At 37.5% G+C, this 288358-nt stretch overlaps 3 protein-coding genes, 1 long non-coding RNA gene, 1 other non-coding gene and 2 pseudogenes across 7 annotated transcripts; 4 read left to right on the plus strand and 3 right to left on the minus strand.

The window, feature by feature from the left end:
• The first annotated feature begins 518 nt into the window (after positions 1 to 518).
• Positions 519 to 68273, plus strand: G2E3 (G2/M-phase specific E3 ubiquitin protein ligase). Of its 2 annotated transcripts, XM_043921439.1 has the most exons (16): positions 519 to 643; positions 24364 to 24404; positions 29066 to 29163; positions 31985 to 32086; positions 34838 to 34962; positions 35893 to 36058; positions 40104 to 40172; positions 40401 to 40507; positions 41178 to 41294; positions 44936 to 45060; positions 45386 to 45515; positions 46617 to 46924; positions 48740 to 48921; positions 54875 to 55047; positions 62634 to 62824; positions 63682 to 68273. In XM_043921439.1, the coding sequence occupies exons 1-16, from the start codon at positions 573 to 575 to the stop codon at positions 63930 to 63932; spliced, it is 2256 nt and encodes a 751-aa protein (XP_043777374.1). In that variant the 5' UTR covers positions 519 to 572; the 3' UTR covers positions 63933 to 68273. The 2 variants fall into 2 exon arrangements, with proteins under 2 accessions (XP_043777374.1, XP_043777375.1); XM_043921440.1 differs by lacking the exon at positions 40104 to 40172.
• Positions 19255 to 19358, minus strand: LOC122707067. The gene has a single exon (XR_006344598.1). It is a non-coding gene; the product is annotated as a U6 spliceosomal RNA (small nuclear RNA).
• A 2646-nt stretch (positions 68274 to 70919) lies between the features above and the next one.
• On the plus strand, positions 70920 to 183771 carry SCFD1 (sec1 family domain containing 1). 2 transcript variants are annotated; one of them, XM_043921441.1, is made up of 25 exons: positions 70920 to 71034; positions 79147 to 79217; positions 80828 to 80916; positions 83953 to 84043; positions 88512 to 88634; positions 90089 to 90176; positions 94872 to 94961; positions 98637 to 98692; positions 99624 to 99709; positions 102301 to 102400; positions 117664 to 117803; positions 119558 to 119648; positions 120245 to 120318; positions 121083 to 121164; positions 138856 to 138952; positions 143357 to 143427; positions 146296 to 146375; positions 152555 to 152617; positions 154460 to 154535; positions 168756 to 168809; positions 171795 to 171847; positions 174108 to 174141; positions 174617 to 174682; positions 179468 to 179536; positions 183394 to 183771. In XM_043921441.1, the coding sequence occupies exons 1-25, from the start codon at positions 70974 to 70976 to the stop codon at positions 183415 to 183417; spliced, it is 1929 nt and encodes a 642-aa protein (XP_043777376.1). In that variant the 5' UTR covers positions 70920 to 70973; the 3' UTR covers positions 183418 to 183771. The 2 variants fall into 2 exon arrangements, with proteins under 2 accessions (XP_043777376.1, XP_043777377.1); XM_043921442.1 differs by lacking the exon at positions 70920 to 71034 and adding an exon at positions 71236 to 71259.
• On the plus strand, positions 146382 to 152547 carry LOC122706304 (annotated as a pseudogene).
• LOC122706310 lies at positions 176321 to 229992 on the minus strand. The gene is made up of 4 exons (XR_006344368.1): positions 229958 to 229992; positions 184025 to 184209; positions 178924 to 178974; positions 176321 to 176458 (listed from the first exon to the last, which is right to left on the minus strand). It is a non-coding gene; the product is annotated as an uncharacterized LOC122706310 (long non-coding RNA).
• Positions 221397 to 223728, plus strand: LOC122706307 (vacuolar protein sorting-associated protein 4B-like). Its single transcript, XM_043921446.1, has one exon. The coding sequence runs from the start codon at positions 221586 to 221588 to the stop codon at positions 222918 to 222920; it is 1335 nt and encodes a 444-aa protein (XP_043777381.1). The 5' UTR covers positions 221397 to 221585; the 3' UTR covers positions 222921 to 223728.
• Positions 229993 to 263451: 33459 nt separating the features above from the next.
• On the minus strand, positions 263452 to 287668 carry LOC122706417 (annotated as a pseudogene).
• Between the last annotated feature and the right edge of the window lie 690 nt (positions 287669 to 288358).

The raw sequence follows: 288358 nt of genomic DNA on the forward strand, positions 1-288358 counted from the left end.
AAACAACGGGGCTCACTCGGTTAGTTCTTTCCTTCAAAGGAAAGATGAAAATAGGCAGATTAACCGGTGGCTCAGACGATAGAATCTGCCTACAATGCGAGAGACCCAGGTTCAATCCCTGGGTCGGGAAGATACCCTGGAGACGGAAACGGCAACCCACTCCAGTATTCTTGCCTGGAGAATCCCGTGGATGGAAGAGCCAGTCCACGGGGTCGCAAAGAGTCGGACACGACTGAGTCACTTCACTTCCTTGGAAGTGAAGAAAATTCAGAACGTCTCAATCCATTTCAGAAACGAGAGAACACTCACTAGCCACCGGGCAGAAATACCAACCCCGCTCCCTCACTTCTCTTCAGACCTAAGCAGGAAGATGCAAAAGAAACTGAAGCGAAGAGAAAAGAGCAGGAAAGCCAACGCGAGGTGTTAGAACAGGGACCCGCCTCGTCCTTCCGCGACTTCCGCGTCACCGCGGGCCCCGCCCTTCACGGGGCGGGGCTGAGCCTTCCTTCCGGGTTGCGGGCGGAAGTGGGAGAATTTGAATTGTGCGGGCCGTTTGCTGTAGCAGCTCGCGGATGGCCTGTGGCGCAGCGCGGGAAGGGAAAAGTGACACGGCCTCTCTGGAACTTCTGCCCAGCGCGCCTTGGTGAGTGGACGTGGAACAGCAAGAAATGGAATATTCCAGGGAGAGAAGCAGGACCGTCGGATGGGTCAGGGGTCTGGAGACCGGACAGTACAGCGGGGGCCTCAAAGAGCTTTTGGGGTGTCCTGTGGTGGGGCCGCATGTGAGGACTTTGGGAAGTTGGCGCAGGGGGAGCCTCTCCCGGGTCAGCGCTCCAAACAGATGGCTCACACACCGCAGCTCTAGAGTATTGGGGATTCGGAGGCCCGACCGCCCCCGAAACTGTTTAAACTGTCGACTTTCTGGTAATTGCAGTTCAGTATTTCCGCCAAGTAGGTTCGAATACTGAAGCTTCAGCAGTAGTTATTGCTAAAGTATTACCATACGCAAAAGAATCTTCCTTTATTAAAGGTGGAAGGTTGGGAGCAGGTTTAGAATGAAGAAATGTTCTACGTGGCTCCGAGTTCCTTCTAAAAGGAGTAGTCTTTCTTACAGTGGACCGCAGGGAATTGGCAGTCTTTGAAATACCTGGTGGGGATTTAAATTGAAATCTGAGTATCCTTTGTATTCAAAACCTGGATATTTTCCTTTCATGGTTGACATTTTTCGTGCACCGCAAAAATCCGAGACTCTTGCTTATTTAAATTGGCTATATAGTAACAGTGGTGAGTCACAAGGGTGTTAGTTTGCTAACAATAGGGATAAGGTTTAGTTCCACAGACCTGCCTTTTTATCCCCGTCATTCATTGGCCGATTAGGTTGTTGTGGAGTCATTTCGAAAGTACTAAATTTTCTGACATCAGGTTTTGTTTTGGGTTTTTGTTTTACTTATTTTTAATGACCGACTACCTCAAAAATCAAATTCTATCTAACCTGCCAACAAAGTCACGCCTTCTGGAATAGTTTAAATGTGTACCCTACGTGCAAACTATAAGTAAGCATTTAAATGTGTAGAAATTTTATATCTTGGCTTGTTGAAAACTGTCAGACTAATTTTGTGTTGCTTTATAGGATCAGATATTTTATGCTGCTTCTGAGATTTAAACATCAGGGTATCATACCATATAAATGTATGTTTCTTTTAAAAAGTAGGACTTAATAATATTCAGAATAAATTTCCCTTTGTCCAGTGCTGGCTACTCCTACTCTCCCGTCCCTGCTAATGAACTTTTGTTTCATTATTAGCCAGGAAAAATAAATGTAAATATTCAGTAGTTATGGTCATTAAAATTTAAACATTTTATGTAGGACTGCAGCAAGACATTAGCTATACTTTGTTAAGGTTTGCTTAATTTCAGATCTTATGATTCTACTTATTATAAGCTACCAGCAAATGGTAATTTCCCCTGTAGAATTCATCTCTACATTTTCTGTTCCTTTTCGTTACCTGGACTCTCTTCTTTGTTTTTTTGCTGTATCTACCTGAATCAGTGAATTTCAATTTTTATTGTGTACACATTACCTTGAAGGATTTGTTAAGTGCTGATTCCTGTATTTCAAATCTCAGAGATTATAATCCCATAAATCTGGAGGATAGTGTTGTGTAAATTTAATTTGAAGGTTAGAAGTTTTGATGAATATTTTAAAAACACTGACTTGGTCTCTCTTAGAGAAGCATTGTAATATGTTGGTTAAGATCATGAAAGTGGAGCCAGATTGCTTGCATTTGATTTCTGTTCTTGTGACTTGGTAGCTGTCTGACCCTAAGGCAGTTAGTTCCTTAACCTTTCAGTGCTTAAATTCCCTCAATTATAGTGGAGATAATAGCAATATCTATCTGGTATGACTATTGTGAGAATCAAATGAATTAGTACACATTAAAATCTTAGAATAGTGTGTGGTACATAGTGAATGATACATGTATCTCCTATGATATTGAGTTACTCTAAGCATTATATGTACATTATGTCGTTAATCTTCAAAATAGCATTGTAATATTTACTATTATTTTCAGATAAGAAAACTGAGCCTACAAGGGTTTTAGCAATTTGTTCTCACACAGCTAGTAAAATGTTCAAACTAGGACAAAAAGTAGATTTTGTTAGAAATTTTATACTTCTTACTGATTGATTTATTGTAATGCTTCCTGCCTCTGTCTGCAATCTCTCCTTCCAAATGTTGCTCTTTAAAAAATTTCTGATGACTTCCCATCATCCACCATATATATTTCAAATTTCTTAGCTTTTTTTTCTCCCCAGAAACCTCAATCTGGTTCCAACCTCTTTTTAAGAATTATCCTCATAATTTTCTGCCATTCTTTTCCATCCTGTGATATTCTGTGATATTACCACAATACTCCAGATCTCTTCTATCATATTTGTGCAGTTAGTCATTGACCTTTTTTATTTCTCCTTAAAATTTGACCCAGTAGGTTTCAGGTACCTTCCTAGACTTACCCAGTGAAGTGCTTCTTCCTCAGTGCAGTTTGTGTGTGTGCTAGTGTGCTCAATTGTGTCTGACTCTTTGCAATCCCATGGATTGCAAAGAAAATCTCTCCTTGGGATTTTCCAGGCAAGAATATTGGAGTAGGTTACCATTTCTTACTCTGGGCATCTTCCCAACCCAGGGATCAAACTCAGTACTCTTGCATCTCCTGCACTGGCAGGCAGAGTCTTTATCAGTGAGCCACCTGGGAAGCCCTCGGTGCATGGTTTAGTTGTAAACAAAATAGTTCTTGTCCTCTTTTGTCTTTTTATCTGCAGTTCTAGGTTCAGAACAATATCTTTATAGTCTGAAACTGTGTATGTTCAGGGAGTGCTGCTTATTTAAAAAATTTTAACACATTATATCTTATTAAGCTGAAAAAGTTAAAAATTGAAAGATGACAGAATATAATTCTGTGTAGCTGTGGTAGAGATTTTAGTGATATCATATACTTTGTAAATTACACAACTATGGAAAAATAAGGATTGAAGTTGTAGAGTCAGAAGACATTTTATGTGGGAAAAAAATTAAGATTTTTAAAAATTTCTTTAAGAGCAGTATTTGCTAATACTCACAGAACTCTGAGTGCGTTATATATAGCTCTTTTAACCTTTATAGCCATTTTATTATTATCCCTATATTAAGGTGAAAAAAACTGAGGCAAAAGATTTAGTAACTTTAAAAAAAAAGGTTGGTTTTTTTTTTTGCATTTAATTTCCTTCCTGCAGGATTTTTTTTATTATAAGATATATTTTAAGTGTAATTTAAAAATTAACTTTATAACAGAGAATTAGCCTCATTTGTACAGAAATGATCATTTCTACATTAATTCAGTTCTAAATTAAGAGGATATTGGGAAATTAAAAACAAAAGTTTGCCTTTCCTTTTCGGTTTAAACAGGTAAGATTGTTACCTGACTTCATTGCCCACAGCCTTTTCTTTAGAAACCTGTCAGTGTTATAGGCACATCATTCTGATGACCAGAGAGTAAAGGTTTGGACTTAGGAGGATATTATCCTAATATACTCTCATCCCACATACCTTCTCCAGCCAAAGTAGTTATTTGAATCAGAGCTGAATGTCTGATGCAGCTAGACCATTCACATCATTTCTTGAATTTTGGAATTGGGATATCCAGAGACTGTTGAGAACCAAGGTGGAAAGGTTGTTACATTCTGAGATGACAATGAAATGATGAAGAAACATGAACAATGGACACAGAGAGCCAGTATATAGAGAAGGAGGGAAGGAAAATCTATTCCCAGAGGCCTAGCTGTGAAGTAAGTCAATATAAACTTATAACTTAATTGCTTTTCCTTTTTAAAGACTATATTTTTGTAAGAGCAATTTTGTTGTTTATTTGCTAAATCACATCTGACTCTTTTGCAACCCCATGGACTGTAGCCTGCCAGGTTCCCCTGTCCATGTGATTTCCCAGGCAAGAATATTAGAGTCTCTTCCTCCTGCAGGGGATCTTCCTGACCCAAGGATCAAACCCGTGTCTCTTGCATTGGCAGGCGGATTCTTTACCACTCAACCACCTAGGAAAGCCAAAGGGCAGTTTTAGTTCACAGCAAAATTGAGGGGAAAATGATAGAGATTTCCCATGTACCCCCTTCCCCACACATGCATTGTCTCTCCCATGATAAACATTCCCCTTTAGAGTGGTGCATTTGTTATAATTGATGAGCTTACATTGACACAAGATAAAGTCTGTAGTTCACTCCATGTGATGATGTGTTTGTATACAAAGGGAAACTTCAACTACCTTAAAAAATAATGCCAGTGTCCCAGAAATACAGAACAGACTTTTGAACTCTGTGGGAGAATGTGAGGGTGGGATGTTTCAAAAGAACAGCATGTATACTATCTATGGTGAAACAGATCACCAGCCCAGGTGGGATGCATGAGACAAGTGCTCGGGCCTGGTGCACTGGGAAGACCCAGAGGAGTCGGGTGAAGAGGGAGGTGGGAGGGGGGATCGGGATGGGGAATAAGTGTAAATCAATGGCTGATTCATATCAATGTATGACAAAACCCACTGAAATGTTGTGAAGTAATTAGCCTCCAACTAATAAAAAAATTAAAAAAAAAAAAAAATAATGCCAGTGTCCATGTAATTGGTGTTTTGTTTGTCAAGTGAAAGTGAAAGTCACTCAGTTGTGTCTGTGCGACCCTATGGACTATATAGTCCATGGGATTCTCTAGCCAGAATACTGGAGTGGGTAGCCTTTCCCTTCTCCAGGGGATCTTCCCAGCCCAGGGATCGAACCCATGTCTCCCACATTGCAGGCGGATTCTTTACCAGCTGAGCCACAAAAGAATATTAAAATTACTGAGGGAAGCACTGATGGATTTTTCTCTTAGAATGTAAGCTTAATGTAGAGGGTTAACTTAAACCCAAACTAAATACTAAGTCTTGCCTGGGTTTTGTATTTTTTATGCCTCGCCTTTTCTATCGTGCTTCCAGTAGCCTAATATCAAACATTCTTACAAATTTTTTTGCTCTCAGATTTTCTAATTTATCTGTTTTGCTGGAATGCTGCTGTTGAAATTTCTCTTACAAATGAATGGTCTTCGTATTAGTAGTAGGCTTTGTAGTTTTGAAATATTTGGGGCTTATTCACTGTGGAATTGGTTTAAAACTGGTGTAGAGTTTTTCATTGAAGAATATCTCACGGTCATTTTTTTGATCCATTTTTCCTATAACTTCCTTTGCAATGATTCTAAAGTAAAATACTTTTATTCATTTAGTAAATATTTATTGATCATCATGCTGGGCATGGTCAGATGTTTTTGTTTTTCAAGTCTGTCCCATAATCTTAGTCATAAGGATACTTAAGGATTATATAGTGCTTTACAGGTTATATAGCTTAACAGTTTCTTGGGATCTTATGACCCTGCAAGGTATTAAGATTCCCATAAAGAAATTGAGTCCTACTCTAAATCAGACATAATTCCACAGTTCTCACTAGGGCAAGAACCCAGTTAAGAATTTCTTTCCTTCCATGGTGGCTCAGTGATAAATAACCCACCTGCCAGTGCAGAAGGTATGGACCCCATCCCTGGGTTGGGAACTTAGTGACTACACAACACCCACAACTTGATGTTATACATTCTGTGCCTGCTTACTCAATCATATCTAGCTCTTTACAACCCCATGGACTGTAGCCCGCCAGGCTCCTCTGTCCATAGAATTTTTCAGGCAAGAATACTGGAGTGGGCTGCCATTTCCTACTCTGGGGATCTTCCCAACCTGTGGATCGAACCCATGTCTCTTATGTCTCCTACATTGGCAGTTGGATTCTTTATCAACTATTCTACCTTTGTTGTTGGTGTTCAGTTGCTAAGTCATGGCCGACTCTTTAGACCCCGTGGACTGCAGCACTCCAGGCTTCCCTGTCCTTCATTATCTCCCAGCTTTGCTCACATTCATGTCCATTGAGTTGGTAATCCTATCTAATCATCTCAACCTCTGCCGCCTCCTTCTCCTCTTGCCTTCAGTTTTTCCCAGCATCAGGGTCTTTTCCAGTGAGTCAGCTCTTTGCATCAAGTGGGCAAAGTATTAGAGCTTCAGTTTTAGCATCAGTCCTTCCAATGAGTATTCAGGGTTGATTTCCTTTAGGATTGACTGGTTTGATCTCCTTGCAGTCCAAGGGACTATCAAGAGTCTTCTCCAGGACCACAGTTCAAAAGCATCAGTTCTTCAGCACTCAGTCTTCTTTATGGTCCAACTCTCAGGTCTATACGTGACTACTGAAAATGCCATAGCTTTGATTCTGTGGGCCTTCGTCGTCAAAGTGATGTCTTTGCTTTTTAATACACCGTCTAGGTTTGTCATAGCTTTCCTTCCAAGGATCCAAGGGTCTTTTAATTTCATGACTTGCAGTCACCATCTGCAGTTTTTGGAGCCCAAGAAAAGAAAATCTGACACTGCTCCCACTTTTTCCCTTTGCGTTTGCAATGAAGTGATGGGACTGAATGTCATGTTCTTAGTTTTTGAATGTTGACTTTTAAGCCACCTTTTTACTTTCCTTTTTCACCTTCATCAAGAGGCTCTTTAGTTCCTCTTCACTTTCTCCCATTAGAGTGGTATCATCTGCGTATTTGAGGTTGTTGATATTTCTCCCAGCAATTATCATTGAGTAATATTCCGTTGTCTAGGTGTACCATAGTTTATCTGTTCATGTACTGAAGGACATCTTAGCTGCTTCCAAGCTGTAAATATCTCTGTGAAAGTTTTGTTGTGGACATAAATTTTTATCTCTTTTGGGTAAATACCAAGATGCATGACTGCATAACGGAGGTAAATCCTGCTTGGCTGTGGCATATCATTCTTTTTATACATTGTTTGATTTTATTTACTTATATTTTATTGTGGCATCTATATTCATGACGTGTTTTTTTTTTCTCTTTGTGATGTCATTGTCTTTTTTTTTTTTTTTGGTATTAGGTAAATGCTGGCCTAATGGAGTAAATTGGAAGTAGTCCCTCTCCTTCTGTCTTCTAAAGATACTGTAGAGAATTGGTATAATTTCTCCTTAAATGTTTGATAGAATTTTACAGTGAACCTGTCTGGGCCTGGTGTTTTCTGTTTTGAAAGGTTACTAATTATTGTTTCAGTTTCTTTAATACAGTTATATTCAGACTGTTTATTTTTTATTGTGTTTCAGCAAAAGTTGTGTTTCTCAAAGAAATGGTCTGTTTTATGGGGCTTCTCTGATAGCTCAGTTGGTGAAGAAATTGCCTGCAATGCAGGAGACCCCTGTTCGACTCCTGGGTTGGGATGATCCTCTGGAGAAGGGATAGGCTACCCACTTCAGTATTCTTGGGCTTCCCTTGTGGCTTAACTGGTAAAGAATCCACATGCAGTGCAGGAGACCTGGGTTCAATCCCTGGGTTGGGAAGATCTCCTGGAGAAGGGAAAGACTACCCACTCCGGTATTCTGGCCTAGAGAATTCCGTGGAGTCCATGTGGTCACAAAAAGTCAGACACAACTGAGCAACTTTCACTTTCATCCAAATTATCAAATTTATAGCCATAGAGTTGTTCATGTGTGTGTTAGTCGTTCAGTTGTGTCCGACTCTTTGTGACCCCATGGACTGTAGTCTGCCAGGCTCCTCTGTCCATGGAATTCTCCAGGCAAGAATACTGGACTATTGGAGTGGGTTGCCATTCCCTTTTTCAGGGAATCTTCTCGACCCAGGGTTCGAATATGCATCTCCTGCATTGGCAGGTGGGTTCTTTATCACTAGCGCCAGCTGGGAAGCCCAGAGTTGTTCGTGAAGTGAAGTGAAATCGCTCCGTCGTGTCCAACTCTGCGACCCCGTGGACTGTAGCCTACCAGGCTCCTCCGTCCATGGGATTCTCCAGACAAGAATACTGGAGTGGGTGCCATTTCCTTCTCCAGGGGATCTTCCCGACTCAGGGATCGAACCCAGGTCTCCCGCATTGCAGGCAAACGCTTTAACCTCTGAACCACCAGGGAAGCCTGTTCATAGTAATGCTATGTATATATATATATTTGTTTGTTTGGTTGGTTGTTTTTTCAATGCCATATGGTTCCTGGCCAGGGATCAAACCCATGCTCCCTGCAGTGGAAGAGCGGATTCTTAACCACAGAACTTCAGGGAAATCCCTACATCCATTTGCTTTTAATCTATGTTTAAAGTAGGTATCTTGAGATAACATACTTAGGTCTTATTTTTTGATCTACTGTGACAAATCTGTCTTCTAGTTGGTGCATTTAGACCATTGGCATACAAAATGATTATTAATATGGATGAATTAATATCTACCATATTTGTTACTGTTTTCTATTTGTTTCCCTTATTCTTTCCTATATTTAGCTCCACTCTTTTTTTTTTTAATTTTTTTTTAATTGAGCATATGAAAGTTTTCATTTTATTTTTACTTATTCTGGAAACTTCTTTTCTTTATGTAGATATGAATTTCTGACCTATATCGTTTTCCTTCTCTCTCAAGAGCTTCTCATAACACACCTTGAAAGGCAGGTCTACTGGCAACATATTCCATCAATTTTTGATTAAGAAAATCTTTATTTCTCTTTAATTTCTAAAGATAATTTCACAGGATACAGAATTCTAGGCTTCCCCCCCCCCTCCCTGCCCCCCAACACTTGAAATATTTCTCCTTTAAATATTACTCCTCTCTCTTTTTACTTGCATAGTTTCTGAGGAGAAATTGGATGTAATTCCTACTCTTGTTTATCTATTAGGTAAGATTATTTTCCCCTGTGACTTTTTTCAGGATTTTTATTCTTTATCTTTAATTTTCTATGGTTTGAAATAATATGTGTAGGTGTAGTTTTTGGCAGTTATCCTGCTTGGTTTTCTGGAACTTCCTGGATCTGTTGTCTGGTGTCTGACATTACTTTGTTATTGTTTCAAATGTTACTGCTGTTACTTTCTCTCTTCTTCTGGTAGTCCAAGAATGTTTTGTTATGCTTTCTGTGGTTATCTCACAGTCCTTGGATATTCTCTTTTTATTTTTGTTTTGTTTCATCTCGGTTTTTGTCCTCTTTGCTTTTTAGTTTTCAAAGTTTCTGTTCAGATATTTTTAAGCTTTTAGAGGTCTTTCCTCAGCCTTGTCCCGTCTGCAGTAAGTCCCCTATGTATAAAGTTTCAAGTTGTGAATTTTCGAAGATTGGAATGTGTGTTTGCATGTCCAGTCACATATTATGTGTGTGGCATATGTTGTCACATGTGTGCATCCTCTACAAACGGTTGTGCTTTTGTGTAGTTTTTGTTGTTGTTCAGTTGCTAGGTCGTATCCAACTCTTTTCGACTCCATGGACTGCAGGCTCCTCTGTCCTTCACCATCTCCCAGAGTTTGCTCCGATTCATGTCCATTGAGTCAGTGATGCTATTTAACCACTCATCCTCTGCCACTGTCTTCTCCTTTTACCTTCAGTCTTTCCCAGCATCAAGGTCTTTTCCAGTGAGTCGGCTCTTCCCATCAAGTAGGTGGCCAGAGTATTGGAGCTTCAGCTTCAGCATTAGTACTTCCAATGAAAATTCAGGACTGATCTCTTTAAGATTGACTGATTTGATCTCCTCACAGTCCAAGGGAGTCTCAAGCATCTTCTCCTGCACCACAATTGTAAAGCATCAATTATTCAGCACTCAGCCTTCTTTATGGTCTAGCTCTCACATCCGTACATGACTACTGGAAAAACCATAGCTTTGACTATACAACCTTTGTTGAAAAAGGTATACTATTTTACTGTACAGTAATGTACTCAACGTTCAGAAAACTGAGATCATGGCATCTGGTCCCATCACTTCATGGCAGTAGATGGGGAAACTGTGGAAACAGTGACAGACTTTATTTTTTGGGGCTCCAAAATCACTGCAGATGGTGACTGTAGCCATGAAATTAAAAGATGCTTGCTCCTTGGAAGAAAAGTTATGACCAGCCTAGCTGTTGCTGCTAAGTCGCTTCAGTCATGTCTGACTCTGTGCAACCCCATGGACTGCAGCCTACCAGGGTCCCCCGTCCCTGGGATTCTCCAGGCAAGAACACTGGAGTGGGTTGCCATTTCCTTCTCCAATGCATGAAAGTGAAAAGTGAAAGTGAAGTTGCTCAGTCGTGTCCAACTCTTCACGACCCCACGGACTGCAGCCTACCAGGCTCCTCCGTCCCTGGGATTCTCCAGGCAAGAGTACTGGAGTGGGTTGCCATTGCCTTCTCCAGTGACCAGCCTAGACGGCATATTTAAAAAGCAGAGACATTACTTTGCTGACAGAGATCCATTTAGTCAAAGCTATGGTTTTTCCAGTAGTCATGTATAGATGTGAGAGTTGGATTATAAAGAAAGCTGAGTGCCAAAGAACTGATGCTTTTGAACTGTGGTGTTGGAGAAGTCTCTTGAGAGTCCCTTGGACTGCCAGGAGATCCAACCAGTCCATCCTAAAGGAAATCAGTCCTGAATGTTCATTAGAAGGACTGATGCTGCTGCTGAAACTCTAATACTTTGGCTACCTGATGCGAAGAACTGACTCATTAGAAAAGACCCTGATGCTAGGAAAGATTGAAGGCAGGAGGAGAAGGGGACGACAGAGAATGAGATGGTTGGATGGCCTCGCTGACTGGATGACCATGAGTTTGAGTAAACTCTGGGAGTTGGTGATGGACAGGGAGGCCTGGCATGCTGCAGTCCATGGGGTTGCAAAGACTCTTACATGACTGAGCGACTGAACTGAACGTATAGAATACAGTATGTTTATTTCAAGCCCAGGATGTCTGGAGTGTTAAAGCAGTAGAGATGTAGCTGGTACTGCTAAGTACTGCTAAGCTGGTACTATAGCACAAAGCAATAATGATGGAAACAAAAGTGAAAATAATTGAAAGAGTGGAGCAGGGTGAAAAGATGGCAATTATTGTGCATTCTTATAACATGAATCATTTAACCAGGCATGATTCTAAAGAACAAAAACAGGATTATGGAACATGTGAAGTCTGCTATGCCTATGTTGTTGACAATAATATCGAAGAAGCATGGAAAAGTGATGGAGAAACTTATCAGTGTGTGGCTGCAGGATCAGTGTCAGTGTCGAGTCCCTCTCAGCTTAATGTTGATTCAGCAGGAAACTCAATGCCTTTATGAAGACTTGAGGAAGAAACTGAGTGAAGAGTCAAATGGCATCTTTTAATGCCATCTTGGCTGGATTCATCAGTTCAAGGCTAGAGCTGCCTTCACAGAGTAAAAGTAAGAGGCGAGGTGGTGAGTGCAGATACAGTAGTTGCCCATTAATTTCCTGAAATACTTTAAGAAATTATTGATGAAGGTGCATGTTGACTTGAGTAGGTATCTTGTGGATGAGACAGGACTGTACTGGAAGAAGATGCCAAACTGAAGTTACATCAGTAAGGAAGAAAAGTGATGCCAGGCTTTAATAAAGCAGCAAAAAAATAGGCTAACTCTGTTGTTTGATGTCAGTGCTTCTGACGATATGAAGCTGAAAATTCTCTTAGTTTATCATTCAGAGAACTTAAGAGCCCTTAAAAACATAGCCAAGTGCTTTCTTCCTGTTATGTGGAGTAGAAACCCCAAAGCCTGGGTTACACAGGCCATTTTCCAGGACTGACTTTTCCACCACTTAATCCTGGAGATCGAGAAATACTGCTTGGAGAAGGACATATCCCATTCAACATTCTTTTGCTGCTCAACAGTGCTCCAGGCCACCCCTCATTCATGATTGACTTCATCCTACCGTCAAAGGAGTGCATCTGCCACCAAATATTTTGTCACTCATCCAGCCTGTGGACCAGGGAGTTACAGCAACTTTCAAGAAGTATTTACATCACACTTCTTGTCAGGCAGTAAAGGCAGGTGATGAGTCTGGAACAGCCTTGTGACAGTTTTGAAAAGACTGTAACATCTACAAGGCTGTAAAAAACATTGACTTTGCTTGGCATGAAATTACAGTTGTCACCATGAATGGGGTTTGGAGGAACCTTTGCCTGTAGTTTGTTCATGATTTTCATGGATTTGAGAAGGTGAATAAGGAGTCCAAAGAAGTCTTCTGCAGCATATTGACCCTTAGTGAGATGTTAGAGCTAAATCTGTAAGGGGATGATTTCACTGAACTCCAGCTTACTAATGAAGGCATAATGAAATAGAGGCTGAGAGAAAGGACTGAGAGAGACAAGAGGAAGAAGTAACTGAAGAATTCATAACACAGGAAATGGCAAGAGAGTTTTCTTGATTTGAGGAAGCACTGTTAGTTTTTGAGGCACAGACCCCAAATGTAGAACAGTACATGAAGGTTGTAGCAGCCATTCAGAATGCAGCCCAGTGCTACCATGTCATCTATGATGAGAAAAGAAGAGCTACTACCTAGACATCACTGAGTAATTTTTTCAAGAGGGTAGATAGAATTGAATCCAGCAAGGAACCAGAACCTGTGCCATCAATGTCAGGCATGAGTGAAATTGCAGCTTGCCCTCCGTCTCCTAGTGCTGGTGATCCTTCAACTCTACCATCTCCCTCCTCCTCTTTTTCCTCTAGCCAGTAACTCTTCTTGCCTGTTCACTCGATGCCATCTCCTGTATGCCAGTTGTACTGTATTGTACTTTTCAAGGTACTATACTGTAAGAATAAAAATGTTTATGTTTCATGTCTGTTTCTTTCTTATGTGTTGTGTGAAAAATATTTTAAACCTTCTGCAGTACAGTACTATATTACTGCTTGTGTTAGTTGGTTACCTGGGCTAACTTTATTGGATTTAGGAACACACTCTCAGAATGGAACTTGTTCATATGTGGGGGACTTATTGAACTAGTTATTCTACCACTTTCTTCATTTCCATTAGTGTTTTTGATCTCTAGCATTTCTTTCTGGTTCTTTCTTAGGATTTCTATTTCTCTGTTTACATTGCCTGTCTGATCTTATATATTGCCTACTGTATCCACTAGAGCCCTTAGCATTTCAATCACAGTTATTTCAAATTCTTTGTTCTGATAGGAATGGATAAAGATGATGTGGTACATATGTATACTAGAATATTACCCAGTCATTAAAAAGAATGAAATAATGCCATTTGCAGCAACATGGATGGACCTAGAGATTGTCATACTGAGTGAAGTAAGTCAGAGAAGGAGAAATAATATATGACATCGTGTATATTGGAATCTAAAAAGAAATGATAAAAATGACCTTACAAAACAGAAGGAGACTCATAGACTAGAGAACTAACTTTTGGTTCTGGGTGGGGGCGGGGGCTGGGGCAGGAGGAGGGTGGGCATTTGGAAGGGATAGTTGGGAAGTTTGGGATGGACATTACACACTGCTATATTTAAAATGGATAATCAATAAGGACTTACTGTGTAACACATGGAACTCGGCTCAATGTTATGTGGCAGCCCTAATGGGAGGGGAGTTTGGGGGAGAATGGATATGTGTATACGTATGGCTCAGTCCCTTTGCTGTTCACCTAAAACTATCACAACATTGTTAATTGGCTATACCCCAATACAAAATAAAGTTTTTAAAAATCTTGTTTTGATAAATCTATCAACATGCCTCCCTTGTCTGGTTCTGATGTTTGCTCTGCCTTTTCAAACTGTGCATTTTGCTCTTTGATATCTCTTGTAATTTTTTTCTTGATAGCCAGATACGAGGTACTGAATAAAAGGAATTGGTGTAAATAAGCCAATAGTAACGAGGTGGTAAGATGTAGAAGGGAAGTGTTTTCCAGTTCTGTGATTAAGTCTCATTCTTTTTGTGAGGCTATGCCTCTGGACTGTGAAGTTTACAATATCTCAGTTTTCTTCTCCCCTTCTCCATGGTACAGGATGGCTAGAGTATGGTGGAGTTTGGTATTAATATTTTTCTTTTCCTGGGTTATTTAGGCTCTGATAATACACTAGCAGATTAGGCTCTGGTTAATTAGTTTCTCCTGAGGGAAGGCCTTATTAAGAACAGAGTGCTTTGCTGTATTTAAAAATGGGCTTCTCTGGTGGCTCAGCATTAAAAGAATCCTCCTGCATTGCAAGTGCCACAGGAGACGTGGGTCCGATCCCGGGTCAGGAAGATCTTCTGGAGTAGGGCATGACAACCCACTCCAGTATTCTTGCGTGGAGAATCCCATGGACAGCGGAACCTGGTGGGCCACAGTCCATAGGGTTGCAAAGAGTTGGACACAACTGAAACAACTTAGCATGCACTAATTTCCCCTGAGGGCAGTCCTTATTAAAAAGAACAGAGTGCTTTGATGTATTTAAAAATGGTAGCTTACCCTCCCCTTGCCAAAACCATAAGGGAATTTTTCTCTGATATTTACTGTGGACTTCTGCTTGGCTTCCTGGTGATAATGGTGAGGGGCCCTGTGATTGTATGCCCCTGGAGTTTTTAACTCTCAAAATTGTCCACACTGAGCCTCCAGCAATTAGTCAGTCAGTTATAGTTTAGGTTTTCCTGCCCGAATACTGGATCCCACAGCAGTTTCAGCTGGTAACTCTTTGCTCAGGTAAGCTGTGATTCCCTGCATGTACCTCTTTACAGTCTCAGAGGGCAGTGGTTTGCTGTTACCTCTCTTACAGATCCAAGAAATATTGATTTGTCTTTTCAGCTCTTGTTAGGATGGAGAAGTGACTTAAAAGCATCTTATGTAGTGCTTTTCCTTTAATTTAAATATCTTTGTTTTTTTTTTAATGGTGGTTAACTTTTAAACATCCATCTGATAATATAATTGTATAGAATAAAATTCACCCATTTTAAGAGTATAGTTCAGTGCGTTTTAGTACATGTATTTCATTATATTAATATCCCAAAATTTGTTTTATCACTTGTCTGTTGATGGAGATTTAGGTTGTTTGTAGTTTTTGGCTATTACAGATAAAGCAGCTGTGAACATTTGTGTACAGTGAACATATGCCTTCATTTCTCTTGGTTGCCTATCTGCCTATTATATGGTAGGTGTCCATTTAACTTTTTTTTATCAAAGTGAAATTCACATTCATAAAAATAACCGCTTTTGTGGATTAAAGATCTAAGTGTAAGACCAGAAACTATAAAACTCCTAGAGAAAAACATAGGCAAAACACTCTCTGACATAAATCACAGCAGGATCCTCTATGACCCACCCCCAGAGTAATTGAAAAGCAAAAATGAACAGTGGGACCTAGTTAAAAGCTTTTGCACAACGAAGGAAACTCTAAGCAAGGTGAAAAGACGGCCTTCAGAATGGAGAAAATAATAGCAAATGAAGCAGCTGACAAAGAATTAGTCTCAAAAACATACAAGCAGCTCATACAGCTCAATTTCAGAAAAATAAACAACTCAATCAAAAAATGGTCCAAAGAACTAAACAGATATTTCTCCAAAGAAGACATACAGATGGCTAACAAACACATGAAAAGATGCTCAACATCACTCATTATCAGAGAAATGCAAGTCAAAACCACAGAGAGGTACCATCTCACCCCAGTCAGAATGGCTGCTATCAAAAAAGCAATAAATGCTGGAGAGGGTGTGGAGAAAAGGGAACCCTCTTACACTGTTGGTGGGAATGCAAACTAGTACAGCCACTATGGAGAACAGTGTGGAGATTCCTTAAAAAACTAGAAATAGAACTGCCATATGACCCAGCAATCCCACTGCTGGGCATACACACCAGGGGAACTAGAATTGAAAGAGACATGTGCACCCCAATGTTCATCACAGCACTGTTTACAATAGCTAGGATATGGAAGCAACCTAGATGTCCACAGGCAGATGAATGGATAAGAAAGCTATGGTACATATACACAATGGAATATTACTCAGCCATTAAAAAGAATGCATTTGAATCAGTTCTAATGAGGTGGATGAAACTGGAGCCTATTATACAGAGTTGAAGTAAGTCAGAGAAAAACACCAATACAGTATATTAATGCATATATATGGAATTTAGAAAGATGGTAACGATGACCCTATATGCGAGACAGCAAAAGAGACACAGATGTAAAGAACAGACTTTTGGACTCTGTGGAAGAAGGCGAGGGTGGGATAATTTGAGAGAATAGCATTGAAACATATATATTACCATATGTGAAACAGATTGCCAGCCCAGGTTCGATGGATGAGGCAAGGTGCTCCAGGCTGGTGCACTGGGATGACCCTGAGGGATGGGATGGGAAGGGAGGTGGGAGGGGGATTCAGGATGGGGAACACATGTACACCCATGGCTGATTCATGTGAATGTATGGCAAAAACCACTACAATATTGTAAAGTAATTAGCCTCCAATTAAAATAAATAAATTAATTTTTTAAAAAGAGTAACCATTTTGAAGTGTATAGCTCAGTGCCGTGTATTCACACATTCACAGTGTTGTGCAACCATTACCTCTATCTAGTTCTAAAACCTTTTCATCACTCCGAAAGGAAAATTCACACCATTAGACAGTCACTTCACATTTCCTATTTTGCCATCCCTGGAAACCCCAAATCTGCTCTCTGTCTCTGTAGATTTACCTATTCTAGATACTTCATATAAGTGGGATTATACAGTCAATCCTAAAGGAAATCAACCCTGAATATTCATTGGAAGGACTTATGCTGAAGCTGAAGCTCCATCCAATACATCGGCCACTTGATGCAAAGAGCCAACTCGTTGGAAAAGACTCTGATGCTGGGAAAGATTGAAGGCAGCAGAATGAGATGGTTGGGTGGCATCATCGACTCCATGAATATGAATTTGAGCAAACTCTGGGAGATAGTGAAGGACAGGGAAGCCTAGCATGCTGCGGTCCATGGAGTCACAGAATTGGATGCTACTTAATGACCGGACAACAACAGTACAGTATATGACTTTTCATTTCTAGCTTCTTAGTATATTTTTAGGGTTGATGTATGTTGTCACATAAGCCAGTACTGTATTTTCTAAAATAGCTGAATCAAACTCTATTGTATGGATATACCACATTTTGTGTATCTGTTCACTGATTGACAGACAGATGAGTTGTTTCTGTTTTTTAGCTATTGTCTGTATTGCTGTTATGAACATTTTTGAGAAAGTTTTTGTTTGAATGTGCATGCCAAGTCACTTCAGTCATGTCCAACTCTGAGACCTCACAGACTGTAGCCTGCCAGGCTTCTCAGTCCATGGAATTTTCCAGGCAAGGGTACTGGAGTGGGTAGCCATTCCTTTCTCCAGGGGATCCTCCTGACCCAGGGATTGAACCTACATCTTCTGTAGCTTCTGTGTTTCAGGCGGATTCTTTATTGCTGAGCCACCAGGAAGCCCTCTTGTTTGAATATCTGTTTTCAAACCTTTTCAGTAAGTACAGGCTTACCCAGCCATCTGGAAGCAGAGCATTCATATGACATCTTTTGTAGGCTGAAATGGGATATAATAAAGAACTAATTATCTTTCTTTTTTTGTAAAGATGAAGATCCTTTTTGGATTTCTTTTTGGTTAGCAAAAACACGTATAATGTGGGTCTTTTGTAAAAGTAAAGTGGCATAAAGGGAACTGTCCAAAACTGTACGTAGTGTGATTGTTGGGTAATGTGACAATTCTGTGATGTGTTGAGCAACTGCTGAAGTATTGGTCCACAGTAGCTGTACCATTTTACATTCTCATTAGCAGTGTATGAGGGTTGCAATTTTCTCCTTATCCTTGCCTTTGCTTGTTTTCCTTTTATTTTTAAATTATGGTAACCTTAGCACAGATCTCACATGTGGTATCTCATTATGGTTTTCATTTGCATATCCTTAAGGAATACGATGTTGAGCATTTCTTCATGTGCTTGTTGCCCATTTATTTTCTTGGAAGAAATGTCTGTTCAGATCCTTTCTGTTTTTCAGTTGGTTTTTTTGTTGTTGTTGAGTTGTAAGAGTTTCTTGTATATTCTGGATACTAGATCCTTTTCAAGTCTGTTAGTCAGTTCAGTTGTTCAGTCGTGTCCGACTCTTTGTGACCCCATGAACTGTAGCATGCTAGACTTCCCTGTCCATCACCAACTCCCGGAGCTTGCTCAAATTCATGTCCATCGAGTCAGTGATGGCATCCAACCATCTTATCCTCTTTCATCCCCTTCTCCTCCCGCCTTCAGTCTTTCCCAGCATCAGGGTCTTATCAAGTAGTGATTTTCAGATATCTTCTCTTTTTCACTGTCTTGATTATGTAATCCAGTCTACTCTTTCTGCTTCTAGTGATTTTGGTGTCATACATAAGAAACCATTGCCAAATCCAAGGTCATCGTTTTTTTTCTGAGATTTTTATAGTTTTGGCTCTTACATGCTAAATCTTCAAACCATTTTGAGTTAATTTTTGTGTGTAGTGTGAGATAGAGGTCCACCTTCATTCTTTTGCCTATGGCCACCCAACTGGCCCAACACCATTTTTTTTTTTTTTTTCATTTATTTTTATTAGTTGGAGGCTAATTACTTTACAGTATTGTAGTGGTTTTTGTCATACATTGACATGAATCAGCCATGGATTTACATGTATTCCCCATCCCTATCCCCCCTCCCACCTCCCTCTCTACCCGATTCCTCTGGGTCTTCCCAGTGCACCAGGCCCGAGCACTTGTCTCATGCATCCAGCCTGGGCTAGCGATCTGTTTCATCCTAGATAATATACATGTTTCGATGCTGTTCTCTAGAAACATCCCACCCTCGCCTTCTCCCACAGAGTCCAAAATTCTGTTCTGTACATCTGTGTCTCTTTTTCTGTTTTGCATATAGGGTTATCGTTACCAAAAAATATGGAACACTTCACGAATTTGCGTGTCATCCTTGCACAGGGGCAATGCTAATCTCTGTATCGTTCCAATTTTAGTATATGTGCTGCCGAATCAAGCACCCAACACCATTTGTTGAAGAGACTGTTCTTTCGCCACTGAATGGTTTTGACATTTTTGTTGAAAATTAACTGATCATAGATATATGGATTTATTTTTTGCCTCTTAACTTCTTCTCTATGTCTTTCCTATGCCAGTCTCACCATTTTTTTTATTACGATTGTGTTGTAGCAAGTTTTCAAATTGGGAGGTATGATTCTTTCAACTTTTTACATTGCTTTAATTATTCAGGCCTTCATAATTTCTTACAGATTTTAGGATCAGATTTTCCACTTCTACAGAAATGATCATTGGACGTTTATACGGATTGCATTGAATATAGATTGCTTTGGGGAGAATGGCCATCTTAAAAATATTAAGTCTTCCAACCATGAACAGAGTTCTTTCCATTTATTTGGGTTATTTCATTTCTTTTTGCAGTGTTTAGTGGCTTTCAGTATATAAATCTTGTACCTCTTTGTTACATTTATTAAATAGTTCAGTCCTTTTGATGGTATTATAAATGTCTTTGGCCACCTGATGTGAAGAACTGACTCCTTGGAAAAGACTGTGATGCTGGAAAAGATTGAAGGCAGGAGGAGAAGGGGATGACAGAGGATGAGATGGTTGGATGGCATCACCAACTGAATGGACGTGAACTTGAGCAGGCTCCTAGAGTTGGTGATGGACAAGGAAGCCTGGCGTGCTGCGGTCCATGGATTCGCAAAGAGTTGGACATGACTGAGTGAAGGAATTGAACTGAGCATCCTTTCATGTAAAAAATTCTCAACTTAATAGGTATAGAAGGGGGAAATACCTCAAAATTTTAAAGGTCATAGATGACAGGCCCACAGTTCTCATTTTACTCAATGGTAAAAGGTTGAAAACTTTTCCTGTAGGATCAGAAACAGGACAGGGGTGCCCACTCTCTCCACTCCTATTCAGCAGAGTACTAGAAGTCCTAGCCAGAGCAATCAGTCAAGAAGTAGAAATGAAAGCATCTATGTCAGAAAAGAGGAAGTAAATATGTGTTTGCAAATAACGGGATCTTATTTATTGAAAATCCTAAGATTTCCACAAAAAAGCTGTTAATACAGCCTCTCAGAGTGAGTGGGAGTCTGGCTCACTTTATTATATTTGTGATCTATTGCTGTGTAACAGATCACTGCAAAACTTGGTGCCTTATAAGAACAGACATTTATTATCTGTCAGTTTCTGTGGGTCAGAAATTTGGGAACAGCTTAGCTGTGTGATTCTGGCTTTGGGTCTTCCATGAAGTTGTTCTTAGGCTGGCAACCACACTGCAGTCTTATAAAGGCCTGAATGGTTCTGGATGATTTATTTCTAAAATGGTTCACATATATAACTGTGGGTAAATGCCTCCGTTCTTTGCCAAGTGGAGCTCTCCTAGGAGCGTCTTGAGTCTTTAGGATATGGCAGTAAGCTTCCTCTAGTACAAGTGATCCATGATAGAGAGGAGGAAGTCATAATGCCTTTTATGACCTAGTTACGCTTTGTCATTTCTGCCAGACTTTTTGGTGGAAGTTACTAAGCACAGCCACAGTCAAGGAAAAAGAAATTAGGCTCCAACTTTTGAAGGGAGGAGATTCAAACTGAGTGTCAGTGACTGACCAAGTGGAGGTAAGCAATACAGGAGACTCAGAATATGTCTAGATAGTGGCCTTCTGGAGTTCTTCATTAAATTGTTAATGATTTCTCAGGGAAGGGGGGAATATTTTGATAGTATTTCTAAGACCAAGACTTGGGCTGTTACTGAGATATATACGTATATATGTATATACTGAGATATATACGTATATATGTATATATGTCGCCTACCAGGCTCCTCAGTCCATGGAATTTTCCAGGCAAGAGTACTGGAGTGGTTTGCCATTCCCTTCTCCAGGGGATCTTCTGACCCAGAGATTGAACCCAGGTCTCTGGCATTGCAGGCAGACACTTTACCATCTGAGCCGCCAGGGGAGCCCTGGAAGGGCTTAAAATTCATGTACTGGAAAGAAAATGATAAAACCCAGTTAAAAATATGTGAGGTTTTTTTTTTTTTTTGAAGTTTTGTTTTAGAGACTCTTGACTGAAGTAAAGCATCATTGGCTTGCTGTGGATTAGGAAGAAAGCTGATGTGAACCAGTCAAAAATATGAGTTTTGTAGTACCTTTGGAACATTATCCTGTTTGGGAGTAACTTTTAATTTTTACATAATCTTAAGCTTAGAAAGGATTTCCCACATGTTTCAGATGGTAAAGAATCCACCTGCAGTGTGGGAGACCTGGGTTTGATCCCTGGGTCAGGAAGTTTCCCTGGAGAAAGGAATGGAAACCAACTCCAGTATTCTTGCCTGGAGAATTACATGGACACAGGAGCCTGGTGGGCTATAGTCTATGAGGTCACAAAGAGTCAGACACGACTGAGTAACTAACACAAGTACAAGTAAGCTTAGAAAATAACTGTAAGAATAGTGAAAGGAACTCCTATATACCCTTTAAACAGATTCCCCAGTTTATGTTTGTGACATTTGCCTTTCACCTGTTCTAGCCCAGCTGGCCTAAAACCACCAGGGATAAACCTGTAGTGTGATTGAGTTAGGTTTGTTGACAATGCAATGAGAGAGATCACAGACCAGGGGAACCATCAGGCTTTGCCCCAAAGAGTAAAATAGATTTCTTACAGGATTTTGTAGAAGGGTGGCACTGAAGTGAAATTTAAATGAAGTAGTGTTTTGATAGGGTCAAAGCAAAGCCAAGGTTATGTGTAAAAAGAATCAACATTAGGTCTGAGCTGTGAAGTGGGCTTAAGGTGGTGTTTCCTTGAAAATTACAGAATTAAGAGCTTTTTGAACATTTCTTCTCCTAAAGTTGCTTTCTTAGATCATCCTAGGAAGAGTAGGATATTTCAGAAAGTTTACTTAAGTTCCTTCCCATCATCTTCCCAGTTGAGAGACTAGCACTGTTGTGATATTTTTTCCCTGATAAGTTACTTATTTAAAAAAAAACGTAAAGAACTTCATGTAAATGGAATAATGTAGATAATAGTAGTGTGCAGTTTCTTTGACACAGTATATTTGTAGATTTATCTGTTTTATTGCTTCCTGCAGCACTTGTTACCTTTTCATTGCTAAGTAGTAGTGCATCTTATTAATAGACTGCAATTTGCATATCAGTTTTCTTGTTGATGGACTTGTAGGCTTCCAGTTTGGGAATATCGTGAAGACAGCTGCTATGAGCATTTTTATATAAGTTTTTAGTCTATATGTTTTTTTATTTCTCTTGGATGTATACCTGGCTGTGAAATTCCTAGATCAAAGGCTAGGTGCTTGTGTATATATGTTTAACTTTTAAGAAACTACTAGAACTTTTCAAAATGATTATTCCGTTTTGCATTCCCATCAACAATTTATGAGAATTCCCCAGTTGCTTCATATCCTTTCCAGTGTTTGATGTTATGGTCTTTTTATTTTTTAATCTTAGACATTGTTACAGGTATAAAGTAGTCTTCATAGTGGTTTTAGTTTTTATCATCCTAATTAACAATGATGTTGAGCATTTTTTACATGTTTATTGGCCATTTGTGTATCTTGCTTCATGAAGTGTCTATTCATGTTTTTTGCCCATTTCTTAATTGTTTGCTTTGTATTGTTTTAGGAGTTCTTTATGTATTCTGTGTACAAGTCTTTGTTTGACACACTTTTGCAAATATTTTCTTCCAGTATGTGGCATGCAGAATTTACCTTCTTAATGATATCTTTTGATGGGTAGAATCTTTTAAGTTTGATGAAGTTCTTTTAAAACTTTAATAGTTTCAGCTTTCACAGTAAGATCTATGATCCACTTGAAACTAATTTTTATTTATGGTGTAAAGTGTGAATCTCAAGTTTCCCTTTTTTCCATGCAGAGATCCATTTTTTCCAGCATCATTTGTTGATAAAAGACTTCTTTTTATTGTTACCTTTGTTAAAAATCAAATGACTGGAAAAGTCTGAATTTGTTTCTGGGTTCTTTATTTTTATTCCATTGGTCTGTGTGGAATACTGTGTATTAATACACTTTGAAAAGCATATATAGAGTACTTATTAGATTGTTGCACACAGGAAAAACCTTTCTTGTTCATGTTTTGATAGCACTGGAGATCTTTCTAAGGATTATCATTTTGCAGCCAGTGATATTTGGAGGCTTTTCAGCATGAAGTACTATATATTCCTGTATTACTTTTTTTTTTTTTGGTATGTGAGATTGATACTCCTATTCTTTTCTATTTGTAAAGATGCGAAAACACTTGTTTAGGTCAGAGTTTTGAGGCTTGTGATTAAGAATCTTTAGGTACCTTTCTTTAAGTCTTATAGTTGTCTGAACATATATTATAAAAATCTAGACAGAACTTCATTGCATTGTTGAACCTAGAGAGATGGCCAGGTCCTTATAGTTTGAAGGGAAAGAGGAGGACAAGACATAGCCACGTGGACCTCAATCATTCTGAATTATCAATCCAATGAACTTAAGTAAGCAGTAGTTGCAATTTATCTGCAGAGGGGAAGGGTAAGAAATTATAAGCTGAAGAGATTGAATCTCAAATATAAATCTGTTGTTGGAATACTGACTAAATATTGTTTATAAGTTAAAATTTTTATGTTTATTTTAGGTGAGGTGCTGAAATCATGTGTTTATGGAATTTTCTGTAGTAGGTTTGTGAAACCGCTAGAAATTTGATAGTCTTAAGTCTCTTTGCTCCTGGTATGTCCTGAGTTGGGTCTCCTTTTCAGTAAATACCAGTAGTCATCCTAATTTTTTTGATAACTAAAAAACATTCCCTCCCATTTCAACACTGTCCCCAGAATTTACCACCTTTGTTGAAAATTACTGGTCTTAGATGTGGAAAGGTGAGGAAATAAAGTACTGGAGTGAGAAGTGATCATGCAGCTTGTTTGTTATCATACATTGACTAAATCTGAATAAAATGGGTAATTTGAGAATTTTAAAATTAAGATGTCTGATTGTATATTCTTATTTTTCCTAGTAAAATGAATGAAAATAAACCTGGAGGCTCACAGAATTCTAGTAAGTAATCATATTTAAAATATTTTCAAGTTTAATTTAAAATATTACGATACATCATTCTTGCTTTTTTTAAAATTACAATTAATCTTTTAGACCTCTACTCAAACACTAGGAATGAATTTCCTGATCCATGGTTAGGTCGTGTTTCTTTATACTGAAGTATAATGTTTCATGTATTAATTTCAACAAAAATCTGCTAGAAAAGGATAATATGCCAAATTTTATTTGTATATTCTATATTTATCAAATGTGGTTTGTATTTGAATAAAACAGTATTATTTATTTAATAAATATGATTTTTTTTTACCTTTTTGTGTGATTTTTCTTCTTACAAAAGATAAAATGCAAATGAGAACAGTTAATGTATAGAAGTTTAACATGAAAAGGAAAAGCTTGCCTGTTAGTGCTCACAACCATTTCCTCAAACAGATGTAGACTTTAATTTTTAGTTGTTTTCTTTATTTATTAGTTATAAATAGTATATTGATTTGCTACTATGGAAGATGAAATTTTTAAATTGTTACTTTATACTCAGTTGCCACTACTTCTCTGTGATCTACCCTTTTTAAAATTTATTGTTTGATTGCCTCTAAAAGTGTTACACTTAAAACTGTATCTTGACTCTCACTTATAGAGTATCTATTAACTGCCTATCATGTTGGATAGGGAAATTTCTGCCCTTCAACCTCCCTCTATTTTGCTTTCCTGCTTTTACCTATAGACTTCTGTCAGTTATGCTAATAGTTCTGAAACTTAGTAGTTCATGGACTACCTCCTTATATTTGTCAAATGTAAATATCGCCTATTACTGTTAATTGGTTAGTATTTTTCTTAAGTTTGTCTCAGCTCTTTACTTGAATGAATGTTCGTTTTATTACTGTTACATGACCAGTATCGTTTGCTGAAGGGTTATGTAAAAAGTGTAGAATCATTTGTAGAAGGTGGTATTAATAGATGTAATAAAGTTGGAACAATTTTACAGAATTTTAAATGTTAAAATTAATATGCAAAAAAAAACCAAAAAAAAAATTAATATGCAAAGGACACATAAAAACAAAAGTTACCTACTTACAAAAATGCATGCCTGAAACCTGGTCTGTTATGTGTCCAGGGCCTTGGTACCAGGCAAAGGGAGGAGGGAAACAGGTGGAAGCACAAGCCCATAGCGTGCAGCAGATGCAGCTCCACCCAGCGTTCACTTTGAGGACTCTTCTGTAGTCTCAGCTAATTCCTTGTATGCCTCCTGAGGCTAATTCCTTGTATTCCTCTTCCTCTTGATAGCTGCATACATACTTGTAGTTGAAAGTATAGGTTCTGGGGATGAAGAAGTTAAGGTGGGAGTTGCTGGTGTAAGATGTCCAGTAATCAAACGACAGTTTGCTGGAATTATTGTGGTCAGTTACTCTGTGTTAGGGAGGAAGAGGTGCTGAAATTTTGAGGGAAGGGGCTTCCAGTTACTGCTTAGTAAGCTGGAGTGAGGGAGAGCAAATACAGGATGGATGTTTCACTGTATTAAGTATTGGTTTCTTTCCAGTCCTGGAATCTATTTTGTGAGTGACCTGTTGACAGATACAGTACATTTTCAATATGTAACATCCATTCTTGATTACATGCATTAAACAAGATAAATAAGATTAGCTGCTGTAATAATAGGTAAGCCCTGAGGTTTTAATGGTTTAGCATAGTAAACATTTATTACGTGGTCATGTTACACTCCAATGTAGATTGGTTAGGGGAGATTGAACAGATAGGGGCTTTATGCTCCATACAGTCATTTAGAGTTCACGTTCATTCCATCTTGTATTGATTCACTGCCTTGAGATACTCAGTCTTTTCAGCTAGTGATTTTTTTCCTTGTTTTGTTAGTATGGTATTAGAAATTTGATGTACAAGTAAATATCATAAGATAGAAAGGATTGATAATTAGTAACACTCAGTTCTACCTTTGTGCCATATCTTTTTAATTATATTGCTATATATTATCTCATTTAATGCTCATTAAGGCATAGTTTGAGGTAAGTGCTATTGTTGTCCTTATTTTTTTATAAGATGAGGAACCAGAACCATAAAGTGTTTATGTGACCTCTTCAAGGTTACACATCAAGAGTATAGAACTAGGTCTTAACTCAAATCTCCCTGACTCTGCAATTTGCCTTTAAGGTTTTATTACTGTTATTGTGATAAAATACATAAAACATAGAATTCATCGTTTTAACTATTTTGAAGTGTGGCACTTCATACATTCAGAGTTGTGCAGCTGTTACACTGTCTAGTTCCAAAGCATTATCATCCCTCCAGAAGGAAACTATCCACTAGGCAGTTACTTCTCATTTCTTCTGTCCTCAGCTCGTGGAGACACCCAACCTGCTTTTTGTCTGTCTCTATGGATTTACCTGTTTTGGATAATGTAATCTATTATATAAATGGAATCATGTAATATGTGACCTTTTGTGCTTGCATTCTTTGACTTACCATAGTGTTTCTAGACTCATCTGTGTTATAGCATATATCAGTATTTCATTCCTTTTTGTAGCTGAAAGATACTCCGTTACATGGTCATTGTATATTTTGTTAACCTATTCATCCATCTGTTTGTTGGATGAATGGAAATTTGATTTGTTTTCCCTTTTTGGCTATTGTGAAGAGTGCTGCTATGAAGATTAATGTACAAATATTTGTTTGAACATCTGTTTTTAATTCTTTGGTATTATATATAACCTATAGTGGAATTGTTATATAGTAACTGTGTTTAACTTTTTGAGGAACTACTCACTATTTTCCAAAGTGATTGTACTATTATTACATTTCACCTAGCAGTATATGAGGGTTGTGATTTCACTATCTCCTTGGCAGCATTTGTTATTTGAGATTTTTTGTTTTAGCCATATCTTCTTTGGAGAAATGTTTATTCAGATGCTTTGTCCCATTTTAAGATTGAGTTGTGTTTTTCTTGTTGGGTTGTAAAGCTTACCACATTCTGGACACTAGACTCTTAAAAGGTATATGATTTCCAAATGTATTTAACCATTCTGTAGATTGACTTTTCACTTTGTTTATAGTTTTCTTTGATGCACAAAAGTTTTAAACTTTGATGAAGTCCAGTTTATCTTTTTTTTGTTGTTTCTTTTATTGCTTTTGTTTTTGGTGTCCTGTGGTGTCTGAAAAACTATTGCCAAACCAAGGTTTTGAAGATTTTTTTCCCCCCTGTGTTTTCTTCTAAGTGTTTTATAGTTTTGACTCTTATGTTTAAGTCTTTGATCTATTTTGAGTAGTTTATGGAGAAGGATTCAGTTTTATTATCTTGCATGTGACTTTCAGTTGTCCCAGCCCCTTTTGTTAAAGAGACTATTTTCCCCCATTGAATGATCTTGGAATCCTTGTTCAAAATTTAATTGACCACTGATGCCTGAGATAATTTTTCTGGACTCTTTTCCATTGATCTGTATGTTTATCCTTATGTCAGTACCACACTCTTGATTTCTGTAGTTTCATTATAAGTTTTGAGTCTTCTCTTTTTTTCTGGCTAAATGTTTGCCAGTTTTGTTGACCTTTTCAAAGAACCAACTTGGCATTTATTCTGTCTATTCTGTATGTCATTTATTTCTGTTCTTATCTCTATTATTGCCTTTCTTATGCTAGTTTTGGGTTTAGTATGTTCTTTTTCTAGTTCTTTATTGCTAAAATAAAGTTACTGATTTGGGATCATTCCTTTTTCATATAGGCTTGCTCTATGAGTCTACAAGCCTAAAGATCAGCCAGAGGTGAAAGCTTAAAGTTCCTAGGGTCATTTCTGAGCATGCCTCCAGCCCTGGGCATGTGATGTCCTTCTAGATGCCCTGGTATATATGGGAGCTTCTCAGAGCCCTTATCTCCCCATGTGTCTTCCTTTACTAGACTCTTCTTTCCTAGCCTTTTTGGTCTTTGCCTACTTGCCCTGTTATCCTTTGCTTCAAGCTGCTGCCTCTAGTATATTTGTCTTAAATGCTTTTGACAGTCAGACTCCAGCCCTGAGAAAGTTCTTACACAGATGAAAGAAGGACAGGCATCTGAGCCCATTCCCTGGGGAGCCACCATACATGTCAGAACACACACAATCACATTTCTCTAACAAGGTCCATACTACCTCCTCTTAGACAGTCCATACCAGGAATATGGCCTAAGGAACAATGCATATTGACCCTGGGCTTAAGGCCATTGCGCAGTTGGAGAGTGAGGGATAGTAGGCAGGTAAGTTAAAATGCCACAAATCTGTCATCAAATTTTGGCAGTTTGTTTCTTTATTAAGCATTTTTCTCATTATTTCAAGTTTTTAAATCAGATTTCAGAGTTTCTGAAAAGTTGATACTGATGGGTTTGGCAGCATTATCATTGCTTTAGTGGAGAGATGAAGTTTTAGAGTTTACTAAGTGGTTGTTTTCAATGAGTTGCCAATTTAACAACACACTGGGATTTGTTGTTAAAAGAGTAATTTAAAAATGTAAAGTCACATTGTTTTAGAAATAGGTATTGAAAGTCTTAATTTACTGAAAACAATATAATGTAATTTGTTCTCAAAAAGAACTGAACACATCGTTGAGAGAAACACCAATTCCATAGGGGGTTTTTTTTTTTTTTGGTTTTTGTTTAAATTTTTTTATATCTATTACTTTTTTCACTCTTAGCTTGTGTTTTCTGTCGAAAAAATGATGACTGTCCTATTAAATATGGAGAAAAGAAAACTAATGAGAAATGGAATCTTACTGTACATTACTATTGTTTGGTGAGTATAATTTTTAATTAAATACTAAAAATTTGGTATTCTTCTAAAGAAGAAAATTTGATCCTGATGGCTGGTTTCTGAGAAATGGATAAGTCATTTAACTTCCCTGGATCTCTTTTTTGCTATGTAAAAATAAGATTTTTCATTTATCAAATTCTAAGATTCTGAAATTACTTGATGCATAGAAATACTTGTCATCATTACCTGCTTATTTTTGTCTAACCCTTTGGGGCCTCAGTGTAAAAAGTAGAAAATGGTTAGGTGTGTAAGGGAGTTGTTCATTTTGCAACTTTGTTGTTTTCATTGTTGCTAGTGATAATTCTCAGAAAGGACCTGTTTGAAGGCTCAGGAAGTAAAATAAAAGTATTTTCTTTGACAGAGAACCTGAAAAGAGAAATTCTGACTACAGGTAATAAATATTTGTGGAAAAGGATATAGGTTAATTTATGGATCACTCAGTTGCAAGAAAAAATGATGGCATATTGAGAATTGTCTCTCATTCGTTCCCCATTCCCTCTACCAACTTCTCATCTCATTGAATCTGCTTTAATATATTAGTGGTACCGTCCCTGCCTTAGCATGATGCCAAGGTTACATGAGTATATACAGTAGTCCTTGGCACTTGTAATAGATATATATTGCTGCTTAACTAATTATCCAGCTTATAAGTGAAATTGAGCAGCTTATAAGTGAGTCAGTTACACATATGTACATGTGTCCCCTCTTCTTTCGATTCTCTTCCCGTGTAGGGCGCAGAGCATTGAGTAGCTCCCCGTGCCAGACAGCGGGTCCCTGTAGTTGCCTGTTTTTAACGTCACAGTGTGCATGTCAGTCTCAGCCTCCTGTTCTCCCCACCCCCTCACCCTTCCCCTGTGGTGCCCGTAAGTTTCTTATCCACATCTGTGACTCTCTTTCTGTTCTTAAGTGGTTTATGGGGCACACAAATCTGGTATTGACTGAGGTGGGTGGTTCTGGCTCAGGGTCTCTTCTGCATGAGGCTGCAGTTGGTGTGTCAGCATGGTTTGGTCATCTGCAAGCTTGGTAGGCTGGAGTATCCACCTCCAGTGGCTCACTTATGTGGCTTTTGGCCTCAGTTCCTCTTGCCTCTTGGCAGGAGGCCTCAGTTCCTTACTTCCTGGGCACCACTGTAGGGCTGCCCACAGCATGACAGCTGGCTTCTCCCAGAGCAAGTAATAGAAGAGAGGGATAGATGTACACCAAGATGGAGCTATATGACCTAGTTTTTATAGTTGTATAAGAGGTGAGTCATAATTCTAGCTCACACTTAAGGGGAAGGAAATTAGTTCCCACCACTTTTAAGGGAGGAGTATCAACAAATTTAGGGGCATATTTTTATTCTTAGAACAGCATCCATGTTAAAACTTAGATGCTTCCTTGAGTAATAATCTAACATAAATTCTTGGTGTTTTTCTAAGGTTTGTAGACTGGTCTAGGAACCTAATTACTTTGTACCAAGACTTAGGGGAACATGAAGTTGACATTCCAAATTATCTGTCTTAGAGTCATATAGGGCTTAGAGTCTCATAGGGCTTCCCAAGTGGCTTAGTGGTAAAGAATCTGCCTGCCAATGCAGGAGATGTGGATTCAATCCCTGGGTCAGGAAGATCCCCTGGAGAAGGAAATGGCAACCCACTCCAGTACTCTTGCCTGGGAAATCCCATGGACAAAGGAGCCTGGTAGGCTACAGTCCATGGTGTCACAAAAGAGTCAGACAGGACTTAGTGAATAAACAACAACACAGAGTCTTATAGTTCGTATCACAAAAGAAAACCTTTTTATATTTCTAAAGAGTTCATTTTACTTTTTATGTAATAGAATTAGGAGAGCTATTTTTTTATTAGTCAGTGGGTTGGTTTTTTTGGGTTTTGTTTTTTTTTTTTTCTCATAATTCTTAAGTAATCTATGGCCCTTTTGGGATTTTTTTTAAGATACACTGATTAAAACCTCTAATCACAAGTCTGAAGTTTTATTGAGTTATTTAATATATTTAACTTGGTCATATCAAAATTTCCCTTATGTTCTTCCTTATTAATGAGTGTAGTAATCCCAAAACATGCTGACCCTAGCTCAACACTTACAAGACTGGCATTTCATTGTGAACAGTATAGTAATATTATAAATGGTAATGGAATATTAGAGCTGAGAGACTTGGAAACAACCTAGTCTGTTGTTTTTATTTTTGTGTTTAATATTAGAAACACTGAATTACTTGCCTAGGGCTCTGGAAAGTTGGGCACAGATCCTGGTTTGCAAGCCAGTACTTAGTCACAGTCTCATGCTTTTTCCTTAATTCATGTACCCTTAATATATTTAAACTGAAGTTAAAACCTATTTTTAAAAATTTATTTTCATTAACTGTAATTCAATAGATTCTCTATAATTACATCTTTTATGATTTAGAATCCAGCTGGATTTATAGAGTTAATCTGAAATATTACTGATAATTATCTCCATAGTATTTATTACTATTACATACACATCTTTCAGTATTTGACACTTTTTCCCACCTAAAACTTGAACATATGTGTTTATTGTTTGTCTTCCTTCCCTTTCCCTGTTATTTTCTGTGATACTTTTTAGAAAGCAGTTTGTTTATATAACCTGTTGATATATAGTATCTTTGAAATCAAAGAATATGAGTAGCCTCTTACTTTGACTATGAAAAATAACTATTATAGGTAAGAGATACTTGAAATTTGAATTGTTTTATATCCATTTTTATTGGACTATTATAGATATATATTTTTTATTCCAAACAAGTTTCTTAGAGTTTATTTTCTAATTGAGAATATATTCATAGTTGATGTCAAGTGGAATTTGGCAGAGGGGTAAAGAAGAAGAAGGAGTTTATGGTTTTCTAATAGAAGATATCAGGAAAGAAGTGACTAGGGCTTCTAAACTGGTAAGTAAATTACTTTACTCATTGCACCATAAATATTGTCAGTATTAAGGAAGTCTTTTCCATCACTTTGTCTACTAGAAATTGATAAGACATTGATTTTATGTTCTTATTTTTGTCAAACACAGTAAAGTTTAGAGCATTTTGTATTTTTGCAAATGAAAGAGCTAAACCAACCTTGGATAACATGTGTGGCAATACTGATTTCACTTCTTGTCTTCTTCCAACCTACCCATCATTTCATCCACTCTTACCATCAGAATTATGATCTTACTTCCACTCAACTGTTCTTCAGACCTTCTATCCTGAGGCAATCCAATTATTTACTTTTCATTCTTATACCTCAGTTGCTGGGTTGGATTAATAGCTTGAGATGGCCATTACACAGCTATACAGACCAGTAATTTATAGTCTCCTCATGTCTTGTGGCTCTTCTGTGATACAGTTTGTTTATGTTCAGTGCCTTCTCCTGTCCTCCAAGATAAGTATTCTGAACTTTAACTCTTTATTCATTCAGTTACAGTCTGTGAATCTTCTGTGTGATGGCTGTTATTATGTGAGGGAATGGACTGTAGGTCTCCATGTGTTCTGAGTAGAAATAATGAGAGTTAGAGAATGAGAAGATTGGAAGTACAGGGGTTTCTGTTCAGAGAATGTGGTACTGGAATTGATGACTTCCATGGTGGAGCAGTTTTGGCAGATGAGAGGGTCTCTTCATTACACTGAAGTGGAGATGAAGTGCATTGACACATTTTAATTGAGGAAGTAAAAAAAAAAAAAAGAAAGATTGTTCTATCAATGCAGAAGTCATTTAGAATGATAGCAAGAATTAAAATAAGGAGGAGGGTGCCAAAGTCTGGAGGAAGTTAGGTGACATTAGGTTCAAGGATCAGATCTTTTTAAGTCTGAAGGTAGAGTAATGGCCTACAGTCTGCAGCACAGAACTTAAAAAATGTTCTGTTTATCCTTCTCCCTACCTCTATCTATATTTCATGTCTACTCCTTGCCAAGTCTGGAAATTAAGGAGGATGAAAATACGCAGCTTCATAAAAGAAGTTCTATAAGGGAAACATTCAGAGAATTTTATTTTGGTTGAGACAAAGATATGAAAGTGGTTATTTTTAAGGATATTCAAGATTCGGGTGTGTGTGTGTTAGTTGCTCAGTCGTGTCCAACTCTTTGCAATCCCATGGACTGTAGCCCACAGGCTCCTCTGTCCATGGAATTCTCCAGGCAAGAATACTGAGGTGGGTTGCCATTTCCTTCTCCAGGGGATCTTCCCGACCCAGGGATCGAACCCAGGTCTCCTGTATTGCAGGCAGATACTTTACCATCTGAGCGACTAGGAAGCCCAAGATACAGGGGAGGTAATGATAAAGTAGAGGTTCTAAGGCACAAGGGAAAAACCTTGGAGAAAAGGGTAACAGTGGCATTTACCTATGGGCCTTGTGAGAGTATCAAAATTTTTCAATCTTCTGGTGATAGTGAACTTGTCATGAAAGATGGCCTCTACAGGTACTGTTTGGAAATCCTTTCTTAAGACATCATATCCTCTCTGAGTATATTGTGAACCTGTGAGAATTTCTTGATCCTGAAGGTGTCTCCATTTACGACCTTAAAATAGAATTCCATATGTCAGTTTACAGGGAGAGACTCAGGTTAGCAAGGTATCCTCCTACAACCTGGCAGTGCTTGACAGGTGGACAGTATAATCCCTTCATTAGTGGCCAGTATCATCTCAGAGGTTCCAAGGTATATGAACTACTCTTTTGTATTTAGTAAGGATTGATTCATCTAATTATTTTTCTGTTTATATACTGTAGTGATATTTAAGTTAGAGGCAGTGGTATTCATTTCCTAGGGCTGCTATAAAGATTACTCCAAACTGGGTCACTTAAAACAGAAATGTATTCTCTCAGAATTTTGGAGACTGGAAGTTCCAAGTCAAGCTGTCCAAGATTGACTTCTGGAAGCTCTGAGGGAGAATCTGCTCATGCTTCTCTTCTAATGGCTGCTGGCAGCCTTTGGCATTCCTTGCTTTGTGGCAGCGTACCTCAGTCTCTGCCTCCATCTTCATGTGGCCTTCCCCTGTGTGCCTTAAATCTCTCTCTCTTTTTACTTATAAGAACTTATAGGGACCACCTTAAATCCAGGATGAACTCATCTTGAAATCTTTAACATATCTACAAAGACCATGTTTCCAAGTAAGGTCACATTCAGAGGTACCAGGAATTAGGCCTTGAACATAACTTTTGGGGAACCACTACTTAACCTACTTACTATGGGTATCTTAACACTTTTTCATTTGCTTAAGATAGAGTGATCCTCACCAGTTTTTTACAAATTGTTTTTTAGAATTGTTTTGCTGTTGTCCTATATATAATAAATATTTCCTAACTGTATTTTCTGTAGAAATTTGAATGAGACTTTCATGTATAATCTTTATGTTTACAAACCCTTCAGTTTAAAATATTTTAGCAGGTAGGAAGGAAAAGAAGCTTCGCTGTCTCACCCACATTAGATTAAAGATGTTTCCTTTATCAGAAATTGTGATACGAATGACTCTTTAGATTGGATTGTTTCTGAGTAAAACAATTTTTTTCGGGAAATCTCTTTAACATACTATAATCACAGCTATTATATGATGAAAGTAATTATCAGACTCTCCACAAAGAATATTCATTTATACCTTGGTCTTACCTATAGTACTCAAATTTTCTACGTTATAATCCCTATTTTTATATTTTCTTCTAGAAGTGCTCTGTTTGCAAGAAAACGGGTGCTTCAATTGGATGTGTTGCACCCCGATGTAAACGGAGTTATCATTTCCCCTGTGGACTTCAGAGAGAATGTATTTTCCAGTTCACTGGCAATTTTGCGTGAGTTAATTAACTGTCAAATATGAAAGATGTAAAGGAAAAGTGGAAAATGGATATGGATCTCCCTAATTATATCATTCCTTTGTAAAATTTCTTTTCAAAGTTGCACTGAGGTTATATGGGTACTTTAGAGAATTACAATATCTTGTAATGGCCTTAATGATTAATATTCACCTCTAGCTTTCAGCCCTAGACTATAATATGGAAGTGTTAATTTATTCACATTCAGTAGAAATTTCCGTCTTATATATATAATCCTAGATTTTATGTTACTTTTTAGGTTTAACTTTGACAGGGCTATCTGTATTCTTACTGAGTAAATTGAAGACATGTAAATTTGATGTAGTCCAGAAAAATAACTATTATGCCCTGGGATGCCCCTAAAAATACTCGTTTCTTGAGTTCAGCTCTAAACATCAAGATTTTATGAATTTTGGTGTTTGTTATCATGAGTGATTTATTTCTTTTAGTCTTTGTGCTCTTGACCTATTTAATGGTTTGTTATGTATGAAAACTACAGTGTAGAAAATGCAAATGGAAATAAATTTAGTGGGTTAAGAATAATTATTGTTTGCACTTTAGTTATTATAATAATATTTTAAAGTATAAGTTCCTTCCTTTGATTTTGTGCAGGTTTGAGTACAAATGTTGTGTATACTGTTACTAACAATATTTCATAATTCTCAGCATAGTATTAGTTACTGAGATTCTGTGAGGTGAATCTCAGCACCAAAAGGTTCACATTTGGAAAATGTAGCTCTCCTTGCTTATAGATGATAAGACTGATTTACAGTGGCATTTCCCCAGCCTGTTGTAAGTTAATTGTGAAAGAGACAAATGAATTTTCTCTTTTAAATATGAATTGTAATGCTAGCTTAGTTGTGCTTTATAATTTATTAGATGTTATTTTTAATTAATTTACATTTTTAGGTCATTTTGTTGGAAACATCGACCTGTTCAAATAATTACATCTAATAATTGTAGAGACTCCTTACTGTGCACCATTTGCTTGGAATTTATAGAGCCTATTCCAACTTACAGCGTGTTACGAAGTCCTTGTTGTAAGAATGCTTGGTTTCATAGAGACTGTTTGCAGGTAAGATAGTTTGTAAACATTTTCTGATATAAAGTATGTTGCTTGTTGATTTGAATTAGACATGTGTTTTAGCTCTTATTACTTGTAAATTTTTAAAATAGCTTTATTGAATAAAATTTTACATGTAAAATTACTCTGTTGAGGTATACAGTTAATGTTTTGGTAAATACTTTAGATACTACCTTTTAATGTATTTTTACACTTAAAAAAATTTGTTTTTACCCAAGGATTTTGTTTGTATATCACAAAGAATAATGCACAGTCTTTAATTCCCAAGTTTATTTATATGCTTAAAGTTAGAAAAACCAAGATACGTGAAATAATAAGTTGTAAGCTAGGATAATTTAATGTTAAGAGGTCTGTTTTTTTTAGTTTAGTAAACATTTTATCATGCGCTTCTGAGGTGGCACAGTGGTAAAGAATCTGCCTGCCAGTGCAGGAGACATAAGAGAGACAAGTTTGATCCCTGGGTTGGGAAGATCCCCTGGAGAAAGAAATGGCAATCCGCTCCAGTATTCTTGCCTGGAAAATTCCGTGTAGAGAGGTATCTGGCAGGCTACAGTCCATGGTGTCACAAAGAGTCAGATACAACTGAGTGCACGCATGGACACACACACAGAAACACTTTATCATAGCATTTGAAATTAAACTGATTACAGTCCAATGAATTGAAATATATTATAGTTATTTGAGAGCCACCTTGTATGTCAAACCTGATGACAGGTTTTCAGGTAAATTGAATATCATAAAACAATATTAAATAATCTGCAGTTTCTTCAATTCAGAAGATAGTTTAAAATTTTAAAAAGATCCCAATTATTTATAACATCAAATATGTAATATACGTGTGTGAAAGTGTCAATTGATAGGCAGTTATTGTTGATAATGCCAATTATCAAAGGATTCACTTAAATTTATACTGTTTTTAAAGTTTAGCTTTTATTATTATTTAGTAAAATGAAATGTTAGTATTGATTACAAATTATCTACAAAAGTTTGTTTTTTTTTTAAGTTAGGAGATGTTGTAAATCCTCTTATATTTCAACAAAATCTTAATAGTACTACAGTAGTCCAAGTAGTAAAGCTTGATTACTTTGTTTGTTTGTTTTATGAGCCTTCAACTCTTCTTTTTAGTATTATTCAGTTAAAAGTGGCAGGATGGAGCCTGTTTTGTTGGGTAAATAGTAGAGATTCTATTAATTCTCATGAAATAGTGTTTGTAAAAGGATCCAGAGAGTGCAATTCTAAACATCATGAAGTACTATCTTTATCTGTTGAAGAAGAAGTTCATATTATGTGAGAATCTCTAAAAAGTTATTATCTTAATTAAGGTGTTATATTTGAATGAATTGAATGTAATTGCTGCCAAATGTATCATCTTGTTAACTTTGTATAGTAGTGTGTTATTTTTCAGGACAAATAAGATTTGCCTCATTTTGTGTTAATAATGAAAGAGAGGTTCTCCAATTTGATCTAGTATCCCTAGGACTTTTTGTGAACTCTGAAAGTACTAAGTTTCTAATTCTGTCATTAAAAACTAGAAATAGTACTACTAACAAAAATGTAGGTCTACTTTACGCAGGTGTAATATAATGTCATGGCCATGTGGACACCTGTCTGTGATGTAAATATTAACAATTACTTATTACATGGTTAGAGCATACAAGGACAGAACTTGTTCTTGAATCATGTTTCTTGAAGGAGCTTCAGTGGCTTTTCCACTCTGGTACAAGTCTTAACTGAAATAGTAAATGGAGTCTACCCAGTTTAGGTAGCTATAATCATACCTAAAGAAAAAGTTTTTTTAATCTCTGAACTCCATTAATACAAAGAGTTGAAGGAGGAACAAACCTATGCAGTAGGATGAGAATTATATGTGGTTAAGCAAATTTTAAGCAAATACGAGACACTTTACCTGCCTCCTGCGAAACCTGTACGCAGGTCAAGAAGCAACAGTTAAAACTGGGCATAGAACAGTGGACTGGTTCAAAATTGGCAGAGGAGTAAATGAAGGCTGTATATTGTCACCCTGCTTCTTTAACATTTATGCAGAATATATCATCCAAAATGCTGGGCTGGATGAAGCACAAGCTGGAATCAAGATTGCTGGCAGAAATATCAACAATCTCAGATATGCATATGACACCACCTTTAGGGCAGAAAGCGAAGAGGGAATTAGCCTCTTGATAAAGGTGAAAGAGGAGAGTGAAAAGGCTGGCTTAAAACTTGTCATTCCGAAAACTAAGATCATGGATCTAATCTAATCACTTCATGGCAAGTAGATGGGGAAACAATGGAAACAGAGATAGATTTTATTTTCTTGAGCTCCAAAATCACTGCAGATGGTGACTGCAGCCATGGAATTAGAAGATACTTGCTCCTTGGATGAAAAACCTTGACAAACTTAGACAGCATATTAAAAAGCAGAGCGACATTACTTTGCCTACAAAGGTCCATATTGTCAAAGCTATGGTTTTTCCAGTAGTCGTGTGTATATGAGAGCTGGACAATAAAAAAGGCTGAGCGCCAAACTGTGGTGCTGGAGAAGACTCTTGTAAGTGCCTTGTACTGCCAGGAGATTAAGCCAGTCAATCCTAAAGGAAATCAACCCTGAATATTCATTGGAAGGACTGATGCTGAAGCTGAAACTCCAATACTTTGGCCACCTACCTGGTGCAAGGAGCCAGCTTATTGGAAAAGACCTTTATGCTGGGAAAAACTGAAGGCAGGAGGAGAAGGGGACAACAGAGGATGAGATGGTTGGATGGCATCACTGACTCCATGGACATGAGTGAGAGCAAACTCCAAGAGATGGTAAAGGACAGGAAAGCCTGGTGTGCTGCAGTTCATGGAGTTGCAAAGAGTCAGGCACGACTGAGTGAACAGCAAAAGCAAATTTTATTTGTGACTTCTACAAATGCTGTATATATTAGGATTTTGTGAGGAGAGACTATAGATTAGTATCAAAGGAATTGATATAGATTTTCCATTCTGTATATGGAAAGAATTGTCACTATTCTTGTTCAGTTTGGATTTCTCCATCATTGCTGTGGTCTTGTTGGTATCCTTCATGTCTGCTGTTTTTCTTTCTGTTTCCACTGCTCAAAGATCCTTTAGGTTCAGCAGAGATTTCATTAATAACTTGCTATTTTCCTCTCACATGGTGTGTGTGTGCTACATTGTAGTTGTTTGAACCTGGATTCTTCTTTGTTCACTTCTTTCTTTACCATCCACAAATCATTCCCCAAGTCTTTCAGGTCTGCTTAATATTTTTTGTGTATCCTTTTTTGCTACCTTGAATCTTAAGCCCTTTGTGATTTCACTTCAGACAGTTTTTCTTTTCCTGGAGCCTGTTAGCTCCTACATGCCTTATTCCCTGTCAGTTCTTCACGCTACTGACTTTGACTTATCTTTGTGTTTTTATTACTTAGTTCAGTATGGTCAGCATGTAATCTTTAAGGATATTGTAAGTTCCCCAATCACATGTACTCTTTTTGCCCCTGAGAGTTAATATGTGCTATTCCCTTTCCTTGTGTCATCTTTTATCCTATTTTCATGGAACATCTCTATTTTTTACAAACTTAACTTTGACCTTACCATTCCTGTGACATTTTTGCCAAGCTCTTAAATAAACTTCAGTACTTCTTCTTTCTCTTACTGTATGTACTTTTCTAAAAGTAGTTTTATACTGTATGCCTACTCACAAGAATTCCTTGGAACAGAATCTAAGTCATTTTATGTTTGTTTCTGGTACAGGCATAGTGTTTGGCACCTATATTGTGGGGATTAAATATTTATTAAATAAATGTGTGCTTCTAGTTTTTAAATTGAGAATTGGCTACTCTTTCTCTTGAATATCTTCTGCCTGCTGCTTCTGTATTTGTATTTGTTGAGGCAGTAAGAATGGGTTTTATGCTTCTTCCTTCTTGAGAAGAAAACTAACAGGTTGAGTTAAAAACAGAACCAAGGATGCTTTATATGTATCATTTATTTAAACATCCTTCCTAGATTAAGTAACCAAAGATTTTTACTGTTTTATTCACAGAGAGTGATGGACAACACAATTTTTGGGAACAGGAATGACATTAGATACAAAAGGTTGAGAAACACATGGGTGAGAGATGTAAAGAACAGTCAATTCATTGGCTTAATATTGTTTTCCCACTGGGAGAAATATCTCCAAATTTTAGCAGTGGGATAACTTAGTTTAACAAAGTTTATGAACCACTAACATAAATAAAATTTCATAATATATTGTTAAAAGTAGCACATGTTCTGTTAGCTATATAATTCCTAACCTGATAATCTTAATTAACCATGTATTTTCTGTTTTCCACTGTAGGTGCAAGCGATAAATGCAGGAGTGTTTTTCTTTAGGTGCACTATATGCAATAATAGTGATATATTTCAGAAAGAAATGTTGAGAATGGGAATTCATATTCCTGAAAAGTGAGTTACATTTAGCCTTTTGATGAAAACATATTTTAAATGAGGAATTTAATGAAAATGGAAATAGTCATTTATATTGATTAATTACTCATAGATAAGCAGCCATTTCAAAAAGGGAAATGTAAAGCCTGCCCCACCACCACTTCCTTCTCCTCTTCAGATTGCCAGTTCTTGGGACCAGGCACTGTGACTTAACTGTCTCATTAGTTGTTAATAGTCTCTTAATAATTGTACACCTCACTTGTGTACCATATTCATGGAATTATACACAAGTATAATAGGCTTTGGACTAGTATGTATTAATTATATGAGAATCAAGATGTGGTTTAAATTTAAAGTGTATGAGAAGAATTTTCTTAATATTTAAAGGTGAGAAATCCAGAAATAGTGGTACTAAACTTGAAATTTTAAAAATTGGAAGTGAAATATTAAGAGAAATACAAGTTTCAGAAAATTTCTACTTAATTTTTCATTTAACATTTGAAATTCATTGAGAGTAATGAACTGTAGGATAAGATAACATTAATGGATTTATATTTTGAATTGAATGATCCTAAAAAAGAACAAATTTTATCCTTGTTCCTAAGTTTGTAACGAGTTTATTTTTAGATTGATATCCTTTTATGTAACATTTAAGGCCAAAGTCCATTTTACATTGCTTCGTTTACAGAGATGCATCTTGGGAATTAGAGGAAAATGCTTACCAAGAGCTTCTGCAGCACTATGAGCATTGTGATGTCCGAAGATGTCGTTGCAAAGAAGGGCGAGACTATAATGTGCCTGATAGGTAAATGGGAAAGTTCACATGTACTTAGTGTCCATTTTTAAACCTTCAACTTGAGAAAGTAGGTTTCCTAGTTAGTGAAGTATTTTGCTCTTAGGGTGTTTGAAGTTTTAATCTGAGATGAGGTATGTTTATTAAATATTTATTTGCATATGTTTACAGAGAAATTACTGCAGCTGGCATAATTGTAACTTTTGTGGTATGTTTTCATGAGGCTCTGTTTTCTAGAGCTTTACTGTGGTAGCCACTAGCCACAGTTGACAAGTGAGCCCTTGAAATGTGGCTGTTCCAAATTGAGAGGTGTTGTAAGTGTAAAATACACACTGAACATTTAACATGTATCTTAGTTTGCTAGGACTGCCATAAAAAAATACCACAAACTGGGTGACTTAAACAACAGAAATTTGTCTTCTCACAATCCTGGAGGCTCCAAGTCCAAGGTACAGGTATTGGCAGGTTTGATTTCTTTTGAAGCCTCTGTCCTTGGCTTGCACGTGGCTTCCTTCTAGTTGTTGTCCCCACCCCGTGCCTTAATCTTTTCTTCTTATTAGGACACCAGTCATTGGATTTGAACCCCACCCATATGACCTCATTTTATCTCTTTAAAAAAAAAAAATTTGTTTTGGTTGTGCCAGGTTTTAGCTGTGTAATCTTCTGTATTTAGTTGTGGCATGCGAACTCTTAGTTGTAGCATGTGGTATTCAGTTCCCTGACCAGGGCCAACCAGGGCCCCTTGCAGTGGGAGTGCAGCAGAGTCTTAGCCACTGGAGCAGAAGGGAAGTCTCCATAATTTTCTATTTCAAGGTCCTATCTCCAAATACAGTCACGTCATGAAGTATTGGGTGTTAGGTCTTCAACATATGAATTCTGGGAGTGATGCAATTCTGCTTTTTTAAGGGAAAAAAAAAAGACCTTAAAATATCTTGTCAATAATTTTTTAAATTGACTACATCAGACAAAAGGTTATATTTCAGAAATATTCAAATCAATTCACTTGTTTCTTTTACCTTTTAAAATCTGATGACTAGGAAAGTTTAAATTATATATATGATTTACATTATATTTCTGTTGGATGACACTGCTCTAGAAGTTGAGAAACTAGATTAATCTGTCAGTATTTGTTTTAGATCACTGTAAAAAAATAAGGCTTGGTATTTGAAATTTATTGATTATTCTTTTGTAGTATCAGTGTACATTGGCTGTAATCTTGATAATCATTTTGTGCCTTCTGTGTACATACTGTGTTGTTGTTGTTTAGTAACTAAGTCATGTACGACCTTTGTCACCCCATGGACTGTAGCCCACCAGGCTCCTCTGTCTGGGATTTCCCAGCCAAGAATATTGGAGTGGGTTGCCATTTCCTTCTCCAAGGGATCATCCTGACCGAGGGATCAAACCCATGTCTCTTGCATTGGCAGGTGGATTCTTTACCTCTGAGCCACCAGGGAAACCCACACACTGTGTATAGAGTATTGGAAATCAAGAGTATTTTTATTTTTTATGATACAGGGTAAAAAGTAATAATTTTGTTGAAATTTATATAGGAAATTTTGATAAACTTTAATATGACAAACTGAAACTCAAGGTGCAGAGCAGAATAACAGGAGCCTTATTTCTTATGGAAAGTGATTTTGCTAGGTGATTTTACTACTTACTTTGCTAAAGGCTTAGCAGCTTTGGAAGGTTTCGCCTAAGAAGCTACTACTGATTTCCTGTTCTAGGCTCGATTTTCCCTTCATTGTGCTTGTTACAATACAGTTGATGTTATTTAAATCTGTCTTTGCCACTAGACTAAAGATTCATTAAGGGTTGAGATCTCATTGAAGATGTTGAGTAATGTGTATTGTTGCCTAAGTTACTTGATCTGGTGACCCTGATTATTCATTTGTAAGCACTAATAATGCCCCGCTCAAGAGTTGTGCTGAGGCAGAGATGAGACTGTATGTAAATGTGCTTTGTAGACAGTAACATGCTTTAGAGTTCTAAGAAGCAATATGTTCATTAATATTGACATTTTCTAAATCCATTGTAGGTTATTTTGTTTATAATTAAATTTATTTATTTTTCTTGTATACCATTCGTCACCTAATCCTTTGCTACCAAAGTCAGTTTTCTTTCTGGTAGCTACTTTGCTTTTTCTCCTAGGACACAGATTCTTGGTATCTGAATGCTTCCTTTACAGTCTCACTTCCTGTCATTCTAGTGATCGGAAGGTAATTTTGCTGAAAGGCAGCATGGTATAGTGGTTAGGAGCATGGTCTGAAGTCAGGTAAACTGGATTGGAAGCCTCACTCTGAGACTAGCAGTGTCAGTTTGTTTGGGCATGTGATTTACACCTCTGCTTTGGTTTCTTCTTCTTTAAAAGGTGGTGACTTTTTTCCAACCTTCTAAAATTGTGAGGATTAAACTTTACATGTAAAGGGTGAGAACTGGGCCAGGTGTGTAAGCATTTATGTCAGCTGTCATCTTTCTTTCTCTTCATCCTCTATTGGTAGGATTACCTGGGGAAGAAGGGAGACACAGATGACACAACCCTATACAGCCATTTCCACAGAGGAGATTTGCCCACACCTAGCAGAGGGAAAGTTCTGCAGCTACCTCTCTGATCACCCACGTGTCCACACATTCAGGGAGTACATCTGTCCCCATATAGACAGATGTACTCATAACCAAACAGAGAGGAGTCTGCACGGCATAACCCACAGCCATACAGAAAGTGTATGCAGACTGGCACACGTCACAGTGCAGTGGGGAAAACGCTGGGAGTGGGGGCGGGCAGGGAACAAATGAGAGAACATGAATGCAGGTCAGGTACTCAGTCTGGATCCTAGTGAGCTGCACAGTATCTGAGGTATCTGAGCAAGCTTATTACAGGAAATAATTCCTTAGTTTGAATAGGAAAGATAGTATTTTAGGTAAGACAATGTATTTACTGAATGCTTCTTCCTTATCAGACACATTGACATAGCAGTCTCCCTGTGAGCATAATCATTTCCAAGTATAAAAGAAAATTTTTTTTCCTTCTCAATCATTTTCTTTCCAGTGTTTATATTCTTGGGTGTATGTGCATGTTCACATTGTTATTTAGCTTGCATATTTTTAGATAGAGAATATTGGACTTCCTTGGTGGTCCAGTAGTTAAGAATCCACTTTGCAATGCAGGGGACACTGGTTCTATCCCTGGTCCAGGAAGATCCCACATGCCTTAGGGACAACTAAGCCTGTGTGCCACAATTACTAAGCCCATGTGTAGCAACTACTGAAGCCCGTGAGCCCTAGAGCCCATGCTCTGCAACAAGAGAAGCCACCTCAATGATTAGCCCACGCACCACAACTGAAGAGTAGCCCCCGCTCTCCACAACTAGAGAAAACCTGTGCACAGCAGTGATAAATAAAGAACCAGTAATAAAGAAATAAAAATAAATATTTTTAAAAAGAGACTATTCAAAGAGGGAGATTACAAATGTAATAAATGAAATAGGAAAAAAAGCACTAGGAAAAAGTAATACAGTATCAAATCAGATAATTTTCCTTTCTTTGGTTGTGTGTGTGAGATGGACAGTGAGGCATGTGGTGGTGCTGATGGTTGAAATTAAACTAAGTTAATACTGAGTGTAAATACCTGCTTCTCTTTATGTCCTCAGCAAATGGGAAATAAAGCGCTGTCAGTGTTGTGGTTCTAGCGGAACACATTTAGCCTGTTCCTCACTACAGTCATGGGAACAAAATTGGGAATGTTTGGAATGTAGAAGTATTCTCTACAGTGCAGGTAATATTTTGTAATTCTGAACAAAGATGTTTTCATTTAAATGAATATTAAAAAATTTCCACCTGAATTTCTGTTATGTTGCGTGCATGTGTACTGTGTCGCTTCAGTCGCGTCCAGCTCTGTGCAACCCTATGGACTGCAGCCTGCCAGGCTCCTCTGTCCATGGGATTCGCCAGGCCAAGAATACTGGAGTGGGTTGCCGTGCCCTCCTCCAGGGATCGAACCTGCGTCTCTTACGTCTACCTGCATTAGCAGGTGGGTTCTTTACCACTCGTACCACCTAGGAAGCCGTCTATTATGCTAACATTGGGTTTTAAATCTGTAGGCGAATTCCAGAAAGCCAAAAAACATGCATTACCCAACACTAATGTGGGAATAAATGATTGTTTGTTGGAGGAGTCTTCACCTAAATTATCCAGACAGTCACCTGGAGACCAGCGTAAAGATCTGCTGAGGTATGTATTTTGAATTAGAAAAAAAATATAAAACTTTATTTTGAGAAAATTTTAACAGGGTTTGGCTCTATATACATTTAGAGTATTAGCTGATCTTACTGTAGTTTGAAAGAGTGCTTTTCAAACTATAGTCCCCAACTTGATGTAGAAAGATGATCCATGGGCATTGCCTCTAACAGGATTATTTTGAGTTCATAATTCCAATTACAGATGGAGAAACTGAGGCAGGGAACAATTGAGTTAGTCCATATAATTGTCTGCAAGTCTTGTTAAGACTGATTGCTTGGCCTCATGCTCAGAGGTTCCAATTCTGTTTATCTGCTGTGGGACCCAAGAATTTGCGTTTCTAACAAGTTTCCAGATGCTGTACTTGTCTGGGACCACACTTTGAGAATTAATAGTATAGACTAAAAGTACTATTTAGAGGGTTTACGAATGCTAATTAAAATATGTAATCTCTTAAAATTATAGGTCTGTTATGTAGTAAGCAGAGATTACTGTGCTCTACTTTTAAAGGAGCTAGTGAACATGAAATAAGGTGCAGTTAAGCAAATATGGCCAGGGAAGTAAGAGTTTAAACTCTTGGCTCTTCTACCTGAATCTGCTGAATTGATCAAATTTGGGATAGTCATCTGTCACCATTCTTATAAATGATTTATAACATTAGAAGCTTTTAATTTGGTAGAAGATTGGGTAGAGGGAATCAAGAATTTAGAACTAAGCTTATTGGGTTTTGGTTCCCATGGCAACCATTGCCTGCTTTTGGGTGGGAGTTGGGGAGTTTGAAAAGACCCTGATGCTGGGAAAGATTGAGGGCAGGAGGAGAAGGGAACAACAGAGGATGAGATGGTTGGATGGCATCACCAACTCAATGGACATGGGTTTGAGTGGACTCTGGGAGTTGGTGATGGACAGGGAGGCCTGGCGTGCTGTGGTTCATGGGGTCGCAAAGAGTCGGACACGACTGAGGGACTGAACTGAACTTGGGAAGAACTTCCTTTTAATCTTTTCTCTTATTATTTTTTTACTGGCTGTATAATTGCTCTGTCATGTAAAGTACTTTAGAGTACTTACCTCTGTATCTAAATTCATGTTTTATAGGCAAGGCAGCAAATTTAGAAGAGATATCTCAACTCTAATTATAGAGTTAGGATTCCAAGTTAAGAAAAAGCCTAAAAAAGTATTTATCAACAAAGCCAATATCTGGAATAGTGCCTTAGATGGATTCAGAAATCAAAACTTTAATCCTTCATATACAATTGAAATAGTGTATGTTAATGAAAATGATCATTTTGGAAGAGAGCAGCCTGGATCAAAGCAAGAATTCCTAAGTCTCTTAATGCAGCAACTTGAGAACTCACCATTGTTTGAAGGGTCCTTGTCAAAGAACTTGTCTTTAAATTCTCAAGGTAATTATTTACTTTATTATTGTATATACTGAATATGGCATGTGTTAAGAACGATAGCAGGTTAGAATTGATATTCAGTACCTGTAGTCAAAATGTATAATCACTTTGTTAATAAAATAGTGATAAATCACAGAGAAGGGGAGAAGTGATACTTCTAAAATTAATTTTTATAGTGAACATTTTTTATTTAAGAATATCCTATAGCAATATCCTCCAGTGATTCCATAATGAAGTAATTTCTTAAAAATGTACTTTATATTAATTTAAATTCATTTGAATATAATGGCCAAATGCAATGAATAATTTTTTGAGCTCTTTTTGTTTATATATTTGAAATTTGAAATTCGCATGTTTCTTCACAACTAGAATTTGTATAACATAATTTTGGGGTCAATGTATAACAGATTTTTAACATACTTTTGCTTTCAAGAATTTTTTTTTTCCAGAATTATTTATATGATACTTTTCTATCTTTACTTCTTTTTTTTTTCCTATCTTTACTTCTGACGGAGAAATAATGTAATTAAAACAGGCATCGTGAAACACTGGTTAATCCTAGCATTCTTTTTTTTAGGAACTTTTATAACCACTTTTGCTGTAATAGGAATTGGAGAGACAGCGAGAAGACATTTCATTCAGTTGACTTCCTTCTATATTTTCTTAAGAATTTCCTCACCATTACCTGAAATAATTGAGAAACTACCAAGGATCATTAGTAGTATGAACAGTACACATAGTTTAATTCTACACTCCCTTTATTTTTAAAAAAAAAAAGGGGGTTCAAGTAATCAGTGTGTTAACTCAAGGCAGTTTTGTTACAGTGGAGAGAGTACGTGGAATTGAAGTCACAAAATCTGAATTTAGTTTGTATACATCTACTTCAGTAGCTTCATATTCTTGGATTAATTGCTTAGCCTCTCTGTGTCTCAGTTGCTTCATCTGTAATATGTGACTACTAATATGTAGTATATAAGATTATTGTTAAGGGAATTTTATTACCATTTCAGCTATTGTTGATGTTACTTATTAATAAATTACTTTGAACACTTTTTAGAAAAAAATAAAGGAAAATTTACATATGTTTTTGACTTATCAAAGTAGCTAAACTATTTTAAATGAGACATTAAAAAAATGTTGAGAGCTATGATGATACCTTATAATTAAGGTAGCATATACTGTTGAGAGTAAATTTGTACTGTTTTGTATATCAGCAGCCTTAAAATTGTTCATATCCTTTGGACCACTAATATCATATGTAGGAATCTATCCTAATAATCAGAGATATATAAATAAGAATGTGTAACACATGTTGACTATAACATTGTGTCTCATGTAGTTGAAAAGGTCCTCAAGTGGGGTAACAAGTAATAAGTACATGGTTTACATTGTAGCACATCAGCAAATCATTTTAATGCATTTGTTAACTATAGATTTGAATAATTTCAAATAATATTTTAAAAATTTGCAATAAAGTGGAAAAAAACAGAAGTCAAATTATTTATGTATATATTTATATATACATGAGACATAAATATACCACAGTGTGTACACTGGTTATTACAGAGTGGTAGGTTATAGGTGATTTTATAAAAAGATTTTCTGTATTTACATCTTTTTCTACAACAGAGTGTTACTTTGTATTCAGAAAAAAAATATAGTATACATTATTATAGTGTCTGAATTAGGTTATTTTATGTCTGTCTAAAGCTTGGATTTTTAAATTTCTGATTTATTAATGTATTTATTACATATATATGATGGTTATCATATGTTAATAAAAGAAGTGTATTTGATATCTTTTATCTGTATTTACAGCTCTGAAAGAGAACCTTTACTATGAAGCTGGCAAAATGGTTGCCATTTCTTTGGTTCATGGTGGTCCTTCACCTGGTTTCTTTTCTCAGACCTTATTTAACTGCCTTGCTTATGGACCAGAAAATACCCAACCAATTTTAGATGACGTTTCAGACTTTGATGTGGCACAGATTATGATCAGGGTAAGAAATGTACCTGTTTGTTCAGATGTAGACTGTGTTTTAGTTATGTGTTAGTTGCTCCATCATGTCTGACTCTTTGTGACCCATGGACTGCAGATCTTTAGGCTCCTCTGTCCATGGAACTCTCCAGGCAAGAAAATACTGGAGTGAATAGCCGTTCCCTTCTCTATGTGATCTTCCTGACCCAGGGATTGAACCCAGGTCTCCTGCATTGTAGGCAGATTCTTTACTGTCTGAGCCACCAGGGAAGCCCATGTTCTAGATACATTTGAATATAAATGATGGATCTGCAGTAGAATAATAAATATTCTTTGTGGAGTAGTTAAGGGGTGTAGGTATTTTAGTTAAGGGGTGTAGGTATTTTTGTTTACCAGCAAAGTTAACAATCACTTAACAGATAGATGTAAAGAACAAAAAGCTAGAGGTCAAAGTGCCGTGCTTAATGTTGATAAGACCGGTTGGATAATGTGCCTTAGATCTGTGGTCAGAATGGCCTGTTAACACTTCTCATAACTAAATGGATTTATCTGCTCTGCCAGAGATGACATAAGGCAGCTTCCTTATTGCATGGTAAAGGTCAGCTGAAAGTGCTCCTTCCTTTAGGCAGGTGGATCTGAAGAGAGGATGGTTACCAGCAGAAAATTTATCTTTTCCTTCTACAGCAGGGAGTTATGAGTGATAGGTGGAGTGAAAGACCAGGCTGACTTTCTTCTCTGGGAAAATAGTTGGGGAGACTCTATTTTTCCTTCCTAAAAAGTGTTGCCATTTATTAAGCCCTGTGCTACTCGTGTTATCTGTACAAACTCAGTTTACTCACCGTAATACCCTGTGAGATAAGTATCATTGCCCGTGTGTTATTGGTTTAGAAACTGAGACAATGAAATCCTTTCAACTTTTCCTCCCTTAACCTGTCCCCTACTAAAATAGGCAGGGATCTAAATCTCCACATGCAAAGGCCTTTCTTTCCTAATTCCTTATCTCCTCTGATTTCTGTAGTCACCACTGTATTTGAATTCCTTTCTGCTGTTTTCTTTAATATTCTGTTCCCTGGTACTTTTAACTACTGTTGTCTTTTTAAATACTTCTCCCTACCCCTGAAACTTAGGTAATTTTAGGTAGTGTTATCTTAACAGTCCTCCTTCTATATAATGAGAAGAAAGCATCTTCTCATTCATAACCTTTCTGATGATTTCCAGACCTGTGTTTTTGAGCCCCCAGATTTTTATATCCAGATAAGATCTGGGTCTTCCTACCAAATTGAGCCCAACGTGTTTAAGACAGAAATTTTTCCCAAAATCTGGGCTTTTTGCCTGATTCTCATGTTCTTTTCAAGAGATTTTTTATTTCCAAGTTATTCTGGAGACAGGGTTGTTATCACTCTTCCATACTCTGTTCATCAGTTTGTGTCAAGTCATCTGTCTCTTAAGATTGGCCTTTCCTTCTTATTTCTAATATGCTTAGTGTATGAAACTTGTATCTGTGTTTAAACAGTTAAGATATTATTCTAATCTTACTCAGGATGATTCTTTTACAAGTACAGGTTTAACCACATTGCTTTCTTCCTCAAGAATCCTAATGGATTCTCATTGCCTACTGAATGGAGTTTAAACTCTTCATTAGGGCCCTTAAGACTTCTAGTTCTCCTCGTGGCTTTATTTAATCTGGTTCTTTGCCAGTGTTTCTTCATTGATTTCAGTCAACAAATGCTGTGTATCCCATACTTGTTTTAACACTGAGGATAAAGTAGTGAACCAAACAAAACTCCTGCCTTCTTAGAATTTACCCATGAGAAGAAAGACAGATAATCAAATATGTAATGTACTGTCATGCAGTAAAATGTATCATAACATAGAACAGAATAAGAAGGATATCTCTTCCAAGATAATGCTTGGGGTATAATAAGTTAAGATTAGGCTAGGCTTTTGTAACAAAGAGACCCAAAAGACAAAAATTCAAAAAAAGGCATATATTTAATTTTTTTCTAAAATCTAGATTTTCTGTGGGGGTTGGTAAGTTATAGCTGTAGGCCAAGTGTTGCCTGCTGCCTTTTTTAAGTTTCATAGGCACACACCCACACCCATTTATTATGTGTCTGTGACTGATTTTACACTACAGTGGTGGGGTTGAATAGTTTGGGACAGGCACCATGTGGCCCACAAAGCATAAAGTGCTCTCTGGCCTGTACAGAAATGGCTCCTGTTTTAAAGGTACAATTGTAATACACCAGGTCACCCAGAGAATTGAATTCCTTCCTCTCATTGTATTGGGCACAGTGAAGGACAGAAATGGAATAGACCTAACAAAACATAAAAGAGATGACAAGAGTACACAGAAGAACTATACAAAAAAGATCTTAATGACCCAGATAACCATGATGGTGTGGTCACTCACCTAGAGCCAGACATCCTGGAGTGCAAAGTCAAGTGGACCTTAGGAAGGATCACTATGAATAAAGCTAGTGGAGGTGATGGAATTCCACTTGAGCTATTTCAAATTCTAAAAGATGATGCTGCGAAAGTGCTGCATTCTATATGCCAGCAAATATGGAAAACTCAACAGTGGCCACAGGACTGGGAAAGGTCAGTTTTCATTACAATCCCAGAGAAAGGCAATGACAAAGAATGTTCAAACTCTGAACAGTTGCACTCATTTCACATGCTAGCAAAGGAATGCTCAAAATTCTCAAGCTAGGCTTCAACAGTTCATGAACCAAGAACTTCCAGATGTTCAAGCTGGATTTAGAAAAGGCAGAGGAATGAGAGATCCAATTGCCAATATCTGTTGGATCATCGTAAAAGTAAGAGAATTCCATAAAAATATCTATTTCTAATTCATTGACTACACTAAAGCTTTTAACTATTTGGAGCATAACAAACTGGAAAATTCTTAAAGCAATGGGAATACCAGACCACCTTACTTGCCTCCTGAGATATCTGTATGCAGGTCAAGAAGCAACAGTTAGCACCAGACATGGAACAACAGACTGGTTCCAAATTGGGAAAGGAGTATGTCAAGGCTGTATATTGTCACCCTGCTTATATAACTTATGTGCAGAGTACATCATGCGAAATGCTGGGCTGGATGATGCACAAGCTGGAATCAAGATTGCCAGGGGAAATATCAATAACCTCAGATATGCAGATGACACCACCCTTGTGGCAGAAAGTGAAGAAGAACTAAAGAGCCACTTAAAGGTGAAAGAGGAGAGGGAAAAAGCTGGCTTAAAACTCAGCATTGAAAAGACAAAACTCATGGCATCCTGTCCCATCATTTCATGGCAAATAGATGGGGAAACAGTGGATACAGTGACAGACTTTATTTTTCTGGGGCTCCAAAATCACTGGAGATGGTGATTGCAGCCATGAAATCAAAAGATGTTTGCTCCTTGGATAAAAAGCTATGACCAACCTAGACAGCATATTAAAAAGCAGGGACATTACTTTGCCAACAAAGTCCATCTAGTCAAAGCCGTGGATTTTCCAATAGTCATGTACAGATGTGAGAATTGCACCATAAAGAAGGCTGAGTGCTGAAGAATTGTTGCTTTTGAACTGTGGTGTTGGAGAAGACTCTTTAAGAGTCCCTTGGACTACACCAAGATCAAACCAGTCAATCCTAAAGGGAATCAACCCTGAATATTCATTGGAAGGACTGATGCTGAAGCTCCAGTACTTTGACCACCTGATGCAAAGAGCTGACTCATTAGAAAAGACCTCGATGCTGGGAAAGAATGAAGGCAGGAGGAGGAGGGGACGACAGAGGATGACATGGCTGGATGGCATCACCAACCCAATAGACATGATTTGACCAAGCTTCAGGAGATGGTGAAGGACAGGGAAGTCTGGCGTGCTGCAGTCCATGGAGTCACAAAGAGTCCGACATGACTTAGCGCCTGAACAACTCTCATTGTATAATCATTTAGGATATTGTCTTCATAGCTGAAATATGCTCTTAAGGGAGAAAGTGAAAGAGTTCAGGGAAATGTAACACATTTTCACTCATGTTCTGTTGGACAGCTCTTAGTCACATAAGGCCACATGTAGCTGTAAGGAAAGTTTTGCCATATGCCCAGCTAAAACTCAGGGTAGTGGGTTGGGAGGATGAGATAACACATAGCCAACTACTAGAGTGTGAAATGCACATGACACCACCCTTATGGCAGAAAGTGAAGAAGAACTAAAGAGCCTTTTGATGGAAGTGAAAGAAGAGAGTGAAAAAGTTGGCTTAAAGCTCAACATTCAGAAAACGAAGATCATGGCATCCAGTCCCATCACTTCATGGCAAATAGATGGGGAAACAGTGGCTGACTTTATTTTTCTGGGCTCCAAAATCACTGCAGATGGTAATTGCAGCCATGAAATTAAAAGACGCTTGCTCCCTGGAAGGACAGTTATGACCAACCTAGACAGCATATTAAGAAGCAGAGACATTACTTTGCCAACAAAGGTCCGTCTAGTCAAGGCTATGGTTTTTCCAGTGGTCATGTATGAATGTGAGAGTTGGACTATAAAGAAAGCTGAACGCCAAAGATTTGATGCTTTTGAACTGTGGTGTTGGGGAAGACTCCTGAGAGTCCCTTGGACAGCAAGGAGATCCAGCCAGTCCACCCTAAAGGATGGGTGTTCATTGGAGGGACTGATGTTGAAGCTGAAACTCCAATACTTTGGCCACCTGATGTGGAGAACTGACTCATTTGAAAAGACCCTGATGCTGAAAAAGATTGAGGGCAGGAGGAGAAGGGGACAACAGAGGATGAGATGGTTGGATGGCATCACCGACACAATGGATATGGGTTTGGGTAGACTCTGGGAGTTGATGATGGACAGGGAGGCCGGGTGTGCTGTGGTTCATGGGGTCACAAAGAGTCAGACACGACAGCGACTGAACTGAACTGAGAGTGTGAAAGTGAAAGTTGCTCAGTCAAGTCTGACTCTTTGGGATGCTATGGACTTTACTACAGTCTATGGAATTCTCCAGGCCAGAATACTGGAATGGGTAGCCTTTCTCTTCTCCAGGGGATCTTCCCAACCCAGGGATCAAGCCCAGGTCTTCCGCATTGCAGGAGGATTCTTCACCAGCTGAGCCACAAGGGAAGCCCATTAGAGCATGAAGATAGTTTGAAAAGGGTAGTCGGGAAAAGCTTCTGAGATCACAGTAGAGATCTGAAATAAATGACAGAATACCTGGGAGAAGAGTTTTTTGGGAAAAAGAAATGCTAAGGAGATTTTCCATTCAAATGGGATTGACTGCCTTCTATATCTTTCTTTCTCCCTCTGTAACTTTGGTCAAGAGCAAACTATATGAAAGTGCCTGTCTCATAAATGGTCAAGTATTTCTTTGTTTATACTGTTGCCACAAATACTCTTTTGAGTCTGTTCATTTGTATTCAAATGAAATATTTGAAATATATAAAAGTATATTCAAACTATACTTTCTCATTCATGAAATCTCTGCAGATCATCTTTTTTGCCTCTCTAGTCTATGTAACTGTTCTATGTCAATTACTACCTTTTATGTAAATAACTTCCTATATTAAAGTGGAATTTCGACCAGGGAACTCAAACTGGGGCTCTGTAATAACCTAGAGGGGTGGGAATGGGCCGGAGGTGGGATGAAGATTCAAGAGGGAGGGGACATATATACACCCATGGTTAATTCATGTTCATGCATGACAGAAATCAAACCAATACTATAAACCAGTCATCAATCAATTAAAAATAAATATATATTTTTTAATGTGAAATTATAGATTAGCTTTTTTGAGGCAGATATATACAGTATTAAAGTGGATTATCAGACATTTATTCAAGAAAAATAATTATTGGTGTACTTTCACTTCGCTCAGGTGTACTCAAGTATGAAGTGTGAGTATGAAGTAATGTGAAATATGAAATATGTAAATTTCTTTCACAAGTAAAAGAGTACACTGGGTGTATTTTATTCTTCATTACAGGTAAATACTGCAGCAACCGTGGCTGACTTAAACTCTATAGTAAATGACTATTATAAGTACCTAGAGCTTATTGGATGTCTAAGACTTATAACATCAATAAGTGATAAATATATGTTGGCAAAAGACATCCTTGTTTATCATGTAATTAAAAGAGTCCAAGCACCTTTTGAGAGGTAAGTTGTTCATGTGCGAACGATTCCCTCAAATTATATGTTTAAAGTGGTTAATTGTCGTATAGTGTGAGATTTATTTGATAAAATTTAAGTGCTATTTTTAAATAATGCTTTAAAACTAACCTCTTAAGGATGAATACTGCTCTTACCATTCTGTGCAGAATTGCTTTAGTGTATCCTGCTTAGGTAGGATAAGTAATTATATCTCAATTATAATTTTTCTAAATCAAAATTATTTTATGTCCTCACACTCTGTTATTTAATAGTGGGAAATCTAAAATATATATGAACGTAGACAGAGTGGTACACCATGTAATCACCATTCAAATCTAATAGTTATCAACCAACCTGTGGCCAGTCTCATTTATCTAACCTTCCTTTGTTATTGATTCTGGTTTTGTTTTCAAGGAGTTTTTTAAATTTCAGTATCATTAACCTGTATATTTAATGTTTTAAGAATTGTTGCTGTTCTTAGCAAATTTCAGATGTCTCATCTTTAGCCAGTATAAACCTAGTTGTGTTGTCCTGTTGAGGTCTTTTGATGTTGACCTTTAACGGTCTTCCTGCTATGTGGGAAGTTTAAGTTTCACTGAAACAAGGTGTTTCAGGCTCCTTATGTACATCTGGCCTAACGATCTTTGTTCCTTTGAATGGGAAATGGTATTTCAAATTCACAGTCTGAATGCTTAGGGATGCTTATTTTTGTCAGGTTGGTCATTGTTTCTAGGCCTTTTCAGTGGGCTGAAAGAAGAAATATAAGGGTTTTTTGTTTTTATTTTGATTTTTTAATATAAAATACATCATGAGTTTTTACTAATACTTCAGATTCACCACTGCAAGATTTTTAACTTTTTCTTTGTCCGTGTTGATAATCTTAGTTCTCAAAGACACTGGTGAATTAGAGTATGAAATAATAGTCGTCACAGAATAATAATAGCGACATCATCATTAGAAACATATATTACTGAAATCAGGTTAGGATTGTTTTTCATTTTGGTCTAAGACTTTGAATTCAAATTACTGTGTTTAAAGTCATTTGACATATTTATTCTCTTTGTTGTTATACTTCTAACTGTGTGCATTTTCATTTTATTTTTTCTTTTTACTGATTTTTATTAAAATTTTATTTTAAAATTATGTAAAGTCAAATCTGTAATGAAAGTATATTGAAAGATCTCAGCTCTTATACAAAATATATTCAGATAAGTTTAACTTTCATCCTAATCACATCTATCTCCCATCCTCATATGAAGTAATTATCTTGGTGGCTTTTATTGTTTAGGCTTCCATTATTGTTTTTTAATGATAGCAGATAAATATATGAATATGTGTATGTATCCTCATTTCTTTCATTAAGTAAATAGTAACATACCATCCACCGTTTCTCCTGTTCATTTTTTACTTGACCATTTATAGTCCTCATACTTTTTTTAGAGCCCTTTAGAACATCAGCACTCTTCCAAATTCAACTATGACATAAGCTTAAACAATTACACAGGATATTTTTTCTAATATATTTTTAATACTGTAATTCAAAATAATACTGTTACATGACTGTTACATAACTCTTTAAAATGCATCCAGGTGTCTTCTGACTATGGCTCTTACATCTCAAAATTTTCTTAGTTAGAAATACTATTCATAATTATAATTAATACAATAATCCAAATATACATTTTGATAGTTATTTTAAAACTATTTGAAAGATATCTCTTAATGACATAGAAGTACAAAGTATTCTTTTACTAACAAGTAGTTCATGTACCTACTGATGGACTTTTTTCCTCATTGCTAAATCAGAATTCATAGCTGTTTGTTTGTTTGAGTCTTTTGTTTATTTTTATAGGGATGAGTAGATGTCAGGAAGAGCTTTACTATCTATATAAGTGGTGTTTAAATTAAAACCTAATTTATAAATAGGAATTTGGCAGATCTAGATAAAAGAGGGCAAAAGAAAAAACTGAACACTGATCCTTTTTATGTAAAAGATAAATCATATTGCAAAAGAAAATATTTTAAATATATCCGAACTCATAAGAAAAGTGTCGTGTAGATGTCAGAAATAACAAGGAAATAAAAAACTATAGTACCCTAGATGTCATAAGAAATCAGAACCCTCAGTTTGCCCCAAGCTTGGGTTTGGCATCCTGGATGGACCCCAATCTGATGCAGAGACATTAACAAAGTAGTTGGTCTTAAGATTCATAGTACTTACAGAGTGCCAGACAAAAGCAAATACATAATAATGCCTAATGGAATTGCTAAAGTCATATCGCTAAAGAGTAAGAATTGCCAATAAAAGACAAAACACATAACCATTCAAAACAAGTATTGGAAATAGCATATCAAGGATTTAAATAACAGGACAAACTGAATGAGATCAAAAAAAGTGTTTTTACAGTTATCTAAAAGAAAAACAGACCCAAAACATTAAATGTGAAATGAATCAGATAGTGTTTCTAAGTTGAAAAATGATCATAGACATCTAGTTCTAGATAATGTGAAATAGACACTCTTCTGTTCTTTCTCATAAGTACATTTAAAAGATTAAGGGCAGGAGGAGAAGGGGGTGACAGAGGATGAGATGTTTGGTTAGCATCACTGACTCAGTGGACATTAGTTTAATCAAACTCGGGGAGATAGTGAAGGACAGGGAAGCCCGGCGTGCTGCAATCCATAGTGTTTCTAAGAATCGGATATGATTTAGTGACTGAAAAACAACAGTTAAAAACCCTGAACTCTATTTATAAAACAAACTTAAAGAAGATTATTGAAAGGTACAGAGATGAAAGCAAACCAGCTAAGGATCTCTGCAAGGATACAGCAGAGAGAAGGAATCTATAGACACTTTTATCTGAAGGAAAATTAGAAGTATTTGTCACCAACAATCTACCTTAAGAGAATATCTATGGGAATTTTTTTTTAACAGAAAATTATTAAAGATTAGATCTTGGAACATCAGAAAGGAAGAAAGAATAATGAAAAGAATGAAAGCATGGTTTCTTCTCTTATGTTTGCTAAATTATGTTTGATGGTTGAGGTAAAAATTATAACATTTTCTAATGTGGTTCACAATGTATATAAAATAAATATTTAGGAATTTATAAACAGCAAAAAGCAAAGGGACATGAAGGGAAGTAATGTTTCTTTACTTACTGGCATCAGTAAATTATTACATTAAAAAAAATCTATAAAAATTGATACAGTCAAAATGCTATAGATAAAAATGGAGTGCAAAAAAATATTCAAGTAACCCACAAGGAAAAGGAAACAAAACAAAAATGATCGTACAAGTGAAAAGTTGCTGACTGTTAAATATTAGGCCATTTAAGACAAAACTGGTCTGGAATTAAAAATAGGATTTTCTCATTAAGGATAGAAGAGAATTGAAACATGGAGGCAGGGCAATATTATAGAAAATGCTGCTTAAGAAGTTCCACAGTTCACAGGGCTTAATATGCTGAAGTGCAGTGTACTTTGTGATGAAACTGAGCAAAAGGTGGCAAAGTTTTCTGAGCAAAAAGACATTATAAAAAGGAGTGTCAATTATACTGGAAACCTTTTTTTCAGTGAAATCAACACTGAAAACAGATAACCCAAGATAATAACTTTACAGAGCTAGTTACATTATTATTCAAGAGAAAGAAGGAAATAAAGACATTTGGAGACATGTTTCTTTCTTTCCTAAAGAGATTAATAAAATACATACTTAAGGAAGAAAGAAATTGAACCCAGAAAGAAAAAGTAAGATATAAACAACAGCAGGAAGCCAAAAGAAAAAAAAAGAAAAAACTTGAGTAAAGACAAGCATTAGCCATTAAAAAGGAAAAAAAAACAACAAAAACTAAATTTTGGTAAGAAATGGTTAAAATGAAATATTAGTAAAAAGTTGATCTGTAAGAAGAGAAGACTTATTGTATTGTTTTAAGGAACTTTATTCTTGAGGTAGTAGTGGAGAAGCATTAATTGCCTTTAGATTGTTAAACCAACTATGTATCTTTAAAGGGAAGATTCTAAAATAATAGGAAGAGTATGTGACTTCCAGACCAGTTTGATGGGGGTGGGGGTAGCAATAAAACATATTTAATCATAGAAGTGAGCAGAAAAAGAGGGATAAAAATAAGCAAGGGAAAACAATGTTCAAAGAAATCATAAGATAGAAGAATAATCTAAATATATAGGAGATTATAATACATGCAAATAAGTTAGACTCTTGTATTAAAAGACAGGATCCTAAATTGCATTCTAAATAGATGGCTTCAAAGCAAAAGAAAGAAAAATTCTAATTATTTTTTCATAAAGCCTTGTCCTTAAATGACCCTAATAGTGTTAAAAAGAACAAATTCTCTTGAATTCAGCAGTCTTGAGTCTATTTGTACCTAGCAACATAGCCTCAAAATTAACTAACAATTCTGAGGAGGGTTTATAAAAGGAAGCAAGGCAGGTCGAGTATCAAAAAATGAATGTTGCTTTAGTGCATTCCACTAATAGATTAAAGTAGAAAAAACAATCATCATATAATTATAGATGCAAAAAAAGCAGTTGATACATTTGTACATAATTTAAAACTGACAATTTGAAGTATCCTTATACAGATTATCTGGTAAACATTCAGTGAACATTATCCGTAATAGTGTGACAGGCATTCCTCTTAAGGCCATGACGAGCCCGAGATATGTATAATTACCTCCTTCATTTCTACAGTATGCTGGAAGACCTAGTAGAGCTACAAAGTGAAAGTGAAGTCGCTTAGTCGTGTCTGACTCTTGGCGACCCCGTGGACTGTAGCCTACCAGGCTCCTCCGTCCATGGGATTCTCCAGGCAAGAATACTGGAGTGGGTTGCCATTTCCTTCTCCAGGGGATCTTCTCGACCTCCAACTAAAATCTTAGAACTTCTATAAAGAGGGTAGCAAGGTTACTGTATACAAGAGGTAAAGGATTCTAAGAGGGAGATGTGCAGGTGACAAGGAATGGTAAAAAAAGAAATTGGTTGATATTAGAGTAAATATTAACTGTACAAAAAGTTAATGTTCATTTGGGGATTTATGATACCAGGTGAAATAAAATGTTTAAGTAACAGAGAGAGCCACTGGAGTTGCAAATTCCAGGGTCTTTGTGTTGTTCAGCAAGCAGGTAAATACTTGATTTGCTTTTGATTTCAAATATGCCAATTAAAAATTTGAGGTAACCACTTAAAAAGTAAGAACTAGTATAATTTTCTAAATAGAAGCTAGACTGGAATTAAAAAATGACCGCAAAAATTTGCAGGACACAATAAAAAAGACTTTTGAAATTCAGTACAGTTTCCCAAATGTGCTAGAACTAGTTTCCTAATGTAGTAATCACTATAATTATATAACAATTAGGAAAAAATTACTCTCAAGCAAATTTCTGAAAAATAAACATTGTGGTGCCATTTATGGAAAGTTTAAAACAAAGCAATGCTAGTTATTTTTTAGGGATACATATATATTGAAACTAAAATGAAATTTAGGCTATAGTAAAAATTCAGAATGGTTAAATAGCAGTTTCAAGTAGTTTTCTTTGTAGAAGGAGATAAGGGAAGGTTGTGAATGGACAGATGTAGTTGAGTGAATAGAGTATTTTTCTTAATAATCTGAGCAAACAAACACAAAATGTCAATATCTTTTAAATTCAAGTGACGGTTCATGGTTTTCTGTTATTTCCTGGCTTTTGTATAAGCTTCAATTATTTAATTTTAATTAAAAGTAAAATTTTAAATGTTGGGCTGAAATTTGCTTCAAAGGTTAAGTGTAAGGTTAAAGTTAAAAGCAAGAACGACAGGCAAGGATCGTATTGTGGAGAACTTTAAAAAGTCATGTTAAGGAGTTTTGACTTTATCGACATTGTGTATATTATTAGTTTCCTGTGGCTATTGTAAAAAATTATCACAAACTGATGGCTTTAAACAACAGAAATTTATTCTCCCATAGTTTTGGAGGCTCGAAGTCCTAGTCCTCATATTGACACAGGGCTTCACTCTTTCTGGGAATTTTGGAAGAGAATTCAGTCTGCTTCTTTTAACTTCTGGTGGTTTGTGGTTGCATAGCTCTAAGCTCTGAATCTGTGTTACATGGCCTTTTCCTCTGTGTTTGACAATTATCATGGGACTTAGAATAAGCCCAGATAATCTAGGTAAAATGATCTCAGGATCCTTAACATAAGATCACATTCACAGGTTCTGGGGAGTAGGATGTGGATATCTTTTTTGGTGTTCACATGGAAAATCAACTTAGAGACTTAAACACTTGGTAGAAACAGTTCCTCTGCAGGTGGTTTGCAGTAAGGTGGAACTCATGTATGGAGAAATGAACAGACAAAAAGCATTTCACGAAAGGACATTCACAGAACTTGATAGTTAGGAGTGGAATAAGGAAGAGTTAAGAATGACTTTCAGATTTATCTATACTAATAGTAATGGAGGCATTAATTGTCATTTATGGTTCTGATTTTGGTAGTTGGGTATTTAGCTTTCTTTTGGACTTAATAAGTTTGGGTACTTGGAATATATGGTACCCAGCAGTCTGTTGGATATATATTCTGCCCTGGAAATAATTGATTTTATAGTAATGCACATAAACCAGCTTAAACAAAATAATTGGGATATGGTAAGAGGAAAGAGAAATTTACCTTGTTACAGAACCACGAGGAACAAACAGTAACATTTAAGGGAAAGCAAAGATAGAAGAAGCTTTGTAAGAGACTCAGAAGGTCTGCCCAGAGAAATAAGGGGAAACCAGGAGACTGTTGCCATACATCATTCATGAACTTAGGGCAGTTACTCTGAGATGTAGAAAGGAGTGGAGGGAAAGTGAATATGAAATTAAGACGGGGAGGCAGTAAAAGTAGATGAGTCTTTCACATAGGTCGTCTCAATGGAAAATAGGATTAATTTTTTTTCCTTCATTCAAAAATGGGAAAGATAAGCACTTGAGAAAGAGCTGTGCTGTTGAGGAAGAGCTTATAGAATGGAAGATGAATCCGTGTAGCAGGGTACCTGAGGAGGTGGCTAGGGAAATCAGAGACACAGTAAAGGTTTCGTCAGTCTGATAGGCAAAAATGATATCTTCATTCTTTGCTTATTAGAATGTACATTTTAAAAAATTCATTTGTTACTTGTATTTTCTTAATAATGCATTTATATTTTGTGTATTTGGATTGTTCTTCTAGAAAACTGATTTGTATTTTTAGTACATCTAGAGAAATTAGTGTTTTATCATGTGTATTAAAAATATTTTGTTTGTTTTCTCTTTGTTAATTTCTTTTTAGCAATACATAAGTTGAATTTTTGTGTGGCTAAAATTTAGTTTCTTTGCAATCTTTCATTTTTAACTAGCTTTGAAGTATAAAATTTTAGATGTCTTTTTTCTCAATGGAAAATTATTAGCTCAATTTTAAACCTGTTCTATAAATACTGTCGGCATGTAATATATTCATTTTATATTAATGCATTGGCTTGTTATTGATTTGAAATTATCATGAGTAATCATAAATGAGCTAGAAATATGTGTTCCAAACATATATGTGTATGAATGTTGGTTCATTATTTTTCTTCTCTTTAAGTTTTAAACAGGGTCTGAAAACTCTTGGTGTTTTGGAGAAGATTCAGACTTATCCAGAAGCATTTTTTCACATCTTCTGTCATAAACCTGAGAATCTTTCTGCAAAAATACTTAGTGATCTTTTTACAGTACGCACATTGTCTGATGTACAGACTTTGGGGTTTTGGAATAGTTACTTACAGGCTCTTGAGGGTATGTAGATGTTTTATTTTCATTTAACTTAAAAATTTTGTTTTGGGATATTTATTTTGAGTTTTGCTTTTTATAGTAAGCTTTCATCTGATAACTGCAATACTTATTTACGAAACTTGTTTAAAACCAAGTTCTATGACAGTTGAAAATGATAAGGAAAGATTATAAAGTTTATCTTTCACTTGTTTCTGTCTCAATAATTTGAGATGAGAGTCATTCTTCTTAGAAAACTAAATATATGGGTGATTGCCACAGCATAGGAGAGTCATCTGCTTCAAAGCTAGTCATCTACTTCATCTTTTTAAATTTTTAGGTCAAATTGAATTATTCCAAAAATGAATTGGTCAGAATATGGTAATAATATTTATCGGTGAACATTAGCAGTGTAAATTCATTCTGTTTAATATGGTGTAAAAAAAGCTTAACTTTTAGTTGAAAATTTTTTAGCTAGCTTATTGGGATGTTTTATACCATCTAATTTTTCCTCTTTGCCTTTTTGAAATAGTTTATCAAATAACAATGATCTAGAAGTGGTTTAAAATTGTTTGTATATATCCCCCAAAGATTGCATTTTAAAACCTACTGAACCTCTTGGACTGTATAATTTTATTTTAAGGAAGTCAACCAAATGATTTTATGAGTCCTACTTTGTTTGAGATTCAAATAAACATGTATTTAATATACCATTTTCCTATCACTATACTTGACTTTAGTACTTTAGTTTGCCTCTTATGCATCTACTGTAATGTGGGAGTCTCTGCCTTTCAACATGTCTAGTTGGGGAAGAGTCTATGATGATAGCAATATATAACATGGATTTATTTATATATTCTTTTTCTCTCTGGTATTCTTTTCAGATGGTAAATCTACAGTAACAATGGAAGACATTCTTATTTTTGCTACCGGTTGCAAGTCCATTCCACCTGCTGGATTTAAACCTACTCCATCAATTGAGTGCCTTCATATGGATTTTCCTGTAGGAAACAAGTGTAATAACTGTTTAGCTCTTCCTATCACCAGTACATATAAAGAATTTCAAGAAAGTATGGACATTGCCATAAAAAACACTCTAAGATTAGAAAAAGAAGAAAATCCTCACTTCATTTGACATTACCTGTTTTGAACAAAGGGATGCTTCTTTAAAAGCTGCTGTAGATACGTTTTGTTTCAGAAATCTTTCCATCATCACTTTTGAGCAAACTTGGACCAATAAAATTTATAATATGAACATAAAGGATTGTTTTGGCCACCTAAGCTAAAAAGGATTTTTTGTTAAGGTGTACCAGTGAAAGTTAATATTTTTATATTTTCTTAATACACATGCTTTGTAAACCTCAATATAAATACTTGTAGAATGGCTATACAGACTTTCTTCAAGTATAGTACATACTGTATATAAGCAGAAAACTTGTGCTCACTTTATGTAAATTAGGATTAGGTATAGGATGCCACAATTATTTTTCTGGTTTAATTATGCAATTTTCAAGTTATTACTTATTTTAAAGCATTAAGTAGGAAAGCTAAATGAGTGATTTTTTTTTTTTTTTATAAATCAAAGGCATATATTTTGGAGTACGTGTTATATGTATCCTCTTCTAGGATGGCACTAAATTAGTTGTTAAATGATTTTAGATCATTGGGTTATATTAAAATAGATCCACACTGCTGTTAGATTATGCCTTAAGAGATGTATTATATAAGAAAGCAGAATTGCACAAATACTCAAGATTATCTATGGATATTCCATAGTCTTAAAACACTTCTGAGGTGAGTTAAAATATAGTTGAAAAATCTCTTAAGTGTCTTCTCTAAAGCCTTGGCTTTAATCATAAGATTTTTTTGTTTGTTTGTATCCCATGTGTGGTATTAAACCACAGTGTATATGATCCACAGTTTAAGTTATCTGAATAGAATGATCTCTGTGGATTGCCTTTTGGTAGGTTTGGCTATTTAACAGTTATTTATTATCAGTATGGTTGTTTGATGGGTAAGCTGGCACCATTACATTATACAGTTATTTTCTTTACTTCTGAAAGATACCTGTCTATATAAACAGTGTAGAAGTAGGGAAGAAAGAACTACAAAGAATGAAAAACCCACACTAATCTCACCATGCAGAATTAACTGTCCCTGCATATCCTTTTATTAATATAAACTCTTATATTTCCTGTCTTTTTTTAACTTTATTCTTATAAAAGTCAAAGAATACCTAGAAATAAAAAGAGATTATGTAGTAACAATTTGAAGATACATAATCTGACAGTTTTATCACCATATCTGTACTCTTACAAAAGAAGAAATTGGAAAAATCTAATGTCCCTAATGTTTTATCTAATATAAATGGGTTTTTCACCAAAATAAATCATATGAGAGAAAAATTGCTTGTTTTTAAGCACATTTTTTTCTAGCTATGCAAAGCAGGTATCAGCCATCATATTCTCATCCTCTCTGAGAAACATCTGTAAATTACTGATATTTTTAAAGACAAATGACAGGATTAGTAGTGTGATACTGGTAATATAAAACATGTCCTAGTATAATTTGTTTTGTTACATTTACTAAAAGTGAAACTTTAACTTGAAGGTTTTAAAACATTAAACAATGCATTTTTTTGTCTTGTGTTGAATTCTGTTAAATTATCAAAAATAATTAAAGGATCAGTTAACCAAAAAGAAGTTTAAACTCACCATACAGGTTTTATTCCAAGTGTGTTGATAAACTGGACATTTTATTTGTTAACCTACCTAGTTTTATAAAATTTTAAAAGCTGTTAAAATCAATACAAACCAGAAAACCTAATTCAAGCTGTTTTCTGGTTATTTGTAGTTTGAATTCATTTAATAACAGTCATAATTAAAGCTGTTAAATGCTCACATGCTTTTGAGGTGGGGGCTGCTGATAGGGGGCAGTGTGCTTGTGTTGGCTACGATTAAAAGCAGTATTTCAGTTCCTCTTATGTGTAGACAGGGCCTTAGGGATAAGGTGTTTAAATAATAATTTGGGATATTCATGTTTTAAAGGGAGGTATAAATATTCATATTGGAAAATATTTTCTGGTTTTAAGGATATTCAGTACGGATTTAGGTTAATGTTTGAAGCTATGTCAGAGAAACCTGTAGGTTATTTATTTTCTGCAGTGTAATGTGTCACGTGGTTGCTATTGTTTTTTTTCCTATTGTTACAGCCAATACAGAGTTTTTACTGACTTTGATTTTTTAAAGGAATTATGTTATAAACCTTTATAAATGTGAATATGTATTTCATAAGTATTTCAATTGTCTAAATGCCATGTATTTTCAAGCTTGTTCTCTGTTACTCTCAATATCAAGAAAAACCATAAATTTGCCTCTTACCTATCTGCTGTTAACGGTCTTAGTTTAGTTTTCTATTCATTTTTTTTTAAACAATTTAAAAATTTTTGGTGTGGGAACTTCATCTGAAGGCATTTTATACAGTTCTCTACTATTCTTATACATAGTCATTTTACTATTATTTTAGTATTTAGGGTAAAGATGCCTTAAAATATTTCAATCAGAATTTAGTTCCTAACTTTCTTTATACTTTGTAATATTTAATTTCCATATTATAGAGTAGACATTATTTGTTTGGGTCAAGTAAAAAGCTTTCATTTGATTACTAACCTGAGAATTCACTTTGGTTTCTGCATCATTTCAGGCTTCTTATAATTTTTTTCTCGTAATTATATAGAAGCTGTTGAAACTTTTTTACTCAGTACTGAATGCACAGTAAAGGAGAGTGTCATAGGTAAGTTTTTTTTAAGATAAGCCTTTTAAAACTGCAAAAGGTAAAGTGACTTGGGCTTTTACTCAGTCATTATAGAAAATTATTAGAGCAAGATCCTATTTATAAATTTGTCATATATATAGTGATTATCACATGCCTTGTTGTCACTTTTACAATAAGCCATTAAACTAGGTTTTATGCTCTCAGTGATCCAGTGTAAAGCATAAAAACGTATTGATGGATTTCTTGAATATGTATTACTCGCAGCTTAGGAAAATTTGAATTGCTTTGAAGAGATCCCATTTTCAAGTTCTCATGTTGACTTTTATCTTCAAATTGCCAAACATATTCCAGTATCTACTATATGCCAGGTATTATATTATATGATAGTTTATGTCAGCCTAATTTCCCTTTTTTTAAAGGCTTCAGAGACAACCAAAAACATGACACATATAGTGAAGTTTTGTAAATAAATATGTTTATGCTACTAAATGTGAAGCTCTTATATAAACTAAATTAAGTAACTTGTTAGGATTTAACAAGGTTAAGATCCTGACAGTACTGGGTAAATAACAAGATCCTTTCCTCTCCACATTTGGTAGATCTGGCTAGCAGTTGTTGGCTAACATTTAGGAACCTCTCTTGAATGAGCTGTTCTGAGGTATTCTGTGTTAAAATGATCTATCCCCTAACGTAAATAATAGTTTGCAGAATAAACATATTATTTACATTAAAAAATCTGGATAGGTAGAGTCACTTAAAAGACTAAAAAATATTAGGTTAATTAACACTCTAACAGCCCATAAGTTTAATCCTTTTATTCCAGTAACAGAATACCTTACTCAGTCTTAGCCTAATACGAAGTATTTGTTTATTGCCACTCTTCTTCTGTGGGAATTTTTTTTTTTTGGTGGACTTTTTTTTTTTTTTTTTTTAAGTGTTTATTGACTGTGTTACAAAAGTGCTTCTGTTTTATGTTTTGATTTTTTGGCCATGAGGCATGTGGGATCTTAGCTCCCCCACCAGGGATGGAGCCCTGTATTGGAAGGTGAAGTCTTAACCACTGGACAGGTTCTGGGACATACTTTTCTATACATGTTCCACACTCTGTGCACTCCTTGGTTTTGTGTTAGTTAGTTAATCGTGTCCAGCTCTTTGCAAACCCAGGGACTGTAGCCCACCAAGCTCCTCTGTCCATGGGGTTTCCCAGGCAAGAATACTGAAGTTGGTTGCCATTTGCTTCTCGGTGGATCTTCCTGACCTAGGGTCGAACCTGAGTCTCTTACATCTCCTGCATTGGCAGGCAGATTCTTTACCATTAGTGCCACCTGGCCACCATGGGGACTTGCTCCTTCACTAAGGCATGAAATCCTTCCATTCACTGTAACCCCTTGTGCTGAAAACATGTGTCCCAAGGTGTCTCGGGACTATCTCCTTGGTTAGGACAGTTTTTATAATTTCAAATATATATACTGTACATAAATGTTAAACAGGTCTGAGTGTTTTATATCAATATGACTCATATTTTGGGAGGTATATGCTGGAGCTGAAGTGGTTAGATGATAGATTTGCACTGAAAGTAGAGGTGCCCAAATTTGGGCTCTCATATTGAAGGTGGGAAAGCCTGTTTATTTTATATTCCATGAAGACAAAAAATTAAGTAGAACTTTCCCATAGGGCAGTAACTGTCGTTTCTGTTTAATTACAACATACCTACTTCATTTGTATGTATGTTGTACATACATACATGTACAACAATATATTAGTTAATTTCTTGGTAAAAACCATAATGCAATTCTTAAACAATGTAGGTTCATAATCTTTTACCAGTCTCTCTCACAGCCTGGTACACTTTTTTTTTTTAATTGGAGGATAATTACTGTACCATGTTGTGATGGTTTTTACCATACATTGACATGAATCAGCCATGGGTGTACATGTGTCCCCCCATCCTGAATCCCCCTCCTACCTCCTGACCCACCCTATCCCTCTGGGTAGTCCCAGAGCACCAACTTTGAGTGCCCTGCTTCATGCATTGAACTTGCACTGGTCATCTGTTTTACATATGATAATATACCTGTTTCAATGCTATTCTCTCAAATCATCCCACCCTTGCCTTCTCCCACAGAGTCCAAAAGTATCTGTGTCTCTTTTGCTGTCTTGCATGTAGGGTCATCATTATCATCTTTCTAAATTCCATATATATGTGTTAATATACATTATTGGTGTTTCTTTTTCTGACTTCACTCTATATAATAGACTGCAGTTTCATCCACCTCATTAGAACTGACTCACAGGTATGTTACTTTTTATAGCTAAGTAGTATTCTATTGTGTATATATACTACAACTTCCTTATCCATTCATCTGCCAATGGACATCTAGGTTGCTTCCATGTCCTAGCTATTGTGAACAGTGCTGCAGTGAACATTGGGGTACACGTGTCTCTTTCAATTCTGGTTTCCTCCGTGTGTATGCCCAGTTAGTGGGATTGCTGGGTCGGATGGCAGTTCTATTTCCAGTTTTTTAAGGAATCTCCACACTATACTCCATAGTGGCTTGTCATATATAACAAGGTAACTACAGTGGATAACTGAATTGTCTAATTGGAATTTGCTAAAAGAGTAGAACTGAAAAGGTTTCATCCAAAAAATAAAAATATATGAGGTGATAGATGTGGTAATTAACTAGATGAAAGGAATTCTTTCACAATGTATACATATTTATATTAGATCATCTCAATGTACATTTCAATTACCTTGCCAATTCTGTCCTTAATTAAGCTGAAAAAAAATGCAAGGAAAAAGAATGTAAGGTTTGATTCTAGGGCATTCCCTAATGGCATTAAGAATGAGATCACTTGAGTTTAATAAAAATTGTTGTGAAATAGGATGGTTTTTTGTTTTTAAAAATGCTCTTTATGTAATTGTTGGGGTAGCTTAATTTCTCAAATTCAGAAAGTTTTCAAACCAGTTTTTGAGGCAAAGGGTCTGTAATTTCATATCAGAATTTGACAGCTTCAGAATAAACATTCAATAAGTAATGCAATATCAAAAGTGAACACTTACTTACCGTATGAGAAATGAGTTGTGTCCATTTTTAACATCCAATTAAAAAATATGGATTGTTAGAAATCAATATTGGATGTATTTTGTCATCACATGGTTTTAAGTGTACATCAAGACACCTGCATTATCCACTAACGCCCCCCCCCACCCCCACGACCACACCGAAGAACTTCTTTGTCATTTTGCATTTACAAAAAGGAGGAAAATACAAATTTCCAGTTTGCACCTTCCTGACTCCTGTGTCTATGATGGCAGAACAACCCAACTCAGCTAGACTACTTTGCCTAACATGAGATTAAGAAATCTGCCTGATTAGAGCAATGCTTCAAAGCCACCTGTCTTCCCCCCCCCCCCCCCCAAAAAAAAAAAAACAGTACACCTCTCCAGCTGCACTGGGTAAAGGTAAGGCTGCTGCTGCTGCTAAGTCGCTTCAGTCGTGTCCGACTCTGCGATCCCACAGACGGCAGCCCACCAGGCTCCCCCGTCCCTGGGATTCTCCAGGCAAGAACACCGGAGCGGGTTGCCACTTCCTTCGCCAATGCATGAAAGTGAAAAGAATGAAGTCGCTCAGTCGTGTCCGACTCTTAGCGACCCCATGGACTGCAGCCTACAAGGCTCCTCCATCCATGGGATTTGCCAGGCTAGAGTACTGGAAAGGTAAGGCAGCTAGCATTTAAGTGCCAGTTTTGTTCCATGAACTTCGTTTACTTAAGTCCTGTGATTCTTAAGCCCCTAGATTATTACCTCAAGAGATCTGAAGGGGCTTCCCCGATGGCTCAATTGTAAAGAAACCGCATGTAAAGCCGCAGATTCGGAGTCACGGGTTAGATCCTGGGTGGGGAAGATCCCCAGCAGGAAGAAATGGCAATTCAGTACAGTAATCTTACCCGGAGAATCCCATGAACAGAGGAACCTGGCGGACGCAAAAGAGTCGGACACGACTGAGCCAAACAACATATCTGTAGATGACCAAACAACAGTCCTGCATTTAATTAGGTTTTTAGCACTACAACACGCTCCTGCTGTATCAGCGCAATTTAAAGTAGCTACCCTTTAAGAAGTTGGGGCTTGATAGGTTAAAAATCCCTCCTGTCCCGCCGCTGTAAGGTAAACAGTATCAGGTATTCAGGTGTCATTCTCTTATTGGGTCTCCAAATTCAGTGGAGAGAGCTGAGGGCATAGGGCGGGCCGGGCCGGGCCGGGCCCGGGGTAGTGGGGGGCGGTCACCTTGGAGGAGGCGGGGCCGGCCCTTTGGGGTCCCTCCCATCTGGTCTTTGCTTCCGGGGCGGTCGTGCCGGCCACGTCATCGTCAGGCTAGGCTCGCCAGCCAGGCAGTGGATGGTGGGAGCCAAGATGGCGGCCGCCGCAGCAGCAGCCAGTATCCGAGAGAGACAAACAGGTACCAACTTACTCCTTTCTCTGCGGTTTTGTGCTTGCCATGAGGACATCTTCCTCAGTTTATCGCCCTCACTCGGTCGCGTTGCGTGCAGCTCGAAAACGGACCTCAGAGTTTAATCCAGTTCTCAGCATCGAAAGCCCCTCCCCTTTTGAGTTTTTAGGGAAGAGATTCCATTAGCTTGAGAAGTCGGCCCTCTGATGTGGTACTGGAGAAGGGGCTTTAGAGGTGAGCGGGTTGCTACGGTCCTGCTCTTGTGTCTTTCCTACTGGGTCTCAGAAAGCCGTGGCGACAAGATCTGGCCCCTGGCATTTCCCGCCCTCTGTTGCCATCTATGAGGTCTTCGCGTTTGTTTCTGTGCGTGGTTCGGTTCTCTCTCATTTTAATGTTGAGAGTTTCATCTTTCCGTCCTACCACTACAGTTACAAAATTTAAATATTCTTTTCAGAGCAGATTCCAGTGTGCCATTTCTCTCCTGTGAACTAATCTGAAGAGAGATGCCTAGATAATGATTTCCACCCTTAGCATGCTGGGATGGGATGTAAGAATGGCAAAACCAATGAATATCTTTCCTATTACTTGGTAGACCAGTGTTTTTAAACAATGCGTTATTAGTTTCATGTTTAGTAGAACATGCTTCTATACTTTCCATTTACACCGTGAAAGTATGAGTAAAAAAAAACATACTGCTTCTGCACTTTTTTCCCACCTTAGATAATGTTAGTTTTGTCATATTTTTTGAAACTTTGTTGACAACTTGGTTTACACCTGTTAGATAAAACTAATAGTTTATACCTGTTCGCTAATTGTCTTGATAGTTGTCAAACCATTAATTCTGAGGAGCTAACAGAAATAAGCCATCAAGAATTTTCAAGTTGAAAGTTGTGTCTCTTGTAGTTAAGTTCTTCTGCATATAAATCTGAGTAGGAATATAAATGGTTACAATTAATATGGCCTACAGAAAGGATTTTGGCTATACTTGATTCCTTCCTTTGAAATTCAAAGAAACAATTAGTAATAGATTTCTATCTGCTACTGACACATTGCATAATGAGTTCTTATATTCCTGTTCACCTTCATTTTTTCCCCCACATTACCAGGAGTGATCATGTCACATACTTGCTCAAAATCCTCTTGCAGCCTGGGGCTTCCCAGGTGGCTCAGAGGTGTAGAATCCACATGCCCAGTTCAGTCCCTGGGTGGGCTAGATCCCCTGCAGAAGGAAATAGCAACCCACTCCAGTATTCTTGCCTGGGAAACCCCATGGACAGAGGAGCCTGGTGGGCTACAGTCCATGGGGTCGAAAGAGTCAGACATGACTTGGTGATTAAACAGCAGCAACAGCTCTAGCAGCTTCTCATTTCAGTCATGGTAAAAGCCACAGGTGGTCTGCAAAGCCCGATATGATCTGCTTTCTGCTCAGTTTTCTGACTCACTTGCTACTCTCTCCTTGAACACACCAGAAGCACTTAAGAGCCTTTCCTTTTTCTGAAATACTACCTTCAGAGAGATCTACATGGCTCACTTCCTCACCTTTGGGATTTTCCTCAGATTGTTGCTTCTCAGGAGGCCTCTCCTGAGTAACCTACACCACAACCATCTCTTCTACCTGTCGTCTCTGTTTTTCTCCATAGCATTTATCGTAATCCCACATACCACATGTTTTACTTGCTATCTTTCGCCCCCCAACTAGAATGAAAGCTGCTTAATGAGAAGTAATTTTGACTGAATGTTTTGTTTAGTGCCAATAGCTGGAGCAATGTCTGGCAGATGGTATAAACACTCACTAAACATTTGTTGAGTGAATAGTAAGTGTAGTTGAATGTATAGTGAATGAAGAATGCATTCCAGGTAAGGATGAAACTGTATTAGTGAAGTCTAGGACTGCAGATAATATGTTTGGTCTTTTCAGTTAAAAGCAATGAATTTAAGCCTTTAGAGAATTACTCTAGTGAAAGTAAAATTGTTATTGTTTAGTTGCTAAGGTGTGTCTGACTCTTCTGTGACACCCCCACGTACTGTAGCCCACCAGGCTCCTCTGTCCATGGGATTTCCCAGTCAAGAATACTGGATTGGGTTGCCATTTCCTCCTCCAGGGAATCTTCCCAACTCAGGGATCAAACCCACATTTCCTGCATTGGCAGGCAGATTCTTTGCCACCAGGGAAGCCCAAAATACATCCTTATATATTCTTGAGCATAGACCATTTACTTTATTAACAACTCCATGGTGTCAGAATCCCTGTTAACAAGTTAGCCAAGGCTTACAATTGGGGAAATTCACCAAGATGGAGGTGAGAAGTCAAATGTGGGAATATCTGCTGACATGGGCTGCTTTCTATTAGTGAAGGCCTTCTGGAGAATACCATGCACCTGAAACTCATATGTAACCCAGGCTGTGAATCTTCCTAGTGGTCCTCTGTTAAGAAAGTGAAATATTATAACACCTGTGACCTTCTGCAATAGGTCCAAATTATTGGCAGTGTGTGTTATTGTCTGCATATTAGGTACAAGCATTTTACCAAAAAACCATCTCTATATCTCTGTACATATAAATATATTTATCACTGAAGTGCAATCTCCTCTGTTATTTTACCTGCCTCCAGAAATAAGCATTTAGAAGTTTTTCTAGTGAGTGAAGATGGTGTAAATTGATACCCAGGTGATTTGAGTATTATAAACTCCTCTGGTAGGTGTTTAGGTTGTAGATTATTCTGTATTAATAAAACCTGATTCAAATGCTTTTTAAAAATCAACCAGGTAGATTTTAGGGTTCCCAGTCATTTAATAAGCTACCCTCCCTTGAATATTGGCAATCTCAGTTTCATCTGAAAGTATTGTTGTTGTTGTTCAGTTGCTAAGTCATATCCCACTCTTTGCAACCCCATGGACGGCAGCACACCAGACTTCCCTGGCCTTCACTATTCCCTGGAGTTTGCTCAAGCTCATGTCCATTGAGTCGGTGGTGCTGTCCAACCACCTCAGTCTTTCCCAGCATCAGGGTCTTTTCCAGTGAGTCGGTTCTTCACCTCAGGTGGCCAAAGTATTGGAGCTTCAGCTTCAGCATCAGTCCTTCCAGTGAATATTCAGGGTGGATTTCCTTCAGGATGAACTGGTTTCATTTCCTTGCTGTCCAAGGGACTCTGAAGTCTTCTCCAGGACCACAATTTGAAAACATCAGTTATTCATCACTCAGCCTTCTTCATGGTACAGCTCTCATATCTGTACATGACTAGTGGAAAAACCGTAGCTTTGACTAGATGAATCTTTGTCAGCAAAGGGATATCTCTGCTTTTTAATACACTATCTAGATTTGTCATATCTTTCCTTCCAAGGAGCAAGCGTCTTTGAATTTCATGGCTGCAGTCACCATCCTTAATGATTTTGGAGCCCAAAAAAAGAAAATCTGTCACTGCTTCCACATTTTCCCCTTCTATTTGCCATGAAGTGATGGGACTGGATACCATGATCTTAGTTTTTTGAATGTTGAGTTTTAAGCCAGCTTTTCTACTCTCTTCCGTCACCATCATCAAGAGGCTCTTTAGTTCCTCTTCGCTTTCTACCATTAGTGTGGTGTCATCTGCTTATCTGAGGTTATTGATATTTCCCCTGGCAACCTTGATTCCAGCTTGAGCTTCATCTAGCCCAACATCTCACGTGATGCACTCTGCATATAAGTTAAATAAGCAGGGTGACAATATAGAGCCCTGACGTAGTCCCTTCCCAGTTGGAACCAGTCCCTTTTTAGCTGTTGCTTTTTGACCTGCGTACAGGTTTCTCAGGACACAGGTAAGGTGGTCTGGCCTTCCCATCTCTTTAAGAATTTTCTACAGTTTGTTGTGATCCACACAGTCAAAGGCTTTAGTATAGTCCATGAAGCAGAAGTAAATGTTTTTCTGGAATTCTCCTGCTTTTTCTGTGATCCAGTGGATGTTGGCAATTTGATCTCTCGTTCCTCTGCCTTTTCTAAATCCAGCTTGTACATCTGGAAGTTCTCAGTTCACATGCTGTTGAAACCTAGCTTGAAGGATTTTGAGCATGACCTTGCTAGCGTGTGAAATGAGTGCAGTTGTGCAGTAGTTTGAACATTCTTTGACATTGGCCTTCTTTGGGATTAGAACAAAAACTGACCTTTTCCAGTCCTGTGGCCACTGCTGAGTTTTCCAAATTTGCTGACACTTTGCAGCACTTTGATATCATCTTTTAGGATTTGAAATAGCTCAGTTGGAATTCCATCACCTCCTCTAGCTTTGTTCATAGTAATGCTTCCTAAGGCCCACTTGACTTCACATTTCAGGATGTCTGGCTCTCAGTGAGTGACCACACCATCGTGGCTGTCTGGGTCATGAAGATCTTTTTTGTATAGTTCTTCTGTGTGTTCTTGCCATCTCTTCTGCTTCTTTAGGCCCTTAAAGTTTCTGTCCTTTATTGTGCCCATCTTTACATGAAATGTTCCCTGATATCTTCAGTTTTCTTGAAGAGATCTTAAGATTTTCCCATTTTGTTGTTTTCCTCTGCTTCTTTGCACCATTCATTTAAGAAGGCCTTGTTCAGTTCAGTCACTCAGTTGTGTCTGACTCTTTGCGACCCCATGAATCGCAGCATGCCAGGCCTCCCTGTCTATCACAGACTCCCGGAGTTTACTCAAACACATGTCCATCGAGTTGGTGATGCCATCCAGCCATCTCATCCTCTGTCATCCCCTTCTCCTCCTGCCCCCAATCCCTCCCAGCATCAGGGTCTTTTCCAATGAGTCAGCTCTTCCCATGAGGTGGCCAAAGTATTGGAGTTTCAGCTTCAGCTCAGTCCTTCCAATGAACACCCAGGACTGATCTCCTTTAGGATGGACTGGTTGGATCTCCTTGTAGTCCAAGGAACTCTCAAGAGTCTTCTCCAACACCACAGTTCAAAAACATCAATTCTTCGGTGCTCAGCTTTCTTCACAGCCCAACTGTCACATCCATACATGACCACTGGAAAAACCGTAGCCTTGACTAGATGGACCTTTGTTGGCAAAGTAATAGATGAAGTACAAGCTGGAATCAAGATTGCTGGGAGAAATATCAATAACCTCAGATATGCAGATGACACCACCCTTATGGCAGAAAATGAAGAGGAACTAAAAAGCCTCTTGATGAAAGTGAAAGAGGAGAGTGAAAAAATTGGCTTAAAGCTCAGCATTCAGAAAACTAAGATCATGGGATCTGTCCCATCACTTCATGGGAAATAGATGGGGAAACAGTAGAAACAGTGTCAGACTTTATTTTCTTTGGCTCCAAAATCACTGCAGATGGTGACTGCAGCCATGAAATTAAAAGATGCTTACTCCTTGGAAGGAAAATTATGACCAACCTAGATAGCATATTAAAAAGCAGAGACATTACTTTGCCAACAAGGCGGCCTTGTTACCTCCTTACTATTCTCTGGAATTCTGCATTCAGCTGAGTGCATCTTTTTCTTTCTCCCCTGCCTTTTGTTTCTCTTCTTTCTAAACTATTTCTAAGGCCTCCACAGACAACCACTTTGGCTTCTTCCATTTCACTTCCTTGGGGATGGTTTTGGTCATTGTTTCCTGTACAGTGTTACAAACTTTATTTCATAGTTCTTCAGGCACTCTATCTGATCAGATCCTTTAGATCTATTTGTCATCTCACTCTGTAATCATAAGGGATTTGATTTAGATCATAGCTGAATGGCCTACTGGTATTCCTTACTTTCTTCAGTTTAAGCCTGAATTTTGCATTAGGCTGCTCATAATCTGAGCTACAGACAGCTCCAGGTCTTGTTTTTGCTTACAGTATAGAGCTTCTCCTCTTTGGCTGCAAAGAATATAATTCAGTCTGAGTTTGGCATTGACATCTCGTGATGTCCGTATGTAGAGGCGTCTCTTGGGTTGTTGGAAGAGAGTGTTTTCTGTGACCTGTTCTCTTGACAAAACTTTTTGCCTTTGTCCTGCTTCATTTTGTACTCCAAGGCCAAACTTGCCTGTTATTCCAGATATCTCTTGACTTCCTACTTTTGCATTCCAATCCCTGTGATGAAAAGGGCATCTCTTTTTGATGTTATTTTTAGAAAATCTTGTAGGTCTTCATAGAATCATTCTACTTCAGCTTCTTTGACCTTAGTGGTTAGAGCATAAACTTGGATTACTGTGATGTTGAATGGTTTGCCTTGGAAACGAACTGAGATCACTCTTGTCGTTTTTTAGATTGCACCCAAGTACTGCAATTCGAACTCTTTCATTGAGGGCTACTTAATGTCTTCTTAGGGATTCATGGCTACAGTAGTAAATAAAATGGTCATCTGAATTAAATTTGCCCATTCCCATCCATTTTAGTTCACTGATTCCTAAGATGTCAGAGTTTATTGTTGTCATCTCCTGCTTGACCACATCCAATTTACCTTGATTCATGTACCTAATATTCCAGATCCTATGCAATATTGTTCTTTACAGCATCAGACTTTACTTTCACCACCAGACACATCCACCGCTGAGTGTCATTTCTGCTTTGGCCCAGCCTCTTCACTCTTTTGGAGCTATTTCTCAGCTCTTCCCCAGTAGCATATTGGACACCTACCAACCTTGGGGACTCATCTTCTGGCATCTTTTTGCCTTTTCATACTGTTCATGGGGTTTTCACGGCAAGAATACTGGAGTGGTTTGCCATTCTCTCCTCTGGTGGACCATAATTTGGCAGAACTCTCCACATTAACTCGTCTCTCTTGGGTAGCCATGCATGGCATGGCTCATAGCTTCATTGAATTATGCAAGCCCCTTCGCCACAACAAGGCTGTGATCCATGAAGGGGACATAAAAGTATAGCAAGATTTTAGTTTTTCTTAGAAAACATTTCTGCTGCTGCTGCTAAGTCACATCAATCGTGTCCGACTCTGTGCAACCCCATAGATGGCAGCCCAACAGGCTCCTCTGTCCCTGGGATTCTCCAGGCAAGAATACTGGAGTGGGTTTCCATTTCTTTCTCTAGTGCATGAAAGTGCAAAATGAAAGTGAAATTGCTCAGTGGTGTCCAACTCTTCGTGACCCCATGGACTGTAGCCTACCAGGCTCCTCTGTCCATGGGATTTTCCAGGCAAGAGTACTGAGTCTGCTATCAATCATGAACAGAAGAGCGATAAAAAACACAAAATGCTATAACCTGAAGAGCGTAACTTCTGTGATTATAGAATTGTATATTTTTTAATCAGGGTTTATCAGTTACCTACCACATCAATAGGAAAGTCTCACTAGTGGATCTGACAGGATAAATTTGCCATAGAATGCACTCCAGGACAGCTTAAAAATAGAACTACTGTATGAAGGTTTTGAACCAACAATATAGATGATTTTTATTTCTATCAATACTGATCTTTTTAAAAGTAATGTATATATGTATTTTTGACTGTGATGGGCCCTCATTGCTGCATGGACTTTTCTCTAGTTGCAGAGATTAAGGGTTGCTCTTCATTGCAGTGTGTGGGCTTCTCATTGTGGTGGTTTTTCTTGTTACAGAGCACAGACTCCTAGGATGCACGAGCTTTAATACTTGGAGTACATGAACTCAATAGTAAGCAGTTCCCGAGGTCTCAAAGCACAGGCCCAGTAGTTACAATGCATGAGCTTAGTTGCTCCGTGGTATATGGCATCTTCCTGGACCAAGGTTTGGACCCATGTCTCCTGCATTGGCAGGCAGATTCTTTACTGCTGAGCTACTAGGGAAGCCCATCAATACTGATCTTAATCTATTTGTTTAGCCACACAATAAACAGACAACAGCACCAGTTTATCTATTGAGGCCACTGCAAGTTCATGATTGACAGGATTTTTTTTTTTGCATCTACATAAAATATAGCGTGGTATCATCAGGAGACATGGAAAAGGCTTCTTCCTGAACATTTTTCACGTTTTCATGTGGAAACAGATACTTACCGCATGTTAGAAAATCTTCTAGACACCTGCCTTTTAGCTGTTGATGAAACTGTCTTACAAAGTCATTTGATTAATCAGTTTTTCCAGAGTGATTTGTGCATTTTGTTTTGAGGTAATAAGTAATAAATGTGGGAGGAAAGTGAAATCACAGACATTGGTAATATTTAATAAAACTGTTTTCATTTCCAGTGGCTTTGAAGCGTATGTTGAATTTTAATGTGCCTCATGTTAAAAATAGCACTGGAGAACCAGTATGGAAGGTAAGAGACTTTTATTTTAATGGAGATTCTTTCTCTCAGCCCTTATTGGTGGTGATGGAGGGGATTTCTTGTTAATACAAACAGTAACACATTTTAGTTGTAATGCATGAATATTTTGCTTTTATTTAACATGGCTTCTTAATGTGAATCTTTTTTTTTTAATTGAAGCATAGTTGATTTGCAATATTGTGTTAATCTCAGGGGTACAGGAAAGTGATTCTGTTATATACAGAGATTTCTTTCAAATTATTTTCCATTATAGGTTATTACAAGATATTGAATGTAGTTCCCTGTGTTATATGGTAAATGCTTGTTGTGTATCTGTTTTATGTATATATATCTGTTAATTCCCTCTTTTTCTTCAAAGAGATTATAATGCAGTTGATTTGGTTTAAAATTTATTAGATTATAGCCACTTTATACATCTCTCTTTCTACGAATTAAAAGCAAATCAACTTGGTTACAGTTTGGAGTGTTTTGAAAACTTATGAGTCCCCGTAAGTCCTTTGGGTTAACACTAATAAAGGTGATTAAAATCATCTATATTGAATTTACAGTTTAAGCTTTAGCAGGTTCCCTCATTTTCCTCTTCCTTCCTGTTTATTTGCAGTCATCTTCCTATTTCCCTTTGCAATACTTATTATTTCTAGTGCCTATATTGAGCATATGAATTAAATAACTTGAAAATTTATGGGGTTCAGATTTGTGTCAAAATTCTTTCCCTACCCATCACTTCTGTTATCACAAGATTAATAATATGGTGTATTGAGGTGTAAAGAAGAATTTGAATTCTGCAACATCCAACCTTTTGTAACTAGAGCAGGAAGATTTTTATAAATAGTCTTTGAATTAGCTAAGCATTAGTTTTGAGAGTAACTACTTTTTGAAGGTGAGAGTCGCTTAGTTGTGTCCGACTCTTTGTGACCCCATGGACAATACAGTCCATGGAATTCTCCAGACCAGGATACTGGAATGGATAGCCTTTCTCTTCTCCAGGGGATCTTCCCAACCCAGGGATCGAACCCAGGTCTCCCGCATTGCATGCAGATTCTTTACCAGCTGAGCCACAAGGGAAGACTGATTTTTACTTCTCTCTTTTTAGAAAGGATATATGTGAACTGGATAGGGGAGTGTATCTGAGTTTACTGTATGTTCAAAGTCCTTTATTATAGCTTAAGATATAATAAGCTATATCTTATATAGTCTCTAGTATGTTATAGTTTCCAGTATGTTTTTTAACCTAGAAAAAAGTATTTTATAAGAAGAATTTACATAATAATTTTTACCTTAACCAGAGTAATAGCACTTCTAAAAAGTGAATTACTAGGTAAGTGGACATTGGTAAATAATTGTGAAAAATATTAAATTGAGGTAAGTATAACAATTCAGTATATTAAAATAAAATGTACTCAGACTTCCCTGGCAGTCCAGTGGTTAAGACTATGTGCTCCCACTGCAGTGGTCTCAGATTCAATCCCTGGTTGGGGAACTGACAGCCCAGTGTGGCAAAAGTAAAATGTACTTCAACAGTATCTTAATATTGGGTTCTCTATTGACTGTTCATTGATAATTATGTTTTAAAAACACGTGACTCTCTTGTTTTTAACTAGGTGCTCATTTATGACAGATTTGGCCAAGATATCATCTCCCCTTTGCTATCTGTGAAGGAGCTGAGAGACATGGGAATAACTCTGCATCTGTGAGTGTTAACATATTTCTAGAAATGGCATTTGTTTTCAGATACATTGTTAAAAAATATTAGCCACCCAGAAATCAAATTCCTAGGGGTGTTTATTAAGAAAATAATGTTAGGTTATAGTACTTGTATATAGAAAACAACATTCTTTCCTCTTCTCTTAAACCTTTTATTTCCAAAGGAAAAAATAATCCTCAGTCTGAGAATTTAAATTTTCTCTTTTGTGTCTTTTCCTACAGATTGGTTTGCTCTCTTATGTAAAGGAAAGGAACTGGTTGTCTGAAGGTCTCTTTCAGCTTTGAAATTTTTTTATTCCTTTAATTGATATACTCTTTTTATAAGGACATTTCAATAATTGTGATTATTAATAGTAGGAGGAATATCAGCCTTGCTTGATGCTTGTATTTTCTCTCTCTAAATGGATCCCGTATTTATGTCATATATAGGACTTATTTTTAATGTTTGTGATTGTAGTTATACCTGTTCCTACTCTTGATCTGTGTTGTCACATTATTTTAGGTAGAAAGAAATAGAAAACATATTTTTAATTTCAAAGAATCACCCCCAATTCCTAATTGGATTTACTTTCCTCCCTTTTAAAGATGAGCAGTGATTCAGTTGTAAATATTTTATGATGTCTGATGACAGGTAGAGCTTTCTGTTTATTATTCTTTGTAGTTACACTAATACTTAGGCTTACTATGTTATTTGGCTGTCAAAGTGGTCATATATGAAAGTAAAATAAGTACAGTTATCAAGTAAAACTATAGTTCAGTGAGGGATTAAAAAAAACCACTTTTTTAAAAGAGGAATATCTAAATTGGTATATCTTTAATATGAAAAATTTAAGTAACTAGGAAATAATGACAGTCAATCTCCAAAGGGACTTTTTATGTTGTCTTCTTAACCACTGAATTTATTTGATTATATTCCTTATGATATGACTGGTAAAGCAAATAAATTGCGTTACTTTGCATACTTAACCTAATGGAACATTTAGAGAGGACTATATTCTTGAATAACTATTAATACTTTTATGTACTGAAGGAGTCCAGTTTTTTGGCATTCTAACCTATTTGCATTTTGTTTTTTTAGGACATTATCAGTTTTCATTCTGTGATATTCTAATATGTTGAATTATAACATGCTCTTATTGGGAATGTGATTTAGATTTCCAATGAGTAACATATCAGAATCTGGTTAAATTCTTAAATTCTTCAGTTTTATATTAAATATTTGTTGTAAATTAATAAACTATTACATTGATTCTAAAAAATATTTTTTAATATTTATGAAATTAGAGTCTATCTTATTAATGCCATGACATAGTTTAATGAAGTCTATCTTATTAATGCCATGACATAGTTTAATGGGCACAATTTTTCTGTCTGTTTAAATAATACATTTTAAAATTGATAGCACCTTAGGTTTGATGAAATATAATATTTGACAGATTTTTCCTTTCATTTTTATGTCAGACTTAAAATACACATCTATTGTTGGTGGATTGTAATGCTCATAACCTGAACTGAAGTTAAGCTTTATGCCATCCTTGAAAATGATGGTGTGTTTTGAGCATTGGTTATTTTTGCTGCCTTATTGTTTAAGGCAGCAAATGAATTTTTATTTTATTTTATTTTACAAATGAAAAGACTAAAGTTTGTAGAGTTTGAGTGATTGTCCCATAATTGTATAGGTAATTAATTGCTGAGTTGTGAACAGATTGCTTGACCACTTATGCTGGGCTGTTTGTCTACTGAACCATAGTGGCTCAGAAACAGTGACTAAGAAAAGCGAAGCCTCAATACTCTTAAAGAGTAACAAGAAATTCTGCCAGTTGAGAGTTGTGTGTTCTTGCTGCATACATGTTGCTATTGACATGAGAACATGAAAAGATTATTAATATATAGCTACTCTGGTAAATTGCTGTGCACCCTGTGTCTGACTGTTCTTCCTTTTTTTTGCTGGAGAATATTTCATCAGTTACTGTAAATAATCTGCAAGTTGGTTTAAGCTGATTTGTAGAAAATAGTAATTACAGGTTTCCAGATCATGAAAAGGTGGTTGTAGCCTTTTAGATAGTTAGACAGTCAGTGTAAGGCGACAGCAACCAATGGCTGCCAGCACATTATAATCCTTTTGATGTTAGCAGCAGCCAGACATACGGAAGGAAGTTACTGGAGGTGGACTTACTGGCAGCATGGGCCTCTTTGACTCTCTTCTTCATAGAAGGATGACTGAAATACTTGTATATATAAAAGGATATATGTAGAAGATTGTATATGGGATATTGCTTACAGAAGGATGACTGGAATATTGTAGAAATAGAATATTTCTCTTTTTTCCTGATATAAACATGGTAAAATCTTACAGTGGTAAAGACATTTTGTCATTCATTTGCTGTTGGGATATTTGAATGATTATACTCCCTGAATTGTAAAAGAAAAAGCTATCAGGTTGTACAGTCTATGAGATGCTTAGCTGATCTCTTACGCATTCTCATGAAGCAATAAATAGAATGGTATATGTTGTCTTAAAGATTTAAGGAAGCATTCATATACCTTTCATTTAAAATATATATTTGATTTTATTTATAGCTAAATGTTTCATCGCTTCTAAAGATTCTAAAGATGGTTCCAGCTTTCTGTTTTCTCTCTCTTAGAGAATAGCAGTTTCTTCCCACTTACCTCTTCCCACCATATTTCTAAGAAAAATGGAAATAAAAATGATTTTGAATGTTCATTAGTTCTCATTCAGAGAGAATATTGGTAGAAGAAACTCTGACCGTAAGAGGCATTAGAAGTAAAGTGATTGGAGTAGAAGAAATTAAAACTGAGATTAGGATCTTACTAATAAATAATATTAACATTGATACAAGAAGAAAGCTGGGTTAAATGATTAATTGCAGTAAGAGCTTTTAGAGTACGGGTCACTGTGCTTGAACTGGTAAACTTCTAGTTTGAGAAGTACTGTTTTTAACTATCTTTTTAGAAAAGTGATTAAGAAAAAAGTAAATTTTATATTCTTTACATCTCATAGGCTTTTGCACTCTGATCGAGATCCTATTCCAGATGTTCCCGCAGTGTACTTTGTAATGCCAACTGAAGAAAATATTGACAGAATGTGTCAGGTAACATGAGTTCTTATTTTCTCGATTCTTGAAGGTGGAAACTTTTTTTTTTTTTTTAATTTTTAAGATGTCCATTGTGAAAAATCAGAAATTTCCTTACCTAATTTCCCACTTTGATTTTTGAGACTATCTTTGAATGTTCTGTAGACTGAAAGATTTAAAACTTTTTGACTGATCAAGCATTATATTTATTGAGAAAAACTCTTGCCTTAAGAAGCAGAATACCTAACTCTATTAGCTTTAATATAAGAATAGAAATATAATTCTGAGAATAGGAGGTCCATGTTGGTACAGCAGCTCTGTGAGACAAAGATTCAGGCCTCTGGTATCTTTTTGACCTATTGTCTTTAGTTTGTCATTTTCCATTGTCTTGGTTGTTGCTTCACATATACAAGGTGGTGGCTGCAATTTTAGATATCACGTCTATGTGATATAGGCAAGAAGACGGGAGAAATGGACTATGATAGCCCTGACTATTGATTTTGATCAAGAAAACTGAGCTTTCCCAGAAACTCCCAGAAGACTTTGGCTTATGTCTCATTGCATAGAATTAACATCAGGGGAGGTCACAAAAGTTAAGCTTTAGATGAGTGTTTTGCCACCCCAAATAAAATCTGTTTTCTTTTAGCAAGGAAGAAGGGGAAATAGATACTGGATAGGTACCTAATAGTGTCTGCAATAAGTCACAAGCTCTTTACTTGTTGACTGTTGAATCAAATTTCTGTTTGTTTGTGAAGATCACATATTTTGTGTCATATATAGCTAATAATGCCCAGCTTTCTTTTACCCTGCATAAATCCCAGTTATGCCAATTTTTGAAGAAGTACAGTTTATCAATCCTTTCCTCTTTCCTTGTTTTAAAACAGCTTTATTGAAATACAATTCACATACCATACAATTAACCCTGTTTGTTTGTTTTTTAAAAACCAGCAAGACAGATTTTATTTGAGCGTCTGGCATTAGTGCAGAACTGAGCTCAACTCCAAATACAGCAGAGACAATCAGGGGTTGATAGCCGATGGGCAGAGTGAGGGGCTCTATGGATGGGACATTACTAAGAGGAATAATCTGTTATTGAACATTTTCATCACCTTATCTATTACATCCCCGACCCCTGAACCCCCAACCCTAAGGTACTGTTTGTTTCTGTGCATTTGTCCATTCTGCATATTATGAATAGAATCATGTACATTATTTGTTGTATCTCACTTCCTCTTAGTGTAATGTTTTCAAGATTCATCCATACTGTAGTTGTATCAGTACTTTTTTCCTTTTTATTGCTGAATAATACTCAGTTGTTTGGATATACCAGATTTTAACCATTTATCATCTGGGTTGCTTCCACCTTGTGGCTGTTATAAGTAATGCTTCTGTAAACATTTGTGTACAAGTTTCTGTGTAGACATATGTTTTTATTTCTCCTGTGTCCATGAACACCTAGGAATGAAACTGCTGCATCAAGTGATAACACCACAGTTAACCTTTTGAGGAATTGCCAGACTGTTTTCCAAAGTGGTTGCATCACTTTTTATTCCATCCAGCAGTGTTTGAGGGTTCCAGTTTCTCCAGACCCTTGCCAGCAATTTTTATTATTTGACATTTGATTGTAGCCATTCTAGTGAGTGCAAAATGGCATCTCACTGTGGTTTTGATTTGTATTTCCCTGATGATTTATATTAAACATCTTTACATGTGGTTTATTGGCAGTTTTTATCTTTAGAATAATGTCTATTCATGGTCCTTATTCAGTTTTTAATTTTTTTTTAAATTATTGAGTTGTTAAAGTACTTTATATATTTTGAATCATAGACCTTTATCAAGTATATCATTTGCAGATATTTTCTCCCATCCTGTGGGTTTTCCTTTCACTTTCTTAGTATCCTGTGGAGCATAAAAAAGTTTTACTTTGGCTTTAAACTTAATTTTAAGTTTATTTGTTCTTTAGTTGTTTGTCCTATGGTGTCATATTTAAGAAACAATTGCCAAGTCTCTGTTTTCTTTGAAGATTTTTATTGTTTTGACTCTTGTATTTAAGTCTTTGATACTTCTTGAGTTAGTTTTTATATATATATACTGTAAGATAGTTGTCCAACTTCATTCTTTTCCCTGTAACTACCCAGTTCTCCCAGCTTCATTATTCTTCCCCCAGTCAACAGTCTTGGCAGCTTTGTCAGAAATTAATTAACAATAAATTGATTTATTTCTGGGCTCTTGGTTCTTTTTCATTGATCTCTGTGTCTGTCCTTATGCCAGTACCACACTACCTTTAATTAGTCTTACTTTGTAGGAAGTTTTGAAATTGGGAAGTTGAGTCTTCCAACTTTGTACTTTGTTTTCAAGATTGTTTTGGCTTTTCTGGGTCCTTTGAATTTTCATGGTAATTTTAGGATTAGCTTGTCAATTTCTATAAAGAAACCAGCCTGGATTCTGATAGGGATCTCGGTGACTCTGTAGATCATTTGGAGAGTATTGCCATCTTAACAGTATTAAATGTTCTGATCCATGAGCATGGGGTATCTTTCCATTTGCTTAGATCTTTTAATAATGCTTAGTAGTGTGCAGAATGTAAGTGGTCACTTCTTTCGCTAAATTTATTCCTTTGTATTTTTTAATACTATTGTGAATGGAATTTCGTTGGCTGTGTCGGGGCTTAGTTGAGGCATGCAAGATCTTCGTTGCATCACAGGGGTTTTTTGTTGCGGTGCACAGACTCTCTAGTTGTGGCATGTGGGCCTCAGAGAACTCAGGCTTCAGTAATTGTGGCACTCAGGCTTAGTTGCTCTGCAGCATGTGGGATCTTAGTTCCCCGACCAGGAATCAAACCCACATCCCCTGCATTGCAAGGTGGATACTTAACCACTGGACCACCAGGAAGTCCTGGAATTGTTTTCTTAATTTCATTTTTAGGATTGCTCATTGCAAGTGTGTATATGCCCAGTTGACTTTTATGTATAGATCTTGTATGCTGCTTTGTTATTCAACTTCATTTGAAATGTCTCCATCATTTCTTTACTTTCTGACGTAATAAAATATACCAGTCTCATTTTATACTTCTCTGTCCCAGCCCAAGAATGAACCATCTGTTGGTTGCTTTTTGTGGAAAATGGTATTTAGAAATTGGTGTTTGCGTGGAGAAGGAAATGGCAACCCACTCCAGTATTCTTGCCTGAAAAAGTCCATGGACAGAGGAGCCTGGCAGGCTGCAGTCCATGGGGTTACATGACTGAGCATACATGCATGAGGGTGGAGGGAGATGGGTTGGTAGCAATAAACTGATAAAACTTAAAAAAAAAAAAAAAAAGAAATTGGTGTTTGAGCATTGGGTACTCATTGCTGCTAGGATGTCACAGTTCTTAGGCCCTCTCAATGGAAAGAGCTAAGAAGTATATGTGTATCAATATTTAATGCTTTATATATTCCTACTTTTCTCTCTAGATAGATAGACGGACAGACAACCTTCATAATTCGGTTCAGAAGTACAGGATTCATTCTAGCTTTTCCTTTCTCCCGTTAGAAATTGATCATTTCTTTCTCTGACAGTAAGAAACATGGCTCCCAATATCCTCAATATAATTACTTAACTTATCCATTCTGTCAATTCTCAGTTTTAAACCAATCTCCCAGTCTTCGTTGAAATGCTGCTCTGCTCAGCTGCCTCCCACACGCAGGCACCAGACTCTTAGCTTTTCATATTTCAACATTTTCAAAAATCTTATGTATCTCAAAATTGATGGTGTGTTTTAGAAGTTTATTGGCAGCATTAATTCTTCCTTAGTGCTGTGAAAAACAGTGGTGCCTGTTAAAATTGATAGTATATTAGATTTGAAACCATATACTTATTTAAATATGAGTTTAAGAAGATAAGTAAATTTGATTTCAGAATTGACATAACTATAAATGATGCTATTTTTGGATGATAACGAAGGAATACTTCTAGAATTGGTCATTAGAATGATAACATTTCTGTGTACAATCATGGCATGACTAGAACAGTAGAAGGTAGTGTCTACCACATATAATAAGCACTTAAACTATGTAAGAAGGCAGGAATACTGTAGTAGGTAGCCATTCCTTTTTCCAAGGAATATTCCCAACCCAGGGGTCAAACCTGGGTCTCTTGCATTACAGGCAGATTCTTTACCATCTGAGCTGCCAGGCAAACCATTTAAGAAGAACACAGGTATACTGTGTGCAAGCAGTTTTGTGCACTATTTTAATGAATAGGATTTTATTGATAATATAGCTTTAATTATTAAAATATGTTTCAGTTATACCTGGTAACCAAGTAACCAACACCTCTTTATAAATTTGTTCTCCTGGGATAATTTTTTCTATCCTTTGTATAACCTGTCTTTTGAATATGTATATTATCCCCAGAAACCTTGCTCTTATTGCATCTAAAAGATTTTTAATTTGTCGTCATCCTTTATACTATCCTGTAAGAATGAAGTATTCATTGTATTCATAGGATCTTCGAAATCAACTCTATGAATCATATTATTTAAATTTTATTTCTGCTATTTCAAGAAGTAAACTGGAAGATATTGCAAATGCAGCATTAGCGGCTAGTGCAGTAACACAAGTAGCCAAGGTAAGAGATTTTGGTTGGCTGCCATTTTGTTAGTGTAAACTTAAGTAATAATCTGAAACCTTTAGATCAGCATAGATGTCTCATTACAAAAGACCAGAACAACCTAAGAAATAGACTCAAAATACTTCTAGAAAGAGGTTTTGATAATGTAAATTATCTTCAACTTGAACTAGGCAAAATAAACCAAACTAAAGGAACTTATTAATTGACTAATTTGAAAGACAAAAATAAAAAGCTGAATCATTTTTTGTTTTAGGCTGGGATTTGTATAATCTTTTTAGCTCAGCTTAGAAATAGTTTGACAGTTGTGTGGTCCTAAATTATACTCAGACTGTTTTGACACTGTTGTATCTGTAATCACTGTGCTGTTGTTGTTGTTTAGTCACTGAGTTGTGTCTAACTCTTTACAATGCCATGGACTGTTGTCCACGAGGCTCGTCCGTCTGTGGGATTTCCCAGGCAAGAATACTGGAGTGGGTTGCCATTTCCTTCTCCAGGAGATCTTCCCGACCCAGGGAGTGAACCTGTCCTGCCTTGGCAGGCAGATTCTTTACCACTGAGCCACGCTAGTCACCATACTATCTTCACATATTTTTTTAGTTAGGAGAGAGTATCCAAGGAGGCTGAATTGCATGTTATAAGAAAGAAAGAATTCACAACAGGCCAACAGTTCTATATCATAGTGATTTTTTGTCATGTTCAGCTCAATTATAAATAAATCTATAAAATATATTCTTGGTTGTACCCCTGGTTTTGTTTGTTTGTTTGTTTTCCAGCCCTGTTTTGCCCTTTTCTTTCTTGAATTTGGACAAACCATAGCTGAAAATTCTGCAAACTGATGTAGGGCAAATAAAAGACTAAAGAACCATGCTTTTAATTCCCATTCTTTAACAGATTTTTCATTCTTAGATAGTCCACTACTAGTTCTTGAGGCTTATGTCTTATTATTCTTTCTCTTCCAAAATATATCGTTAGCTTTACATGAAATAATAGGTACATTCTTTTATTTAACTATATTTAACATATCTCAAATAATTTTCTTAGTTTTTCTCCTGATTTTCATTTCTGTAAATACAGATCACAATGTAAAACCAGTTACTATAACTTTCTTAGGAAAGTGTGATTACAATGAATATAAAAGTTAAAATTGTTTTTCTTCAAAATTGACATCCATTCCTATCCCCACCACAATTAAAAAAAAAATTTTGTATATTAAATTCTACTTTCTGAAAATGCTACTGTCCTTGAAAATTTATTGCCTAGTCTTGTTTTCTTAATTGTTTTTTAATGTTAATTTCTCATTTTTGCCCAGTTAGGCAATCTGCAAATGGCATAATTTTTAGTTATTGAATATAATTATAATTTTTTAAATTTTACCATTGGTAGATTAAATCAAACTAAATGTGTATTCAATATTATAAAATTGATTTGAAAACCTTTTCTTTTGTTTCTAGGTTTTTGATCAGTATCTCAATTTTATTACTTTGGAAGATGACATGTTTGTATTATGTAATCAAAATAAGGAACTTGTTTCATATCGTGGTATGTAAAAATAAGAATATTGTAATTCATTGTTAACAAAATGAACAGTGTACTGTAAAAGAAAAAAACTGAACATGTTTAGTGCACTCCAAAACCAGCTTTGTTTATAGCACATAAAGAAAACAAGTTTCAGACCGAATTCTGCCACATATAAACAACATTTACTAAATCTGTTTAGTGAAGCTCAGTGAAATGCAAACTATCTGACATTTTAGGTACCCCACAGCAACTTGCATGAATACTTCACTCATGGCAAGTAAGATAGTATTTTAGTAGTAGGATTCAGTTAATCTTTTAGTACTTTGATCTTTGAAAAAGTTTACTTTGCTTCTCTGTGCAATGGTTTCCAAGTCTGTAAAACAGGAATAATAATAATACTATCTACCTCAGAGTTTTTGTGGGAGTTAAATGCTTTCTTGTATGTTAAATGCCTGGAAAAGTTGCTGACATTATTGTAACTGCTCAGCAAAGGTTGATTATGTTGTCAAGGTCAGACAACAGCAGAGAGTCAGCAGCTACTAAAGTCCTATTATGGAATGATGTGTAAGTACCATTTTCAAATAGAGATTGTTGTGCTATGCTGTGCATAGTTGCTCAGTCATGTCTGACTCTTTGCGACCCCATGGACTGCAGCCTGCCAGGCTCCTCTATCCATGGAGATTCTCTAGGCAAGAATTCTGGAGTGGGTTGCCATGCCTTCCTCCAGGGGATCTTCTCCACCCAGGGATCGAACCCAGGTCTCACCCGCATTACAGGCAAATTCTTTACCATCTGAGCCAACAGGGAAGCCCTGTTCATGCAGTAGTAGGATTGAGTACTGGTATTTGATCAAATGCTATCTAATCCCCTCTGAAGTTTGTATTCCAGATTTTGATAAACTGACCATCTCTTAAATGTAGATGAAAATTAACAAGTGCACACACACACACAAAACATCCACACCACGTTTTATTGTGTGTTGATTTTTTTTTCTTTGTGAAAACACTCTGAGATCTACCCTCTTAACATTTTTTTAAGTATACAATACAGTATTGTTGACTTTGGTACAGTGTTGTATGGCAACTCTCTAGAACTTATTCATCTTGCTTTGTGCCCATTGATTAGTTGTGTCAGACATTTTAAGGAAAATTACAGCGTATAGAGGATGTGATTAGCCAATTCATTGAAATAATTAATTTGGTACCTTAGGATTGAGATGTTTGGGCATGACTAGAGTTTAAGTGGTTCTAACATAGGGAGTATGTCCGTCCCATGGTGGTATTTGGAAATGTGTAAGGACAGTTTTGATTGTCACAATTAATACTAGCATTTAGCAAGCGGGGACTTGCGATGCTAGATGTTCTGCAGTATGTCAGCCATACTCACACAGAAAATTGTTCTGCTCAAAATGCCGCTTATATCCTATCGTAAAACATGGAACCAGGTGGTAAACTCCCAAGAGAAGAGAACATGAATCTTTTGGTTTTACCTCACTCCATAGCATACCTTCTTGTTGAAATTAGGCAGCATCTTGAAATGGGTGTACATATTTGCTGAATTGTGCATATAAGAGATTTTTGGCAGTACTGTAGTTACTTACAGAAGTCTGTTTATGTTTTACTGACCTTTAACTTAATTAACTACTAAAGTTGCTAAGTTTAAAACTAGTTTCCCTTCAACCTTTAAGCTAAAATTGTAAATATTGTTACACTGTTTACAAATATGGCTATGTGAAAACAAGCACCTTTTCTTAATTCTTTGATCAACTGGCTCAGATTGAACTGACTAAATTCTAGTCTGATTTAACAGACTTAGTCAACAAACTTAGTTTGTCAAATTCCCTTAAACATTTTAACTTGGATTTATAAATTCAGCATTTTAATTTTTAAATATTTTTAATCAATGTATAGTCAATTTACAATATTATATGTCACAGATGTATAATATAGTGCCTCACAATTTTAAAGGTTATATTCCATTTATAGTTGTTATAAAATATTGGCTATATTCCCTGTGTTGTGTAGTATATCCTCGTAGCTTATTTTATCTTGACTTATAATAGTTGTACCTCTTAATCCCTAACCCTGTGTTGCCCCCCTTCCCTCTCCCCGCTGGTAACCACTTGTTTGCTATCTATAGCTGTGAGTCTGCTGCTTTTTTGTTATATAACTAGTTTGTTGTGTTTTTTAGATTTCACATGCGAGTGATGTCATACAGTATTTGTCTTTTTGTCTGACTTATTTCATTTAGCATAGTACCCTCCAGGTCCATCTGTGTTGCTGCAAACAACAAAATTTCATGATTTTTTATGGATAAGTAGTTTTAAGTTCTTCAGATACCAGACCAGGCAACTTTATAAATCTTAACAAACAAAATCTGCCCAAATATTTAAATAATTATTAAAAATAGTTAAATTTATAGTAAGTCTAAAGTCATTAAACATTCTTGCTTATAAATGTTTTCTTACATCTCTCAAAAAATCACATCTGAAAGTATTACTGAATTTAAAGTATAAATGTATTAGTTTTAAAGTATAATCACATGGATAATTGTTCAGATTCTCAGTAGTATAATTATAATATTAGTGATAGATTGTTCTGTACACTCTTTACAATATAAGCTCATTTACTCAAAATAACTTAATGAAGTTGTATATTAATATTATTTCTATTTTCTAGATGAAAAAAACTGAGGCATAGATATGAAGAAGCTTAATAAGGAAATGGCAAAACCAGGTTACTACACCCAGGCAGTCACTCAGAGTTAGTGCTCTTAATCATTATGTAGTTATGTGCCCAATTCTCTCAAACATTACAGGTGCTTTAAGTAGTAATTTTAAACAGGTTGTTCCTAACGTAAATCAAGTATATTGATACCATGGATTGAGTCTGTATCACCTGTTTATTGTGGATTAGGAATTTATTCTACAAAGGATGCAGAGTTACCACCTCAGTTAGGCTTAGGCTAATGTCTCAGACAAAGCAAGTAGCTGTTGACAGTGGGTTGAACTTATTGCTGGGCAGTGTTTTGACTGTTGAGGCCAGTTGTTTCAGAGGTGTGGGACTAGGGTATAAGACCTGGAGGCTGGAGGCTTCCTACCAAGTTTTACCTGAACCAGTGATTAATTTTAAGAGTTCAGTAAAAATAAGGGATAAAATGCTGATCACTTTTTTCTCCTTTCCCTATGTTGTTTTAGCCATTAACAGACCAGGTGTCAGAAATAGAAACTGTTGTGGACACTATAGTTGCCAGCCTCTTTTGCTTTTTTGTTTACACTGGGTTGGTGTGCCTTGAATTTATATAATTCATATTATGCCATTTCTGTCATCTGATTTGAATGGATGGCAGGCTGCAATACTCAATAGCAGCATGTTTCCTCATCTGGATTATAGTTAAAGTCTTTTTTTATTTTTATGTTCTCTGCATGTACCATACTTTCTTTGAATGCTTTGATATGTCCAATTGGATTATGATTTCCTCTCATGCTGATCACAGGTCATGCTAAATTTTATGTTTGTTTTCACATTCAGGTTGCTGGGAACATAAAAATAGTATATAAATAATATTTTAGTCCAGTCAGTCATTTGACGAATAGTTACTGAGCATCTACTTGTCAGACATTGGGCCTGCAAACTCAGAGAGTGGGGAAGATATATGAGGCAAGGTCTTTGACTGTCAAGGAAAGTCTTCACAGTGAAGTTTCATAAAATGCAGCCACAGCAAACTATTTTTCAGATGTGGAAACCATGATGTAGTAAAGTAGCCAGAACAGCAAAGTCTCTGGTTGTCTACCTAGTGAGTAGGCTTGCCATCTCTTTCTTTATTCTTCCCTCCTGACTAGGGACCGTATTCTATCCTTTTAAAAACATTTGAAATGTTGGCTCTTAAAGTTCCAAGACAGAAATGGGACAAAAAAGAAAAAGTGTATAGTCCCAGGAATCCTGAGGTGTTTGTCAAAACTGCAGATTCCCTAGGATTATCCCAAATCTATTGAATTGAATCCCTGAAGGTAAGGGCTTAAGAATCTTTAGTAACTTTCAAAGAAACTTCTTTCTCTTCTTTCATATTCTTAGAGTGATTCTTACACTCGCGAGAGTTTGAGAACCACTTAAGTACAGTAGTATATCAGAAAAGAAATTCATACAATTTGTTACAAGACAAAGAAAATATACGTGATGTTGATCGTGCCATAATTGATTTGCATTGGCCTTTTCTAGCTGTATTAGATAATAAAATCTGTAGTTTTTTTGAGGTCATCTAACATTTGTGAATAAAATTAAGGAATACAATATTTATTTTCCTGCTTGCTGTGGCAAAAATTTTGTGTAATATATGTGGTAGGTTTTTCTTTTTTCTTATTAGTACTCTAATACAGTACTCTTCGAATACTAATAAGATACTTATTAGGAGTAGGTATTAGTATTGGATACTATTAGACACTAATAAGACATTTATTAGATACTTATTAGATACTATTATATACTAATAAGAAAAAAATACGATACTACTTACTACTACTACTGATATTGAGGGGTTTTTTTTTTAGGTATTATAATTTTTAGTGGATAGTTGTTCACTTAAAAAAGGTTTTACTTGTTTGAAGATTGCAAAGATTGTAAAACTGCCTGCTGATATGTGCTTAGTAATAATATTAAGATTTTAGTAAAAATAAGGGATAAATTCCAACTTTTTTCTCCTTTACCTGTGTCGTTTTAGCCATTAACAGACCAGATATCACAGACACGGAAATGGAAACTGTTATGGACACTATTGTTGACAGCCTCTTTTGTTTTTTTGTTACACTGGGTAAGTTTTCAAATCTGTATTTCTTCAAAGTAAGTAAATTATTTAACAACTCATTTTAACCTGTTTAACTGTAATGTGATCCCTTATTATCTATCTGGATCTGTATAGACCCTCTCCAGAGTTGGGATAAAACATACATTCTGTACTTTGTAAAACCACAGTTCTTTTAATAATTTGATGTCAATCAAATTATTAAAAGAATTTAGCAGATCTCCTGAGTTGTTGCCTTAAGACATCTTTGTAATTGTGACTTTCTGATATATTGTTTGGTTTGCTGGTGGCTTCACCCGTGTGCCTGTTAGTTTTCTTTTAATATATCATTTTGAAAAGTTTCAGATACTCTTCTGATTAGAGAGATACATGCCTTTTAACTATTAAAGCAAATTCCCAAGGCTCCAGAAAATGCTGAATTTATATAACCTACTAATCCGATGTATTCTCCACTTTAAACATTTCTTTGGAATATCTAAAGTTACTTTTAGCTACACTGTGTTTGATATCTACTGTGTGACTTTATTCTTCACTAATAATGGATCTGAATATTGCTTATATGTAAAATCTAGAAAAATGGTACAGATTAACTTATTTGCAAAGCAGAAATAGAGTCACAGATGTAGAGAATAAGCTTATGGTTACCAAGATGGGGGGAAGGGGGTAAATTGGGAGATTGGGATTGACATGTGTATACATACACACACATACACACACACACACTATGTATAAAATACATAACTAATGAGAATCTACTGTATAGCACAGTGAACTCTACTTACTGACCCGTGGTGACCTCAGTGGGAAGGAAATCTAAAAGACTAACGTGTGTGCATATATCTGATTCACTTTGCTGTACGGCAGAAACTAGCACAATATTGTAAAGCAACTGTACTCCAACAGAAAGAAAAAAAAAACAGAATGGATCTTTTTAGAAACCTTCTAATTGCAATTTTAATTTTAATTTTGCAGACACTGAAAACCTTTTAGTTAAAATGATCCTCACACTAGGTTAATTTCTCTCCATTTCAGAAATGAGAAAATGGAGAGATAGATGCATAGTTTAGAATACAGACAAAAGTTTGACAAGAATTTGCATACAGATATTGGGGCTCCTCCTCTCTGTGATTTTTCCCTTTAATTTCCAGCCCTGAACTCCAGGCTTTGGTTCCCCAGCTCAGTGAGTTTTCTGTTTTCTGCTTGAGCTCTTTCTCCTATGTGCCGTGTAAACTGAAAAGTACCCTCAGGAGGAAAGCTAGTTAAGAGTCTCTCTTGGTTTTCAAGCATTTCTCTTTAAAGAGTTTTACCCTCCTCCACTTTGTACTTGCTTTTGATTGTTCTCAGTACCTTCAAATGGGATTGTTGTTGGGTTTTGTTTTTTAAAGAACACACATGCATACCACTTTTAGTCATTAAACAGACATAGTTAATCTTTCTGTTTTTGCTTTCACACATATTCTCCAGAATTTCACTGATTGCTAGAGTTACTGTGGACATTAAGGTTATTTTCAGTTGATGATAACTGTATTTTCAAAGTGAAGGTAGATTGAAATAGAAGTATGCAGGTCACTGAAGTGTTAGAGCCACATTTATAATGTGGAGTATTAGAAAGTGATCTTTCTCAAAGGAAAAATTGAAACTACTGCCAACCTGACATCAGTCAGTTCAGTTCAGTCCCCCAGTTGTGTCCGACTTTTGGCGACCCCATGAATCGCAGCACACCAGGCCTCCCTGTCCATCACCAACTCCCGGAGTTTACTCAAACCCTTGTCCATTAAGTCGGTGATGCCATCCGACCATCTCATCCTCTGTCATCCCCTTCTCCTCCTGCCTCCAATCCCTCCCAGCATCAGGGTCTTTTCCAGTGAATCAACTCTCGCATGAGGTGGCCAACGTATTGCAGTTTCAGCTTCAGTATCAGTCCTTCCAATGAACACCCAGGACTGATCTCCTTTAGGATGGACTGGTTGGATCTCCTTGCAGTCCAAGGGACTCTCAAGAGTCTTCTCCAACACCACAGTTCAAAAGCATCAATTCTTTGGCACTCAGCTTTCTTCACAGTCCAACTCTCACATCCATACATGACCACTGGGAAAACCATAGCCTTGACCAGACGGACCTTTGTTGGCAAAGTAATGTCTCTGCTTTTTAATATGCTGTCTAGGTGGGTCATAACTTTCCTTCCAAGGAGTAAGTGTCTTTTAATTTCATGGCTGCAATCACCATCTGCAGTGATTTTGGAGCCCCCCAAAATAAAATCTGACACTATTTCCACTGTTTCCCTATCTATTTGCCATGAAGTGATGGGACCAGATGCCATGATCTTAGTTTTCTGAATGTTGAACTTTAAACCAACTTTTTCACTCTCCTCTCTCACTTTCATCAAGAGGCTTTTCAGTTCCTCTTCACTTTGTGCCATAACGGTGGTGTCATCTGCATGTCTGAGGTTATTGATATTTCTCCCGGCAATCTTGATTCCAGCTTGTGCTTCTTCCAGCCCAGCATTTCTAATGATGTACTCTGCATATAAGTTAAATAAGTAGGGTGACAATATACAGCTTTGACATACTCCTGTTCCTGTTTGGAACCAGTCTGTTGTTCCATGTACAGTTCTAACTGTTGCTTCCTGACCTGCATATAGGTTTCTCAAGAGGCAGGTCAGGTGGTCTGGTATTCCCATCTCTTTCAGAATTTTCCAGTTTATTGTGATCCACACAGTCCTGACATAGAAGATAACAATAATAAATTAAGTGAAAAAAAGTCAATTTAAGGAAAGACAGTATATAAAATATCCTATATACATGCCACACACACACTTATTTAAAAAATATGTAGTATATAGCCTGAAAGCATTCCTATCTAATTCTTAATGGAGATTATTTTGGAATGCTGGAATCAAGTGGATTAACTTTATACATTTCTAATATTTGAGTTTTCTTAGGGCAGACATAAAAATAGCTTGCCATCAAAAGAAAGCAAAGTTTTAAAAAATGTACTAATACCTCATGTTTTTACTTTCACAATTGGCTGAGCATTCTTTGTATAGAATGTAAAATGCAAAAAATTTCAGCATATAAATATTATAGTGTTCTTAGTTTGCTTTATGAGATTTTGCAGTTTGATTTTTTTTCTCATTTTAGGATTTCAGCCTTCAGTAAAATTTGGAATAATAGAAATTAAGAAGTCTAAAATGAGTAGGTTTGATAATAATTGAGGCCAACTTTTAGGAGCATTTTATTAATACATTATGTAAAGAGTGTGTTTTCTACTGTCTTTTAATTAGTATTTTTTTAAAAAGACTAATTTGTAATACAAAAAAATAACAATAGCAAACTGTTAAATTAGATGAACTCTTTTCAGTCAAGTATTAAAGTGAACCCAGTGGCTAGAGAGTATACTTTTTTGAAACTGCCTATAGGATATCAAAGTGCTGATTTAGTTAGTCCACTGAAAAGATAGGGTCACACTGATTGGCTCCTACAATATAAAGGTCATCTTTTTCTGACTCCCTGATGTTGTCTTCATTATGGGAAAGTCCATTTCCTCTCAAAATTATAAATCCTTACATGTTTGTAGCCTGAGATTTTACACATCTTTTATATATATTATTCTTTGATGCCGATGTATTTTATAAGTATTTTAATTAAGAGCTGAAATCATTGCTAACATCTGTTATTAAAATAGGTGCTGTCCCTATAATCAGATGTTCAAGGGGAACAGCAGCAGAAATGGTAGCAGTGGTGAGTTCATGCAAATACCCACTGGGGATAAAGATTACTGTGTCAGTTGTTTTCCTTATGTTCCTCAAGTGTTTCTGTTAATACTAAGTATGTATACTAGTTATGGGTTCTGTATTAAGTGCCAAAGACAATTTTTTTTTTTTTTTTAACATTGGGATTCCACCAAAAACAGAAAGTAATCATTGTGATCTTATGATGGAGTAAAATTATTTACTCCAATGTGAATGTGCTCCTCCAGCCCTGTTTCTTTTTTACTGAAATATGTATTTCTCATTTAGCTTTGTCTCTCTAAGTAGTATTTTATACTTATTTGGTTGCCCTAATCATGTAATATATACTTAATGTCATTTAACAAACATTTGTTAGCAATTATAATCATTTTTTAAATGATGAAGTATGGTTTGTTTTCTCTTAATACGTTGATTCAGTGTAAAATGAGCATTCAAAAATTGCTTTAAGGATTAAAAAATGGTTAGAGACATTGTAGAGGTACTGAAAAGAAGGTAAATGGTTATGGAAAGATGGAAGAAGATACACAAACATTTTTGGGTTTTATTAGTCCAGATGAATCGTTGGCAACTAGAGAGCTGGTTTCTTTCGCATGTTCCATTTCTATTCTGGAGCCTCTTGTAGCCACACTGTAGACAGCTTCCTTAATACAGCAGAGGGTGAGTCGTTATCTAAAGTAAAAACCGTCAACCAAAAGTGATTTTTAGTGAAATCTGGTCTGAGTCACAGTAGAAATAGCATTGGTCTTTTCAAGTCCAAGTTAGGATGATATTGCATAATAAAGAAGCTAAAATGTTAGAATTACTGTTTTATAAAAGAATTCTAAATTTCTTAGTTTAAAATTAAGAGTACATTGTGTACTACCCTATATAAAGTTCTCTGAACTTTTCTTTAAGAGTTAATGTAAAATTTCATTTTTCAGAAACTGGATAAGAAACTTCGGGAAAATCTGAGAGATGCAAGAAACAGTCTTTTTACAGGTGACACACTTGGAGCTGGCCAATTCAGGTATTATGTTAGTTACTATACTCTTGAAAATGAGGGTGTTTTGGTTGTTTTCCTTGTCTGATAGAATATCCTTATACTGGAAAGTCAAGATCAGGGTTTTGACTCAAATTGTTCTTAAAAATACAAATGTAATATTTTATTTAATTAACCTTCCTTTGTTGGAATTTTCTGTTTTGCATTTTTATCATCTTTTATAGGATAAATTTTTCTGTTTAACAGTACCTGTGCCTGGTAGATGTTCAGTAAACATTTACTGAATGAATGAATATATATTTCCCAGTAAGTTAATATTACACTGTGTGTAGAAACATAAAAATCAACCACAATGTAAATATATAATATTAAAGATAAAAGTTTTGCTTTGTTTAAAAAAATACATATTTTTCTGTTTATACAGCTCTGACTGAAGCCACTTTCTTTTAATTATCATTTAGTCTTTTAGTAATGAAAAAAAGTAAATGAAAAACTTGTAATGCCTATGTCAGTTTCTACCTGTCTACTAACTGGTTTCCATTTTTACATTAAAATATCAGCAAAGTATTTTTGTCTTTGTTACCATGTCTAGCATAAGTAGATAATACCAAAGTTATTGATGGCTCTATTATTATTGAATAGAAATACTCTTTTAAAAACTACCCATTATAGTGCATGTAACTTTTGATTATTAAAAATAATGGACAATATTGGGGTGAAGAAATAAACCCATGCCATTGGCTAGAAATTATTTCAAGGGAAATATAGTATTTTGGAAAATTGTTACCCCTCATCTTAGGTGAATTAATAAATAAAGCCTGTGAAAATAAGTTGATACTCAAGAGTATAACTACCTTCCAGGAATTACCATTTTATGGTAATCTTGCATAGACTTCAAGTCAATTTGATGGCTCCTGCAGTCTTGTATACTATTCCTATAATTTGGAGTTAACACTAACATTGTGTTTCAATTGTTTGTTCAGCTATTTCGTTAAACTGTTCTTCAGTTTCACTGCTCTTTCTAAATATTCTTCTAAATATTTTTTATTAAGTAGAGCAGAGATATCAAATTCTCATCTAATTTTTTTTTCAACAGAAGCAACCACTGTATCATACCTTACTGAACAGTTCCTTTTTTATTGTGCTCTGGTATAGGCCTTAGAAACTAATATAAAGGCACTGTTTTATTTAGATAAGTTTTTTTTTAGTGTATTCACAAAATCATAATATAATTGTCTTATTTTTACTTTGTTATATGCATTTCTAAATTATTTGAATTAGGGGTCAGTAGCCTTGTTGGGGAGAAGGCCATGGCAACCCACTCCAGTTTTCTGCCTGGAGAATCCCATGGACAGATGAACCTGGCGGGGTATAGTCCATGGGGTCGAAAAAGTCGAACATGACTGAAGCGACTTAGCAGGCAGGCAGGCGGGCAGCCTTGTTGGATTATTGTTAAATGTATTTAAATACAGTTGTAGCTAATGATTCTTAGCAAGAATTTGGTAATGTCTAGAGACATATCGGTTGTCACAACTGGGTAGATGCTACTGGAATCCAGGGGTGCATTGTGGGACGCTGCTATACATTTGACACCACAGAGGACAGCTCCTCATAATAAGGAATTATTCAGCCCCAGAAGTCAATAGTGCCGAGTTAAGAAACCCTGCCACAGGCTGTGTTCCCTGCCCTCCACCTAGCTGTGGAATAATAAACGATGGTAGGTGGTGGTAAGGGCGCTACTCCTACTTTTTTATAAGCAAGTCTTATAATTAGTGCAGTTGGGAATTCATTGTCTTATACCCAGTAGGGTGTAATGAGTTACTGAAGTGGTCAGAGGTCTCTTGCAGGGGAAAATATATATGGTAAATATAGTCAGGCAGCTATGCTTATTGAAAATTGATGTGTACTCTAGATACAGTAGTGTCTCTAAAGCAAAAACTCTGTGACTTTTGGAGACACATGATAACCAGATGACTTTGTGCCTCAATTTGCTTTAATTGTAGTTTATTTTGCATCTAGATGATAATGATAGAGTTAAACAATATTTGAAGTGTATGGTAAGTGAATAATTATATAATTAGTTACTGTTGTTGCATGATGTTTAGTGTCACGTAGTGGGATAGGGTTTTTGTGAGGCTCTTCTCTTGCGTCTGCTTTTTTGAATTTGTGTTTACAGGAAAAAAAATGGAATTTGTAATTTATGAAACTGTTGAACATTTGTATAAATTTGTAAGATCCTACTGTCTGCAATTGTTTTTCCTGAAGTTGACAAAGGATTTTCATTTTTTTCCTCCAAAAATGTAAAACATAAATCTGAGTAGAAGCAATTTATTCTTACTTTGATAACTATAAAAATTATTCTATGGAAGTATTTGTATAGATTTTTATCCTTTAAGAAGGTTGACTAAGACATAACCTATATCATACACAGGCTCTAGGATAGTCCAAAGCACTACTTGATTGTACTTGAAAACTTTTTAGAGAGAAAAGTTTTATGGAATATCAATATTAACATACTTATTGTTTATATCAAAATGACAATATTGACAATATACTGAAAGTATTAGAAGTATACATTGGTATCAATAGTTACATAAATTTTTTTAATATATTTACAGCTTCCAAAGGCCCTTATTAGTCCTTATTGACAGAAACATAGATTTGGCAACTCCTTTACACCATACTTGGACATATCAAGCGTTGGTGCATGATGTACTGGTAAGAGACTAAATACACCACTTCTGCTAACACGTAGTAACATTCGGTGGTCTCCTTAACTTAAAATTAACATCACGATTACAGAGACACAGATGAGCCAAGGATGGAGCCAAGAAATAGAAACAAAAAAAGGAATGGAATTTGGAATCACTGGATGTAGAGGCTGGAGAATAGTGAAACCTTGAGGTTTAAAGTTCCAAATTTATAGTCTTTATATTACAAAGATAAGTCAGTGGTATTGTTGAAATGATGGGGGAAGAAAGAATGGAGGAAAATGAGTGGCTGGACTTTTTTACAATTTTTAATAATGAGTAAGTAAATAAATTTGTTCTCCATAGGGAGAAAAGCTGTTTTGTTTTGTTGTTTTTTTCTTTTTCCCTGGGAATCTGTTAAGCCTCATTTTATGATAAAAATGAATAGTATTTTTATATTACATTGTATGTTTTCTGAAATAATTCCACATAGGTAATTTCATGCTTGAAACTAAAAACTAAAATCTGTATTTATATATGCATATATTTATCTACTAAATATTATAAACAGCATGTGATATACACAGATAAGTAAAAACAGCCCTAGTCTCAAAGGCAATGTAAAGAAACGATGTACACAAGTAATTTCTGTATAACACACTATATAAAAGGGCCAGAATAGTCCCCGTTTGTAAGATAGAAAAATTGAGACACAGAAGCTAAAGAATTTGAACCCAAAGTATTGACTCTGCCAAGATTAGCACCCTGTAATTTACTAAATCCTAGCCCAGGTTTCTAGGTAGTATGGTATTAGATAGCGTCATTATCGCAAAGATTGCCTGAAAGGTCATGTAGAAAGGAAATGGAAGATGATGGTTTTGGTTTAATGGTTTATTTCTTTAAAACACAGACTCTAGCTGTGAGAGATGTTAAGATTACGGGTGGAAATCGGCAGTTCTGTGCACTTCCCTGTCCTAGAGTCCTTTGCCATCCTGGACTCTAGGATAAGTGTTAATGATCGTGGTCAGCTCTGATTCAGTGGAGAGAATGGGAAGAATCGAAGGGATGCTGAGTTCAACTCTGAGTAGCAGAACATGAAAACTAATTCTCATGACTCAGAGGCTGAAGAACTACTATTGCAGTACCTACTCTTTGACAGAACATTCTAGGCCCTTGTTTTAGCAGTAAAGCAAGTGAAAATATTCCTTTCTTCTTGTAGCATTCTTTCTTGTAGGAGAGACAAGCAATAAGTAAACAAAATACGTAATATTTTATAAGGTGAAAAGTAATCTGCAGAAAAGTAAAGTAGGTAATGGTGAACAGGTTTGCAGTTTTAAAATAGGGAAGACCTCGCTGAAAAAGAGACATTTGAGGGACAACCTAAAGGAGAGAAGGTACTAAATTTATGTCACTGTATGGGATAGTTAGTTACTCGCATTCTGGACAGAAGGATGCCTGATATCTTCAGAACATGGCAAGGCAGCCAGAGTGGCCAGAGCAAGTGAGTCAGGGGAAAGGAGCAGGAGATGAAGTAAAATGGAACATAGGGTGCAGTGTAGCATAAAGGCCACTGTAAGGATATTGATTTTTTTTTTTTTAATATCGTCTTTCTTGCTTCACTGGGTCTTTGTTGCTGCATGTGAGCTTTCTCCAGTTGTGGCGATTGGGGAGCCAGCTGTGCGCAGGCTTCTCATTGTGGTGGCTTCTCCTGTTGCAGAGCATGAGCTCTCGGGCACGCGCGCTTCAGTTGTTGCAGCACATGGACTCAGTAATTCTGGCACACGGGGCCTAGTTCCCTGTGGCATGTGGGATCTTCCTTGACAACCTATGTCCCCTACATTGGTAGGTGGATTCTTAAGCACTGGAACACCAGGGAAGTCCAGGATATTGATTTGAGGGAAGTGGAGAGCCACGTGCAGTTTTGAGTAAAGGAGTGACATCTGATACAAATTTTGAGAGTATCAGCCTAGCTATTGTTTTCCATACAGTGTAGTGGGAAGACCAGAAGAGACTTTTTGGCCAAGCTAATATATTGAAAGACTCCTTGGGGCCATAGAAAGGGTCAAGAAGATCAGTTTAGAGTTTCAGTTATCTTAAGAGATGGTAGATAATATAAGACATCAAAACAAACAATCTGGAGAGGTTGCAGATCTCTCCCTTTGAATGGAAAATGGATTAATAAATAGTATGCATGTCTACCAAAAAAAAAGAGAGAGATGGTAGAGGTATACAGCAGGATGGAAGTGGTTCAGTTCAGTTGCTCTGTGACCCCATGGACTGCAGCACACCAGGCCTCCCTGTCCATCGCCAACTCCCAGAGTTTACTCAAACTCATGTCCATTGAGTCGGTGATGCCATCCAACCATTTTATCCTCTGTCATCCCCTTCTCTTTCCACCTTCAATCTTTCCCAGCATCAGGGTCTTTTCAGATGAGTCATTTCTTCACATCTGGTGGCCAAAGTATTGGAGTTTCAACTTCAGCATCAGTCCTTCCAATGAATATTCAGGATTCATTTCCTTTAGGATGGACTGGTTGGATCTCGTTGCAGTCCAGGAGACTCTCCAAGAGTCTTCTCCAACACGACAGTTTAAAAGCATCAATTCTTCGGTGCTCAGCTTTCTTTATAGTCCAACTCTCACATCCATTCATGACTCCTGGAAAAACCATAGCCTTGACTAGACAGACCTTTGTTGGCAAAGTAATGTCTCTGCTTTTTAACATGCTCTCTAGGTTGGTCATAACTTTTATTCCAAGGGGCAAACATCTTTTAATTTCATGGTTGCAATCACCATCTGCAGTGATTTTGGAGCCCCCAAGAATAAAGTGTGTCACAGTCTCCACTCTTTCCCCATCTATTTACCATGAAGTGATGGGACCAGATGCCATGATCTTAGTCTTCTGAATGTTGAGTTTCAAGCTAACTTTTTCACTCTCCTCTTTCACTTTCAGCAAGAGGCTCTTTAGTTCTTCTTAACTTTCTGCCATAAAAGGGTGGTGTCATCTGCATATCTGAAGTTATTGGTATTTCTCCCAGCGATCTTGATTCCAGTTTGTGCTTCATCCAGCCCAGCGTTTCTCATGACGTACTCTGCATAGAAGTCAAATAAGCAGGGTGACAATATACAGCCTTGATGTACTCCTTTCCATATTTGGAACCAGTCTGTTGTTCCATGTCCAGTTCTAACTATTGCTTCCTGACCTGCATATAGATTTCTCAGGAGGCAGGTCAGGTGGTCTGGTATTCCTATCTCTTGAAGAATTATCCACAGTTTGTTGTGGCCCACACAGTCAAAAACTTTGGCATAGTCAGTAAAGCAGAAGTAGATATTTTTCTGGAACTCTTGCTTTCTCGATGATCCGACAGATGTTAGCAATTTGACCTATGGTTCCTCTGCCTTTTCTAAATCCAGCTTGAACATCTGGAAGTTCACAGTTCATGTACTTGTTGAAGCCTGGCTTGGAGAATTTTCAACATTTACTTTGCTAGCGTGTGAGATGAGTGCAATTGTGCAGTAGTTTGAGCATTCTTTGGCATTGCCTTTCTTTGGGATTGGAATGAAAACCGACCTTTTCCAGTCCTGTGGCCACTGCTGAGTTATCCAAATTTGCTGGCGTATTGAGTGAAGCACTTTCACAGCATCATCTTTTAGGATTTGAAATAGCTCAACTGGAATTCCATCATCTCCACTAGCTTTGTTTGTAGTGATGCTTTCTAAGGCGCACTTGGCTTCGCATTTCAGGATGTCTGGCTTTAGGTTGGTGATAACACCATCATGGTTATCTGGGTCCTGAAGATCTTTTTTGTATAGTTCTTTGTGTATTGTTGCCACCTCTTAATAGCTTCTGTTTCTGTTAGGTCCCTACCATTTCTGTCCTTTATTGTGCCCATCTTTGCATGAAATGTTCCCTTGGTATCTCTAATTTTCTTGAAGAGATCTCTGGACTTTCCCATTCTATTGTTTTCCCCTGTTTCTTTGCCTTGATCACTATGAAATGTAGAGTAATCGAATTGACTGATGAATTGTATGTGAGATGTAAGAGAGAAGACCCAAAGATGATGCCAAAGTTTCAGTCATTGTGAATGAACACTATTGAGATGGGAAAGATGTGGAGAAGCAGTTTTCGGGGGAAGATCAGAGGTTGAGTTTTGGACATATTAAATGTGAGATGCTTATTAAAATACTGAAGTATAGCTAATATCATTAGGTAGTTAGGTAGTTGATATTACCTATACTTTAGTATAGGAGTCTGAAGTTAAGGAGAAACGTCTAGAGAAATAAATTTAGAAGTAGTTCATATATAAGTGGCATTTAAAACCAGGAGGTAAGATGGCATCACCATGGGAATGAATATAGATAGAAGAGAGAAGAGGTCTAAGAACTGATCTCTGAGGCTTTTCAACATCTAGAGATGGGAGTGGTGAAGAGGATTTTAATGGTTTTATTTATTTATGCATTTTGGCTGTGCTAGGTCTTCCTTGCTGCATGGGCTTTTCTCTAGTTTTGACAAGTAGGGCTGCTCTCTAGTTGTGGTGCATGGGCCTCTTGTTACTGGGCATGGGCTCTGAGGCAGGCGGGCATCAGGAGTTGGAGCTCAAGGGCTCAGTAGTTGCTGTTCTTACCTCTGGGACAGAGGCTTAACAGTTGTGCACCGGTTTAGTTGCTCCATGGCATGTGGGATCTTCCCAGACCAGAGACTGAACTTGTTTCCTGCATTAGCAGGAGTATTCTTTACCAATGAGTCATCAGGAAAGGCCCTCAGAAAGATTTTTAAATGAGAGGAAGTACAGCACGTTTATGTATTCCCCATGATGAATGACAGAAAAGTTGATTGTAGAGATAAGAGTGTCCTATAGGTCTGAAGGAGGCATTAGTGACCAGAATGACTACAGACCAGGATTTCCTAGCATTGACATTTATTGACATTTGGGGCCTGATAATTCCTTGTTGTAGGGGGCTTTCGTATGCTTTGTAGGTTATTTAGCAGCATCCTTAACCTCCACCCTCTGGATACCAATAGCAGCCCTTAGTTCTGACAACCATTGTCACATATACCCAGGGGCCAAAGAAGGGCAGAATTGTCTCTTAAGAACTACTGTTATAGGCTGATGATGGGGGCTTCAGAGCTGGAGTTGTTTTAGGGAAGAGGACAAGTGAAGAGTCTGGGAGTGACAAGGAAGATACCCAGCCTGATCCTGAGTCCAGTAGTATGAGATGTGTGACAAGTAAAAAAGAAGGTGATTGCTCTCTGAGAAGGCTACAGGAGATTGCCAGTTGTAGTTCAACTAAAGCAAGAAAGTACAATGGAGGTTGAGAATATATGTTCAGAACAGGAGATTTTGCTGATGACTGAGTACAAGTTCTAGAGGGTAGACAGAGTGGTTTCAGGAATCCAGTAAGAATGAGACATGGGATCTGAAAGGGGATAATATAAAGACCCAAATGGATTGATGGACTTGATGAGGTAGTTTTGATGGTGTCAAATTAGCTTTAATTGTTGGGACCCTGACTGTTGGGTGGGAGCAAGGCTCTTAAAGCATATAGTTCAGAGGTCACATATTTACTGCTGCCACTGGTACATGGAGGCTGTATAGAGCATCAAGAGACTGGGATCCATTCTAATACCTGAACTTGAAGCATTCCTGAAGGAGTTGAAAGTATGTGCTGCTCTGAGTGAAGAAGATAAAATGTGTGTACAGGGTAATTGCAATATAAAGGAATAAGCTGAGTCCCCACTGTCAGTAGAGAACTTGAGAAACACAAGTTAACAGCACACATTCTCCCAAATACTGGTTTTGAGATGTTTTTTTGCTGTTCTAGAGTGAAATGCAAATAATAAGGAATATGAAATGAGTTTTCCTGACTGATCTTTATACTAGGTTTTTTTTTTAATGCTTTACATTTTATTACCCTTCTAATCCTTATGAGATAGAATATACTGTTAATAATTTTTATTTTCTACTCTTTGAGGTTAAAATATACTTTAAAAATACAAGATGGTAGAAGTATATGATAGGGACTTGGGGGCTTTGTTCTGATCATCACAGAATAAAAAGTTGGAAACCGTGTATTTCCAAGGAATTCAATTCAACAAATACTAAGTGCCTCCTCTGTACCAGACACTGTGCTGGTCACTGGGATATAAGGAAAACCAAGCAGGCATGATCCCTGCCTAAGTAGAGGTTAGAATAGATGGGTTCTAAATAACCTCCATGCAGCCCAGTCCAATAGAATGGATTCCTGCAGACATTTGGGTTATTGGTATTTTTATTCTGTGTTATAAATAATAGAGAAGTGCACATCTCTAGTTAACTTTCTTTCTGAGTCTAGGTTCTCAGATTCCATATTACCCTTTAAGGCATCTTTTCTCAATGACATTATTAGAATATTTAGGTCTTATGAAAATACTCTTTAAAAATTTGTTTATAATAACCTACACAACTTACATTGACTTAATCCTGTTCGTTAATTTTAATACAGTTTGTAGATGTGGAAAAACTACAACTAAGACAGCACAGTCAATTGTAACCAAGGCTTTTTGTTGTTGTTGTTGTTGTTGATGATTGTTAAAAACCACAGCTTATGAAGTTTCCTCCAAGCTTTTAAACTCCTTATTAGTTATACCCTCTACATCCACAAGATGGAGTAAGAGTTCTAGATGAGACTTTCAAGTTTACCTTGAAATTGGAACTTGCTTTTTATATTAAGTATTTTTGCCTGAAAATCCAGAACATTGGTAATATTTATGTATTGGACCCTGGAAACTGCTGAGAAAATTCACACATCTTCTCTGTATGTCACAGGATAATTGTCTTTTAATATGGGAAAGACACTCTTCTGATGAAAAACTTGGCAGCATGCCTTTCCTTTATCAGGATATAAGGAGCAAAATTAGTAATTAGAAAGTCATGATTCCTTTTTATTATGTCTTGGTTGCAGTGGCTATGGTTTTGATTGTTGAACTGCAATGAGTAGTTTTAGGCAAATGTAATGGACATTATTTCATCACAGTGTCTTGTCCTTTAGTTGGTCTTTGTTTTTTTTTTTCAAATTTTGGGTGCCTTTTTTTGTACCTTTGGCCCTCCACTACTGACTCATTATTGAAAATATTAGATCAGAATTTATACTAATATACATAAGGACTTTAATAAAGTTTATTTTGTTCGTACCACTCAAGAAAAGGAAGTCATTTCCAAGTTAATATATAATGAAAGGGTATTAGAAAAACATTTTAGAATCACTCATTTTCTTTTTTTTAATATAAATTTATTTATTTTAATTGGAGGTTAATTACTTTACAGTATTTTAGTGGTTTTGCCATACATTGACATGAATCCACCACGGGTGTACATGTCCTGAACCCCCCTCCCAACTCCCTCCCCATCCCATCTCTCTGAGTCATCCCAGTGCACCAGCCCTGAGCACCCTGTCTCATGCATCAAACCTGGACTGGTGATTCGTTTCACATATGATAATTTACATGTTTCAATGCCATTCTCGCAAATCATCCCACCCTCGCCTTCTCCCAGAGTCCAAAGACTGTTCTGTACATCTGTGTCTCTCTTGCTGTCTCACATACAGGGTCATCGTTACCATCTTTCTAAATTCCATATATATGCGTTAGTATACTGTATTGTTGTTTTTCTTTCTGGCTTACTTCACTCTGTATAATAGGCTCCAGTTTCATTCACCTCATTAGAACTGATTCAAATGTATTCTTTTTAATGGCTGAGTAATATTCCATTGTGTATATGTACCACAGCTTTCTTATCCATTTGTCTGCTGATGGGCATCTAGGTTGCTTCCATGTCCTGGCTATTATAAACAGTGCTGCGATGAACATTGGGGTACACGTGTCTCTTTCAATTCTTGTTTCCTCAGTGTGTATGCCCAGCAGAGGTATTGCTGGGTCATATGGCAGTTCTGTTTCCAGTTTTTTAAGGAATCTCCACACTGTTCTCCATAGTGGCTGTACTAGTTTGCATTCCCACCAACAGTGTAAGAGGGTTCCCTTTTCTCCACACCCTCTCCAGCATTTATTGCTTGTAGACTTTTGGATAGCAACCATTCTGACCAGTGTGAGATGGTACCTCATTGTGGTTTTGATTTGCATTTCTCTGATAATGAGTGATGTTGAGCATCTTTTCATGTGTTTGTTAGCCATCTGTATGTATTCTTTGTAGAAATGTCTGTTTAGTTCTTTGGCCCATTTTTTGATTGGGTCTTTTATTTTTCTGGAATTGAGCTGCAGGAATTGCTTGTATATTTTTGTTGCTTCATTTGCTGTTATTTTCTCCCATTGTGAAGGCTGTCTTTTCACCTTGCTTATAGTTTTGTTTATTGTGCAAAAGCTTTTAAGTTTAATTAGGTCCCATTTGTTTATTTTTGCTTTTATTTCCAATACTCTGGAAGGTGGGTCATAGAGAATCCTGATGTGATTTATGTCGGAGAGTGTTTTGCCTATGTTTTCCTCTAGGAGTTTATAGTTTCTGGTCTTATGTTTAGATCTTTAATCCACTTTGAGTTTATTTTTGTGTATGGTATTAGAAAAGTGTTCTAGTTTAATTCTTTTACAAGTGGTTGACCAGTTTTCCCAGAACCACTTGTCAAAGAGATTGTCTGTTCTCCATTATATATTCTTGCCTCCTTTGCCAAAGATAAGGTGTCCATAGGTGCATGGATTTATCTCTGGGCTTTCTGTTTTGTTCCATTGATCTCTATTTCCGTCTTTGTGCCAGTACCATACTGTCTTGATGACTGTGGCTTTGTAGTATAGTCTGAAGTCAGGCAGGTTGATTCCTCCAGTTCCATTCTTCTTTTTCAAGATTGCTTTGGCTAGTCAAGGTTTTTTGTATTTCCATAGAGATTGTGAAATTATTTGTTCTAGTTCTGTGAAAAATACCATTGGTAGCTTGATAGGGATTGCATTGAATCTATAGATTGCTTTGGGTAGTATACTCATTCTCACTATATTGATTCTTCTAATCTATGAACATGGTATATTTCTCCATCTATTTGTGTCCTCTTTGATTTCTTTAAGCGTGACCTTGTGGCGCAATGGTAGCGCGCCTGACTCCTGATTTCTTTCACCAGTGTTTATAGTTTTCTGTATATAGGTCTTTTGTTTCTTTAGGTAGATATATTCCTAAGTTTTTTTTTTTTTTCATTGCAATGGTGAATGGAATTGTTTCCTTAATTTCTCTTTCTGTTTTCTCATTGTTAGTGTATAGGAATGCAAGGGATTTCTGTGTGTTAATTTTATATCCTGCAACTTTACTATATTCATTGATTAGCTCTAGTAATTTTCTGGTGGAGTCTTCAGGGTTTTCTATGTAGAGAATCATGTCATCTGCAAACAGTGAGAGTTTTACTTCTTTTCCAATCTGGATTCCTTTTATTTCTTTTTCTGCTCTGATTGCTGTGGCCAACACTTCCAAAACTATGTTGAATAGTAGTCGTGAGAGTGGGCACCCTTGTCTTGTTCCTGACTTTAGAGGAAATGCTTTCAAGTTTTCACCATTGAGGGTGATGCTTGCTGTGGGTTTGTCATATATAGCTTTTATTATGTTGAGGTATGTTCCTTCTATTCCTGCTTTCTGGAGGGTTTTTATCATAAATCGATGTTGAATTTTTGTCAAAGGCTTTCTCTACATCTGTTGAGATAATCATATGGTTTTTATCTTTCAATTTGTTAATGTGGTGTATTACATTGATTGATTTGCAGATACTGAAGAATCCTTGCATCCCTGCGATAAAGCCCACTTGGTCATGATGTATGATCTTTTTAGTATGTTGTTGGATTCTGTTTGCTAGAATTTTGTTAAGGATTTTTGCATCTATGTTCACCAGTGATATTGGCGTTTAGTTTTCTTTTTTTGTGGCATCTTTGTCTGGTTTTGGTATTTGGGTGATGGTGTCCTCATAGAATGAGTTTGGAAGTTTACCTTCCTCTGCAATTTTCTGGAAGAGTTTGAGTAGGATAGGTGTTAGCTCTTCTCTGAATTTTTGGTAGAATTCAGCTGTGAAGCCGTCTGGTCCTGGGCTTTTGTTTGTTGGAAGATTTCTGATTACAGTTTCAATTTCCGTGCTTGTGATGGGTTTTTTAAGATTTTCTATTTCTTCCTGGTTCAGTTTTGGAAAGTTGTACTTTTCTAAGAATTTGTCCATTTCTTCCAAGTTGTCCATTTTATTGGCATATAGTTGCTGATAGTAGTCTCTTATGATCCTTTGTATTTCTGTGTTGTCTGTTGTGATCTCTCCATTTTCATTTCTAATTTTGTTGATTTGATTCTTCTCCCTTTGTGTCTTGATGAGTCTGGCTAATGATTTGTCAGTTTTATTTATCTTCTCAAAGAAACAGCTTTCGGCGTTTTTGATTTTTGCTGTGGTCTCTTTTGTTTCATTTGCATTTATTTCTGCCCTAATTTTTAAGATTTCTTTCCTTTTACTAACCCTGGGGTTCTTCATTTCTTCTTTTTCTAGTTGCTTTAGGTGTAGAGTTAGGTTATTTGACTTTTTTCTTGTTTCTTGAGGTAAGCCTGTATTGCTATGAACCTTCCCCTTAGCACCGCTTTTATAGTGTCCCATAGATTTTGGGTTGTTGTGTTTTCATTTTCATTCGTTTCTTTGCATGTTTTGATTTCTTTTTTTTATTTCTTCTGTGATTTGTTGGTTATTCAGCAGCGTGTTGTTCAGCCTCCATATGTTGGAATTTTTAATAGTTTTTCTCCTGTAATTGACATCTAATCTTAGTGCATTGTGGTCAGAAAAGATGCTTGGAATGATTTCAGTTTTTTTGAATTTACCAAGGCTAGATTTTTAGCCCAGGATGTGATCTATCCTGGAGAAGGTTCCATGTGCACTTGAGAAAAAGGTGAAATTCATTGTTTTGGGGTGAAATGTCCTATAGATATCAGTTAGGTCTAACTGGTCTATTGTATCATTTAAAGTTTGTGTTTCCGTGTTAATTTTCTGTTTAATTGATCTATCCATAGGTGTGAATGGGATATTAAAGTCTCCCACTATTATTGTGTTATTGTTAATTTCCCCTTTCATACTTGTTAGCATTGGTCTTACATATTGTGGTGCTCCTATGTTGGGTGCGTATATATTTATAATTATTAATATCTTCTTGGGTTGATCCTTTGATCATTATGTAGTGTCCCTTCTTTGTCTCTTTTCACAGCCTTTGTTTTAAAGTCTATTTTATCTGATACGCGTATTGCTACTCCTGCTTTCTTTTGGTCTCTATTTGTGTGGAATATCTTTTTCCAGCCCTTCACTTTCAGTCTGTATGTGTCCCTTGTTTCAAGGTGGGTCTCTTGTAGACACCACATATAGGGGTCTTGTTTTTATATCCATTCAGCCAGTTATTGTCTTTTGGTTGGGGCATTCAACCCATTTACATTTAAAGTAATTATTGATAAGTATGATCCTGTTGCCGTTTACTTTGTTGTTTTGTGTTTGAGTATATACAACCTTTCTGCATTTCCTGTCTAGAGAAGATCCTTTAACATTTGTTGGAGAGCTGGTTTGGTGGTGCTGAATTCTCTCAACTTTTGCTTGTTTGTAAAGCTTTTGATTTCTCCTTCATATTTGAATGAGATCCTTGCTGGGTACAGTAATCTGGGCTGTGGGTTTTTCTCTTTCATCACTTTAAGTATGTCCTGCCATTCCTTTCTGGCCTGAAGAGTTTCTATTGAAAGATCAGCTGTTATCCTTATGGGAATCCCCATGTGTATTATTTGTTGTTTCTCCCTTGCTGCTTTTAATATTTGTTCTTTGTATTTGATCTTTGTTAATTTGATTAATATGTGTCTTGGGGTGTTTTGCCTTGGGTTTATTCTGTTTGGGACTCTCTGGGTTTCTTGGACTTGGGTGACAATTTCCTTCCCCATTTTAGGGAAGTTTTCAACTATTATCTCCTCAAGTATTTTCTCATGGCCTTTCTTTTTGTCTTCTTCTTTTGGGACTCCTATGATTCGAATGTTGGGGCGTTTCACATTGTCCCAGAGGTCTCTGAGGTTGTCCTCATTTCTTTTAATTCTTTTTTCTTTTTTCCTCTCTGCTTCATTTATTTCTACCATTCTATCTTCTACCTCACTTATCCTATCTCCTGCCTCTGTTATTCTACTGTTGGTTCCCTTCAGAGTGTTTTTGATCTCATTTATTGCATTATTCATTATATATTGACTCTTTTTTATTTCTTCTAGGTCCTTGTTAAACATTTCTTGCATCTTCTCAATCCTTGTCTCCAGGCTATTTATCTGTAACTTCAGTTTGTTTTCAAGGTTTTGGATCATTTTCACTCTCATTGTTCGGAATCCTTTATCAGGTAGATTCCCTATCTCTTCCTCTTTGTTTTGGTTGGTGGGATTCTATCCTGTTCCTTTACCTGCTGGGTGTTTCTTTGCCTTTTCATCTTGTTTAGATTGCTGTGTTTGGAGTGGCCTTTCCGTATTCTGGCAGTTTGTGGTTCCTCTTTATTGTGGAGGTTCCTCGCTGTGGGTGGGGTTGGACAGGTTACTTGCCAAGGCCTCCTGGTTAGGGAAGCTTGTATCGGTGTTCTGGTGGCTGAAGCTGGATTTCTTCTCTCTGGAGTGCAATGAAGTGTCCAGTAGTGAGTTTTGAGATATCAGTGGGTTTGGTGTGACTTCGGGCAGCCTGTATATTGTTGCTCAGGGCTATGTTCCTGTGTTGCTGGAGAATTTGCGTGGTATGTCTTGCTCTGGAACTTGTTGGCCCTTGGGTGGTGCTTGGTTTCAGTGTAGGTGTGGAGGCGTTTGATGAGCTCCTATTGATTAATGTTGCCTGGAGTCAGGAGTTCTCTGGTGTTCACAGGTTTTGGACTTAAGCCTCTGGTTTTCAGTCTTATTCTTACAGTAGCCTCAAGACTTCATCTTCTTTCAAAGACAGTGGGCTGCCTTTCTGAGTGTCTGATGTCCTCTGCCAGCATTTGGAAGTTGTTTTGTGGAATTTGCTCAGCGTTCAAATGTTCTTTCAAAGAATTTGTGGGGGAGAAAGTGGTCTCCCCGTCCTATTCCTCTGCCATCTTAGGACCGCCCCCCCACTCATTTTCTTAAGCTTCATGACATTTCTGCATTTGTCTGATTGTAACTTTGTGGGGTAAAATTTGACTGTATTTCTCTTTTCTCCAGTATTTCCTACAAACTGATATATCTAGAGACTTAATTCCTTGCCAAATAAAAGTTACTTTTACTTTGTTTGGCTTTTTTTCTCATGTGGATATAATTCTCAGCTCTGCATAAATAGGTGTTACATATATTACCCAAATGTAATTTTTTAATATTGGCTCTGTCTATTTCTCTTGGACTGCTTTAGCTTGTGAAAGAAATAGAAGACCACTGAATACTTATCTGTGTTTTTAGCACTTCCCAGTGGAATTTCCTTCTTGTTTTTTTTTCTCCCAATAAGTTTTATTTCTGTCTGCTGATTTGGCATACCATTGTCCAGTCTTCTAAGTCAGGAAAATATGAATATCAGTAGAAATAGATTAGACTCTGCCATGGTAAAACTAATTTTGTTGTCTTTTATTTGTGTATAAATGTTCAGCTTCTTTAACATGATTGAGTACAGCACAGAATATTCTGATTTCCCAGTTTTCAAGGCTAAAATTACTTTTCCTTATTTGCCTGGCTATTATTGCAAACAGTGGGAATGTTCTGCTACTATTATTTCTCAAAACTCTTTTAACTTCTTTTATTCTTTTAGCATTTTGTGTTTTAAGTATTCCATCAATACTTAGGTGTAATAATATGATGTCCTATTTTTAGACCACTGATTTTGCTAATAGATTACTTTGATTTTGAATGAGCTGTGTCATCCCCATGGAAATAGTACTTCACTGGAAATTCTAGTTCATAAAGCTTAGTCTTCAGAAATGTTTCTCTTCTTCATTATCTTTGTTTTGTTACATAACTTTTAAAAACAATGGTTCTTCTCAGATGTAGCTGTTAACATCTATTTATTGTGTTTCTTCCTATATGGATGATTTGTTGTGCAAAGGTGAGGTTAATATATGGACTGAGAAAAGGAATTAAATAGGGTTATATTGTGTTATGTTTATCCTATGATAATTTAAGGAGACTGTAGGAAAGGCATAATACTAACAAGTTGAAATAATATACTCTTCTTTGTCAATAGGCTTATTACTTACTCTACTAGCAGTTAGATGTCTACATATTTCGAACTCTGGCTTTTTATGTAATGGGGAATATGGCTAGGAAGTAAGCTACTGTAACGAATTTATTCATGAAAGTTATAAGGTGTGGTTTAAGGATATAAACACAGTATTAGTGACCTTTTTCTATCAAGAGGAAATTAAATTATATTGACTACATTTAATTTGCTAAGACCTAGAAGCTTAATCATTAAGCACTTATATCTTAGAGTTAAGATGATTTTATCACAGTCATGGTAGTTAATTTCTCCATATGAATTCTTTTGCTTATCATTCATTTACTCACTTATTGATGTCCGTGTTTTCTCTAGTTCACTCTTCCTCAGAGTAGAGTTGAACCATAAAACATTGCTGTTACATGAAGGACCTAAAAAGATAAATTCATTAATTTTGTATGTTTGTTTTTTGAGAAGGGAGGAAAAAATCAAACCTCAAATAGGTAAAATTATGTCTACACAGAAAAGCTTAGCAACCATTAGTCTGACTGGCTCTTAGAATTTATATAAAAAGGAATGCTATTGTTTTTGGAACTTCTGTTGTAATTTTTTTTTAATGCAGTTCATCAAGGAACAGATCAGGCTATTAATATCCTGTAAGAGTTTAAAAATTACATTTAAGATTATGTTTGTTGTTGGAAACATTTTAGCATCAAGAGATCAGGTCAAATAAATAGAGTCAAATATTCAACTACTATGTAGACATGATAAAAATAAGATAGATGTACATATTCAGAGAAGAGCTCTAAATACATTATTAATTGAGAAAAGTGAGATACTAAATATGTATAATGTAATCTCATTCTTTACAACTTAAGTGATATTTGTTTACTGACATATGCAAAAATATTTTACTAGTAGGATACACAAGAACCTTAACACGGTTTTATGTATTTTTTGAATTGTAATCATATGCATCTACTGCTTAATTAAAATATGTAAACTATTAAAGGTACCTTTATGTAATAAAACGTTGAAAGAAGGTCTTTTGAAATAGTAGATAAGGCAGCAATAATCTGTGTTATTTTTCTTGTTGTAGGAAATGTTCTTAAACTTAGAAAACTGTTACTTAAAACAGGATTACTCTTTCCTAGGATTTCCACTTGAACAGAGTTAACTTGGAAGAGTCTTTGGGAACGGAGAATTCTCCAGCTGGTGCTAGACCAAAGAGAAAAAACAAGAAGTCTTATGATTTAACTCCTGTTGATAAATTTTGGCAGAAACATAAAGGAAGGTAAATAAGAAAAACATTGATAAGTGAAAGATTCAACCCCTAAACAAATGCAAAAATGTCACCTGACTTAATTTGATTTTAAAAAAAAATCAAAACCAGTCATAGTGGTTCATGTACACAATGAATAAGAACTGTAAATTAAATAGTCTAAGGAGCTGTGTCATTATTGCTTACTTTCCTAGTTCTTATGTTGCTTTTGTTGTTTTGTTGGGACCACTTCCCTTTAAAATAAGTCCATTCCATATGATTTTGTAGATTTTATACGTAGTCTTTCTAAATTTCATTTCTGTCCCCATTGACCCTCTGTAGCACTATTTCTGCCTTTTATTAAGATTGGTTTCAGCGATAGGGAAACATCAAGGTGTGATTTACCCTTTTTGTTCCTTGCATGCCTTCGGACAAACCCAATTTTAGCTATCTGTGGAGAAAATACTTAAGCCTGAAAACCAGTTTTATTCAAAGTACATTAGGAATAACAGGTGAAAAATTTGTAGCAATTTGCCATTTGATCCCATGTGTAGCCCGCCAGGTTCCTCTGTCCATGGGATTCTCCAGGCAAGAAGATTGGAGTGAGTAGCCATTCCCTTCTCCAGAGGATCTTCCCAACCCAGGGGTCGAACCCAGGTCTCCTGCATTGCAGTCAGATTCTTTACTGTCTTGAGCTACAGGGAAGTGACTTAACTCCTTTGGCATACAGTAATCTCTCAGTAAATGCAGGCAGCGATCATTGTCTGTCAGCTCTGAGACCCAAAGGTACTAGAAATTTTAAGGATCAGCCAGAACATTTTACCTGCTCACTGCTATCTTTTGCCAACAGACTCGTCTGGACCTCAGTTAGGGCCTGCATTTGTATGTAAAACTGGACTGTGTTCCTCACAATCGTTTCAGATTTTGTCATTTCTTTGCTGATCATTAATGAAGTGTTATCAAGTATCAGAGTGGAGGAATGGGGAAAAGTTTTTGTTTTATTGCTTGATGAGAAGTGACCATTTCTTCCTTAAAAGAGAGAAAGCTTCTGGCCTCCCCTCAGGCTGTAGATGAAAAATACTTATGTTAGGAACTATTTCATGGTCAACACCTACTCATCTAGATACGTTCAGGATTAACACTGCATGACAGTTTCTGCCTGAGTTGGTCAATGATTGCAGATGAGTTGTATCTGAAGTCTATGGAAATTGCTTCTAAACTATACATACTGAGGAGATATCAGGGATTGGACCAACAAAACTGGCCTACATTCTGTTTTTACCAGTGATGTTCTATGTATCAAATTTACAGATTTGAAAGGTTTTTTTCACAGTTAGCTGCATGTAATATTTTTTGCTACATCTTTGTAGTTACATGGACCCTTTGGCACCGTGTTATGGGTCATAATATTTAGTTGGTCTTTGATGTGCCATGCTTCTCTTCCTTTGTTTTTCAGTCACTTAAAGATCTTTTTATTTTTTTTAATAGCTAAAGGTTGAAGAAAAATCGATACAGTCAGTGAAAAGAATAGAAATACAATTTAAATTTGTTTACATATAGAAGTATTATGATATACATTTTAAAGTAGTATTTAGAATGTAAATAGATATCACAAGAAAATGTAGTTTGATTTATCCTAATGTTTTCTGCCTATGTTGTATATAAAATATATGCAAATATAAATAGGTACGTTTAAAACAATCCTCATTGTATATGTTTCAAGATTCACACAAAAGTCAATCTTTTAATCTTATACTCATAATTCCTCTTCTGCCAAACTGTTTTAGTCCATTCCCAGAAGTTGCAGAATCAGTTCAGCAAGAACTAGAGTCTTACAGAGCACAGGAAGATGAGGTTAAACGACTTAAAAGCATTATGGTAAGATTCTGTTTGCTTTCTTGGAAATATAAGGGAAGCAGGAGGACATCTAGAAGGAAAAAGAGGTTAACTTTTTTCCCTTATAAAAATTCAAGACCTTTCATTGCTTTAACGACAAAAAAAGATTGTTACATAAAATATTTTTAAAAAAAAAAGAAATCTTAAGTTCTGAGGAGTAGAGGGAACATTTAAAAAATTTAAAAATTTATGATTTGAAAAAATATATGTGAGTTTATTTTAGACATGTATGTTCCAGTGCTGCTCATTTTACTATACTTTGATCTCACTTCAAATTTCGTCTCTGTTTATTACTATGTGTAGTGACCTGTGGCAGGTCTCTGGAGCTATTTCTTTATCTGAAAATGCCAGATGCTTCCTTTTTAGTCATCCAACCATTCATTAGATTGGTGGTGACTAGAACTTTTCTATAACTGTCAAAAATGCAGATGCTTGCTCCTTAAGAGGGGAAGAATTTTTATTCTGGGTGATCTAAATCTTACTACTGTTTATCAGTGATTCTAGGAATATATTGATGAAAATCAGTGCTTTGGCTTGGGATTTCTGAGTAGTTACTGGGACCTCTTTTTCTTTCCCAGGGACTAGAAGGCGAAGATGAAGGAGCCATAAGTATGCTTTCTGACAATACTGCTAAGCTAACATCAGCTGTTAGGTGAGTAAGCCGTATATCCTCTTTGAAGTCTTTCTGTTGATATGATTTATATTGGAAGTTAAAAAATCGATAAGTATTTTTCATGATAGGGAATAGTAATAGCATATACCTCTAAGTCCAAAGAACTGAATTGTGTTTTTACTGTATTCAAGCTGACTAGAGTTCCCTCCTTTATTTTTTTAATTGAAGGATTGCTGCTTTACAGAATTTTCTTGTTTTCTGCCAGTTACCAACATGAATCCTTTATATAGCAGATCATTTGTTTCTTTTACTAGTTAGAATTGTGTAATGGGAGTCATTTTGTCACTGAGATAGCATTGATGATAAGGTAAGGTGAGTTATTGTTAATTTTATTGTTGCTGCTATTACTATGTTAGCTAAAGTTTAAGCAGTATCTTTTGGAATCTTTAAATACCATCAAGGAGAGAGAATTTCATGTTTTAGAAATATAGGTAAAATTTTCCCATTTCTGATTTTATTCTAAACCTCCAAGTTTTGGAATTAGAAAGTGAAATGATAGAATGATGATATTTGGGAGGCAGATTATTTTAAAATAAGAAGCATTTCAACTGTATTAAAGTGTAAATACTGTATATGTTCAAGCCTAGAGATTAAGTTCAGTTGATAGTTTAACATGTAATTTTGGCCCTGTTTTACTCTTCCAAATTTCCTCAGAGGAAACACCCAGGTTTGAGTTTTATTAAAATTTATGTCATTTCCTTAGAAAATTTAACGGTTAATTTTCAATTTTTTGATACTTGTAGCTCTTTGCCAGAACTCCTTGAAAAAAAAAGACTTATTGATCTCCATACAAATGTTGCCACCGCTGTTTTAGAACATATAAAGGTAAATTTAGCTTCTCCCTCCTTACAATATAACTACTAATTTGTAGGGTTTAGACTTTTAAGATTCTTATTCACTGTCTCATTGAGCCCTAACTGTAAGGTTGAATTATAATTATTGAAGGCAGCATTATTACCTTCATTTTTGCACATGAGGAAACCAATCGAGGAAGGTTAGTGATTTGCCCAAGGTCACACATTCAGTAAAGAGAACTTAGCACCTGTGATATTTTTATTATGTTTCACTGCCTTAGTAATGCCTCTACATGTGCTACTTTGTTAATAATAGATTTGTATCTAAACATCAGTAATTCAGGTTTAGACACCCCTTTACTATAGTACTGTCTGAAATATGTTGATAACATCACATAATGAAATGCAACTTTGTTCCAAACAGTTTAAGATTAGTCTGTTAGCCTTATAGCTTCTTACTGTCTCCCACTATACTGTGATTTTGAAACAAATGTATTGGATAATCCTGTATGTTGTCTATCATAATTATTTTTTCTTGTTACTTTACTCATAACTCCATATCATTTTGATTTAATCCATTCATCAGTATTCTACTGTCATTTATTCTCTGGACATGGAACTGAATTCCATTGACAGATTGGTGATATACCAGAATATAGTTACTGCTGACCCCTGCATTCCATTTGAGATGATACATTTGAAAAAGCAGTGTAAAACTGAATATACTTGCTGTCTGTCAAACATTTTGATAACAACTTATATTTATGGAGAAGGGGATTAAACATTTTTTAATGATTTTAAAAGTCTTAGAGCACTAGAAAGGAGCTAATATAGATAGATTTCATCATTGTACATCATAGAATTTAAACCTGCATAATTTCTGTTAAGCTGACACCTGATTTTTTTCTTTGTTCCACTTCTTGATTTTGATCTTGCTATTTTCATGTACCTACAGAAATAGAAATGTAATTGTGCAGTCTAGATGATATCTGATAGCTTCCATATGTTGCAGCTCTGTAAAGTGGAAAAAGGCTGCTCATTTTTTTACCTGAGGTCATTGTCTCCAGTGAAGATAATATATATAACTCTTGGAATGTAACAGAGAAGCTATATTCAGTGATATCCTTCACTCAGAAAAGACAGGCTTTGCTTACAAAGCTAATATAAAAAGTTAAACAAAAATATGTTGTATTAAAACAAAATATAAGTTCTAGTTTACATCAGCTAAACTGTAATTTTGTAGTCAAGATATTCTGATCTATTAAACCAATGCTCTTTGAGTACATGCTGTTTGTTTATGACAGTTGTTAATAGTCTGTGTGTTACTCTGAGATTTAAACTGTTCTGTGGACTTTTTTTGACTTTAGTTTTTTCAGGGTTTTTGGTTTTTCTTTGGAGGGGGCGGTTCTCACAGCTATAAAATCACAAAAGTGCTAAACTCAGCTCCTACTTCCAAACTGAATTGTGTAACCTAAAGTATTTAAAAACATATTATCATGCCAATGGAAAGTGCACATTTTCATCTTATTCATAAAACTTTACAAACACTATCCTGCCACAAATTTATATGAATATACTCTAGATCAAAGACTAGAGTTTATGGTTTAAGAAAATTCTGGATAAAGTAATTTACTCAATTGTGTTTATTAAATGGCTCTGTGGGTATTGTGCTGGGCCCTAGAGATTACATGGTAAACAAGGTGGACAAGTTCGTTCTTTTGGATCTAATCTTATATTGACAAAAAGCAAAGTAAGCAGTTAGAAAGCATGGCATTTAGGTGGTGTGAAAACACCAAAATAGGGTGATGTGAGGTGATAGACAGTGGCTCAGAGGGTTGTTCTAGAGGAAGTGAAATTGCCTTTGATGAGATGATGATTGAGTCGAGACCTGAATCACACAAAGGAGCCAGTTAGTGAAAATCTCAGGGCCACCCATTTCAGGCAGAGGGAATAAGTGCTGCATGGCCTTAAGGCAAGACAAATTTACTATTTGAGAGCACCTAGAAGATGACTAATGTACTCATAGTGAGGAGGGAAAGAGTTGATATAATACTATTGGATCAAGAGAAATAGGGATTTAAGTATGATGGAAGTCACTGGAGGTTAATGCCATGATTTGATTTATGTTTCAACTAGAGAATGGTCTGAGGAGTGTTGAGGAATGGATGAGTTCTGGAAGATGGCTATTATACCTAAGTGGAGAATGGTATATTTTAAGGAAAAATTTACCTATGAAATTCTTTATGATGCTTATTTATAATTTTATATGAGCTGTGAATCAGTTTGTCCTAATGGATGCCATCTGTCTGATAAATTTTATTATGTCACCATGCCTGACCCAAAATTTCCTCTTTCAGACCTGGTTGCTTGGCTCTGTATAAAAGAACTTGTTTCTTCCTGGATTGCTAATAAGCAGAGCATCTTATACTAAGAAACTAGTTTGTCATTCAGGGTGTTAAGTAGTTATATATAAAAGCTACATAGTTTGAAATAATTTTTGTGCTATAACTCAAGGAAGACACCATTTTCCTAATAGGATCTGATATAAAGAAACCATAAAGGACATTATATAAGGTCATTTACTCGCAGAGGGAAAATTTCATGTATGAGACACCATGTTCCTCGTTGGATCATTCTAGGAAACCCAATTAATACCAGAAGTTTTTTTGTTTTTTAAATCACAGATACAGGAGTGTATTTATTTTAAATATTTGCATATAAATTATAATTGCACTTATTAAGCCACATACTCTGAGTTATCATGATATTAGAAATTCTGTTAGTATAGAAAAATTGCAGTGTTTTTGAGAAGAGTCCTGTTTTAATTAGAACATCTCTTTATTCTATGTCAAAGCTAGCAGGTAAATGGTGTTGCTTCCAATTATTCTCATTACTCATAGTTATAAAATTTTTTCTTATAGCTTTTTATAATTATTAAATTTCCAACTTTAAAATACTTCAAAATGATACGTTTATTTGTGCCATTTTGATGTTACACCATCTGCCTCTGGCTATATAATGTTAATAATAATTTTAAAAGTATTTTTCTCCAATATCTCTTACTCTTTACTAGAATTTGTTGACCATCTGGGCTTCACTTCTTTGTAAACATTCATTCACCTAAGCAGTAAATATTTATTTATTATTATTATTGTTATTGTTAGCAAGAATATTATGACTCTTCATGCAGAGATCTCAGAGCACATCTCTTGGTATTTGTCTTTATTGCAGTTTTGCGTATTTCTTATTTGGGGATGTTTAGTTTATAGCTGCTGCTTATATTTCTTTAGAGCATTTTCTGAAGCAGAATACTAGAAGAAATTAATCTCTTTAGAAGTCCTGGCAGTTATCCAGCAGTTGATGTTTGGCAGCACAGCAGTTTGTGACAACTTTGACAAATATTGTCATGTAAATTTATCGCTATTCTAAAGATTTTAGTGGCTTGAGTAGTCAGGTTTGGTTTAATAGGTTAAGAGTAAATTGTGGATTGTAAAGGAAGTTTCCCTGTGGCAGACAGATTCTCTAGCTGTGGCATGGGAGCCTAGTTGCTCCAAGGCGTGTGGGGTCTTTGTTCCCCATCAGCGATCTAACCTGTATCCTCTGCATTGCAGGGTAGATTCCTGACCACTGGATCACCAGAGAAGTCCCAGCAGTTTTTTCATTTCTAATACAAATAAGATTTTACCCCCACTTGTTGGTTGTTAGGGAATGGATTCTGAGATTACTTAAATTTGTAGACAGATTTCAGTATATTTTAATGATTACTGTCTCAGCTGCATAGCCACCCATAATTAATTATTTTCTAGCATCAGAAACCTAAGAAAAGGAAAAGTCACCTACATGTAAGTCAGCGTAGAAAAGAGAAATGGCATGCATGCTCTTTCTCCTAGTGCTCCCACCTGAGAGGAAGAGCTCTCACATCTGAATGCGCCTTACCGAGGTAGCCGGCCAAGAATAAGCCGTTAATAAGCTCTTGTGGATTATTGGTGCTGAATCTTCATTTCTGTTTTGCTGCTTCTTGTGGAGAAAGTTAAGAGGTACTGAGTTAGGTCTAAAGACATCCTCTGATCAAGCAAGCATGTACTGACTTAGCTCTATACACACTGAGCAAGACTTAGCTCTTGCTAGCAATGCTAATTTTTAACTAGAGCACCCCCTTCAGGGGACTTATTCTTCTTTGGTCCAACTTCTTTATCTTTCTTAGGGGAAAATAAACTTTCAAAATAAAGTAGAAACTGAACTGATCAGCTGATCAGCACATCAAATTAACCAATGCTCTATGTTCCTCGGAAACAGCGGTTGCTGACCACATTATTACCACGCTAACATGTGACATCTAGTGTTTTTTTGCAAGTTGAATTTTTGGTTTGTATTTTATTCGAGTCTATTTATGTCAATGGTATAAGTAGGAAAAGAGGTTTTCTCTAAAACTAAGTTACCTACCTTAGACTCAGTGAAGGTGGTGATTTAATTACTACTTAGTTTAGTAGTGGTGGCAGGGGGCAGACAACTGTAAAACATTGAAAAATCTTGAAAGTACTAGAATTGCTTTATGTTGTAATTGTAAACGTTTATAAATTTTTGTATCTCACTTCATATGGCAACCCATCCCGTGGACGGAGGAGCCTGTTGGGCTATAGCCCATGGGGTCACAAAGAGTCAGACACGACTGACTAACTTCACTTCCACTTCCACTTCTTCAAAGAAACTTAAAGTTATAGCTGATCACTTATACATGAGCATTATGCAGGAAAGAAAAAAATTTCAGTCCATGAACCTTAGTACTCAAGGGAAGGGTCTTGGGTCTACATCAAAACTGACAGACAATTATATGTTTAGATCTTAAGTTAAATTGTAGTGTTTAAACATGTATATACAGCCAGGTCCTGTTTTATTTTTTCTTTTGGCTATGCTGGGTCTTCATTGATGCTTGCAGACTTTCTCTAGTTGTGGCATGCAGGGGGGGTACTTTCTAGTGGAGGTGTGTGGGTTTCTCATTGTGGTGGATTCCTTTGTTGCAGAGCACGGACTCTAGGGCGCACAGGCTTCGGTAATTGTAGCACAAGAGCTCAGTCATTGCAGCTCACGGGTTGACCCATGGGATGTGGAATATTCCTGGATCATGGATTGGACCCATGTCCTCTGCATTGGCAGGCAGATTCTTAAGCACTGGACTACCAGGGAGATCCCCCCCTTTTTTTTTCTTTGCATTAACTGACTTTGATTAACTGATCACTGCTCTCCTGATCACAGTAGGGAAGAAATTGTACTGTCCTGTAAATCAGAACATTTCTCTGTCTGGATTTTGACTAATCTGTTTTAAATGATCTTTTATCCAGTACACTACTGAGTGAATGTTCATATGACCTTGCTGTCTTTTCTTCAAGGCAGAAGAAAATATATCTTATAGCAGGAAGTCCCCAATGGACAGACTGTCACTGTCTTCTACCTCTTTTCATCCCAAATAAGATTAGTCATTATCAGAACTTAAAGAAGTTTTCTTTACTCCAAGTATGACCAAAGACAGCTCTTGAATGTGTGAAATATCTTTCAGTTTCTCACACTGAGTTTCTGGAGACTTCTTTCACATCTTCAAAAAACGAAGTGTGGAATTACCTTTCTCTTGCTCTTTGCTCACTTTACCACCATCAGGTTTGTCATTAGCAAGACTCAGTAGAGTCATAAAGGTTAAATTCAAAGAATTAAAGACTTCTCACAACTCAATAGAGAAAATGCACAACCCAGTTGTTAAAAGGGCAAAAAATTTGCACAAAGATTTGACTGAAAAAGATATCTGAGTGATGAATAAGTTCAAATCATTAGAAAAATAACAAACTAAAACAACAGTGAGATACCTCTGCATTTCTATCAAAATGTCTAAAATTTAAAATATTGATCATGTCAGCCTTTGGCAAGTATGCAGAAGAACTAGAACTCTCATATTTTGCTGGTTGAAACGTAAAATGGTACACCCACTTTGGAAAACAGTATCTCAGTTTCTTAAAATGTGAAACACAAATCCATCATGTGCTCCAGCCATTCTGCTCCTAAGTGTTTACTCAAGATAAATGAAAGCAAATATATTCAAAATACATGAATATTCATAGCAGCTCTTTGTCATAGCCCCAAACTGGAGATCAGTCAAATGTCTATCAACAGGCTAACTGAGTAAACAAAGTCCAGTATATCTATACAGTGGGCTGCTATTCAACAATTAAAAAGGAGGTACTATTAAATCATACAACAGTATGTAGTGGGTGAATCTCAGAGTAATTACACTGAGTGAAAGAAGCTACATTAAAAAAAGAGCGCATGATCTATAGTTGTGTTTACATAAAATTCAGAAAAATGCAGGCTAATCTACAGTCACAGAAGGTAGGACATGAAGAATGGTGTTGGAGAGCCAAAGGAGAGTGTTTACAGTGAGAGGATTTCCTTAACTGATGTGAATGATATGTTCACTATCTGGATTGTGTATACGGCTTCATGGGTAAATATTTATGTTAAAACTTACCAAATTCTGTGTTTTATATGTTATTTTACTTTGATAAAAGTGAAGAATTCAATGCTTAGCGTTCACCTACTTCAGATCGTCTACAAACAAGAAAACAGATTTTTATTAAGTCATTGAGAAAACCAAAGACTAATTTTGGTAATGTGAATTTTTGGCTTTACAGCTTAAATGACATAGAATAGCAAGAAACAGAGGATATGCTACATAGTTTATGAGTGGGTAAACCCAGGATTTTTTTTTTTCTGTCTCTTCACTTTTAAGAATATGCTGTAGGTTAAACACAGAGTAGCAGCAGACTTGTGAAGAACAGTCTCAGATGTTTAAAATAAAAGGAGAGGACAGATGCATTCTGTAACTTTTTAAATAGATATCTCACATTTTATTTATTTATACCTTGACTTGTTCTACAGAATTTAAGGTCACTTAGAATGACAGCACGTAGAATAACAGAATAGAGAATAATTCATAAACACCAGGGTTATACAAATCAGACTAGAAAGTAGAAAATCAAACATTGCCCTTATAACTCCTCCGTCCTGTGGCCCCCATTTTCCAGAGTCCTTCACAAACCTCCTGTGGAACTTAGGACTAGAAGGAACCCTGAGACAGAGTTTTTAGCAGATTCCACAAGATAGGTTTCTTCTTTGGTCAAATAAAGTTAGAATTAAAATGTGCTGTATCTTCCTCTTGGAGATTCATAATGCAGTGTAGTATATGCATTTTAAAAACATTTTAAAAAAACTTAAAACTGTTGACTTTGGAATACTTTTAGGGGTTATTTCTTAACAACCAACTATAAGAACTAGCACTCTACAGAACATATTTTGTGAAATATTCTTCATTTAATCAGTGAAGGAAATAAGATATACCTCTTACCTCCAAAAAAGATAAACTATTCCCTAGTTAATGGCAGAGCTGGAACTCATACCTGAAACTCTTTGTATTTTGTCTTGTAATTTTTTTTTGCTCTGCCATTTATCATTGTTACTCTGTTTCAGTCCAGCTCAGTTTATCAAGTAAAGGCAAGAATACCTCATTTAAAGAAATGACTTAAAGAATTTTGCATTCTTTTACTTAACTCCTGATAGTGCTATTTTGGCTTTCTTTCGTCTGTACTTACTGATCACCTATGATGTACAGTTCTGTAGATGGTTCTTATTTTAAACCAGTGAAAACATTGACATCTTGATTGTTATGTGAGTACTAGAGTACTTGATAAATAACATATATTTTAAGATACTATGTAAATGATCTTGTTTTTACTATAGTGCCTTATAGAGTGCTTTATTACTTCACAAATATTTTAATTTCAAATGTAGCATCCTCAGATCATGATCTTTGACTGAAAAAAACTTGTGATGTGAGTTTTTTTTCCTTTTAAAGAGAACAAACTTTTTTGTGTACTTATATATCAGGTAATTTAACGTAATAGATGTATTCCCTCATTCTTCAGAGGAAAATGAATCTCAGAGATACTGAAGACTTGAAACCAACTGCCAGAGCCTGAAATTGAACTTTGACTTTTAACTTTTAAACCCCGTACCCTGTCGCTGTACTGTAGTTCCTTAAAACATAGCCATCAGAAATGTAATGAGAATGGTTTTGCTCTTTCATAATCCTTTTGGAGTAATCTTAGGTTCAGAAGTAATTTAAACAGATGAACAAGAAGTAGAAGTAAGGAACCCCAGTTGTCTTACTAAAGTATTTGACCATTCAAATGTGTGTTTATTCATTTAAAAAATCCTCAGTGGGCCTAACATTTTATGTCCATGAATGCTTAAATAGGAAATGAAAATTTAGTAGTCAACTTTTAAATTGTTTCATAAAACAAGTATACTTTTTTAAATAATGGATTTTTATTAAGTCAATTATGTTGAAATACCAATGAATATCTCAAGAAAAATTGACTATAGCAGCCAACATGAATACTTACAAATATATATGATTATATATTCTGTGTATTCATTATTAATATGACTATACTCCTAAAGCTAACATTTGAGCACATACAGAATCATATCTATATTGTTTTCCTTTCATTTGAATTATTTTATATAATATCTATGAAGAAGTAAAAGTGAAAGTTGTTTTTATTCAAAGCTACACATATTTTCCCAAGATATTGCACATACTTTATTAAATGTGGCCCTCTCTTTTGTTTTCCATTAGATACATGTCTTCTTTTGGTTTTAGTTTTTGTTTTAATTAATAGGCTTTATTTTTTTAGAGCAGTACTATGTTTGCAGAAAAATGAGTGAAAAGTAGAGTGTTTCTATATACCCTCGTACCCACCCATCCCTACTTTCCCCTGTTATTAATATCTTGCATTAATATGGTATATTTGTTACAATTAATAACCCAATATTAATACAATACTAACTAAAGTCTGTAGTTTACATTAAGCTTCCCTCTTTTGTGTTGTACATTCTATGGTTTTTGACAAATGTCAAAATGATGCAATGATGACATGCATCCATCATTAAGATACCATACTAAATTATTTCAGCTGCTCTAAAATCCTGTGTGCCTCTGTATATCCTTCCCTCCCTCCCCACACATCCCTGACAATCACTGATCTTTTTGTTGTCTCCACAGTATTGTTTTCACAGTTGGAATCACTGTAGTACGTAGCTTTTTCAGAGTGGTTTCTTTTACTTTTGTTGCTCAGTCATATGGACTCTTGTGACCCCATGGACTGCAGCCTGCCAGGCTTCCCTGTCCTTCACCATCTCCCGGAGCTTGCTCAAACTCATGCCCATCCAGTTGGTGATGCCATCCAACCATCTCATCCTGTTGCATCCCATTCTCCTCCTGCCTTCAATATTTCCCAGCATCAGGGTCTTTTCCAGTGAGTCAGCTCTTTGCATCAGGTGGCCAAAATATTGGAGCTTCAGCATCCATCCTTCTAATGAATATTCAGGGTTGATTTCCTTTAGGGTTGACTGGTTTGACCTCCTTGCTCTCCAAGGGACTCTCAAGAGTCTTCCCCAATACCACAGTTCAAAAGCATCAATTCTTCAGCGTTCAACCTCCTTTATGATCCAACTCTCACATCCATACATGACTATTCGAAAAACCATAGCTTTGACTAGATGGACCTCTGTCGAAAAAGTAATCTCTCTGCTTTTTAATATGCTGTCTAGGTTCATCATCACTTTTCTTCCAAGGAGCAAGCATCTTTTAATTTCATGACTGCAGTCACCATCTGCAGTGATTTTGGAGCCCCCAAAAATAAAGTCTCTCACTATTTCCATTGTTTCCCCATCTATTTGCCATGAAATGATGGGACCATATGCCATCTCAGTCTTTTGAATGTTGTCTTTTAAGCCAGCTTTTTCATTCTCCTCTTTCACCTTCATCAAGAGGCTGTTTAGTTCCTCTTTGTTTTCTGCTGTAACGGTGGTGTTATCTGCATATCTGAGGTTATTGATATTTCTCCTGGCAATCTTGATTCCAGCTTGTGCTTCCTCCAGCCCAGCATTTCTCATGAGGTACTCTGCATATAAGTTAAATAAGCAGGGTGACAATATACAGCCTTGACATACTTCTTTCCCTTTTGGAACCAGTGTGTTGTTCCGTGTCCAGTTCTAACTCTTGCTTCCTGACCTGCATACAGGTTTCTCAATGGGCAGATCAGGTGGTCTGGTAGTCCCATCTCTTGAAGAATTTTCCACAGTTTGCTGTGATTCACACAGTCAAAGGCTTTGGCATAGTCAGTAAAGCAGAAGTAGATATTTTTCTGGAACTCTCTTGTTTTTTTGATGATCCCATGGATTTAATCTCTGATTCCTCTGCCTTTTCTAAATCCAGCTTGAACATCTGGAGTTCACGGTTCACATACTGTTGAAGCCTGGCTTGGAGAATTTTGAGCGTTATTTTACTAGCGTGTGAGATGAGTGCAATTGTGCAGTAGTTTGAGCATTCTTTGGCATTGGAATGAAAATTGACCTTTTCCAGTCCTGTGGCCACTGCTGAATTTTCCAAATTTGCTGGCATATTGAGTTCAGCACTTTAACAGCATCATCTTTTAGGATTTGAAATAGCTCAGCTGGAATTCTATTGTCTCCACTAACTTTGTTCATAGTGATGCTTCCTGAGGCCCACTTGACTTCACAGTCCACAAGATGTCTGGCTCTAGGTGAGTGATCTAGAGTAATCTTTTACTTAGTTAAATGCATTTAAGACCCTTCCATGTCTTTTCATGGCATAATAGCTCATTTCTTTTTATTGTTAACTAATAGTCCATTGTCTGAATGTACCATAGTTTGTTTGTTCATTCAATTATTGCAGTGCATTTTGGTTGTTCTCAACTTCTGGTATTTATGAATAAAGCTGCTATAAACATCCATGGGGTTGACATAAATTTTCAGCTTCTTTCAGTAAATCTATAAGAACATGATTGCTGGATCACATGGCAAGAGTTTTTTTTAGAATTGTAAAAAGAAAAACTGCCAAACTCTCATACAGGATGACTTTACCATTTTGCATTCCCATCAGCAGTGAATGAGAGTTCCTGTTGCTTCATATCTTCACCAACGTCTGGTGTTGCCAGTGTTGGGTTTTAGCCCTTCTGATAGGTGTGCAGAGTGTCTTATTTTAATTTTCATTTTTCCAGTATGATCTGATGTGGAGCATGTTTTCATATGCTTACTTGTCATCTGTGTATCTTTCATGAAATGTCAGGTCTTTGGCCCATTTTTAATCATGTTTTGTTTTTTATTGTTGAATTTTAAGAGTTCTTTGTATTTTCAGAGGGAAAAATCCTTTAATATAGTTGTCTTTTGCAATTATCTTAACACTTCTCTGGCTTGTCCTCTCATTCTCTACTAATTAGTAGTATCTTTCACAGAACAGAGACCTCTAATTTTAATCAAGTCCAGCTTTTTAATTATTTCTTTCATGGATCATGCCTTTGGTGTTGTATATAAAAAATCATCTCTCTACACAGGTCATCTAAAATTTCTCCTGGTACCTTTTAGGAGTTTTAGTTTTGCATTTTACATTTAGGTCTGTGATCCATTTGAGTTAACGTTTGTAAAAGGTGTAGGGTGTGCGTCTCTTTTTTTTTTTTCCTTTTGCATGTGCATGTCCAGTTGTTCCTTCACCATTTGTTGAAAAGACTGTCCTTTCTCCATTGAATTGAACTCTTCTGTCAAAGGTTAGCCAACTATATTTGCTTTTTTTTTTTTTTCCCCACAAACACCCCACTGTTTTAATCACTGAAGCTTTTAAGTTAAGTATTAAAATTCAGGTATTGTCAGTCCTCCATCTTTTTTTGTCTCCTTCAATACTGTGTTGGCTATTCTGGGTATTTCATGTCTCCATATAATCCTTAAAATGAGTTTGTCAATATCCACAAAATAACTTGCTGGAATTTTGATTGGAATTATGTTGAATCTATAGATTAAGTAGAAAGAACAGACATCTTGACAATAATGAGTCTACCTATTCATAAATAAGAAATGTCACTTCATTTATTTTTTGGAGTACTAATGAAAATGTCATTGTGCTTTCATTTCAGTTTCAATTGTTCATTGTTAGTATATTGGAAAGCAGTCAACTTTTATATATTAACCTTGTAGTCTGCAACCTTGCTGTAATCACTTCTTAGTTCCCAGGAGATATTTTTTGTGTTTCCTGGAGATTTTCTACATAGACAATTGTGTCATCTGCAAACAAAGATAATTCTATTCTTTCTTCACAATCTGTAGACTTTTTATTTCCTTTTCTTTTTTTAGTTTATTGCATCAGCTAGCACTTCTAGTACAGTGTTGAATAAGAGTGTGAGCGGGAACATCTTTACCATGTTCCTGATCTTAGCAAGAGAGCATCTAGTTTATTCTCATTCTCTTTTCTGGGAGCGATTGTAGAGAATTGGAATGATTTCTTCTTTAATGTTTGGTAAACTTCACTAGTGAACTCACCTAGACCTAATTCTTTCTATTTTAGGAGGCTATTATTGATCAGTTTCTTTAATAATATAGGCCAGTTCACTCCATAAAGTGAGTTTTGATAGATTGTCTTTCAAGGAATTGCTTCATTTCATCTAGGTTATCAAGTTTATGAGCACAGATTTGTTTTAAGTATTTTTTTATTGTAGAATAAAAGTAGACTTTATACTTTAGGGACATATATAGACCACAGACTACTATAATATAGTATAGAGATGCTTTTAACCCAGGGGAACAATTATCTAAATATAGTTCTGGATGATGCTAGAAACTACACATTTAAAGAAGAAAGAAAGGACAAGAAAAGGCTACTAGAGTATGAAGAATCTTCAGTTAAGATCAGGTCGTATCTTAGAAGTATAGTTCTAAGTTCATTTTAGCTTAAGGATATACTTGCCTGTAGACATTAAAGTGTCCTACCAACCCTATTTAATTCATAATACGAAATATTTCTTACATGTTGTAGCAAAGAAGGGTTTATCATCTCTTCTCCCTCCTGTAAGAAATTCAAGGAGAAAAATATTGGGATTCTTAATAGTGAAAGGAAGGGTAACTAATCTCATCTTGTATTTCACTGCTGACTCTAGAATTGGGGCTTGGAGACAGGGGAAGGCCAAGAAATACCACTCTAATTTTGTCGTCATCCAGTCATAGACTGAGGGGAGACTTGTGAATTGTAGCTAGCAGTGAATAGGTGCTGCCTGTAACTAGAATAAACAGAGGAATGGCTAAAAAAAAAGGAAATTAAAAAACCTAATTACGGGAAAGAAAAAGGAATTCCTTCTGTGTCCTGTGTGGGTCATCAGTAGATCTTCCTGGGTTATGGGTTCTCAAAAGATATACTACTTATGCACCTCAAATGACTGAAGAATTTTTAGAAATGCCCTTTCTTTTGTTCTTTTTAAACTCAGCAGGCTATTGGCTGTTGCCAGTTGAAAAATACCATACACATACACATACTCTATATGTTCTTTTAGATTAACAAAATGATAAACCCAATTACAGGTAAATAACAATTCAGTACATTTAGTTGGCTAATATATATAAAATACATATATATATGGTTAATTTGATACAAATGTTGACACAGTGTACTGAAAAATGAAAAAATATCCTCCTGATTGTAGAAGAACTTTAGAGTTTTTTATTATTTTTTTTAAATCACATTCTTCCCTTAGTTCTTCTAAAGGGATTTTTAGGAAATTCATGACTCTCGGAGTTTATATCAGTAGATATAATTTGTTTTCTACACATAGTCCTTTGTTGTTCTATAATATTCTCTTCTTGTTCATTTGTTCTTGATATTTATTGAAGCTGCCAAAAATAGTTTTGTAATCTTGACCTTGTTATTTTGCTTTATATTTTTAATTTGTCTTATTTTCCATGTAACTCTCATTATCCAATTTGTGTTCTCTGAATCCATATTGTACAGGAAATATCAATCTTTGAGACAGAAGTTGTTTCTCTTAGTATTTTCCCTTTTTTAAGAAATTTAGAAGGGACCTATAGATTATTATATCTCTGGACAAATTCACCACATATATGTAAATTATGTGTATTACCAAAAAAACAAATAGATACTAATTGACAAATATACTTTCTTTCACAAAGCGTATACAAAGGAAGCAATAAATTGTTCTTGAGGAAAATGTAATTTTCCCTACTGTTTATCTGTGGTGTATATGGAATCTGGCCTGGATTTGAATCTCAGCTCTTTACTACTTCTACTCTGGTAACCTTGAATAAATTTATGTTTCCTTGTGTCTGTTTCTTCATCTTTAAAATGGGACTAATAATTCCTTGTTCATAGTGTTGTCTGGAGAGTTAAATGAGATAATCTGATTTTGTAGCTTTTAAACACTGTTCTCTGGTACCCTAGACGCAATAGAGACATTTAATTGGTCACTTGTATCTATTTTATGTTTAGGGTTCTGCAGAAGATTTGGTTTGAGAAAGAGGGTCCTGAGGTTCTCTGTTTAAAAACATTTGAAAGCCATAGCTGTAAGTAAAGTGCCTTGCACATACTAGGTATTGAACAGATACTAGTTCTCTTATGCAGGTTAGAAAATCTTTACTTCATTCCTTTCCCTCCCGCATGAGGCTCCTTCCCAGTCAGTATATTGAAATGCCATATGGTTTTTATTTAACTCCTTTATGGAAATATAGTTCACATACCATACAATTCACCTTTTTAAAGCATACAATATAGTGGTTTTTACTATATTCACATAGTTACACAACCATAATCACAAGGCAATTTTAGAACATTATCACCTTCAAAAGAATGTCTAACCATTAGCCGTCAGATTAACTTTTTTAAAATTCTGCTTCCATTGTTCATTAGAAGTTAAAATGTGGATAAGTTAATGCGTCAGGAAGAGCAAAATGAGCCTAAGTGAGCCATGTTTCTTCATTTATGTAGGTACACACATTAGATTCCATTATGGCATTTAGCATACTTAATTTTATCTATTAAATCACTAAAGCTTGATTCTCTGCATTTTTCACTTCTGGAAGTTCATTTATCTACTTTCATAACTTTTAAAGATGATTACTTGATCTGTACATGTCTTGCTCTTAGCTTAGAAATTTGACATACATTTTGCTACGAGACAGGTGCTTTGTTAGACTCCTAGGGTTAAACAATTAATTAGAAACACTCTAGGAAGTTTATAGTTCTAGAAAGGTATGTAAACCAAAGAGAGTAATGTGGTGTAATCATTGCTATTATGGAGAAGTGAAGAAGGAGATGGGGAAGGAGCAGGAAAGGGAAGAAACAGAGGTTGAAAGTTATAGAGAAGCTGCAAAGATGCTAGATCTTGAAAAATAGTAGAATTCACTGGGCAGATGATGGAGGAGAAATGCATTCTAAAAAAGCTAAGAGAATAATTCAAACCCAAGCCTTGAGGATTAAAAGCATTCACTACTTTTAATGGAAAGTCAATGAGTTAATTGATGTGGCTAGAGGGAACTGAACCTGGTGAATAGTAGTAAAACAGAAAAGTTGGCTGGAGCAGATTGTGAGGCCCTGACAGACTAACACCTTATTTTATCTCCTTCCCCCTTCCATTCTTGGCTTTATTCTACAGATAATTAGGCTTTCCCGGTCTAATATTTATGTTAACATAGGGCTTCCCTGGTGGTCTAGATTGGTAGATAATCCGCCTGCAATGCAGGAGACCTTGGTTCGATCCCTGTGTTGGGAAGATCCCCTGGAGGAGGGCATGGCAACTCACTCCAGTATTTTTGCCTGGAGAATGCCCATGGACAGAGGAGCCTGGCGGACTGCAGTCCATGAGGTCACAAAGAGTTGGACACGACTGAATGACTAAACACACACAGTTCCTAATACCGTCATTTTATTTGCCAGGAATTATCTTTGACTTTTTTCACTATTTTCCTTCCTGTGTAATTCTCATGTTAATTATTAAGTATACATCTCTTTGTTTCCATTCCCACAGTCACCAACATGGTCACTTTCCTAGGATCTCCTTTCTGTTTCTTTTGTTCGTTTTTGATACTGCATTTTTCCATTCCTAGTACTTTAGCATGTATCTATTTTGTTTATTCAAAGTAGCTTTATACAGTAATTAAAATAGTTCCTATATCAGGGAATCTAAAAAAATGTGGAGAGCCATTTGTAAAAAACAAACAAAAACTCTATTACAAAGTTTATTAACTCTTATCTCAACTTCACTCAAGGAAATTCTGCGTGTACTGGTGTAGAATATATTGCTGAGTGAAAACAAGGGAAGCAGAGTATAGTATATTACCTTTTGTGTCAGAAAGCAGAGGGATATTAGGATATAGATAACTATTTGCTTGTATTTGCATAGAGAAGCTCAAAAGCTATTGGAGAAATAAATAGCCAAAGAAGCAGGTGGAAATAGGGTAGAAAAGGGCAGGAGTGAGGACAGGTCTCAGTATATTTACCTTTTCATGTTTTGATTTTCAAGCCATGTATTGCATCTGTTTAAAGCTCTGGCCTTGTATGCCACTGCGGAGGACTGGGATTGAGGGGTTGATCACCTGTTGCCTCATGTGTGAAATCACTGCTGAATCTGCCATTCAGATCTATCCACTCTGATCATGCCTTGATATGATCCCTTTAACCAGGGCTTTCCTGGTGGCTCAGACAGTAAAGAATCTGCCTGTAGTCGAGAGACCTGGTTTCGATCCCTGGAGAAGGGGATGGCTACCCACTCTGGTATTCTTGCCTGCAGAATCCCATGGACAGAGGAGCCTAGAGAGCTATAGTCCATGGGGTCGCAAAGAGTTGGACACGACTGAGCAACTAACGCACACACACACACGGACAGAGGAGCCTGGTCAGACACAACTGAGCTACTAACACGCACACACAGGCATACTCACACACAGACATGATTCCTTTAAGTGAAATGAACTCTGTCTGTCCATGTCCCCAAATCACTTTCAGAACAACTCAAAATTCGTCACTTCCTTCTCTACAATTGGTTAATATTTATTTCATCCTATCATCTTAATTTAATGTTTATTTATATTCTGTATTTATATTTTGATTCTTTATTGATATCTCTGTGTTCTCATTTATTTCATGAATGATTTCTACTTTCCTTAGATTGGTAACACCTTCAGTAGTAAAGCATGTTCTTGTCTCTCTCGTCTTATCTGAAGCATAATCTAATAGATACTTCATGATTTTTATTTACCTTGGATTATCCTAACATGTTAATTTCATTTGGATAATTTTAGTCAACATATTTTAAATTAGAAAAGCTGCTGTACAGGAAAGCAAAGTTTGACTATTTTGCATTATCTAAAGTTCAAAGTATTTAGTGGGAAAATGAATGAGGAACAGTTAAAGCCATTGAAAATAATTAGGATAAACTTCTGTCTAGTTAGGATAAAAGTATGTGAATTTACTCACTAAAAAAGTAAACATAACTTGATCACTTGACATTAATTTGCATGAAATAGTGTTATTTGTATGGTAGTTACTTATTAATACAATAACTGAGATTTGTGTGATTTTTGTCTTTGTTAACATATGACATGCAGAGTTATTCTAAATTTATAAGTCAAATATAAATGAAATAGTCAATCTTGTTTTTTACACTAAGTTTATGGTTAAAAGTAAAATAAAGTAAAAGTAAATTCTACTAGAAAATTAACATTTGTTTTTTAATTTGATCATAGAAAATAGACACTAGTAAGCAGAGAGGTTTTTAGTATGTTTTTATTAGTGTTCTCTAATCTGATACTTATTTTGAAACAGGCAAGAAAACTGGATGTATATTTTGAATATGAAGAAAAAATAATGAGCAAAACGACTCTGGATAAATCTCTTCTAGATATAATATCAGACCCTGATGGTATGTATCATAAATTTGAGGTTAATGTAAGTTTTTCGTCTGACAAATCCAACATTTCAATTTGAGTAAAATTTGAATAGAATTACTGTTTTTCTCACAATCTTTGCTATTAATGAGATAATTAAATGATCTATTACCTGTTGAGAAGTTTGTAGCATAGCAGTTCCTAAATTAGAAAAATTATTTGCATTTTATTTTATTGAACTTTGCTTTGAAGATATGTTTTATTAATGTATTAGTATATAAGCACTTTTTATATTCATTTGTTTAAAGTGATGCATTTGAAGCTCAATTTCTGCTGGCTTCAGCAAGATTTGAAGGTAAAACATTCAAACCAAGCATGACACATTCTGCTTTGGTTTAACCCTGTAGAGCTCCCTAAAAAGATGTATCAGTATCTAAAACTGAATTCTGTTCTAAATACTTTGGCAGTTCACTTCTAAAGAAACTCTGTAGACAGTCCCTTTATATTTATCTAAATATATGTTTGTTAGATTTTCTTTAAATAAGATATAACTATTTGTACTTGGATAATATAATCTAATCATTGTGTTCAACTACAATGATCATAAAGTCTGCACAGAGTTTTAGCTTCTAAAATTCTCTAAACTTTAGAGACTTGTTGATAATTTCAGAAGTTTTCAATTCAGATCTCAGCTGTTTTCAAAAATGAACAAAAATCATATAAGCTATTAACTTCTATTTTACATACAAGTTCTTCAGCTGATAATGGTTTTTGAGTTATTATTTTGGTTATGACTTTTAGATTTTATATCAAGTTGGAAGGTAATAAACAATTTTTTTGAAATGTTTGTAATTAAAGGGTTCTATTCATAAAAATTTCTGAGAATCCCTAGTATTGCTCACACTTATAAAAAGATAGATTTGTGGGGAGAACATAACATTTTGAAGGTATGTGTACTTTACAGTGAAAAAATATGTAACGTATATCTAAGTCCATCACTTCAGAGCTATTTCTTGTTATTTACAATCAGTTTTGAGTAAAGTTTAAGCAAAAAATATGCTGATTAAAAAATAATCAGAACCTTTTTCATTTCCCTTGCTTTCTCAAACCAATTCATTTTTAAAGACATTAAGTAGAGCAGAGCAAGGTAGACATTCATGCACAGTGGCAGTCTGGTATCACTTTTGTTCTTTTAGTCACTAAGTCATGTCCAAGTCTTGTGACCCCATGGACTGTAGCCCTCCAGGTTCCTCTGTCCTTTTAAGATTTCCTAGGCAAGGATATTAGAGTGGGTTGTTCTTTCCTTCTTCAAGTACCACTTTAGTCCAGAACAAGATGTCAGAACCCAAGCAGAATGAGAAGGCATCACAGATCAGGTAGAGGGAGGGTTGATAATCTAACTTGAGGTATCACAGTCCCACGTGAGGTGAGCAGGGTGTCCATATGTGGGAGCAGTTTAGTCCTGGAGTATGAGGGCCCTATCAGGTTAAGGAGGGTGACCCTGCAAAGGACAAACCAGGCATTGGCTCAGAGGGGGTGAGAAGTATAGCCAGGCATATGTGTGTGTCCATTGTAGGGAATCAGAACCAGAGTGGAGTGAGATGACATCTCTGCAGGCAAGCAGACAGTAGCAGAGTTAGGATATGTGTTACATACAGGGGACTGGTTAAATAAGTAAATATATCAGATAATATAATGGGAGCGAGGTTTCCCATTGTCAGAGATGAAAGTTACAAATATTAAAAGGAAGAAAACTAGAATGAAACCTGTAATATTGGAATTGGAGGTGCCGATGTGGACTTGGTATTTTCATTAAATACTTGTCAAATAGAGAAGTAATTATAGATTTTATGTGTGTGTGTGTATTCAAATATATGCATTCCCTAGTTCTGCCACTTGAGCAGAATGAGGAGCAACAATTCTCCAGTAGTAAAACTTTTAGCTTCTATATTCCCCTTTCCACAAGGACTCATTGGCGAAATAAATGGTTGATTCTAGGGAGAGGAAGTACAAAGTAAGCCTGAAACATTGTGTTGTATCAGAAAGCAAGGAAAGTACTCAAAACATGATGAAATGTGCCAAAAAGAACCCAAAAGTCAGCTTGAAGAGGCCCCCCATGGCCAGATCATGACAGTACCAAAATAAATAGTGATGATAACAGATTATAACATACTGAATGAAATAAGAAGCCATGAGTCCATACAGATATAATTAATGAATAAACAGAAATTTTCCAGATTATTTACACAGTTTGAAAGTACCTCCCTACAAAATACTTATTACTTACAGAGGAAGAAAAATAACCTGACAGGGGAGAAGCCTGATAGGTGCCTTATTAGGTAAACACATTGAACATCAGCAGTAATGAGGCATCCTGAAATAGTGTACCACCAAAAGATTCATTACAACAAATACAGTATCACTTTTGTTGTATTCCTGTCAAAGATGTACAGCCTGACTCTAATCATGAGGAAATTCAGTCAAAAATTAATTGTGGAGTATTCTACTAAAAGGAAGGAAAATAATAGCCTATAATCCTTATCAAGGCCATGAAGTCAAGAAAGACTTGAGGAACTGTTTCATACAGAAGACAACTGTATGTAAGAGATGACAGCTCTTTGCAGTAACACGTGATTCTTTTTCCCATAAAGGATATTATAGAGACAGTAGTCGAAACTTGGAGTGACATCCAAGGATTAGGTGGTAATAGCGGACCAACACTAATTTTCTGATTTTGATATATTATTATATTCTGTTATTTTGAAGTTACTATATTGGAGAATGTCCTTAACATTTGGGAATGGTGGGAAAGCAGTTCAACACCTTACTCTCAAATTTTCCAGGGAAGAAAAAGCTCTCTGAATTATACTTACAACTTTTCTCTGAAGTATCAGATTATTCAATGAGGAAACCCTGCCTTTGAAATAGCAGTTGCAGTAGAAACTTGGATGTGACAGGAGGATCCAGCCTTTAGCTGCAAGCTCCAGACTGGAGTACTCACAGTTGTAAAGGATACATTTTTCCAATTTCCATTTAGTTCCTCTGTGACTAATGTCATTATAAGCGTTGCATGCCCTCCAATTCTTAGCATCCTATGACTTAAAAACTTTAGCAGAGGCTTTTAGGACATTGACCCTATTGGAATTATAAAATACGTTTCTCCTTGTTGAAGAGTGGGAACTGTTCCTTCGCTAAGCAGAATAAGCACCCACTCTTAGAAAAGGCCATGCTGTATGCTGAGGATATTAAAAGCAACAGCAGGGACCCACAGGTCCCTAAAACTCTGAGGGAAGGAAACCTTTCTCTCATATCTTAGGATCCCTTACCCCAAGAGCCTACAGCAAGCCACAGTCATCTTTCTTTCTTTATCTTCTAACTGCTTTGTCATAGTTGCAGGAAGTGGAGCAGGGTAACTAAAGCCAACGCTTTCTGGCTGGAGCACCAAAAAGGGAAGGCCAAGGAAACTGGAAAGTACCGGGGAGGTTACAGAAGGAAGGAAGGAGCTCAGGAAAGCAACCCTATAAAGTTGTTAATGAATTCCTGGGCTTACCTCTGAGTTGTTCATGCCTAAATCTGATCCTACACAGCAGTTCCAAGGACTGAGAGGTGAGGGACAAGATGACCTCCAAATTCCTATACTGGCTGCTGGACAGTGGGACAGAGCCAAATAGCACTGCAGACGTTTTGAAAATAGAGTCCATGATAGAACCACAACTCACAGAGGCTGGTAGGAACTTTGACCTGAACCCAGACAGGCGAATTACCTGTTAAAACAAAAATACCAGCTTTCTCCTAGGATTTAAACAAGACCCTGCATCTTGTAACCTACCTCAGAATGTTTAAAATACAGTATCTATTTGTAAACATAAGAACTTAGGAGAGCCTGTCTTTCATCTTTATTACCAAGTCTCTGTCTTATTTAGGGAGTAAGGATAATTTGAAGATAAAAAAAATCAATGGGTCATCAGTCATTATGTTTTGAAAAAATTATTCTTGTTTTTATTCTATAGTGAAGTATAACAATTCTGAGTTCTTACATGTTGGGATACACTTTGAAGTGTATCCAAGTTGTCCTTATATAAGTATTGTTTAGCGCCCCCCATTTTCATTTCAAAAGGGTACTGTTTTAGAATTACATGATTATCCTACCTATACCATTTTTTTCTTTTTGAGTTTATATCTGAAAAATTAATCTTCAACATTATAGACAGTTTGGAAGCTGGACTGCAGATGATAATCCTGTAATCCTATACTATTTCATCTTTTTCCATATCTGTATTTTACATGGTTGTAATTTAGTGCCTATAACATTAAATCATTTGAATCAAGAAGCTTATTTTGTCACAGTTATGTATGCCTTGAGTTTATAGTGTTGACCATAATACATAACAGCTGGAATTGTGAAAGTCTTTTTTTCCTTATCTGTTTCCACTTTGTAGCAGGAACTCCAGAAGATAAAATGAGGCTGTTTCTTATCTATTACATAAGTGCACAGCAAGCACCTTCTGAGGTATGTCCTCTGTGTTCAGTTACTGGGAGGAAAGGGGGATACTCACTTGTTTCAGAAATAGAAGTAAAAACGGCCAAAAGATCATTTCATTCCTTCCTTTAAAGGAAAACAGCTAGTTCTATTTACTGCTGAATTTTATAGCAGTATTTGTCACCAAGGGAATGATTTACTCATGAAATATCTCACCACTTTTAAGTTGTTTGAACATGAACAGAATTCAGGTGACTAAAATTCTTATTTCTGGAAATAACTATTCTAGTAAGTTCCAAAAGTTATATAAATACTGTAATTTCATAAGATTAAACTTCAGATTCACATGTCATATGATTTGTATAAAAATAGCATTGAAATTTTGTACTTAAGTTAAAAAAAAAAAAGGCTACTTTTATATTAGAATAAATTTCTAAGAATGATTGGAACATAATCAGTTTTCCTTTCTAGATGTTTTTTTTTTCCCTCAGTGGAAGAGTAGATTGTGGGATATTTTGTTGTTTTCTTTTTCTTTAATGAGGCATCAACTGCTTTTGAGGGAAAAAAAATTTTTAAGTGTGCCCAGGTAACTGACTTACTCTGAAGGAAAGCAGTGATTTTTGGTATTGTTGCTGCATTGGAGACCTGTTAACTGTTTCTAATATTAACTTGTATAACTTTACTAGATGAGCAACTAGCATAAGAACCTTGGGAAAGACACCTGGAATGATACAGCTGTTGTAAACTGCTTTCCTTTGCTGATAGCAATTATTTTTCTGATGTCTGGTAGATTGTGAGGCTTCTTTTTGTTTGACATGTTAAAACAGAAAAGTAAACCAGTATTTGCTTTAGGTCAGTTCTGCTTTATCCTAGGAATATGTCTCTTGACTTTTAATTTAGTTAGAAAGTTCAGTAGTTCCCCCCTTATCCAAGGGAGATATAATCCAAGACCCCCATTGGATGCCTGAAACCATGAATAGTACCCAATGCCCCTCACTACCATATATGCTGTTTTTTCCTCTACATAACATACTGATGATAAAAGTTTAATTTATAAATTAGACAGATTAACAAAAATGGCTAATAAAATAGAATAATTATAACAATATACCATAATAAAAAGTTATGTGAATGTGGACTCTCAAAGTACAGTTATTATACTCATCCTTCTTATGTTGATGATGTCAGCTGATAAAAATGTCTGTGTGATGAGATGAAATGAGGTGAATGATGTAGGCATTGAGATGTATTATTAGACTACTATGACCTGACGTGAAGGAGAATCATCTGCTTCAGGTGACCCTGTATCATCACACTATGACGATGTTGATGGTTAGATGTCAGGAGCAGCTGATGTCACTGGTTGGGGCAGGACTGAGCAGGACAGCATAAGATATCATCATGCTTTCCATACGAGGCACAATTTAAGGCTCATGAATTGTTTGTTTCTGGGAATTTCCATTCAGTATTTTCAGGCCTTAGTTGACCACAGGAGCTGGAACCTGGAAGGCAAAACTGCTGATGAGGGGTGACTACAGTGTAGGTTTCATTGTAGAAAGATCTCTGTCATTAATGGGGGTGTACCTATAGCTTAAGGGATTCTAATAGCCTATTTATAATATTTTCTTAGGAATATATGAAAGTGAAAATTGCTCAGTTGTGTCCAGCTCTTTGAGACCCTATGGCCTATATAGTCAATGGAATTCTCCAGGCCAGAATACAGGAGTAGGTAGCCATTCCCTTCTCCAGAATATCTTCCCAACCCAGGGATTGAACCCAGGTCTCCCACATTGCAGGCGGATTCTTTACCAGCTGAGCCACAGGGAAGCCCAAGAATACTGGAGTGGGTAGCCTATCCCTTCTCCAGCAGATCTTCCTGACCCAGGAATCAGACCAGGGTCTCCTGCATTTCAGGCAGATTCTTTACCAACTGAGCTATCAGGGAAGCCCAGGAATATATGATTTTATTTATTTTTGTTAAGAATTATGTCTTTTTATAAGTAATCATTATGAGGCTTGAGGCAAATTTTGACTATTGATGTCAGATTGAAAGTGTTGGTTGCTCACTTGTGTCTGACTCTGCAACCTCATGGACTGTAACCCACCAGGCTCCTCTGTCCATGGAATTCTCCAGGCAGGAATACTGGAGCGGGTAGCCATTCCCATCTCCAGGGACTCTTCCCAACCCAGGGATCAAACCCGGGTCTCCTGCATTGCTTGCAGATTCTTGACCATCTGAGCCACCAGGAAAGCTCACTCTCAGATTAATAGCTCCCAGAATATGAAGTAGTGAGCATCTCTGATTGATGGTGAGCTTAAAAGTTTCTTTTTCTTAGAAAATTTTTATAATGGAGTTGCTCTGAAAGCTCCCATGACATAAATTCAACTGCACTTTACTCATTAGGAAATAAAAGACTAAGAAAGAGAACTATTTAACTATTTAAAAAGTGTAGATCACCTGCTGTTCAGTTAATAACTTTGAACATTTACAGTGAATATGAGATGAGACCACCTGATTCTGCAGTGATTCCCCTTAAGTCAGCATCACTCCTTTCATGTTTCCAGTTTTGAAATATTCTTGATCAATCCAGATCTTTCATTTAATGCTTATTCCAAGGACAATCTATGTCGACAGTGGAAGAAAAACTGACTCTGTTGGGCTTGCTGAGGGATGACAAAACACCATACTGTTTAGGTGATTTGGGAGCCTGTCAAAGGTAATTTTCATTGTATGTGATTTTTGTCTTGGTTACTCATTTGGGTGCTCCCTTAAGGTACCACTTCACTTACTTAGGTGCTCATGCCATTAGTCTAACTTTTTGATTAATTAGATGACAACAAACAAAATGATCTCTTTCATGAAATGAAGTAAAGATTTTTGTCATATTCTTATTTCAGGCTGATTTGGAGCAGTACAAAAAAGCTTTAACTGACGCAGGATGCAACCTTAATCCCTTACAATATATCAAACAGTGGAAGTAAGTTTTGTTTTATTCTTAAGTTCCTATCATTTAAGAAAGTACAGTGGAAGTCAAGTTCAAAAAAAACTGGAAATGTCACCAAGAAAATTTAACAGTGCCTTAGTATTTTTTGTTGTTGTTCAATGGCATAAATATTTCTTTATCTCCCCCACTCTTTCCACAACTTTATATAAAGTAGTGCTGCCTTTCTTTCCTAGACATTTTTGTTTTCCTATATTTTTTTCACTTGTGTGAGATGGAAAAGTCAAAGACTGAAATGTTTTGGGTCAAATGTCTCTAAAACATTTTAAACATATTTTAATTTCACTAGTAATCAGAAATGCAGATTAATATAATGCTAAGATTTAGAAAATGTGCCAAGGATCCAGGAAAATTGATGCATTTATACTCCACTATTAGAAATATAAGTTGTCAAAATTTTGCTCACTGGTATAAAAAATATTTTTAAAAGGAATAGCTTTGACCTAGCTTTCTCCTAAGAATTAATCCCAAAGAAGAAACTGGAGTTATAAAATCTTAGAAGCAGTTATAATAATCAAATTTTGAAAATCAACCTGATTATCAAGGAATAGGGTTAAAATTATATCATTTCTACAAGGAAATGAGTCATTATAAATCATGTTGTGGGTTGATTCAGCAGAGGGGGGTGAAGAGGGGTGCTCGGAAGCGGCCCTTGGCTCCCTCCCCTGGAGGCACAGAGGGCTGGGGCCTTGGTGAATGGCTTTCTTGCTGGCCACTTGTGGAATGATTAGACCCACTCCTGGAGGGTCTGGGAGAGGGTCTGGCTCCCATCCCTGAGTTCCCAGGGACCCTGCTGCTTGCCCAGGCCTTGGGCATGAGTGTGATTCTCTCCCTGCCTCCATCCTGTCACCCCCTGGGGGTTTCGATTTAGGATTTGTTCCTAGTGCCCAAGACTTTAATAAGAAACTTAAAGAGGCTGATGCTTACCTACAGATCTTGATAGAACAGTTGAAGCTTTTTGATGACAAACTTCAAAACTGCTTCAAACTTCAAAGATGGTGAACAGAGAAAGAAAATTGAAACCCTCAAAGAGACAACAAATAACGTGACAGAATCAATTAAACACTGCATTGTGTTGCTGCAGATTGCTAAAGACCAGTATATTGCAGAGAATCATGCAGATAGAATTATAAGCACTATTAATCCTGTGGATGCAATAGTCCCTTGGAACCTCTGATCAACACAGTGCCTTCCCAGACTGTCTTACTCCAGAACCAACTCAGAGGTTCTGTAAGTCAGAGCAGCATCCCTCTTCTCTCCCAGTTGGATCTGTATTAGCAACCTTGGGGCGTTATCAGACTCCAACACCAAATAGTATATAGGCAGTGGCCACTAACCACCTAGTAGCAGTCTGACTTATCCAAGCCATGTCAGCCTGTCTCAAAACAAAGTCCCAGAGTTCTCTTACTCTAGCAATGAAGATGAATTCTGTGATACAGATGAATTCCATCAGAGTGGCTCATCCCCAAAACACTTAATAGATTCCTCTGGATCTGCCTCAGTCTTCACACACAGCTGCTCGGGAGATAGTCTAAAGTGCCCAGATATCATAGAATCTCCCATGTCCAATGGAACAAGTGATGCTGACCTTTTTGATTCACATGATGATAGAGATGGCGAAGGGGAGGCAGGGTCAGTGGAAGAGCACAAGAGCGTTATCATGCATCTGTTGTCACAGGTTAGATTTGGAATGGATCTTACAAAGGTTGTTCTTCCAACATTTATTCTTGAAAAAAGATCTCTTTTAGAAATGTATGCATACTTTTTTACATATCCGGACCTGTTTGTGAGTATTAGTGACCAGAAGGATGCCAAAGACTGAATGGTTCAGGTTGTGAAATGGTATCTCTCAACCTTCCATGCAGGAAGGAAAGGATCAGTTACCAAAAAGCCATACAACCCCATTTTGGGTGAAATCTTTCAGTGTCAGTGCACATTACCAAATGATACCAAAGAGAATGCAGAGCTAGTTTCAGAAGGACCAGTTCCCTGGGTTTCCAAGAATGTGTAACATTTGTGGCTGAGCAGGTTTCTCATCATCCACCCATTTCAGCCTTTTATGCTGAGTGTTTTATGAAGAAGATACAATTCCGTGCTCATATCTGGACCAAACCAAAATTCCTCGGGACGTCAATCGGGGTGCACAACATAGGGCAGGGCTGTGTCTCATGTCTAGAGCATGATGAACATTACATTCTCACATTCCCCAATGGTTACGGCAGGTCTGTCCTCACAGTGCTCTGGGTGGAACTAGGCGGAGAAAGCAATATTAATTGTTCCAAAACTGGCTATAGTGCAAATATCATCTTCCACACTAAACCTTTCTGTGGGGCCAAGAAGCACAGAATTACCCCCGAGATTTTTTCTCCAAATGACAAGAAGTCTTTCTGCTCAATTGAAGGGGAATGGAATGGTGTAATGTATGCAAAATACTCAACAGGGGGAAATATAGTTTTTATAGATACCAAGAAGTTGCCTATAATGAAGAAAGTGACGAAGCTGGAAGATCAGAATGAATACGAATCCCGCTGCCTTTGGAAAGATGTCACTTTCAACTTAAATCAGAGACATTGAAGCAGCGGTGAAGCCAGGTATAGACTTGAAGAAAGACAAAGAGCAGAAGCCCAAGAAAGGAAGGAAAAGGAAATTCAATGGGAGACAAGGTTGTTTCATGAAGATGGAGAATGGTGGGTTTATGATGAATTAGGTTGGGAAACACAAGTTTGCTCCTGGTTCCAGGGCAGGAAGCATAATTAAGCAGCATTCTTCCTTTGGGAGAACCTATTCATTCCCTTCTTATTGCAGTGGTTCCTATCTCAGAGATAGTGGACTTTCTGATGCAGATGAACAATTAAAGCAAGCAAAGCTTCTCTTTTTCCTGTCTGACAGTTATAGTGTTGATTTTGGTCTTGAGAAAAACTTCAGGTTTTGAAAACAAGATGTCTGCTCTTCTTCCAAATCCCATGGTGTAAATCCCAGTCTTAAATTCTGCATTCTAGTACTGCTGTTGAGATGTACAACATTTGTTTCCTAGTTCATATTTCCTAGTTCATATAATCTTGGGTTCTGTATACACATACATCTAATATAGCTAGTGCCATATTTTTCATAAATACTCCATTTACTGTAAATATCAGTTCCTCTGAGTTGTTTTAGAAAATTTAGCACAATGTATTAAAATCACATGTTAGGAAATTTCATGGTCTCACCTAAAATAAATTTTATTTTGGAATTGAACTATTATTGTATCTAACTCTGCCACAGTTTAATTATACTCAATGCTTTTAAGGCTTCATAAAGTAATTTTCCAACAACCACAAAAAAATCATGTTGTGGAAGACTAGTTCAGTGACCATCAGGAAATGGCCATGTATGTTATGAAGTGAAAATATAGTTTACTATTCAGTGATTTGTTTGATAAATAACTTCCTTTGTCTCAGTGACTAGGGACTCTTCTAAACATTAAGAATATAATAGTGAACATGCTAGGGAAGGCCTTGGCTTTCATTGAATTTACATTTGTGTTGAACAGTATGTCAGCAAATAAGCAAATGAATGAGCGGAGTTGTGTTAAACCATATTCACCATATTAAGTGATATAAAGAAAATAAAACTAAGTGATAAGATCTTAATTTGTTGGGGGTAATAGCAAAAATTTGTTGAGATCAGGGAAAGCCTCTGGGTAGGCAGCCCTTGAGCCAAACTTGGATGACACATTTTATGGTGTAATCCTCTCAAACCTTTCCATTTATCTGCATGCATGTGCGTGTGTGTGTGTGTGTGTGTGTGTGTGTGTTATAGATATACACATATATACCTATAAAGCATAACTAAAATGACATTCACTTAAATGCTAATAGTGGGTAAATCCAAGTAGTAGAATTTTTTTTTTACCTTTTGAGTTCTTTATTTTTCAAATTTTCTTCAGTAATACCTTTAAATTATTTCTTAAAATAATTATTTTTTTGAGTAGGGGATTGAATATGCTTTTTGACCTCAACTGTATAAAAAAATATGCATAGTATGAGACGCATACCAAATTGTTAACAGCAGATATGTCTGAGTTGTGAGTTTACGAGTGCTTTTTATTATCTATACTTTTATTTTTTTCAAGTTTTGCTTTTATTTCATTGTGTTCTTATAAGAAAAAAAGTAGACAACAAACCTCAGTTTAACAGAAGGAACTGGAAACCATCTTTTCCGATTTTTATAACATATACACTTAACACATTTGGCTGTGTCATATGTGTCATTGTGTTTTACATTATGACTTATGTGGAACTCCCTAATCAAACATTTGATGTTAAAAGAATGAAGACAATCTTGGGCATCATTTTACATGGTTATAAAATACACAATTTCTGATTTGCAACATTTGTCTTTCTCATGATAAGGGTTATACCAGTTTATTGAAGAATATTTTCGAAAACTCAGAAAGGTATAAAGAAAATAAAAATTTACCTGTAATCTCCCTATTCAAAGTCTACAAGTAACCTTTAGTGTTTACCCTTTAAAAATATTACATAGTTTTCAATCAGGAAGTCATTGTTACAGATGCAGTTTGTATTGTAGTTTTCCATTAACTTTCATCATGCCAGTTTTTCATTGTCTTAAACAGACCCTGGAACAACCTGGGGGTTAGGGATGCCAACCCTCCACACAGTTAAAAATCAAAGTATTACTTAACAATGGACTGGCCCTCAGTATCCCTGGTTCCTCATTTGAGGATTCAACCAACCACAGATATGTAGTACTGCAGTATGTATTTATTGACAACAACATAAGTGGACCTGCACAGTTCCAAGACCATGTGGCTTAAGGATCAGCTATAGTCTGCAATGGTTGCATTTAGTATTTGCTTGATATTCAGCCATATAAATGTAATAATCTTTATTTAACCCTTTATTGCTTAGAGATAACATTATTTATATTTAGATATTGTTGTTTCTAGTGAAAAGTAAATTTTTGTTAAAGGCAGAAATTCCAGTCTGCTGCTGAAAACCATTGATTCACATCCTCCTTTCTGAACAAAATTGTGACTTTTGTGTTTGGAATTTCTCTAATGGTATCAGCAAATTTTGTCCGGATTGAAATAGTGTATTTTTAGTGTTTCATCTTCAAATCTTAATGATTTCCATTCTTTTTTTTACTCTCATAAGATCTTCTTGTATTTAGATAATTTTTTTTCCATTGACTAAAGCATTGGAAATGATTAGGAATTATAAAAGAATACTGATTTGCATAAAAAATATTTATGGCATGCTGTTGTTAAAACATTAAAGAATAGTATGTACAGTATGATACTGATTTTGTTTTGAAATCATATATGTTGTATATATGTATGTTGAAAGATTAGAAAAATATATGCTAAAATCTTAACAGTGTTTACTTGTAAGTGGTGGAGGTCTTCTAGGAGCATTCTGTTTTCTGAATTCTCTATAGTGAACATATTCCTAGAAGGAAAATATTTTTTTAAATGTGGCTAAGTGCCATATTTTTGCCCAGCCTTCAGAAATTCTATAGCTAAAAACATTCTGTACATTTAGAAAGATCTGAAAATAAATGACTGTATGCAGTTCAATATAAAAGTGTATATGTAACTAAAAGGAAAAATCACTGAGTAGCAGAATTAGAATAGTGTTAAAGAAGGTGATTTTGAGCTGAATCTTAAAAGGAAATGTACAGTTTTTATTGGAGAATACAGTGAATCTGTATCCCCAAAGGACAGGACAGCATGAGTCAAGGCATGTTTCTGGGAATGTGGGAATATGGAATGTGGAGAACAGTAAAGAGATTAATCAGTATATGATTGTTCTTTTAAAACAGAAAGTTTTTATCTCATGTTAATGATCCTTAAGTTTGTGGAACTAATAATGAATTAGTGGTTTTTAAAGAATTTCAGTGTTTTGGTAACAATTGCTCTGTACTTGAACATTATTTTACATGGTTACTGATTATGTAATCAATGTTTGTATAATTATTTGTGCTAATTGTACTGAAACATTGTATTAGTTGAAAAATTCTTTCAGAAACTGCATAGTAAATCTTGATTCGTTAGTAAATTTTTTAATGCCTAGTTAGTAAATATTTTAATGCTGTGATACTAATGTTAGCTCAGCTAATCAGCTTTTAAATACAGCTTTCTTATTTCATAGGGCTTTTGCCAAGATGGCTTCAGCTCCCACCAGCTATGGCAACACCACCACTAAGCCAATGGGGTAAGTATTTTTAATAATTCTGATTGAATAAGTCTAGTACTCCAGCCATAATTGGACTTTTATGCCTTGAAAACAGTGTGACATTTCGTGTGCAGAAAGTTTTCGTTGTGATATAGAACAAATGTCAGCATGCTTTTTGGCTTCCTTAGGTAGGTTAAATTCTAATTTTAAAATGTAAATTAATGTATTGTACATGGTAGGGCTTTGTATGCTTCCTTATTAAGACATTATGTTTTTCATTTTCAGAAGATACATGAATTTCTATCAGTGTTGATAATACAGACATCCAAGACCTAGCTTCTAGATGGAACTAGGCATACTGCTAAATGATAGAGAGGAAGTACTCAGGGCTGGGTGTGACTTCTGACCCCCAAAAAATCCTGTACAGTATGTGTGATTTTCAAAGGAGCTGAACAAAGTGATTTTAACTGCTCTTTTCAGTACTACACTGACTTCAAATTCCTAGCTTATTTTTTGGAGCTTAGAACAGAAGCATGAAACTGAAGGAAAACAGGTTTACCCTAGCCCCACTCTGAGCTGCCAATTTTAATGAAACAATTTCCAGAAAACAAAAGCACTTGGCCTAAGGCGGGAACATGTAAGCGCTTGGCAAAATGAATCCAGCTGGCCTCACCTTCAGACAGCGCTGTGCGGGTTACCACTCTTTACTCCCTCAGAGTTACCTGGTACCTGGGAATCACCTCAGAACTAGTCAGTCCAACAGAGATTATGTTTTCTTGTTTCTGTTAAAGAAATGATTTCCACCCTGCCCATCTCTTCATTTCAGAGGGGAAGAGGACAGGATAGGGAAAATGAAAATATATTTGGAAAACTACTTCCATGTATTTAATAAAATAGGCTTTCCAGTTTTCTGTCCTAAAACCTTACTGAATCTTAAAAGCCTATTAGATTTCTTATGGACTTTGTAGTTGAGGATTTTAATAAAATGTGTTATAAGAAAATCTTGGATGATTTGAAGGCCTTCCCTAGCCTAATATCAAAATGCAAGATTTCCATTCTGTCCCACAAAATACCCTTTGATTCCACATAAAAGACTTTTTGAACCACAAATAGAAAACCAATATGGTAAGTCATTTGTGTTATTTTTGTTGGTAAAATACAGACACTGGATGTTCTTACTGAGTTGAGGTAAAATTCATCAAGCATTTTGTGCTTCACATTTTTATATGATAGATTTTGTGTATGGGGCAGCTGAGTGTACAGTGCAGGACTAGATCTAGCAGCTATGATACAGAGAATATTGTAATTTCTGACCTATTCAGAAACTCCCAGACATACATGTTTTCAAAATGTCAGTGTGTTTTGAACTCCTAAAGTGAGTCATTCTTAGTTACTGTCTTTGTTAAATTGAATATAGTTGATTTACAATGTTGTGTTAATTTTTGCTGTAGAGCAAAGTGATTCAGTTATGCATGTATATACTTTTTTTAATATTCCGGATTACTATCTTTAATACATTGTTTTAACATTAAGACAGTCGGGAAATTGAAGGAATTCTCTTTAGCTAATAATTTGCCTAAATATTGATATGTAGCTAAGGCTTAGCAATTAAAATGTTCATTTTGAGGATAGCACTCTCGTTTTACATCTTACTGATATTGACTAGTGAGAATATTTTATTACTGTTTTATTGTTAAATAAATTTGTGGCAGTGATATCCATGGAAGTTAGACATTCTCAGGTCACTTCTGTTCAATGAAAGCAAAGGTGGTAGCACAGTGAGCTTCATCAGCATGTTTTGGGTGATCAGACACGTCTTTCATCTGCAGTTAATCACAGAGATGATTTGTACTGAGTGCAATGCTCTTCTTTTGCACCTAGCCTCTTGTCACGAGTCATGAATACAGGATCACAGTTTGTGATGGAAGGAGTGAAGAACCTGGTATTGAAACAGCAAGTAAGTACAGCTGTTAGAAAATACACGGGTAACTTTTGAATATAAATGTTAACAGGTTGGTTGCTTAGCTAGAGCAGCTTCTAGATGTATTCAAGGACAAAATTAGGAATAAAATGAAGTCTAGGGGGTCCTTTACTGGTATTTTCAAGAATATGAGAGTATTTTACATATATAATTCAGACTCTATAATTTTAGGCTTTTTTAAAAAATTTGTTCTTACTACATTAATGACATTTTGATTTGCTTTATCAGGTTTGTGAAAATATGTTAACTGAAAAACATTGCACTTAATCTTAAAATAATGAGCTGTTACATAAATGCATATCATTTAAGTTTTAACATATATTAGAATATTAAGTTAATAGTCTAAAGGCCTGTGTAAATTAAAAGTATTTTAAATAGAATTTATGTTTGGGAATAATGCAACTATAGCTTGATTTCACATTTCATTTTGGAATAATAGTTTAAACGTAAGACTTTTAATGGTGTTTGTATTTCTGTTGTTTTTCTGTTATTCTAATATATAGATATTTCTTCTTCAGAGTGATCATTAATTGCTTTGGCTTCTTTTTCAACCTAAACTTGTTTTTAACTTTTTGTTATGGAAATTTTCAAATACACATTAGTATGTCAGGCTTTCCTGAACCCTTCACCAAGCTTCAGTACTCAACATGGTGCCATTCTTGTTTCATCTTCCCCACTCAGATTTTTTTGTTTGTTTTTAGGGATATTTTAAGGCAAATCTGAGACATAATATTTCACACATAGATACCTCAGTTTGTGGTAAGAAGGATTTTAAAGGTCAATTAAGAAAAGAAATAGAGTATCAGTTATTCAGATCTGAATATTGTTTACTTGTTTTCAGAATAAACTAGATCTTTGGTTCTCTGAAGTTCTTCCACACGTTTTATCTTTCTTACTATATTTGCCTGTGGTATTTTGTATTGATGTTGTTTATATTTTCTTTTTTTCCCGCTTTTATTGAGATACAGTTGACATAAATCGTTTTTGTTTTGCTTTTTAAATTTGTTTTTGTCTGTGCTGGGTCTTCATAGCCACATGCAGACTTTCTCTAGTTGTAGTACATGGGCTTCTCATTGAGGTGGCTTCTCTTGTCGAGCATGGGATGGGCTCTAAGGCATGTGGACTTCAGTAGTTGCAACAGTCAGGCTTTAGAGCGCGGATTCAGACTACTAGAAAGACTATAGCCTTGACTGTATGGACCTTTGTTGAAAAAGTGATGTCTCCACTTTTTAACACACTGTCTAGGTTTGTCATCGCTTTCCTTCCAAAAAGCAATCATCTTCTAATTTCATGGCTGCAGTCACCATCCCCAGTGATTTTAGAGGCACACAGGCTTATTAGTTGCCCCGGAGCATGTGGGAGCTCAGTTCCAAACCAGGGGATCAAACCCATATCCCCTGCATTGGCAGGCAGATTCTTAATCACTGGACCATGAGGGAAGCCCCAACATGGATTGTTTTACTTCTTGATGGCAAGAAATTTTTTTTCCCCTATCTTTGAATTTTCCATAGCAGTGTGCCTTAAGTAAGTATTCAATTTTTGTCTGAATAAGTAAATAACATTGTATTGTAAAAACCTGTAGTGTTAATGAACAGTGAAAAATCTTAATTTTTTAAGATTAAATTAAAAGGCTGATTACTTCTTAACTTTCCTTCAGAGACATTCCAGATTGCATTGCTTTCTAAGTACTTGGGAACACTTTGTAGCTTAATTATCCCTCTTGGGAATTATTTTCAGTCCTTCCCCTCTGTGTGTCTTCTGGTAAGAGGCCACTACTGAATACTTAATCCACTTTCTAACTGGTTCACAGTACTTCCGTGATTCAGTTTATCTTTATTCTCTTGGACTGCTAAAGGTGCAAAGGCATAAAAACAGGGGGTTGGACACATTAGTGACTAACATACTGTACTTACAGTTGAACCTGCTGCTAAGTTGAACCTAGCACTTGTTAAAAAAGAAGTTACTCATGACAGTTGTTAAAGTACAGTAAGGCAGACTTTATTCAGGGGGACCACTGTGAAAGACCAACATTGGGACCACTGCAGTGGGGTTTTGAAATCTGGGAAAGAGATTGGGCTTAACTCCAAATACATCAGGGAAAAGTGGGAAATTAGAGCTCAGTAGCAGGGTGTAGGTATCGGTGGATGGAAAATTACTAAGAGAAAATATCAGGGCTAAAGGAAGATTCTGGCTAAACCAACCTAATGAGATTCTTGATGAAGGCAGGCTAATGTAATTGGACATCTCCTGAGTGGTGGTAAAAGGTGAGGAAACTGACAAGATATCAAGGATGGGAAGATACTGAGGAGATGTGGGTTCTGGCTATAAACTGACTTAGCAGATTTCTTTCTAAAAGTGGATAATGCAAAGATGGATACAGATGTCCAAAAGTCAAGGCCCAGTTGAAAAAGAGTTTGAAGAGCCTCATAAAAGAGTAGAGTCTTGTCTAGGAGAGAATCTCGTCATGCCACTCTGCTTATCAGCTATGGACAGAATGATTTTATATGTGAGACAGGAGGAACCACTAGTTTCTAAGATTATGTCTGACTTTTGTCAGACACACTGGCCATTGTATGAGTTTGTTGTTGTTCGGTTGCCAGGTTGTGTCCTGCTCTTTGCCACCTCACGGACTGGAGCACACCAGGGTTCCCTGCCCCTCATCATCTCCTGGAGTTTGCCCAAGTTCATGTCCATTGAATAGGTGATGCCATCCAACCATCTCAATCTCTGTCACTGTCTTCTTCTGCCTGAAATCTTTCCCAGCATCAGGGTCTTTTCCAGTGTCAGGTGTTTGCATCGGGTGGCCAAAGTATTGGAGCTTCAGCTTCACCATCACTTCCAAAGAGTATTCAGGGATGATTTCCTTTAAGATTGACTGGTTTGATCTCCTTGCTTTCAGAGGGACTCTTTTTTTTTTTTTTAAATTAAACTTCAGAGGGACTCTTAAGAGAGTTTTCCAGCTCCACGGTTCAAAAGGATCAATTCTTCGGTGCTCTGCCTTCTTTATTGTCCAGCTCTCACATCCGTACATGACTACTAGAAAGACTATAGCCTTGACTATATGGACCTTTGTCGAAAAAGTGATGTCTCCACTTTTTAACACACTGTCTAGGTTTGTCATCGCTTTCCTTCCAAAAAGCAATCATCTTCTAATTTCATGGCTGCAGTCACCATCCCCAGTGATTTTAGAGCCCAAGAAGAGGAAATCTGTCACTGCTTCCACCTTTTCCCCTTGTTTGCTGTGAAGTTTTGGGGCCAGATGCCATGATCTTAGTTTTTGTAATATTTTTTTTTAATTTATTTATTCTTAATTGAAGGATAATTGCTTTGCAGTATTGTTGTGTTGTGTTGTGTACTATTGTGTTGGTTTCTACCAAACATCAATATGAATCAATACTCATGTCCCCTCCCACTTGAACATCTCTCCCACCTCCCACCCCGTTCTGCCCCTCTAGGTTGTTACCAAGTTGGGTTTGAGTTCCCTGAGTCATACAGTAAATTCCCATTGGCTATCTTGTAATACTGAGTTTTAAACATGCTTTTCCACTCTCCTCCTTCACCCTCATCAAGAGGCTCTTTAGTTCCTCTTCACTTTCTGCCATTAGAGTGACACATATCTGAGGTTGTTGATATTTCTCCTGCCAATCTTGATTCCAGCTTGTAACTCATCCAGCCTGGCATTTCTCATGATGTGCTCAGCATATAAGTTAAATAAACAGGATGACGATAAACAGCCTTGTCATACTCCTTTTTCAACCCTTAACCGGTCAGTTGTTCCATACAGAGCTGTAACTACTGCTTCTTAACCTGCACACAGGTTTCTCAAGAGACAGGTAAGATAGTCTGCTATTCCCCTCGCAGTGGAAACAGTGGCTGACTTTATTTTGGGGGGTTCCAAAATCACTGCAGATGGTGATTGCAGCCATGAAATTAAAAGACACTTACTTCTTGGAAAGAAAGTTATGACCAACCTAGACAGCACATTAAAAAGCAGAGACATTACTTTGCCAACAAAGGTCTGTCTAGTCAAGGCTATGGTTTTTCCAGGAGTCATGTATGGATGTGAGAGTTGGACTATAAAGAAAGCTGAGCACCGAAGAATTGATGCTTTTGAACTGTGGTGTTGGAGAAGACTCTTGAGAGTCCGTTGGACTGCAAGGAGATCCAGCCAGTCCATCCTAAAGGAGATCAGTACTGAATATTCATTGGAAGGACTGATGTTGAAGCTGAAACTGCAATACTTTGGCCACCTAATGCGAAGAACTAACTCATTTGAAAAGACCCTGATGCTGGGAAAGGTTGAAGCCAGGAGAAGGGGACAACAGAGGATGAGATGGTTGGATGGCATCACTGAGTCAATGGACATGAGTTTGGGTAAACTCTGGGAGTTGGTGATGGACAGGGAGGCCTGGTGTGCTGTGGTCCATGGGGTTGCAAAGAGTCAGACACAACTGAGCAACTGAACTGAACTAAACTGAAGAGTTTTCCACCGTTTGTTAGATCCACACAGTCCAAGGCTTTAGCGTAGTCAATTTCTGGAATTCTCTTGCTTTCTCTGTGATCCAGCAGATGTTGGCTATATGATTTCTAATTCCTCTGCCTTTTCTAAACCCAGCTTGAACATCTGGATGTTCTCAGTTCACGTACTGCTGAAGCCTAGCTTGAAGGATTTTGAGCGTAACCTTACTAACATGGGAAGTAAGGGCAGTTGTCTAGTGGTTTGAGCATTCTTCAGTGCTGCCCTTCTTGGGAATTGGGATGAGGATTGACCTTTTCCAGTTTTGTGGCCACTGCTGGGTTTTCTAAATTTGCTGACATAATGTGTACAGCACTTTAATGGCATCATCTTTTAGGATTTAAATAGCTCTGCTGGAATTCTGTCACTTCCACTAGCTTTATTGGCAGCAGTGCTTCTTAAGGCCCACTTGACTTCACACTCCAGGATGTTTGGCTTTGAGTGAGAGACTACACCACTGTGGTTACCTGGGTTATTAAGACTTTTTTTGGTATAGTTCTTCTTTCCATCTCTTCTTGATCTCTTCTGCTTCTGTTAGGTCTTTACCATTTCTGTCCTTTCTTTGTCCCATCTTTAGATGGAATGTTCCTTTGATATTTCCAGTTTTCTTGAAGAGATCTCTATTCTTTTCCATTCTGTTGTTATTGTCTATATCTTCTCAGTGTTCACTGAAGAAGGCCTTCTCTTGTTTCTCCTTGCTATTCTCTGAAACTGCATTTAGTTGGGTGTACCTTTCCCTTTCTCCCTTGCTTTTCACTTCTGTTCTTTCCTCAGCTATTTGTAAAACCTCCTCAGACAACCACTTCGCCTTCTCATATTTCTTTTCTTTGGGATGGTTTTGTTCGCTGCCTGCTATGCAGTAGTACAGACCTTTGTCCATAGTTCTTCAGGCACTCTCTTTACTAGACCTAATCCCTTGAATCTCTTTGTCACCGCCACTGCATATTCATAGGGGATTTGATTTAAGTTGTACCTGACTGTCCTAGTGGTTTTGCCCACTTTCTTTAGTTTAAGCCTGAATTTTGCTATAAGGAGGTGATGATCTGAGCCACAGTCAGCTCTGATACTTATTTTTGCTGACTGTATAGAGCTTCTCCATCTTTGGCTACAAAGAATGTAATCAGACCGATTTTGGTATTGACCATTTGGTGATGTCCATATGTAAAGTCGTCTCTTGTGTTGTTGAAAACGGGTGCTTGCTATGACCAGTGTGTTCTCTCTCGGCAGAATTCTGTTAGCTTTTCCACTGCTTCATTTTGTACTCCGAGGCCAAATTTGCCTGTTACTTCAGGAATCTCTCAACTTCCTACTTTTGCATTCCAATCCCCTATGATGAATAGGACTTTTTTTTTTGGTGTTCTAGGAGGTCTTCTAGGTCTTCAATAGAAATGATTGATTTCAACCTCTTAGGAATCGGTAGTTGGGGCGTAGACTTGGATTACTGTAATGTTGAATGGTTTGCCTTGGAAATGAACTGAGATCATTCTGTCATTTTTAAGGTTGCATCCAAGTACTGCATTTCGGACTCTGTTGATTATGAGGGCTACTCCATTTCTTCTAAGGGATTCTTGCCCACAGTAGTAGATATAATGGTTATCTGAATTAAATTCACCCATTCCCATCGATTTTAGTTCATTGATTCCTAAGATTTTTGATGTTTACTCTTATCGTCTGCTTGACCATGTCCAATTTACCTTGATTCATGGACCTAACGTTCCAGGTTCCTATGCAGTACTTTTTCTTTACAGCATCGGATTTTACTTTCCTCACCAGACACATCCACAACTGAGTGTTGTTCTGATATGACCCAGCCTCTTCATTCTTTCTGGAGCTATTAGTAGGTGTCCTCTGCTCTTCCTCGGTAGCATATTGGAAACCTTCTCACCTGGGGGGCTCATCTTTCTGTGTCATATCTTTTTGCCTTTTTATACAGTTTATCCGGTTCTCACAAGTAGCATGTAGGAGTGGTTTGTCATTCCCTTCTCCAGTGGATCACGTTTTGTCAAAACTCTCCACCAGGACCCATCTATCTTGGATGGCCCTACATGGCTCGACTCATAGCTTCATTGAGCTATGCAAGCCCCTTTGCCACAACAAAGCAGTGATTCATGATGGGGATTGTGCAACTATGTGTAGTTAAATTTAGTTTTAAGGAGAATTCATATTTTTCTGTTGGAAGGAAATCCCAGTAGTAAAATTCCCTAAACAGAGGAATCCTTTCACAAATAACTGATAGCATGGAGAAATTACAGGTTTCAATCTTTTAAATGACCATATTTACTCTTTGAACGTACTACCTTTGAGTCACATGATGTACATCCCTAAATAATGCCTGTAAGAAGTATCTAAACTGATTCACTTAAATATTTCTCTTGTGCTAACAATTTGTTTTCTTTGAAGTTTGTGAAATACAAAAACAGATTATCCTCTGTGACCTCAAATCTTCCTGTTCTTAACGTTGCATGTAACATACTGCTTTGATATAAGCAGTTTTTCATTTACAGAAGTGAAATATGAAATGATTTGTGGTTACCTGTTTCTACATCACATTTCTGTCACCACTGCTAGGAGAGAGCCAGGCCGGTGTTGTTCTTTTTTAGTAGATGTTCACAAGACTTTTTAGGTTCAGAATTCAAGGAAATATTCACTGATTTGGGGGACATTGGTTATTGATTGGGGGATAGTGAGTGGTTCATTGTAAATTGTGAAGTAAAAATAAAAGTATTACAAAACTAAATTCAGTATGTTTTTTAACAAAATAGAAGATATTCAAGGGTATATAACTAGGTTTTAAATGTTAGTTTTTCTAGGTGAAAGTATTCATCTCTGATTTACTTCTGTATGATAAATTACTAGAATTGAATTATGGAATCAAAAGGGTGAAAATTTCTAATTGTCCTTGGTAAATATTACCAAATTGCTGTTCAGAAAAGATGTACCAATATGCAGTGATTTACAGTGCTTGTTTCTGTACATCCCTCCCAGACCTGAACCTGTGTGTATGTGTTGGTGTGTAATCTTTGTAAATTCAGTACTTTTATTTTTTTTTTAATTCAGTACTTTTAAAAAGTCTCTTGCTCTAGAAATATTTAAACACATAGCCATTTTTAAAGTTACACTGTCCTAATGTTCTAAAATTTAGAGGAACTGCTACAGGCTTTAAGAGATCTGGAGCAGGTTGGGAACTGAGAAAAGAGACATCAGAGAAGACTGGTAGAGATGAATTCCTTGTTTCACGCTTGTAAAATTCTAATTTATGCCTCACATCTCTAAATACTGGTTTGGATTTTTTATATCTGAATAAACATTTTAAGTTATAAAAAATATAGATAGAAATGATAGGATGTTTTGTCATGTCCAGTTTTCTAGGTTGCTTATAAGAGCTTTGTATACCTTTTTGTTTCTTGGGCAGCCGAAATTTTATGCATCACAAGTATCAGCTATCACATAAAACCATTGGAATGATCTTTGCAGGTTTGGAATATATTTATGTGAGGATGGTTGTTCAGTTCAGTCACTCGGTCATGTCCAACTCTTTGTGATCCCCTGGACTGCAGCACTCCAGGCTTCCCTGTCCATCACCAACTCCCAGAGTTTACCCAAACTCATGTCCATTGAGTCGGTGATGCCATCCAACTATCTCATCCTCCGTCGTCCCCTTCTCCTCCTGCCCTCAATCTTTCCCAGCATCACGGTCTTTTCAAATGAGTCAGCTCCTCACATCAGGTGACCAAAGTATTGGAGTTTCAGCTTCAGCATCAGTCCCTCCAGTGAACACCCAGGACTGATCTCCTTTAGGATGGACTGGTTGGATCTCCTTGCAGTCCAAGGGACTCTCAAGAGTCTTCTCCAACACCACAGTTCAAAAGCATCAATTCTTCGGCACTCAGCTTTCTTTATAGTCCAACTCTCATATCCATACATGACCACTGGAAAAACCATAGCCTTGACTAGACAATTGTACAAGAATGTAATGATGAATAGTATATTGTTGTTGTTCAGTCTCTCAGTCATGTCTGACTCTTTGTGACCCCATGGACTGCAGCACTCCAGGCTTCCCTATCCATCACCACCTCCCGAACCTTGCTCAAACTCATGTCCATTGAGTCAGTGATACCATCCAACCATCTCATCCTCTGTCGTCCCATTCTCCTCCTGCCTTCAATTTTTCCCAGCATCAGGGTCTTTTCCAATAAGTTGGCCATTTGCATCAGGTGGCCCAAGTATTGCAGCTTCAGCACCCGTCCTTCCAATAAATATTCATGACTGATTTCCTTTAGGATTGACTGATTTGATTTCCTTGCAGTCCAAGGGACTCTCAAGAGTCTTCCCCATTACTACAGTTCACCACAGAAGCATCAATTCTTTGGTGCTCAGCCATCCAAATGGTCCAACCCTCACATCCATACATGACTACTGGAAAAACCATAGCTTTGACTATACAGACCTTTGTCAGCAAAGGAATATCTCTGCTTTTGTGCTGTCTTTTAATGCTACCTAGGTTTGTCGTAGCTTTTCTTTCAAGGAGCAAGCGTCTTCTAATTTCATGGCTGCACTCACCGTCTGTGGTTATTTTGGAGCCCAAGAAAATAGTCTGTCACTGTTCCCATTGTTTTCCCCATCTAATTGCCATGCAGTGATGGGACCAGATGCCATGATCTTAGTTTTTTGAATGTTGAATTTTAAGCCAGCTTTTTCATTCCTCTTTTACCTTAATCAAGAGACTCTTTGGTTCCTCTTTGCTTTCTGCCATTAAGAGTGGTGTCATCTGCATATCTGAGTTTATTGATACTTCTCCCAGCAATCTCAATTCCAGCTTGTGCTTCATCCAGCCCATGATGTACTCTGCATCTAAGTTAAATAAGCAGGGTGACAACATGCAGCCTTGCCATACTCCCTTTTCCCAATTTGGAACCAGTCCATTGTTCTGTGTCCAGTTCTAACTGTTGCTTCTTGACCTCCTTACCAGTTTCTTAGGAGGCAGGTAAAGTGATCTGGTATTCCCATCTCTTTAAGAATTTTCCACAGTTTGTTGTAATGTGAGGCTGCATAATTTGAAACTCTTCTGTTTCACTTTGACTTGTTTACTAAAGTAATACCTCTTTTAAAAATGAATTGACAACAGATAAATTGCAAGCAGTGAAATTCAGTAGATTAAAAAAGACATAAAAGCAGTCACCTAATTGCAATATATAGCCCTTATTAAGATTATAATTTGAACAGGGAAATGTAAGAAATAAATTTATGGCACAAGAAAAGTTTGATACTAACTGCATATTCAGCTGTATTAAGAAATATTTGTTGATTAGGTGCAGTGGTAGTCTTACAGGGCTGTTTTGTTTTTTTAAGAGTTGTTCTATTTTAGAGATATATACAGAAACGTGGTTGTTCAGTCACAGTTGTGTTTGACTTTTTGCAACCCCCATGGTCTGCAGCATACCAGGCTTCCCTGTCCTTCACTGTTTCCTGGAGTTTGCTCAAACTGGTGTCCATTTACTCTGCCGCTGCCTTCTCCTTTTGCCTTCAATCTTTCCCAGTATCAGTGTCTTTTCCAGTGAGCCTTGATGCTCTTCACATCAGGTGGCCAACCTGTTGGCGCTTCAGAATCAGACCTTCCAGTGAATATTCAGGCTTGATTTCCTTTTGGATTGATCTCCTTGCAGTCTAAGGGATTCTCAAGAGTTTTCTCCAGCAACACAATTTAGAAGCATCAGTTCTTTAATGTTCAGCCTTCTTTATGGTCCAACTCTCCCATCTATACATGACTACTGGAAAAACCATAGGTTTGACTATATGTATCTTTGTCAGCAAAGGGTTGTCTCTGCTTTTTAATACACTGTCTAGGTTTTTCATAGCTTCCCTTCCAAGGAACCAAGCATCTTTTAATTTCATGGCTGCAGTCACTGTCCACAGTAATATTGGTGCCCGAGAAAAGAAAATCTGTCACTGTTTCCACGTTTCCCCTTCTGTTTGCCATAAAGTGACGGGACAAGATGCCATGATCTTAGGTTTTTGAATGTTGAGTTTCAAGCTAGCTTTTTCACTTTCTACTTTCACCTTCATCAAGAGACTCTAGTTCCTCTTCACTCTCTGCCTTTAGAGTGGTATTATCTGCATATCTGAGGTTGTTGATGTTTCTCCTGGCAGTGTTGAATCCAGCTTGTGATTCATCCAGCCCGGCATTTCACATGATGTCCTCTGCATGTAAGTGAAATAAGCAGGGGGCAATGTACAGCCTCATTGAACTCCTTTCCCAGTTCTGAATAAATCCATTGTTCCGTATCTGGTTCTTGACCCGCAGACAGGTTTTGCAGAAGACAGATTATTGCCAAAATGATTTGATATTGGGGGCTTGTTTTAAAACAGCCTAGGAAGTGGGGAGTAGGTGAGAATACAAATAAAACAAGAATTTGTTTTATTAATAATAATTGTTGAAACTGAATGATGAAAGATTGGATGTGTTTTATTCATCCATGTAATCTTGTTTCTTTATTCTATTGCCATTAATATGCTATGGCTTGGAAAAAATATACCACTATATATTTTATTCTTTCCTCATCTGTAAGATGGGGATGTTGGATTTACTGTGTAGATCCCTTCTGATTAGAATTTTAAACTTTCCAGTGACTGAAATCACAAAATACAACTATGATCATAAAAGCATTTAGGATTTTTAGAAATTAATTTCTCACTGTATTTTCTTCTCTAATGTTCATATATTTGAAATTTGAACATTGTAGAAATGGTGATCCTTAATTTAGGATATTCAGGTGCTTGGGACTCTGTCTCTCATATATATATATATAGGGAAGCCTGGTGTGCTGGAGTCCATGTGGTCACAAAGAGTCGGACACGCCTGAGCGACTGGACTGAACTGAACCTAGATGATAACGTTTTTCATTCTATTTCTGAAACAGTTCCCAAAAACAATGAAAAATATGCTTGTTGTTGTTCAGTCGGTCAGTCGTGTCCAACTCTTTGCGACCCCATGGACTGCAGCACTCCAGGCTTCCTTGTCCGTTACCCAACTCCTGGAGTTTACCCAAACTCATGTTCATCAAGTCAGTGATGCCATCCAACTATCTCATCCTCTGTCGCTTCCTTCTCCTCCTGCCCTCAATCTTTCCCAGCATCAGGGTCTTTTCCAGTGAGTTGGCTCTTTGCATCAGGTGCCCAGAGAATTGCAGCTTCAGCTTCAGCATCAGTCCTTCCAGTGAATATTCAGGTTTGATCTCCTTCAGGATTGACTGGTTTAAAAACATGCTTGGGAATTTTTTAAATAACGGGCTTTCATATGAGTAAATCTCATTTATACCTCTTTTATTGATGTACACAATTGTTTTGTGTCTTTAAGATGAGTGAACAGACCATCTGCTGAGTGAAGAAAATTATATGGTTTTGTTATGCTGTTAGCTGCCACAGTTCAGTTATTTCAATTAGAATTTTAAGGATGGGCTGATGGGCTACAGTCCATGGGATTGCGAAAGAGTTGAACATGACTTAATGACTAAACAACAACAGTAATTACCTTGTATATAAATTATTATCAATATAAGATTGATTCTTTAAGTCACTAACTCAAGTCTTCACTTAGGCTAGGTAGAGCATTAGTTGGTGACAGAGATCTCAGAAGTTGTTTCCTGAAGTACTCTTTCTTAGACCTTTAAAGACACTGTGTATTTCTTTTATCATTCTCTACACTGGAAGTTTTCCTTAATGTGTGACAGTCTGTGAATATTGTATAGTGTGGCAGTGGCTGATGACTTTTTCAGTGTTACCTGGTTGTAAAGGCCAAACAAAAACATAAAGAATAGTCTCTGGGCTCTTAAAACATTTGAACTATTCTGCTAGAGAGAAATTTTTCTAGTGTTTTTTAATGACCTGTTCACTGGTAGGCTTACCTTCAGATATAGCAGAGCTATTAAATACAAAGTAAAATTTAATTTTTACTTTTATGCTAAATGAAATATTCAGTTTTCCAGTTATTTTTGCAAATACAATAAAAGTAATATGACTCATGGCTTTACCAATTATATAAAATCTTTAGTGAATTTTTCTCCATTGCACATACCTAATAACATAGTACAGTCCAGAGTTAAATGTAAATTAGAGAAATAGATATAAAATTAATTTTAGTAACATGTTACAATTTATAATGTCGCCTTGCTCCAGAATTCTTTTATTATTTCTTCCTGTTTTGTTACAGAGCACTTCATCTTTTGTTGGTGTTACTAAGAATAAATATGTAACTATAGTTTTCTTAAAGCATTTTTAAGATTTAAATCTGTACCCAGTTATTCTTTAGAGAAGGGTATGATTTAGGCTTACATTTGTAAGTGAACAAACTCAAGTTTGTTTGAAACAAAACTTAAAAGGTACAATTTTGAGCTACCTTTTTTCAAATTCTAAATAGAATTCTGGAAGTACATTCAGTCAGCTTGAACATTTGGTGCTTGTGTTTATATTAAGGAGTTCCTGGCCAACAAAAATATCAAGAGTATAATGAAATAACTTTAATTTTACTTGCCTAAGATCATCTTAAAAGATTTTTACTTGCAAATCTAGAAAAAGAAAAAAGAAATGCATATTTTCTGTCTGGGCAAAGCACAGTTTTCCTTAGTGATAGTCCATTTTAATAATAGTAAAATGTTTTATGACCTAAAGAAAGTAAAACTTGTGAAATAGTAATGTGTTATCTACAATTATGTGAATAATGAGATTTAAGGTTGCCTCCATTTTATGAAATCTCCAAGATACAAGATGAGTCCTTCCAGAATATTCTCTACAGTTCACAAAGGAAATACAGTTCAAAATGGGCAGAACACCATTCCAGTAGAAATGAACTTTGAATAGGCATAATAGTCACTTAGAAAATTTTTTGTACCCAATGTGTTATATTCAAAGTAATGGTTCAAATGGTCAGATTGAAATATAACACATGTACACCCATGGCAGATTCAAGTCAATGTATGGCAAAACCAATACAATATTGTAAAGTAAAATAAAAATAAAATTTAAAAAAAGAAATAAAACAGTACAATCTCTTATCCTGGTGCATGTAAGCATGTCAAGAGGCAATCTTCTGTCAACACCAGTATTATACATTTCATGTTCAAAGTGGAATTCGTTCTGTAAGAAGACAGTGCAGTATGTCACTGAAAATTTGGAATCTATCCGAGGCAAAATTAAAAGTTGTGTATGCATCCATTTCTCCATTTTTATGAAAGAGCACAAGTATCTTTTTTGCTTGAAGATTATACATTAGAAATGAAAAGCTGTTAGGTCATTTAATCTCATATATTAATACTTTTGTGAACTATGTACTATGTTTTTAAAGAAACTTAAATCTACAGAAAGGAAATGAAAAATGGAGGCAGGGTCTTAAAAACTTACTAGTATTAAAAAAGCAGATATCCAACAAAGTAAAAAGCCCAAATATATATTTGTCCTAAACCTAGATACACCTACACATTTTTTAAGATTACATTTGGAACCTTGAGTAGTGCCAAAGGTATTTACATCTATGACCCCATTCATAGAATATTTAATCTTAGAATATGTTTAATTCAAAGGTAGGCATACTGAACTATAGAATGATTAGGTTGTCTTGTTACTAAAGAAGAATTTGATGTGTCATTTCTTCTGATATTTAACAAAATACTCAATGATTTCTTCCACAGAATCTACCTGTTACTCGTATTTTAGACAATCTCATGGAGATGAAGTCAAACCCTGTGAGTAGCATATAACATTATACTTGTGAATTCTTGAGCGTACCAAACTACCTACACCAAAGGTGATAAACTCAGTTTGTTGTGGGCTTCATCACAGCAGAGTGCATGAGGGAAAGGAAAGAGTCCACATCCTCAAACAGCATTTTTTAGCCATTATCGCAGATAAGGGGAATTGGTTTCTCAGCTACTGCATCTGCTCTGGCCAGCTCTCATGCAAAGTAAATGTAGATCATATCCTATATATATATCCTAAGGAGCAAGTTTCTATAAATAAAATAGAACTAGTAAGCATCAGTTGGTATAATATGAAAAGTACCAGACCAGTTTAATTTTATGAAATTAAATTAGGATAGGAGTGCATAGTAAAAAATTGAAGAGCATGTGTTCAGATGGCACTAAATTCTTTCGGGCTAAAAAGTAAATTGAAATTGATGAAGAGATAAATGAGTAAATATTGTTAGCATTTACTTAAAGAATGGGTTTTTGAGCTGTTTATAATTCAAGAAAGAAATGTAAAAATCATCACAATCTGGTTTCATAAAGCAGCTCATCATGTTACTGTGGCAACTGGAAAGAGAGTGGTTGTCTGGAATAGATCAGAACCCTGGTTTGGGTTGATCTGGGTCACTGTAGACTTGGCATCAAGACTTAGGATACCAGGCTGAGAAAAGAGTAAGAACAGAATCTTCAGATAATGTCACTATTTCATATTTGTTAAAACATGATTATAATAACATTAAAGAAAATAACAAAAACAAGTTTTAAAATCTGTCCATGTGAAAACAAAGACACAGTATTATAGAAAAAAAGCTCAGTAAAGGGCAGTTGCAATTACGAAAGGAAAGAGAAAATTGTCTATAATGATAAGCTAAAAAAGAGTAGATTTTTCTAGAATCAATACAGAGAACATAGTAGACAATGTAATAATAATAATAGACTTTGTTATTACTGCATTCTAGAGTATATGAAGGATATGAATAAATGAAGACTACAGAATATATGAAGGAATGCGTCTTGAAAAGCCTTAGCGAAGTATACATTTATGATTAATGCATTTGTGATTGTCTTTAGAGAATAGTACTTCATAATAGGCAGTAGGTTTCTGGAAGATGTTATCCCAAACAATTATAAAGATTAAAAATATAAATAAATGCAAAACTTTAGATGCCAGATCCACATTTCTGCCATATGGATGGCTAAATTATGGGTCTTATTCAGATGTGTCTCCAAGTTCTATAAATTCATTTATCAGTTCTAGTGACTTTGACTTTATAACCGAAGGCACATTACCACAGGCAGATATTTTTTAATTAATTAGAAAAAAGTAAAAATTTTTCTACTTTAAAAGCATTTTTTCACCCATCTGTTAGGTGAAACAGATGCCTGCACTATCTCTTATCCCTGTCTTGTTCCCATATTGAAAAATTGATTTGGAGGCATTGAAGACATTAACAATGTGTACAAAGTTAGACCTGACTAATAATCTTGAATATATTGTATCTGAAAAGCTTTAAAAATGCTGTAACCTAATTCTAGATGCATTCACTTACGTTTACTAAGTGATCTTTGATTTGTCTTGATTGAGTAAAATGAAAGGGGTTAGGCAAGATACCAGATAGGTTTCATCTACCCTTGTACATCTGGGTAAGTAGTGGTTTCCTGGAGCAAAGTGTTGAAGGATTATGGCACCGCATTTGGCTTTGGGCCTCCTTGGTGGCTCAGATGGTAAAGTGTCTGCCTGCAATGTGGGAGACTTGGGTTTGATCCCTGGGTCAGGAAGATCCTCTGGAGAAGGAAATGGCAACCCACTCCAGTACTCTTGCCTGGAAAATTCTATGGACAGAGGAGCCTGGTAGGCTACAGTCCATGGGGTCGCAAAGAGTTGGACACAACTGAGCGACTTCACTTTCACTTTTGGTTCAGGGAGAGTTGTGTGATTGATTAGCACTGGCCATCACTGAGTGCAGGACTAGATAGTGATAACAGTACATAGTTGGTCATTGATCACCTTTGGGTAGGTTCATCCAGAAAAGAATAAGAAAACATTGCAGAAAAGAATGAGTTCCTTTGGGTGTTTGTGCTTTGGAGGGAGAAGGAGATAGAAATTAGGAAGTAATGACATTGTATGCAGTAGAGCAGTACTTTCTAAATCTTTAATATCAAGAAGCTAGTTGATTATGTAGTATAGAGGCCAGCAACCCCTTATCCACAACTTCTGAAATCCAAAAAGATTTTGTATAACTCATTTGGTGGCAAAACCTAACCTTAACTCATATTGAGGTTTTTATAGTTTATCATACTTTATGTTAATATTCATTTGTTTAGCTACAGAAACATTACCATGTTAGATGATGGGGTGCTGCCCACTGGGAATACTACATTATATACAGTTGTTATGCATGATATTATCTATCTACAGTTTTTTAAATTCAAAATTCCAAAATATATCTTAACTCCAGAGGTTTCAATTATAAAAGATTTGAACCTGTATTAGGTATTCTGCACATTCAATAAAATCATGGACATATAATAATGTAATAAAATTCTAAAAGCAAAAATACTTAAGTGCATAAGCTTATAAAACAGGTATATTTATTTTTCTCAATTATTAAGTATAGTTCCCTGTGCTATACAATAGTTTCTTATTAATTTATATATAGTAGTGTGTATATGTTAATCCTAAACTACTAATTTATCTATTACCCCCACCCCCTCTTGGTAATAACCATAGTTTGTTTTCTGTGTAAAAACAGGTATACATTTGAGAAGCAGCGTGCATAGTGGTTAAGTGCTGGGGCATTGAAACCAGACTGCCTGGGTTCAGAACTGGAGTTTCCACATTTGTCATAAGACTTTGGGAAAGTTAGATAAACTCTGTATCCCAGTTTGCCCATCTGAAAAACATGGATAATAACAACTACCTCAAAGATGATATTCTAAGAGAAATTCCATAGTCATGGTAAAGTTCTCTATTTTTTTAAATAGGAAACTGATGACTATAGGTATTTTGATCCCAAAATGCTACGGGGCAATGACAGGTAAGCAGCTCTTGTATAATTTGTTGTATGTTTCCTCATTCCCACCAAGAATGGAAATAACTTTTATTGATTTTTTTGTTATAAATCAGTAATTGCTTATTATTAAAAATTCAAACTGTATAGAAAACTAGTAAGTAAATAATATGTAGAATCTCTTTATCCAGAAGTAATCACTGGTAATTATACTTAACATGATGCTTTTCCTTCCAAGTATATATACAGAAAAAAAAGTACTTTAGATGCTTGTTGTTTTTAATGAAATGATGAGGGTATTACAATCTTATGTGTAGAAAAGGAGAATTTGGATAATTTGTGTGCTTTTGAATGAATAATTATTTTGGACCAAATGATGAGAACTTTATGTTGGATACCAGTTGTCGGTTCCTATACAATCTATGCCCCTGGGGACTATTGCTGTGAGTCGTCCTTTTTGGCAGTGAAACATTCTGCAAATAATTTCTGTATTTTGTGACAAACGTGGTGTGGTAAGATATTAACGTAATTCTAGTGGTTTGATAATAGTGTATAAAATACAGAAAGAAGGATAAAATTAGCAGAGAAAAAACCTTCATGGACGGATGGTCTTTAGCACCAAAACTTGGGTGAAGCTTCTTTATTGTCTATACCTTATATTTGGGATCTTTCGAACTTTGATTTATCCCAAGCTTTCAAATCTTTGTAGATAGTCAGATCAGATAATGTAGTCACTAAAAAATTGATTATTAGATTATTTGGAAACATAAAAGTTTATTCTCTTTTCTGAACTTAACCAGAAATAATACCGGCATTGCGAAAGAAGCTGCTGATAGCAGCTGCAGCTGGTAGGAAAGAATCTGACAAAAGAATAAATTATAGAAGGAAGAGGATGAGGAGTGACACTAAGGGGTATGGGGCTTCTTTGGTGGGTGATTAAAGTGTTCTAAAATCAGACAGTGGTAATGGTTGTACAACTCTAAGTATACTAAAAACCACGGATTGTACACTTTTAAATGGGGGGTTTACAGCACGTTTGATGTTCTCAAGCTTGCATTTTTTTCCTTCCTTATATTTCTATCATTAGATACATTTTGCTTCTTAGCAACTTCTGAGAAATGCTTTGTCTTCCCTATATATAGTTTATTCATGATAATGAGAAGGAATATTAGGAATGTTGATAAGACACAAACACAGTTTCATTTTTAATAGACTCAGCTTTCTCCTGAACTTTCATCACAGTTAGATCTTGGTTTTAATAACTGGTAGTGCAGTGCTCTTAAGTCTCACCTCTCCTCATGTCTGCTCTTAGAGGAACTTAAAGCACTCTAGAAGGAAGTGAAAACATATGAGGTGCTAGGCAGCTCCTGGCCCCCTTTCTGGAATTTTCACCTAGCTCACAGAAATGGGGAAAAGATGGAACTGTGGACTCAGTCACTGAATCATTGAGCAGTTATAATAGCTCTTTCCCCTTGGTTGAGATTTTCAAAAATGGCTTGTGAGGAAAACCTAAGTTATCTTTGTTTGTATAGCCTATTTTAGCACTCAAAACAAATATATACTTGACCCACAAAAGCTTTGCAAATATCTTTATTAAAAGATCTCTTAGACACCAAGTATTTTTGAAATAAATATTAATATATAAAGAAGTTACAGAGAAATACAGATCCCTTCTTTCATCCCCCCTTTCCTTCCTAAATTGTTATCCTTGCCATACATGTGTTTGCATAGTTTTTTCACAAATGTAGATACCCACAAACTATAATCTGCCCAGTGTGCTAAAACTTGCAAATAATTTACCACTAAAGTGGGCTTCCCTGATAGCTCAGTTGGTAAAGAATCTGCCTGCAATGCAGGAGACCCCAGTTCAATTCCTAGGTCTGAAAGATCTGCTGGAGAAGGGATAGGCTACCCACTCCAGTATAGTCCATGGGGTCGCAAAGAGTCGGACATAACTGAGTGACTTTCATGCACCACTAAAGCGTATATTTTATCAATTTACCTTATACCCAGATTTCCACTCCTCGTGGGAACTACTAATGCTCCATCTTTCCTATTCCCTCCCAGTCTTCTCCTAGAATTTTAAAGTCAACAGGTTGCCTCATTCCCTTTTAGACACTGAGATATGTACCTCATCTAGCTTGTTCTCTGAATCCCACTTAAGAAGAATTGTAAATACACAGATAAAAATGCATGTGTGTGTGTATATATATATTTCCCATGCCTTTTTATCCTTAAGCTTTGGGTGAAATTTTCAGTATAGGTTTTTTATTGTTTGTTCTTACAGCTCAGTTCCAAGAAACAAAAATCCATTCCAAGAGGTAAGTTCATATAAAAATTCTCTGTCCCTAAAATGGAAGGATGAAAAGGTGAACCAGCAGTCTTGAAGGATATCTTTGTCCTGTGGCTTTACGATGATTACTGTATGGCAGTCTTGATAAATCCAATCCTGTGTACTAAAGATTCATTAACAATAAATTCAAAGATGACTTTTAGAAAAAGCCCTTTGGATTTATTTGGTATTGTTTAATTGAAAGATGAGGTTTATTTTCCTCATAATTGTTTCTGAAAAATCTCTACTTCATTTTAATACCCAATAAACATTAGAAATTTATAGACTTTAAAAAAAAATAAATTTCTCAATCATTGAAGGAGCATCAGGCACTTAGGTTAAAAAAAAATACTAACTAGCAAAAGTTGTGGAATAGGCTCCAGACTAAAAGCCATGTTGCTTGAGAGCTAAAATATGGTTCTGTTTGTTTTAACTTATCTATTTTCTTCTATTTGCATTTTTAGGCAATTGTTTTTGTGGTGGGAGGAGGCAACTACATTGAATATCAAAATCTGGTTGACTACATAAAGGTACATTTGATGTTCATATTCTTTTATCATTCGAGGTTTCACAGTTCCATGTCTTTAACATATTAGCAGTCTCTGATGGCTTTCCTGATTCTTAAATAACCCCTTTTCTAGAGGTAGTTTAAAAATCTGGCAGATAAGAAAACAACGAATATATGAGCATTTTTCCATGTCACATTCATTTTGGCCTAAAATTTTACTTGATCTGGAAAATAATGTATCTTCTTGATGTAATGTACTATGCAGCTATCTATCTTAATTTGACTTTAAATGTTTAGACACCCCAAATAAGCTCCTGTCCCAAAAAAGTCTCCCTTGGTGAAATGATTTACTGAACTCCATTTACCTAAATTAAGCACTTTTCTCTCATCTTATTGACCTAAGTCAGCAACATACTTCAAACAAACTTGGAATGTCTGCTTTTTCAGCAAATAGGCACTTTAGAGGTAGCTGTTGAAAGCTAACAGCAGCAGGGAGTGACAGACGACTAAGCAAAAGAACATGAAGGGAAAGGTGTAACTGGAAGAGCAAAAATGCCATTTAAAATGTAGAGGCAGCAGAACTAGTTATTGTTACAGTGACATTTTATAACCTTCATTTATTCACTTAATGATTATTCCTTGTCCTGTGTTACATAAGACATCAATAAATATTGAGGTTTTTGTACAGCAGGAGAATAAAATACATAGGTGGATGTCACAGAACTTCAAAATCATCAGGTACCTCCAGGGATCCTATCTCAGTCGCATAGAACATGCTTCAGAATGTGGACCACCACTCAGATCTGTGTACAGTAATACAAAGAGATGTCTTTTATACCCTTATCTGTTCATATAGCCAGAATCAGGCTCCATGACCAGGCTCAAAGGCAAAAAGCAAGGGAATATAACGGAAACCAGGTGTAAAACCCATGAATCTGTAAAATTTCTATCAACAGTGCTGACAAGCTGGTAGTGCAAGTTGTCCCCTGGTCTGTCTATCTGTGACCCTTGGGCAGACTATGTTAATCTGTTTCATTTAGAGTTGGCCATGGGTCAACAACATGATTGGTTCCAGGTATGTACCTAAGGGTAAACACAGGGTTGCAACAGACCAGCTGAAATTAATCCTGTACTGAAATCCCATCCTTGGGTAACTTTTCTTAATTACATTTGTCAGCATTCCTTCTGCATTTTTTTTTTAACCTATTACAGACCAGAAAAACAGGGATAAAACCAAAATAATAATCATTTGTGTAGTGTAACTGAAATGCAGGTGTAACTTTAAAAGAAACTTTGCAGTTTACCAAATAGTTCAGTGTAAACTTGTTTTTTAATCATGCATAAACCTCATAACGCTTACCTGTCTCTACCACAGAAATTTTAATTTTGTGAAATGAATAAGTGTAACAATTAATTGTGAATTTAGTTCTTTCCCCAATCAGTCACCTGCATCAGAAGAACTTCAGGGTTATCAGTGGTAGATAGTAAGCCCAACAAGTTATCCAGTTATCCTTTACTTGGTTTCAGTTTACAAAATATTTTTTTAACTTGTTATTGCCTTCCATTCACCAAAACATGGTGTACAGGTAGTGGGGCACATGATACTGTGACCCATCAGCCATGTAACAGGTGTTTTATGTCTCCATCTCAGGTACTATTCTTAACAGATGATCACCTGGGTTCATATTTACACAGTGGACTTTGGCTCTTGTGTTGAACAGATTCTTCTACACACATTTGAGCAGCAACAATATCCTAATTTTGCCTCCCAGAAGGGGTCCTCTGGAATATATAAAACCTGTAAAATGAGAATATGTAAAACAAAAGCAAGTATTAGAATTATTCTGGGTGTTTATCCCCTAGATGTTGTTAACATCATCAAGATATAGCACATGAGTAAGTCCAGATTAAATCTTTCATAAACCTCCCAGAAGCCATTTTGGACCTTCAGCTTCAAATAAAGGAGGCTGTTTCTGCAGGTGTTGTGGGCATCTGTAAATATAGCTAAGAGTATTATTCTCTTGCTTCCAACCTCTTGCAGGGTACCATGATAATGTTAGCTTTTTTTTATTATTAATATTTACCTATTGGCTCCATTTCTGAGGATCAAAACTTCTCCATCTTTCCATGTGTCAGTAATTCTTACCCAAATTTGGCCGCGGGTTTAGAAGACCATCAGATTCAGCGTGACTCGAATCCCTAGTGGCAGCAGTATGACTGCAGTACTTCCCTTTCTTCATTCCCAGACATAGGAAGTAGCGAGTTTATAGGACTGTTACCCACTAGTTAGTACAGGTGCAGATGCAGAAACCATTAATCCCAGCTTACACACAGGTGAAAAGAAGAAACAGTCCAAACAGATTCAGAGGAATTGTCTTCATTTTTGGATCGTTCATTGTGATTGTATAGAAATCTGATTCGTTTTTGTATATTGATCTTATGTCCTGCAACCCTATTGAACTCATCATTTCTGATAGTTTTTTAAATGGATTTTTAAGATTTTCTATAAACAATATCATGTTATCTGTGAATAAGCTTCTTCCTTATCCTTTCAGGATGTTTTATTCCTTTTTCTTGCTTAACCACCCTGGCTAGAACTTATTAACTTCTAGCAATAGAAGAGTCCACAGCAGACCTCTTTATCTTCTTCCTGATTTTAGGGGGCAGAGCATCCTATCTTTCCCTGTTCAGTTTAAGGTTACCAGTGGGTTTTTAATAGAGCCATTAATGTTTAGTAGCTACTAAGCCATACAGTCTAATTATCATGAGAATTCTGGTTTTTTAATCCCATTTGGTCTTATTACTGTTTCCTTTGTTCTGCATAATGTTCATCTATCTATCATTTCAGGCCCATTTACGGGAAACTGAGCTAGTAGGTCTGTGACAGCCTACCTCATGACATTAGAAACCTATGTAATGCAACCTTGTAGTATGAAACAAAACTTATGCCTATGGCTCTGAGAGACTTGTAATTGAGAATTACCTAATATGGCACTTGATTTATACCAATTCACAAAATGAGCAAGTGCCATTTTTGTTGGGAAGGCAAAGAAAATACTGTAAGAATTCTAGCTGATTTATCTGGTAATGATGTTAGTCTGACTTATAATGTAACTGCTATTTGGTATAACAATGTATTTGATAAAATTAATTGGATTGATTTTAACAAGATGTTTGATAATACTGATATCAGTGACCAATTGTTCTTTTGTTGGAAGGTGACTGGCTAGGGAATAAGCTAGATTTAGTTAATAATTAATTGTTGCATTGAATTAAGTTATTGGTACATTCATAAAGTTCAGTTTTTAATGGAAAGAAGAAATATCAAATTTGTACATAGTTTTAAGAATAAATTTTACACTGAAATATTACTAAACTGCAGTGTTAAAAATTATAACTATACCTCACTAGATGACACAGAAGATTAGAGTTTTGTGTTTATCTTTGTTTTTATATTCTGCAAATGCTATAAAGGATGAAAAATGGTGACAAATAATTCCAATTAAGAAAGCTTGATCAAGGATGGAGAGGGAATGTACTTATATAAGCACAAGATTAATCTCAGCTAGTTAATGATACCCTTGTGCTGATGTTTGGCCAACCCTGAATGAAATGTTTTAACTAGTGATTAAAGTAGGCATGTGCTAGAGTCCAAGATAGACCAGGGGGCAGCTTGTACTAGTTTGTCAGTGTTCCTTAATGGAAAACGTAGATTGATGATTTCACTTGGTTGCGATCATGTTTTCTTGTTTCTGCTGTTGAGCCTCGTCATGCAGCCTGACTGGAGCTGTGTGACCAGAGAGGAATAAAAGATCCCTCCTTGGACAAGACTGGGGCTCTCCTGACACCAGGGTATTCTGGTGGTTCACAATTGAAAATGAAATGTGTCTTACATTACTGAGCTGAGGTTCTGGGAACTAGCAGTTTTGGACCCCTCTAATGTTTCCCTGTGTATTCCTACCCTCATGTGAGCATAGCCTCAAGAATCCCAATTACATGGCCCTATTTAATGGCTACACATACCATCTCATTTTGAAGAAAAGGTGAGATGTGACTTTTGTTTTACTTGTTCTCAGAGAATGTCAGCCAGCAATGGTTACTCAGCTCATACATCACAAACAAATGTCCTTCTCTTGTGTTGCAAAGCCGTAATTCTTTTGGTTCCTTGATTAACCACATTTGGTTTGTACATTACAAAAGAAAACTTACAGATTTACCTTCCAGTTCACAATACATATAAGAATTTCAGCATTAAGAACTTACCAAATTCTCCAGTCAAAAAGTTTTGACTGCTTGTCACTGGGTGCCAACATTCTGTCAAGATTAAGGATGAAATTCATAGTTACAGAATGGAATAGGGTATATTGACATATAAATACTGTATTATCACAGATGAGTCTTAAATGACAATCCATGCTACTCACACCATATTCTACTTTCAGTGTTAACAAAACTGTAAATGTTTTCCTCAAGTAGTTACAGTCCTACATAGAATGTTGGCTGAAGATTTTATAATTATTGCTCCCATGAAATGGGTCACTCATCACGTTCCTTCTATTTTCAGTGTAAATGGCACTAGAAACATGCCTAACACATATTTTGAAAGGAAAAAATGTGCCCATTTCACCACTTTATTTCAAGTAATTTTAGGATAGATAGATGTACACTAAAATCCAGTACTCACCCTAAAGGAAAATAAAACCTTTAAGAATAACAAAAAGTCCTGTTATGTTTAACCCCTCTTCTTGGGAATATTGAAAATATTACTTGTTATTTGTATCTGAGTTCTGTGTTTGATTTTTTACAGGGGAAACAAGGCAAGCATATTTTATATGGCTGCAGTGAACTTTTTAATGCTACACAGTTCATAAAACAGGTAAAGTGTACTTTTTAGTTTGTTTCTGTAACATACCTTAAGTTGCTGTTGTATTTTTCAAAAGAGAGCAAGATAATCCTATTAATCTGAACCAGCTGAAACTAAAAGCCACAGAACTAGAAGAATATAAGGTTTTGCTATGGACAACTATAAGGGAAACTCTTGTATGTAATGTTATTTCCATTATCCCAAAACTTTTTATTGGAGTAGTGTACTCGCTTAGGCAAAATTCAGTCCAGCATTTCCTTGACATACTGTCCATATTTCTGACTTTGCCAAGCATATTACAAATTGGACTGAGAAATTAAGTTTCTTGAGGGATTGATACAACAGAATGTCATTCACCTTGAAAGTCAGTGATGGCAGTAGCTGAGGTGTAGAAGGTCTTTACATTATTTTACTATTGTTCCCACTAATGTTCTCAGTACTTATATTAACTTCAGCTTTCTAAAGCTTAAACTGCCTCAGAGGCTTAGTAGGCTGACCAGTAATATGTACTCACCTTTGCCTTGGCTATCATAAAAATCATAACTGTACCCTCTGCTCATTTTTAGCATCTCTTCCTAGCACCTTTTTCCAGCACAACTTTCTTACCCACTATAATATGGTTCTTTTATTCTTAACCTTAATGTGGTAGCCCACTGGTATTATGAGAATTTCAGATATACAGAAAAACTGGAGAGAAGTTACAGTGAATACATTTACATTCCCCACTAACGTTTTATTGCACTTGCTTTATAAGCACCTGTGCATCTTTCCATTCTGTTCATTGCTGCAGCTTAATTTCAGAGTAAATTACAGATATCAGTACACTTCCCCCTTAATACATCAGTGCCAGTATCATTCACTAGATATCATTATTTGTTTAGGTGGTGTTGTATTTCTCTCTGGAAGTAAAATTTATAGCTGTGAAATACACATATCTTAAGTGTACATTCCTGCCTTTGTCAGATGTATTATTCACCTGAGTATCCCAAACCTGTATCAAGGTACAGAAGTTTACACAGTTCCTTTATGGCGTTTGCCAGTCAGGGCTTGCTCCTAGTCAAAACTTGCTCCCAAAACACTGTCTTGATGTTTTCCCACCATAGATGAGTCTTGTGTATTCTATAACATCACAAATGGAACTTTTCTTGGTTAGGTTAACTAGAAGATTCTGAATTTTGTTAATCCTTTCAATGAACTAGATGGTGTTAATGCTAATTTTCTCTCTTAGTTTTCTATTCATTGGTTTCTACTTTTTATTTGATTACTTTGGGTTTATCTTGTTCTTCTTTTACTGTCTGATATTGGATAATTATTAAATCATTAACTTTAGTTTTTCGTTTCTAAAATGAGCTTTGAAAGCCATAAAGCTTAAACTGTTCCCAAACACTGCTTTAGACACATTCCACAAATGTTGATATATTTGTATTATCATTTGAAATATTTTTAACTTACCTGGTGGTTTATTCTTTAGCCCTTGTAAAGAGATCTATTGTTGTTTGAATTATTTGTGGTTTTTCTAGATAACTTATTGATTTCTAATTTAATTCCTTGGTTGTCATAGAACATTTTACATGTAAGTTCATTGTTTGAAAATTTAAATTCCTTTTCTAAACCAACATATAGTATTTCTTGCTAAACATTCCATATGAAGAACTTGAAGGAAGAGCTGTAAATATTAATTTGGTCAAAGTAGTTGATAGCATTAGTTAGATCCTCTATATCTATTGATTTTTTTTCTGTCTAGTTCTATCAGGTATCAAAAATCTCCATCTGTGATTGTGGAATTGTCTCTTCCTTTAGTTCTGTCAATGTTTGCTTTTAAGTTCTGTTATTAGGTAGATACAGAGTTTTGACTGTTGTATATTCTGATGAGTGGGCTCTTTTATCATTATGCCCATATTTTTCTACATATCTAGTAATGCTCTTTGTCTTGAAATCTACTTTATCTGATACTAATAAAGCCACCCTAGCCTTCTTACACTTACTGTTTGCATCTTATAACTTTTCCATCTGTTTACTTTTGTCTGTGAATTTAAAGCATATATCTTATATATCAAGCATATTATACTTAAAGCCTATATCTTATATGTGTGTGTGTATATATATTATATCAAGATCTACATATCTTAGAATATTGTCGGATCTTGTCAGCTTTTTTTTTAAACCCACAGTGTTTTTTTCTTTTTCAAAAGCCATTTTGATACTCTCTTTTAATTGGAGTGTGTTGGTCTGTAACATCTAATGTAATTATTACTGTGATTGGATTTAGGCCTACCATTTTACTGTTTTTTCTGTTTCTCCTTTCTTTGTAAGACTTGAACACTTTCTGGAATTCCACTTTAATTCATCTCTGCATTTTTAACTTAGGGTTGCTCTAGAAATCATATTATATATACCTTTAACTGTTAATAGACCAGTTATTATGCCACTTGTATTAAATGTGGAAGCCTTGCAACCATATAGATCAACGTTTATGATGCAGTTGTCATATTTTATATACATCATTAATTTTACAAAATAGTGGACAGTGTTGTTTGTGCTTTAAACAGTCATGTGTAAAGACATAAATCTTTTGCATTTATATGGATATGAATTCCAGTGCTCTTTATCCCCACTTACAGATTTTGATTTCTATTGACTGAAAAACTTTCTAGTAGTCATTGTAGCTCAGGTATGCTGTCAGTGAGTTCTCTTAATTTCATATATATATATACACACACACACAAAATAATTGATTTTCAATAATTTAGTATCTGTTACAGTTTCCATTTTTATGCTGAGATTTCCTTTTTTCTTTCATTGTGAGCCTATTTTTCACTATTTCTTTGAGGATATTGTCTTAACTGCTTTTAAAACCTGGCTATTAATTACCACACATGGATCAACTCACTATTGGTCTCCATTGTCTTCCCTGCTAGAGACTGGGTCCCTGGTTTCCTGTTTCTTCATATTTACTGATTTTATACTATATCCTTTACATTGTTATATTTTAGAAACTGAATTGTTTCTCTAGAGTGTTGGTCAGACTCAAGGTTCTGTCTCTTTGGCAAGAGCTCAAATCTCAAGTCTCTCTCATTCATAAGTGGTTCAGGGTTTTACCATAGATTTAGGAAAAGTCTATATACAGACTTAGGGGCTCCCTCACTTTCCAGTAGCTTTAGTTGCCCTCAAACCCTTTCCTCTCTGGTTTTTCAAGCCAGAAAGACTTATGTTTTTCTATCCATTTTAGCAGCTACTATAGTACCAACTGTGGCCTGCCTTCAGGCTTAGAGCCACAGAACCAGAGAACTCAGCCTGTATTATTCCTTCCTTCCAAATGTTGATCCTATTCCAGAACTCAACTTCTTTCCATCGTTCCCTGTTGCCTATAGGAAGTTGGTTTTGTTTAAAATTTATAATTTCTCTGGGAGACTTGGTCCAATAGGAGTTTACCCAGCCTTCCAGAATTGAAATCCTTTTCCCTTCCTTTTAATGATCTTTAGAAATATATTTAATACATTTCTAATTTCTTTTACAAACATATTAAAATATATAGAAAAGTGAATTGTCATCAGTGAAGTCACACATGATGTTTTCTTTACATTTTCATACTGAGTTAATATTTTTTAATTGTTTTTGTTTTCTATTACTTGAATTTGCTCCTATATAATGTTTACACATCTTTTCACCATAACAGTTTTTAAATATCTATAAATCTGAAACATTTGAGTTAGTGAATATTGAGTGAAAATGTATTATTCTAAAATACAATACAATGCATGAAATAGCCTAAATTTTACCATGATAAAAGTGTGCATTTAAGGTGATTTAATACCTAAGTTTCTTTTGTGATTAAAAAAGTAATATTTATGATTTATCTTTTGTTTTAGCTGTCACAACTTGGACAAAAATAGCACAGAAGAACCATAACAAGAGAATCTATTTAGAACTTGAATAAATGTAAAAAGTCTAAAGAGCCAGATATTTCCTTCTCCATATCAATGTCCTAATGGTGAAACTTAGAGGTATTTGTTAATTTTTAAGGAAATTCTATACTTAATATAATGTATACTGATTAAAAAAATAAAGCATTTCAGAAATATATTTTAACATTGTAGAACATCTGTTATGTTTTACAAATGAGAATGAAAGTACTTTGGAAGGAAGGAAAGCTCTGCTGAAGATAATGTTAAAATATTAATATAATAACCAATGTATTAGATTGAAACTAGTGAAACTTTAAGAATATATGTCTTATTTGATCGGTTCATGAATCTCCTACTTTTATTCATTTTAATTGTAAAATTACCTTTCCATAGTTTTTTCCTATGTTGCGTCTAGATTTAAAAGCCACTTTAATGTCCCTTCTCCCTCTGGCACACCTGTGTACATTTTATCATTTATATCTCCTTTATATAATGGCAAAGTCAAGCATTAACATCTGGAGCAGATAAATACAAAACATTTATCCTGTACACTTCTAAATATTATGTAAAAGTAAGTGTTAAATTTGATACTCACCTTCCTCTCTGTGTGAAATGCAGCACTAAAAATGAACACTGATCAGTCATGTATCTCAGGACAGCCATAAGATAAAAAGCAAACCAGTCTCTCCAGAGGAAACAGTTGTTCTATTATAAAGGCCAGAGAGCTTTTCCTCTTAATGAGCCTCACCAAGAGGAATCTTCAGTGTTACAGACAGCATCCTGATAATGGATAAAACAAGATTTACAGAACTGTTTCTTTCTGCACCGCCACCCACCATGAGCCAGTCCATCAAACCAAAGCAAAGGTCCAGAAAAATAACTGTAGGTGATGTAGATGATTGACATATTCCTGGGGTATATAAAGTATGTTTGAGCTGGTGTAATAAATTACCATAGGCTGGGTAGCTTATACAACAAACAGGTATTTCTCACAATTCTGAATGCTGGGAATTCTAAGATCAAGTGACCAACAGAGCTAGTGTCTGGTGAGAACTTTCTTCCTGATTTGCAGAGAGCCATGTATCCTCATATGGGGAGCAGAGAGCAAACTCTGGTCCCTTCATCCCCCTTTAAAGGCAATAATCCCGTCATGGGGCTCAACCCCATGACATCATCCAAACCCAGTTCTCTCCCAAAAACCTACCTCCAAATGCCATAACACTGGGGAAAAAACATAAACTGTGCTGGGAAAATTGAACAGCTATATGTAAAAGAATCAAATTAGAACATTCTTCAACACCATACACAAAAATAAACTCAGAATGGACTCAAGACCTAAATGTAAAACCTGATACTATAAAACTCTTAGAGGAAAACATAGGCAGAACGCTTTTTGACATAAATCACACAATACCTTTTTCAGTTCTTCTCCCAGAGCAATGGAAATAAAAATGAAGTTAAACAAATGGGACCTATAAACTCAAAAGCCTTTATGCGCAGCAAAGCAAATGATTTTTAAAAAGAAAAGATAACCCACAGAATGGGAGAAAATATTTACAAATGATGCGACTGACAAGGGATTAATTTCCAAATTTTATAAACAGCTCTTGCAGCTCAACATCAAAGCCCAATCAAAAAGTGGACAGAAGACCTAAATAGATTATTTCTTCAAAGAAAACATGCACGTGAAAAGATACTCAACATCATTATTGTTAGAGAAATGCAAATCAAAACTACAATGAGATATCGCCTCACACCAGTTAGAATGGCCATCATCAAAAAGTCTACAAATAATAAATGTTGGAGACAGTGTGGAGAAAACGGAACTCATACAGTGAAGTAGGAGAAAAATATGGTACAATATTGCCTTATATATATGGAATCTAGAAAAATGGTACAGAAGAACTTATTTGCAAAGGAGAAACAGGATCACAGATACAGACCACTACGAATAAAACAGATAACTAATGAGAGCCTACTGGATAGCACAAGGGACTCGACTCAGTGCTCTGTGGTGACCTAAACGGGAAAGAATCTAAAAGGAAGTGGACATGCGTATATATGGAAACTGATTCACTTTGCTGCACAGCGGACATTAACACTGTAAAGCAATTATAGTACAATAAACTTTTGAAGTTTTAAAAAATTATATAACAGACAACCAACAAGACCTACTATATATAGCACAGGGAACTCTGCTATAGCAACCTAAAGGGGAAAAGAATTTGAAAAAGAATATATATATATATATAAATATATAAAATGTATGACTGAATTATTTGGTGTACACCTGAAACTTAACAGTATTAACTATACTCCAATATAAAATAAAAGGTTTTAAAACATACCATTACATTGGGGATTAGGGCTTCAGCATTTGATTTTGTGGGAGACATTCAATTCACAAAACTATATCTGTCAAAGTGGCTGGCACTCAGGCCTTCAGGAGAGCCCTTTATGCAAAGACAAGGCTAATTAAGATGTTACGAAAGGAGAAAAAGCAATGTCGCTGTCTGCTTAGGAATGGAGAAGTCATACTCTAAATAGTTAACATTCAGAAATTTTATAAGTACATGAAAGACAAAAGGAGGTGGTCTCTTTTTCTAGTTAACTTTATATTTAAATTGACTTAGGGTCAGGATGACCATCATTTCAAAGTCTACAAATAAATGCTTGGAGAGGGTATGGAGAAAAGGGAACCCTCCTACACTGCTGGTGGGAATGCAAGTTGGTGCAGCCACCATGGAAGATGGTATGGAGGTTCCTCAGAAAGCTAAAAACAGAATTACCATATGATCCAGCAGTCTCACTCCTGGGAATATAATCCTGGACAAAACTATAATTCACAAAGATATGTGCACTCCTATGTTCATAACGGCACTATTCACAATAGCTAAAACATGGAAATAACATAAATGTCTATCAGCAAATGAATGGGTAAAGAAGATGTGGCACACATACATATATAATGAAATACTACTTGGCCATAACAAAGAATGAAATAATGCCATTTACAACAACATGGATGCAAATGGAGATTATCAATATTAAATGAAGTAAGTCAGAAAGAGAAAAACAAATACCATATGATATCACTTATATGTGGAGTCTTAAAATATGACACAAATCTACCTACAAAACAGAACAGACTCAGACATAGAGAACAGACTTGTGGTTGCCAAGTGTTGGCAGATGGGAGGGATGGACTGGGAGTTTGGGGTTGGTACATGCAAGCTATTATGTTTAAAATAAAAGAACAATGTCCCAATGTATAACACAGGGAACTATATTCAATATCCTGTGATAATAATGGAAAAGAATAAAAAAAAAAAGTATGCATATAACTGAGTCATTTTGTTTAAATTGAAGAAAGTAAGGAAAACCACTAGGGCATTTAGATATGACCTAAATCATATCCCTTATACAGTGGAGGTGACAAATAGATTTCAAGGGATTAGCTCTGGTAGACAGAGTGCCTGAACTATGGACAGAGGTTCTTAGTTCCTGTATACCAGTATACAGGAGGCAGTGATCAAACCATCCCCAATAAAAAGAAATGCAAGAAGGCAAAGTGGTTGTGTGAGGAGGCCTTACCAATAGCTGAGAAAAGAGAAATGAAAGGCACAGGAGAAAGGGAAAGATATACCCAACTGAATGCAGAGTTCCAGAGAATAGCAAGAATAGATTAAAAAAAAAAAAAAGGCTTTTTAAGTGAACAATGCAAAGACTAGAGATCTCTTCAAGAAAATCAGAGATTCCAAGGGAACATTTCATGCAAGCATGGGTGCAACAAAGGACAGAAGCAGTATGGATCTAACAGAACCATAAGAGATTAAGAAGAGGTAGCAAGAATACAAGAAAAACTACAAAAAGGTCTTAATTACCCAGATAACTATGATGGTTTGGTCACTCACCTAGAGCCAGACATCCTGGAGTGGAAGTCAAATGGGCCTTAGGAAGCATTACTACGAACAAAGCTAGTGGAGGTGACGAAGCATCACTATGAACAAAGCTAGTGGAGGTGATGGAATTTGACTTGAGCTATTTCAAATCCAAAAAGATGACGCTGTTAAAGTGCTGCACTCACTATGTCAGCAAATATGGAAAACTCAACAGTGACCACAGGACTAAAAAGGTCAGTTCTCATTCCAGTCCCAAAGGAGGGCAATGCCAAAGAATGTTCAAACTATCTGACAATTGTGCTCATTTCACATGCTAGCAAGGTAATGCTCAAAATCCTTCAAGCTAGACTTCAACAGTATGTGAACCAAGAACTTCCAGATGTTCAAGCTGGATTTAGAAAAGGCAGAGGAAGCAGAGATCAAATTGCCAACATCTGTTAGATCATAGGAAAAGCAAAAGAGTTCCAGAAAAACATCTACTTCTGCTTTATTGACTACACTAAAGCCTTTGACTATGTGGATCACAACAAACTGGAAAATTCTGAAAGAGACAGGAATACCAGACCACCTTACCTGCCTCCTGAGAAACCTGTATGCAGATCAAGAAACCAGTTAGAACTGTACATGGAACAATGGACTGGTTCAAAATTGAGAAAGCAGTTTGTGTCAAGGCTGTATATTGTCACCCTGCTTATTTAACTTATATGCAAAGTACATCACGTGAAATGCCAGGCTGAATGAATCCCAAGCTGGAATCAAGTTACAGGGAGAAATATCAACAACCTCAGATACGTTGATGATACCACTTTAATGACAGAAAGCAAAGAGGAATTAAAGAGCCTCTTGAGGGTGAAAGAGGAGAGAGAAAAAGCTGGCTTAAAACTCAACAGTCAAAAAACTAATGTCATGGCATCTGGTCCCATCATTTCATGGCAAATAGATGGGGGAACAATGGAAACAGTGACAGATTTTATTTTCTTGGGCTCCAAAATCACTGCAGATGGTGACTGCAGCCATGAAATTCAAAGACACTTGCTCCTTGGATGGAAAGCTAAAACAAACCTAGACAAGTGTATTAAAAAGCAGAGACATCACTTTGCCAACAAAGGTCCATCTAGTCAAAGGTATGGTTTTTCCAGTAGTCATGTATGGATGTGAGAGTTGGACCATAAAGAAGGCTGAGCACTGAAAAATTGATGCTTTCCAATTGTGATGCTGGCAAAGACTCTTTAGAGTCCCTTGGACAGCAAGGAAATCAAACCAGTCAATCCTAAAGGAAATCAACCCTGAATATTCATTGGAAGAACTGATGCTGAAGATCCAATACTTTGGCCACCTGATGGGAAGAGCTGACTCACTGGAAAAGATCCTGATGCTGGGAAAGATTGAAGGCAGGAAGAGAAGGGTACAACCGAGGATAAGATAGTTGGATGGCATCATCAACTCAATAGATATTCATTTAAGCAAACTCTGGGAGATAGTGAAGGACAAGGAAGCCTGATGGGCTGCAGTCCATGGTTTCACAAAGTGTCAGACACAACTTAGCGACTGAACAATGAACAAGGAGGGGGTTGGGCGGGGGGGGGGGGTGGATTAGAAGTTTGAGACTAGCGGATGTAAGCTATTATATATAGAATGTATAAACAACAAGGTCCTATTGTATCAGTTCAGTTCAGTTCAGTCACTCAGTCATGTCCAACTTTTTGCATCCCCATGAACTGCAGCACACTAGGCTTCCCTGTCCATCACCAACTCCTGGGGCTTACTCAAACTCATGTGCATCGAGTTGGTGATGCCATCCAACCTCTGTCTTCCCCTACCCTCCTGCCCCCATTCCTCCGAGCATCAGGGTCTTTTCCAATGAGTCAGTTCTTCACATCAGGTGGCCAAAGTATTGGAGTTTCAGCTGCAGCATCAGTCCTTCCAATGAATATTCAGAACTGATTTCCTTTAGGATGGACTGGTTGGATCTCCTTGCAGTCCAAGGGACTCTCAAGAGTCTTCTCCAACACCACAGTTCAGAAGCATCAATTCTTCGGTGCTCAGCTTTCTTTATAGTCCCACTCTCACATCCATACATGACTACTGGAAAATCCATAGCTTTCACTAGATGGACTTTGTGTCTCTGTTTTTTAATATGCTGTTTAGGTTGGTCATAGCTTTTCTTTCAAGGAGCGATCGTCTTTTAATTTCATGGCTGCAGTCACCATCTGCAATGATGTTACAGCCCCCAAAAATAAAGTCTCTCACTGTTTACATTGTTTTCCCATCTATTTGCCATGAAGTGATGGGACTGGATGCCGTGATCTTATTTTTCTGAATGTTGAGCTTTAAGCCAAATTTTTCACTCTCCTCTTTCACTTTCATCAAGAGGCTCTTTAGTTCTTCTTCACTTTCTGCCAAAAGGGTGGTGTCATCTGCATATCTGAGGTTATTGATATTTCCCCCAGCAATCTTAATTCCAGCTTGTGTTTCATCCAGCCCGGCATTTCACATGATGTACTCTGAATTATAAGTTAAATAAGCAGGATGACAATATACAGCCTTGATGTACTCCTTTCCCAATTTGGAACCCGTCTCTTGCTCCATGTCCATTTCTAACTGTTGCTTCTTGACCTGCATACAGATTTCTCAGAGGCAGGTCAGGTTGTCTTGGTGTTTTCATCTCTTGAGGAATTTTCCACAGTTTGTTGTGATCCACACAGTCAAAGGCTTTGAAGTAGTCAATATGGCAGAAGTAGATTTTTTTCTGGAACTCTTGCTTTTTCAATGATCCCGCGAATGTTGGCAATTTGATCTCAGGTTCCTCTGCCTGTTCTAAATCCAACTTGAACATCTGGAAGTTCACAGTTCACATACTGTTGAAGCCTGGCTTGGAGAATTTTGAGCATTACTTTGCTAGCATGTGAGATGAGTGCAATTGTGTGGTAGTTTGAACATTCTTTTGGCATTGCCCTTCTTTGGGATTGGAATGAAAATTGACCTTTTCCAGTCTTGTGGCCACTGCTGAGTTTTCCAAATTTGCTGGCATATTGAATGCAGCACTTTCACAGCATCATATTTTAGGATTTGAAAGAGCTCAATTGGGATTTCATCACCTCCACTAGCTTTGTTCGTGGTGATGCTTCCTAAAGCTCACTTGATTTTGCATTCCAGGATGTCCTGCTCTAGGTGAGTGATCACACCATCACAGTTATCTGGGTCATGAAGATCTTCTTTGTATAGTTCTGTGTATTGTTGCTACCTCTTCTTAATAATTTCTGCTTCTGTTAGAGCCATACCATTTCTGTCCTTTATTGTGCCCATCTTTCCATGAAATGTTCCCTTGGTATCTCTAATTTTCTTGAAGAGATCTCTAGTCTTTGCCATTCTATTGTTTTCCTCTATTTCTTTGCACTGATCACTCAGGAAGGCTTTCTTATCTCTCCTTGCTAGTGTTTGTATAGCAGAAGGAACTATATTCAGTATCCTGTAGTAAACAATAATGGAAAAGAATATGAAAAATATATATGTATATACAATGAATCACTTTCCTATATACCAGAAGCTAATTATTGTAAATTAACTGTACTTCAATAAGAAAAAAATTACACTGTCTGAAATCCAATCAAAACTTATCCTTAAGGTTACAGGACAATAAGGCACACAATGAAGAGAAAAACTCTCAATAGAAAGAGACTCACACTGAGAAATGCCAGGGAGGATAGAATTAATAGACAAAGACATTAAAACAATATAACTACATTCCATATATTCCAGAAGGTAGAAGAAAGTTTAAGCATTTTAAATTAGAGATGCAGAAGAGGTTTTAAGGCCCCAAATGAACTTAATAGAAATAAAAAATTCAGTGTTTCAGATTAAAATTTGTTAGATATATTTGTAGGATAATAGTATTTATAAATTGAACTTAAAACTAAGGAAACTTGTTTTTGTTTTTTTTAGTTTTGGTTTAGTGAACCAAAAGTCAACTTTTTAAACAGAAGTACTCCCAAATATTTTCTGTGACCACAAACTTACAGTGACAACCTTAAATCACACCTGAAGCTCTTTTACTCCAATTACCTAACTCAATAAATTCACCTTTTTAGCTTAAAACAGTTTGAGAGAACTTTCTCCATTTGCAAAGAAAGAAAAAAAGGAAACAAGTCGTGCAATAGTTGCTAAATTACATCAGTCTAACCAATTCTAGGTCAGGAAGCAACAGTTAGAACTGGACATGGAACAACAGACTGGTTCCAAATAGGAAAAGGAGTACGTCAAGCTGTATAATGTCACCCTGCTTATTTAACTTATATGCAGAGTACATCATGAGAAACACTGGGCTGGAAGAAGCACAAGCTGGAATCAAGATTGCCGGGAGAAATATCAATAACCTCAGATATGCAGATGACACCACCCTTATGGCAGAAAGTGAAAAGGAACTAAAAAGCCTCTTGATGAAAGTGAAAGAGGAGAGTGAAAAAGTTGGCTTAAAGCTCAACATTCAGAAAACTAAGATCATGGCATCTGGTCCCATCACTTCATGGCAAATAGATGGGGAAACAGTGGAGACAGTGTCAGACTTTATTTTGGGGGGCTCCAAAATCACTGTGGATGGTGACTGCAGCCATGAAATTAAAAGACGCTTACTCCTTGGAAGGAAAGTTATGACCAACCTAGATAGCATATTAAAAAGCAGAGACATTACTTTGCCAGCAAAGGTCCGTCTGGTCAAGGCTGTGGTTTTTCCAGTGGTCATGTATGGATGTGAGAGTTGGACTATAAAGAAAGCTGAGCGCCGAAAAATTGATGCTTTTGAACTGTGCTGTTGGAGAAGACTCGTGTGAGTCCCTTGGACTGCAAGGAGATCCAACCAGTCCATCCTAAAGGAGATCAGTCCTGGGTGTTCATTGGAAGGACTGATGCTGAAGCTGAAACGCCAGTACTTTGGCCACCTTATGCAAAGAGTTGACTCATTGGAAAAGACCCTGATGCTGGGAGGGATTGGGGGCAGGAGGAGAAGGGGATGACAGAGGATGAGATGGCTGGATGGCATCACCGACTCGATGGACATGAGTTTGAGTAAACTCCGGGAGTTGGTGATGGACAGGGAGGCCTGGCATGCTGCGATTCATGGGGTCGCAAAGAGTCAGACACGACTGAACGACTGAACTGAACTGAACCAATTCTAAGAAAACACATCCTCTTTCACAGAACTGCTAAAACTAACGCTGACACCTACTAGTAATGTGGATATTGATTCAGGATTGAGATGTGCCTGCAGAATACACGCTGCAGTCCAAAACTCCACAGTCCGCTAGATAAAAGAATTCTCACTGAATTTCATGTTTTACTAGTTACCTGTACTAGACTTAGAACTGTGATGCTTTGTGAGAATAAATTTATTAAACTGTTTATGGACTACTTTTTGTGTTGCTAAAATATTTTAATTCTGTAATTATTTTACATTATGCAGTTTATATACAAATGGATTTCTGATCATATATCCTCTGTTTAAAAAAAAAACTTGGATTAGACAATCTTCAAGTGCCCTACCATCATTAATATTCTAACATTACAACCAAACTTAGAGAAAAATCATTTATAAACCTGTATTCCAGTTTACTGGTAAATTAACCTATACTAAAAATGAGCAGTGGTCAATTGCATGGGTCATACCTTATGACAGACAAAAGAGCAAAGAGGAGGAAATTAACAGCTTTAGACTGTTATCAGAACTTTGTTAAGTGTTTTAAATATAAGCTCATTTAACCCTCATAAAACCCCTAAGAAAATAGGTCATACTATTCCTGCTTTGCAGATGAGGGAATAAGTTCAGAGTTCAGCCACTGTCCAAGGTCATTCAATGAGGAAGTGCTGGAATTTATACTGGTCACATCTGAGTCTAGAAGCTTTTCCTTTTGAGATGAGGAATTAGAGAATATTAGAGATTAGAGGACATAGAAGTTGGAGATACTCAAGAGATACTTCTACCAAGTTATTCCAGCCTGATGACCTGTCTAGGTATGGTTGTCTCGGTATCCATGAGGGATTGACTCCAGGACCCGCCCCCCTCCGCCAGACACCAAAAACCCATGAATGCTCCAGCTCCTTATATAAATAAAATGGTGTATTGTTTACAAATAACCTATGTATATCCTCTCCTATACTTTAAATCATCTCCAGAATACTTACAATACCTAATATAATGTAACTGCCATATAAATAGTTAGCCAGTGTGCAGCAAAATCAAGTTTTGCTTCTTGGAACTTTCTGGAATTTCTTTTTAAATATTTTTGATCTGCAGTTGGTTGAATTCGCAGATGCGGAGCCTGTGTATATGGAGGATCGACTGTATGTTTGCTCAATGACCAGGACTGAGTAGCGGAAGCTGGTACTTACAGTAAATGTCTGATGGAAGATTAGGTGAGAGATGGCTACAGATTCTAGTCACAAACCCTCATTCACTGACTCTATTTCAAAAACCCAATGTGGCCATGTGCCCTCATTCATTCAAGTAAACAAACACTTATTAAAAGCCTCTTATGTGCAAAACACTCTAGGGATGCTAGAGTTAAAGAGTCAAAAAACGAACTGTAACTTCCATAATTTCCCCAAAGTTTGGAGACAGTATGTTGACCTCTTCTAGCCGATGTTTAAGGAGAGATAATACCATTTTCAGAAATGAAGTTTCTAAATCACACTGCAGGGTGGTAGGTTGTAAGGAAACCTCTCAGGAGTAAGCTAGCTCTTGTTGGGTTCAATTAGACCTACTGCAGGGCTTCCCTAGTGGCTCAGACGATCAAGAATCTGCCTGCAATGTGGGAGACCCGGGTGTGGTCCCTGGGTCAGGAAGCTCCCCTGGAGAAGGGAATGGCAACCCACTCCAGTATTCCTGCCTGGAGAATCCCATGGACAGAGGAGCCCGGCAGGCTGCAGTCCATGGGACTGCAAAGAGTCAGATATGACTGAGCAACTAACAGACACTCACTTTTCACAGGCATCCCTTAGCACTTGAATGGCCCTCAGCTCTGTCTACTTCCTTCAGATAGTTGCCTTTCTGTCCTGGAAAGGGAAAACCCTCCCCCGTATCTTCCTTAAATATTGCTGCTTTTTCAGGGCCAGCTGAAAACATATCTTCATTAAACAAATTAGAACACATCCATGCTGTGGAACCCTGTGTAGCTGCAAAAATCAAACAAGAAACAAACCACCTCTCGGCAGGTTAAGAATCTGCCTGCCAAAGCAGGGGACATGGGTTTGATCCCTGGTCCAGGAAGATTCCACATGACGCAGAGCAACTGAGACTCTGCCCCACAACCACTGAGCCCAAGTGCTGTAAGTACTGAAGGCTGAGCACCCAGAGCCCGTGTTCTCCACGAGAGAAGCCGCTGCAATGAAAACCCCACGCATTGCAGCCCAGAGCAGCCCCTGACTCTCCACAACTAGAGAAAACCCACGGCAACAAAGACCTGGCACAGCCATAAATGAAGACTTTTAAACGCGCAGAAGTTTCTCCGTGTGTAGAAAGGAAGTATGTACACTTAACGTGTTCCATGTGCATACAGCAGCTCAGGAAGGATACACAGTAAATCGGCATGAATAATAGTGTCTGCTTCCTGGAAACGGTTGCTAGGGTATAGGAATGGAAGGGAGACCTAGAGGCTTTTCACTGTCTGCCTTTGATATATTTTGAATTTAGTACCATATGTGTATTATGTATTTCATTAAAACTGGGGGGAGACCTGTGGTATACCAGGGGACAGTAGATGGATTCAGCTTACAAAGTCTTATTGCAAATCTCATAGGATTTTATAAGTTCTCATTTTATTAATACTTCCTCTGTCAATTGTATTTAACATTGTTGTCTATTCCCTTCTTAAAATTCTCCTTCCCGAGCCTCCTTGACTTGAAAGTACCATCTAATGTGCAGTCTTTTCTGTCACTCCTGAAATTGAGATACCCTGGATAAGAATCAAGGGAAGACAGTATTGTTGGCTTTGTCATAGAATACTTTGTATAAGAAGGAACAGCTGTTTTTAACCATACCTTGCCACTTGTGAAAAATCTTGAGCAGCTATTCAGTACAACACAGGTTGATCCTGATGTCTATATTAAAAATATATTAACTCTATAACTGCATTGGAGCCAGACTTCCTGAATTTAATCCCAGCCTTCTCCCTTCTTAAATCTGTGAGCCCAGGCAGGCTCCTTAATTTCTGTAAACTTCAATCTCCTACCCTCTACAAAAGGGAAGTAATTTTTCAACCTTATATTGTTGTGCAGATTAAATGACACAATCCATGGAACTGCTAGTGAAGTTCAGTGCCTGTCAGTTAAAACTAAGTCCCATGACCTAAGTTTCTCGAGGGCAGGGCTCTACGATCCACTCGGGGGCTGCTAACCACTGTAGCAGAAATCTTTCCTGCCACAAGGTGCTATGAGCATCTTGGGAGTGGTTCTCACAGACAAGAACCCAGGAGCCAAGCCCTCAACTCTGCAACCTTTGGGCTCCATGTGGTTACATCGGGGACATGCCCGAGGCCTTCCTGAAGACTCTGGTGTCGCTCTGCTGCTCAAGAAGGCTGCTGAGGCTGAGACACAAGCCCTCGGGTGTAGCAGCCAGATTCTGTACACAGCAAAGCAAGGCTGTCTGCCCCATTCTGCACCTCTCCCAGCTGCTGAAAGTTAATTGTCAAAGGTCCAGTTCTCCTCTGTGTACACAATCCTGTTCCCCCAGTGAGGAAGGCAAGACCCTCACCAGCCTCTCTACAGAGTTCAAATAGCTCCTTGGCAGCAGTTCAAATAGCTCCTTGAAGAACCACAAAATGTCCCAAAGTTGTCCCCACACTGCAGGAACAGGAAGGGAAGGAAGTCAGTCAACCAATTTTCTTGTTCCTCAGGTGTCATCTGTGATTTGCCCTGCTGGCCTCCTGGCACAGTGTCTGACGTGATCCCCCGGCGTGGTCTGTGGGTGGCTAAAGCATGCCAGCGGTCACCTCTCTCCTGGCTGCCCGTGCGGCAAAACTGCCAGTGTCTTCACCCCATGAATCTGCCTTGGCATGGGCTCTGAGTCCTAACATGACATCAAGAGGCTGCCCTTGCATCTCAACAAGGACCAGGCTTCAGCCTCACAAGCCTTGGCATTCAGGCGCCCTGAATTCACAGAAATGTTTGGTGCTGACATCAAGATCCAGCCCCAGAAAGTATCCTCTGGCTCCAGAGCGCCTTGTGCTCAGGTTTCTAATAAACCACTTGTGTTTAGAAGGGAAGCCATCCAAAGGTGAGAGTGAAAGGGGCCACTTTGAATTTGAAGTTGGTAAAAATAAGGATAATAGTTTACAGAATGTAGAAATCAGCTCCCACATCAAGGAGACCTTTGACCTCTGTCCCAGTTACGCAAAGGCCCTACTCAGTTGATGTTTTGTTTCCTTGCTCTACCTCCTCAAAAACCCCACCTATCATATCAGTAGGGAACTCCACAGTTGATAGATTTACCCCCAAATATATCCAGAAAATAGATGCATAGGTTAAGCAAAATTAAAGAAGCTTTTTCCAACTGCTTTTAAATATTCCTATCGAATTCACCTTCTAACTCCCACATCCCTAAGGAGCTATAGCGTTTTATCGGCAGACCTCAGGCTATGTCCTCGTCTCTGCCCATCAAGACTGCACATCTTTTCAACAATTACAATGAAACAATTTCATTTTAACAGAAAGAAAAAGAGGATGCTAATAAGTAAATTGAGAGCATCAGGTTTGGGAGCCACTGCTTATTAATTCTAATAAAAACTGTTGGAACTTTAAGACAGAAGCAGCTTAGGACTGAAGGGGCCCCCAAGTCGTCCAGCATAATCCCCTCTATTATGCCTGTACCAACCCACCCCAACCCAGGCCAGCAGTCCTTCAGGGTCAGGGATATACCTTCTTCCTGAGGCCACCAGCCTCATCCTTGGACAGTTGATCCAGACTATAAGAAAAATCAGGAAATCCCACCTTCTAGACGCGTGAGCACAGCAAGCTTCTGACAGTATGTTTCTTTTCATCACCTGACTAGAGAGGTACCACCCTGGCTTGAAGGAACTACTTATCAATCAGTCATCAGAGAGCAAGGAATCTGAGAACTGCTGGCGAACACATAAGCAGAAGGCTTCCTCAAGAGAAGCCTCATTAATTCTCCATAAGTCCACTTTTGAAGATGCCCTGGATCCTGACACAATGTTTATGAGTCCCATGCACTGAGCATCTCCTCTATAGAGCAGCATGGGTATACATGAAGAACAGCATCCACCACGTTCAAGTAATAAAGAGGTCTGCTGGCATTCTCCAAGATGAAAGGCATTTGCCACAAGGAGGCAAACCCTAGGAAGGTTTTGTCAGAACGGGAAAACTCAGGCATCAGATTGCAGCCCAATGTCCTTTTGCCGGCCTTTTGTTTTCTCTTGTGCCCCAAGTACCTAAAGAAATAGGTCTTGTGGTTGTGAACAGCCACAGAGACCACAGCGGGCTCAGCATTTCACTCACTGTAAGTTTCGGTGGAGATATTCACTGAATATTCACTGGATATAAAGGAGAACAGAAACAGGAAAATCCAAATGCCCTGGAAAAGTTCTGCCATTGTTAACTCTAAGATCTCCATCAGAAGAAATCAAATCAGCTACACACACATGCACACACAAAATAAATGATGAAGATCTCTCACTTAACTCTTCCTTAAGAAATGTCTTTTTTCTTAATAAAAGCTTAATATAGACCACCTAGGAAGCCATGAAATACACCAGTCAGGAAACACAGGCCTTAAATGACACATTAGATCAGATGGCATTTATAGAATATTTCATCTGAAAGCAGCAGATACACTTTCTTCTCAAGTATACATGAAGCATTCTCTAGGATAGATCACATCGTGGGCACAAATCAAGCCTCAGTAAATTTAAGAAAACTGAAATCATATCAAGCATCTTTTCCAACCACAAAGCTGTAAGATTAGAAGTATATTACAGGGGGTGGGGGGAGTGTTTAAAAAAAAAACAAGAACCATAAACATGGAGACTAAAAGACTTCCCAAGTGGTACAGTGGTAAAAATCTACTTGCCAATGCAGGAGACACTAGAGATGTAGGTTCGATCCTTGCATCAGGAAGATCTCCTGCAGAAGGAAGTGGCAACCCACTCCAGTATTCTTGCCTGGAAAATTCCATAGACAGAGGAGCCTGGTGGCCTACGTCCATGGGGTCTCAAAGAGTCAGTCATGACTGAGAAAGCGCAACAACACAGTGGGGACTAAATGATATGTTACTAAACAACCAATGGGTCCCTGAAGAAATCAAAGAGAAAATAAAAAATACTGAAGAGACAAATGAAGATGAATGTACAATGATCCAAACCTATTGGAAGCAGCAAAAGCACTTCTAAGATGAAATTTTACAGCAATACAATCTTACATCTTAAACAACCAAACCTTACACCTAAAGCAACTAGAGAAGAAAGAACAAGCAAAACCCAAATTTAGTAGAAGAAAAGAAATCATAAAGATCAGAGCATAAATAAATGAAATAGAGATGAAAAAACAATAGAAAAGATCAATGAAACTAAAAGCTGGTTCTTTGAAAAGATAAACAAAATCGGCATACGTTTAGCCAGACTCATCAGGAAAAAATGGCAGAGGGCTCAAATCAATAAAATTAGAAATGAAGAAGTTACAGCTGACACCACAGAAATACAAAGGATCATAAGATACAACTACAAGCACATATATGCCAATAAAATGAATGACCCAGAAGAGACAGACAAATTCTTAGAAACGTACAACCTTCCCAGACTGAATCAGAAACAGAAAACATGAACAGACCAACCAATTGAAACTGTGATTTAAAAGTTTACAACAAACAGAAGTTCAGGATCAGATGGCTTCACAGGAGAATTCTATCAAACATTTAAAGAAGAGATAACATCTATCCTTCTAAAACTCTTCCAAAAAATTGCAGAGGAAGAAACTGCTAAGCTTATTCTACAAGGCCACCATCACTCTGATTCTAAAACCAGATGAAGATACCACAAAAAAAGAGAAAGAAAATTACAGGCCAATATCATGGATTAACATAGATACAAAAATTCTGAACAAAATATTAGCAAATCAAATCCAAGAACACATTAAAAGGATCATACATGATGATCAAGTGGGATTTCTCCAGGGATGCAAGAATTCTTCACTATACACAAGTCAATCATTGTGATATACCACATTAACAAACTGAAAAATAAAAGGTATATCATCATCTCAATAGATGCAGAGAATCTTTTGACAAAATTCAATACCTATTTATGATAAAAACTCCCCAGAAAGTGGTCAGAGAGGAACCTCAACAATAATAAAGGCCATATATGACAAACCCACATTTAACATCATTCTCAATGGTGAAAAACTGAAAGCATTTTCTCTAAGATCAGGAACAAGACAAGGATGTCTACTCCTGCCATTTTTATTCAACATAGTTTTGGAAGTCCTAGGTACAGCAATCAGAACAAAAAGAAATAAAAGGACCCCAAATCGGAAGAGAAGAAGTAAAACTGTCACAGTTTGCAGATGGCTTTATACTATACATAGAAAATCCTAAAGATGCTACCAAAAAAAAAATACTAGAGTTGATCAATGATTTTGATAAATTTACAGAATATAAAATTAACACACAGAAATCTCTTGCATTCCTATATAGTAACAGCAAAACATCAGAAAGATAAATTAAGGAAAAAATCCTATTTACCATTGCATCTAAAAGAATAAAATACCTAGGGATAAATAACTACATAAGGAGGTACAGGTCAAGAAGCAATAGTTAGAACTGGACATGGAACAATAAACTGGTTCAAAATTGGAAAAGGATTACATCAAGGCTCTATAATGTCACCCGGCTTATTTCATTTATATGCAGAGGACATCACACTAAATGCCAGACTGGATGGCTCACAAGCTGGAATCAAGATTGCCCAGGGAAATATCAACAACCTCAGATATGCAGATGATACCTCTCTAATGGCAGAAAGCAAAAGGAACTAAAGAGCCTCTTGCTGAGGGTGAAAGAGGAGAGTGAAAAAGCTAACTTAAAATTCAACATTTAAAAAACTAAACTTATGGCATCCAGTCCCATCACTTCATGGCAAATAGATGGGGGAAAAGTGGAAACAGTGACAGACTTTATTCTTGTGGGCTCCACTGTGGACTGGTGACTGCAGCCACAAAATTAAAAGACACTTGCTCCTTGGAAGAAAAGCTATGACAAACCTAGACAGTATATTAAAGACCGGAGACATCTCTTTGCTGACAAAGTTCCATATAATTAACACTATAGTTTTTCCAGTAGTCATGTACAGATGTGAGAGTTGGAACATAAAGAAGGCTGAGCACCAAAGAATTGATGCTTTTGAACTCTGGTGCTGGAGAAGACTCTTAAGAGGCCTTGAACAGCAAGGAGATCAAAACAGATAACCTTAAAGGAAATCAACCCTGGATATTCACTGAAAGGACTGATTCTGAAGCTGAAGCTCCAATATGTTGGCCACCTGATGTGAAGAGCTGACTCATTTGAAAAGACCCTGATGCTGGGAAAGATTGAGGGTGAGAGGAGAAGGGGACAACAGAGGATGAGATGGTTGGATGGCATCACCGACTCAATGGACATGAGTTTGGGTAAACTCCAGGAGTTGGTGATGGACAGGGAGGCCTGGCGTGCTGCGGTTCATGGGGTCACAAAGAGTTGGACACGACTGAGTGACTGAACTGAACTGAACTGATGTGAAGAACTGACTCATTGGAAAACACCATGATACTAGGAAATACTGAAGGCAAAAGAAGGAGCAACAGTGGATGAGATGGCTGGATGGCATCACTGACTCAACAGACAGGAGTCTGAACAAACTCCGGGAGATAGTGAAGAACAGGGAAGTCTAGCATGCTGCAGTCCATGGGGTCACAAAGAGTCAGACACAAATTAGCAACTCAACAACAACAGAAAACTTTAAGATGTTGATGAAGGAAATCAAAGATGACACAAATAGATGCAGAGATATACCATTTTCTTGGATTGGAAGAATGAATATTGTGGAAATGACTATACTACAGATATCTACAGATATACTACAGCAATCCACAGATTCAATGCAATCCCTATCTAATTACTGGGGACATTTTTCACAGAACTAGAATAAAAAAATTTACAATTTGTATGGAAACACAAAAGACCATGAATAGCCAAAGCAATCTTGAGAAAGAAAAATGGAGCTAGAGGAATCAGGGTCCCCAACTTCAGACTATAGTACAAAGCTACAGTAATCAAACAATATGATACCAGCACAAAAACAGAAATATAGATCAATGGAACAGTATAGAAAGTCCAAAGATAAACCCATGCACCTGTGGTCACCTAATCTACAACAAAGAAGGCAAGAATATACAACGGAGAAAAGACAAGTCTCTTCAATAAGTGATGCTGGAAAAACTGGAAGCTACATGTATGTGAAAGAATGAAATTATTTAGAACAATCCCTAACACTATACACAAAAGTAAACTCAAAATGAATTAAAGAACTAAATGTAAGGCTGGATACTATACAACTCGTGTGTGTGCATGTTCAGTCGTGTCTGACTCTTTGTAATCCCACAGGCTATAACCTACTAGGTTCCTCTGTCCATGGGATTTCCCAGGCAAGAATACTGGAGTGGATTGCCATCTCCTACTTCAGGGCATCTTTCCAACCCAAGGATTGGATCTTCCATCTCCTGCACTGACAGACATATTCTTTATCAACTGCTCCACCTAGGAAGCCCTTAGAGGAACTCTTAGAGGAAAACAGACAGAACACTCCCAAACATAAATTGCAGCAATATCTTTTTTGACTCACCTTCTAGGATACTGAAAATAAACAAATGGGACCTAATTAAATGTAAAAGCTTTTGCACAGCAAAGGAAACCATTAAAAAAAAAAAAAAAAGACAACCCATAGGATGGGAGAAAATATTTGCAAACAATGCAACCAATAGAGGATTAACATTCCAAATATACAAACAGCTCATGCAGCTTGTTATTTAAAAAAAAAAAAAATCAAAAAATGAGCAGAAGATATAAACAGACCCTTTTCCAAAGAAGACATACAGGTGGCCAGAAAGCACATGAAAAAAATGCTCAACATCACTCATTATTAGCAAAACGCAAATCAAAACTACAATGAGGTATCACCTCACACCAGTCATAGCAGCCATCATCAAAAAGTCTACAAACAATAAATGCTGGAGAGGGTGTAGAGAAAAGAGAACCCTCCTACACTGTCTATGGAAATGTAAATTGGTACAACCATCATGGAGAACAGTATGGAAATACCTTAAAAAAGTAAAACTAGAACTACCATGTGATCCAGCAATCCCACTCCTGGGCATATATCCAGAGAAAGCCATAGTTTGAAGATATCCATGCATTCCAATGTTCATTGCAGCACTATTTACAACAGCCAAGACATGGAGACAACCTAAATGTCCATGGACAGACGAATGGATCAAGATGTGGTACATTCATGCAGTGTATATTATTCAGCCACAACAAAATAATGGCATTTGCAGCAACATGGATGGACCTCCAGATTATCATATTAAGTGAAATAAGTCAGACAAAGAAAAACATCACATGATATTGCTTATATGTGGAACCTAACAAAAATGACACAAATGAATTGACTTGCAAAACAGAAACAGATTCACAGATCTCAAAATCAAACTTATGGTTACCAAAGGGGAAACACTGCGGGAGCCGATAAATTAGGAAACTGGGATTAACATATACGCACTACTGTGGCTCGTGGTAAAGAATCCGCCTGTCAGTGAAGGAGATGTGGGTTCAATCCCTGGGTAGGGAAGATCCCCTGAAGTAGGAAATGGCAACCCACTCCAGTGTTCTTGCCTGTAAAATCCCACGGACAGAGGAGCCTAAAAGGCTACAGTCCGTGAGATCGCAGAGTCGGATATGACTGAGTGACTGAGCAGGCAAACATATGTAAAATGAACAAATAATAAGGACCTATTGTATAGCACAGGGAATTCTATTCAATATTCTCTAATAACCTATATGGGAATCTGAAAGGGAATTCTTATATATGTATATATATACACATCCATCCAAAAGAATGGATATATATTTACTTTCCTGTACACCAAAATATTATTAATCAACTACATTCCAATAAAATTTTTTGAAATAATTTTTTTTAATTAAAGAAAAGCCATGAAAATACAAAGTATCATGAGGAACCAGCAGGAATGCCAGTTATTTCCAAGAAAAACTGATTTCATGTAGATGTACATGCATGTAATTAAATATATATAAAATGTGTGTGTATATATTCTGGAGATATGTATCTATACACACGTATCAGATAGCATTATGGTTAATTTTATGTCAGCCTGACTCTGCCTGGGGTGTCCAGATTAAACATTATTTCTGGGTGTGTCTCTGAGGGTGTTTCCTGATGAGATTAGCATTTCAATCTGTGGGTTCAGTAAAGCAGACTGTCCTCCCCAGTGTGGGTGGGCAGTGTGAAAGAGGAAACATATGTATATATGATGTGTATTCTGCTTCCTGTTTCCCAGGAGAATTCTAGTACAGGTAGATGATGGATGGATGGATGGACAAACAAACAGAAAAGATAAAAAGATATAACCAGAGGCCAATAATTTCAAAGCAGGCCTGGGGCATCAATAAAAATAATGATTCTAACAACCATTGACAAAGCATTTCTGCAACAGAAATGAACAAAACATGAATCAGCTCTAAGTATACACATATCCCCTCCCTCCTGCCTTCCCCCCACACCACCCTCATCCCCTCTAGGTCACAGAGGACCAGGCTGAGCTCCATGTGTTATGCAGCAGCTTCCCACTATCTATTTTACACATGGCGGTGTATATTGTCCATGCTACTCACTCCATTCGTCCCAGCCTCTCCTTCCCCCGCTGTGTCCACAATCTGTTCTCTATGTCTGTGTCTCTATTCCTGCCCCGTCTCTATTTCTGCCCTGCAAGTAGGTTCATCAGTACTGTTTTTCTAGATTCCACATATCTGGCTGGCCGAGCATTTTACATGTGTACCCTGGGGCTGCAGCTAGGCAGCAGAGCATTTACAGGTGCCGGCTGTGAAGTTGAAGCGTCACCATTCAATGATGATGGGTGCATCACCCAATGGCTGGGAGTACAACAGAGCCAAGGACTCTCCGCCTGCATGGAGCACCTCCTTGGTTCTCTCCAAGCCACGTGAGAGAGAGATCCATCTCTTTCTGTTGCTTGAATTCTGACATGGGTAATGAAGAAGGGTGAGAGCCAAGAGAAGTTACTTGAGGAAGTGAATCACCATTGAATGAGGAAAACATATAAGGAAAACAGCCCTCTGGGGACTATCTGGGAGTCCTGGAAAGGAAGGATCTTGGGGTAAAAATAAACTGTGCTACCAAAGCCCAATGTATGCTGTTACAATTGCCCCATTCCAAGGAGGTTATGTGGGTGAGAAAAGCTGCTACCACTGTGGGTCCTGCCATCTCCCAACTGGAAGTGGACAAAAGCAGGAAAGGTATTTTCCTTTTGGTTGGAGACAAAGAGTTCAGTGGAAAGATGCTCAGGTGGCTGGAAGAAAGACACTGAAATAACTATCATGTCAAAAGAACTACAGATTCACAGGAAGTAGCCTAGACGGGGTGCATGACCACCTCAGGCCACACTGGGGACTCCAAAATGGCACAAGAAGAGACCAGCAAGGGTCTGCCCAGGTGACATGAGAGGTACTGGGCAGCAGACCAGGTATTTTACACTATGTGGTGAGCCTGGAACACTCGGAGTACATACTTTCTCTCCTCTGGCCTCAGTACAACTTCTTGAGACAGGTATTCATATACCCACTTTATAAGTGACAAAAACTGAGCCATAGAGAGGTTTTCTAGCATCACAGGCATAGAAAGGCAAGTCACAATGCTGGGATTAGAAGCCGAGATTATGATTCAAAGACTCTGCCCTTCACCTTACTTTGCTGCCCATCCTCTTCTTAACAGCATTTGGAATATCTGGATGAAGGCTCAGGCAGGCGTAGGGAGACAAGGGATGTGTTAGTGTGAATTCTCTGCTATCACAGAAAAATTTCTGTTAACTTATGGATATTAGGGTGTGACATCCCAGCCATCCCCGACCCCCTGTATGGGACCCGCCTCACCCCACTCTGGGCGTGAGACTACGGTCAGCTGCCTTCCAGTCGCAGTGAAGTGGCCCCAGCAAGAACCTTGAGCACCTGCCTCTTGCTTGGCTCTTTCTGAGGAAGACTGCCATATTTATAGGCCCTGCTACCCTGCACACATTCTACAGCACGTGACCTACCACCCTGGCCATCGGTGGTGAGATTGGAGTGGCTGCAACCCACAAGCTGGCATGGAGCACTCTCAGCCCAAGAAGGGAATCGCATATCAGGTGGGGTGCCTGAATCACCTCTGTCTTGAGAGCTTTGCAAAAAGGAGGAGCAGTTGGTAGCAGGTGCAAAAGCAGAATGACATTCAGAGGCAGAACAAAGAGCGCTAGAGTGGCTAAGTGCGGACAACGGCAGACAGCTAGAGCTGATCGAGTCAAGTCCTGATGCTGAAGGGAAAGGACAAGATTCTGCCACTAGAGTCACGGGCATCCTGATTGACCTTACAGGGGCTGAACTATTTTCCAGACTCAAGAGACCCAGCTACAGGACAGTTCCTGGGTGTCCACAGGCCTGGCAATGTGACTACAACCTGAGTCTGTGTAAATCCCTGGGGAGATGCCATCTGTTCTGTGAGTTAGTCTGGGCGAGTTTCCAGTCATGCAGCTAGCAACCACCAAAACAATCATACTGTTAAACCAACAATCAATCAGCATCAGTTTATATTTCAGTAAAAGTATTGTGGGAATGGTCACTTTTTCCAATATAACCTCAAGACCTAGCAGTGGCAAAACTAGAAGCAAACAATAGCTAGAGACAGCATGATTTATGGAGAGAGCATCTGGCTTGGCTTTTCCATGCTGTTATTGCCTTGGTGGTATTCCTGGTCCTCAACCTAGATTAAACCCCGTATCTCCATCCACTTATCTGCACTCATGATCTCATGTTCTATCTGACAATGAGATTCTGACACTCCTGGGACTTTGGCAGCAAAAAAAAAAAACACATTGAAAAACAAAAACCCTATTACATTAGCTGGAGTCTTCTACTGGCATCTCCTGTCTTTGTTGGCTTTTGTCTATTTCCTTGGGCCAGTCAACAACCAAACAAAAGCAACAGTGGTTTGGCCTCCTTTCCAGGCACAAAGAACATGCCGCGCTAGTCAAAGTTTGCCACCAAAGTGTTTATTTTGTTCTGAATTTTAACAAACATGACTACTGTCCCACCTCCAAGGCACACTGCTGACTTCGACCAAGAATCACGTTGTGCTTTTCTCATGCCTCAGACTTTGGATGGCCACGGGGCTAGGAAAAATCTCAGTGACCCCTTGGCCTGGACTCTGATTTATTGCCCTTATTAGAAAGGCCTGAAAACATTTAAAACTTTGTTTTGAAGAAAATAATGTTTCAATTGTGAAACTGTTAATGTACTGATCCTAAGTTTCTGTCCACTGTACCAGATCTTGACAATCCTGTTACAGACTCTAAGTGGTAAAAGTTTACAATGTATGAACTTACATGTATGACACTGTTAGGTGTCACTACACCGTGAGTTCCTCTAGCATAGAGTCAAAGTTCAATTCATCTTAGTCCTCCCAACTTGACCCGTCTCCCCTCCCCTTACCCTCAGCACAATGCCTGACCCAGGAGAAAGGCTCAGAAATGATGGAATGATGGAGGGAGAGAGAAAGGGAAGAAGAGAGAGGGATAAATGCATGAATGAACTTTGGGACCATACATCGAAACTGTAAATTTCATACTATAAAATCTCCTGAACACATCCATCACTAGGTAAAAAGCTGATGAAGCACAAATGGCTTATATTAGTCCAGACTTTTCCTGATCTCCATAGTCTTCTTTCAGGTCAAATTATCCTTTGAAACATGTAAATTTTGTGAGTGAAAAAATATACTAAATCATCAAAGTCCTCAGCCTTTAAGCAGGACCAGAACTGACCCATCTGCATCTATAACAATGGAGCTATTCTCTTCATGTTTTTAAGGAAATGTCTGGAAGTGTCAGTGAGCTGTGAAGCCTTATTGGGTATCCTCCTAAATGCACCCCCCCCCCCAAGAGTTATTCTAGAACAGAGCTATGCTAACTATAATAAGCACATGAATTACTTTTAAGCTAAAATTTAAATGTTAAATTATGTAGCTGAAACTTCAAAAACGAGTGACTCTTACTAGCCAAACAAGCTCTATTTTAAGAATTGGCAACATCTTTATCTAGTTTTTCCAATGTGGTTGAAAATTTGTACATACTGTACTTTCAACTATTTCACTGAAGTTCAAAATCAACATTATTAACATGCAAAATAAAAGCTAATTTTTATTGAGAATATTTCCACAGAAGTCAGATTTCTCTGAACTGGGTTTCTAACAGGACTGACCTTGGTGAGATGAACAATGAGAATGGTATCCCTTATAGCTCATATAGCAGGATGACATTATACAGGTAAAGTCATCTCTAAGTTAGGAAAAGGTCAGTAAAGTTTACACCAAGAAAGATACCAACTCCTCACAAGCAAAGGATCACCATCATGGAATTGATATGCTAGAGAGGGGACACAGAAAATAAATAACAAATTAGATAAATTACCTATTGTGTTAAAAGATTATAAATTCTACTGGGAAAAGAAAAAGTGCTGCAAGGTTGGGGATGAGAAATTTGTTGGAGAGAGTAGTATTAAGTAGTCTAGCGCTGGCTTTGTTAAAAAGGTCAGAGTGAAAACTTGAAGGAGATGAAGCTCTGAAGCAATGCTGTGAGATTTCCTCATAAAAGGAGTCTCACCACCACGACCCGGACATCCAGGATAAACTGGCCCTTAGGATTCTGATAGAGACATTGGGGGTGATAACAAGGAGTCAGATGAACAATGCTAGCATTTCTCTGCTCTTCATCAGGGTGAGATGCTGGCCCTGATTCCCAGTCATGCACATCAGAGTTGTGAGTGAGCTGGAATGCAAGCAGCTGTTCTCTGACAGAGCCCCTTGTCTTCCCTCTGCTCCTGGCTGCCTCCATAGGAATTCTGGGATGGTCCATTCTTATTAAATAAATTTGGATATCCATACTCGAGATGCAGCAGTGGTGATGAAGACTGACATCAGGTCATATTTACATATTCACAAAACTGACTTTTGACCTGAGAATTTCACCAGGGAGCAGACTAAAACCATACCCAAATTGATAATGCTTAGTAGACAAAGTGATCATCACTCAACTCTATGTCTTGTCTGTTGGGTGTCTGTCTTACCACAGACTGGGCGGCTGAAATGATAAAACACATTTCTCACAGTTATGGAAGCCTAAGATCAAAGTGCCAGATTAAGGGCCAGAATTAAGAAGACCGAACTGCTTCTTAATTGGCAGATGGCCGCTTCTCATTGTGTCCTCACACCACAAAGAACACAGGGAAGAAGCAAGCTCTCCTAAGTCTTTTCTTGAAAGTGAAAGTAGCTCAATCGTGTCTGACTCTTTGCAGCCCCATGGACTATAGAATCCATGGAATTCTCCAGGACAGAATACTGGAGTGGATAGCTGTTCCCTTCTCCAGGGGATCTTCCCAACCCAGGGATCAAACCCAGGTCTCCTACATTGCAGGTGGATTCTTTACCAGTTGATCCACCAGGGAAGCCCATGAATACTGGAGTGAGTAGCCTATCCCTTCTCCAGTAGATCTTCCTGACCAGGAACTGAATCAGTGTCTCCTGCATTACAGGCAGATTATTTACCAGGTGAGCTACCAGGGAAGCCCCAAGTGTCTTCTTAAAAGGGCGCTAATCCCCTCCATGAAGGGCCCACTCTCATGACCTAATTATCACCCTAAGGCCCCACATTTTAATACCATTAAATAGGGGATTAGTATTTCAACATATAAATTCTGAGGAAACATGAACATTTAGATCATAACACTGTTAAAAATCATATTTTAACAATATTGTAAACTTAGATTAAAAGTATATCTATAAATGTCTATACAGTTTGGATTTTACTACACTGCATATCATTGAGATGTTGTTTGTACTTGGAAATTTTAAAAGCCTTCAGTAATGTTCACCTTTCTCTTCAGGTCTCCATCAAAGGTGCCAGAGATCTGGTTAACCTTGGCCCAAACCCCAGTGCTTTAGGCTGAAATAGTCAAAAACCTTCCACATCTCTCTAGGTGTTCTTGTAATTCACTTTCTCACTGGTTCCACATTCCCTTGTCTGCCTGAGCACTTTCTCCAACCTGTGTATGTTCAGAGCTTAGCCCCCGCACTGGGTGTGTGTGTTAAAATACAAAACAAAATTTACCATTTTAAAGTGTTCAACAGAGTGATATTAAGCCCATTCTCAATGCTGTACAACTTTCACCACTACCTAATTCCAGCATTTTTCATCACCCCAAACAGAAACTCCCTACCCATGAAGCAGTCAACCTACATTACACATTAACTAGCAACCAACAGTAATCTGATTTCTGTCTCCATGAATTTGCCTATTATGGTAATTTCACACAAATGGGATGATACAATGACACCTGTAGCCTCTTGTGTCTGGCTCCTTTCACTTCGCATAGTGTTTTCACGGTTCATCCATGTTGTAGCATGTAACAGCCCTCCACTCCTCACAGCTCCTGGGCAGTGGATTGGCCCCAGGGCAACCAGCGGCAGCAGAGAGGCTGGGGAGCCATCTGCTCTTAGGCATCCTCCAGAATCGATCAGCTCCAGTGAACAACTCCAGCAGGACCTTTGCCCAGGCCCCCAAGAGGCATGCTGACTAACACCTTCTTTACACACACTCAAAAGATGGACAACCAAGGTGCCAGGCATGTCCTCCAGCTACATGGAACAGCTGAAGGACATGTCCCTGCTAGTCAGAGCCTCACATAACATGGTCCACTGGAGAAGGGAATGGCAAACCACTTCACTGTTCTTGCCTTGAGAACCCCATGAACAGTATGAAAAGGCAAAAAGACAGGACACTGAGAGGTGAGCCTCCCAGGTTCCAATATGCTACCAGGGAACAGCGGGGAAAGAGATCCAGAAAGAATGAAGAGGCTGAGGCGGAGCAGAAAGGATGCCCAGTTGTCACTGTGTCCGGTGGTGAAAGTAAAGTCTGATGCTGTAAAGAAGAATATTGCATAGGAACCTTCATGAATCAAGGTAAATTGGAAGTGGTCAAACAGGAGATGGCAAGAGTGAACACTGACATTTTAGAAATCAGTAAACTAAAAAGGACGAGAATGAGCAAATTTAATTCAGATGATTATTATATCTACTACTGTGGGCAAGAATCCCTTAGAAGGAATGGGGTAGCCCTCACAGTCAATAAGAGTCCTAAATACAACATTTGGGTGCAATCTCAAAAAAGACAGTATGATCTTGGCTTGTTTCCAAGGCAAACAGTTCAACCTCACAGTAATCTAAGTCTATACCCCAACCACTAATGCCAAAGCTGAAACTGAATGATTCCAGGAAGACCTCCAAGACCTTCTAGAACTAACACCAAAAAAGATGCCCTTTTCATCATAGGGGACTGGAATGCAAAAGTCAGAAGTCAAGAGATACCTGGAATAACAGACAAGCTTGGCCTTGCAGTACAAAATGAAGCAGGGCAAAGGCTAGTAGAGTTTTGCCAAGAGAACACACTGGTCACAGCAAACACCCTCTTCCAACAACACAAGAGACAACTCTACAATGGACATCACCTGATGGTCAATACTGAAATCAGACTGATTATATTTTTTGTAGCTGAAGATGGAGAAGCTCTATGCTGCTGCTGCTAAGTCGCTTCAGTCATTTCTGACTCTCTGCAACCTCACAGACAGCAGCCCAAGAGGCTCCCCCGTCCCTGGGATTCTCCAGGCAAGAACACTGGAGTGGGTTGCCATTTCCGGAGAAGCTCTATACAATCAGAAAAACAGACCTGGAGCAGACTTTGACTCAGATCATCAGCTTCTTATTGCAAAATTCAGGCTCAAATTGAAGAAAGTAGGAAAAACTACTAGATCATTCAGGTATGACCTATATCAAATCTCTTATGATTATATAGTGAAGGTGGTGAATAGATTCAAGGGATTAGATCTGGTAGACAGAATGCCTGAAGAACTATGGGCAGAGGTTCTTAACATTATACAGGAGGTGATGACCAAAACCATCCTCAAGAAAAAGAAAAGCAAGAAGGCAAAGTGGTTGTCTGAGGAGACCTTACAAACAGCTGAAAAAAGAAGAGAAATGCAAGGCAAAGTAGACAGGGAAAGATATACCCAACTGAATGCAGAATTCCAGAGAAAAGCACAGGGAGATAAGAAAGCCTTCTTAAGCGAACAAGGCAAAGAAATGGAGAAAAACAACAGAATGGGAAAGACTAGAGATCTCTTCAAGAAAATTAGAGATACTAAGGGAACATTTCATGCAAAGATGGGCACAATAAAGGAGAGAAATGGTATGGACCTAACAGCAGCAGAAGATATTAAGAAGAGGTGGTAAGAATACACAGAAGAACTGTACAAACAAGTTCTTAATGACCCAGATAACCACGATGGTGTGATCACTCACCTAGAGCCAGACACCCTGGAATGAGAAGTCAAGTGAGCCTTAGGAAGCATTACTAAGAACAAAGCTTGTGAAGGTGATGGAATTTCAGCTGAACTATTTCAAATCCTAAAAGATAATGCTGTGAAAGTGCTGCACTCAATATGCCAGCAAATCTGGAAAACCCAGTAGTGGCCACAGGACTGGAAAAGGTCAGTTTTCATTTCAATCCCAGAGAAAGGCAATGCCAAAGAATGTTCAGACTATTGAACAATTGTTCTTGTTTCATGTGCTAGCAAGATTATGCTCAAAAATCCTTCAAGCTAGGCTTCAGCAGTATGTGAACTGAGAACTTCCAGATGTTCAAGCTGAGTTTTAAAAAGGCAGAGGAACCAGAGATCAAATTGCCAACATCCGTTGGATCACAGAAAAAGCAAGGGGATTAAAAAAAACATCTACCTCTGCTTTGTTGACTACACCTAAGCCTTTGACTGTGGTAATAGCAGACCAGGCAAAATTCTTGAAGAGATGGGAATACCCAACCACCTTACCTTCCTCCTGAGAAACCTTAGGCAGGACAAGAAGCAACAATTAGTAATGGACATAGAACAACAGACTGGTTCCAAATTGGGAAAGGGGTGTGTCAAGGCTGTATATTGTCACCCTGCTTATTTAACTTATATGCAGAGTAGTAGTAGTAGTTAGTCGCTCAGTCGTGTCGACTCATTTTGATCCCACGGACTGTAGCTCACCAGGCTCCTCTGCCCATGGGATTCTCCAGGCAAGGATACTGGAATGGATTGTCATTCCCTTCCCCAGAGGATCTTCCTGACCCAGGGATTGAACCCAGGTCTCCTGCATTACAGGCAGATTCTTTACCATTTGAGCTACAGGGAAGTCCTCTCTATGCCGAGTACATCATGCGAAATGCTGGGCTGGGTGACTCACAAGCTGGAATCAAGATTGCTGGGAGAAATATCAACAACCTCAGATATGCAGATGATACCACTTTAATGGCAAAAAGCAAAGAGGAACTAAAGAGCCTTTTGAAGAAGGTGAAAGAGGAGAGTGAAAAAGTTGGCTTAAACTCAACATTCAAAAAAACTAAGATCATGGCATCCAATCCCATCACTTCATGGCAAATTGATAGGGAAAAAGTGGAAACAGTGACAGATTTTAGTTTCTTGGGCTCCAAAATCACTGTGGACAGTGACTGCAACCATGAAATTAAAAGACGCTTCTTGGAAGAAAAGCTATGACAAACCTAGACAGCATATTAAAAAGCAGAGACATCACTTTACCAACAAAGGTGGATAGTCAAAGATAGGGTTTTTCCAGTAGTCATGTATGGATGTGAGTGTTGGATCATAAAGAAGGCTGAGCACCGAAGAATTGATGCTTTTGAACTGTGTTGCTGGAGAAGACTCTTGAGAGTCCCTTGGACAGCAAGGAGATCAAATCAATCAATCCTAAAAGATATCAACACTGAATATTCATTGAAAGGACTGATGCTGAAGCTCCAATACTTTGGCCACCTGACACGAAGAGCCAATTCACTGGAAAAGACTCGGAGGGCAAGATGAAAGGGGGCAACAGAGGGCAAGACGGTTGGATGCCATTACTGACTCAATGGACATGAGTATGAGCAAACTACAGGAGATAGTAAAGGACAGGAAAGCCTGGTGTGTTACAGCTCATGGGTCACAGAGAGTCAGACACGACTTGGTGACTCACCAACAACAGTACCTCATGCCTTTTATTTTTAATATTTATTTTTATTTCTTTATTTATTTGGTTGTGCTGGGGCTTAGTTGCAGCATGCAGGATTTCTGACCTTCATTGTGGCATTCGGAATCTATAGTTCAGGCATGCAGCATCTTTAGTTGTGGTATGTGATCTAGTTCCCCAACCAGGGATTGAACCTGGGCCCCCTGCATTGTGAGAATGGAGTCTTAGACTCTGGACCACTGTGGAAGTCCCAATACTTCATTTCTTTTAATGGCTTAATAGTCTCATTGTATGGATGTACCACATTTTATGGTTTCTTTCAACATTCATATTTTTTGTCTGAACACCTGTTTTAAATTCTTTCCTACAGACATTTCTGTCTCCCTCTCTCTCTCTTTTTTTAAGCTTCATTTACTTCACTGTGGTCCAGTGATTAAGAATCCCCCTTGCAGTGTGGGGGATGTGGGTTCCATGCCCGGTCAGGGAACTAAGATCCCACTAGCTGCGGGGCAATTAAACCTGCTTGCTGCAACTACTGAGCCCATGCGCCACATCTAGAAAGTTCTCCTGCCAAAACAGAAGATCCTACATGATACAATGAAGGTCTAGCATGCTGCAACAAAGTCCCAATGCAGCCAAATAAATACATTTAAAATGAAAAACTTCTCATTCCAAGCATTATATGAAATTGTTAACTTTGCTGATGATGTGGGAGACCAGGAGGAGTCCTCATGAGGTCTCACATTACAAACAAGCTGCTTCTCACCATCTCTCTGGCTCCAGATCCTTGGTCTCCACAGGGGCCACAGACAAACCTTCCATCTTTTCACTCAGATTTGTTCTCTTCTCAATGAGGTTCCATGAGGTGAGGTCTCTCTTTTTTTTTTTTTTTTTTAACCTCAAGAAACTTTGTCAAGGAAGTTCTAAACAAAACATCCCTCTTGCTGAAAGGAATTCTGCTGAATATAGTTTCTTTCTCTTGTTACACAAGGACCTTTGTAGAACTGGCATAAGGTAATAAACTGATAAACCCAAGAAGCCAGAAATCACACAACTCTCATGGATTTCCTATTATGGGGGCAGGACACTCATTGGCAGCACTAATTTCTCCCCCTCAGGTGACCTATTAGTTAGTTATGTACTAAGAGTCAATAAAATTGGGACTTAAATCAAGAAAAGTATCTTTGGGAAATATGACATAACTGACTACAAAGCTCCCCAAGAAAGCAGTGGGATAGTCTGGCTGTTTGATCTGGGCCTAGATCCCCAACACATTTCACAGTTAGCCTCTGTCCACGCCTTGTCTTTCCCTACAGAACACTAAGAAAAGGATAAGACTACCAGAATATCTAGGATCTGGCTAGAACTAAAATGGAAGAGTTACGCAGCTTAACACAACTACTGGGATGGAAATGTTCCAACAATTATACATTCAACCACAAACAATCTGAACAGCGGCTGTAGTATCAAGAAATAGAACAGGGACTTCCCTGGTGGCATGGTGGGTAAGAATCCACCTGCCAATGCTGGGGACATCAATCCCTGGTCCAGGCAGAATCCACATGCCTTGGACCAACTAAGCCCATGCCCCACAACGACTGAGCCCATGTGCTGTAACTACTGAAGCCCGTGTGCCTCGAGCCTGTGCTTTGCAACAAGAGAAGCAACCACAATGAGATGCCCCACACACTGTAATGAAGAATAGCCCCCACTCACTGCAACCAGAGAAAGCCTGTGCAAAGCAATGAAGACCCAATGCAGCCAAAAATAAACGTTAAGAAAGAAAACAGAACAACTTTCTAATTGAGTTTAATGCAACAAACTTGTTAATGCTGTTATATGCCAGACAGTGTATGAAGCACAAGGAATATACTAAAGAATCAAATTTGGCCCATCCCCTTAAAGGAGTCCCATTTAGTAGACAGAGGAAGATACCCAAACAAACAATTAAAGGATTATATGATACTGAACAGAAGTTAATGGAAAAGGTAGAAAAATAGAGGGAAGATGGAAGAATAAACACAAGACAACAAGGGAGAGGACTGTTGATTACTGAGTTCATCTCTTCAATTTCCTTTGTTGTAGCCCTATTTCCCCCCCGCCCCCCATAACCCTCATCTGATCTTCTGGACTTGTTTGCTAACTGGCCTTCCAGGGGCTTAGGCTCTCCTCCCTGCAGACTACTTCCTACTTTGTCACTAGGTTAACATATAAAATTCAAATCTGATAATAACAACCACTCACCGAGCACTTTCTAGGGATCAGGAGTTGTGTTAAGCGTTTTACATGCATTATTTTATTCCATCCTTGCCTTACTAAATGACAATTTGCTCACCTAGCAAGTAAAGTTAGTGATAAGGAAAGTGGTAGAGACAGGATTCAAAACCAGTTGTGTCTGAACTGTGTGTTGTTTGACCTCAACTGCTACCATATATTGGGCTTCCCAGGTGGCCCAGTGGTAAAAGAGTCTGACTGCCCAATGCGGGAGATGCAGGAGACGTGAGTTCCATCTCTGGGTCAGGAAGATCGCCTGGCACAGAAAATGGCAACTTGTTCCAATACTCTTGCCTGGAAAAGTCCATGGACAGAGGAGCCTGCTGGGCTACAGTCCATGCAGTCAGAGAGTCAGACGTGACTGGGCAGCTAAGCATACACACACGACCGTACATCGCCTCTTCTACCAGCCAAACTCTTTGTTACACAGAACTGATTTACATAGAAAACAGGTTTATTAAATGCAAATTAAGTGTAGTCCTGCTTCCACTGGAGATGTAAAAAAATCACAAGACACCCTAACAATATAAAGAACTATAATGTAGTGTGTAAAATTTTTACTTTCGGTGAGCCTATCAGATCAAAAGGGTCTGCTAAAAGCTGCAGTCAAGGACACACACTAAGAAAAGCCCTCCAGCATTCTGGGCCATTCACAAAGCATAAGGCAGCAGCAGCCCACCACAAGAGGAAGCTGAAGTCTGCGGTATACTGAATGTAATCACAGAAACAACAAAACACAAGCCCATCTAAACTCCTGACTAGACTGGCTCAATGCCCCACAGCAATGGCCTAACAGAATAAAAATCATACCCGATTCCGATTTACCTCACTCCCTATCATTCTATACATAGTGTCCCGGGAAAATGACAAGTATTACAAAAAGCCAGAACTCATAGGCTGTTTTCAAGATACACAGCAATAAACAGAACCAGACCCGTAAGCCCAGACGCATGCAGTACAGCAGATATTGAAACTATTGGAAAATAATTTTAAACTCTCAGTCTAGAGCCTGTGAGCCACAGCTACTGGAGCCTGCACGCCCTAGAGCTCACAGGCTGCAACTACTGGACACACGTGCTGCGCTCCTGAAGCCCGTGCTCCGCAACAAGAGAAGCCAGCACAATGAGAGGCCTGTGCACGGCAGCGAAGAGCAGCCTTTAATCACTGCAACTAGAGAAGGCTCATGTTCAGTAACAAAGACCCAGAGCAACCAAAAATAAATGAAAAAATAAATAAAATTATTTTTAAAAGAAAATAGGAATTATGCAAACTGAAGCACAGGAGAAAAAAGAGTGAGGGGGGTAGAAAAGATATCTAAGGTATTTTGGAATAATTATCAAAGAAGAGTAATTGAAGATGCACAAATAAAAGACAAAAAATGGGGAAGAAGAGATTATGGTCATATGTTTTCCAAAATTAATAAGCCACAGAACCAAGGAACTCAGAGAACTCTAAACAGAATGAATTTAAAACACACACATACACAAGCGCGCACACACACTTAGAGACATCAGAATCAAACTGCTGGAAAGGTCTTGCTGCAATTTATGTCAAACAGTGTTCTGCCCATGTTTCCTCTAAAAGTTTTATAGTGTCTGGCCTTACATCCAGTTTTTTCATCCATTTTGAGTTTATTTTTGTGTATGGTGTTAGGGAGTATTCTAATTTCATCCTCTTACATGTAGCTGTCCAGTTTTCTCAACACCATGTATTGAAGAGACTGTCTTTTCTCCATGTATATTCTTGCCTCCTCTGCCATAGACGAGGTGACCAAAGATGCATGGGTTTATCTCCAGACTTTCTATCCTGTGAATTAAACACTTAAAAGAAAGGCCAAATACTATAAAACTCTTAGAGAAAAACATAGGCAGAATATTCTTTGACATCAAATCAAAATGTTTTTTGACCCACCTCCTAGATAAATGAAAATAAAAACAAAAATAAACAAATGAGACCTAATGAAACTTAAAAGCTTTTGCTCAGCAAAGGAAACCTTAAACAAAAGGAAAAAAACCACAGAGAAAATATTTGCAAATGAAGTGGCCAACAACAGATTAATCTCCAAAATATACAAGCAGTTCATGCAGCTCAATATCAAATAAACAAGCAACCCAATCAAAAAAATGGACAGAAGATCTAAATAGACATTTCTCCAAAGAAGACATACAGAGAGCCAACAAACACATGACAAAAGGTTCAACATCACTAATTATTAGAGTAATGCAAATCAAAACTATAGTGAGTTATCAACTCACCAATATCAAACTTGCCAATATAAAAAAAAACCTACAAATAATAAATACTGGAGAGGGTGTGGAGAAAGAGGAACCCTTATGCACTATGACTGGGAGTGTAAATTGATATGGCTACTATGGAAAACAGTATGAAAGTTTCTTAAAAAACTAAAAATAAAACTACCATATGACCCAGCAATCCCACTACTGGGCATATATCAGAAGAAAGCCATAATTCAAAAAGATACACACACCCCAATCTTCATAACAGTACTATTTACAAAAGCCAGGGCATGGAAGCCACCTAACCGTCCATCAGCAGAGGAAGGGATAAAGAAGCTGTGGTACACATATACAATGGAATATTACCTGGCCATAAAAAGGAACGGAATTGGGTCATTTGTAGAGACACAGATGGACCTAGAGTGTGTCTTACAGAGTAAAGTAAGTCAGAAAGAGAAAAACAAGTACTGTGTATTCACACAGACATATGGAATCTAGAAAAATGGTAAAAATGTTCTTATTTCCAAAGCAGAAACAGAGACACAGATGCAGAGAACAAATGTATGGATACCAAGAGGGGTGAGGGTGGTGAGAGGAACTGGGGGATTGGGATTGACACACCTACACTATTAATGCTATATACAAGGTAGATACCCAACGAGAACATTATGCACAGCACAAGGAACTCTACTTAATGCACTGGGGGGGCCGGAATGGGAAGGAAGTTCAGAAGTCCACCACAGGCTTCCCTTGTGAAGTTCACAGCAGAAACTAACAAAACATTGTAAAGCAACTATGTTCCCATAACAATTAATTTTAAAAAAAGAATCAAACTGCTAGATATCAACCGTAAAGAGAAAATCTAGATAGCAGCCAGAAAAATAAGAAACATTATAAAATAAGGAAGAAGGATAAGATCCACAGCAAACTCTAGCCAGAACATATGAAAGCCAGAAGACAACAGAAGTGACAGTGTGTGTTTGTACTAAGAAAAAACAAAAAGTTAACTTAGATTTTTACATCCAGCAAAAATCTTTCAAAAGTAAAGACTTTTTTCAGACAAACAAAAAGAATTCTTTGCTAGCAGTGATGTGCTCCAATTATGTTAAAGTATGTTCTTTAGGCAGAAAAACTGAAACTAGACGAAAAACTGCATTTATACAAATTGAAGAGTCCTGAAGCAAAAAATGGAGGTAAATTTTTTCTGAAGTTTCTTCCAATCCCAAAGAAAGGCAATGCCAAAGAATGTTCAAACTACTGCACAAGTGCATGCATCTCACACGCTAGCAAAGTAATGCTCAAAATCCTCCAAACCAGTCTTCAACAGTACATGAACCATGAACTCCCAGGTGTTCAAAAGCTGGATTTAGAAAAGGCAAAGGAACCAGAGATCAAATTGCCAACATCCGTTGGATCATCAAAAAAGCAAGAGAGTTCCAGAAAAACATCTACTTCTGCCTTATTGACTACGCCAAAGCCTTTGACTGTGTGGATCCAATAAACTGTGGAAAATTCTTCAAGAGATGAGAACACCAGACCACGTTACCTGTTTCCTGAGAAATCCGTATGCAGGTCAAAAAGCAACAGTTAGAACTGGACATAGAACAACAGAATGGTTCCAAATCGGGAAAGGAGTAAGTACATCAGGGCTGTATATTGTCACCCTGCTTATTTAACTTATATGCAGAGTACATCATGCAAATGCCAGACTGGATGAAGGACAAACTGGAATTAAGATTGCTGGGAGAAATACCAATAACCTCAGAAATGCAGATGACACCACCCTTAATATTTCAGAAAGCAAAGAAGAACTAAAGCACCTCTTGATGATTGTGAAAGAGGAGAGTGAGAAAGTTGGCTTAAAACTCAACATTCAGAAAATTAAGATTATGGCATCCAGTTCCATCACTTCATGGCAAATAGGTGGGGAAACAATGGAGACAGTGAGAGACTATTTTTGGGGGCTCCAAAATCACTGCAGATGGTGACTGCAGCCATGAAATTTAAAGACACTTGCTCCTTGGAAGAAAAGCTATGACCAACCTAGACAGCATATTAAAAAGCAGAGACATTACGTTGCCAACAAAGGTCCATCTATGTCAAAGCTATGGTTTTTCCAGTAGTCACGTATGGATGTGAGAGTTGGATTATAAAGAAAGCTGAGTGCCGAAGAATTGATACTTTTGAACTGTGGTGTTGGAGGAGACTCTTGAGAGTCCCTTGGACTGCAAGGAGATCCAACCAGTCTATCCTAAAGGAAATCAGTCCTGAATATTCATTGGAATGACTGATGCTGCAGCTGAAACTCCAATCCTTTGGCCACCTGATGCGAAGAACTGACTCACTAGAAAAGACCCTGATGCTGGGAAAGATTGAAGGTGGGAGGAGAAGGGGATGACAGAGGATGAGATGGGTGGATGGCATCACCAACTCGATGGACATGAGTTTGAGCAAGCTCTGGGAGTGGGTGATGATGGACAGGGAAGCCTGGCATGCTGCAGTCCATGGGGTTGCAAAGAGTCGGACACAACTGAGCGACTGAACTGAACTGAAATTACTTTTAGAACTTTTTAAAAGATTTGTTATTGTTCTCGCTGTTTAGTTGCTCAGTCATATCCAACTCTTTTGCAACCCCATGGACTATATAGCCTGTCTACCAGGCTCCCCTGTCCATGGGACTTCCCAGGCAAAAATACTGGAGTAGGTTGCCATTTCCTCCTCCAGGGGATCTTCCCAACCCAGGGATCAAACCCTAGTCTTCTGCATTGCAGACGGATTCTTTACCTCTGAGCCACTTGGAAAGCCCTTTGAAAAGATTATGACTGTCTAAAGCATAAATAGTAACTATATATTTGGGGGTTAATAACATATATAGAAGCAAAAAGTGAAATAGTACTAACATATATAAATAGATAGCCAATGGGAATTTGCTCTGTGACTCAGGGAACTCAAACTGGGGTCTGTGATAAACTAGAGGGGTGGGAACGGGTGGGAGATGGGAGATTCAAAAGGGAGAGGACCTTTGTATGCCTATGGTTAATCCATGTTGATGTATAACAGAAATCAAACCAATACTGTAAACCAAATTAAAAATAAATAATTTTTAAAAAGCAAAAAGTGGGGAAGCTCCGTGGGGAGGGTCGGGCGCAGTCTGAGTGCCGGGTGGTTTCCGAACAGGTTCCCGAGGGAGGCAGCCGCGAGGTTCCAAGCCGCCGGCCTGCGTGCGTTCGGGCCGCTCCAGGTGTGAGTCGACGTCGCCCTGTGGCCTGCCTCCGCCCCCGGCCCTCCCCGGGGAGCCGCCTCGGGTCTCCGCCATGGCGTCCACCCCGACCAACCTGCAGAAAGCCATAGATCTTGCCAGCAAAGCGGCCCAGGAGGATAAGGCCGGGAACTACGAGGAAGCCCTTCAGCTCTACCAGCATGCTGTCCAGTATTTTCTCCATGTGGTTAAATATGAAGCACAAGGTGATAAAGCCAAGCAAAGTATCAGGGCGAAGTGTACGGAGTATCTTGACAGAGCAGAGAAGCTGAAGGAGTACCTGAAGAAGAGAGAGAAGAAGCCCCAGAAGCCGGTGAAGGAGGGGCAGCCGGCCCCCGCCGACGAGAAGGGGAATGACAGTGATGGGGAAGGAGAATCTGATGATCCCGAAAAAAAGAAACTGCAGAATCAACTTCAAGGTGCCATTGTTATGGAGCGACCCAATGTGAAGTGGAGCGATGTTGCTGGTCTGGAAGGAGCTAAAGAAGCTCTGAAAGAGGCCGTGATATTGCCTATCAAGTTTCCTCATCTCTTTACAGGCAAGAGAACGCCTTGGAGGGGAATCCTGTTATTTGGGCCACCTGGAACAGGAAAATCCTATTTGGCCAAAGCTGTAGCCACAGAAGCAAACAACTCAACGTTTTTCTCAATATCTTCCTCTGACCTTGTTTCTAAGTGGCTGGGTGAAAGTGAAAAGCTAGTTAAGAACTTATTCCAACTTGCCAGAGAGAATAAACCTTCGATTATCTTCATTGATGAAATCGATTCTCTGTGTGGTTCAAGAAGTGAAAATGAAAGTGAAGCTGCAAGAAGAATTAAGACAGAATTCCTAGTTCAGATGCAAGGGGTTGGCATGGACAATGATGGAATTTTGGTTCTGGGAGCTACAAACATACCCTGGGTTCTGGATTCTGCCATTAGGCGAAGGTTTGAGAAACGAATTTACATTCCTTTGCCTGAGGCCCATGCCCGAGCAGCAATGTTTAAACTGCACTTGGGGGCCACTCAGAACAGTCTGACAGAAGCAGACTTCCGGGACCTTGGAAAGAAAACTGAGGGCTATTCAGGGGCGGACATAAGTATCATTGTACGGGACGCACTCATGCAGCCAGTTAGGAAAGTACAGTCAGCTACTCATTTTAAAAAGGTTCGCGGACCTTCACGAGCTGATCCTAACAACATAGTAGATGACCTGCTAACGCCCTGCTCTCCAGGCGACCCTGGTGCCATTGAGATGACGTGGATGGATGTCCCTGGGGATAAACTTTTGGAGCCAGTTGTTTGCATGTCGGACATGTTACGGTCACTGTCCAGCACAAAGCCCACAGTCAATGAACACGACTTGTTGAAGCTAAAGAAGTTTACAGAAGATTTTGGCCAAGAAGGCTAGACCAAAGACAGCAAGGAAGACGTTTACCATGTGTGTTCTCTCTTTCATAGGCAGTTTTGCTTTTCCTGGATGGCAGTCAGATTATTTCTGATAAAACTCTTTTACCACAGGAGAATAGAGATCTCACTTCAGCATTCCTTTAAGTTTTATTTGTACTTTTGCTCCATTTCCAATTAAATCCTCCTGTTAACAAAAATTATAAAGTAATGGGCCATAAGAAAATGAGTGATATACAAAAACAGGGAAAAAAACAAAATGAGTGATATATAAATAGCAGAAAAATAGAAATTACCCAGTAAAAAGAAAATTAAAATTGATTGACATACAAATATTTTAAATTGTTAGGAAGAGTGGTCTTTGCAAAGAGCATTCTTTTTTTTTTCCCAACTAAAATGAAATGGGGCTTATTTCATATTTTGGAAAAAAAAATCTTAAGCATCATTCTTGTCAAAGTAAGATTTATTTGCTTTACTAAAAAAATGTTAAATGCTTTACTCTCAGGGATGGGCAGTAAAACAGCAGAGAACATGTGATCAGGCTTCAAAGGTTCTTAACTGTGTTGTAGCCAAGGGTCTGATTGATTTTCGATAGGTTGACTTTTTCTCTCCATGTAGATTTAAATAGTTTCTATAAAAGTCGCAGGCTTTTTTATATTTACCTAAGTAATACCTTTCACTGTGCAATCTTTAGAGAATGACTCTCTCAGTTCGGCATTGTCTTTATTTTGAAGAAGAAAATTGTGTCTTTCAATGTCTTTTTGTAGCAAGATTGACCAAAACAGGTGGTGAATAAATATGTACTTTTTAAATAAAAAAAAAAAAAAAGCAAAAAGTGAAATAGTAACAGAAAAGAATGAAAGTATACAGTTCTATCATTTGAAAGGCAAGTGTCAAAAGTTAAAGATAAATGCTGTGATCCCAAGAATAAATCTTTTTTTTAAATTTTAATTAATTAATTAATTTTACTTTACAACATTGTATTGGTTTTGCCATGCATTTATTTGAATCTTTTAAAAAATACAGGAAACTAATGAGTCAATGGGCTTTCCAGGTGGCGCAGTGGTAAAGAATCCACCTGCCAATGCAAAAGGTGCAAGAGATAAAGGTTCAGTCCCTGGGTTGGGAAGATCTTCTGGAGGAGGAAAAGACAACCTAGGTGCTCCAGAATTCTTGCCTGTAAAATTCCATGAACAGAGGAACCTGGTGGGCTATAGTCCATGGGCAACTGAGCAAAGTCAGTCAATAGTAGAAACAAATGAAATTATTTAAAATATCCAGTAACTTTGAAAGAACACAGGAAAAGAGAAAAAAAACAAAGATGGGACAAGTGGAAAATAACTAGCAGGATGGCAGATATAAATCCAACCATATCAATGATTATATACAATGTACATGTACACATGCTAAGTGGCTTCAGTAGTGCCTGACTTTTTGAGACCCTGTGGATTGTAGCCCACCAGGCTACTCTGTCCATGGAATTCTCCAGGCAAGAATGCTGGAGTGGATTGCTATGCCCTCCTCCAGGGGATTTTCCTGACCCAGGGACTGAACCTGAGTCTCTTACATCTGCATTGGTAGGAGGGTTCCTTATCACAAGCACCACCTGGGAAGCCCACCTACAGATCACCTACAGATAACGGGGTCAATTAATCAAGACATGACAATCTTAAATGTCACTGTACCTATTAATGGAGGCTTCAAAATACATGAGGGACAACTGATTATTGCTAAAAGGAAAAACAGACAAATTCTCAACTACATTTAAAGACTTCACAAAACACTCTTCTCTTCGCATCTGATAGAAGTACCTCCCGAGAAAAAGTCAGCAATGCTGAAGACTTGCACAGCAGCATCAACTAATTTGACCTAATTGGTATTAACAGAATATTGCACCCAGAAGCTGCAGAATAAACATGTTTCAAGTGAACATGAAACATTCATCAAGATGGACATTCTGGGCCATAAAACAACTTTCAACAAATATATAAACAATGTTGAAAAACAACATTCAACAAATATAAAAATATGAAATCACACAAAGTATGTTCTCTGAATATATTGGGATTAGATGAGAAATCAATCATAGAAAGATTCCTGAAGATTTAGAAACTAAACAACTCACTCCTAGATAACCTGTGAGCAAAAGAAGAAATCATAAGATAAATTAGTAAATACTTTGAATGGAACAAAAATGAAACTACAGTGTATCAAAATTTGTTGAATGCAGCTAAAACATTATCTGGAGAGGAATTTGTAGCATTAAGTGCTTATATTAGAAAAAAAGAGGAGTCTTAAATCAATAATCTAAATTTCTATATTTAAAAGAACTAAAAAAATAAATAAATAAATAAAATAAAAAAACTAAGGAAAGAAGACTTTGTTATATCAAAATAAGTCAAAGGAGCAAATGATAAAGAACAGAAACCAAAGAAATAAGAGAAAATTAATACAGGAAATTCATAAAGCTAGTTCTTTGAGAAGTTCCATAAATTGTATAAGTCTTTAGCCAGACTAATCAAGAAAAACAAAGGAAGATACAAATTATCAATATGAAGATTAAAGAAGAAACATCACTACAGATCTTACAGATATTGAAAGAATTAGGAAAAAGCTTAATCAACTTAAGGCAAAAAAAATTTGATAATTTAGATAAAATGAATGATTTAAATAACATTTGAAAGTTCACTTTTTAAAAAGATAACATCAATATTTATTAAAGAGATTGGGGCCTTAGTTTTAAAATTTCTCACAAAGAAAAAATCATGCCCAGATGAGTTCACTGATGAACTGTACCAAACATTTAAGGAAGAAATCATATTAACTATATATAGTCCCTTGCTAATCCATTCTATGAGGTCAACACTGCCTTGATACGAAAACCAAAGACATTACAAGAAAATTATGAAAATTCCCCATAAAAAATTGGCAAATTGAATCCAGCAGAAAAAATAAACACTATTACATCATGACCAAGTAGGGTCAATGCAAAGTTCATTGAACATTTAAAACAACTTTTGAAAAAAAATCAGTTGTCATAATTCACCATATTAACAGAAAAATTCCATGATGATCTCAATAAATGCTAAACAATATTTGACAACATTCAACATTCATTCATGATAAAAGCTATAAGCAAGCTCATCTCACATGCTAGTAAAGTAATGCTCAAAATTCTCCAAGCCAGGCTTCAGCAATACGTGAACCGAGAACTTCCAGATGTTCAAGCTGGTTTTAGAAAAGGCAGAGGAACCAGACATCAAATTGCCAATATCCACTGGATCATCGAAAAAGCAACAGAGTTCCAGAAAAACATCTATTTCTGCGTTATTGACTATGCCAAAGCCTTCCACTGTGTGGATCACAATAAACTGTGGAAAATTCTTCAAGAGATGGGAATACCAGACCACCTGACCTGCCTCTTGAGAAACCTGTATGCAGGTCAGGAAGCAACAGTTAGAACTGGACATGGAACAACAGACTGGTTCCAAATAGGAAAAGGAGTACATCAAGGCTGTATATTGCCACCCTTCTTATTTAACTTATATGCAGAGTACATCATGAGAAACGCTGGGCTGGAAGAAGCACAAGCTGGAATCAAGACTGCCGGGAGAAATATCAATAACCTCAGATATGCAGATGACACCACCCTTATGGCAGAGAGTGAAGAGGAACTGAAAAGCCTCTTGATGAAAGTGAAAGAGGAGAGTGAAAAAGTTGGTTTAAAGCTTAACATTCAGAAAATTAAGCTCATGGCATCTGGTCCCATCACCTCCTGGGAAATAGATGGGGAGACAGTAGAAACAGTGTCAGACTTCATTTTTTTGGGCTCCAAAATCACTGCGGATGGTGACTGCAGCCATGAAATTAAAAGACACTTACTCCTTGGAAGGAAAGTTATGACCAACCTAGATAGCATATTAAAAAGCAGAGACATTACTTTGCCAACAAAGGTCCGTCTGGTCAAGGCTATGGCTTTTCCAGTGGTCAGGTATGGATGTGAGAGTTGGACTGTGAAGAAAGCTGAGTGCTGAAAAATTGATGCTTTTGAACTGTGCTGTTGGAGAAGACTCTTGAGAGTCCCTTGGACTGCAAGGAGATCCAACCAGTCCATCCTAAAGGAGATCAGTCCTGGGTGTTCATTGGAAGGACTGATGCTGAAGCTGAAACTCCAATACTTTGGCCACCTCATGCAAAGTGCTGACTCGCTGGAAAAGACCCTGATGCTGGGAGGGATTGGGGGCAGGAGGAGAAGGGGACGACAGAGGATGAGATGGTTGGATGGCATTGAGGGGACTCGATGGGCATGAGTTTGAGTAAACTCCGGGAGTTTGTGATGGACAGGGAGGCCTGGCATGCTGCGATTCATGGGGTCGCAAAGAGTCGGACACGACTGAGCGACTGAACTGAAGCTAGTATAGCTGGCATGTCTGAAACAGGTAAAGAACACATATAAAAACCTACAGTTAGCATCATCCTTAGTGGTAAGAAACCAAATGCTTTTCTTTTAAAATTAAGTCTGCTCCATAAAACAGACTGTATAGCACAAGGATTATATTAAGTATCTTCTAATAACCTATAGTGGAAAAGAACCTGAAATTATACACACACACACACATATACATACATACACATGCATGAGTGCTAAGTCGCTTCAATCATGTCTGACTCTTTACTATCCTATGGACTGTAGCCAGCCAGGCTCCTCTGTCCATGGGGATTCTCCAGGCAAGAACACTGAAATGGGTTGCCATTCCCTTCACCAGGGGATCTTTCCTACCCAGGGATCGAACCTGTGTCTCTTATGTCTCCTGAATTGGTAGGCAGGTTCTTTACCACTAGTGCCACCTGGGAAGCCCATACACACACACACACACACACACACACACATAAAACAATCATTTTGCTGTACATCTGAAACTGACACAGTATTGCCAATCAACTATATTTCAAACACACACACACACACAAAGTAGGTCTGCTCCCATCAGCAACTCTCATAAGCCTCATGTGTACTATTCTCTACTTAAAGGAGGGGCACGAAGTCCACATCTTGGGGGAAACAAATCAGGCTCGATGGCATTGGAACATCCTCTTGTCAGAAAGCTGTATGTCTTTAAAGATCACCAGCCATGAGAATAGGACAAGGCAACCAACCTCATTCTGAAGCATCAATAATAACATGATATTTTATTATTGTCATTGGACAAGTTGAATCTGGGAAAGACCGTGAGATGATGACAATCCAAAAAGGAAAGTTCCAAACAGCAGAAGTACAAAAAAGGTAGTTGAAATACACAAGAATGATGACTGTAGTAGGATACATTTAACTTTTTTACTAATGTTAACACATACAGTACTTTGCTTCTTTTATTAAATAGACATCTGTTTATGAAGTATATGTAATGGGACTTCCCTGGTAGTCCAGTGGTTAAGAATCTACTTTCCAATGCATGGGAGGTGAGTTCAATCCCTGGTTGGGGAACTAAATTCGCATATGCGATGGGGCAACTAGCCCGCTCAGTGCAACTAGAGAAGCCCGCACACCACAATGAGAAGCCCTTGAGGTACAAGAGAGAAGTCTACATGCCACAACTGGAGACGATCCTGCACACCGCAACAAAGACCCAGCTCAGTCAAAAGTCCAAATGAAACAAAACACTGAAAATGATATTAAAGTATTAAAAAGATAAATAAAATAAAGTATATGTACTTACTTGTTCCCACCTGGGTAAGAAAAGCAACTCAGAGGATGGTGAGAAATCAACTGTTCCCAGACAATAGGAACTGTGGGCAGAACAAAGCCTGGGCTACTCACATGAAATAAGCAAGCAGGAGGTGAGGACAACCACATGTTCCAAGAATTAATTAGCCAACTATCCTAGAGTCCTGCTAACTCCACAGACTCAATCCTTCCTCTTCTAGGAAGTAAAGCTTTCAGGTGGCCCAATAAATATAACAAAATAATATATCAATAGGAATACATAAATTTTCAAAATTGCAACGTCTCCATCAATGTTTCAACCAGGACAGCAGGTTATAGAATGCTGCCCAAATGAGACTGAAAGTCCATGATTCTGAGGAAAGACATCAGATTGCAAAAAATTAAAACCTATGAGAAAGTTGTGAACTAAATAAAACGTCTCACAGACAAAACAAAAAGGAAGCTCAACTGGTGATCCATGGCCTAGTGACAGTTCCCCTGGACCACAAAAAGCAAGTTTTGAGTCCTGACCAAGAATCAATTGATCAAACACCCAGATCCAATAATCTCAAATGGACTAAGATGATGTTTCTTTTTCTTTTGAATCTAATCAGAATTTTTGAAAGCCCAGAAAAGAATCAAAATGGTACTACAAAAAGTCTAAGAGGATAACAAAATAAATAAAGCAGTGATCCAAGGAAGCAGACAGCAGGAGGTGCCAGATTTTGTGAGAACTTTAACAATTTTCCCTCTTTTTCTTAAACAGGGTCACACAAAGTCAGGTATAAAAGTAAATACACATCTCAACAAAAGAAGGAGCCTTGTAAGAGGCTGTACAAGCTGTACATGCTTCACAAAAATGAAATCTGCTCTCACTGATTCAAAAATCTTTAAGAAGAGCTCTTAGCCAAAGCAATAAGGAAATAAAACCATACAGGTTACAAAGGAGCAGATATAACTGTCACAGTTGACAAGATTACCCGCACACATAATCCTAAAGAATCTATAAAAAAAGAGCTATAAGAATTGTTAAGTGAGTGTAGCAAGGCTGCAGGATACAAAATCAATTATAAAAATCAATTGTGTATACTAGTCATGAACCATTGAAAACTGAAATTTAAAAGCTGTATCATTTACAAGCATATTATAAAACACAAAAATTAAAATTATCATGAGATACTACTACACATCTACTAAATGATTAAAATAAAATATATATATATATCACTGATACTATCAAGCACCATAGAGGATGCAGAGCAACTTGTAATGCAAAATGGAATGACCACTTTGGAAAACAATCCGGCAGTTTCTTTCACAACTTAACATATACTTACTATATGACCCAGTGATTTCATTCCAAGGTATTTATCTAAGGAAAAAAAAAAACACAAATGTCTGTACAAGGACTTGTACATAAACATTCACAGCAGTTTATATATAATAAGCAAAAACTGGAAAAAACAGATGTCCATAAGCTGGTGAATGGATAAACACATAGTGATAAAACCAAATATTATTCAACAAAACAAAAGGAATGAATTGTTACATACAACATGTGTGAATCTCAAAAGCATTATACCAAGCGGGAAAAAAAGTCAGACACAAAAACCTCATACCGAAAGATCCATTTATATGAGGGTTTGGAAAAGGCAAACCTCCAAGAACAAAGAGATCGGATGGGCGCTGGGAACAGGGAGAGAAGCTTGACTACAAAGAGGGCATAAAGGAACTTCATCAGGTGATGGGAATAGTCTGTACCTTATGATACTGGTTACACATCTGAATATACCTGGCAAAAGTCATTGAATTATAAACTTTAAAAGGGTATATCTTACTGTCAGTTTGTTATACCTCAGTAAACATGACAAGGAAGGAAGACAGGAAAGAAGGAAGGAAAGAAGGGAAAAGAATAAAGAGGAAAGGAAAGAAAGAAAACTGGGTTGGCCTGCTCACAGGAGAGCTGAGAAAGATGGAGAACCAGGTTTGGAGCCTCTGTAGCCAGCAGTCACGCCCAAAACCACGCTGGGGTGATGGTGAGGCATCACAGCTGATGCCGGGCAGAGACACGATGGCTTCCACCACTGCCTCAACACAGTGGACACCAGCCATTGACCCTCAGGGGCTGGCCCTCTGCTGCCTCTAGAAATGAACAGCTCCATTTCCAGAAATGGAGTTTTCTTGGGGTCCCTGTTTCTTCATGACTTGATTATGGTCTGGAATGGAGACATCTGATTGGCAGAGCCTAGGTCACATGCCCACTCCTCAACAGCATGGAAGACTGGGAGAGAGAGTACGTAACACTTTCAGCTTCTGCAGAGATGAAGACCCTGCATTCTCAAGGTGGGGAACTCCTCTCACACAGGAAGCAGGCTCCCTACCGTCTCTCCAGCATAATTCTCTTTGGGGCAGCCAAGAAGAGTGAAAACTGTCTACCACACCCCCCGCATCATGACTCTGATAAAGAATTTTAGATGAAAGCACAGTGCCTGTTCCTCTGTCTTCAGCATCCTCTTGCCCCACCACCTGACTGGCTCTAATCACTCAGGAACTGTCATCGTCCCTTGCAGGTTGTTCATTTCATGTCCTCCTTCCCCGTCTCCATCTGAGGAGCTCCTACTCATTTATCAAAGCCCGCTTCAGGGAACTCTTAGCCAAATCTATGGGCAACACAAACCAGGCACTCTCTACATTTTGCTCTAGGATATGGGGGTATATAGCTCAGGGGTAGAGCATTTGACTCCATTTTGCTCTAGGATAGAATTTAGTAGGTATGAAATTAATGTTTGGTAGATAAGAACTGTCCTTCTCCAAAATCAAAGAAGAGAAAGATGTACTTTTAAACATAAAATAAATAACATTTAAAACTCTACTCATATAGTCAAAAGTAATAGCATAATTTTTTATGTTTTCCAGAAATTCTGAACCAACAGATGACCTTTGGCTCAATATCTTTATTCCTCACTGTGTCCTGAAGATTCTCCCTGAACAAATGTCGAGTTAAGACATAATCTGAAAACTCTCACTAAGCCAAGAAACACAGAGAAATAAAATACCCTCAGATCCCAAAGGGGCTCAAGACCTGTTCCAGCCTAAACCTGAAGCCAAGATGAGAAAATGGTATATAGTTGACATCTGTTGTGAAATGCTTCTCACTGATAACTAGCAAAGTCAACAATTTGATTGCAGATCCTAAATTACTCCCTGAAAAACAAACAAGCAAACAAAATACAGCTGACCTGAAACAGAAATAATGTCTTCGCCATTTCTGTCCCCACTGACTGACCCAGACACCTGCCTGAAGGGGCCAGTCCCAGGTCACAGCATTCTGGGGATGGCACCCACTGGAAGCCCATGAGTGCCTGGTGAGGAGGCTGGATCCACAACCTCCCATATTTCACACCCCCTGGCTGTCACTGGTCCTAGCGCTAGGTGAGAAGTCACTAACCCATCAGTGGTCCATTCCACCTGGACCCCGAGTCAGCTTTCTAGCCTTCTCTCTGAACATTCTTCCCTCTACAAAGATCCCTTCACAGCAATTTATTTATTCTGCCTTCCTTGTTTAAGATGGCAGCATGCCCTTTGCTTTCTTTCATCTTTGCTTTTCCCTCTATAGTAGCCTTCTGAGCACATAAGGGTTTTGAATCTCTTATTTGTGCATTTTTACATTTTCAATTCCATTTTTAAGGTTGCATGAAGTCTATTATGAAGTCCCTCCCTCCCCTCAACACATATTGTGTGTTGCCCTCTGTCAGGGTGAGCTTCAGTCATACTAATTTCAACAATTAATAGGCTACTAGTGGAAGCTGATGGCCAATGAGCAATAAGAAAAAAGAAATCTAAATAAAAATGTGTTCAGCCCAAGCTAAATGAGTCACTGTGGGCATCCAGAGAGGCCAGGAGCTGCTGCAAGCAACCTGCCCCATCTCATCCCGCTTTGGCAAAGATTAGCCCTACCTATCCCCATCATGGGGCCTCAGAACAGCCCCCAGGGGCAAGAGAGGCCATCCCATTTACCCAGCTCCCAACAACCATTCCTAAGAACTTTCAGAGCCAAACATTTAAAAAAATTATTTTTTATACAAGGGAGAGAGGCTGAAATCATAAGCAAAGGAAAATCCCAAGAGATAGCACAGCTTCCCAAACAAACTCTCTAGACTTGGGAACACGTACCATTTCCATTTTGTACGCAGAGAGAAAAACTTTTTATAACCTTACAAAAAAGTTACATAAACAACACTATCCCCTTTGTTGGTTTCTTTTTTTAAAAGGATTGTTTTGAAAATAGATAATTTTACTGATGCAGGAGCCAAGAATTGTTGTTCTGCCTTGAGGAGCTGTTGGATGTCCCTTCTGGCAGGGCTGTTTGTTTGCCTAAGATTATGCGCACTTGCTGGGGACATAAAAATAAGCGCCTCCACGCACTCGCAACTGGACAGAGCCGCACCTGCATGGAGCTTGGCGTATGTCAGCCCCGGCGCTCAGAGAGCACCAGCCTACTCTCACCCGCTCAACTTAGAACTTCCTCAAATCAAAGCTCGCTCTTATTGAGGCTACAAAGGCGGATGACAGTGCAGGGCTGAGGGTATCTTTACACGCAAGCTGACCAAGTAAATGATACTCAGAAAAGAAACACACAGCCTGACAGTGTCCAGAGCAAGCAGGCAGAGGGCAGATGAGAGAAAAGGTCAGCTGCCAGGTAAAACACATCAAAACAGAACTACTTGTTTTGAGGCTAGGATTTCTGGTAAAAGGACATACCAAAAAAAAAAAAAAAAAAGGAAAAACACTCCAAGAGAACAGTGATTGTAAACAAGTACACTCCACCAAAACCTGGTTCCATTCCTACTCAGTCTCAAACGAGATATTTCAGATGAACCTGGGAAAACAGTGACAGAATCCATGCTGTTCTAAAGTACAGCTGTTCTCTGCAAAATAATAGCATACAACTTTGCGGGAAGCAATCATGAACGGTATATAAAGATTATGCTTTGTGTATGTAAGTCTGCTTGAATTAGAAGCACAGAAACATCCTCTACAAATGGCTGTTCCTCAATCCAAAAACACAAAATGAGTGACTCTAAGAGAGAAGACCAAAGCTAAATTTTCCTGCAATAAGAATGCATAAGATATGCTCTGTAAGGCAGACACCCGAAAAAAAATTCTTCTGCTACAATCACAAACTTCAGCAGTTTCAGTTTTCTCTTCTTTAATTATGTTCGCTCAGAATAGTAATTTGGACATTAAACACTCTTCCCCAACAAAACGATAAAAAGAAAATCTCTGAGAAATTATACACAAAATATAATGCCACACGTTTTTACCCCCACACTGCCAGTGTTCAGTTTTTCTACGCAATGTCAATCGAAAATAACCATGTCCTGTCCTTAAATATCGAAGCTTCTTTGGTAGACACTCATTTACTGCCCTGATCCCTGTACCAACCACAGAGCCTGGCTCATAGTGCTGCTCAAGAATTATTATCTGAGTTATCATTAATATGAACAAACATAAACAAAGCTGTAACTATCTACTTCGAGTGTTTGGACAATCCCTTTCTTGCAAACACTGTCAGCAGAGTAATTTTCTGAGCAGAGGCGAATATTTTTAAATTGGCACATCAACATTTAAAGAAGGAGTGGAGGATCTCTACTTGTTGATTTACAAAAACACATCGGTTTTTACTCATTTTGAGCTGCGAATCAACCTGGGAACATGAGGAGGCAAAAATGTGGGCCTGCTGATTCTTGAGAGACCCTGCCAGTCAGCAACTCCTGCACCTCAACATAAGGGCATTCTTTGCTATTTTTCTTGGAAAACTATGAGAGCGTGCCATGAGCGTGTCTTATCGGCTTCCAGGTGTAGGCAGTCCGCCCAGCCGCTTCAAACAGGGGAGCAGGGGCGGGGAGGGACAGCCAGTCATGGAACCCAGGATGCGCCTGCTGGGGCGGGAGCCTTTTCGGATACAAGCCCCGATTATTCCCATGTCACCTGGACTGCCCACTGTTTCCTTTGATTTTTAAAAGATCCCAAGTAACACACATAATGGAAAGTTTTGTTTACCATTACAGAGGAAATAACTGAAGACAAACAAATAGGCGGCACTGTTTCTCACTCTTTCAAACCTGTTAACCCTTGTGACCATAATGATTGAAACAACAGAAAGAAGAAAAACAACTGCCCTCCAGTGGAAAGCAGACCTGTCTTCTATGAGGATTTGATCCTTATGTGGGGCATGCGTGCTCAGTCGCTCAGTCTTGTCCGACTCTCTGCGACCCCATGGACTGTAACCCACCAGGCTCCTCTGTCCATGGATTCTCCAGGCAGGAATATCGGAGTGGGTGGCCACGCCCTCCTGCAGGGGGTCTTCCCGACTACTGAACTTGTGTCTTCTGCCGCTCCTGCATTGCAGGCAGACTGAGCCAATGGGGAAGCCCCTAACGTGGTATTTAAAGTCTGTTTTACACCGATCTGAAATTATCTACCTCTCTCTTCTTCGCTAGTGTTCAGGATGAACATCCCTTCCTGCATCCCTTCCATGTGCAATAAATTTGCTGGGAAAGGATGGCATATTGTTTCTGACTCTTCCCTGTCCTTTGCTTTGGCCCTTATTTCTTACAGTACTGCCACTGATGTGTTGGCTTTTCCCTAGGGACTCCTCTTCTGAATGTATTATTTTTCTGACACCTTTTAAGTGACTGTGCCCTTTCACAGGGAGAGAAAGCTCTTCCTGCAGTCTCTCTCTCCAACAATTTCAAAATTTGTAACAACCTTCTGAAAACAATATTTTCCTTGATACGTCAACAGAGTAAAGTCTAGCAGTGACGCACATATGGTACTGAATTTTGAGCTGATCATTCCCATGTGTGAGTTACTACTGAATTTTACTCTCCTGAGTTCTCAGAGATGTTTTGCTAATTTCTGCAATGTTGAGATGAGTAGCCCTCCTCCAATCTCAGTTAAATTCTCAGAAGGCACTGGAAGTCATTCTTCCTTCCTCTCTAACCCCCCGGAAAAAAAATTCCCCTGGTTTACTTTCTCAGTATCAGTTGTTGAAAAACATCCTGCAGCTTCAGACTTCAAAACAGTTGGGCAGTGTGATATTTGCTGCATAACAGATAGAAGAAAATGGCAAGGGATGGTATCAAGGCTTTCTGGAGATTTTTTAATACAATTTCAGGACAAGACTTTGAGAGCTACTAATTAAATTTGTTCATTTGTTCACACATTCATTCACACATATTTCAAGTGCATATTCACTGTCTTACATTTTGCTAGGGGCTGTGGAACAGCTTCTGTGATTCATTTGCCAGCATGAAAATCTTCCCCAGCATCATCTGACTGCATGTGTGAAATTCAGAGTACTCTAACTTCATCAGTACACCACCACCATGGTATGATACGTTTTATTTAATCAACACAATGCCATTGCCCTCAGGAGGACAAGTTTGCACATTTCCAGACATCAGGGAAACAATTTTCGCCTTAAGCTACTAAGATTGTCAAGATACTCTGAAACTGCCCTGTTTTGTTGACAGTTTATAGACTGGAATACAAACAACTGACCCAGGCCCATTTGGGGCATCCACTTGGTAGCGACTCAAGACCTATAATGGTCATGCAGCAGATAGCTCATGTAATGATTCGACCAGCAATGCTCTCTGGTAACACAGAGCCCAATGGCGCCAATCAACTCTGCCACATAGGCAGTACACTGTCCAAAATACATGGGTCATCCACAAAATATGAACTCAAATTAAGAAGGCCAGAATTCCCTGTGAAAGGCCAGCAGACAGCATGGCACCAGCACAGCGTCAAGCTCCAGACCAACATCAACTTCTATAAAATCAGTGGTAGCATCTAACCTCTTCTGGTACAGGGCAAAACTGTGCCCCAGCACAGACGCCACATCTGACTTTTCCAGCAGTTCCACCAGTGTCACCTTTCAGCACCCTGAATACTAGATACCAGCACAGATCCAAAGTCCCTTAAATCCTGGGATGTGATTGGTCCACCAAAATTAAAGCCACATTTTTTTTACAGTGTACGCCAACGGGTTGGACACCAACACCATCGAATGATTCCAGCATAACCTTTGGGAAGTTAGTGGCTGGGAAAAGCCTTCTGGATGGTGGGCTACAGACATAATACATAGGCACACACATATATACGTGCGATTTCTAACTAGTATAACATCGATTTCACATTAATTGTGTCTTAGAACCATAATGTTCAGGTTAGGTTTCTAGGTAGATTATTTTGGAGCAGGCGGGTAGTGGACAAATCTTAATCTCTTATACTACTCAATATCCTTACTCTAATACCTCCCCAAACTTCTCTACTCCTCACGGGCACAGCTGAAGAGTGAAAGCAAATACTGCCCCAAGCCAACAACAGTGCTGTCAGGTCAGGAGGACAAGAGCAAACCTCCACTCTGTGATTTTTTTCCCTTGAAGAATCAGAGAAATAGTCACACACTTACGGTAACAGGGTAAGAATTCCTCTCCAAGTTTCTATGTCTTCACCCAAAGGCCCTTCTGCTACAGACTGGCAAAGGAGAGAGATTTAAAACTAAGCCAGCTGAACTACTTAACTGATGAGGCATGCTCAGTGAGGCCTGCAACCTGTAACATTTAGGTGGAGGTTACAAGGAAATTAAGGACTCTCAGCTCAGTGCAGGTAGGGATAAAGGAAAGCAAGCTAATTAGCATAATGCCCAACTGTATTCAGGTGCTCTTACTTAGGAACCCCAGTCCTTAATCAAAATGCGAGGGACTTTGTTTTTAAAAAAATCATTCCAACAGGGTGATGTTCAGTTATGAAAAGAGATGGGGAAAATGGAAAGACAGGGTCACAAGTTCAGTGCTTTTGGCTTGTATTAAATTCATAATTTTGAAAAACCAAGGTATGACATTTCATTACATATATTTCCAAATGATAACAATGTTAATAAGTTCACAATAAAAAAGTCCCAAGGAATGGGTGAGCTGTAAATTCCATTAGACTTCGTCTAATTCATCCACCCCAACCTTACAGAACTGAAACCGTGTCTATGGATTAGTACAGACCACGGGCAATGCAGGCTGTCTTCAAGCAAACACAGCAACTGTCAGCCTGCACAAAACCTGAGGCCCTCTGAAACAGCTTCCCCTCTGCACTGGTGCTGCCATTTCCCCAAAACTACATCTGGTTTGTGGACGGCTTAAAGATGGTCCAGAGGAGAGAACAGAAGTTTCTGGAAGGACACCAAAAAGGGCCACAAAGAAAGATGAGAAGCAAACGGAAGTCGAGCAAAGAATGTTGTGGAGGAGGAGGTTGCTGGGTCACGGTTTCTTTGATATCCCCATAAGGTAAAGATACGCCTTGCTACGCATGTAGGGAATACGAATTTTACCATCTAAATTATTTTTAAGTGTTTACTTCAGCAGCTTGAAGTATATTCACATTGTTGTGCTGCCATAGCTGCATCCAAAGAACTCTTTTCATCTTGTAAAATGGAAACTCTGCACCCATTAAACACTGACTTCCCATTGCCCCCTCTCCCCAGGCCCTGGCACCCACCGTTCTACTTTCTGTCCTGTGAGCATGACTGCCCTAGGTACCTGACTGAGGTGGACCATACAGTATTTGTCTTCTGTGACTGGTTTACTTCACTTAGCATAATGTCCTCAAGCTAAAAGCCTTTTAAGAAGGCATCTAACAAGTATCAGCAGTGGATGCTGACCAGCTGTTTTCTGTCTTCCATAAGAACAAAGAAAATAATAGAAAATGAGTTTAAATGGCAAGGGTAAAAAAAGCTAAAGATGCTGGAACAAACTCATTTTTAAAGACCATGACTTTTCTTTGACACTTATGGAAGTGCTATAAACAACATGTTAATATATTTTAAGTTGACTTATTTCCTTATGATGAGATCTCTTAAAATTATTAAGTTAATTTAATACATCATAATTGAGTTTCTGATTGTAATGGTGTGGAAAGTACTAAAGAAATAGAACATATTGTCCTTTTCCTTGAAAAACACAATTTATTCCAGGACACAGTATAACTTTCTTCTAGGTCTCATGGTACTTACCATCTCTGCCATAAATGAGGGATGACAAATACCTTTCCACTCAAGCACCAACTCATCAACTATTAGAGACTTCCTAAAACCCTGAGATGAATTATGTGCCCAAGACTGGGCCAGAGAAAAGACACTGTAATTAGATACCGTTGTTTGGTGTAGATTAAGAAGAGACAAGCAAGAGTCAGAGTGTCATTTTCTGGCCATTCCTGTCAAAACTCTTGTACTTCGTCATGCATTATTGATTGCTTGGCGGTGGCTCAGACGGTAAAGAATCCACCTGCACTGCAATCGAACCTGAGTTCGATCCCTGGGTCAGGAAGATGCCCTGGAGAAAGGAATGGCTACCCACTCCAGTACTCTTGCCTGGAGAATTCCATGGACAGAGGAACCTGGCAGGCTACAGTCCATGGGGTTGCAAAGAGTCGGACACAACTGAGCAACTTTTACACATTGATTGCTTAGTACTGATCAAGATTTCTTTCATGTCTGTCTCTCTAGCTAAAATGAGCTTCACAATAGTCATCTGGATCTTCCACTTATTTAGCAGGCCCACAGAAGAGCACAGTATGGAACTGTATAAACACACAATGATGTGACAAGAAACGGGGAGAGGGTTTTGGGGAAGATGGCAGAGGAAGGAAGGACCAGGAATCTCTCTCCCCACCTAGACAACATTGCACCAGCAGAATCTGTCTGGTGTAACTCTTTTGGAATCCTGGAGTATACTGAAGGTTTGCAACCTCCAGGGGACGATGGGTGGTAAACTGTGGTCCATTTCAGTCCATTGCAGCTATTACCACAGTAGTAGCTACTTATCCCCCACCCTCAGCCGTGTGTCAGGCAAGTCGTACATGCATTCCTGGAGCAGCCTGCACAGAGCTTGCAGGAGTTAGGGTGAGCAAAAAGGACCTTGTCCTCCAAACATGAGTGATCCGTGTTCTGGCTGTTTGCTGACTGTGTAAAGAGGTGAGCAGCTCCTGTTGTTGCATCACCCTGCACTGTTGCAATCCCCTCTTTCTGTGGCCCAAGTGATTCCCGGGGGGCTTAAAAGGTTGGTGCCCATCCTCTTATCTCTGTCATTTTTCTTTTTTAATCCTTTTGGGAACCAGGTATTACCAAACTAGGACATCCAGAAACAACTGCATGTATGGGGGAAATTAGAAAGTGATTACAAATATCTGGGGGGGGGGGGGAAGTGGCTGAAAACATACCAAATTTGATGAAGGATGTGAATATAAACATCCAAGTATCTCAATGACTCCAAGTAAAATGAATTTGAAAAGACCCAGACCAAGACACATCATAATCAAACTTTTGAAAGACAGAGACAAAGAGAATCTTGAAAGCAGCAAGAGAGAAGCAGTCATTACAATCAAGAGATCTTCAGTAAGATTGTAAACAGATTTTCTCATCCGAAACTTTGGAGACCGGAAGACAGTGAGTCAATATATTCTAAGTACTCAAAGAAACAACTCAGTCAAGAATCCTATGTCTGGTCATAGAGAATAGACTTATGGACATGGGGAGAGGGGAGGAGAGGGTGAGATGTATGGAGACAGTAACATGGAAACTTACATTACCATTTGTAAAATATATAGCCAACAGGAATTTGCTCTGTGTCTCAGGAAACTCAAACAGGGCTCTGTATCAACCTAGACGGGTGGGATGGGGAGGGAGATGGGAGGGAGGCTCACAAGGGAGGGGAAGCCTGGCGTGCTGCAGTCCACGGGATCACAAAGAATCGGACACAACTCAGCAACTGAACTGAACTGAACCAGGTCAACTACCTCATCCATTACTCATCCATTTCCCTGTTCTCTGGATCCAATCCTCCTCTCCATCCTCTTGGCCCTTGCTCTACTGACATTCCGTCTCTCTCCTTTATCTTCATCCTTTTCTTCTCCATTTACTCCTTCTTTGTAGTACATGAACATGCTTTATCTCTTCTATAAGTGAAAAACAACTAACACTCCTAGGCTTATGTGCTCCCAATTCCTAGGCTATTTTTCCTCTTGTCCTTCACAGTGAAATAGAGAAAAATTGGTCAAAAATGGCTACATCATCCCTGACTCCTCCTCGGAGCTTTGCAGTCTGGGCCTTTTCTTCATGTAGCCCCTGAAAACATTTTTTGCACTTATCACCAGTTATCTACCAGTATCCAGATTAAATGTATTCTTTTCAACTCTTATAAAGCTTGCCCTCCCTGGAATATCTAATGCCCTTAGTTCTTTATCATTCTTAGAATTATTTCATCTCTTGATTTTGGTTATTACATCCCCCTGGTTATTTCTCTTCCTTCCCTGGCTGCTCCTTCTGACCACAATTTTTAAATGGCTATGTCCCCATGGTCCAGCACCTCTTCTTTTCTCACCGCACAAACTCCTTCTGAGCACCCTGTTCAACAACCAGTTTGCAGTTGATTACCCAACTGCCTCCCACAAAAGCCAACTGAATAACCCATGAACCTTTACTTCAACCTATCCAAAATTAAACTCATTGTCTATCTTCCCACTGTCCTCGCTTCCCACACCAATTCCTCCACACACATATACCTCATTTCCTATCTTGATGATTAGTACCTTTATTCATACAGCTGTCCAAGCCAGAAAACTGAGAACCGTCCAGATTCCTCCCTGTTCTTTTATTCTCCCATCTTTTATTCATCCCACCCTTACCCTAACCCTAGTCACTCGACCACTGTTAAATCTTCGTCCTTGATACGTTTCAGACATATCTTCTTCTCCCCATTCCCACCGTCAGTGTCCTGGCTCCAGCTTTCATATCTCTCACCTAGACAGCAGCAACTAACCTATAAACTGGTGGTCTTCCCTCCATTCTGGTTCCATCATGCCACCATTAGAACAAATAGCCTAGCCCACATCTGCTCATCTTGCTCCCTTGCTCAAAATTCTTTAACGGCTCCTCACTGCATGCCTGGCAGGCCCCAGTCCATGGGGGCACAAAGAGTCAGACACACCTGAAAGGCTAACACATCAACACCGCATACAGGATACACTTCAAACACTTCAGAAAGGCATGGCCGTCACGATTTGGTCTGCATTTCCAGCCTTATCTCCTACCTCGATACCTTTCTTCTTTCTTCTCTAATTTCCATCACTAAGAAAGTCCTTGCCATTTGTTTGCACCTGCTCTTTCCTCTGCCTGGACCCCAATCCCTCCCTTGTCTATCTATTATCCTTTGAATCTCAATATCAATATGAAATCCTCTCTTTTAGCTAAGGTTCTTCAAGTGGAAAGAAATGCATCTAGACCAGCTTAAGCCCAAGGGGATTTTACTGGGTTATGTAGCTAGAAAGTACACTAGAAAAGATTACAGACGTTGTTCAGCAATTCCTCAAAAACATGCCCCAGTCCAGCCTCTCACCCCGAAAGTTTATTCACTTCATGCTTCTGCTTTACTCCAAATTTTGATGCAGTTAATCTGGTATTTTTTAAGACAACAGCTGTAGTAATCTAGACACAATAATGAGGTATAAAAATTTTTTCCACTAGTTAGCTGTCCTATTATATCTATCAACAACTAGTATCGTTTTATGAGCTCTTTCTCTAACAGAAATAAGAGAAAGAAATGAAAGAGTTTAATCTGATCAAAAATAACTGATGAAATTAATGGAATAAGTAAATAAATGTTTCTGTGATCTCAGACTTAACAGAAGTAGTTGATAATGAAAATAATTGTTCCTAGAAGTGACTGGGAAATTTTCTCTAATCTAGTTTTAAATGTCTCAAAGAGACTGTTCAAGCAATAAGAAAATAAAATTGAAAAAGGGAAAGAGACGGGGACTTCCCTGGCAGTTTCGTGGTTAGGACTCCATGTTCTCACTGCTGAGGGCTTGGGTTCAATACCTAGTAAAGTAAAAATTCCATAAGTTACATAACGCGGCCAAAAAAGATAAAAACAAAAAAGCCAACAGCAAAAAAATAAAAATAAAGAGACAAATAAGTCTGCAAAATCAATCAGTTGACCCACCCAGGGTAGTAAGAAGGCAAGTAAAACATCCATGTAGAAAAAATAAAAAATCGTTCACTCTTATCCATTTTTAAAGTTATCATAGAAAGATATCTTCCCAAGAAAACCCCATTTTCTTCTACATCAGAGATCTGCAAATTGGAGCCTATGGACCAAATTCAGCTCAATGCCTGTTTTTGCAAATAAAGTTTTATTAGAATGCAATTAGATCCATTTGCTGATATACTGTCTATGGTTGCCTTTGCTCTTATATACAACTGCAGGGCTCAGTAACTAAAATGGAAATTCTATTAGTCACAAAGTTATAAATATTTACTATTCAGCTTTTCATAGTAAAAGCTTGTTCATCCATGCCTACACAAATAGAAGAGGGAATTTTTTTTTTTTTTTCATTTATTAGTGACTATGAGGAGAAGGTGATGGCACCCCACTCCCTTACTCTTGCCTGGAAAATCCCATGGACAGAGGAGCCGGGTGGGCTGCAGTCCATGGGGTCGCTAAGAGTCAGACATGACTGAGCAACTTCACTTTCACTTTTCACTTTCATGCACTGGAGAAGGAAATGGCAACCCACTCCAGTGTTCTTGCCTGGAGAATCCCAGGGACGGGGGAGCCTGGTGGGCTGCCATCCATGGGGTCACACAGAGTCGGACACGACTGAAGTGACTTAGCAGCAGCAGTGACTATGAAGAGGGGCTTTGGATCTATGATACAAGATTCTACAATGATACATGATTGCACTTATTTTATCAGATAAAGTCATAAATTTCTAGGGAGTCTTTTACTGAGATACCAACCCCTCTTTTTGTCTTCTTCATTTTTGTAATTTTGGGCAGGGTGTGAGTGAGGTAATACATAATGACATTCATCAATATGGGTATTAGATCAGAAACAATGATCTAGAACACAAATTGATGAGATTAAAGAGGCTGAAGGAAATGAGTAAATCCACTTGCCTTCACTGTTCACATCTGTTTCAGGAAGACCTTGAAGGTTTGGGTAAATGCATTCCAACAGCAACATGCTAATAGGCCATTTTCAAATTGTTTCCTATCTTTAAACCTCCCAGATCCTGTCTGTACTTCACTCGGGTTAAAGAAGTACTAGTTAATACTCAATATCATTTGAGGAAAAAGAATGGGAAAGACTAGAAATCTCTTCAAGAAAATTAGAGACACTAAGAGAACATTTCATGCAAAGATGGGCACAACAAAGGACAGAAATGGTATGGACCTAACAGAAGCAGAAGATATTAAGAAGAGGTGCAAGAATACACAGAAGAACTATACAAAAAAGATCTTCATGACCCAGATAACCACGATGGTGTGATCACTCACCTAGAGCCAGACATCTTAGAGTTCAAAGTCAAGTGGGCCTTAAGGAGCATCACTACAAACAAAGCTAGTGGAAGTGATAGAATTCTAGCTGAGCTATTTCAAATCCTAAAAGATGATGCTGTGAAAGTGCTGCACTCAATACTCCAGCAAATATGGAAATGGCTACAAGACTGGAAAAGGCCAGTTTTCATTCCAATCCTAAAAAAGGGAATGCCAAAGAATGTTCGAACTACCACAAAATTGCACTCATCTCACACGCTAGCAAAGTAATGCTCAAAATTCTCCAAGCCAGGCTTCAATAGCATGTGAACCGAGAACTTCCAGATGTTCAAGCTGGATTTAGAAAAGGCAAAAGAACAAGAGATCAAATTGCCAACATTCACCGGATCACAGATAAAGAAAGAGAACTCCAAAAAATATCCACTTCTGTTCATTGACTACATTAAGCCTCTGACTGTGTGGATCATGACAAACTGTGGAAAATTCTTAAAGAGATGGGAATACCAGACCACCTGACCTGCCTCCTGAGAAATCTGTATGCAGGTCAAGAAGCAACAGTTAGAACTGGATATGGAACAACAGACTGGTTCCAAATTGGGAAAGGAGTATGTAAAGGCTGTATATTCCCCTGTTTATTTAACTTAGACGCAGAGTACATCATGCAAAATGCCAGGCTGGACGAAGCACAAGCTGGAATTAAGCCTGTCTGGAGAAATATCAATAACCTCAGATATGCAGATGACACCACCCTTATGGCAGAAAGCAAAGAGGAACTAAAGAGCCTCTTGATGAAGGTGAAAGAGGAGAGTGAAAAAGCTGGCTTAAAACTCAGCATTAAAAAAACAGAGATCATGGCATCTGGTTGCATCACTTCATAGCAAATAGATGGGGAAACAATGGAAAGAGTGACAGACTTTATTTTCTTGAGCTCCAAAATCACGGCAGATGGTGACTGGAGCCGTGAAATTAAAAGATGATTGCTCTTTGGAAGAAAAGCTATGACCACTCTAGACAGTATATTAAAAAGCAGAGACATTACTTTGCTGACAAAGGTCTGTATAGTCAAAGCTATGGTTTTTCCAGAAGTCACGTATGGATGTGAGAGTTGGACCATAAGGAAGGCTGCATGCCAAAGAATTGATGCTTTCCAGCTGTGGTGTTGTAGAAGACTCTTGAGAGTCCCTTGGACTGCAAGGAGATCAAACCAGTCAATCCTAAAGGAAATCAATCCTGAATAATCATTAGAAGGACTGATGCTGAAGCGCCAATCCTTTGGCCACCTGATGCAAAGAATCGACTCATTAGAAAAGAGCCTGATGCTGGGAAAGATTGAAGGCAGGAGGAGAAGGAGATGACAGAGGATGAGATGGTTGGATGGCATCACTGACTCAACAGACATGAGTCTGGGCAAGCTCCAGGAGATGGCGAAGGACAGGGAAGCCTGGCGCGCTGCAGTCCATGGGATTGCAGAGTCAGCCATGACTGAGCAACTGAACAACATTATTTAGCCATCAGGACATGTAAACCAAAACCACAATGAGATACCACTTCCTACCCACAAGCCTGGCTACAATAAAAAAAGACAAGTTAACAACAAATGTTGGGAATGTTGAGGAGAAACTGAATCTATATCTGCCACTGGTGGAATGTAAGATGGTATATATACTTTGAAAAATAGTTCAGTAGTTTCTCAAAAAATTAAAGATACAGTTATTGTATGACCCAGCAATTTCACTCTTACATATATACCCTAGAGAAGTGACAACACATGTCCACACAAAAGCTTATACGTGAATGCTAAACAGTGGCATCATTGATACAAGTTTAAAAAAAAAAAAGGAAGCAATCCAAATGCCCACTAACCAGGCAAACAATGGAAAAATAAAATCTCGTTTATCTATGCAATGGGACATTATTCAACAATGAAACAGAATGAAGTAGTGATACATGGTATACCATAGATGAAATTTGAAAACTTATGCTAAGCAGAAGAAATGACCAAGACACCCTCCTTGACCAAACTTCAGTGAGGCTCCTCTAAGCCTCTCTTTTATTAAGCCTCATCTTAGTGCCCTGTCCTTAGACCTGCATAACCCAGTTTTAGATGGATTCTGAGCCAGAATCCTCATCCTCAATATATGATCAACTTCAATATCTGATCAAATTCCTCACTCCCCACCATCCCTCATGTGATATCTGATCACTGTGGTCTACCTTCAGACACTCCTGTTAGTTCAGTTTAGTAAGACACTTCCCTACCTTTGGTGGCTCCACTTGGTAATTTTCTATCCATTAGTTCTCCCCAGCACCACCACAACCTGTTCCTTAGCTATAAATCCCCACTGTCCAGGTTGTATTCAGAATTCAGCTTAGTTCAATACTGAGGCCTCTTTTCCCCTATTACAACTGTTCTTGAATAAAAGCCAGTTTTACTACTTTAACTATTATCTCTGGTTTTCTTTAAGATAAGTCAATCAGAAAAGATCACATACTGTATGATCCCACTTACATGAAATATCCCAAAATAGGTGAATCTATAAAGACAGACAGTTGATCAGTTATGGCCTAGAGATAGGGGAAGTAGGGGGTTAATGGAGAGCCCACTAGCGGGTACAGAGTCTCTTTTGGAGGTTGAGAAAACTGTTCTAAAATTGATTCAATTCCGGGTGTATATTAAAAATCACTGAACTGTACACTTTAAAATGGATGCATTACATGGCATGTGGGTCATATCTTAGTAAAGATGTTTTTAAAAAAGCATTGGTTATAATCTTTGGGTTATGAAAAAAGGAGAAAAATTCAAGTACTTTATGTGCAAATTTTTTTTAAATTAAAATAGGACAATATATTACATATACATTATGATTCCAAAAAATACTAAATAGTATGAATAATATATACTATAGAGTATAACAGTTTATAAAACATTTTTGGATCTTTATCTGATTGTGTCAACTAGTAATTACAACTTCCATTTTAGAGCATGTACTATGGACCAATCAATATGCCTGGTGGTTTGCTACAATATATAATGACAGGCCTGTCCCACAAAGTAGTAATGATTATTCCTACTTTACAAGTGAGGCAACAGGTTAAAAAAAAAAGGTAAGTGGCTTGCCCATAACTAATACATTGTATAGCTCAAGTTTAATACAACTTTCCACCTCTACATCCTAAGCTATACTCTCTGAATCAATATTTTTAGAGGTATGAGGGGAAAATGTGTTGATATCAGAACTCAAGGAAAACATCTAATATCCATCTACTTACTAAAACTAGAAATGAGACCACACTTAGTATAGGGTCTGGCATAAAATAAGTATCATAAATATCAGTTATCAGTATTATTACTATTATTCTCCAAATTTAGAAACCTTTTCACTTCATTCATCCTTTCTGAACCTTTTGCAGGCTTTAGTACTAGCGATCATCCTCCTCCTCCCTAAAAATTTTATTTTCCCTGTTTTCCTGACACTATGATTTCCTAGTTATCTTTTACTCATCTGACAGCTCCTCAGTTTTTTAGACATGATACCAAAAACATGATCCATCAAGAAAACAAACAATAAACTGGACTTTATGAAAATTAGAAACATTTGTTCTCCAAAAGATATTAAGAAAATGAAAAGGTTGAGAAAAAAATGTTTGTAAATCTTATATCTCATAAAGGAGGTATAACCAGCATCTGTCTGTTTTTATATATGTATGTACTTGTGTGTGTACATATGTCCTCATAATTCAATAAGAAGACAAACAACCCAATTAACAATGGGCAAATGATCTGAAATGACACTTCACCAGAGAGGACACATGAACAGCTAATAAGCAAAGATGCTCAACAATATTTGTCACTGAAAATGTGAAAGTGTTAGTCGCTCAGTTGTGTCCGACTCTTTGCAACCCTATGAACTATAGCCTGCCAGGCTCCTCTGTCCATGGAATTCTCCAGGCAAGAATACTGGAGTGGGTCACTAGGAAAATGCAAAATAAAGTGACAGTAAAATACCGTTACTAATTCATTAAAACAGCTATTGATGAAGACAATAACAACTGTTACCAAGGATGTAGAGAATGCTCCTACATTGCTGGTAGGAATGTAAATTGGTACGGCTGCTTTGGAAAGCATTTGTCAATTTCTTACAAAGTTAAGCATAAACTTACTATATCACCCAGCCATTCCACCCCTCCTATATACTTCAGAGAAACAAAACCATATGTCAATACATAGACTTTTATGTAAATGATCACAGCAGCTTATTCAGAGTAGCCACAAACTGGAAATAATCCCAATTTCCATCATTGGTGACTAGATGAACATAATGTGGCACACAACAGAATCCCATTCAGCAACATAAAAGAGCAAATTTCTGATGTAGATAGATAGATATAGCTATCCGCAAAACCATAAAGGAGTTTTAGAAACATACTAAGTGAAAGAAGTTAGACACAAAGATCACATATTTCATTTATATGATTCCACTTATATGAAATTTCTAGAAAAGGCAAAAATAGATACAGAAAGCAGATGAGAGGTTGCCTGGAGCTGGAGGCAGGATGGGGACTGACTGTAAATGAGCACAAATGCTCTTCTCAAGATGATGGGCATGCTCTGAAACTGGGATATGTTGGTGGTTTCACAACTGCATAAACCTACTAAACACCATCAAACTGCACATTTACAGTGGGTGGATTTTATGGTATGTAAATTAGACCTCAACAAAACTGTTATTTTTTTTTTAAAGAAGTTAGAACTTATTTACTATTACATGAACATTATACTTCTATAACTATTTTAAGGACTAAAATGACCAGGAGACTTCATTACCTGAAAAAGACATAGAAAAGACAGAATTGTCTGTGATTTCATCCAAGGGGCAGGGAAGAACTAGCCCTACAGAAGAGTGTAACTATAGTTCAGAATGAGGGGAGAGAGAGAACGGAGCGGAAATGATATTTGAAGAGCTTAGAGCTGAGAATTTTCCAAAACCAACCAAAGATTCATGACCTGCAACCAACTCCAAAACACATCTTTGGAAAACCTCTGAGAACCACAGACAAAAAGAAAATCCTTTTAAGAGAAATCAGAGATATAAATTCAAAAAGAGACAAAACTAAATTGTTTAGGGATGCATATCTATGGAGTATAACTTTTTAAAAAGCAAGGGATTACTTAAAAAGGTAAATATCTGCTATTTCTAAAGAGGAATAAATAGATACAATGGGGCTGCAATGGGAAATAGAAACACTGGAACTTCTGTGTATCAGCAGTGTTCAATTTCTTCACCTGAATGGTGGTTACTGAGTTGCCTCATAAATACTCATTAAGCTGTGTACGCCTGATGTGTACTTTTCTATATATATTTTATACTGCACAATAAAAGAATAGAAACTTAAGTATTGCCTTTGTAAATATGTTTAATAGGATACTGATGACAAAGAGTATCAACTGGGGGAATGTTTTTCGTGTTGGTGGTTTCATTAGCATCATCACAGTGTTATTTTGACCTCTTCAAGCTTTCTCTCAGAACTTAAAAATGTCCACTTTTTGTAAATCACACCAATTAAGAAATCTGAAAAACGACAGTATTTTCAAAATTAAAAGAACAGTTGATGAGAAAAATTCATTACCCAATATAATTGTAGAACCAATAGAAATGTACGCTATAGATAAAGGATAATATTTTGTGTGGAGTGGGTGGCTAATTTATCTTTTCTGGCACTGAAATCTGTTCATTTCAGTGTCTGCCTAAGAGCTACTTATTTTTTTAAATCAAAACAGATTTCAATGCATTATACATTTTTGTTGTTGTTATTTGAGCTTGCATAATTAGTGTCTATTTTTTCTTACACCAGCAGAAAACTGTTTTGTATAATAAACCTTCAGGTTCCCCACGTAAACATTCCATTTGAGCCTGTGCTGCAGTGACTCATGATACAGTTAGTGCCTTTTTCTTTTATTTCTCCAAGCCAGCCCCAGTCCTTGAGGTGTGCCCAGTTCTGAGTTTGTTCAGTTCCCATGACTCTGGTGATGAAGTCAAGCTTCCAATACTCAGTTTTGGTTGGGGCAGGCAGACAGAAGGTAGAAGATGATAATATTTCAGGAGCTATGTCACAGAATTATTAGGGTTGTCTTTTCATCACAAAAAGGGTTGTAGGACCTGGAGAATTATCAGAAGCCTTGATTTCCTTTGGAAACTGAACATACCTTGAAAGCCAAGAAATAAGGAACCCATGATTTTTCTCCTAGCCATGAGTGAACATTCCAACTATAATTTAATGGAGCAAAGTATTATTACTTCTACAATCCCACTCTCTCCTCAACAAGGAGAGTTGCTTTCATCAGGAAGAATATTTCCCAAGCACCCTCTGGGGGCTCAGATGGTAAAGAATCTCCCCAGTGTGGGGGACCTGGGTTTGATTCCTGGGTCAGGAAGATCCCTGGAAAAGAGAATAGCTACTCACTCCAGTGAATAGCTGGGGAATCCCATGGACAGAGGAGCCTGGTGGGCTACAGTCCATGGAATTACAAAGAGTCAGATCAACTGAGTGATTAACATGTTCACTTTCAAGCAGCACAACTTGGTTAATTTTAATCTGCCTTAATTATGTGAATAAGGATCTACTAAACTTCCTGAAATGTCTTCTTTCGAGCTTTGAGGAAACGAAAGGTGATTTTAAAAACAATAATACACCAGATTTACGGGGAGTGTAAGTTACAGGAGACACAACAAATGTTGTTTCAACGGTTCCCAAATGGAAGTTCTCAGATCTGTCCCCTTTGGGGACTGACTTTGTGCCAGTTCACATCAAAACCATCCCTTACCCTACGATTATGACCTTCTAAATTTACGTTAAAAGGCTTTTTCCTTTTATGAAAATGAGGTTGATAAGAGACTATGGTGTTTTTAATGATCCTGTTTAGTCCCCTTAGTTTTTGAAATATTATTGGTCTGTGAAATCTCACAGTCTGGAACCTGAACTTTTTAGATCTCTGTTTAATCCTATGTTGTTGTTGTTTTCCACCGAATCACAATATTACAACCATCCAGTACCAGCTGTCATTCTCTTTAATCAACACTATTGTATCAGTTGCATTCAACCACCCTCTTCTTCCTAAAACTCCCCTCAATGAACAGGCTTCAGAGGCACAGACACCAACATCCCTCCCCTCTAAAAAAACCAACAAGCAGTTTTTCTCCTCTAATTGCTCCTCTATTGCTTTCCTTAGCCATTCTATTTCACCAAACAAATAACTTTAAGTATGAGAATTCCAAAAGACATTTTCTCCCCCTGCCCCCTCATTTCTCCCATTCTCTCCCCCTTTCCTTCTTTCCCTCCCTCCCTCTTTGTCTTTCTCGCACTAAACTGTGGTAGGAATACTTAACCATGAAATCTACCCTCTTAACACATTTTAAAGGGCACAAGGCCTGCTCTTTATTTCTACCCATTCCTCCTGGGAACTGCTGTCTTCAGACTTTCATCACCACCTCCATGCTGATGACTTTCAACACTTTAGATCTGAGAGCTTAAATCAGCAGAGTTCCATCAGTCTATAAGCCATCTGCACCAACTCCAACTTTCCATCTTCCACAATGAACTCATTTGTTCTACAAGCTAGCTTAACCTCACAAATTTCCAGTTTTCATCAAGCACTTTACTGGCAACCCAAAACTAACTGTTCCTTTATCCCTCCTTCTCTCTCACCTTCTAAATCCAATCACTCCTCAAGTCCATTTTTCCAAAATTTCAACACAAACTTTGGAGTAAAAAACAACCTAGATTTTATTGCAGACTCTGCACTTACTAGCTATGAGAACTTTGGACAAATTACTTATTGTTTATAGACTGAATGTTTGTGTTCCTTCCACCCCCACAAATTCATATGTTGAAGCCCTAACTGCTAAAGTGATAGTATTTGGATATGGGGCCTCAGGGAGGTAACTAAGGTTAGCTAAGTTCATGAGTGCAGGGTCCTCATGATAGGATCAGTGCCCTTATAAGAAGAGACCCCACAGAGCGGGCTTGCTTTCTCTTCCCCTTGAGTACACAGTGACATGGTGGCTGCCTATAAGCTATGAGAAGAGGCCTCAGAATAAAACATACCTTGCCAGCACCTTAATCATGGATTTCCCAGCTTCCAAAACCACACGAAGTAACTTTCTGTTGCTTAGCCGTCCAGTCTATAGTGCTTTTTATGGAGTCTCCCAGTCTCCAGTATAGCTGCTTATTCCCTTTCCTTGATGTTCACTCAACTTCTAAGTATCAGTAATTACTACATCCCTCATTATTGATACATTACAGCTAATACCATGAATTAAGGCAAATTGGAAGTGGTCAAACAACCATAATTGGTCAAAAAAACATGCATGATTTAAGGCAAATTGGAATTGGTCAAAGAGGAGATGGCAAGAGTGAACATCAACATTTTAGGAATCAGTGAACTAAAATGGACTGGAATGGGTGAATTTAACTCATATGACCATTATATATACTACCGTGGGCAAGAATCCCTAAGAAGAAGTGGAGTAGCCCTTGTAATCAACAAGAGAGTCCGAAATGCACTACTTGGATGCAATCTCAAAAACAATGGAATGATCTCTGTTTGTTTCCAAGGCAAACCATTCAATATCATAGTAATCCAATTCTATGCCCCAACCAGTAATTCAGAAGGAGCTGAACAGTTCTAGGAAGACCTACAAGACCTTCTAGAACTATCACCCAAAAAAGATGTCCTTTTCATTATAGGGGACTGGAATGCAAAAACAGGAAGTCAAGAAACACCTGGGGTAACAGGAAAATTTGGCCTTGGAGTACAGAATGAAGCAGGGCAAAGCCTAACAGAGTTTTGCCAAGAAAATGCACTGTTCACAGCAAACACCCTCTTGCAACAACACAAGAGAAGACTCTACACGTGGACATCACCAGATGGCCAATACCGAAATCAGATTGACTACATTCTTTGCAGTCAAAGATGGAGAAGTTCTGTACAGTCAGCAAAAACAAGACCAGGAGCTGACTGTGGCTCAGGTCATCAACTCCTTATTGCCAAATTCAGACTTAAATTGAAGAAAATAGGGAAAACCACTAAACCATTCAGGTGTGACCTAAATCAAATCCCTTACAATTATACAGTGGAAGTGACAAATAGATTCAAGGGATTAGATCTGATAGAAGAGTGCCTGAAGAACTATGGACGGAGGTTCATGACATTGTACAGTAGGCAGTACTGTACTACCATCCCCAAGAAAAAGAAACGAAAAAAGGCAAATGGTTGTCTGAGGAGGCCTTACAAATAGCTGAGAAAAGGAGAGAAGCAAAAGGCAAAGGAGAAAAGGAAAGATATACCCAAATGAATGCAGAGTTCCAAAGAATAGCAAGGAGAGATAAGAAAGCCTTCCTCAATGATCAATGCAAAGAAATAAAAGAAAACAATAGAATGGGAAAGACTAGAGATCTCCTCAAGAAAATTAGAGATACCAAGAGAACATTTCATGCAAAGATGGGCACAGTAAGGACAGAAATGGTATGGACCTAACAGAGCAGAAGATATAAGAAGAGGTGGCAAGAATACACAGAAGAACTGTACAAAAAAGATCTTCATGATCCAGATAATCACAATGGTGTGATCACTCACCTAGAGCCAGACATCCTGGAATGTGAAGTCAAGTGAGCCTTAGGAAGCATCACTACGAACAAAGTTATTAAAGGTGATGGAATTCTAGTTGAGCTATTTCAAATCCTGGAAGATGATGCTGTGAAATGCTGCACTCAATATGCCAGCAAATTTGGAAAACTCAACACTGGCCACAGGACTGGAAAAGGTCAGTTTTCATTCCAATCCTAAAGAAAGGCAATGCCAAAGAATGTTCAAATTACTGCACAATTGCACTCATCTCACACGCTAGTAAAGTAATGCTCAAAATTCTCCAAGCCAGGCTTCAACAGTACGTGAACCGTGAACTTCGAGACGTTCAAGTTGGATTTAGAAAAGGCAGAGGAACCAGAGATCAAATTACCATCATCCACTGTATCATCTAAAAAGCAAGAGAATTCCAGAAAAACATCTACTTCTGCTTTATTGACTATGCCAAAGCCCTTGACTCTGTGGATCACAACAAACTGTGGAAAATTCTTAGATAAGAATACTAGACCACCTGACCTGCCTCTTGAGAAATCTGTATGCAGGTCAAGAGGCAACAGTTAGAACTGGACATGGAACAACAGACTGTCTCCAAATTGGGAAAGGACTACATCAGGGCTGTTTACTGTCACCCTTCTTATTTAACTTATATGCAGAGTACATCATGTGAAATGCCAGGCTGGATGAAGCACAAGATGGAGTCAAGATTGCCAGAAGAAATATCAATAACCTCAGATATGCAGATGACACCACCCTTAATATGGCAGAAAGCAAAGAACTAAAGAGCCTCTTGATGAAAATGAAAGAGTAAAGTGATAAAGTTGGCTTAAAAATCAACATTCAGAAAACTAAGATTATGGCATCCAGTCCCATCACTTCATGGCAAATAGATGGAGAAACAATGAAAACAGTGAGAGACTTTATTTTTTGAGGCTCCAACATCACTGCAGTTGGTGACTGCAGTCATGAAATTAAAAGACACTCGCTCCTTGGAAGAAAAGCTATAACCAACCTTGACAGCATATTAAAAAGCAGAGACATCATTTGTCAACAAAGGTCCATCTAGTCAAAGCTATTACTTTTCCAGTAGTCATATATGGATGTGAGAGTTGGACTACAAGGAAAGCTGAGCACTGAAGAATTGATGCTTTTGAACTATGTTGTTGGAGAAGACTCTTGAGAGTCCCTTGGACTGCAAGGAGATCAAACCAGTCAATCAATCCTAAAGGAAATTAGTCCTGAATATTCATTGGAAGGACTGATGCTGAAGCTGAAACTCCAATACTTTGGCCACCTGATGCAAAGAACTGACTCATCAGGGAAAAGACCCTGATGCTGGGAAAAACTGAAGGCAGGAGGAAAAGGGGACGACAGGGGATGAGATGGTTGGATGGTATCACCAACTCGATGGACATAAGTTTGAGTAAGCTCTGGGAGTTGGTGATGGACAAGGAAGCCTGGCATGCTGCAGTCCTTGGGGTTGCAAAGAGTCAGACATGACCGTCTGAAATGAACCGACAGCTAATACCCACCAACAATGTAAAAGGAGCACACTATGTGTCGGTAAACATGTCCCAGCCCAAATCTTTTTAGTTTCTGATCGGCCATCATTGAAGAAATATTTATTGAACTCAGTATATCAGGCACTATTCCAGGCACTGAGAACCAAATGATGAAGCAGAACCTGTTCCCACAGAGTCTGAATTCTAATAGGAAAAGACAGACAATAAATAAACAAATAAGTGGACAAAAACTATATCAGATAGGGACAAATGCTATGATAAAAATTAAAATTGTGATATGATAAAATATAATTAGAAGTGGAATTTTAGTCTCATCACAGAAAACAAATGATAATTATGTGATGTGATGTAAGTATTAGCTAATGTTAAAGGGGTATATTACATAAGTATTTTGAATGAACACATTGTATACCTTAAACTTACATAATGTTATATGTTAATTATATCTCATAAGGCTGGAAAAATTAAAAAATTTAATTTCCAAAAATAAATTAAAACATTTTAAAAAACTGGCTGTTCTAATATAAATGGCCAATAGGCATATGAAAAGATGTTTAACATCACTAATTATTAGAGAAATGCAAATCAAAACCACAATAAGGTAACACCTCACGCCGATCAGAACTGCTATCATCAAAATGTCTACAAACAATAAACACTGGAGAGGGTGTGGGGAAAAGGGAACCCTCCTACATTGTTGGTGGGAACGTAAATTGGTACAACCATTATAGAGAACAGTAATGGAGGTTCCTTAAAAAACTAAAACTATAGAGTTACCATATGATTCAGCAATATCACCGCTGGTCATATGTCCAGAAAAGAGGAAAACTGGAAAAAATACATGAACCCCAATGTTCATAGCAGCACTATTTACAATAGTCAAAGCACGGAAGTAACCTAAATGTCCATCAACAGATGAATAGATAAAGATGTGGTATATATATAGTGGAATATTACTCAGCCATAAAGAAGAATGAAATAATGCCATTCGCAACAATATGGATGAACCTAGAGATTATCATACTAAATTAAGCCAGACAGAGAAAGAAAAATATCATATGATATCATGTATAAGTTGAATATTAAAAAAGATACAAATGAACTTCTTTACAAAACAGAAACAGACTCATAGACATAGAGAACAAATTTATGGTTACCAAAGGGGAAGTGGGGAGGGTAAATTAAAGTATGGGATTAACAGATAGATACCACTATATATAAAACAGATAAACAACAAGGATTTATTGCATAGCACAGGGAACTATGCTATCATAGATTGGCATCACCAACTAAATGGACATGAGTTTGAGCACACTCTGGAAGATAGTGAAGGATAGGGAAGCCTGGCATGCTGCAGTCCTTGGGATTGCAAAGTCAGACATGACTTAGTGACGGAACAACAACAACAGGAAGCTATATTTAATATCTTATAATAGACTAAAATGGAAATTAATCTGAAAAAGAATTAGATATATGTATGAATACATACATATACATAGATACATATATATGTCTGAATCACTTTGTTAAAAACCTGAAACACTGTAAATCAACTATACTTCAATTTTTTTTAATGAAAAAAATAAAAATATTGCTATTCTAGACCAGTGGTGTATAATAGAACTTTCTGCAATAATGGAACAGTTCTACAGCTACATTGTCCAATATGGTAGCTATCAGCCACACTTGAAATGTGGCTGGTCCCTCTGAAGAAGTAAATTTTATTTTAAATTATTTACTGAATTTTAATTATTCAATAATATAAATTTAAATGCAAATAGCTACATATGGCTAGTGTCTACTGAAATGGACAGGGTTGCTTGCTCAGGGTCATAATACTAGTAAGTGTTAGAGATGAAATCTGAACCCAAGGAATCTGACCTCAGAGTTTATATTTCTAATCACCACATCATATTGCCCCTATCAGGACACTAGCTGAAAGCAGTGATCTCAAGAGGTTTTACTTTTTTGTTAGTTTGAGAGTTCGGCCTGTTTTTATGCTGATGAATATTAGTTAGTGGAAAGTGAAAACCTGATGATGCAGAGAGAGAGAGTGTATAAGGAGACATCTTGAAAAGATGAGAGGGGCTGAGATCCAGAGCACAGGGAAGTAGTTGGCCTTTGATAGAAACAGTGAGTTTCACGCTTAGTATTAATAACAACCAGATGGGGAGTGGGGAGGAGCAGAAAATGGGACTGATGTGGTAGGTAGATCTGGAAGTTTGCTTGTTGTTCTGACTTCTCAATGAAGTGAGGCATATTATCTTCTGAGAAAAAAGAAAAAGGAACTGGAAGACATAGGTTTGACAACAGAGGGAGAGGTATGATAGAGGTAATTTTAGAGAGTGGTTAAGTGGAGCGGGATGTTAGATATTATTGAGGGCTTATTGGAAATTTGTGGTCATGAATTTTAAATGAAACCGCTCATCATAGTTATTTGTTTTTCTCCAGCAATTATAGCTGATTGGGTACAGGCACAGAGAAAGTAATTATGTGGCATAAGTATAAAGAAGGGAGAGTGGGATGAGAGAATTAAGGGTGTTTGCAAGGGAGTGATTAAACATGAAGTCCAAGTTGGGTGAGGAAGGAAATGAGGACATGAGAGTGAGTGACAGTGAAAATAGTAAAGTCTGTAATTGCAATCAAAACATGAATGAGGAGCTGTTTGCTTTCTTTTATTTTTATGGGACTTGACAGGCTGCTTCTAAAACCTGTATGAAAGCATAAAGGGTCAAGGAGATCTAGGTCGGTCCTGAAAACCATGCTGGGGGACTTTCCATATCAGATATTAGGATTTACTTTAAAAATATATAACTAAAGCAGTGATATTGACCACAGAGGTCAATGAGGTATTGGTTACAACTAATAGGATAGAGAGTTCATGAATATATAGAAACCTGATTTCAGGCAGAGTGGACATTGTCCATAGTGTTGAATGAGGCTGATAAAGTAGGTTATCCATATTAAAAAAATGATCCTTAACTCATATTATACTTATGGATTAATGACTTTAATATGAATATCAAAACTATAAAACTTTTCCAAGAAAATAAAAAATATATTTATGATCTTGGAGTAAAGAATTTCTTTTAAAAACAAAAAGCACAACCACAAAAGAAATAACTGACAAATTTGAATATATTAAAATTAATAACTTTTGTTCAAACAGCATAATAAAGTAAAAAGACAAGCCACAAACTAGGAAAAGGTATTTTCAACACATATCACCTCAAATGGATTCTAATCCAGATTATATAAAGAATTTCTACAAGTCCACTGGAATCAATCCAATTTAGGAAAATAAGCAAAAGACACAAATAGACATTTCACAGAATAGGAAATTATCTAGAAACATAAAAATGATCTCAAATTCATTAATATTTATGGTAATCAGAGAAATGAAAATTAAAAACACAATGAAATATCACTTTATACCTTTAGATTGTCTTTGGGCTCCCCAAACTTCTCTGAGACTGCAGGCTGAGAAAACTGCTTCACTGCAAACAGGTACAGTGTTTATAGAAAAGGAAGGATGACTCAGAGTTCAGAGACAAGAACCATGGAGAATCATTCCCAAGGGAGCAGGATGGGCCCATTTAAAGGAACAGGTGGGGACTTCCGTGGTGGACCAGTGGCTAAGACTCCAGGCTCCTAATGCGGGGACTGGGCTTTGATCCTGGTGTGGGAATTAGATTCCGCATGCATCAACTAAAAGATATCCTGTGCTGCAATGATGATGGAAGAACCCATGTGCCATAACTAAGACCCAGGACAGGCCAAATAAATAAATTTTTTAAAATATTAAAAAATAAAAGAAGAGATGACATGTGCTTTAGCTAGATTTCAGAATTAGACTAGTGCCAACTATGTCCTTTTGCCAGGACTGTTAATTTATGGTAGAGGTATCCTATCCTGTATCACCCCGCATAGTATCTTGGGAATGCAGAGGGAAGATACACTTGTCTCTTTAGCTCAAAGCTTTTGCATTAATAAAAACCATACTCAAGGTGTGGTACCCAAAGAACTGTACCTGTACTTGATTAGATGAGCAGCTTCTGCCTTAGAACATGCACTCTCAGTCCCTAGAGCCCTGCGCCACCATGGAAAAAGGCCAGGCTAAAAAGAGGTGTGTGGAGGAGCACTGAGGTTACCAGACATGTGACTATGTAGCCCCATCAAGCCTGCAGAAGACCTCAGTCCCAGTCACTATCTGACTACAACTACATGTGAGATTCCCCAAGGGAAAACCACCCAGCTGAGCACAGTCAACTCTCAGAACCATGGATAAAATAATAAATAATAATAAATCCTAACACTTTAGGATATTTGTTACACAGTGATAAACCAGACAACATGGTTTTGAGCCCCTCTCATCATCTTAACTCTCATCTATACATGTTCTAAATTTTTTTCATCTAAGTCAGTACTGTTATGGAAATGTTTTTCTTTTTCTTCATAATCTTGCCTGCTTTCCAAAGAGGGTGTATCCTGTTACTCTAGAGGGCTCCTAGTTTTGACAAATGCCATGGATTTGTGGATTTGGGTATAAAAGCAAGGAGGTAAGAGATAGAAGTAGAAAGGAGGTTCAAGTTGAGTGGCTCTGATTTATAATGGAATTCAAAATGACTAGGGAAAATTGGGGAAGAGGGGAAAAACAAGAGACAGGAAAGATGGCAGAGTATCAGAAAAAATACAGAGAAAGAACTCTCAGCGGTGACACAACAGTAAAGAGTCAACAAAGCTCAGAAAAGTCTGATGGAAGGAATAAGCTGTTAACTTTGGAGTATACAGTGTAAAACCTCTCCCTTGACTTACGAATCTTCAGTAAAATCCACATTGCTCACTTTCTGATGTGAGCAGATTCCTTATCATCAGCATGCAAGCATGATGGAACAGTCAATACCTGGGTTATAGTTTAGAAAAACGTTGACTACCGCAAGTGCTTAATCCTGTAACCTGGCATTAAAGAAGTCCCCCAAACAAAAATTAATCCATTAATAAACATTTTGGGATACAGCTGTTCAGTAATTTTGAGCCATTAAGCTTACTCTTATCTAGCCTATTTCTCTCCATTTTATTTGAAAGAGTATCACAGGACCCAGTTAAACATCTTGATGAAACCTACATGCTATCTATATAAAGGCCACTCCTCTCAAGTGCCAGTTTATCAACCATGTCAAAGAAGTAATTAGATCCATCTGACATCATTTGTTCTTAGAATCATGCATCTTCCCTATGTGTTCAAAAAAAATCCATCCTCTTAATCTATAGTCTTGATAGGAACTGACATTAAGCTCACCACTAACTGCCTCTTAGATTGTGTTCACTGCCGCCTGAAACCTGGTGTACTGATTAATCCAGCCACATTTGGAAGAGAATTTTCCCTGAATCAGGATACTGTTGGACTTTGATGACGCTGGGAGAGCCCTGTGTAATGTCCAATGGAAGCATGCACAGACATGTGGCATGAGCCTGAAACTTAGACATGTGGTCTTCCCCCAACACATTGGCTACCTCTCGGGTCTATATGCATAAAGCAGTATCCTAAAAGTAATGCCCCTGGGAAACATTTAACTCTGAAGTCTCTAATTAGAGGGTTTGATAACTCCAGTGTCAAAGGCTAGCTACCTGCTAGTAGCTTATCCTTCCAAAGTTTTAAGAAAATCACAGCGACCCACTAGCAATTTTTTTTGAGAACCAAGAAGTGAAAAGCTAAAATGACAAGGAACCAAGAATTTGTTAGTAGACTAGCAGGGTATAAATCCAAATGTGCATCTGAGAAAGAAGGAATGCTGACTGAAGTTGCTGATCTAAGGAAAAGGAATTTGACTCTGAAATAAAGCTGGAAAGGCAGAATGGGGGCAAGTGTCTGGACCTGCTGTCTGGACATGATGACAGATTTAGAAATTCAAATGAAAAGTGAATAAAGGAGCAAAAGAAAAGCTGGCATTAAGGCTAGGAATGTCACCGCATGTCTGGAACTTCCTTCCTGTCAATACACAGACCCTGGTGATCCCTTCCCTTACATCTCTTATTACTTTCTAAAGATAAACTATTTCAAACAGTTTGGCTCTGTGAGTGGTAAGACGAATAAACAAGCTTCCCTGCTTTAAAAGAGGTATGGATACAGACTGTGGGAAATAAATCACCAGTTTAATAAATGAAGATATTGCAATATGTATAAAAAGACATCATGCTCTAAAAGGGGTGCTCTGTAACCCTAGAATGATGGAATATGTTTTAGGTGCTGACCAGCTATCAAAGGATGGCTCATTTATGCCTATTCCCAGCTGCCCCCACTTTCCACCTACATCTGCTATAGAGGAGGATGCATAAGTCAGAGAATCTCTTTCCAACTCTCCCTTGCAGCAAATGTGTGTGCGTGCGCGTGTGTGAGTGTGCACGAGCACGTGCACCCACTACACAGTAAAACCTGGAACATTCCTTGGTATTTAAGTTGTTGGACAAAGTACAATAGGTGAAATAGATTCTTATTGTTCTCTCTAGTGCATTCAACAAACACTTATTAAATTCTGTTTAAAACATTACTACAAGCCAGATACTATGTAGATGGCTGAGCTAGAATGATGAGCAAGACAAAGTCCCAGAGCCAAGGAACTCTTAGTTTATTCTGAAAAACTGAGTTGTGAATGTGAGAATAAAGGCAGTAAGAGCGGTGAACTACAGAGTTCTGTGCTGGGAAGGAGAAGAGAAGTTTCACAAAAATGGAGTCAGGTAAGCTGTCTCTTAAGAAAGGAATTAAAGTTTACCAGATGGACATGAGAGGGTATGGCTTTGGGAAACACCACAGTCAAGCTCAACTTGCTCAAGAAGCAAAATAATTTTCAGTTTTTCTTATTTACTGATTCTTACAGACGAGAGCAATATATCCCAGCAACTGATCATTCATTTCCCACATTACTGCTGCAGTTACTAATGCTATTCAGTCACTAAGTCGTGTCTGACTTTTTGTGACCCTAATATGGACTGAAGCATGCCAGGCTTCCCTGTCCTTCACCTTCTCCCGGAGTTTGCTCAAATTCATGTCTATTGAGTCTGTGATAACATCTAACCATCTCATCCTCTGTCACTCCCTTCTCCTCCTGCCCTCAATCTTTCCCAGCATCAGTGGCCTCTTTGTTGCAGTTACCCTGATCTAAAGAAGCATGTATTCATCATCTCTTTCTCCCAGAGATATTGCTGTGGTTTGATCTTCACGTATTAAGACAACCTTTGGGATAACTGTCATGCCCTCCTTTACTCAGGATAGTACAAATTAATGACAGAAAAATCACTGGCTAATGAAGAATAAATGTAGAAACATTCTCTCATACCGTTTCTATTCCACTGGCTCTGAAAAATTCTATATCCAGCCTGGAGCTATGTTTAGACAACCATAATACAACCCACACAGAAAAGTTAAAATTCCAATTGATCAAAAGGACATTTCCCTATAATGGAAAGAAAATGCAAACAGGTTAAGTACTCAACAATTTGTTTTAGTAAATTATGGTGCATCAACATGACAGAAAATTATTCAATTTCCAAAAATGATAATTAAAATGATTATATGTGGTATGTGGGAAAAGAAAATGCAAAACAGTTTACACACACAATTGCATTAAAATGCATCTGCTTGTGGAATGTTACTTGGGAGTAACATGAAAAAATTTTAGTAATTGCAGTGGGGACTGCAATTCTGGCGTATTTTTCTTTTCAAATTTTTCTCTAATGATATCAATGGGTCATCTTGTAATTGTTTAAAGTTTGGTGTTTCACAGTGCTCTGGGTGTGGTTGCTAAATTAAGTCTACCATCTTCTTTGTTCTTCATACTTTGTTACAATTAACACAACCCAAGACCACAAGAGCTGTTTCATGCTACTCTCCTTGAATGTTTTCCTGCTAAGTCCCTTTAGTCATGTCCTGCTCTTTGCGACCTCATGGACCCCATGGACTCCCACTGCCTGCCAGACTCCTCCATCCATTGCATTCTCCAGAATACTGCAGTGGGTTGCCATGCCCTCCTCCAGGGGGTCTTCCCAACCCAGGGATAGAACGTGTGTCTCTTGTGTCTCCTGCATTGGCAGGTGGGTTCTTTACCACCAGCACCACCTGGGAAGCCCCACTGAACTTAGTGACATCAACAAAATATCTTACAGTCTGGAATCAAAAAAACTTTAATACAGAACATTTCATTTAATTTACTAAGTTTTTCTTCACTAGCATAGCACCATCTCTACTACTTCTTTTATTTAATAAAGTTTCATTTTTCAACAGATACAGCTGGAGGGACCTGTTCGTGCATCTTTGCCAGTGGCTGGGGCATCTCCACCCTTGGCGTTGTAAGATACTTGATCTCTGTGCTCTGAAGCCAGCTTAATAAATCCTTTACCAAGGAGCTCCTGAAAGGCTGCCCTGGCCAGAGAACTGGGAATCCTTAGTCTCTCAGAGATGACAGTGAAGCTATGAGCTTCTGGTTGGAAACTTCCTTACAGAGTTTGTCAAACAAGTCTACATTATTGAGCTGGTCTCGAACTCTGTGTTTGGATCACTTCTTTTTGGCCTTGCCCCCAGATTTGTTCACTGGATCTTTGTTTTTCTGGGCCGGCTTTCTGGCATCTTTCTTCTGTCTTCCTATTGTCCTTGGGCAGCAACAGTGAAGTTCGGAGAGCAAATGCTACCACTTAGCCTCACTAAGCTGTTGGACAAAAAGTCTATCACTTCTGTTGGCATATTTTTGGCTACTGGAAAAATAACAATGTAACAATTAAGAGTTATTACATTATTAGTAATAACTTAGTCTAGTGGTTCAGACTCCATACTCCCAATCCAGGGGGCCAGGGTTCAATTCCTAGTCAGGAAGCCAGATCCCGCATGCAACAACTAAAGATCTCACGTCACAAGGAAGATCGAAGGTCCTGGGTGCCACATGTAAGACCAGCACAACCAAATAAATAAATCTTTTAAAAAAGTAGGGCCTGTCTTCTTCCTTCTGGTTATATTATCTTGGATGAGTTACTCATCCTCCCTGTACTTCACTTCCTTGTCAGAAAAGTAAGGTGACAATAATTGTGGTAATATTTCCAACTGAATATTGAATTCCAATTGTGATGACAATTCATGGGGTTGTCATAAAGATGCAATGTGATGATCCATGCCAAGTCTGACCTATGTGCTCAATCACCAGGAACTATTTATTGTTCTTATGCTTGACTCATGGTGGGGTACAACTATTCCTAACACCATTTATGCAGTTCTGGGCCACTCTCTCAACTTCTCCTGGCCTACGTCCTTCTTTTTATCTTTTATTCATATCTTTTTAAAATCTGAGTTTACTAGAGAGCTGTCTGGAAATGATATCTTCTTCTTTTCCTTGTTTTTTTTGACTGGATCATTTGTGATGACAACATCAGAATTCTATTAAGTAAAGAATCCTGTCCTACTTGAACCATATTTTCCTCAAAGAGTTTCATGTCACAGAATCATGCCCATCTTTTTAATGAACTTTTCCAAACATGTATTCCTACAGGTTGAGGTTCATATGGAATGTGTCTGGACTTCATCCTCTCTGGCTATCCTTAACTGAGGTGAGGATAGCCTTAACATATATAAGGATATCCTACATATCCTTAACATGTAGCTTTTTATTCTTCTAAACTAAAAAAAAAAAAAAATGACAAAAATGGTATACAAATGAATAAAAAAATAATAAGCAACTCACTTCCTCTTCCCCCAGAGGCAAACATTATGTGTTGTGTGTATTCTCTGGAAATACTCTATGCATTTTGATGTACATTATATTTGCATACATATACATGTGTGTACATGTCACATTTTAAACCTCAACTGGATCAGACCATACACCCTACCCTACAGGTCACATTGTAGTCAGAAGTATACCTTGGAGATTGTTTCTTATCAGCACAAATAACATTTCATTTTTTCTACAGCTGTGTCATTTCCAATATATGGATGAATCCTAATTTTTTTCACCAGTCCCGTATCAATGTTCATTTGGGATATTTCTATTCTTATGTTATTACAAACATTCTGGAATAAATGTCTTTAATGTATTACATATACAGTTTGAAAGTGAAAGTGGCTCAGTCATGTCTGACTCTTTGCAAACCCATGGACTGTAGTCCATGGAATTCTCAAGGCCAGAATACTGATGTGGGTAGCCTTTCCCTTCTCCAGGGTATCTTCCCAACCCAGTGATCAAACCCAGGCCTCCTGCATTGCAGGTGGATTCTTTACCAGCTGAACCACAAGGGAAGCCCAAGAATACTAGAGTGGATAGCCTATCCCTTCTCCTCTGGATTTCCCAGGAATAGAACTGGGTCTCCCGCACTAACAAATCTGCCTGCAATGCGGGAGACTGTGTTCAGTCCCTGGGTTGGGAAGATCCCCTGGAGAAGGGAAATGCTACCCACTCCAGTATTCTGGCCTGGAGAATTCCATGGACAGTATAGTCCATGGGGTCGCAAAGAGCCGGATATGACTGAGTGACTTTCACGTTCATAAATTGAACACATAATATATATATACAGTTAATATAGTATATAAATAACCATACAGCATATATAATTTTGTATTCTTCCTTTTCCACATATCTTACATTTTGGAAGTTTTGGAAACTTACTTTCAGTTCTCCTGTTATATATAAAAAAATGAATATCATCCTTAATAATTCAGATGTCATAAGAAATGTCATTCTGATTCATTGTAATTCTAACCTTTGAGGATATAGGATATATTAGAGTTGTCTAAACAAAGCTTCCAGCAGATTATAGAATTCTGCAGAGCCAATGAGATGAGAAAAAAAAATGATATAAATATTTCTTCTCCTTAGCAAACTATTTCTGTCAGTGACAAGTAAGTTCCATATTTAGAGTTCTCAAACAAAGAAACTTAAGGTCACCATCTCCATTATAGCAAATCTGTGAATAATATTTGTTAAAGTCCTGGAAACATAAAAGCTGATTCAAATAATACATGCATTAATTGAAAAGTACAGTCAAACTGTGCCCCAAACAAGTTGTACAAAGTACTTGACTTCCTCAACTTTCTCATTACCCTGTCCATTACCAGCAAATTTTATCTTATGGTCAAAATTTGACCATGAGCATAAAGTTTTCTATGTGTATCCTTAACATTCTGAGAGATAAATCAAGAACTGTTCTCTGTACTGTTTTTAGCCAAACAGGTCTTTGAGAAAAATGCAGTTCCATCAGAATCCCTTTTTACCGACATTCTGAATTGACTGTCAGATCCTGGATGGCCACCAGTGAACAAGGGGAAGACCTGGGAATTTAAACTAAAGGTGGCCCTGCCATGCAGTATCATCAGTTCATTCTTCTAATGATGAACCAGCTTTATTTAACCATGTGGATCTGATTTGTTTACTGTCTCTAGGTTGTAATGTAGTTAATAAAAATGAAGAGTGAATTTTCAGATTTGTTACTAGCTTTAGCTACTCTTTAATGCCTTAAGACGATAAAGGTTCTAGGGCAGAAAATCAAAGGCTTTTGGCTCTTTCCAGACTATAGATCTTAAGTTCTGTAGCACTTCAGAGACAATGGCTGCTGCCAAGAGAACTTATCACAAATCAGAGAGGCATTTCTCAGTGGGAAGAGTCTCGCTTCTCTTTAAGTGTACAGTACAGTATCACTGCACTGAATCATCCCGCACACAGAATCCAGTGTGAGACACTATACAGTTCATCCATTAACTCAACAAAAAATAAGTATCCACTCCGCCAGACTCTGTTCCAGGTCCTAAGATAAGGATATGAACAAAACAAACAAATATTACTACTCTCCTGGAGCTCACATTCTAGTGAGGTAGGGTAAATCAATAAACAGAATATGTAAAATATAAAATATATTGGACAGTAAGAAGTGCTGCAAAAAAATAAATTATACTTTAAAATTAATATAGGCAATCCAAAAAAGGTTGGTAGATTGTTTCAATGTCTTGGTTATGATGTTGTATAGTTATCTTTGGGGGAAATGAGGTAAAAGGTACGTGGGATCTCTGTTTTATTTCTTACCATTGTGTGTGAGTCTACAATTCAGTTCAGTTCAGTCACTGAGTCATGTCCGACTCTTTGCGACCCCATGAACCACAGCACGCCAGGCCTCCCTGTCCATCACCAATGCCCAGAGTCCACCCAAACCCATGTCCATGGAGTCAGTGATGCCATCCAACCATCTCATCCTCTGTCGTCCCCTTCTCCTCCTGCCCTCAATCTTTCCCAGCATCAGGGTCTTTTCAAATGAGTCAGCTCTTTGCATCAGGTGGCCAAGCTACTGGAGTTTCAGCTTCAACATCAGGCCTACCAATGAACACCCAGGACTGATCTCCTTTAGGATGGACTGGTTGGTTCCCCTTGCAGTCCAACAGACTCTCAAGAGTCTTCTCCAACACCACAGCTCAAAAGCATCAATTCTTCTGTGCTAAGCTTTCTTTAGAGTCCAACTCTCACATCCATACATGACCACTGGAAAAACCATAGCCTTGACGGACCTTTGTTGGCAAAGTAATGTCTCTGCTTCTTAATATGCTGTCTAGGTTGGTCATAACTTTCCTTCCAAGGAGTAAACGTCTTTTAATTTCATGGCTGCAATCACCATCTGTAATGATTTTGGAGCCCAGAAAAACAAAGTCAGCCATTGTTTCCACTGTTGCCCCATCTATCTGCCATGAAGTGATGGGACCAGATGCCATGATCCTAGTTTTCTGAATGTTGAGCTTTAAGCCAACTTTTTCACTCTCTTTCACTTTCATCAAGAGGCTCTTTAAACTACCGCACAGTTGCACTCATCTCACATGCCAGTAAAGTAATGCTTAAAATTCTCCAAGCCAGGCTTCAACAATATGTGAACCGTGAGTCTACAATTATCTCAGTAAAAATTTCCATTAAAATTTTTAACTGGAAGGTCCACTATTTAAGAGTGATCAGATTAGGGTTTACTGAACAGATAACAGAGAGCTAAGACCTGAAATTGGTGAAAGAGCAAGACACGGTGCAAGATTGCTCCAGTCAGAGGGACTACAGGACCCAGATAAAGCTGGCCTGTAGGGTTCAAGAAGTTGCTGTCAACAAGAGTGGCTAGAAACAATGAATGGAAAGAGCAAAATAAGGGGAGAGGACACTTTATAGAATCTGGCTTTTACTCTGAATGAGGGGGAAAGCAACCAGATGGTTCTGGGCAGAGGAGTAGCATATCTGGTTTTATTAGTGTAATTCTGGTCTCTGTGTTAATATTAGACAGTAGAAACCAAAGAATTAACTACAGTATCAAAACATGCATAGCATTCTTTCAAATCACTCAGACGCCAAGGTAAAATACCTCTGTCTATGCATTCTGAATTCACTGACTCAGGGAGTTTTCTCAGATTCACAAGAAATAGTTTCATAGAAGTTTTCCTAACCCATCAGGAGACAAAATAATTCAATCTGACTTCTGTGCATGAACTCCTCCCATGAAGCTTTGCTTAAATTTTTTTATGCCATCAGTATTTAGATTCTATGAAAGGAAAGTAGCTCCAAGAAGTTACCATGGGAAAATGTTCCTCTGAAAAACCAGTATGTTTCTTCTATTTCCCAAATCACTTTTATTTTTTTTTTTTTTGCTTTTAATGTGTTAGTAATATCTCCTGAACTTGACAACTGAAGAATCAGTAAGCATCTGATAGTATAGTTAAAAACAAAGTAATAAAGAGAAAACAGGGGCTTCCCTGGTGGCTCAGTGGTAAAGAATCTGCCTGCCAAGGCAGAAGATATGGGTTTAATCCTTGGTCTTAGGAAGATTCCACATGCTGCAGAGCAACTGAGCCCATGCACCCCAACTACTGAGCCTCTGCTCTAGAGCACATGAACCACAACTACGGTAGCCCATGTGCCCTATGGGTCCATACTCACAAACAAAAGAAGCCACTTCAATGAGAAGCCTGTGCATCGCAACTGGAGTAGTGCCCCCTCGCCGCAACTGGAGAAAAGCACGTCCAGCAAGGAAGACCCAGCATGGCCAAAAATAAATAGATAAATAAATAAAATTATCTTTAAAAAATAAAGAGAAAAAATAGCCTTTTCCTTTGAGAATGATAACTTAAATGTTAAAAAGTAAGTGGTAATTGATAATTTAGATAAAGATTCTGCAAGAGGTTTGGTTTTCACAGTAATTGTTCTTCAAGATTGGTAGCATCTTGAAATTACCGAAAACAAGGAATGTAAAGGGTGGTTTATACAAGATTGTAGCAACTAGAAGTTTCTACCAATTCGTACTCCTATAAACCCAAGGTACAAAGATGATTCGTGTCCATGATGGTTCATATGAGGAGCTGTAATCCTGAAACATCTTCTGAGTCACCTAACAAAAACTACCCAATATAGTATTTTGAATATGTTATTAACTTTGAACACTTTAGGTTTTCAAATTGTGTCTGGCATGTTTGATGATAAGCTATTAACCAGAATATTTTATTACTCAGAACTAACCATTATTCTCTATCTGTGTGGGTTTACAGCATAAAATATCAAAGGTAGAATGTCTAGACTCAAAATGTAAAATCTAGTCATTAACTATTTGTAATGAAAACTTCTTAAGACTGATCATTCTAGAGGCAAATCATTGAATTTCTGAACTGTGTTTAGTCACCAAGTCATGTCTGACTTTTGTGATCCCCGTGGACTGTAGCCCACCAGGTTCCTCTGTCCATGGGATTTCCCAGGCAAGAATATTGGAGTGGGTTGCCATTTCCTTCTCCAGCTTTAGAGATTATCTAATCTAATTCAACAATACACATATTACACATGAGAAAATCAATATCAAACAAGGTTAATATATGTATAATAATTAGTGGTAGATGCCCAAATAGAGCCATTTTGCCAAGCTGACGAAAGACGGTAGAATTCAAAGCAACTAAATCTCCTAAAATCTTCAGGGCAGGATCTCAGAGGAAAGGGGCTTGAATAGAGAAGGAGTTCAGAAACTTAAACAGGATCCCTTAAGTTGGGGCCAAATAATGAGATCATGCACAGGGTGAAACTTGACAAGGCTGGGCAGAGAGGAAACACCAACGAAAGAAGAGCTTCTGGGAAAAGAACAATTACAGAGAGCTGAACAAATGCTGGAGCTGAGGAAGTCTCTTGTTACGATCAGCCAGAGAGCTGTGCTCCGAAGGAGGAATTGGTGCCTGTGGAAGAAGAAGAGACAGCCTGGTGTCTTCTCTCTGCTGTGTGAGGGTACAGCGAGAAGGTGGTCATCTGCAAGCCAGAAAGAGAGTCCTCAGCAGCAACCAAATTTGCTGGCATCTTGTTACTGGACTCCCCTGTCCCTAAAACTGAAAGTAAATGTCTGTTGTTTAAGTCACCCAGTCCACGGCATTTTGTTATAGCAGCCCAAACTGACTAAGACGACTCTCTGCCCACTTTCCCACCTTCTCTACAGCTTTATCCTCCTTGACTTCATCTTTAAATGCAGACCTCCCAGACAGAGGGAATATATGTATATTTTATAAAAATATGTAAATAAAAATAAAAAAATAGAAGAAAAATGTAGATGGCCTCTCTCCGACCCCCATACTCACCAGCCCTTTCCATCCAACTCAGGGCTTTTATACACATTGTTCTCTTTTAGGAAAGTTCCCTCCTCTTTCTCACCAGCTTAAATATATATATTTCTCTCATATCTTAGTTTCATCATCACTTCTTCAGGGATTCCCTTCGCCTACTTATCTGACTAGGTCAAATCCCCTATTATATGCTTTCCTGATAACACATTATTCTCATGAGTACTAAACACCGTAGCAATTTATGTCCTTAATTTTTTAATTTAGTATTTGTCTTTTATACTAGACTGTGAGCTCCTGAAGGACACATCGAAAGCCCTCAGTAAATGTTTATAAAATGAATGAAAGAATGAATGCTCTCACAAAACAATGATTTAATAAATTGCTTGCAACAAATATCCCTAATGGTCAATATGTATTTGTTGAAAGAATTTATGAATCTACATATTCTTCATTGTTTTGCCTACAAAATAGGTGCCTGCCCTGCTTACCACATAAGGGTTGTAAACATATAATAAATAATTTAAGTATTTGAGATTAAAATTTTAAAGACATCTGTATTCGTTTGAGTAGGCTAAATAAACTGCTGAATCAAACAGATGCAAATATGTAACGGCTTGAATACAACAGAAGTTTATTTCTTGTTTATGTAACAGTTCAGAACAGGTGTTCAGGTCAGCAGGCAGCTTTTCTACATGCACTGATTCAGGAACCAAAGTTCCTTCCATCCTGTGGCTTCTCTGTGGCCACAGAGAATGGAGGAAGAATTCTTATTCTCCAAAAGGCTCCATCCAGAAGTGGCAAACATCATGTCTATTCATCAGGGAACTGACTACGATGCCATCACTATGCAGGAAGGAAAGAACTGACTCTGCAGGCAGGTGGTAGTGGTCTCTGCCACCACCACCTCAATTCAAGACCTCTTACTGTTTTAGCTTCGTTGTGCTTTTTGAACAGGTGGCAAATACAAGTATTCACAACATTCTGGGTTAAAATCAGGTCAGACCTAATGGCAATGAACACTTTCTCTTATTATTTCCTATTGGCAATAGCACCCCAAGCTTGTTCCATGATAATTTCATTGTGGAAAGTCTTTTCTGTGTTCCTCAAAGTAAGAAAAAAAAAAGAAAACATTGAGGGAAACATACCCAGAACACTACTTATTCACAGATAATTTACATGATCTCTTCCAGTGACAGTTTAAGTGTTATTAGGACTAAAAGCAGATTGACTCTTTCAATCTAATCAGTTCTTAATTATTTATAGGCTGGATTATCACACATTTGCCCCTCCAGATCTATCCTCCACCCTTTTCTGTGCCTCAGAAGGCTGACTGTATGGACTAAATCAAATTGCCTCCCTTACCCTCTGGCACCCCTTGGGAGAAAAGAAAATCACCAACAGGGGATCAAAGAAAGAAGTGTCACCACAGACTGGCCGCAGCTCCTATTAGGAGGTCCTCCCCAAGAACTCTCCCTCTGCAAGGACTAATAAGGGCTTCCTGTCCTGCCCATTTAGAACCAGAGGAAGTGTCTCCTTGTTGGCCAGCCTGTGTATTCCAATACCTCTCCTGATTTCTCTAGATCCTACCCATGCTTTGTAAATCATTTCTTCATTAAAATCTCCTCCAATTATTCATCTGTTTTCTGCTGGGACCATGATTTCTCAAAGTGGTCCCACAAAATCCTAACTCTGAAGTTAAAATATATATTAGGAGGGCTCTGTGACAACCCAGAGGGGTGGGATGGGGTGGGGAGGAAGTTTAAGAGAGAGGGGACATGTGTACACCTATGGCTGATTCATGCTGATGTATGGCAGAAACCAACATTGTAAAGCAATTATCCTCTAATTAAAATTTTTTTAATTTATTTTTTAATTGAAGGATAATTGCTTTATAGAATTTTGTTGTTTTCTGTCAAACCTCAACATGAATCAGCCATAGGTATACATATATCCGCTCCCTTTTGAACCTCCCTCCCATCTCCCTCCCCATCCCACCCCTCTAGACTCATACAAAGCCCCTGTTTGAGTTTCCTGAGCCATACAGCAAATTCCCGTTGGCTATCTATTTTATATACGGTAATGTAAGTTTCCATATCCTCCAATTAAAATGTTTTAAAAATATACACTTTAGGTAAAATAAATTTTTAATGCACCTAGCAAACAGCTTTGTAAACAGTAGATGAAACAAAAAAAATAGACAATTTATATATTATATGCTGCATTTCTTAGATCTTTTTGATCATGGAACTTCTCCATGATCTTTTTCAATCATGGAACTTATTTTGAGAGCATCTGAGGAAACTGGTATTCTAAAGAATGCATCTAGGAAATTCTGATTTATACCAATAGAAATGAGAGAAGAAAGACACGTATATAATTACTATACAATGACTAAGAATGCTCAAGTTGTTTACATTCTGGCTTTAAAATATAGTCACTCACTCACTTGAGGATGGCATGCTGTGTATATGTGCCTGTACACACACACACACACACACACACACACACACACACCCCTGCGCACGGGGGCTGAGTCCACTGCTCAGAGCCCAGGACTCGCCTCTCAGACTTCATATCAGGTGTAGGTCCTTGCAGAGAACCTACCGAGGAAGCCTGTCCTCAGAGATACGCATTCTTGAACCACTATGGCTTATAAGAGACCCAATAGATTAGGGAACAACAAACTGTAGAGAAATTTTGTCACAGAGAAAGGGCATGGAATTTACAGAATTGGTGGGATAATTTCATTTAATGAACTGTACCTGTGACACCTTTATACAGAAATGACTAACTTTCCAATTGAGGATTTCAGAAACACTCACTTTGGAAAAACCCCAAAAGACGAGTTTTCTCAACTTAAAGACTATACTCGACTCAGCCCAGATCGTCAGTAATTTTTAAAGAATTTAACCTCCAAGAAGATAGTGTTGCCCCTTCTCTTCTTTGTTCTCTCTGATTCCATCCTGATAGTGCCCACCACCCTGCATAACTGTTAGCTTAATTCTGTCCCTTAAAGCGGTGTGGGCTCCCAGAGGAAAGAAAATGAACCCTGCAGTTTTTAAAGCCTTTACATTTGACACAGTTTGTGCTTAATAAACATTTTTGAGCAAGTGAAAAAATACTGGCTGAGTGAATGTTTCCTTGGTAACCTATTTCACCATCAACCCTGTCATAAACTTTCTCAAGATTTTTTTTTAATGTGGATCATTTTAAAAGCCTTTATTAAAGTTGTTACAATATTGTTTCAGCTTTATGTTTTGGTTTTTTGGGCTGAAAGGCATGTGGGATCTTAGCTCCCCAACCAGGGATCAAACCCTCACCCCCTGCACTGGAAGGTCAAGTCTTAATCACTGGACCACCAGGGAGATCCCTAAAGTTTTTCTTAATACAAACTCAAATGCCGTCTTGTGATTAGAAGAATTCCTAAAAGATATGAAAAGCTAACCACTCTGGACAGAAGTACAATAAAAAAAATAACAAGATTTTTTTTTTTTTGCTTTTGTTCATCGTATTTCTTTTTAATTTTCACAGAAGAAAACTATACAACCATTCTTGCCAACGTATTTCAATTCCACAAACTGTAGAGTTTAAAAAAAATTCCTCCTCCTAGATACAGGGCTAAGCAAGCCAAGTAAATGAGTGAAGCAAGGTATTTTGGTGTGAGACCTAAAATGAAGGCCCAGCAATATGTGCTGCCTAGATATCTGGAGAAATCAAGAGGGCTTCAAATGGCCTAGCTGAAAGTTCTCTTTCCCACTCTGCCCCATGGATAAGGTCTCCTAGACAAGCAACCATTCTTATTAAGGCCTCCTGGTACAGGTCCTTCTCATCTCTGAGCAGGAAGTTTCAGTTCCCCACCTGCCTACAGAGTTATTCAGACTAGCCAATCACACCTTCCTATAGGAACCAGAAGTTGCCTCACCCTTTAGATATTTAAATGCCTGCTTGTTCACTCTCTTCCTGAATGCATCCCTATGTTGCCTTGCATGGCAGGAAGGCTGATGGTATATGCGATTCAAAAATTGCTGTCATCTCATGAATCCAGACAGAAATGGTATGGATCTAACAGAAGCAGAAGAGATTAAGAAGAGGTGTCAAGAATACACAGAAGAACTATCCCAACAACAGCAACAAAATGTAATGGCCTGGATAACCACAATCGTGTGGTCACACACCTAGAGTGTGACACACCTAGATTTCACACACACATCTTGGAGTGTGAAGTCAAGTGGGTCTTAGGAAGCATTACTATGAACAAAGCTAGTGGAGGTGATGGAATTGCAGCTGAGCTATTTTAAATCCTAAAAGATGAGGCTATTAAAGTGCTGCACTCAATATGCCAGCAAATTTGGAAAACTCAGCAGTGGCCACAGGACCAGAAAAGATCTGTTTTCATTACAATCCCAAAGAAAGGCAATGCCAAAGAATGTTCAAACTACTGTACAACTGAGCTCATTTCACATGCTAGCAAGAAAATGCTCAAAATCCTTCAAGCTAGGTTTCAGCAGTACATGAACTGAGAACTTCCAGATGTACAAGCTGCATTTAGAAAAGGCAATTGCCAACATTCACTGGATCACAGAGAAAGCAAGGGATTTCCAGAAAAACATCTACTTCTACTTCATTGACTATGCTAAAGCCTTTGACTGTGTGGATCACAACAAACTGGAAAATTCTTCAAGAAATGGGAATACCAGACCACCTTACCTGCCTCGTGAGAAACCTGTATGCGGGTCAAGAAGCAACAGTTAGAACCAGATATGGAACAAAGACTGGTTCAAAATTGGGAAAGGAGTACAACAAGGCTGTATGTTGTCACCCTGCTTATTTAGCCTATATGCAGAGTGCAGCATGCAAAATGCCAGGGTGGATGAATCACAAGGGAGAGTCAAGATTGCCAGGAAAGATATCAACAACCTCAGATAAGCAGATGGTATCACTCTAAAGGCAGAAAATGAAGAGGAACTAAAGAACCTCTTGATGAGGGTGAAAGACGAGAGTAAAAAAGCTGGCTTAAAACTCAGCATTCAAAAAACTAAGGTCATAGCATCCAGTCCCATCACTACATGGCAAACAGATGGAGAAAAAGTGGAAACAGCAACAGATGCTATTTTGTTGGGCTCCAAAATCACTGTGTACAGTGACTGCAGCCATGAAATTAAAGACACTTGCTCCTTGGAAGAAATGCTATGACAAACCTAGACAGCATGTTAAAAAGCACAGACATCAGTTTGCCGACAAAGGTCCACATAGTTAAAGCTATGGTTTTTCCAGTAGTCAAGTACAGATGTGAAAGTTGGACCATAATGCAGGCTGAGCATTGAAGAATTGATGTTTTCGAATTGTGATGCTGAAGAAGACCCTTGAGAGTCTCCTAGACTGCAAAAAGATCAAACCAGTCAATCCTAAAGGAAATCAGTCCTGAATATTCATTGGAAGGATTGATGCTAAAAAGTGAAAGTGAAGTTGCTCAGTCACGTCCGACTCTTTGCAACCCTATGGACCGTATGCAGCCTAAGCTCCCCTGTCCGTGGGATTTTCCAAGCAAGAGTACTGGAGTGGGTTGCCATTTCCTTCCCCAGAGGATCTTCCCAACCCAGGGATTGAACCCAGGTCTCCCATATAATAAGCAGATGCTTTACCATCTGAGCCACCAGGGAAACCAATATTTCTGCTGAAGATTCAATATTTTGGCCACCTGATATGAAGAGCCAACTCACCTTGATGCTGAGAAAGATTGAAGGCAAAAGGAGAAGGGGACAGCAGAGGATGAGATGGTTAGGTAGCATCACCAACTCAATGGACATGAGTTTGAGAAAACTCTGGGAGACAGTGAAGGACAGGGAACCTTGGCATGCTACAGTCCATGAGATCACAAAGAGTCAGACGTGACTTAGCGACTGAACAACAACATCTGTCCACTGTCAGCATCACATGTTCAGCCACCAACATGACCCTAGAGTGGGAATCCTTTCCTCACCAGTGTGGTGAAATTTGTTATTTTTTAGTCATTTAGTCATGTCTGACTCTTTTGTGACGCCATGGACTGTAGTCTGCCCAGCTCCTCTCTCCACAGGATTTTCCAGGCAAGAATACTGGAGTGGGTCGCCATTTTCTTCTCCAGGGGAATCTTCCCGACCCAGGGATCAAACCCTGCATCTCCTCAAGTCTTCTGCATTGCAAGTGGATTCTTTACCACTGAGCCACCAGGCTCTAGGAGGCCATTAAAACAGGCTATGGATCTGGTATAGGAAAAACAGCTGCCAGAGGAAGACATGTAACAATACCCCTACTGCCTTAGAGCTAGGGAGTGGGGGTGTGTGGAGGAAAGGATGGGACAAGTCCCAATTTAAATAGGCAGCTGCTAGTCAGGAAACTCTGGGAGATAGTGATGCACAGAGAAGCCTGGAGTGCTATAGTCCATGGGGTCGCAAAGAGTCAGACACAACTTAGCGATTAAACAACAATAGCAACAACAAGTCAGCACTAGTCTACTGCTTATAGGCAGGAATGGAGACCCAGAACTGCCAAATTTTCAAGTTTTCAAGAGACACAGGGAATACAGATTTGTATGTCCACATCTCTCACTTTTTAAAGGTCTTTCTTTCACTCAAACAAAACATACGTGAAGGGGTTTTGTGGAGTCCCAGCTTGCTGACTTTATTTTTTGGGGGCTCCAAATCACTGCAGATGGTGACTGCAGCCATGAAATTAAAAGACGCTTACTCCTTGGAAGGAAAGTTATGACCAACCTAGACAGCATATTAAAAAGCAGAGACATTACTTTGCCAACAAAGTTCGTCTAGTCAAGGCTATGGTTTTTCCAGTGGTCATGTATGGATATGAGAGTTGGACTGAAGAAAGCTGAGCACAGAAGAATTGATGCTTTTGAACTGTAGTGTTGGAGAAGACTCTTGAGAATCCCTTGGACAGAAAGGAGATCCAACCAGTCCATCCTAAAGGAGATCAGTCCTGGGTGTTCATTGGAAGAACTGATGTTAAAGCTGAAACTCCAATACTTTGGCCACCTGATGCGAAGAGCTGACTCATTTGAAAAGACCCTGATGCTGGGAAAGATTGAGGGCAGGAAGAGAAGGGGACGACGGAGGATGAGATGGTTGGATGGCATCACTGACTCAATGGACATGAGTTTGGGTAAACTCCAGGAGTTGGTGATGGACAGGGAGGCCTGGTGTGCTGCGGTTCATGGGGTCGCAAACAGTTGGACACGACTGAGCGACTGAACTGAACTGAGCTTGTAACTTCTGTCCTAGAATTTAACTCCAGTCCCTAGTATACTACTCTGATCCCAACACACAACACTGCCATTGTGCCCTTTAATACCATGTACTTATCCTTCTAACACATCCCACTAACATTACTGATTCAAGTTAGGTTTACCCTACCTTAAAGTTCAAAATTTCAGCCATATTTGTCTGTTGTAAGTCCCCATTACATATTAGAGTATTTTGTTTTTCCACCCAGCAGCAATTAACTGCACTGAATTTTATCTGGCCATATGCCATATTTCAAACTCTTTCAATTACTAGATCCATGTTAGAGTCTAATAATATCTTCCAGGTCCTTGCCAATTGACTCAGCTTATGTTGTTCTCTCCATTATACCATTACAAACATTAAGAAAAAGATTAAGGATCATAACTTCAAAATAAGACCTCTAAAACACTTGTTATGTTCCTCCCAAACTGACATAACACAAATAATAACTTTCTTAATTATTTCCAGGAAACATAATAGAGCATTTCCCCCCCCAGGATGTCACTTTTCAAAGACTAGTAAATAGTAGTTTCAGAAGAATAAATAGAGTTTTACTACGGGGAAAACAAACAGTACTCTTTAACCATGCTACAACATTTTAATGTGTTCGACGAATTTAAACACATATTTAGAAGAAACAGTTTTGAAGCACAGTAATTCATTTATTCCCTCAACAAATTTTTTTTGAGAATCTACTATGTTTATCACCGACTCGATGGACATGAGTTTGAGTAAACTCCGGGAGTTGGTGATGGACAGGGAGGCCTGGCTGCGATTCATGGGGTCGCAGAGTTGGACACGACTGAGTGACTGAACTGAACTGAACTATGCTCCAGTCACTATTTGAGACACTAGGAACATATTAGTGAACAAAACAGAATAAAATTTCTATTTCCATTGAGTTCACATTTCATAGTATTAGGTAGAATATAAAATCAAATATACTTGTTAATTATAGCTGGGTAAAAATATGTAAACCAATGGACAAAATCAGAAGAGAATGTGCAAAAAAAATAAAGTAGTAAGTAGAGAAAGTACAGATTATTTCTTTCTCTATTCAAAATAAAATCCCTGAATCCATAATAAAACAAAATAATGATAAAAATAAACAACTCACTGGTCATTTATGAAGGCTGCTAGTGTGCCAACTCATTCTGTAAATTGATAAATAAATAGATTGATCATTGTGTTAAGTCTGTTATGGCTGCTTTCTAACAAAATATTTTGTTAGAAATACTGCTTTTATTTCTAACAAAATACCACAGACTAGGTAGCTTATAAACAACAGACATTTATTTTTTTTTTTCTAATTTTGGAGGCTGGTATCAACAAGGAGTATAAATAAAGCCAAATGAGATACATGCCTTCAACATCACAATGAAATAGAGAATGTCATGAATTTCAAATCACCTAAAAGTAGAGAAATAAATTCCACCATAGCTCCCACCAACAATGCAAGTCTATGAGTGTAGAGAGCAGTGACATAGGAGCCTTAAGACACTCGGTAAAAAAGAGGAGAAGACAGCAGAGGATTTAAATGAAACACAAATAAAATTACCCCCAGAAAGAAAAAGTCCAGTGTAAGTACCAAAATACTGAACACAAGTATTTGCGACCCCATGAACCGCAGCACACCAGGCCTCCCTGTCCATCACCAACTCCTGGAGTTTACCCAAACTCATGTCCATTGAGTCAGTGATGCCATCCAACCATCTCATCCTCCGTCGTCCCCTTCTCTTCCTGCCCTCAATCTTTCCCAGCATCAGGGTCTTTTCAAATGAGTCAGCTCTTCGCATCAGGTGGCCAAAGTATTGGAGTTTCAGCTTTAACATCAGTTCTTCCAATGAACAAGATTTAGTTGTACATGGCACCTGACAGAAGAAAGGGCCTTAAAAGTAAAAAGAACCAGAAGAGCGAGAAGAGGAAATGTTAATTCTGGAAGAGAAAGAGATAAATAAAGAAGAGACGGGGATACTTGGAAGGTGACAGCAAAGGGGAATAGGAAATAAAAAGTGAAAATAAATAAGCATTCTTCAGAAATAAAACATGCCAACCTGTCTTCCACCCAGTACCAAGAAAAAAAAAACAGTGAGCATAACTAATATTTAATACTGTAATTCAATAAAATTTTCTGGAAATAAGAGAAAACTTAAACCTACTGAAAGAGCCCTTCATTTGCCTGAGACTATTGACCTATAACATCAAAATTTAAAGGCTAAAAATATTCCTTAAAGTTTCAAGGCCAAAAGAACATCAAATTACTTACAGGAGTAAGAAACTTTAGATTGGGATAAAGTTTCATAAGAGTAGCATATAAAGCAAAGGGCCAACATTTTCAGGAAACTCAAGGAAAGAAATCATAAACCAATAATTGTATAGCATAATGTTCTTCAAGCATCAAATATATTTTAAAAAATGGTTATGAATGTATAGGAAACTCAAGAAATACAATACTCAAAAGACCTCTCAAAAGAGTCTATTAAAGCAGGAGCTGGGAGACTACAGTCCATGGGTCTACTCTGGCCTGTGACCTATTTTTGTATGGCCTATGAATGAAGAATGCTTTATATTTTAAAGGATTGTAGAAGATGGAGGAGGAGAAGGGGATAAGAAAGAGGAGAAAGAAGGGTAAGAAGGAGGAAGAATAGGAAGAGGAGGAGAGGGAGGGAGAGGAAGCAGGCAAATTGCAGCAGTAAAGAGTGCATGTGATATAAAAATATTGAATCACATACCTGAAACTAATATTATAAGCCAACTATACTTCAATTTTTAAAAAGAGTGTAAAGCCTAAAATATACATTCTCTGGTCCTTTTACAGAAAAAAGACTGTTGACCCCTGTCCCAGAGGATAACTTTTATCACAGCAAGAAAGGAATGGCTGAACAGCAGTAAACAGACACGGTGAGCAGTTCTCGTATCTAATGGCAGAACTAAAGAATAAAGCAAAGGTAGGGACAGGGTTGTGAGAACAGTATGTGAACGTTCTATGTTCTGACAAAGCAGAAACAGTGCAACTTTCGAAAAAGGGAAGTAGAAGAGAGAGATGTGGAAACAGTAGAAAAAGGTCAATGAGTATGATAACGGTAATAGACAGGAGTCAGGGACATCATTTAAAACTGACAGACCAGCTAGTAGAAAGTAAGAAAAGGGGGATTAAGGGCACTCTTACAGGGATAAGTGCAAAGATAACCAAAAGGATAACAATACAAATTTTGCTAAATATTAAACGTAAAAATTTTAAAGCAAAGAAGACACATTACATAGACTGACACCATGAAATAACTGCATCCGGTAATTGTAACACTGGGCTTCCCAGGTGGCTCAGTGGTAAAGAATCTATCTGCCTGTCAAAGAAGAGATGCTGGTTTGATCCCTGGGTCGGGAAGATCCAGTGGAGAAGGAAATGGCAACCGACTACATTATTCTTGCCTGGGAAATCCCATGGACAGAGGCACCTGGGGGGCTACTGTTCACAAGGTTGAAAAGAGTCAAACCCAACTTAGCAGCAAACAGTATTTGTAACATTAAATAATATAACAAAGTTGAGATAAAACATATGTTTCATAAGATATAGATATAAACTATAATATATCAGATGTACATTACAATATTAACAAAACATATCAATAAACTTTAATGGGCTTAGCTTGTCCATTAAAAGAAAAAGAATTTTAAATTGGCTCATAAATTGAAACGCAACTCTATGCCATATAAATTGTTGTTGTTCAGTTGCTAAATTGTTGTCCGACTCTTTGTTGGCTATATAAAGGAGACACCCCTAAAACACCATTCAAAGAATGTTTGAACATTCTTCGGCATTGCCCTTTATGAATCCATATTAATAAATAAATACACACCTACGTAGGTAAACAAAGAAGGTGGTGGGTCTTTCCTGGAGAAGAGGGATGACTAATACATGAGGGGGCAGGGCCAGCTCCACAGGGCCCCATGCGTGGAAAGGCTCCAAGCTTGGTTTCATGCTCTGCTACTGCCACCTTGAATTTCTTAATACTTCTGTCTTTGAACTTGTATTTTTTAAGTGAGGTCCTATGGGATAGAGGATCATGTGGGCAAGCAGAGGAGATGTACTCAATATGTGTGTCTGGCCCTCCTTGCCACCCCACTGGCTTCTAACATCCCTTTGTCCCATGAGCACAGAAATTCCAGAGGACTCCATCTGTGGGAGGTCGGCGAGCCTCAGAACGAGGACAAGGTAAGCGTGGTTTGCCCACAACTCAGTGGGGGCACTGATAGTCCTAAAAGGCCGTGCTTCATGTTTGAACTGGAACTTACTTCAAACACAGAAAGAAGGAAATGGCATTAAAAGAAACAAGAAGGACCTAGGATACCTATCATATCCTTTTTTATTTGTGTTACTTCCTTGTGTTTGCCAACCACTTAAACTGAAAGTGGTGACAGAGAAGGAAAGGAAAAATAGGGCAACCCATGCTGCTTTTGCTTTCAGTCTTACTCATCAGTAAGCCAAAAGTACTGTTGGTAAATGTAAGCATACTGAGAAGCAAAATAAAAATAGCTGCCTTCATTGTGAGCAGTGTTTCCAATATTCTGTAAGAATGAAACAAATATGCATATAAAAGCTATAAAATACAGATTGTGTAATATCATATGATTCCACATATGTTCTTAAATTTGTATTTTTAAACTGACATTGCACATTGTGTACAGGAAATTTTATTTTAAAATTTTAATAAAATTACATTTTAAATTTTTCTTTAGGATGATATTACATAATACCTAAAAAATACCAAGAGAGGAAAAGTTTAAGTAACTATACAGTGGAGAAACCACAGACTCCCCTAACCAGGTGATCAAAATTAACCTCACCAATTATAAGCAGGCAAATATGATACCATGAGGAAGATGCAGCATTTTTATGTGGAATTCCAACTGGAAATAAATACCCTGAATCTAATCATGAGAAAGACAAACCTAAGTGAAGAACATTTGTTAAGATAATTTGCCTGCTTTCTTCAAAACCGTCAATGTCATGAAAGACAAAGAAAGGTTAAGGAACTGTACCATAAAGGAGATTAACAAGTCATGGCAGGATGTCCCTGGCATCCAGCGGTTGAGACTCCATGCTTCCAGGGTAGGGTGAGAGGGGGAATGGGTTTGGTTCCTGGTCAGGTGTCACACACCACATGGACAAAGAAAAGAAAACAAAAAGACATGACAACTAAATGCACTATGTCATCCTAGATTGGATCCTTTACTAAAGAAAGGGGCAGGAAATTTGCTATATAAAGGACATTATGGAACAATTGACAAAACTGGAATACGGACTGATAAAAAATATTATACCAGTGCTAAACTTCCTGAATTTGATAACTGTACTGTAGCTATATAGTGATTACACATGAGTATGTTAAGACTGAAATACATATGTATATCTTATATATATATGTATCTATATCTATATTTATATATATATAAAGAGAGAGAGAATGAGACTGTAAATGTGGCAAAAGGTAAAAAATTGGTAAATCTGAATAAAGGGCTAGGGTATTTCTTTGTACTATTCTTGAAACTTTGAAATATTTGAAAATAAAAACTTGAAAGTGTACATTAAATCATATTCTTTCCCCTCTCAAATTCTTGTAATGATTTTATGTCACATTTGAAATTGAATGCAAACCCTAACCCAGATCCTTATGATCTAATTGCTCTGCCTCTATTTTCCACCACTGCCCCCAGGTCACTAGGATTCAGTTTCACTTGCCTTCCTGCTTTTCTTCACATACACAAGTTCCACCTTAGGGTCTTCATAACAGCTGCTCCCCCACTATAACACCTTGCCCTGATCTCCACAAGGCTGACTCCTTTATCTTATTCAAGCCTCAATTCACACATGTTCTTTCCCAAACAAATATAAAGTGCCTGATCCCCAACCCAGCCATTTTCCATCTCTTCCCTCTATTTTATTTTTATTATGACAATTATCACTACCCCGTGTCTCATGTTTTCATTCGACTATTGTCTATTCTGCTAAAATGTAAACTCTATGAGGCCTTATTTGTCTATTCTTTACTATATTTTCAGTGCCTGGAGCAGTGGAACACAGTGGACAGGTTATAAGATGTTTGCTGAATGAACAGATTTTGCAAAAAAAAATCCTTGTGTATACATACTCATGTATATTTTAGTGTAAATTTCTAGAAGTGAAAACTTGGACAAAAGCATGCATGTGAATTTTAAATTGTCAACATCCCTCCAAAATCATTTCACCAATTTACCTTCTCAACAACCCATGAGACTCTAATGTATTCACTTTTTAAATTTTTTAGTATGGTTACAAGTATATTCAACTAATAATAATTCACTATGTTTTATATTTGTTTCATGCAAATTTCTGTATCTGTTTTACTACAATAAAAACGATTTTAAAACATTTCAATATCATAGTAATAGAGAACATACTTGGAGAAATTCAGCAAGTAAAAGTCAAGAGTGATTACTGGATACAGAAGGTATCCAATGTTATTCATGCATAGGTGAATATATTTTTGCAATTTTTTGACCATGCCAAGGAAAGAGTTGGATGGCAGAGGCCCAAAAATATGTGCAATATTTGAAATTGCTTACATTCAATCATAAACTAGCAAAATCTTAATGTAAACTTTCTAACAGAAGTTTTAAAGGAACTGTCTTCAAAAATGTTTAATTGTTTTAATGTATTTCGCTTATGAGTTTTATGACTTTGCAATAACTTTTCCTGAAATAAAGAAATGTAAGAGTATATTTATTACCAAATTAAAAGTATTTAATTTCTAAGGACTAAAGCACTAAACTTTGTTCCAATGACTTCAACAATATTAACAGTTCAACAATATTACAACATAAGTTTAAGAACCATAAATATCAGTGAGGCTAAAACTCAGAAGCTATATTGACTTCAAGTGAAGATCAAAACGAGAATCTCAATACTTTGGGGTCTAATTATTCTTCAACTAGATGAAGGGCAACTGTCTTCTTCCACAAGGGTGGTGAAGCTTGCCTTTGTTTTTGTTTTGTGTGTTTTAGGTTCTGTACTTGATTAATTCCATGGCCACAAATGATATATTTGTTAAAAAAAAAAAATTACAGTGGATATTTGAACTCAACAAGCTCTCTTTAATTTTCTGCAGTTCTTATAAAATCTTCAAGAAGAAAGCAATAATTAGACTGGCACCTCTGTGACTACTCAGTGAAAAGAAAAATAAAAGTTTTGCTAGAAGGAAACCCATGAGGGAAGAAAATTCAACCATCTGGTACCAACATTTAGGCTGCAGGATTTTGTCTTAAAAGTCAGTCAGATCTGAGCCACAGAACCCATTGGTTCCACTCCAGAAATACAAAAAAGGAATTCAAGGATCAGTTATCAGCATCATTTCTCAGTTTGCTGGCAGTACCAGAATTCTAATAAAGTGGTTCAAAAGTTCCTTGAACAAGTTCCTCAGCTAATACATCTGAATGGTTCCCTACTACAGTTGCTAACCATTGCTGAACATACAAAACAACCCAAGTCCACTGAAAAATATTTTTCCTTTAAATATTTATACATATACAAACACACAAACATGTCATGTATAATGATTTAGGAAAGCCATGCTTCTGTTGCTACAAACTGCAAACTCAATTTATTGAGGTTTTACTATGTACCATGTTCTATTGATACATTGAGGGCTTTACATACTGCCTACTTCATCCACAGAAACTCTGCTAAGTAAGCATTATTTTCTCCCATTTTACAGTCAAGAAATTAATGCTAAGAGACAAATATGATTCGCTCAAGGTCACATGGATAATATGTAGCTGATCTAGACTCCTGACCCACTACTACAGGTTAGCTGTTCTCCCCTCATGGACACAAACCTGAACAAATAGGGAGAAGCTGTCAAGTCAGCAGAAAATGAAAGGGAAATTAGCCATATTTCCAAGGCTTCCACATAGAGAGAGGTTCTTCCACCATGATACTCTTTGCCATAAACCACCCATGCTCAGCCTTGATCAGTGTGAATTAGAGGTGTGAGTCTCATAGAAAAGAGCAGATACCAAAAATCAATGAAGATACGTGTATATTTTGGAAAAGTCATCAAGAGATTCTGATACCCTGGGATCCTGACCCAAAGCTGAGAATCGTTGAAGAAATGTTAGAAGACTAGAGAATTTTCTTCCACCTATTTTCTGCATCTTAGACAGTTGGGTACGGCTTATTTGCTGCAACTTTTCATCATTTGGGGCTTCCCTCATAGCTCAGTTGGTAAAGAATCCACCTGCAATACAGGAGACCCCAGTTTGATTCCTGGGTCAGAAAGATCCACTGGAGAAGAGATAGGCTACCCATTACAGTATTCTCAGGCTTCCCTTGTGACTCAGCTGGTAAAGAATCTGCTACAATGAGGGAGACCTGGGTTTGATCCCTGGGTTGGGAAGATCCCCTGGAGAAGGGAAAGGCTGGCTACCCACTCCAGTATTCTGACCTGGAGAATTCCATGCACATTCCATGTGACCCATGGAGTCACAAAGAGTCTGACACCACTGAGCGACTTTCACTTTCACTTCATCATTTGAGTCCAAACTCTTTTAACTGGCTGAAATTTCCCAAACTGCATGGCTTATGCTTAGGATTAGTTTCAGACTCAATTCTGTTTTGTTCTTTTTACTTCTTTTTGGCCATTTCATTCCATTATGAGCTTATTTTTAGTGCCATCACCTTTTCATTGAAATTCATATATATGCACATATACATACACACAAAGATATACATAATTCTACATATATTCAAAAGGATATACGTAAGTTTTGGCCATTTCATTCCATTATGAGCTTATTTTTAGTGCCATCACCTTTTCATTGAAATTCATATATATGCACATATACATACACACAAAGATATACATAATTCTACATATATTCAAAAGGATATACGTAAGTTTTAAGCAAAATAAGATAAAGATCTCCCTGTATGACTGACAATCTAAAAAACAGAACATGGCTAAAAACTTGTACCTGCTTATGTGTGCTCTCGCTATGGTGGAATGTGCAGAAGTGCACAGAATATACCTAGCAGTACCTTCTGATTTCCATGCTAGTGAGTTCCATTCCTTGTTTTTACTTCCTTTAACCATTTCCTTCAGGCTTGTGTGTTCATTATATTTTAATATTTATTTTTATTTATCTGGCTGCAATGGGTCTTAGTTGCAGCAGGCAGGATCTTCAATCTCTGTTGCAGCATGCAAACACTTTAGTTGCAGCATGTGGTTTCTAGTTCCCCAACGTGGGATTGAACTTGGCCCCCTGCATTAGGAGTGAGGAGTCTTAGCCACTGGACCACCAGGGAAGTGCCTGAGTATTCATTATTGACTGATGGATTCTACCAGTAGATATTTTAATGAGTAAGACTGGCCTGTAATTTTCTTTTCCATATTGAAATTTGGCTGGATTTGATACCAAGGCCAAAGTGGCCTCATAGAATAAATTTTTCATTCTCTGAAATAATTTGCGCAAGTTTACTTCTTGAAAATTTGGTAGGACTCACCTGTAAAACAATCTGGGTGGAGTTTTCTTCATGTGAAAATACTAACTGCTGGTTGAATTTTTTAGTAATTTTAGAACTATTGGGGCTTTCCATTCTTTTTGAAACAATTTGTTTCTAGGGTCTATGGAAGAAGTTAATTCTGGAAAACTTAAAGCCTATATTTCTTTAAATATTATCTAAACACTCTCACTCTAACTGGGACTCCCAATTAGATATACATTAGATTTCCTCATACATCTACTTCTTTTTCATATTTTCCAATTCCTTTTCTTCCTCTGTTGGGGTGATAATGGCTGTACCATATCTAGTGTTAAACACATTTATTGAGGTTTAAAATTTTAAGCAATGATATTTTCCATTTCCAGAAATTTCCTTTTATTTTCAAGTCTACCTATTCATTTCTGATAGTCTTTGTTGCTTACTCATCTTTACAACTGCTTACATTATTTCTTTAAACATTTGTAACATGGCTGTCCTATATTCTATAAGTGACAATTCTGACAGCTTTGAGACTCTCTCTCTTTAGTTGCTAAGTCATGTCTGACTCTTTTGCGACCCCATGGACTGTAGCCTGCCAGGCTCCTCTGTCCATGGGATTCTCCAGGCAATAATACTGGAGTGGGTTGCCATTTCCTTCTCCAGGGGATCTTCCAGACCCAGGAATTAAACCCGGGTCTCCTGCACTGCAGGCAGATTCTTTACTGACTGAGCTATGACTATGGAGATCTAAATCTGTTCATTGTTTCTGCTGCCTCTCATTCATATTGGCTTACCTTCCAATGT

This window comes from Cervus elaphus, chromosome 13, assembly GCF_910594005.1.
Source record: "Cervus elaphus chromosome 13, mCerEla1.1, whole genome shotgun sequence".
In the NCBI taxonomy this organism is placed as follows: domain Eukaryota; kingdom Metazoa; phylum Chordata; class Mammalia; order Artiodactyla; family Cervidae; genus Cervus; species Cervus elaphus.

Bases quoted from the DNA above. Each gene is read 5' to 3' on its own strand.
- G2E3 (XM_043921439.1), top strand. From the start codon at position 573: ATGGCCTGTGGCGCAGCGCGGGAAGGGAAAAGTGACACGGCCTCTCTG. The intron at 24,405-29,065 runs GTAAGTAATCAT...TTTCACTCTTAG, and splicing joins TGGAGGCTCACAGAATTCTA to CTTGTGTTTTCTGTCGAAAA. The intron at 48,922-54,874 runs GTAAGAAATGTA...TCTTCATTACAG, and splicing joins TGGCACAGATTATGATCAGG to GTAAATACTGCAGCAACCGT.
- SCFD1 (XM_043921441.1), top strand. From the start codon at position 70,974: ATGGTGGGAGCCAAGATGGCGGCCGCCGCAGCAGCAGCCAGTATCCGA. The intron at 152,618-154,459 runs GTAAGTATTTTT...TTTTGCACCTAG, and splicing joins ACCACCACTAAGCCAATGGG to CCTCTTGTCACGAGTCATGA. The intron at 154,536-168,755 runs GTAAGTACAGCT...TTTCTTCCACAG, and splicing joins ACCTGGTATTGAAACAGCAA to AATCTACCTGTTACTCGTAT.
- LOC122706307 (XM_043921446.1), top strand. From the start codon at position 221,586: ATGGCGTCCACCCCGACCAACCTGCAGAAAGCCATAGATCTTGCCAGC.